The 282,516-nt window shown below is 39.6% G+C and overlaps 37 protein-coding genes across 45 annotated transcripts in view; 18 read left to right on the top strand and 19 right to left on the bottom strand.

Annotated features, from left to right (window-relative positions):
* Positions 1–14,740, bottom strand: part of LOC146610554 (uncharacterized) — a 19,005-nt gene extending 4,265 nt beyond the window's left edge. Inside the window, exons 1-12 of the mRNA XM_085345096.1 lie at positions 14,620–14,740; positions 12,260–12,343; positions 11,319–11,402; positions 10,363–10,446; positions 9,422–9,505; positions 8,465–8,548; positions 7,524–7,607; positions 4,143–4,195; positions 3,187–3,894; positions 2,241–2,840; positions 1,378–2,106; positions 1–1,160 (exon numbers count right to left, since the gene is read on the bottom strand). The exon at positions 1–1,160 is cut by the window's left edge and continues 635 nt beyond it. Of these exons, the coding sequence (XP_085201222.1) occupies positions 1–1,160; positions 1,378–2,106; positions 2,241–2,840; positions 3,187–3,894; positions 4,143–4,195; positions 7,524–7,607; positions 8,465–8,548; positions 9,422–9,505; positions 10,363–10,446; positions 11,319–11,402; positions 12,260–12,343; positions 14,620–14,657 (3,792 nt within the window). The 5' untranslated portion in view covers positions 14,658–14,740. The remainder of the gene's footprint in view (positions 1,161–1,377; positions 2,107–2,240; positions 2,841–3,186; positions 3,895–4,142; positions 4,196–7,523; positions 7,608–8,464; positions 8,549–9,421; positions 9,506–10,362; positions 10,447–11,318; positions 11,403–12,259; positions 12,344–14,619) is intronic.
* Positions 14,741–31,917: 17,177 nt separating this feature from the next.
* On the top strand, positions 31,918–38,371 carry selenok (selenoprotein K). Of its 2 annotated transcripts, XM_085345139.1 has the most exons (5): positions 31,918–31,996; positions 32,485–32,575; positions 32,960–33,034; positions 33,396–33,491; positions 37,502–38,371. In XM_085345139.1, exons 1-5 carry the CDS (start codon positions 31,978–31,980, stop codon positions 37,503–37,505), a joined length of 285 nt encoding a protein of 94 aa, XP_085201265.1. In that variant the 5' UTR covers positions 31,918–31,977; the 3' UTR covers positions 37,506–38,371. The 2 variants fall into 2 exon arrangements, with proteins under 2 accessions (XP_085201265.1, XP_085201266.1); XM_085345140.1 differs by lacking the exon at positions 37,502–38,371 and having other exon boundaries at positions 33,396–33,495.
* Positions 38,372–38,504: 133 nt separating this feature from the next.
* On the bottom strand, positions 38,505–43,080 carry actr8 (actin related protein 8). Its single transcript, XM_085344840.1, has 13 exons — positions 42,896–43,080; positions 41,671–41,841; positions 41,451–41,561; positions 41,117–41,221; positions 40,828–41,001; positions 40,514–40,607; positions 40,301–40,433; positions 39,923–40,076; positions 39,666–39,761; positions 39,452–39,592; positions 39,047–39,356; positions 38,776–38,939; positions 38,505–38,648 (listed from the first exon to the last, which is right to left on the bottom strand). Exons 1-13 carry the CDS (start codon positions 43,028–43,030, stop codon positions 38,505–38,507), a joined length of 1,932 nt encoding a protein of 643 aa, XP_085200966.1. The 5' UTR covers positions 43,031–43,080.
* A 6,232-nt stretch (positions 43,081–49,312) lies between these two features.
* Positions 49,313–54,273, bottom strand: il17rb (interleukin 17 receptor B). The gene is given in 11 exon segments (XM_085345001.1): positions 49,313–49,343; positions 49,345–49,730; positions 49,791–49,799; positions 49,931–50,196; positions 50,927–51,010; positions 51,334–51,369; positions 51,509–51,644; positions 51,767–51,873; positions 52,198–52,314; positions 54,080–54,104; positions 54,211–54,273. Coding segments are annotated over 11 exon segments (1,260 nt in total).
* Positions 54,274–54,393: 120 nt separating this feature from the next.
* chdh (choline dehydrogenase) lies at positions 54,394–64,211 on the top strand. 4 transcript variants are annotated; one of them, XM_085345021.1, is made up of 10 exons: positions 54,394–54,432; positions 55,753–56,198; positions 56,552–56,782; positions 57,714–57,880; positions 58,376–58,527; positions 58,651–58,780; positions 58,934–59,068; positions 59,670–59,812; positions 61,548–61,650; positions 61,883–64,211. In XM_085345021.1, exons 2-10 carry the CDS (start codon positions 55,762–55,764, stop codon positions 62,299–62,301), a joined length of 1,917 nt encoding a protein of 638 aa, XP_085201147.1. In that variant the 5' UTR covers positions 54,394–54,432; positions 55,753–55,761; the 3' UTR covers positions 62,302–64,211. The 4 variants fall into 4 exon arrangements, with proteins under 4 accessions (XP_085201147.1, XP_085201149.1, XP_085201146.1 ...); XM_085345023.1 differs by lacking the exon at positions 54,394–54,432 and adding an exon at positions 54,460–54,649; XM_085345020.1 differs by lacking the exon at positions 54,394–54,432 and adding an exon at positions 54,686–54,761.
* Positions 64,212–67,260: 3,049 nt separating this feature from the next.
* cacna1db (calcium channel, voltage-dependent, L type, alpha 1D subunit, b) lies at positions 67,261–153,762 on the bottom strand. Of its 3 annotated transcripts, XM_085343794.1 has the most exons (51): positions 153,729–153,762; positions 149,550–150,021; positions 148,988–149,093; positions 119,908–120,047; positions 119,120–119,262; positions 114,768–114,920; positions 113,272–113,468; positions 110,483–110,586; positions 109,960–110,129; positions 105,011–105,085; positions 103,448–103,535; positions 102,769–102,929; positions 102,466–102,691; positions 101,312–101,519; positions 100,976–101,096; positions 100,767–100,881; positions 100,594–100,654; positions 100,415–100,487; positions 99,646–99,790; positions 99,379–99,508; positions 97,574–97,633; positions 97,426–97,485; positions 95,230–95,336; positions 94,586–94,673; positions 94,334–94,441; positions 94,107–94,159; positions 93,875–94,021; positions 93,541–93,742; positions 93,242–93,400; positions 91,961–92,071; positions 90,568–90,645; positions 89,999–90,082; positions 87,975–88,016; positions 87,095–87,223; positions 86,291–86,356; positions 86,076–86,167; positions 85,828–85,987; positions 85,582–85,709; positions 85,262–85,358; positions 84,974–85,076; positions 84,172–84,273; positions 81,265–81,401; positions 80,593–80,709; positions 79,859–80,301; positions 76,401–76,427; positions 74,562–74,702; positions 74,099–74,256; positions 72,035–72,147; positions 71,788–71,922; positions 70,995–71,180; positions 67,261–67,566 (listed from the first exon to the last, which is right to left on the bottom strand). In XM_085343794.1, the coding sequence occupies exons 1-51, from the start codon at positions 153,760–153,762 to the stop codon at positions 67,261–67,263; spliced, it is 6,861 nt and encodes a 2,286-aa protein (XP_085199920.1). The 3 variants fall into 3 exon arrangements, with proteins under 3 accessions (XP_085199920.1, XP_085199921.1, XP_085199922.1); XM_085343795.1 differs by lacking the exons at positions 90,568–90,645; positions 97,426–97,485 and adding an exon at positions 103,241–103,267 and having other exon boundaries at positions 100,427–100,487; XM_085343796.1 differs by lacking the exons at positions 87,975–88,016; positions 90,568–90,645; positions 97,426–97,485 and adding an exon at positions 103,241–103,267 and having other exon boundaries at positions 100,427–100,487.
* Positions 153,763–154,533: 771 nt separating this feature from the next.
* On the top strand, positions 154,534–163,501 carry dcp1a (decapping mRNA 1A). Of its 2 annotated transcripts, none has more exons than XM_085344401.1 (9): positions 154,534–154,713; positions 155,027–155,067; positions 155,992–156,119; positions 158,388–158,454; positions 160,359–160,497; positions 160,766–160,858; positions 161,726–162,325; positions 162,412–162,633; positions 163,169–163,501. In XM_085344401.1, the coding sequence occupies exons 1-9, from the start codon at positions 154,534–154,536 to the stop codon at positions 163,247–163,249; spliced, it is 1,551 nt and encodes a 516-aa protein (XP_085200527.1). In that variant the 3' UTR covers positions 163,250–163,501. The 2 variants fall into 2 exon arrangements, with proteins under 2 accessions (XP_085200527.1, XP_085200528.1); XM_085344402.1 differs by having other exon boundaries at positions 154,568–154,713; positions 161,729–162,325.
* Positions 163,502–166,951: 3,450 nt separating this feature from the next.
* On the top strand, positions 166,952–180,482 carry LOC146610547 (transketolase-like). The gene is made up of 14 exons (XM_085343899.1): positions 166,952–167,189; positions 168,549–168,666; positions 168,919–169,032; positions 169,656–169,753; positions 173,352–173,543; positions 173,775–173,893; positions 174,984–175,180; positions 175,349–175,513; positions 176,119–176,275; positions 176,856–176,986; positions 177,097–177,180; positions 177,334–177,427; positions 177,558–177,680; positions 179,689–180,482. Exons 1-14 carry the CDS (start codon positions 167,083–167,085, stop codon positions 179,874–179,876), a joined length of 1,887 nt encoding a protein of 628 aa, XP_085200025.1. The 5' UTR covers positions 166,952–167,082; the 3' UTR covers positions 179,877–180,482.
* A 5,047-nt stretch (positions 180,483–185,529) lies between these two features.
* Positions 185,530–189,217, bottom strand: LOC146610546 (uncharacterized). Of its 2 annotated transcripts, none has more exons than XM_085345092.1 (7): positions 189,106–189,217; positions 188,641–188,741; positions 187,462–187,548; positions 187,052–187,199; positions 186,593–186,672; positions 186,407–186,500; positions 185,530–185,939 (listed from the first exon to the last, which is right to left on the bottom strand). In XM_085345092.1, the coding sequence occupies exons 1-7, from the start codon at positions 189,215–189,217 to the stop codon at positions 185,530–185,532; spliced, it is 1,032 nt and encodes a 343-aa protein (XP_085201218.1). The 2 variants fall into 2 exon arrangements, with proteins under 2 accessions (XP_085201218.1, XP_085201219.1); XM_085345093.1 differs by having other exon boundaries at positions 187,462–187,542.
* Positions 189,218–189,713: 496 nt separating this feature from the next.
* Positions 189,714–192,824, bottom strand: nsun5 (NOP2/Sun RNA methyltransferase 5). The gene is made up of 4 exons (XM_085344711.1): positions 191,651–192,824; positions 191,042–191,249; positions 190,361–190,525; positions 189,714–189,960 (listed from the first exon to the last, which is right to left on the bottom strand). The coding sequence occupies exons 1-4, from the start codon at positions 192,573–192,575 to the stop codon at positions 189,771–189,773; spliced, it is 1,488 nt and encodes a 495-aa protein (XP_085200837.1). The 5' UTR covers positions 192,576–192,824; the 3' UTR covers positions 189,714–189,770.
* A 3,442-nt stretch (positions 192,825–196,266) lies between these two features.
* LOC146610544 (uncharacterized) lies at positions 196,267–198,543 on the top strand. Its single transcript, XM_085345256.1, has one exon. It carries the CDS (start codon positions 196,267–196,269, stop codon positions 198,541–198,543), a length of 2,277 nt encoding a protein of 758 aa, XP_085201382.1.
* A 1,580-nt stretch (positions 198,544–200,123) lies between these two features.
* Positions 200,124–201,553, bottom strand: LOC146610543 (uncharacterized). Its single transcript, XM_085344914.1, has 2 exons — positions 201,357–201,553; positions 200,124–201,235 (listed from the first exon to the last, which is right to left on the bottom strand). Exons 1-2 carry the CDS (start codon positions 201,531–201,533, stop codon positions 200,642–200,644), a joined length of 771 nt encoding a protein of 256 aa, XP_085201040.1. The 5' UTR covers positions 201,534–201,553; the 3' UTR covers positions 200,124–200,641.
* A 1,326-nt stretch (positions 201,554–202,879) lies between these two features.
* LOC146610542 (uncharacterized) lies at positions 202,880–204,655 on the top strand. The gene has a single exon (XM_085345241.1). It carries the CDS (start codon positions 202,880–202,882, stop codon positions 204,653–204,655), a length of 1,776 nt encoding a protein of 591 aa, XP_085201367.1.
* Positions 204,656–206,235: 1,580 nt separating this feature from the next.
* On the bottom strand, positions 206,236–207,728 carry LOC146610541 (uncharacterized). Its single transcript, XM_085344887.1, has 2 exons — positions 207,468–207,728; positions 206,236–207,347 (listed from the first exon to the last, which is right to left on the bottom strand). Exons 1-2 carry the CDS (start codon positions 207,642–207,644, stop codon positions 206,754–206,756), a joined length of 771 nt encoding a protein of 256 aa, XP_085201013.1. The 5' UTR covers positions 207,645–207,728; the 3' UTR covers positions 206,236–206,753.
* Positions 207,729–208,990: 1,262 nt separating this feature from the next.
* On the top strand, positions 208,991–211,267 carry LOC146610540 (uncharacterized). Its single transcript, XM_085345255.1, has one exon. It carries the CDS (start codon positions 208,991–208,993, stop codon positions 211,265–211,267), a length of 2,277 nt encoding a protein of 758 aa, XP_085201381.1.
* A 1,580-nt stretch (positions 211,268–212,847) lies between these two features.
* LOC146610539 (uncharacterized) lies at positions 212,848–214,277 on the bottom strand. The gene is made up of 2 exons (XM_085344955.1): positions 214,081–214,277; positions 212,848–213,959 (listed from the first exon to the last, which is right to left on the bottom strand). The coding sequence occupies exons 1-2, from the start codon at positions 214,255–214,257 to the stop codon at positions 213,366–213,368; spliced, it is 771 nt and encodes a 256-aa protein (XP_085201081.1). The 5' UTR covers positions 214,258–214,277; the 3' UTR covers positions 212,848–213,365.
* Positions 214,278–215,605: 1,328 nt separating this feature from the next.
* On the top strand, positions 215,606–217,537 carry LOC146610538 (uncharacterized). Its single transcript, XM_085344473.1, has 2 exons — positions 215,606–215,668; positions 215,861–217,537. The coding sequence occupies exons 1-2, from the start codon at positions 215,606–215,608 to the stop codon at positions 217,535–217,537; spliced, it is 1,740 nt and encodes a 579-aa protein (XP_085200599.1).
* A 2,098-nt stretch (positions 217,538–219,635) lies between these two features.
* Positions 219,636–220,611, bottom strand: LOC146610537 (uncharacterized). The gene is made up of 3 exons (XM_085344997.1): positions 220,351–220,611; positions 219,916–220,230; positions 219,636–219,833 (listed from the first exon to the last, which is right to left on the bottom strand). Exons 1-3 carry the CDS (start codon positions 220,525–220,527, stop codon positions 219,636–219,638), a joined length of 690 nt encoding a protein of 229 aa, XP_085201123.1. The 5' UTR covers positions 220,528–220,611.
* A 1,264-nt stretch (positions 220,612–221,875) lies between these two features.
* LOC146610536 (uncharacterized) lies at positions 221,876–223,450 on the top strand. The gene has a single exon (XM_085345238.1). It carries the CDS (start codon positions 221,876–221,878, stop codon positions 223,448–223,450), a length of 1,575 nt encoding a protein of 524 aa, XP_085201364.1.
* Positions 223,451–225,548: 2,098 nt separating this feature from the next.
* On the bottom strand, positions 225,549–226,524 carry LOC146610535 (uncharacterized). Its single transcript, XM_085344996.1, has 3 exons — positions 226,264–226,524; positions 225,829–226,143; positions 225,549–225,746 (listed from the first exon to the last, which is right to left on the bottom strand). Exons 1-3 carry the CDS (start codon positions 226,438–226,440, stop codon positions 225,549–225,551), a joined length of 690 nt encoding a protein of 229 aa, XP_085201122.1. The 5' UTR covers positions 226,441–226,524.
* A 1,264-nt stretch (positions 226,525–227,788) lies between these two features.
* Positions 227,789–229,363, top strand: LOC146610534 (uncharacterized). Its single transcript, XM_085345237.1, has one exon. The coding sequence runs from the start codon at positions 227,789–227,791 to the stop codon at positions 229,361–229,363; it is 1,575 nt and encodes a 524-aa protein (XP_085201363.1).
* Positions 229,364–230,943: 1,580 nt separating this feature from the next.
* LOC146610533 (uncharacterized) lies at positions 230,944–232,436 on the bottom strand. The gene is made up of 2 exons (XM_085344883.1): positions 232,176–232,436; positions 230,944–232,055 (listed from the first exon to the last, which is right to left on the bottom strand). Exons 1-2 carry the CDS (start codon positions 232,350–232,352, stop codon positions 231,462–231,464), a joined length of 771 nt encoding a protein of 256 aa, XP_085201009.1. The 5' UTR covers positions 232,353–232,436; the 3' UTR covers positions 230,944–231,461.
* A 1,264-nt stretch (positions 232,437–233,700) lies between these two features.
* LOC146610532 (uncharacterized) lies at positions 233,701–235,275 on the top strand. Its single transcript, XM_085345235.1, has one exon. The coding sequence runs from the start codon at positions 233,701–233,703 to the stop codon at positions 235,273–235,275; it is 1,575 nt and encodes a 524-aa protein (XP_085201361.1).
* Positions 235,276–236,855: 1,580 nt separating this feature from the next.
* On the bottom strand, positions 236,856–238,348 carry LOC146610531 (uncharacterized). The gene is made up of 2 exons (XM_085344886.1): positions 238,088–238,348; positions 236,856–237,967 (listed from the first exon to the last, which is right to left on the bottom strand). Exons 1-2 carry the CDS (start codon positions 238,262–238,264, stop codon positions 237,374–237,376), a joined length of 771 nt encoding a protein of 256 aa, XP_085201012.1. The 5' UTR covers positions 238,265–238,348; the 3' UTR covers positions 236,856–237,373.
* Positions 238,349–239,612: 1,264 nt separating this feature from the next.
* Positions 239,613–241,187, top strand: LOC146610530 (uncharacterized). The gene has a single exon (XM_085345234.1). The coding sequence runs from the start codon at positions 239,613–239,615 to the stop codon at positions 241,185–241,187; it is 1,575 nt and encodes a 524-aa protein (XP_085201360.1).
* A 1,580-nt stretch (positions 241,188–242,767) lies between these two features.
* On the bottom strand, positions 242,768–244,260 carry LOC146610529 (uncharacterized). The gene is made up of 2 exons (XM_085344866.1): positions 244,000–244,260; positions 242,768–243,879 (listed from the first exon to the last, which is right to left on the bottom strand). The coding sequence occupies exons 1-2, from the start codon at positions 244,174–244,176 to the stop codon at positions 243,286–243,288; spliced, it is 771 nt and encodes a 256-aa protein (XP_085200992.1). The 5' UTR covers positions 244,177–244,260; the 3' UTR covers positions 242,768–243,285.
* A 1,262-nt stretch (positions 244,261–245,522) lies between these two features.
* Positions 245,523–247,799, top strand: LOC146610528 (uncharacterized). Its single transcript, XM_085345254.1, has one exon. The coding sequence runs from the start codon at positions 245,523–245,525 to the stop codon at positions 247,797–247,799; it is 2,277 nt and encodes a 758-aa protein (XP_085201380.1).
* A 1,570-nt stretch (positions 247,800–249,369) lies between these two features.
* LOC146610527 (uncharacterized) lies at positions 249,370–250,862 on the bottom strand. Its single transcript, XM_085344867.1, has 2 exons — positions 250,602–250,862; positions 249,370–250,481 (listed from the first exon to the last, which is right to left on the bottom strand). The coding sequence occupies exons 1-2, from the start codon at positions 250,776–250,778 to the stop codon at positions 249,888–249,890; spliced, it is 771 nt and encodes a 256-aa protein (XP_085200993.1). The 5' UTR covers positions 250,779–250,862; the 3' UTR covers positions 249,370–249,887.
* Positions 250,863–252,124: 1,262 nt separating this feature from the next.
* On the top strand, positions 252,125–254,401 carry LOC146610526 (uncharacterized). Its single transcript, XM_085345253.1, has one exon. It carries the CDS (start codon positions 252,125–252,127, stop codon positions 254,399–254,401), a length of 2,277 nt encoding a protein of 758 aa, XP_085201379.1.
* A 1,571-nt stretch (positions 254,402–255,972) lies between these two features.
* Positions 255,973–257,465, bottom strand: LOC146610525 (uncharacterized). Its single transcript, XM_085344884.1, has 2 exons — positions 257,205–257,465; positions 255,973–257,084 (listed from the first exon to the last, which is right to left on the bottom strand). The coding sequence occupies exons 1-2, from the start codon at positions 257,379–257,381 to the stop codon at positions 256,491–256,493; spliced, it is 771 nt and encodes a 256-aa protein (XP_085201010.1). The 5' UTR covers positions 257,382–257,465; the 3' UTR covers positions 255,973–256,490.
* Positions 257,466–258,729: 1,264 nt separating this feature from the next.
* On the top strand, positions 258,730–261,006 carry LOC146610524 (uncharacterized). Its single transcript, XM_085345252.1, has one exon. The coding sequence runs from the start codon at positions 258,730–258,732 to the stop codon at positions 261,004–261,006; it is 2,277 nt and encodes a 758-aa protein (XP_085201378.1).
* A 1,900-nt stretch (positions 261,007–262,906) lies between these two features.
* On the bottom strand, positions 262,907–264,079 carry LOC146610523 (uncharacterized). Its single transcript, XM_085345013.1, has 2 exons — positions 263,819–264,079; positions 262,907–263,698 (listed from the first exon to the last, which is right to left on the bottom strand). The coding sequence occupies exons 1-2, from the start codon at positions 263,993–263,995 to the stop codon at positions 263,105–263,107; spliced, it is 771 nt and encodes a 256-aa protein (XP_085201139.1). The 5' UTR covers positions 263,996–264,079; the 3' UTR covers positions 262,907–263,104.
* A 1,264-nt stretch (positions 264,080–265,343) lies between these two features.
* On the top strand, positions 265,344–267,620 carry LOC146610522 (uncharacterized). Its single transcript, XM_085344564.1, has one exon. It carries the CDS (start codon positions 265,344–265,346, stop codon positions 267,618–267,620), a length of 2,277 nt encoding a protein of 758 aa, XP_085200690.1.
* A 2,325-nt stretch (positions 267,621–269,945) lies between these two features.
* Positions 269,946–271,054, bottom strand: LOC146610521 (uncharacterized). The gene is made up of 2 exons (XM_085344969.1): positions 270,858–271,054; positions 269,946–270,737 (listed from the first exon to the last, which is right to left on the bottom strand). The coding sequence occupies exons 1-2, from the start codon at positions 271,032–271,034 to the stop codon at positions 270,144–270,146; spliced, it is 771 nt and encodes a 256-aa protein (XP_085201095.1). The 5' UTR covers positions 271,035–271,054; the 3' UTR covers positions 269,946–270,143.
* A 1,327-nt stretch (positions 271,055–272,381) lies between these two features.
* On the top strand, positions 272,382–274,658 carry LOC146610520 (uncharacterized). The gene has a single exon (XM_085345251.1). It carries the CDS (start codon positions 272,382–272,384, stop codon positions 274,656–274,658), a length of 2,277 nt encoding a protein of 758 aa, XP_085201377.1.
* Positions 274,659–276,238: 1,580 nt separating this feature from the next.
* On the bottom strand, positions 276,239–277,731 carry LOC146610519 (uncharacterized). Its single transcript, XM_085344885.1, has 2 exons — positions 277,471–277,731; positions 276,239–277,350 (listed from the first exon to the last, which is right to left on the bottom strand). Exons 1-2 carry the CDS (start codon positions 277,645–277,647, stop codon positions 276,757–276,759), a joined length of 771 nt encoding a protein of 256 aa, XP_085201011.1. The 5' UTR covers positions 277,648–277,731; the 3' UTR covers positions 276,239–276,756.
* A 1,263-nt stretch (positions 277,732–278,994) lies between these two features.
* LOC146610518 (uncharacterized) lies at positions 278,995–281,271 on the top strand. The gene has a single exon (XM_085345250.1). It carries the CDS (start codon positions 278,995–278,997, stop codon positions 281,269–281,271), a length of 2,277 nt encoding a protein of 758 aa, XP_085201376.1.
* The last annotated feature ends 1,245 nt before the right edge of the window (positions 281,272–282,516 follow it).

The following is a 282,516-nucleotide window of genomic DNA, read 5'->3' as shown; positions in this document are numbered from 1 at the left end:
TATCCCAGAAAAAACAGCAGCTTTTGTGATGTCAGTACCACACTCTGTCAGGTTTTCTTCAGTAAAGAGAAAGTTTCTTTTAACAAGCTCCTCAAAAGCTAGTTTGCCCAAAGATATAATGGTTTCCTTGTTTCTTTCATTCCAGCATTTATCTATCTCACAGCTTTCACTTGTCTTATCTTCATTATACTTTCTGTTAGCCTGTCTGCACTCAATCAAAAGAAAGTATGTGTACATGTCAGTTAGAGTCTTGGGCATTTCATCATCTTGGTTTGTGGTCACATATTCCTCCAGGACCTTTGCAGTGATCCAACAGAAAACTGGTATGTGACACATAATATAAAGGCTCCTTGATTTCTTCACATGGGTGAGGATTTTTTCAGCCAGATCCACATTAAACCTCTTCCTGAAGTACTCTTCTTTTTGCTCATCATTGAATCCTCGCACCTCTGTGACCCGGTCAACTTTATCAGCAGGAATACGGTTCGACGCTGCAGGTCGGGAGGTGATCCAGATCTGAGCTTCAGGAAGCAGATTTCCTTGGATGAGGTTGGTCAGCAGAATATTCACTGATGTTTGCTCTCTCACATTGATGCATTTATTACTTTCACTGAAGTCAAGATCAAGGCGACATTCATCAAAGCCATCCAGAACAACCAAAATTTTGTACTTGTCATAGTCGGTTATTTCTGAGTTCTTCATAGCTGGAAAGAACTGATGAATAAGATCCTCAAAACTGAGTTGTTCCTCTGTTCTCAAATTAAGCTCTCGGAAAGGAAGTGGAAACATGAAATAAATGTTTTGAACCGGGTTACCATCAGCCCAGTCCAGCATGTACTTCATTGATGCGATAGTTTTTCCTATGCCTGCCACTCCAATTGTCATCACAGTTTTAATATGTTTATTTCCTACAGATGTGAAGATCTCATTATATTTAATTGCTGTTTCTTGTTTAACTGGTTTGAACTTTGCATTTTGAACCCTTCTGGTCTCTTGCTGCTCATTGACTTCTTCACTCTGCCTCTCTATGATGTAGAGCTCTGTGTAGATCTCATTCAGGACAGCAGAGGTTTTTTGCCTGTCGATGCCCTCAGACACACGAGTAAACTGCTCCTTCAGTTGAGACTTGAGTTTGCGTTGGCTTGTAATATCAGGCTTCTCTGAAAGAAAACATTAGAAATAGAAATTACACAAGTATACACTGTATACATTTGCCTGGTTTTCAGCAATTAAAAAGTTATTTATTATATAAAAACTTACTAAATTTGTCTTTTCTGAAAGTTTTTTTTTGTATTTTGACTCTTTTTTTTGGTCTAGTATAGTAGCATAAGTACTACAAAGATGCTGAATGATATCTAATTGCAGTTGCAATCTTACCTCGTATTTCTGTCACTCTGTCAACACATTTATCAACATTCGGCCGAATAGCAGCTGAAGGTCGGGACGTTATCCACACTAGAGCTGAAGGAAGCAGGGTCCCTTTGATGAGGTTGGTCAACAGCACATCCACTGAGGCTGGCTCACTGATATCAGACAAGATGTTGTTGTTGTCAAAGTCAAGTGGAAGCTGAGATTTGTCAAGTCCATCCAAGATAATTAAAACTGGGAATTGTGAAAAATTAGTAATTACAAATTCTTTGGTTTCACTGAAGAAATGGTTAAGAAGACCCACTATGCTAAAGTTCATATCTTTAATCTGGTTAAGGTCATTGAGTGGAAATATTCCTAGTTCTTTCCCTTTTGCTTTACCAATTAAAGATTTTGCTATATCTGCAATCCTAGTGAGGAATGAAGGATTTGTATTTTTGGCCCACTCTTTTATAAATTTCTGTACATGAAACGATTTTCCGATATCAGCCTCTCCAACAGTCAGCACTGTCCTGATTTTCTTCTCATTCTTGTCTTTAAAGATGTCAGATGTTGCATCCACTTTCACCACAGTCGGGTTACTTTTCTGTTCATCAGTGCCCTCTGCAGTGCTGTCTTCTCTCACGATGTGTTCTGTGGTTTTCTGGTTAGGATGATTAGTGTCTTCATTCACCGTGTTTTCTGTACGAAGTCTTATGCACAGTTTTTTCACCAGCTTCGTCCATCGCTTTGAGGTCTCTAAATGGACAAAAAAATGTAATAATTTAAAGATAAATGTACCACGCACAACGTTAATTATTAAAAGTATTTTTAAGTCTGTTTAAATAAGGAAACCAGTGTGTTGTCTTTTAAAGCTTCATTTTGTTCAGTACCTTGACATTTTGTAACTTTTTGTATATAACAAGTAGGAATCTTATCAACTCCTGAGGGTTGAGAGATGATCCAGAGATGAGCAGAAGGAAGCAGAGTCCCTTTGATTAGGTTTGTTAGCAGCTCATCCATCGTGGCCTGTGCCTTCATGTCAGTCAGTCTCTTGTTGTTTTTAAAATCCAGAGGAAGTGTACATTTTTCCAGGCCATCAAGAATAAAAAGTAATTTAAACTTGTCATAGGAGAGATGTCCTCGTAGTTTAATATCACTGAAGTAATCATTCAGCAGTTCTTCCATACTCTGAACTTGGTCTCTTCTTTTATTCAGCTCACTGAACTGGAATGAAACTATAATGTCTATGTTTTTGTGGGTCTTCTTTTTTGCCCACTTAATCATGAACATCTTTGTTTGAAATGTTTTTCCAACACCAGCCATTCCTGTTGTTAGCACTGTTCGCACATTAAACATATCTTTGTAGTCGGGTTGCACTAGTTCTTCTTTTTCTTCCTTTTGTGCACAGAGTTCTGTGTCAATCTCTTCCTCTCTCTGTTTTTTATACTTTTTGCGAATTGCAGACTTCAGAATTTCTCCTGCATTTTTCACTGTAGATGAAAGAGAGCCAAGAATTAATATGAACAATGTAATCAGCAACTGCAACATTTCAATTAACAGCAATGATAGTAGTAATATGACTGTTATAAATAAATGCAAAGACATGTTATTCTTCTTTAGTGTGACTCCTTCACTGAGTGGGAGATTAAGTAGAAATATGCAGTTTGTACATGTTTTAATAAATTAATTAATTGGTGCAGCTATTTCTCATTTTTCTAGAAATGTATGATGATATATAAAGAAATTGGGGGCAGATCAAGACTTTTGGATATTATACTATAAAGACCCTTGGTTGCATTTAATTTTAAGGTACAGTCTCCGTAACAATAATCTTACTTCGTATCTCTGTCACCCTGTCAACACATTTCTCAACATTCAGCCGATTAGCAGCTGAAGGTCGGGACGTTATCCACACTAGAGCTGAAGGAAGCAGGTTCCCTTTGATGAGGTTGGTCAACAGCACGTCCACTGAGGCTGGTTCACTGATATCAGACAAGGTGGTGTTGTTGTCAAAGTCGAGCGGGAGCTGAAATTGGTCAAGTCCATCCAAGACGAAACAAACTGGGAAGTGTGAAAATTCAGTGATGATCAAGTCTTTGGTTTCTTTCAAGCAATGGTTGAGAAGACCCACCAAGCTAATTTTATCTTTCATCTTATTAAGTTCAGAGACTTTGAATGGAAATATTCCTAGTTCATTTTCTTTTCCTTTACCAATTAAAGATGTTTTAAGCCAAGTTAAAAGTGAAGGGTTTGTATTTTCCGCCCACTCTTTTATATATTTCTGTACATGGAAGGATTTTCCGATATCAGCCTCTCCAACAGTCAGCACAGTTCTGGGTTTCTTCCCATTCTTGTCTTTAAATATATCAGATATTGTCTTCACTTTCACCCCAGTCTGTTCATTATTCTCTGCAGTGCTGTCTTCTCTTATGATGTGTTCTGTGTTTTTCTGGTTAGGATAATTGATGTTTTCAATCAAAGTGTTTTCTCTAAGAAGACTTTTGCGCAGATGTGTCACCAGCTTTGTCCATTGCTTTGAGGTCTCTGAAAAAACAGAAAAATATAAAAAGATGTACCATGAATTGTTGTACTAATATGTACAAATATGAGTTTTGTAAATAAATACAATGACATGTCATTCTTTCTTAGTGTGATACCTTCTCAGAGGAAAGAAAATAGCAGTAGTATGTTGAATAAAGTACAAATATCCTGTGTTCTAAAATATTCTTCTGTTGACAGCGCTGACTTAAGATGGATTTCTGTGTTAATGATGTTGTAAGAGTCATCCTCACCACTGAGATCACTCTTCACAGAAGCATTGCTGTTGTCAGTTGATCTAGTTGAGCTTCAAGGCAGAGAAGACATTTCTAATTAATATTTTGTTTGTCAGCACAGCAAAATAAATAAACTGACATTTCACTTTGGCAATTTATCATATTGTCTCCATTTCCTTTTATTCTTTTACAGTTATAACAGTAGGCTCACCCATACCTTTCCCTGCTTTTACTCAGCAATTAGATTCAGAAGGTTTAATAGTATTAAACATTGTATTCCTGTTCAGCTTTATGGTAAACTTCAATGTCAAACATTTATAAATATCGAACCTTCTAGGTACCTCTGAAGCTTTTTGTAGGTTTCTGTCCAGTATCCTCTGTTCTGATTGAATTTTTAATATCACATACTACTGCATGTACTAAGAATGCATGGAGCTGACCTGAAAACAGATTTTATTAAGAAATAAAAAACTAATAATGACTGTTATTTTATGACTGTGGTGGGAAATTGGATTTTCTAAAAAATAAAATAAAATAAAATAAAACAATCCACTATTAAATCAAGCCATTAGACATATAATTATTACTGGCCATTTTTTAAAGAAGGTGTGATCCAAGAGGTACCTGTCTAAGAGGGTCTAGATACAGATCCTGCCTGTCCACTATCCTCTGTCATTCCTAACTGTGCATAATCACCTGCTAATGATCAAACCCTCATGACGATCCTTTGAATAACCTATAAAAGTATTAAAAATTACCACTAAATAACAAATATTAGAACATTACTCATCAGCTGTTGGACTTTCAACATCACACTTAAATATCTTAAATATCTAAATATTCTCTGAATTTGGTTCCCTTTGGATCCTCAAACTAACATCAAAGATTTTCAGTTAAAGGAAACCTCAAAATTAAGTAAAAAATAAGTCATTAATTAATCAAACCAAATGCCCTCTCATTATGATGAAAAAAAATATTTTATAAAAACAAGTCCTATCTAACTAATATAGAACATACATGTTTTCGTGTCACCAATGATCATTACTACCATTTAAATGAATATCAATTATATTTAGCCATCAGAATTACTGTCTGAAGGCCAAGAAAGATGCCCAATGAATTTATTTTACCAAGTGGATCATCACGACCTTGCCGTATTGGTCCATTTGATTGACGTTTGTTGTTTTTATTTTATTTTATTTTATTTTAAAATTGAGGCACAGGTGGCCAGAAGGGGACAGAGAGGGAATACCTCCCCTGCACCCTGGTGACACTCCTGCACCCCAAGGCCCTGTATGTGTGGGTGGGTGTGGTGGAGCGGGAAGAGGGAGGCAGTTGGGGATGGGGAGGGAAGGAAGGGAGGGGCAATGGGCCAGCTCCACCGCTGACCCCAGTAGGCACCCCCACTCACTGGAATCAACCAAGGCCAGGGGCAGCAGCACCGCCAAGCCCTACAGAACCTGGTGTGGCCCGTCTGACCCCACCGCAGAGTAAACTGTACCCACCCCATCATCCAATCGTCTCCCAGACTACACAATACAATATACACCCAGGTTGAGTTCATTCTCCACCTCTCCTGTCTCTCCCTCACCTGCAAAGTGAACTCCTGGAGAGCGGAGAAGTACTGCAAGGATGTAACAACCTCCCTGCCACTTGAAGAGGCCCCCAGTTTGGCCAATGCACCAGAGGCCCCCCACGCCAGGGCTGAGGCCCCGTGCACTCACCCGCCCACAACCTCGGCAGCACACCAACCAGGACCCAAGCCCCCAAGGCCCAGCCAGAGCCCCAGCACGGAGGCGAAACACCCCCAGAACCCCAAGCCCCCATGCCTGAGCTGGGCTTTGCTCAACCCAACAGGAAGTCAATGCACAGTCAATGCCGCATCCCATGTTAAAGTTCCATAATAGGAATGACTTCAGTTTCAGCTGTCTGCGTCCATAATGGAGTATAGTGAAGAATTTTCAGGTATCTGTACTTTATTTGACTAATTATTTTTCTGAAACTTTTTAGTTTTAGTCCCAACATCTTTACATAAATATTTGTTTTTATTACCAAGTTCCTTTTCAAAATAGGCTTGTTATTTTAGATTTAACACATTATTCATTTACTTAACAGTACCCCTTCACACTGATTTGAGGCTAAATGGAGGGAACAATAACACATAAAAGACAACCCTATTGCTGTATCAATCAACGCTTATTGAATACAAAGAGATGAGGTAAAAACATATATATAATTTCTACTGCTATACTCAAGGGTTAAAGTGGGCTGGTGCTGTCCAAAAAAGTGATTGCTGATGTTTATGTGGTTTTTTTTTATGCTTGCTGTAGGTATTACAGGTACTGCGACACAGTGGTTTTATATAGACTCCAATTTGTTCATGTAAATGGAGAGACTTCTTCAAACACTGAGGTTAATTATGGAGTTCCGCAGGGTTCAGTGCTAGGACCAATTCTGTTTACATTATACATGCTTCCCTTAAGTAGTATCATCAAAAGACATAGTATACAGTTTCACTGCTATGCTGATGACACCCAGCTCTATCTATTTATGAAGCCAGATAACACACACCAATTAGTTAAACTGCAGAAATGTCTTAAGACATAAAGACCTGGATGGCCGCTAACCTTCTGCTCCTTAATTCAGATAAAACTGAGGTTATTGTACTCTGCCCTGAAAATTTTAGAAATATGGTATCTAACTAGATTCTTACTCTGGATGGCATTACCTTGGCCTCCAGTAACACTGTGATGAACCTTGCAGTGAGTTTTGACCAAGATATGTCCTTCAATGCACATATTAAACAAATGTGTAGGACTGCCTTCTTCCATTTGCACAACATCTCTAAAGTTAGAAATATCCTGTCTTAGAGTGATGCTGAAAAACCAGTTCATGCATTTATTACTTCCAGGCTGGACTACATTATTATTATTATGATGTCCTTAAAAACTTCCTGAAAAGTCTTCAATTAATCGAAAATGCTGCAGCAACAGTACTGACAGGGACTAGAGAGAGCACATTTCTCCTGTATTGGCTTCCCTTCATTGGCTCCCTGTTAAATCCAGGAATCCAGAATTGAATACGAAATCCTGCTCCTTACATACAAGGCCTTGAATAATCAGGCCCCATCTTATCTTAATGACCTTGTAGTACCATATAACCCCATTAGAGCACTTGTATTGTATCTGTATTGCCCTATTCAGGTCGACTTCTTTTTTGCTGACAATGGTACATGCTTATCAGAAAGTTACAATCCAAAATATTCTAAAAATATATTGTTGACTAAGATTACTGCAGTGATGTACTTACAGTTTTTTTATCAGATTTACTAATGACAGAGGGATTTATAATAACATTTTCTTACTTGTGTAATAGAAATTTTATTCCAGAGTATCTTACCTTGGTTTATTATCACTGAAGTATGGGGGTTCCCCTTTGGACATGTCACTTCTCGTGGAAACAGGTCTTTGGTGCTCATGTGGACTTCAATAAGGATCAGAAAATGTCTTAATTAGACAAAGCTTAAAGGTGCATCTGTAACTTCTGTTTACCCATTCAAAAAGCAATTTCAATTATCAACAGAACAGGATGCCCAGCAGTAAATTTTTGATGTCAAGCAGCAGAAATATATTTAAGTGTTTTGCTGAAAAAGATACTGAACACAGCACGCTAACCAGCTGTCTCTGTCCCATCACTATTCATTTCAAGACTTGACTGATAACTGATGCAGTGTCAAGTCTACCCTCAATGTCTTCAATCTTCTCAATAACCAACATAATTGGATGTTATGACCAGGCTTCAGCATCACCTGAGGTCACTCACAGATTCTGTAAATTGTTTGTGAGGACATGGAAATGTGGCGTAACACCAAGGCTCCATATTAGGCTTTAAAGAAAGCTTTAGCAATAGCTCTGAAACCTTGTTTCATGTTCTCCACTGTCTTTTCACTGGAGAGCAAGTTGGGTAACTCCTGCTGACTACACAGAGAGTCTGCTGTGTCTGTGCTTCCACAGACACATGGTTTAGCAGCAAAGATCCACACACCGCATTTAAGGTACACATGTTTTGTGCTGATGATAACGTTATATGACTTACCAAAAATAAAAACTGTTCTAAACAACTTCATCATTTAACTGACAACCACATACTGGTGATGAAGTCTCTGCTTCAGTGCTGCATTTCAGTTATTTACGTACAAAGCTATGAATAACCAGCAATATATTGTTGACTAAGATTACTGGAATGTTGTACTTAAAGTTTTTATCAGATTTACTAATGACAGAGGGATTTGTAATGTTTCCTTACTTGTTTAATAGAAATTTAATTCCAGAGTATCTTACCTTGGTTTATTATCACTGAAGTCTGGGGGTTCCCCTTTGGACATGTCACTTCTCGTGGAAACAGGTCTTTGGTGCTCATGTGGACTTCAATAAGGATCAGAAAATGTCTTAATTAGACAAAGCTTAAAGGTGCATCTGTAACTTCTGTTTACCCATTCAAAAAGCAATTTCAATTATCAACAGAACAGGATGCCCAGCAGTAACTATTTGATGTTAAGTTTGATGTTATGACCAGGCCTCAGTTTCACCTGAGTCCAGCGATAGATTTTGTAAATTGTTTGTGAGGACATGGAAATGTGGCGTAACACCAAGGCTCCATATTAGGCTTTAAAGAAAGCTTTAACAATAGCTCTGAAGCCTTGTTTCATGTTCTCCACTGTCTTTTCACTGGAGAGCAAGTTGGGTAACTCCTGCTGACTACACAGAGAGTCTGCTGTGTCTGTGCTTCCACAGACACATGGTTTAGCAGCAAAGATCCACACACCACATTTAAGCTACACCTGCTTTGTGCTGATGATAACATTATATGACTTACCAAAAATAACTAACTGACAACCATATACTGGTGATAAAGTCTCTGCATTAATGTTGTATTTCAGGTTTTTATGTATTTACAGCAAATGCTGCAAGAACTTTGCTCTGCCAAATACTGCTCATTGTCACTTTTGCATGAGTGGAACAGATTGCACAGTTCATATTACAACTATTAATGTCACTTTAACATTGATAGTGTTAGATGTCCCATGAAGCTCGACTTCTTTTGTGCTGACAATGGTACATGCTTATCAGAAAGTTACAATCCAAAATATTCTAAAAATATGAATGAAGAGTAATATATTGTTGACTAAGATTACTGGAATGTTGTACTTAAAGTTTTTTATCAGATTTACTAATGACAGAGGGATTTATAATGTTTCCTTACTTGTTTAATAGAAATTTAATTCCAGAGTATCTTACCTTGGTTTATTATCACTGAAGTCTGGGGGTTCCCCTTTGGACATGTCACTTCTCGTGGAAACAGGTCTTTGGTGCTCATGTGGACTTCAATAAGGATCAGAAAATGTCTTAATTAGACAAAGCTTAAAGGTGCATCTGTAACTTCTGTTTACCCATTCAAAAAGCAATTTCAATTATCAACAGAACAGGATGCCCAGCAGTAAATTTTTGATGTCAAGCAGCAGAAATATATTTAAGTGTTTTGCTGAAAAAGATACTGAACACAGCACGCTAACCAGCTGTCTCTGTCCCATCACTATTCATTTCAAGACTTGACTGATAACTGATGCAGTGTCAAGTCTACCCTCAATGTCTTCAATCTTCTCAATAACCAACATAATTGGATGTTATGACCAGGCTTCAGCATCACCTGAGGTCACTCACAGATTCTGTAAATTGTTTGTGAGGACATGGAAATGTGGCGTAACACCAAGGCTCCATATTAGGCTTTAAAGAAAGCTTTAGCAATAGCTCTGAAACCTTGTTTCATGTTCTCCACTGTCTTTTCACTGGAGAGCAAGTTGGGTAACTCCTGCTGACTACACAGAGAGTCTGCTGTGTCTGTGCTTCCACAGACACATGGTTTAGCAGCAAAGATCCACACACCGCATTTAAGGTACACATGTTTTGTGCTGATGATAACATTATATGACTTACCAAAAATAAAAACTGTTCTAAACAACTTCATCATTTAACTGACAACCACATACTGGTGATGAAGTCTCTGCTTCAGTGCTGCATTTCAGTTATTTACGTACAAAGCTATGAATAACCAGCAATATATTGTTGACTAAGATTACTGGAATGTTGTACTTAAAGTTTTTATCAGATTTACTAATGACAGAGGGATTTGTAATGTTTCCTTACTTGTTTAATAGAAATTTAATTCCAGAGTATCTTACCTTGGTTTATTATCACTGAAGTCTGGGGGTTCCCCTTTGGACATGTCACTTCTCGTGGAAACAGGTCTTTGGTGCTCATGTGGACTTCAATAAGGATCAGAAAATGTCTTAATTAGACAAAGCTTAAAGGTGCATCTGTAACTTCTGTTTACCCATTCAAAAAGCAATTTCAATTATCAACAGAACAGGATGCCCAGCAGTAACTATTTGATGTTAAGTTTGATGTTATGACCAGGCCTCAGTTTCACCTGAGTCCAGCGATAGATTTTGTAAATTGTTTGTGAGGACATGGAAATGTGGCGTAACACCAAGGCTCCATATTAGGCTTTAAAGAAAGCTTTAACAATAGCTCTGAAGCCTTGTTTCATGTTCTCCACTGTCTTTTCACTGGAGAGCAAGTTGGGTAACTCCTGCTGACTACACAGAGAGTCTGCTGTGTCTGTGCTTCCACAGACACATGGTTTAGCAGCAAAGATCCACACACCACATTTAAGCTACACCTGCTTTGTGCTGATGATAACATTATATGACTTACCAAAAATAACTAACTGACAACCATATACTGGTGATAAAGTCTCTGCATTAATGTTGTATTTCAGGTTTTTATGTATTTACAGCAAATGCTGCAAGAACTTTGCTCTGCCAAATACTGCTCATTGTCACTTTTGCATGAGTGGAACAGATTGCACACTTCATATTACAACTATTAATGTCACTTTAACATTGATAGTGTTAGATGTCCCATGAAGCTCGACTTCTTTTGTGCTGACAATGGTACATGCTTATCAGAAAGTTACAATCCAAAATATTCTAAAAATATGAATGAAGAGTAATATATTGTTGACTAAGATTACTGGAATGTTGTACTTAAAGTTTTTATCAGATTTACTAATGACAGAGGGATTTATAATGTTTCCTTACTTGTTTAATAGAAATTTAATTCCAGAGTATCTTACCTTGGTTTATTATCACTGAAGTCTGGGGGTTCCCCTTTGGACATGTCACTTCTCGTGGAAACAGGTCTTTGGTGCTCATGTGGACTTCAATAAGGATCAGAAAATGTCTTAATTAGACAAAGCTTAAAGGTGCATCTGTAACTTCTGTTTACCCATTCAAAAAGCAATTTCAATTATCAACAGAACAGGATGCCCAGCAGTAAATTTTTGATGTCAAGCAGCAGAAATATATTTAAGTGTTTTGCTGAAAAAGATACTGAACACAGCACGCTAACCAGCTGTCTCTGTCCCATCACTATTCATTTCAAGACTTGACTGATAACTGATGCAGTGTCAAGTCTACCCTCAATGTCTTCAATCTTCTCAATAACCAACATAATTGGATGTTATGACCAGGCTTCAGCATCACCTGAGGTCACTCACAGATTCTGTAAATTGTTTGTGAGGACATGGAAATGTGGCGTAACACCAAGGCTCCATATTAGGCTTTAAAGAAAGCTTTAGCAATAGCTCTGAAACCTTGTTTCATGTTCTCCACTGTCTTTTCACTGGAGAGCAAGTTGGGTAACTCCTGCTGACTACACAGAGAGTCTGCTGTGTCTGTGCTTCCACAGACACATGGCTTAGCAGCAAAGATCCACACACCGCATTTAAGGTACACATGTTTTGTGCTGATGATAACATTATATGACTTACCAAAAATAAAAACTGTTCTAAACAACTTCATCATTTAACTGACAACCACATACTGGTGATGAAGTCTCTGCTTCAGTGCTGCATTTCAGTTATTTACGTACAAAGCTATGAATAACCAGCAATATATTGTTGACTAAGATTACTGGAATGTTGTACTTAAAGTTTTTATCAGATTTACTAATGACAGAGGGATTTGTAATGTTTCCTTACTTGTTTAATAGAAATTTAATTCCAGAGTATCTTACCTTGGTTTATTATCACTGAAGTCTGGGGGTTCCCCTTTGGACATGTCACTTCTCGTGGAAACAGGTCTTTGGTGCTCATGTGGACTTCAATAAGGATCAGAAAATGTCTTAATTAGACAAAGCTTAAACTGTTTACCCATTCAAAAAGCAATTTCAATTATCAACAGAACAGGATGCCCAGCAGTAAATTTTTGATGTCAAGCGGCAGAAATATATTTAAGTGTTTTGCTGAAAAAGATACTGAACACAGCACGCTAACCAGCTGTCTCTGTCCATAGCTGGACTGGCCATCGGGCATACCGGGCATTTGCCCGGTGGGCCGCTGGCGATTTTTTGTTTTTATGGGCCCATCGATTTTTTTATTTTATTTTATTTTTTGGAAGGGTGTTGGATTGGCCAATTGGTCATGATCGACTCTGGGCTGGACCAATTATAGCCGAGGAGGTCGGATGCACCCTCCCCCTTCTTTAGCAATCTTATAGACGAACTAAAGAAAATGGAGAACAAAAAAAGGAAAGGAGGTGCAGAAAAAATTAGGGCCAAAAAGAAACAAGCCCTTCAGGCAGACGCTGCCAAATGTGTAAAAATAACTGAATTGTTTGGCGGTAGCTATGGCATAGCTTCCACAGATTTAGCAACATCAGCAAGTGGTGGAGGCCAGCAGGTGGATAAGGGAAAGGGGAGGCAAGAGGAGGAGAGACCCGAGGCGGCCGCCGGTCATAGTGGCAGAGGAACTGAACTTCAGGCAAGAAGTTATGACCTGCTGTCTCTCTGTGTCAGATATAAACCAAGTTTAGTTGTAGTTTGTTTTCGTTGTGCTGACTTTTTACAGTCGCTTAGAATAACTGGTAGTGCGTACTAGCTAGCATGACGGAGTTTATATACTGCTGGGCGGGTGCTATGATGTTACTGATAGTAAACTTTATTTTATGCTTAAGGTTAGTTTCTCAAACTCCTCAAAATCTTAACAAATTGTGCCAATCCTTACATGTTGCACCAGGCTGATTTATCATCAAAAGTGGAGAAGTCTGTGACAGAGGAGACAGAAGAGCAGCAGAGAGAGATGGAGCAAGAGAGAGAAATAAAAGAGCAGGAGAGAGAGATGGAGAGATGACTTTATGTCATCCATGAGGGATGCATTTGACATATGTTTCACATATTATAGCCCAACAAGTTACTTGTAGCAATTTAAATACGAGCAATCAGTTTTTGGCAAATACCGGAAATCAGTTTTTGGCAGACAATCACTTTTTGGCACAACACCGGCTATTGCAGTTAATAATACAACAGCTTCTTGCAATTTTTTGTGTTTCTTTTTATCGCTGTGTAACTGAATTCAATTGAAAGCCTGCATGCGCTAGTACCTCTTGCCACAAGTTCCCAGAATCCTTTGCAGTTTTACCCCTGAATGACGTCACATTTTTGGTGGGCCAGTCTCTAGTCAAAATGCCCGGGCCGATTTTTTTGTCCCAGTCCAGCCCTGTCTCTGTCCCATCACTATTCATTTCAAGACCTGACTGATAACTGATGTAGTGTCAAGTCTACCCTCAATGTCTTCATTGTCCAGATACTCCTATAGCAGAAAAACAGTCAAAACTGAATGACAATCTTCTCAATAACCAACATAATTGGATGTTATGAGCAGGCCTCAGCATCACCTGAGGTCAGTTACAGATTCTGTAAATAGTGTGTGAAGAGAGGGAAATGCGGCGTAACACCAAGGCTCCATATTAGGCTTTAAGGAAAGCTTTAGCTCACTGCCAACCTTTTTAATGTGCAAATGCTATTGGGTGTAAGGAAAGAAGAGCTGAGGCAGCTCGTAGAAGAAGAAGCTGGGTCAGAGTGGTCTGTTGGCGGATATGGCAGAAAGACAACCATACATTCACATCCATAGGCATGGCCAATTCTGAATCACAATCTAACCTAACAAGCTTGCCATTGGACTGTGGAAAAAAACAGGAGTACCTAGAGAAAACCCACAAAGCCACAATAAAACATAGAAATTCAAAAGGGAAACCCAGGAAACCAGAAAGTTCAAACCAGGAACCTTCTCAGGTTTCCCTTGGACATGATCTTTGAGTCTCAAATGACACACGTTTTACAAAGCTACATAAGGATTTTAATGTTTGTTTCACAAGAAAAATCATAACTCAATTTTCAGAGCTTTACCTATGATTAGCAGATCTGTTACAATAGAGAAAAAAATTACAGCAACAGAGTGACATAAAAATACACACTGCATCAGCATCTGCACATTAGTCTTCACATTCAAGTTTATAACATCAAGTACATTAATATTTAGCAAAATATTTAATTGTTTAGTCGGCATAATAACAGTGAGATCAAAAATTGTAACTCACTTGGCAGTCGATGTGGTCATATGTTGTTCCTCAGACATGTTTGTTTAAAACACAGTTTTCTGCTTTCCGGTGGTCCTGCATTCGTTTTTATCTAATTGTGGTGCTACTTTAAATTAAATTATTTCCAAATCCATGCACATGTTTATATGAACACAAAAGCTGCCACTCTTTCAGTCACACTTGGCTTGAAAGCAGTCTTGATCCATAGTATCCCTTTGGAACAGTCTTCTTTCTAAACAAACTTCAGGCGCTGAATTAAGTCTGGTTTTAACCTGACTTAAAAAATGGTCTTATGACAAAATGAAAAACTAGAATGTCTTCAGTGCATGTGACTTAGACGAATTAAGAAACTGATCAAAGTCCATTACAACACTTCCTGGTTAATTTATAACAGAAACAACTGTAGTGACCTTGACATTCCAACTGCCACAAAATAAAGACTATTATCATTAAGATTTGTCCACAATGTCATGTTCTAAGTGAATTGAGGACGGATAACGTAAGCAGAAATATCTTAATAACATATTATCATGGAAGGATTTCCATTACATTATATTACATACAGACTCCAGTAGTGCCCAAGCCTGATTGTTCCTCAATGCCACTGACATTTGTATTTTTCATCTGTAGCTGTTGAATAGATATCAACACCAGCACTGACTCCTGTGTCCAGGTACAACCTCAGAGCCTCTAGTCTAGTACCATTCTCTTAGTCTTATATTCTTCTATTTTCTGTGCCAACTGCTATTTACATTTCAGATATAATGTTATCATTTTAAGCTCTTAGCATATTGAGCTCTTTATACTAAAAGAGTATTTTTGTCATACAATTTTCCAAGAATAAGACACAATATAATGGCACCAAAAGAAAAAAAAATCATTGTGTCTATTTAAATTTGAATATTGGGTCAGCATGCAATCCTCATAAAGACTGTGATCCACAGCGTTTTCACAAAGATAATACTCAAACTCATTACTGAATCCAGCATTGGGTTTTTTTGACACTGTGTTTTGGAATAAAAGCAAATTTGAGAAGTAACATAAAACACATACAGATTTCTGTATTAAATAAGTTGTTCTTATTATTGATTATTACTTTTGGTAATTAATTTTCTAATCCCAAATTATTACTCTTCCTTTTCCACTTAATTACCCCAAGTGCCATATTATTAGCAGCTATAATAGAAAGTGCTACCCTGATTTCTGTTTACAGCGCTGCTTTCTGTCGTGCCAAAAGGCCACTTTTGGCATGTTCTTATCAGTCCTCATGCAGCAAAGTCTTCTTAAAGGCTGGAACAGTATCTAGTTAAAGATTAAGGCATTTATAATGATAAGATATGTGTTTTGGAGATAACGCTACTAAACTATAGTGGTGCATACAGGTTAGTCAGTAAATGGATTGTGCACTTAGTGTGGTTATTCAACATCACTCATTCAAAATTAAAGATCCATATGACTCCAAAACTCATATGTGGGCATTTCTATATCTGATGGCGCTCGTATGTGAACATGTGTGTGAACACGTGTGCATGCATGTCAGGTATTTTGAAACCTTGTGTATATATATTTTAAAATAAAAGCAAAAGGTGCGGAAGGTAAACAATTAACGAGCTTCAATCTTTCAATCTCACTCTGTCATGCACTGACACTCCTACACACAATGCAAGCACATGAAATGACAGACATGACCCTACAAACCTGTCATGTGCTTAGTAAAACCTCCTGTGTATGGGGGAGGCATAGTCAGTGTGTGTGAGTCTTCTGCCTTTATTACCTTGTACACATGGTCAGCACCTGTTCACTGTTCTCCTCCATGTCTTTTCATTACCCGTGTAGCTCAATGAAAACTCATCACCCTTAAACTCTGACTCACCCATCCCCACTGTTTTGTCTGTCTTCCCATCTCTGCACATTGTTCCCTAATTTGTGCCTGTCAGCCATAAAAAAAAAAACAACTTTATTTTTTATGGAAGTGAAATACAAAGTGTTTAATGATGAAAAGTCAATGACTGCTTAAAACATTCTTATCATATAAGCATATTGTGAGAAAAACTTAATGTGGCTGAGAAGTATTAATAAATTAAATGGTGGTTTCTATTTAAGTAATAATGTTACTTCTATTGTCCATACCCACTCCACCCATGTCTGCTTCTTTCCCATGTGACTCTCATTGGTGCCATGTATAACTGGAATGCAATATAGTTAATCAGAAACAAAAATCATAAAGTTTTACACTGGACAATAATGTAGTGTAATGACAGTTGATTACACTGCAGAGCTTTCGCTGATGATTTACAGGAAGTAAGTGCCTCCATATTATAGTGTTTTAATTCTAAACCCCAGTCACCACTCGCAACACTCAGCGTGCTTCTGAAAAGCTTTTATTATTATTAACAGAGTTGAGTTTATGCTCTGATGTCTCATCTTTTGACCAGACAGTTTTCCAGCTGTCACCACATCACCCTGCTTCCCCCTGGAACACTGAAAAGGGAAAAGCGTGATTTCCCAATAGGCGAGTTCCTGCTTAGTGCCAGTGCTTCCTGGTTTTTGATTAATCTTAACACTGCTATTATTGTCACGTTTAAATCTTATTCCACCACAGCAACAGACAAATTCTGTAATTTAGATATGTCTCACCAAAGAATGTGGTGTACCATACCAGATATTCATTTTATATTAGTTTATAATCATGACATTAGTTAAAAGGGTTCACATAAATGTCTGAGAAATTTTTTTGTGGAGGTAGGCCTCCAGGGTTTGGTTGGCTAGCTTTCAGAATGGCCTTCCCACATCTGAAGTTCAAATCTATTTAAAATTTGTGGACTACACTTTAAAGTCATGTCTGTTACAGGGAAACAACCAATTTAAAAGACCTCTACCATTTCTCCCAAGAAGAGTGATCAAAAATCCAGACAAAATTATGCTTGAAGCTTAATAATGGCTACCAGAAGTATCTGGTCGAGATGCAACTTGCTAAGGAACATTTAACCAAATAATAATGGGGTTGTATGTATAGATTTGAGATTAAAGGTCTACAGGATTGGAAAAAATCCAAGATAAATTCAAACTTGTGCTCCCAATTCTTGCTTGTTAAAGTCATTAAAGATGTATTCGGTACAATCAAATGATAAAACTGATTCAGATAAAATAAATCATTAAAAGTCCCAAAGTACCATGACATTCAAGCCTATGATGAGTTCTCTCAAGCCTCTCTGCTTTCTCTCTTACCAGCCATCTCCGTCTGCTTTTTTCCACTTGTTAATAATCCCCTTCTTGTCCCTCTTTCATCACCAGCTACAAAAACGCTACATACTCATCACCTTTCTCATCCCATCTCCAGCACTGAAAGATGACCTGGCAGCTGGAGCGATAGGCAGGCTGTTCTAATCTCTTAGGTGAATATTGGACTGGTGTGTGTGTGTGTGTGTGTGTGTGTGTGTGTGTGTGTGTGTGTGTGTGTGTGTGTGTGTGTGTGTGTGTGTGTGTGTGTGTGTGTGTGTGTTTCAACCTGTTTGTTGAATGGTCACTGACAGCGAACTAAAATTAACTACACTGACTACCGTATTCTTCGGACCATAAGGTTTAAGCATTAAAACTTAGAATTAAATCAACTTTGGATTCTTATCTACTAATATTATTTTATTATTTCATTAATGTAGCAGAAGACTCAGCTTTTCACAAACATAGCTGGTAGAAAGAGCTCCTTTTTGCTTTCTTGCTTTGAATACATTTCAGTTGAGTAAAAAAGTTGAATCAGTACTTCAAATGAGGGGGGTTTTAGCACTAGTTGTATCTGTATCTGTGTGTGAACAGATTATTTTGTGATAACCTTTTGAATAATTTATTGTGTCATATTTGGCAATTTCTGCCTCCCCGATTTTCTATCAGAACTTTAAGCTTCTCCCTTTTTCTGATCATATCTGTGGAACAGCATTCCTTAATGATTGAGCCAGTGTCTCCTGACAGTTATTCTTGCAAAACGCATAGCGATTAGTGGATCACTGGACCCTGTAGTCCCATAATGTGTGATATGGAGCAGTTCTGAATGGACACTTGTGGATACTTGTCCAAGAAGTGTGTGTGTGTGTGTGCCTATAGTGCAGCGGGTGTTCCCAAGTGCCTCACAGAGATGTTGGGTGTCTAAATTTCTCCAGTGGAAGAATTTAACCTCTGAACTCCAAAGGAAAGAGCATTTCATCTACCAGTGAGAATGTAGGTTCACACTCACGACACACACAGTCACCAAAAAACACACTAATAAGCACTTATGGGAATACAATAGAGATATACTCTTAGTTCTAAGCTGCTATAATGATTCATGAGGACATGGTTTGCATCATTACCCCAAAGGCCTGATCTTTGACACTTGCAACTGCAAAACACAGCCTAGTCCTCCCTCTGAGCGATCACATCTGTACAGATGTGTGAGCACTCGCTTCTTCCTTCACCTTACTGTGTTGCATCCCCTGAACCTCCCCTCCTACTCACCTTTACTCTTTGCTTTCTCTACATTTATTCATGACATTTTCTTCCAGCCTTTGCCCCGTTGCAGAGAAAATGAAGACACAGCAAAAGTTTGGAAAAAGAATAATGAGCTGTTTGAATGTTTTTCATTTTGTTGTTGAGAACTTCACACCTAATCATTTTCATATCTTATTTCCAGCAGCTGCTGTTGTTGTTTTGTTTTTATGATGTTGTTTTTATGATGTTGTCCAGTTTGATGGATGAACTGAATATAAACATGAGGCAGGCAATAACTGTTGACATATATATCACCATATAATATATGTGGACAGACAGAACAATTATATATCCTTATATATGTATATTATGTATATGAAGTGGATGTTCAAAATTAGAATCAATCCAGGTTCAATTCACAATAACATATTTTTTCAATTTAGTATTTTTTTTTAGTATTTCCAATTTTTATCACATTATAGCACTACACTAAAATAATTAATTACTTAATTTGCTTTGCAGATTAAAGTACTTAATAGAGTTTGCCATAATAATTACAACAATGTAGTACCACTGAGGTGAAGCTCAAGAAGTTGGAGTATTTTTATCATTTTACTGATTCAATCCTCAAACTCCAATGTTATAATATTAATTCATATAAATAAATAAAATGAAGTTTAGTTAAGGTCACTTTTGCATAATCTATCTGAGCTTTCAGCTTTCAGGAGTAACTGAAAAGACACCCAAAAGTCAGCACCATTTACACTATATTAATGATGCGTCTGGGGTAGCCCTGAAATGTAAAACAAATGACGAACATTAAATGTAATTTTCTGACTCTGTATAAGCTTTGATTGACCTCTTTACTTTCAGCAGCTGACATGTTCCTGTGGTTTTCTCACCTTTTCTCTCTCATTGCCTTTCCTGTGATTGTCAGTCAGTTTCTAGCTGTCTCTCATCCTAATCTTCTCCTTATTTGTTATTAGGTAATTTGTCCAGCATTTCCTACAGGCTATCATTATCCACTCTTAGACATATACATCCCAAGCAGTGCCAATCCTTCCTGTCAATTTCCTTTCTTTTTCTTATCAGCTAAAGCCAAATACTGAGAGTAGATACACAGATCCCCAGACAAGCACCGTCTCTTATCTAATCTCCAATAACCATCAACAGCTGAAGCACATAGCTGCAGTTATTACAGAGGGCAGAAAGGGAAATGGAGGAGGATAAAGAAGGAAGAACCAAAACAAATAAAGTTGAGCCTGCTAATATTCCACCATGCTCGTCCTTTATTTTCACCCTGTTTCTAAGTTGTTGTTTTTCTTTTTTCTAACACTTCTGTCCACATAACTCCAGCAGGTCTGAAAGTCCTTCAATTAAACGTGGACAAAAGACAAATAATCTTATCTGTTCACAGTTACATTCATTCCAAAACCCAAAACTGTGCAAACTCTCACCTAGATGTGTCCCATCTAAAGGGACACGTGAGGGGGTTACAGTTTTGCCACTGACTCTTATTGAACGCTCAGATGTTTCAGATGTTGAAAGGCAATGTCATTTCTCTGTGGGAGGAAATACTGCCACCTATTTTTCTTACAAAGTAGTATTTTAAAATTATCTTTCAACTGCACTGTGTTTACCTGTTGTTGTTTTTAATTAGGTTGCGTGTAGTAACTATGTATGTTCATGACTTTTTCACATGAAAGTGTAAAATTACCAGTATAACTAAGAAATACAATAAAGACAAGAGAGAAGAACAGACAGCATGTGAACCTTGATGTATTTCATCACGTAAAGTGATGACAGTGTTGAAAGTCCTTCTTATTGTAGTAGGTCGAGCCCACGTTTGGCTCAGGGAAGGTGTGAAAAATAGCCAACCCCCCTATTTAACACTAATGGACTCAGCCATTACAGTCTTGTGAAAACAGTCTAAGTGGAGGAGCATTAGTATCAGTCTAGCTTGTGTGTATGAGAGTTTGACCTGCAACTGAGAGTCAAGATGATAAATGAGTGTTTGCGTAGCTTTCTGTATGTGTGTGTATCCACAAGACTCCACGTCTGTGCTCACAGGTTAAGTGTGTGTGTGTGTGTGTGCATATTGTGATTTAAGCTGTTACAAATAGATTCATTTGACTGCAGTGACTCTTTTTTCCATACTAATTATGCAAGTCAACAATGGCTATGCAAGCACAGCAACAGTTCCTTCACTCACTTTTAATTATACAGTAGAACATAGCTGAGAAACACTTTTCTGACTTAACTTCAAAATCCACTCAGGAAAAAACATGAGCATGAACGTTTTTGAGCCACATGCCTTAATCTGTCACACGCACAAGCATTTGAAATTACTGCAGCAGTTGCCAAACAGCAGAAGTAGAGCAATATTTAATCTAAACTTTTGACCTTTGGCCTCCATTATGGTGTTATGGCCAACCACAGAGCAACAACAAGTTGCTTGAAAGTCATGCAGCCTCCAAGATGGAATAATTTTTGTCCGTTTTTCCCAGAGAGATTCCTGGGAACTAAAGGAGGGCTTTAATGGGTCAGAAAGGTCTAAAACAATAAAGAAAAGTATAGTATATTTGTTTGTTAATGAGACGTTTGAGCAAGCAGACAGTGGTAAACACTTCATGAGAACTCATTGCTATTTGACTGTCTCTGCTGCCCTCTAGTGGTCTAGTGGAAGTGCTACAGGAAACAGGAAGCCAAGGCAACCTAGACCTTAACAGAATTTTCAAGTACAATGTAAGAACACTTGTTTTTCACTTTTGCAACTTTAAATATATGTTTCAATGAATTTAATTTAATAAGGAAAATTATCAGCATCATCAGCTAAAATTCATATAAATGTCCAACAAATCTTCAGCAATAATATAATGCTGTTATGTCACTACGGACCCAAAAAATGTTTCAAGCACTTTGTTAAATCTGTGCCACAAAGAATTAAGGCAATAAGAAGTCAAAGGGGATAACCAACCCAGTAAGCGCACCACATAACTAATGAAGTGGCCAGTGAGTGTATACTATATGTAATGACTACATTCCCTTAAAAGAATGTCAAGAAAAACATCAAGTTCATGTTTGCCGTGCTGCTTCCAGGTCCTGTAAGTTGCACCCTTCCCTACTACTGGCTCCCACTGATCCTGGTTTTCATGTCATTGGCTTAAGTCTGAGTCCTGCAGCCAATGGATGCTCTCCAAATGGCCTATATAAGCCACCTGAAGCTGCACTTCATGGCCTTAGGCCCTGTTTTGATTGTCTGGGGGGCTATGGGCTAAAGAGTGCGTGCTGTTAGTTGTAGTTTGCTTGCCTGTTTTTCTTAGGTTTCTTATATTTCCATCTAGAGGTGATGGCCAAGTGAAGCTTTGAAGCACTGAAGCTTGTTTTGAAAAAGGGTTCATTACTCAAGGCTTCTCAACACAGTCCTCTTTGGTGGCATCCGATGGTCAAAATATGAAGAGCAGCTTGGTTTGTTGGGGGGTGTAAAAAAATAATGTTATGTCAATGTGAGTAACAAATAATTCTGATGAATAAACTTCCCTTGTTTAAAAAGGTGGTCTACATTTGCATGTGATTTATTGACATTTTTTTAACGCAATAGGTTAAAAAAGACATTATATATAATAATTTACAACACAGTCATATAACATGTTGGAAGTATGTTTGTGCTGAGGACACTGTCCCCAAATGCTTATGTAATTAAACATTGGACAGGTATATTTATATATAAATAAAGATTTAACTCAATATTCACGTTACTGGGGCTCAGATCCTCCTGTGTCACAACAGCCCTTTGCATATCCCCCTTTATTAGATTTGTAGGTCTTCTTCCTCTCTGACCTTGCAGCTCCATCGTAGTGCCTACATCTAAAGTCCCTATGGTGGAGTTGAACTAAGGACTTGATTGCACCACCGTGTTCCGCACACTTCAATAACCCTTCATTAATTATTAACAGCAGATCTGAAGCAGTTGTAACATAAGATGAATTATTCAGGATTGCAAATATTATCAGTGATGTTCAGAGAACCCAGTGACAATCAATAAGGAATTGAATTGACAAATTCTTATCAATTCCCATCCCTAAACAAGAGTGAACAATTTTTAGGCTGGCTGTGCTGATGTTCTGGATCGTCTGGGTGACTGTAAATCTGTGGAAGTCTACCCATGGTTTTTCACTGTCTTTTTACTGGACAGTAAATTGGGTAACTTCTGCTGACTACACAGAGAGTCTGCTGAATCTGCGCTTCCACACACACGTGGCTTAGCAACAAAGATCCACACACCACATTTAAGCTACACCTGCTTTGTGCTGACGATAATATTATATGATTTACCAAAAATAAATACTGAATGTCATCATTTAACTGACAACCATATACTGGTGATAAATTATCTACTTCAATGCTGTATTTCAGTTACTTAGGTATTTACAGCAAACGTTGCATGAACTTTGCTATAACTTAAATACTGCTCATTGTCACTTCTGCGTTCATGGATAGATTCCACGGCACATATTACAACTATTAATGTCACATTAACATTCTCAGTGTTAGATGCCCCTATATGCAGCTAGGTTTGTTTTGTGTTGGCAACAGTATTTCATGCCTATCAAAAGAGAGATGCTTCAGCACCCCCAAAATGAATCAAAGCACCCCCAAAGATTTCTTACTCTTTTGACAATATTTGCTGTTTGTGTGACACACTACTAAAAATATAAAAAGCATACAGTACTTGGTTGAGACGTAACATTTTAACAACAAAAGTATAGATACCCCCCCTCCCATAATGGTTTGTTCCAGCTCGCCTCTCCCCTACTCCGGCCATGGTGGCTGAGACGCAGCTGAGCGGAGGTGTAAGTGCCTGGCTTAAAACAGGACATATTAGCTACATTTAACCTTTAGTTACTCTTATATATATATATATATATATATATATATATATATATATATATATATATATATATATATATATATATATATATATATATATATATATAGTGTTCATGATTCCTTCTTCTTTGAGACCCTTTCTGCTGAGGCTGCAGTGAACAGTATGGATCAACTTCAGGACCAGATGTAAGTTTTAGATCCTGTTTCAGGTCTTTGCTGAATTTTTTTTTCTGTTTCTTAAGAACATGACATTGGGAACAAATGCTGTGTTTTTGTGACTCGCTGCTAGTAACAAAGTGCTTAAAGATAATATTTAAAAATTGGTTATTTACAAATTTGGCTGTAAAAAACATAAAATATTGAAATACTTTCAAAAGCCCTCAGAACTATTGCTGTCAGCTCCCTGGAAGTGAAATTGAAAGAAATGAGGGTTGACTCAAGAGTTTTGCACAGTACAGTGTGTGGTGCAAGGGGATTATTCATTTATTTATTTATTTATTGTGAATCAAAATATCATTAATATTCGGAGAAATTATTTATGGAGCTTTTGTGTTTTATAGGATGTTGACAGAAGGACGAGCTTAGTCTGTGTTACTTCAGAAACCTTGTGATAATCTGTATAGGACCTAGTTTCATAGTTTCTGGATGTTTTTGTTGTAGTTCGGTTGGTTGGGGGGGCGGTAACTATCCATCCATCCATCCATCCATTCGCGTCCGCTTATCCTTTTCAGGGTCGCGGGGGGCGCTGGAGCCTATCCCAGCTGTCATGGGGCGAGAGGCGGGGTACACCCTGGACAGGTAGCCAGTCTGTCGCAGGGCCAACACACAGGGACAGACAACCATTCGCACTCACATTCACTCGCACATTCACACCTATGGGCAATTTGGATTAACCAATTAACCTATCCCCACTAAGTGCATGTCTTTGGACTAACTAATTTAGTAATTTTTTTTCTGTCTTTAACCAGTAGGACCATCTGTTGGGTGACTGTTACCAACAAAATTAGAAAACAAAAACCCTTTCTTACTCAGCTATTTCATGAACATGGTATGAATAAAATTCTAACGTCTGCATTGGATCTGTGAGTTTTATTGTGAAAAACCCCACCGGACGTACTTTATTCTCCTTGGCGAAACGCTACAGGAGAGTAGCAGTGGACAAAAACACAGACTTGCCGTTCAGATTTAGTTGTAAGTACAGTGCATAATAGTTAGTACAAATTCTTTTGTGTTTAAATTTTCTATAAATTGTGTTACAAAGATGAAGGTGTGCTCGGAATATGCAGTTTGTTGAGGGGAGCTATGTTGTGGTTTGCTACCTGGCTAGCAAAACTGAACGTTACAGCAAAACTGATTATCATCGGTTTGGTTGGAAAAAAGCACCAACGAGCTTCTCTAAGTGTGCTTGAACTGTTGCACGGTGACGCAAAGTGTTCCGGTGATGTTATCTGGATCCTAAAACAGTTACGTGAACGTATCAGGTGCTGTTGGCTCATCTTCAGTGGTTTTGTGATTCCTGATGCTGGACTCAGCTTCACTCAGGACGCGTTTGTTTGATCCTGTAGAGCCGCAGATACCTGAACATTACACGGAAATCGTTCACAGGAGGAAGCCAGTTTTGGTGTTCACAAACACCAAAACTGGCACATATACTGTTTTTATGTTTACTTGTTTGATAAAGCTCATTAACCATGCGAAAACTCAAGATGGTGGCCATTTTCAACATGGCTGTTAACAAAGGCATCAACAAATATTAATTTTATTTATTTATTCAGATAAAACCAATTAGCATCATATTATTGGGTCATAATAACTGATTGTTGCAGCTTTAGATGACTTTAGCATGTTGTTTTGTTATAATAATATGATGATGCATTAGTATATCTATATTAAACCTGCAAAATGATAAGCAGCTCAATATTTAAAATTAAGTGCGCTGAGTCTAAAATGTAATTGAATAGAAGTGGAAGTACTTAAAGTACAAGTATATTGAACGTGTTTGTTAGTAAAGCAATTCCAGAAGTGCACTTTTTTTGTACCACTAGTCTATCAGCTTCTCCAATAGTGTCAGTTAGATTTGAAATTTTACTTTCTGATAGTTTTTTTTTAATGTTTTGCATTCAGGCCACAGAGCATCACCAGACATCCCTCTCAGAGTATACACAGCACTTCAGTGGACAAACCAAGGAACACCGCATGGAAACAATTCAGCTTTGATGTGAATGAGTCCAAGCTACAGAGGCAGTTGCTCAGCTATTAGCTTGACGATCGTTGGGGTTGTCTGTCCAGTCTACAAGCAGTAGTCGAAACCTCTCCACCTCCAGCATGAGTGAGCTAACAGACTTTGAAAAAGGCAAAATAGTCGGCGCGCGTATTGGAGGCATGTCTGTGAGCGAAACTGCTGAGCTGTGTAACGTTTCAGCCCGAACAGTGATGAAAGTCATGAGTGCTTATAAGAATTATGGATTTGCTGCATCAGCACAGAAAAAAAAAATACGCAAGCCACAGAAAAATACAGTTGCTAATGGAAAAGCGGCCAGGGCGAAAGTGGTTTCCGAGTCTAAGGTCACAACACAAAATCCTGATGAAGACATGGACACACCTGAACCCAAGACCCAAGAAGATGAGTAACTCGGTCTGATGAGCTGTACTTTGATCCTTATGTTACATTTAGACTTTTTCTGTTTTCAGAAAGCCACAGAATGCCTTTATTTAACCAACACTTTTCCTCTCTGCTGAGAGATTATCTCTTTAAAAAAATGAATATCAATTACTTTATTTATGGTAAACTAATTTTACTGTTTAGTTTAAAGAAATTCGACATAAGAATGGCCAAAAATGATTTTAAACTTTTTACTGATGTGAACTGGCTGTGTTGTAAACTCATACTTTCTTCTTTTTTTCTTTTTGAGCAATATTGCATATTTTCAACAAATAAATCTTAAACGTGAATTTTTTTGCGTCTTTTCTGTCTGTGTTAATGACCCTATTTCATTTCTCAAATTGCACATCCTCTCTGAGAGACTGAGAGGAGGCAACAGGCAGTTAGAAAATTAGACGTCCTTCAAAGCTCTTGATTAAATACCATGGGGGAACAGTGTACATACATTTTGTTAAAGCACAACTGCTGTACTGAGATTAACTTCTGGGTCACCGGCAGGAGAGTAAATAAATAAAACTTCTTTTTCTTTTTTATTTAGACTTACTGCTTTCGCCATCTATTTAGAGAGCAAGGAGGACACTACATTTGACAGTTTGTCAGCAGCTGATTGGTCCACTAACCAGGACATCACTGCTTCAGCATTCAAACTCATGGAAGCGCCATATGACAGTGGACATTGGGGTACCTAAGTGACAGTGCTCCAACGCAGTGGCTGGGTTTCCTGCTCATCTGTCAGGTGACAGTGTCCAAAGGAGATAGTCACCACTTTAAAAGCAGTGTTCAAATCAGTATGAGTGACTTAACAGAGTTTGAAAGGTGCCAGATTGTTGCTGCACGGCTGTCGGGTGCATCTGTCACAAAAACGGCACAGCTGTTTAACGTGGCAAGGGGAACAGTGTCAAGAGTCATGACTGTGTATATCAAACATGGACGAACAGCATCAGCAAAAAAGAACAGCGGGCGCAAGTCAAAGCTCACTGAAAAGGACAGACAGACGCTTCTCCAGATAGTCGATGAACACCCCGAGTGCACCGCCTGTAAGATAACCTCAGAGCTGAATAGACACCTCTCTCACGCGGTCTCTGTAAAGACTGTACAGCGTGAGCTGCATAAAGCTGGTGTCTTTCGAGGAGCATCCAATCAGAAAGCAGAGATAGAAACTGATTCTCCAAAGTTCGATGGAAAGAACAGCGAGCCTTACAATGTGAAGCACAGACGCTATCTGAACCCCAGGGTGCTGTGCACAGATACAACACAGACGAAGCTGGACCCCAAATTTGAACTTGAAAAAGATCACTACTTTCAAAGGTTTCTTGACAGGAATAAAGAACCTGAACCTCAGACTAATTAAAATTACCTCATCTGATGGTACATTTCAACCTTTTTCATTCTTGAGTGAACTCAGCTGTCACTTATGTATTCTCTGTGCTTTACATTATGAGCCGTGAAGAGTGGCTTGCACAGAGATTTATTTTATTTATTTTACCAGGTTTGCTAATAGGATTTTCAGTTATCCAGCCATAATAACACTGTTTTAATTAAATGATAAAACAGTAAAACTAATAGATTTCTCTGAAATAAAATAACCAAGGCAAAGCTAACAGGCTACGGCATGCAAATATATTGAAAATGAAAAGTAATAGGTTCAATGATTAATATTTAAATAGAATCGCATGTGTTGAAAATTACAGTACTAAAGTAACTGCAGTGATTTAGCTTGTGCTTGTGCTTCACACGGTGACGCAACAACAGACCCGGAAGTGCAGCGCCAACCACAAACACACCTGTGACAGCGCCGCTGTTACTCTGTGGAAGAGGGTTCACGTGTCCAACCGTGAGAGGTTTGACCTGTGTTTTCATCCGTTTTCTCGGCGTCGGGGCGAATATGTTTGCAGTATTTATGTTTTTTATGCAAAGAACGTTTTGAACCTCAACATGAACGTGTGACGGTAGAAAGGTGTAAGGCTACGTTTAGCCAGGTTAGCTTTGCTTTCTTAGCTTTTCTAACTGAAGCTGTGCAATAATGACTGTTTTATTTTTAAGGTGGACAGCATTAGGCGGTTCAGTAAAACTCACTCGTTTTCCCGAAAAGAGCACATGACTGATTGAACCATTTTAGCTGTCTTGTTGCATTCGTGTCCTGACTGATTAGCTGTTAACCTGTTTCTTTTCGGGGGGTTCTGGAAGTGCTGGAGGTGAACTGGTGTAGAGAACAGTGGGTATGATTTTCAGGGGCCTGCACTACGAAGCAGAATTTCGTCTACTGCAGGTTTTCTGTACTGCCAAGGTGGTTCACTTCTCACGGAGGTACATCACCATGGTAACTGATGTTGCAGACGATGGACATTACATTAGTGATCAACAGGTATAAAGTCACCGCCCACTGACCAGTCTCTCTGAAAAAAAGCGTCACCATGGCAGATCCCCCGGGTCTCTGTGCAGCTGTAGAAAACAGCTCATCAGAGCAGACATAACTTTTCTGCAGATAGCAGGAGAGTAATGATTTGCAATGGCGTCTTTGTGTTTCCCCGATGAGCATCAGTAATAATTAAAATTCATTTAAATTTTACAATAAATTTACTTAGGTAATATATTATATACATATTAGTGTATTAAATATATTAGTGTAGTATATTATCCTAAAGTAGGGCGTCCATTTACACCCAGTACCTATAGACCTTATATCAAATTTCCATAGGCAGAATGTATGTTTGAATTGTGTTTTTATTTTTTTTTTCTTCCCTCTTCCTGTTCTCATCCCATTAAATACCACCAGGGCAGCAGCTAAAAGAATAAAAACTAAAACTTTTTTAAATGTATGTTTTGGGCTTTTAATCCTTTATCTGATTGTACAGTGGAAAGAAGACAGTAAAGCTTGGAGAAAGACACCAAGTAAATAGCCTTAGTACAAATTCACACCAAGGCCCTCTGCATTATCCATATAGCATGGATCACCTGCTCATCCAGTTGTCCTATATATAATACATACTTTACTTGACTCAGAGTCATAATACTTTTTAAGGAGCCTGAAAGTACAGAACTGTTAGTTGGTAGGGTACTGGGGGCGCTAGTTAGAATTCATCCCTATAATTTGTCCCTCCATTAGCACACTGATTGCTAATCAACACAAAGAGAAAGACAACTGTGTATTGTTATTTCATTGTGTTTGAAATTTTAACTTCTGGTATTTTCTTCTTTCATGATTTTTGCATTCAGGCCAAGGAGTAAAACCAGTCATCTCCATCTACAGTGCTGTGCAAAAGTCTTGAGCCACCTTTTGTTTCTCTATATTTTGCTTCCCAAGGAGCCAGACTTGCTTGTAATTTTTAAAGTTGTTTTGAGCATCAAATTTCCAGGCTTTCTGAAGGTCTTTTTGCAAGTTTTTCCTTTGGACGTTGGCTTCATTGGAGCATAGAAAAGACATTTAATTCAAGGAATGAAGTAGTGTTGTGTTAACCCGTGATGAAAATCATAGCAAAGAACCAGTTATAAATGGTATATTTTGACAGTTTGTTCATTTGTTCTCATTTCTTTAGTTGCATCTTTAGTTAAATCAAGAAAAAAATGCCAAAGATAACACGGTTTGACAGGCATAAAATAGTACTTTTGCACCAACAAGGTGAACCCCAAAGAACTATTAGCCGAAAACTTGGCATATCTCGACATGGTGTGCAGTGTGTCCTTAAAAAATTTCAGCAAACCGGACAAGTGGAAGACAAAAGAAGAAGTGGCCGACCTAAAAAACTATCTACAGCAGATGAACAGTATCTGAAAGTCATGTCCTTAAGAAATCGTAAAAGATCCAGCAAAGACCTGACACAGGACCTGAGAGATGCATCTGGCCCTTCAGTTGATCCAGCTACTGTTCGCCGTAGCCTCATCAGAAATGGTCTCAAATCATTCTTAAAGAAGGGAAAGGGGGAAGAAAGGCTGACGTACAATATACTCAGCACTGGAATGGATAAAAGAAGAGAAGCAGTCGACACTACCCCGTCCAGTGAGTTAACAGACTTTGAAAAGGGCCACATAGTTGGTGCACGGATTGCAGGACTGTCAGTCAGCGAAACTGCCAACTTATGTAACGTATCAAGCCAAACAGTGGAGAAAGTAATAAATGCTTATAATGAACACGGATTTACTCCATCAGCAATGAATAAAAAATATAAGCCACAGAAAAATGCTGGAGCTACTGAATCCAATGCAAGACCAGTTCCTGACTCTAAGACTGAAAAACAAAATTCTGATGAAGACGTAAACACATATGTATCCAAGATTAAAGATCATGAGTAACTTGGTCTGATGTGTTGTATTTTGAGCTTTTGGTTGCATTTGGACTGTTTCTGTGTTGATAAAGCAACAGTATGCCTTTATTTAACCGACAGTTTCCATCTGTGCTGAACTTTTTCATTTATTCACATTTTCATTTTTTTTTGAAAAGGTTCAAAACGCTTTACTTTTTATTTACTTGAGAGAGACTTCCACAGAATGCCTTCACAAACCTTCATTCTTTGTCCAAGCTGGATGTGAGCAAACATGGGTCTCTTTGCAGACTGACAAATATTCATAAAAGTAGATCAACTTGAAAATATTTAACAGTATTCCATTATAATGTTATAATATATTGCTCCTTATTTATAGACCGATGTTTGGCTGTGAATGTGTTGGCTGGTTTACACCGTGTGTGTATTATATTGTAAGGCAAAGCTTTTTTATTTTGCATGCATCATGAAGAGCTCTTATTAAAAAAGAATATGGAACAAGATCCCTAGAAAATAAAGACTTGTGCTTCTACTATCTCCTCTGAATTACTAAGTTGTTCTTTTAAAATGTTATGCTAGTGACTGGAGAATATCAATCCATCCATTTTCTTAACTGCTTATTTAGTTCAGGGTTGTGGTAGTGGAAATGTGTAATGTTTTTCACCCATTCACACACACGTTCATACAAGCAATTCATTTTTATTACTATTACTGTAATATTGAAGCTTTAGGGGAAATGCTGTACGGCCCTATTATATACAGACAACAGCAGTTACTCATGGGGCCTCCCACCTTCTAGAGAGTGAGTCGTAGATTGAGTTCCAAGAAGTAATAACTTGAGCAACGTCAGACACTCCCCTTTCTTTGTAATACATAGATATATCTATTAATCATATAAAAAATAAGTTACTATGTGGGTAGGTTTTTTTTTGACGTTGAAATGTTTTTCTATAATGAGTGTAAGGTAAGGTGGTTGTAGCTGTTGTGTGTGGTGCGCATGCGTGTCACATAACGCAGCAACAGACCCGGAAATGCGAAGCCAACCGTAAACACAGCTGTGGCAGTGCTGCTGTTACTTTCTGGAAGATGGTGTACGTGTCCAACGGTGAGTGGTTTCCCTGCTTTAACGGATTCTTTGTTTGTTTGATATTTATTAGGTGTTTTTATACATTTTAGAACATAACCACCGCATGAATGTGTGAAAAGTGTTAGGTTACATTTAGCCATGTAGGATGTTAGCTAGCCTGGTTGAATCTGCGTAGCAGAAAGAAGTGCTGAGCTGATGAACCTTAGGTGGTGTTTTAAAACTTCGTCGCCTTTCCAGAATCCGATATGTGACTGCGATTTCGTTTGGGCTTCAACTTCATAGTGGAACGAAATTTATCTTTCTTTAAAACTGTTTTGAAATGTGCTGCAACTCGTTTATGCCCTGATTAGCGGTTAGCCTTTGTGTACTGAAGGCCAGCTAAGGAGTAAATCCGGGTTAACGATTGGCTGGTGCACTCATGATTATTATACATGTATTCCCGTCTTGCAATGTGAACAGCATCACAGATCCCTGCTGTCTGACCCACCTCTGTGTTTCTCCATCAGGCCAGGTCCTGGATAGCAGGGCACAGTCTCCATGGCGCCTGTCTTTACTGGTTGATCTTTTCTGGGGAGCAGTGGAGTTTATTGGCCTCTTGTAAGTCAAATGAGAATTAAATGAAATAAATAAAACAAAATAGCCACCTTTATTTAACATAATGGATGAGTGACCTTTTGAATAATCATTAATATTCTCATTGCCTGTATTTAAGGTTCGTTAAGAGTTGTTTGATTGTATTTACTGTTGTATTTTCACATGTGTTTTTCTACCTTAAAAAGATGCTGAAAATCTCTTTCTTCCGCTAAAGATAGATGACTTACAGTTTCTCTAATACTGCTAATCTGTTGCCTGTAAAACTGATTGGAATGTGGTGTAATAAACTTACAATATAGTGAGTAAGCAAGAGGCTTTTCTTAGAGCCTCCATTATGGTTTATTCTGAATTAAGCACAAGCCCCCACTCTTTTTTTTCTTTTACCAGTTTCAAAACCATGTTTCACCCCGACATGTCAAAGAATGGAAGCTCTGTTTCATCACGCTTCACTGACGGCAGAGGGTAAGTCCCTGAAACACCATTAGTTGTGTCACACACACATACACACACTGAACACCAATTCTGCACTACCTTTATGTTAAACACTGAAAATTACGTAATCCGATGTAGGAGCAAGCTAGCTTATTAGGAATTGTGTGTCATGTGTAACAAAAAGCTAATAAGATGCATGTGATGTTATTTCTTTTTCAGTTGTATCTAAATAATTGTCATAATCCAGAGAATGACAAATGCAGTTTAACAAAGCTGTTGCTCATTTCAGCACTTGAATTAATTTATATTTAAGCTGTTTAACGCATTAACGCTGACAGCACTAATTTATACCACTTGTTCCTCACATTCTTGTCTACTGTTGGTTATACAGTCCTCCAGGTCCACCTGGTGGCAGAAGGAGGATGGGAAGAATAAACCATGGTGCAGGGCCCAGTCCTCCACCAATGGGTGGAGGAGGATGAGGAAGGTGAGAATTTTTTATTGTCTTTTTTTATTAAACAGTCCATTTTAGTATCAGCTCATATGTAAAGTGAAATTAATTTCAAAGGATGAATGACACAGAAACAAAATGTGCATGTCAGTTTGCTGTATATGTGCTTGTGTAGTCATTAGGGCTGCCACGATTAATCGACTAGTCACGATTACGTCGATGACTAATTTAATAGTTGACGTGTCATTTGACGCTTTGTAAGATCCCAAAAGACGCAGGAATAAGTAGTAGGATTTAAGAGTGTAATAACAGACTGAAACAGAAGACGGCAGCACTGCATGTACAAGGATGCCAGTTAAACCCTGAAGAAGAAGAAGCTGTGTCCCAGAATTCATAGCGCGGCCCTGCTCAGTTGTCAACAATGACGGCAGCTAGTTAGTTTTAATATTACTCTTATTATTCTTTCTGGCTCACAAAATAAACGTTTAACATATTTTCAGGCAAGAATGTAGCTGTGTAAACTTCAAATATCTGCTCAGCTTATCAAGACACATATTTTCAAAAGCGCTCCGACGTTTTCAGAGACGTCTGTTACCCACCAGCTCGATAGCTATATCAAGGCTCACTAGAGCCGGTGAGAACACTGGACTCCCGGCAAATCGTTTTCAAAACCACCGCCGTCTTTCGCTACTTAGGTTAAAGATGATATGTAAGTCACTTAGATAACTTAAAAGTGATATTGTTTGGCTTTTTTTAGTATTTTATTTATTCCCGAGTAAATCGGTTTGGCTGAGATTAAAGTTATAGTTTTTACACAACTGAATAAACGTCAAGCAGACAACTGATTATCAGAAGTGTGAGATGCTCAAGAATATACTCCGGTGTCCTGTTATATAGGGTGTGCCATTTATATGGATACACTGTAATAACATGGGAATGGTTGGTGATATTAAAGTCCTGTTTGTGGCACATTAGTATATCTGAGGGGCAAACTCCTCAAGATAGGTGGTGACCATGGTGGCCATTTAGAAGTCGGCTGGATTGTCAACCCTCTTCTCCCACTCTTCACACACTGATAGCAACACCGCAGGAGAAATGCCAGCACAGGCATCCAGTATCCGTAGTTTCAGGTGCTGCACATCTCGTATCTTCACACCATAGACAATTGCCTTCAGATGACCCCAAAGATAAAAGTCTAAGGGGGTCAGATCGGGAGACCTTGGGGGCCATTCAACTGGCCCACGACAACCAATCCACTTTCCAGGAAACTGTTCATCTAGAAATGATCGGACCTGGCACCTAGGGCTGGCCCATATCATACCGTTCACGGTAATACCAGTATAATGTTGGGCAACGATAAGAAAATGAAATATTGCGATAGAATATGGGTAAAACGCGCATGCGCAGTGCCTTTGTTTTCATATGCACATGGCGGAAAAAGCACGGCGGCGACGGAGAATGAGGAGAGTGAAAGCGGATCGTTAAATGAAACGGATGAACCAGAATTGGTTTGTAAAAATGCTGCAACTGCAGTGGTGTGGCATTGGTTTGGCTTTCGTCCGTCAGATACACAACAAAGCACTATTTTTTTGTGGTGGTGGAGGCCAATAGGTGGATGAGGGAAAGGGGAGGCAGGAGGAGCAGAGAGCCGAGGCAGCCGCCGGCCTAAGTGTCAGGTGAACTGAACTTCAGGTAAGAAGTTATGACCTGCAGTCTATCTGGGTCAGATATAAACCGAGTTTATTCTCGTTGTGCTGACTTTTTCATACTGCGTGCTAGCTGGCATGACGGAGTTTCTATACAGCTGGGTGGGTGCTATGATGTTAATGATGTGGAACTTTATTTTATTCATAAGGTTAATTATTAGGGTTGCCAACTGTCCCCTAAAAAACGAAATCGTCCCGTATTCAGAGAAAATATTACGCGTTTTGTATTGAGGTGAAAAGGAAGAGTTTGTCCTGTACTTCAGCTACAATGAAAAAGACACAAAGCTGGAGTTATTTCGTGTCTTTGCTGCACAGCTGCCTCTTCTCCTCTCATTCTCTCCCATCAATGATCAGCTGATCGGCTTTTCTCTCTTGTTTATTTATCGCCCACTTTGCGCCAGAAAGAAAAAACCAGCGGAGGTCGCGCTAAACAACAGCAGCACGTTTAAGCTTGATCAGCTGTTGTTAGAATTTATTTAATATTTCTTTCTAGTATCAGCTGATATTTGCTGGAGCCACAGCTGTAAAAGCTGCTGGTCATGATATCAGTTTGGATATGTGGTGAGAGTGAAACATGAAGATGAAACCAGGAGATGTCCTTACTGAATCATCAGAGCTGAACAGGTGATGGAGAAACAGGTTTACCTTTTAGGTGACATGAATGAGTTGAAGGGAAGTTATGAACTGTTTCTGAGAGACAAATAACACCAGGATCCTTTTTTAAGTAGCTGACAGCTGGTAACTGTGCAGCGGCGGGTCTAGCAAAGTTTTGCCAGGGGGGCAGGTAGGGCATTAACAGGGAGAGGTGGGCACAAAGAAATACTTTTCTTTCTTATTCTCATTTAAAATGTCTAGCTTTTAAAAAATAATTATTTGAATCTTATAACAAACGATTGATAGATTGATGCATATGTACCATCAAAACTGTGTCACAACAGCGTTTGTTTTCATTCAAAGGCTTTATGATTTTTCCTGTAATGGTGGGCCGGTCTCTAGTCCAAATGCCCAGGCTGATTTTTTTGTCCCAGTTCAGCCCTGTATGCAGCTCATTTGCAGTCTGGTGTTACCTACATCTTCCTATTCGGAAGGCAGAATTTCCGAGTTTCTGAGTACAATCAAAAGCACCACAACTGCAGTTTACGTGTTGGATGTAAAAAGCGCACATGACGCTGTGATGTAGGCTAGAATCATGGCGGCAGTCAACGACGGTCCAGGCGTGGGATTTCTCTTGTGGAAATATCCACATTATTTTTTCCTTTCTATTGGTAGGTGGCACAGTGCACTTGTGGCAAGTAAGCAAGCTAGAAGACTGTCAATTTTGCTGGGTATCCAGTTACGGAAGCAACACATTAACAAGAGAATTCTGAGTAAAACCAAAGTTACTTTCCCTAGTAACTAGTTACTTTGAAAGTAACAAGTAACTTGAAGTAACTGAGTTACTTTTGATAGAAGTAACTAGTAATGTAACTAAGTTACTAATTTAAAGTAACTTACCCAACACTGGTCACCACCCATCTTGAGGAGTTTGCCCCCTCACATATACTAATGTGCCACAAACAGGACTTTAATATCACCAACCATTCCCATTTTATTACAGTGTATCCATATAAATGGTCCACCCTATATTTTAGATAGCAAGGAGCAGACGGCTGAGTTTATTAAACTCCACCGAAACAATCTGCAAATGTCATTAAAATTTAATAAACTATCATCTTGACTTTATTTTTAGTTAGCACATACCTTAAACACTTCAAGCTGTAAGCTAATCATAGTTATATAAGAGCAGATGCTGCTGGTGCAATAAGCTGTACGTTTTATGTCCAATGGATGCATGATCTGATTAGTCGACTAATCGCAAAAATAATCGGTGACTAGTCGACTATCAAAATAATCGTTTGTGGCAGCCCTAGTGGTCATATTGATGGAAAGGTTTTTGTAGTTTTCTTGTGTTATATCTATTTGCATTTCTTTACTAAGGTTACATTGTACTGAGTTCTAGATAAGTGCTACTTTTGTGTAATAACTGTTAGGGTTATCATGATCTGATCACTTGATCATTAACAAAAAATACTGGGGGGTGGCCAGTGGTACTCTTCAGCCTCCTACTACATGGACCTATGGCAACACCATCACCCTACTGGAAAGTAGCCCTCAGCCTTTTATAGCTGAAGAGTAAACAATTAACTCCTTTTTTTTATGCATTTTAACATTACTCATTATTACTCATGAATGCATTTAGGTTATTACCTTGGGGGACCTAGCCTAACAAAGAAACTGATTATATATGGCCGTGATATGAAAACACTGCCTGACTGTTATATTACCTGCTCCTCTCTCTAGGTAAACGCCTACACATGCTGTGTAGGCGTGGGGCCTTGCACAGTGTCTTAGAAGCCAAGGAAAGATGATAAAGTCACAGTGCTAAGGCCCTTCCTCATCAGCTGTCACTGTCACAAGCAGTTTCTTGACGCCTTTCTGGGAATTCCTACACGTAGGGGCCAGAACGGCTGATACCACAGCTATCCACATCACTTCTTCCCTCATTTTCTGCGTCGGCTTTTCCAACTTGCAATGTCACCAGTTTCTTAGATATGGGTTATGGTTCCTGGGAGTCATCAGCTAATGTATTTTTTTGTATCCTTCTGTTGAATAAAAAAAAAAATACTGAGTGTGTCTCCTGCTATTATTGTCACATTTGGTAATGACACAGCTTGGTTCCACAAAGAGCTGGTCGGTACTAATAGCAGTATCACACCTTTGGCTCAGCACTAATTGTTAGGATATCTAAAATCAATGGATAATTTGGTAATGGCACAGGTATACATTGTCTTTTTTTTTAACTCAAATTGCAAAAGTTGATTAAGACTTGATTATATCAGTCTTGTGTGTGACTATGATATAATTCCAAAGAGTACACTTAATCACTTAATGTTTCTATTAATTCCAAATATCTTGTACCAGGTATCATGGGTTTACTGTATTTAGAATTCCAGACATTCATGAACATTCAGAGCATTGTGATACAACTGCAGTACATGACATAAAACTGTCAAACTTATTTAATACTGTTCAGAAGTAACAGAAATATCTGCATTGTCTTAAACAGCCAGGAAAAAAAAACACTGAAAAAACACTGGTGACTGTGCTAGAATTGTCAGAATTTGCTGTCACACTATGTATAGAGTTTATTTAAGGAATTAAATCTTTTTTCTGGAAAAACAGTTCTCACTCTTCCTTTATTTACTGCAGAAATGTGCTCGACAGTTTGCCAATTTCATCCTTCTGCAGTCCACTGAACAGTGGGACAGTTTGAGTCACCATTTCAAGTAAGAAGAGCCTGTTTTCACCACACAAAGGCAGCTCTTTCACGGAGCATTCGGACACCAAAGCGGTGCCATTCCCTCTGGTGGATCCACATTTCTTGCGTGGTGTCCAAACATGCCAGCACTGCTCCACCTTTCCATGAGATCAGCCGAGGATCCATGTCCTAGAGCACATACGTGTCATATAAAATACATTACAGGATCAGTCTGCAGTATAAAGTTATCTGTCTTTTGAAGACAGATGCAGGTCTGTGACCTTTTCTGAGATATACTAAGGTAATTTTGGGGTACCTTTGGACGTGTGACAACTTCCACATTGTCTACCAGCCTTCTGAAGGACGGTGGCATCTTGTTGATGATGCGGTGAAGAAGGAATTCCTGAACTCCATGAAACATGAGCCCCCCTCCCACAACCAGGATGGAGCTGTACATCTTTCGTTTGGTTTCATCTGATGCTGTAAATGAAATGAGTACAGAGGCTCAAACAGGATATTCCATGGAAGTTTTTATTCTCATCGCTAGATCTTTGAATATAAAAACAAAAATTAACTTCATCACTTACCACAGCAGTCGATGCTATGCAGGACTGCCTTATCTAATCCCAATGCTTTGCTCTCAAATTGGCTCATGATGGCCGTCTTCCTGGACAGATGGGCAGACACAGGCTCTTCCACCTCTCCTGCTCCCATCAGGGACTCTCCATGGGCAGCCCCAAGCTCTGTTTCCCCCTGCATCCCTCCTCCTCCTCCACCACTCCCACAGCTCCTGGGTAGATCTGACAGGTCCCCAGTCCCTCCCTGATTGCTCATCTCCCCTTCCAAACATCCACTTGGTCTGGAAATAGCTTTCCTGTCTGCAGCTGATTTGGAGGACTATTGGAGAAAATAATTAAGTAAAAAAATAGCTGAGAACCATTTGGTTTCATTGGTTTCAGTCTCTGAAACCTGTATGTGTGTGTGTGTTTTACCTGGTCCTGTTTGCTCTGTGTAGCAAGGAGGTAGTGTTCATCATGAGGGTCCTCTGAGTCGCCTTGGGAACGGAACTGAAGCGATGACATCTTCTGACCTACAATCCCAAACGTCGTCGGGTAAAAAAGGCCCATGGGTGCCTACAAAGAAGACAGAAAAGTAGTTCAGCACCAGTATCAAAACAGCATCGTCTTTACCTTCTGATATAATTACCTGTAGTTTCTCATCCCCAAGTCGAACCTGGTACAGAAGAGCCGGGGCCTCTGGAAAACGTGTCTGAAATTCATGATCTTGTAGCCCTGATATGTCCTGTTAAGAGAAAACAGAAAAAAGATTTTGTAGTTAATATGTACTTAAAATTGCTCCATCGATTATTTAGAAGTGAGTATGGCTAAATACTCAAAGATGCTAACAAATCATTGTAATGCACAGACACTAACACCCTCCCTCCCACCCTGACTAACACACACTTGATCTAGATGGCAGAAGGTCTCTTTCAGATGCTGCAGGAGCTGACAGTCTAGTCTGTTAGACAGTTGACAATCTCTGTAGGGAAATCCTGCCCTCTGCAGGAGCCAGAAGAAAGTGCGGGTCACATCTGAGCCACCGTATGCTAAACACAACCTGCAAAGTCCCACAAATACAAGATACCATGTAAGACATTTGCTAAATAATGCAATAAAAGCAGGAAGTGAAACTAACATGAGTTTTAAAATTAAATATTCACTGTTCTGTGTTTGTTGTCTGTGACAACCGGGTCAAATAATTAAATATATTTCATATGAAATAATGTTTAATATTAAATGTATTTCATTTAATCAAACATAAACGTGAGTTTTGAGCCCCACCTGGAGTTTCGATGTGACACTCCGTCCTCCACACAACAGATACTGGTCTTCTGGTCGCCTACATCCACGACACAAGCGCTACTCAACCCACTGCCAAAAGTAGCACACACCGACTCCTGGTGCACAATGATAGCTACACACAAAAAGACCAGGAAGTAAGTTGATGGAAACAAAGAAATTTCCACTTAGTTACGTGTGAAGATTGTGTAATACCTGAGAACCCTATATTGAGCAGCAGCATGTTCACAACCTCTTTGATGTGCAGTCTGTTGTAGATGTCAGGGACCAACAGGATACATCTGTAATACTAAAAGAAATAATGCGAAATGAGCAACTGATGATTAATGTGGATGATCATCTGTTTGAAAGTTTATGGAACACAAAGCCTGTAGAAAGCCTCTATTACAGAAGCAGCTAGCTAGCTAGACAGCTAGATAGATAGTCTTATTTTTTATACTAATATAAAGAAATGAGGGATTTATCAAGACTACTGCATCCTGCTATAGAACTGAGAAGTTTTCTCCTACCTTTAAATCTTTGAGAGGGATCTCCAGATGCTTCTGAATCACATGACTCCAAATTGTCTCGAGGTCAGCCAGGACAGCAGTCAGTGAGCCTCCAGGACCAGCATGCACATTGAGCTGACCTCTGACTACAGGCCAGTGGATGTTGTAACAGTCTGTTGGATTCACATAAAGAGCCTGTGCAATAGCAGAAATGGGGGGGTAAAAATTAATCAAGGCTTTAGGTAATGAAAATGGCTTAACAAGTCATATTTCACAGAAGTTACGAGTTTGCTCTAATACATTCACCGACCTCCTCTCCAACCAAATAAGGAGGATGGTGGGTTGTGTTTGTCCACTTCACTCTGGAGCTGCTGTCTAGCACCGCAGGACGGATCTGACAGTTATACGCTCTGGCCTAAAAACAAACATACAAAACTGAACCACTGCTATAAGAAAATACTTTTATGGATTAACATCATAATCAATTAATGAAAAGAGTTATTTTCTATATTGTATATCAGCTATTCAAACCTTACTAAGTTGCTATAGGACCTTAAGGTCTTTATTTCTTTATTGTATAAGATAGAAGAGAATCACACTGCATTGTGTTGCTTTCTTCCCTAATTTCTCTTTTATAACCATACCTGATCAGCAGACACAGGAGTCCTCCGCACTCCGTTTGACATCTTCTTGGACCATATAGCCTGATCAACCATTTTAAGGCCATTCTGCCTCTGCTCGTTGCTTTCTGGTTTCTGTTGGATATTAAGACAAAACAATAAGGATAAACACTTAAAAATGACACCATTTAATTTGACAACAGTGAAGTTGTATTATGGGTGCACCTGGTTTTGAGTCACATACATTTAGACCTTCTCTCAACAGCCATGCATCTTCATAGCAGGGCTGGCCACTTTGCTTGTGCCTGCGTGCTATTACATGTGGGACCGTCACTGGAAGGGTGTCCGTTGCTCGGCCAATACGGAGCGTCCTCGATCCAGTGTGGATGACAACTACAAAATTGCTCTGTATTTGCTGTGAAAAAGAATAGAAATTTCAAGTTTCACCCAACAAAAGAGCAACTGTGGACACCTGCGCAGCCTCTACTCTTATGGAAAGACTGGCCACTAGTTTTTGGAAACTGGTTGCATGGATCTGTTTCCATCCAAGGGCTCTGGTGAGGTCAGAGCTATGTGCAGGATAGTCTATATCATAGGTGTCAAACTCTGGCCCGCGGGCCAAATTTGGCCCACAGCCTAATTACATTTGGCCGGCGAAGCCATACCAAATTACTATTAGAGCTGGCCTACTGGTATTATACAGCTAATATATATATCGTTTAGTATTAAGCTTTGCTTGTTCCATATTCAGTTTTTCAGCTAAACTTGTTTGAGTCCATAAGAAAAGATTCATTCTTACATCTGGAGGAAGATTTTTTTTTTCCAATAAATATTAATGTTAGCCCGCGACTTTGTTCCATTTTGAATTTTGGCCCACTGTGTATTTGAGTTTGACACCCCTGGTCTATATCTTCCACACCACACTGGAGCTGTTGGCATAATGTTAGACGTGCATTAATGCCAGCACAAAAACGAAAACACTACATGCTGTATCATTAGGTTTAAGCCTTTAAAAAGAGCCCAAACCCCGTCATCCTTGCAGCTAGTCTTAACCCCAAACAAAGATACTGACTGTTAAACCTAGTTTCCACATCTACCACATCTAAGCTCCTGAAACTTTAAAGAGGGGCTTAAATCAGAAGGGTTAACACGTGTTTTCATCCGTGTTGGGAAAAACAAAAAGAGGTCAACAATTAAGAGCTAAAATATTTCAATATCAGCTTTAACTCAACAACTCTGAGCTTTAAACCTTGTTGCCACATGTAGCAGGTTATAGACCCATTTAGCAACGGTGTACTACTAAAACAGTGTACTAATACGATAGTAAACGCACCATCACAATAGTTTAGCATGTGTCAAGTGAGAACAAAATGTTCATGAAAAATACAAATGCTACATTATAGATTTCTGGCATATATACGGCTATAGTTCATGTATACAACAGCTGGGTACTTCATTTTCCGTCTCACCTCTTGAGGAGGCTCTGGTATCGCCGGAGGAGCGATGGGTCTTTTCACCCCGCGCTGCTGCTCCTTCTCTTTCTCCCTCTCTCGCTCCTTTTCTTTGTCCTTCCCGTTATCCTGCTCTTTCTCCGCCTGGGTCATGGTCTCCTTTCCACTTAATCCACTAAATACTTAGAAATGACAAAGTCACGGTCTTCTAGTCCCAGCGAGATGGTTCAAAGTTGAAGCACAAGCTAACACCGTTGCCTTCCCTCTGAATGAAAAGTTTACTTCCGTGTTTGGTCACGTGGTGCAACATTTCGATTTCTATTTGTCCAAAGATTTCTCTGCGCGTCTCCGCATTTTTGTTTGTTCGTTCGTACATTTTTAATACATTTTATTTTCGTTTTTATATTTTTTAGAAGACATAATATTCCATTGTTTGTGGTGTGAAGCGTTAATGACTGGCGATAATAGTTTTTCCGATGGTACAGGGTGTTGTTTTAGATCGTTTTACAAGACGTGGCGATTTCTTTCTTCATAAACTTTATTTAAACTTTTAGAAGAAGAAGAAACAAAAAGGAGCTATAGCTCCATCACCCTGCGCCGGTGATAGAAAAAACATTTCAACATAGCATAGCATAGCATCTTTATTTATAACGCACTATACATCCAGCAATGTTGGCCGAAGTGCTACAAATATAAAACAAAGAGAAAACAGTTTAAATTACATATCGAATATCTTAAAATTAAACATAATATAATTAATAAGAAACATATTAAGAGACATCAAGTCCTGCTGAAAGCCAAGGTAAATAGATATTTTTTAAGACGTGATTTAAAAACAGATAAGGAAGATGCCTGTCTAACATGTAAAGGCAATATCAGACATGGGATTTTTATATAATATTTTCACATGATGTGGTCAGTTTATATATATTATTTTCCTGGGTTAGTATGGAGCCTCTAGTAGTGATGTGACAGTAAACAAAACAAATCCATGTTCAGTAATTAAGGTACTTTGCATTGATTATTTTTATTTAAGAGAAATCTATTAGTTTTCCTGTTTGACCATTTGATTAAAACAGTGTTATTGAACCTGGGTAACTGAAAATCCTATTAGCAAAACTGGTTAAACAATAAATCTCTAGGCAAGCCAGATCCTGCACTTCTCTTGATGTAAAGCATAGAGTATTTAGTGCCTGAGTTCACAGAAGTTGTTACTTATCAGAAGTCACCAGAGGTTTTTTAGAGCCGATACCCCTAATCCTAAAAATGGGTAGTCAAACATAAGAGCTGGGGGCCACAAATAACATTTTCCTACTAATAAGGACCTCCCCCATCACCATCCAGACTTCAGCAAAGTAATTAAGTAATAAATAAACAATTAAAAGACAGAAAGGTTCCCGTTTTCACTGTTTACTATAGAATTTTCTTTTCACAATGAGACTAAATGTTTTGGTTTGTTTGTTGTTTTAAAGAGAATTTTCTGTGAATTCAAAAACCTTTCCTATAATTACAGGGCAGTCTGGAGAATGAGCTACCAGAAATTCTTTCCTACAGCTGCATTTCTTTATTATGTGGAAAACCTTAGATGTACTGTTCAAACTACAATTCTTTTTCTCCTAATAAGATATCTCAGGGAATAAATGTGCAGGTAGAGTCTTTTGCATTGTCAGAAAGGGGAGTTTCACTGGTCAGACCTACTGTTGGTCAAAGTGGGTTGTTTGTGGCCCACGTGGTAACATGAGTTTAACAACCCTGCTCTAGAGGGTGGGAGATACATAGTAAGATAAGTAACTGCGTCTGAGCTAAATAGCATAAGCCCTAAATAAACAGCACTTCCCTAAAAAACCTTTAATACTCCGATAATAAAATATATTTCTTCAGTACCGCGACCATGAATTGAATAAATGGTTCAGAAAATAGAATAGTCTCCAGTGACCACCATCAGCTCTGTGAAGAAGCTCAACATCTTGTGGAATATTTCAGAAGGTTAGTGGAGGATTTTATACAGACACATTAATGCAGAAGAACAAGTGTTTATTTTCTAATAATTTCCACAAGTTCCATGTTGGTTTTTGAACTCATAAAAAATGTCTTGGGATAGGAATGAAGGAATTAAATCATTACTGTGAGTATTACTATTGAACCAATCTGGACATATAAAAAAAATTGTTGAAATGTACCATTAGATGAGGTAATTCCTTTTAACTAGTATGAGGTTCAGGTTCTTTATTCCTGTCATGAAACCTTTGGGAGTAGTGATCTTTTTCACATTCAGATTTGGGGTTCAGCTTCTTCTTTATTGTACCTTGGCACAAACTTTGGGGAATCAGTTTCTAGATCTGCTTTCTGATTGGCTGCTCCTCGAAAGATACCAATATCTGTAAAGATACCTTTACAGACACTGTGTGAGAGAGGTGTCTGTTCAGCTCTGAGCTTCTCTTACAGGCAGTGTACTCGGGTCTAGAGTCTGTCTGTCCTTTCCAGTAAGCTTTGATTTGTCATAAAATTATGACCATTTGTCTAAGTTGAGTCCCCCTTGTACTGCCAAAACACACCTCACCCATTGAGGCATGGACTCCACTAGACCCCCTGAAGGTGTGCTGTGTTATCTGACACCAATGTGTTAGTAACAGATTCTTTAAGTCCTGTAAGTTGCAAGGTGAAGTCTCCATGGATTGGACTTGTTTGCAGTGCATGTCTCACAGAACCATTTTTGTGCTAGGGCATAGTATCCTGCTGAAGGAGGCCACAGCCATCACGGCATACTGGTTCCATGAAAAGGTCTAAATGGTCTGCAACAATGCTCAGGTAGGGGGTACGTGGCAAAGTAACACCAAATGGATGGCAGGACCCAAGGCTTCCCAGCAGAACATTGCTCAAAGCATCAGAGTCCCATACGCAACAAACTGCGATGCACTGTGTATTCTGACACCTTTCTATCAGAACCAGCATTACATTTTTCAGCAATCTGAACTACAGTAGCTCGTGTGTTGGATTGCACCACATGGGCCAGCCTTTGCTGCCCACATGCATCAATCAGCCTCAGTCGCCCCTGTCGATGGTTCACCACTGTTCCCTCCTTGGACCACTTTTGATAGATACTGATCACTGCAGACCGGGAACACCCCACAAGAGCTGCAGTTTTGGAGATGCTCTGACCCAGTCGTCTAGCCATCACAATTTGTCCCTTGTCAAAGTCACTCGCTTGCCCATGTTTACTGCTTCTAGGCCATAAATCAGCAGCTGACAAGACGTTAAATGTAGTGCCCTCGTTGGTCCTTAAAAGAATGGAGAAAGCCGTTAGAGAAAATGAAAGAAAAACACAGTTGCGTTTATTTACAATAAATGTATGGAGCCCACAGTACCTGAAGCATTAGTGAATAAGGAGCTGTGCAGAACGACGGACACAAAGGCATCATTCAAAATCTGTTAAATGAAGCTCATACGAGCGTACTCACAGCACTGTCTTCACTTTAATCCCCTGAAAAGTGAAAGACGTTTGCGTCCTTACTGACTATAATTACAACGGACATTGTACTTACTCTGTCACTGTAGGATGAGCTTATGTTTGTTTTACTTGCAAGCATGGAGCTAGTTCCACCCATAGATTTTCAGAATAAAGCATCACGACAATGGCTCAACAGCTGCTTAAAATAGGGGAAGGCTAAAGAATGTAAATTGGACATGACGTTATCACTGGTAAGATCAAATGTAATCAATAATTACAGGCAGCTATAAATAAATACAAAGGCATACACGAAGGAGAGAAATTAAATAGCAAACAAACTAAGAAGCTGAACATAATTAATGATAGACAGAACTCAGGAGTCCAGTAATAAATAAAAGCAAATACTGCATATATATCACGCATGGGGCGATCATTTGAAAGAAGTGAACGTGATTTATTAGAGTACAGAGATTGAGAAAGAAACTATTAGGAGATTAGACTGCAATTAAGATACCAGCAGAGCAGAGTCAGGGGAATGAAGCAGGACAAGAGTCCAGTTATTTGTACCTCACTGCTCCCTCCTGTCCTCAGTCCCCACAACACGGTTTTGATATTTCCTTGCAAAGAGTATGCATCTTTGAGATTACAAAAAACATTTGTAGATACACTTCATGATTGTGTAACACCAAGATGGAATATGTCCACCATGACAAAACAATATTTATGGTCACAACACTGGAATTTCATCATTTGTTGTCAAGAATGTAAACAAAGGTTTCAAAATTGACAAGATCAAGTTCATAGAGAGTGCCATGGATATAGGTGTGATGTTTCTGCTATAGCAGTAACTCTACAAGTATTTTATTCTAAATACAGTAATTAAAAATAAAAATTAAAAAAATCTAAATATTTTTAAAATGCAATTTAAAAAATATGTGTTAAAAGCTAATATTAGAACACAGATTTTTTTCCTACTCCTTTACAATTCTATTTCCTCACTGCATTTCCTTTCCCTTTTAGTTATTGGATTAGTTTCTCTATTAGTCTTTCCTCAGCCTGAGTCTTTTGGTCGTTTTTCTGTTGGGAAAACAGCAAAGCAAATTAACCATGTGATGCAATGTAAGGAGTCCTCTGGTCTGTTAGCGAGAGACAGGTTGGCCACCTGAATTTTTCAATCTTGCTGTTTGCACAGAATTTTGTGAAACATTTTTCAGAAGTAAATGGTAAATGGCCTGTATTTGTATAGCGCTTTTCTAGTCCCTAAGGACCCCAAAGCGCTTTACACAACCTGTCATCCACCCATTCACACACACATTCACACACTGTGTTTGTGTTTGTGCTTGCACAATTACATTCACTCTTAAATGTTCAGCACTGATGTATGATAAAATATGAAGGTATACTGCAGTGAAATGGGCCTGATCAGATGACATGTTGAAGGTAACGTGCTAGCAGCTAGAACCAGCACCCAGCCCCGTTACATTTATAAACAGTGTTAGAGTCAGGCAGGGCTCCATTAGGGATGTGAAGTCTCCTACTGTCTCTGTCAGCAGCAATACCTTGGTACTCTGTGCTTTATAAACTGTGTTCATTTGCTACTAAGGGGCACTTGGGCTAGTAGTAACAGTTAATTAATTTATTTCCAGAAAATGAAAAATGTGTCTATCATAACCCATATGGAAAAGAAATAGTAAAAACATATATGATTTACTCGTGAAAGTGGCCACTTTCATGAGTAAATCATATATAAATCATATAAGGCTTACATGATTTACTCATGAAAGTGGCCACTTTCTCATTACTTTCATATATTTTTTTAGTATCCAAAACATACAAGTTTCATTATATAATTTTTCAAGGGATCTTATATGTGTTTTCACTCTTGTATGCTTTTCATACAAGTTTCATACAAGACAGATACAAACTTTATAAGATTTATATTTATCTTTTCCATATGGGAAATGGCTATTTTAACCACCAAATGACTTGGCCTGTGCACTTATGGATGCACTTTATCTGCATAATGTTGTATATTCTGCTGTTGCTTATGTTTTTGGATGGAGGGCCAGTAGATAGACCACTGCCTAGTAAAGTACATATCTCCCACTAATGTACATATGGAGAACTGCATATCACATGGCTAGAATTTGTAGAGAGACAAAAACACACATCTGCAAACAATTTTCAGGATACCATCTATGCAATGTGCTCATAACAAAAAAAAAACCTTGTTTGACAGGGTTGAGTTTGAGCCCAGAATCCTTTTAACCGGAAGACAACAGTCCACAGCCACTCATCTGCTTTCAATTTTTATTTGAATAAAACACACTAGATTAAGGAAACATACAGCTTATCTAGCGAGCTCCAGCCTCCATGCGACCATGGATGAATGGGCAGCTTATCCAGGAGCATGCATAATGGTCCATACTAGTGCTTCTCTTTAATTGAGATACATATAAATATATACATTCCTGGACATCCAGGTTAGGATATTCTTAGGAGCTTGAAAAAAGAAGGCAAGTTGACTTCTTTGAGTTTGTGAAGACGTTTAACTTCTCATCCAAGAGGCTTAGTTAGTTCTAAAAACAAAACGTGGAGAGTCCCAGGTTTGGGTCGCCATCACTGGGGATTTAAAGGTGAAACCACTATGAGACCTTGGCCCACCCTATCATGTGACCTACTGAGGTCACCTGAGGCGAGACCAGAGTGGGGACTAAATGTGCCTGGATCTCAGGACTGCACTGTAGAAAGCCAGTGGTGCAGTGGACACAGATGGCCTACTTTACTCTTTGATAGAGAATTATCTGTTTTCTCTTTCTTTCTTTGTGCGTATTAAACATTTAGGTGCAGTTCCAAATATATGCTTTCATCATATTTACACAAACAAACACATGAAGACATTCTGCAAACAGTATCATTAGTAAAATCATCAGCACCTGTTCAGACCCATCTTGATCAAGCAGTCAAAACATTATCATGACTAATATTCAAATTGTGGTGATCACAGAATTTAATGGTGACTTCTTTGGAAATGTTAACCTGATGCCCCCTTAGTGTTTCTACACTTTCCCTCAATGTCAATGTGCTGTTCTCACTGTAGGAAACACCCCGTTTACAAATCAGACTTATTATCTTCTTGTCAATCTGCTCGCAAGTGTGAAGACCCTTGTAAAGTTTTTTCAAATCCTTCATCAGACAAAAAGTTTTGCAGACCCTCAGTTCCAGGGGCAACATACAAGAACTCTTGTCCTTCTGCTCACCCAGCTGCACCACCCAGAACTTGGACAGCTCACTGGGGTTCTTTGCGTTGCTTGCCACCATGTTAAGAATCAGAGGGTAAAGGTCATGAGCTGCAGCTGGGATGGAGGATTCTGACATGCTGGGGTCAGGAGGACAGTGGCTGGGCTTTGAAGAGAGCGAGAAATGATTTTAATACAACACAGTAGTATATTTAGACATTTAGACATACTGCACCTATAAGTTCTATCACATCCTTATTTTGTTTCTTGACTTAAAGATGCAAGAGTCCAGGTAATCGTGTGATATTGAACACATATCAATAAATATGACAATGACTAAGAATGATGATTTCATATAGACTGTACCTGTGGACTGACAATAAGGACTTGGTTTGCAGACTTAGCTTCCTCAGCCAGCCAGCGCATCGGCCCCTTCTGTGCAATCTTTTCTTGCTGCCAAATGTCAATTGCAACCTTGCAGCCGCCATGCAACTGCAGGAACTCTGCAAGTGCCACAACAGCACGCTGGAATGCTGAATTTACAGCAGGGTACACCAAAAGCACATGAGGAGGCACCACAGGAATGTTCTGGTAGTCCAGTAATTTGCCAGCTTTAACAGTCCTATTTTTATCTGGGTAATAAGAAAACAATGGAAAGGAGAGTTAGTCAGCTTCAGCACCAGCCAGCAGTGTTAAACGTTACGTTCAGTGAGAGACTGAGATTACCGAAAAGCACCACTGAACGACACAGGAAATCATTCCTGCCTGTGGCCATCTCCCTGTACAACGCATCCACTTAACACACTGTTTGCTGCTACAACTACACATGTTTCTTTTCCAACTATTTATTTATGAGTGACTTATGTATGTATGTATGTATATATATGTATATATTGTACTATTCTTAGTTAGTGTATTGTCTGTCTTGTCTTAATGTTGGTTTAAAATGGAGCACTGTAACAAAAAATAATTTCCCCCAGGGATCAATAAAGTATTCTGATTCTGATTCTGATTCTGATTATACTGTGTCTAGAAGGGGAATCCCCAGCTTTGACTACTTCTTGAATACAACTTTTAAATCTAGGATGGTGAAGCAGAGTTTCTGTGCTTTGGAAAGCATTTTAAGGTAAGATGTTTAAAGCATTTATTTCAAAGTGACTCCAAACATAGCTCAAAAGGCTTGCAGGTAAGGTCATCCTGTAGCAGGGAGCCTTTTTGCTAAATACAATTCAGCATTCAAGTAAATCACGTTGTGCACACACAAAGTAAACGTGCGTTTTGTTGAGCATATATTTTTCCTATTCATCATTAATAATTCAGGTGCATATTCCAAAAAAAAAACCCCAAAATGTTTATATTTACACATTATGCAGAATGAACTCAGGATAATGAGGATGACCACTCCTCCGGTAAAGATGATGGCAAATCTGACGATTACTCTCGGAGCTGCAAAAGCGGGCATATACAGAGGAAACACATTTATTCAGATTTTATTGATTCAGTACAGGTGCTTTAGGAAATTGTGACTCGTACCTGGAGTAGTTAGCCCAGTAGTGACCTTAACTGGAGTAAATAATTAGAAAAGATAGATTAGTCATCACATGCATTGTAAATTGGTGTAGTAAGTATTTAAAATCATACAGTGCACTTCATGCATGTGGTTTGATATATTCCCTTGCAGTACTGGGAGACTGGGATTTTCTATATGTACTTATCTTTGCAGACTCACTGAAATTATTAGCTGAACTATACTGAACAGTATTGCTCACCTGTAGTTACATAAGGAGAAGTTGGTGTAACCGTTGCTATAAAACAGAGAAAATGTTAATAGTTTTACCATTTATATCTCCTAAGTATATTGTGCCCGTCAAAAGTTTTGGCTGTAATAGGTTTTACAAAAAATTATTTTGAAAAAAAGAAAAAAGAAAAAAAAAAAACACTTACTTTTTGGTGTTTTAGGAATATAAATACATTCCGTCACATAAACTAAATTGCCATCTACCAGTGGAGGGAAAGGGAGATTTGCAACTTGTATTTCATTGTAGCCATAGGTGGGATTTACAGCATAATGAAACCATATCTAGGTTTCAGAACAAAAAGAAAAAAGGGGAAAAAACAATTAACAGCATCACAGACCTTTTTCCCTATGTAGGAAATAGGACCAAAAGATATGATCAGTACTACTAAGGTTAAGACTGATACCTTTTCTAATTGATCCAAGCTTGCACTGGCCAAAGATGGGTTGTAATTACAATGGTAGTCTTGTCTTTCAGTTCTGATGCGAGTGGCTGTCAAATATTTAGTACTAGCTGCAGAGAGAAAATAACAGACTGAAATAAATTAGTCTGCCTTTAGATATTAACCAGTGAGTGTCCATGACAAGGATCCTGACACACTAAGTACACACTGTATAAAATGCATGAAAGAAAAGGAAAAATCTTCAACATCTTTTGCTGGATATCATCTCAATGTCCTTAATGTTTCACCACCATCAGCAAATAAAACATGTGCAACAAAGACCTACTGTCTACTCTGCAGATGTATGATTGTTTAGTAAATGGCAACATTAAATCTGTCATAACATCAGCAGTCCCAAGTGCTATATAAAAAACACACAAAATGTGGTCTCCAACCATCAATGCTGATCGCCCAGCTTATGTTGAGCATGACTCTTTCGCCTACTGGCACCATCTTCAATTTCAAGCCTGCCACTAGAGATGGAACCAAGGTCTCGTGTCCTGGGGGAAAATCTGAAATGAGAAACAACAGCGGTGCTCACTGTCCCCGCAGACGGATTGTGTTTTCGGATATTTAAAGAGATGGTCAGTGTTGATTTGGCAGCTGAAATATATTTTGCAGCTTCTGTAACAGTTTTTGTTGCAAAAAAGATAAAAACAAACAGAGTATAATGAAATCTGAAGATCTCAAATAAGCATGGCTATTCCCATATTTGATAACTCACAAAATATGTAATGCATTTTTTTAATCTTAAATTCTGAAACACTTCATATGCATTTGTTATTGTGATTTTCCTTTCATGTGTCTGTCAGTGATGAATTTTTTTTTTTTTTTTAAGTGTAGAAAAGTAGTAAAAATATGACCACTAGTAGCTTTAGAGTCAATTGGAAAAAAGAAAGTTCACCCTCTTTAAATTATAACGTATTAACATATCAGCAAATATTAAAAATAATCTGCTGGCTGTTAATAGATCTTAAAATAATACAACCTCACATGAACAACACATGACATACTTATTTAACAAAAACATATCAAAAAGCAAAAGCAGTGTGTGAAAAACACCCTTACTGCTTCCAAAGGGATTAAAAGTGAAAAGCAGCAGCCAGTTTCTGCTAATCAAATCCACCCGATTTGCTAATGATCACAAAGTTTTGTGAGTTTGCTGGTCTGGGAAGTACAGGTGTGTGTTAATACAAAAGTTGCAATCTGCAATGTTCACAGAAACCGCAAACAGCCCTGGAGCTACATTTCAGATTCTACATGCCCCAACTTGCAGTTAATAAATACCCCAGCAGATTCATCAAACAGTCAAACCATGCAATACTCAGAGAAATTTGTTACAAATCTGAAGGCTAATACACCTCCAAGGAGACAAAGGACATTCTGATGACCATCAGTCTGGGATGAGATATAAGGCTGTTAACATATAATCAATCTAGAGTGAGGAATATTATTCACACGTGGAAAGACAGTTAACATCTTTTAGGAGTGGAAGTTTCATCAAGCCCCACAAACCTCAATGAAATGAAGCAATGCCTTCACAAAGAGCATAACAAAATTTCTCAACAATGATCCTCCACAGCGTGAGAGATTGATGAAGTCATAGTCTGCAGTCTACGAGTGCCAAAGTAATTAAGTCTTGAGGTGTGCTTTCACACACTCCATCTGCATCTTACCGTAGTTTTTGTTAACTAAATAATGACACTGTGTAATATCTCAAGCTACTGAACTTCTACAAGAGTACACATCCAGAATATTCTGGGTTTGCACAGCTGCCATCTGTCAAACGGTTCAGAAGAATAAAAACAAGAAGTAACAGACTCGGGAAGAGTTTATGTCCTGGAGCAGTGGCTTCCACCTCTCTACACACTTGACTGTAAACATGGCACAGAAATACTCAGATACAAACACAGTCTGGGCTGAGGGCATTTTAATTGTAAAATGATGTACAGTGCTGTTGTTTTTCGCCTCTGCTGGTGCAGCCAGGCTATTTTGTATCTTTACTTACTTATTTTTTATTAATTCTATTTATATATTGTTTTTAATCTTAAGAGACAGCCAAACCGAATTTCACTGTACTCTATATCTTGACAAAGATCTTTATATTCTACGCGTTGCTGTTCATCTGAGGGAGTATTTAACACATTTTAGAACCTGGCAAGAACCAGATTACTTTGGAACACAAAGGTGCTCATAGTCGACCTGAAATAGTTTAAACATAACATATTGGCAGATTATAGTTTCCATCTAGCGCTAATAAACATGAAATAGGCTTACCATGATATTCTTCACATTTCACCTCCTGAAAAGCAACAGCACAAATAAATGTAAGATCCCTTTGAAGTTTGAATTAAAATAAATAAATACTAAATAATAAAGGATTACTTAAAAAAATGTAGGTCACTTACAATGTTATGTGATGTCACCTGGGCGGCGACACAAAACAGAGAAAACAGCGTGACTCCCCACATAATAAAACACCAGTAAAAGTTACAGAAATAAACGATCATAAAGCCGAGTAACTGTTTAACTACCTACAGGAGCACTGTAGTGCTGACGCTCTGAATTCCGTTATTTATATATAAGCCCCGCCCACCGCGCTGACCGTTTTACTTGTTGCCTGTTGAGAGGTAGGTCTGCTGCTTCACGTCCTCTTTTCTCATTAAACTATTCCAGCACCGGATCAGGTCCAATTAAGTGTCGCATGTGTGAAGTTATACTGAGTATTTTCCGTGTCCTTGTGTGCTGTTTAAGGTCCAGACGACGACTGTGAGCTCTGACCACTCGTTAGCGGTAGACCTAAACAACCATAGAGATTATAAGCAGCCCCGCTACGACCATCGCCAGGTCTCTAAATCATTTAAATGTAACATTTCGACGCTATTTTTTTAAAAAAATGAATTATATTAAAGCAGAAATGTATCAACTAATGTAACTAGATGTATGGACTTAGATGCTGGTAAGTTAGCGGTTGCGAAACTGAGTTTTCATCTCAAAGTTTCAATCAGAATGACTTAAAAGTAGAGTTTGGACATTAGCAAAGGCGTAGAGACTGCTAGACAGCGGTTACTTTGTTAGTCAATACTTGCTGACATTTGTGACTCTTGGTTTACTGATATGACTGCCGTGACCTAGATATCACTCTCTGCCTCGGTCCGATTGGGAAAACTGCACATTGTTTTCTCGAGAAACAACACGGAACAGTCCTCAGACCACACATTCACCAGAAACACACGGTGCAATTCCAGGTCTGTTGAACTAAATTCATGTGCGCTCAGCCACAAACAACAGTTGTGCTTTTCCTGTGAACAAAATTCGTTTTTTTATGACTTTTATCAGACTGAATAACAAAGTCAGGCAGCAGAAGGCCTTACTGCTGTAGAAACACAGGACTTCTGATGTGACAGAGAATTAGAGTTTAACTTTTAACATGCTGCACTTGATGCAAGTCAAGTTAACCTATGTACTGAGTGTCTAGTTGTCCCTAGTTATTAATTTAACTGCTGTCAGTTTCACAACTATCAGTTGGGCATTTCAAAGAAAAGGAGTGGCATAAGTCATATTAGATGAATAAGTATTTAGTCTTTTCAAGGCCAATAGAGAGAGACAGATATTTTATCCTTCGGCCTTTAGTTAACTTGTGCTGTGGATGAAAGAAACATGTTACCTGCTGAATAACAGAATAGTTATTTATTTATTTTTATCTTCAGTCCCTTGTAGTGGACATCGAGTCTTCCTTGCTGACAGAATGAAGTGATGTGATGTGGACATCATGCTCATTGCTATATCACCTTACAGCCTCTCTCTTATATAGAATCACAATATTTAAGAGAGTTGTGCAGAAATGCAGACACATACTACAAATTTCATTCTTTTCATCAGAGTTTCAGTTTTAGACATTTCCAAGCTCACCCCCTTCTGATTTGTTTTCAAATATGTGTTTGAATAAGGAAAACAGGATGTTGTGTTTGACCACACGGAGCCTAACTGGAGCCCAAAGGGCTGTGACTTGGAGACAGGGAAGATTTATAAGGGACTGCAGGTGCTTCTTTACCAGTGTGCCCCAATGCCGCTTTGTCCCCAAGACCAGAAAGATGGGTCCCCCCTCTTCCCCCAGCTCATCCTTCTCCAGCCATTACAGATGCTTCACTGTCTCATCTTCTCAGTGGAGCTCTGCATCGTCACCTACAGCCGATCAGAAAAAACCATCTTACAGTTATGTCATTATTGGAGCGGGGTCCGCTGGTTGCGTCCTCGCTAACCGCCTCACAGAAGACGCCCAGGAGTCTGCGCTGCTGCTCGAGGCTGGCCCTAAGGACAGGTGGTTAGGCAGCTTGCGACTCTCATGGAAAATCCACATGCCAGCTGCCCTGATCTACAACCTCTGCGATGACAAGTACTTTGATTGATCTGTTTTGTTATTCGAGTCATTAAATGTTTTTGTTCAGATTTATAAGAACAGACATTTGCCTTACTGTATGACATTTAATATTACACGCTAAAGGGTTTCTAAATTAGCTCAGTGTGTAGCAAGCAGACCTTTGACCTTTAACCTACATCTCAGTTGTTTAAATGTGAACAATGAAATGGCATTACAATATTACATCGCTTTTACACGTGCAAAAACAGTACAGTATTGGCCTAACATTAATAGCCCAGCATTCTGATACCAGTAATAATAACATTGTATAAACTGTTATTAACTTATAATAGTCTGACTTGTTGCTATCTCATTTCATTTTTGCTCAGGTATAACTGGTTCTACCACACTTTACCTCAAGCCAACATGGACAATCGGGTAATGTACTGGCCGAGGGGCCGCGTCTGGGGAGGGTCCTCTTCACTCAATGCAATGGTGTACATCCGCGGGCACGCTGAAGATTATAACCGCTGGCAAAGAGAGGGCGCAGATGGCTGGGATTATGAGCATTGTCTGCCTTATTTTAGGAAAGCTCAGTGTCATGAGCTGGGAGAAAACAGGTAACTAATACAAATATATACTGGGCATTTTTACCACTGCTTTTCCAGTATCTTTTTATGTATGATCACAGCATTTTTCACTTGCGTGGCAGTGCTGTTTTCTCTGTCCCGCTCACCTAGGCTTTAAAATCTCAAATATGTAACAAGACAGTTTTTTCCTTGTGCATAAATGCACAGCACTGCATTGAATTCTTTTGCAGAACGCACCTACACCGAGCATCACGCATATCTAGACTGGCTGTCTCTAATTTCTAAGAATGTGAGAAACCAGGAAATACATCAGTCAAAAAAGGTCACAGCTCAAAAGCACTTTACAGTTTAAAACTATTATGTGCAAACAGAAATTTGAGGCACTGTGGGATATATTTGATACAATATAACGTGTCATTTCATAAATAGCAAACAATGAAATAAATGTCAGCGAACTCTGAATGAGATTGATGAGACTGCTTATGAGAAGAAATTCGTTGGAAACTGTTCAGTACAACCACAGTGACAAGGTGAAAACCACAGGAAATGTACCAAAAACAAACACCGGGAGACTACAAAGACTTTACCCAAGTATTTACAGGATGACTTTGTGGAGGAAGGACTTTGGCATGCTTAACTGAGAACCTTTGTTGTCTAGATCTGAATGATGACGATGGCTGTTAGAGTAAAACTGAAATGTTGAAATGACCTGTAAAGGAAGTAGTATAATCACTGTGTTTGATAATATGGTACAGAAACATAGAAGAACACTTAAATTTAAGTGTAGCAATTATGGAAAACCTTCTCAGTTATTGGATTGCATATCCAACAGTAAAGAAAAGAGAATTATTAATATTGTTTGCATGCCTACACTACATTACTTCCTATGAAAACAATTGAAACAGCTCTCTCTGTCTCTCTTTTTTTAATGTTATCTTTATGTTTTTGCTGTATATTGTAGATACCGAGGCGGCAGCGGACCTCTTCAGGTGTCCAGAGGGAAAACCAACCATCCCCTTCATAAGGCTTTTATTGAGGCGGGGCGACAGGCAGGATATCCATTCACTGATGACATGAATGGATACCAACAGGAAGGCGTGGGCTGGATGGACATGACCATTTATAAAGGTTCTAAATGCTAAATGCTACAGAATTGATAGATAATTAATAGGGTTAGTTACAGGTAAAGTGCCACAAACCTTTTCTGGTGAAATGTTTTCGAGTGGCAGAATTAGACGTCTGATCTCAGTCTGATTTAGCTCCAAAGGTTAAAATATCAATACTACAGTCTAAATGTCAGGAGAGCAAATCAATATGCTTTCAGATGTGTGGCCTTTAAAAAAGGAAGGGCTTAATTTCTTGGATGAAAAATGTGTGTTTGTCGTTGACCACAATGTGTTTTTCAACCTCTGAGCACATGTCACTGTGTGTTCATAGAACTACTTAACCAACTCTAAAAAAATCTGAAACTTAGGCCCATTAAGAAAGTATTTACTGTCGTACGTCATATGGAATAATTCCTGAGGCCGCAGAAGAGAAACCATGTTACTGGTCAAATACGTTTCAGTACTGTTTAATTCTTGATCTAATCTTTACATACTTTCACTGTCTAAATCTATCAAGGGAAGAGGTGGAGCACTGCCAGTGCTTACCTGAGACCAGCCCTGGGTCGACCCAATCTGAAGGCGGAGGTGCGATGTCTGACCACTAAAATCCTGTTTGATGGCAACCGTGCTGTGGGGGTGGAATACATTCAAAATGGACAAAAGAAAAAGGCAAGGAGGATAGATGTTAGAAGATTAACTAATGGATCATAAAATGAAATTAATTGAAACACTGAATTATGTTTTATATCCTGAATTTGGCCCTTTACAGCGATTTTTCTATTGTCTGTTCAGGTGTTTGCAGAAAAAGAAGTGATAGTCAGCGGAGGAGCCATCAATTCCCCTCAGCTTCTCATGCTATCTGGGATTGGAAATGCAGATGACTTGAAACAGCTCGGCATCCCTGTGATTCAACACTTACCAGGTGTGTTGCGTATGTGAAGAACGTCCTTGTAGCCTACTTCTAACTTACAGAACTACAAAAATTAGAAAGTTTTCCAACTGATGCTTGTGTGACTTCAGACGATCATCTCTTCGGTGCTTACTGTCAGACCACTTTGCCTTCCTCCTCTCTCAGGTGTCGGTAATAACCTGCAGGATCACTTGGAGCTGTATGTCCAGCAGCAGTGTACTCAGCCCATCACCCTGTACAAAGCCCAGAAACCTTTCCACATGGTCAAGATAGGCCTCGAGTGGCTCACCATGTTTACTGGTAACCGAGTCACCTGCACATTTATAACGGGACAATTTCCCAAATGTTTTATAGAATTAGCGAGAGTTTCTGTCCTTGCATCACTTTTAGATGAAGATGTCTCCAAACTGCCATTTCACTCATCTAAAATGCTTGTTCATCAGAAAATATAATTGAAAAGAAACCAGAGAGTTAATATAAACCCTTTAACTTTCATTCAGGTTTCAGCTATATTAATGATTATACACAATTATTGTGCAGATGTTAAATATTAAACTATTTTCACTGGGTACACAGCGTGTAAGGAATGTATCAGCCTGCAGCACTGCCTTTCTAAACTACAGCTGGCATTGACACAGTATATAGAAGAATCTCTCACAGTTTTAATAATGGTGACGCATAGGAAATGTGACATGAGGTGTTTTATTGGTGATCCTGGTAAATTACATTTACAGTCTGGTTCCTGGTTGTTGGAGAAAGTCAGCTAAGATAGTCGAAAGAACTTTCACTACCAGAAAAAAAGCTCATCAATCACATCACCCCAGTGGCATTTCTTGTAAATAGACATGCCTGTCTAATAAAGAGTACAATCATTTCACTAACCACATCAATCTCCCACAAGGTTATGGAGCAACAGCCCACATGGAAAGCGGGGGATTTATTCGTAGTCGTCCCAAAGTAGCACACCCCGACATCCAATTTCACTTTCTGCCCTCACAAGTCATTGACCACGGACGAGTCACCCCCAAAATAGAGGCTTACCAGGTGAGTAAAGCTTGTTTTTGCAAAACCGTGACTTCTTAATGCTGGTGCAGTGGGCATGCTTATGTTTTTTGAAGCCTTCTATAAACATGTGTAGAAACAAGAAGTCAAGTAAACAGCCCAAAGCATGAATTGCAGCACATAGAATATGCCCAGTCTTGCAGAGGAGTATTTACAGGCGTGCATATGTTCCATGGAAAAAAAAAAAACAGCCCCATGAGTTTTCCAGGAAATTCTATGCGGGGAACCTTTCACCCTTATTTATAGCCTCTTTTCCAGAGAAGTACACCTGAAACGAAATCACTCGCTCTTTCTTTTTCTTTGTCTTCTACTTAAACGGTGCAAAAGGCGCAGCCGTTTATTTCTTTTTACTTTAATTAATAGTGTCATACATCTGTAAATTAGAATTGGAATTTCAGCTCATCTCAGGGTTTATGAACTCAGATGTGTTAGCTAAACCTGCTCCCTAGAAAAGGCCCACATCTCAAGTTGCATCAGTTTTTTTCCTCATTTGAAAGATGACAGTGGCCTCAGTTTTTCCACATCAAAAATGAGCACTTATGATGGTGTTTTTACTAGGGATGTGCACAGCTACAAGTCTACTACTACTAGTACTAGTTACTAGTCGGTACCAGACTTAAGTTGTTCACTCTGTTCAAATTTTAATTCATGCCCAATGCCGGTAAATTATTGTGTACTAAATGTTATGTAGCCATCTGGCACGAGATGGCGCTTCGTCATTGAGAAATGCCATAAATCTGTTAATCTACGCTTCATATTTTTGTTAACACTGATGAGCTTTCTCTGAAAGATGAGTTCTGCCTTAGTGACAGGGTGAGCAGTTCAGTCAATTGAGAGTGGTTCAGAGTAGAGCCACGACTCCTCCATATCGAAAATAGATGGCCAAGGCCGTCACCTCCTGGGTAAGGTGTTCCAACCATGCATGTCCTTCCGGGAGAAGGCCCTGGTGCACTCCAGGGCATCCTGGAGATATTACGTTTATAGGCTGGCCTGGGAAAGACTTGATGTTTCCCCCGGAGGAGGAGGTGGCGAGAGGGAGGTTTGGGCTTCCCTGCTGCTGTCCCGCTCACCCGACTTCAGATAAGCAGAAGAAAATGGGCGGATGATTTATTGTTTTTATTATTTTAAATTTTTAGAACTTTTACTTTAGTAGGTGTCATGAATTTTCAAAGAGCAACGTGCCAAACTTTACAGTCACAATTTATTCATTTTCCAGATGTTAACTTGTCGTATTTTAGTTATACATAAACATCTGTTATAGTTACATGTTTTCATATCATATATAACATCGGTTTAGTTTAGGTGTTTTTCTCCTTCACTGTCTGGAGTGTAACGTGTAGTGTTGATAATGCACAATGCGAGGTGCCACACAGCTTGATTCGCTATTTAAGAATGTCATAAATGATTTAGACGCCTCTCTTATTTGTTTTTGACATTTTCCACCAAACGTTTGTCAATTTAAACTTAATATTTGAGTGTTCCTTAGTTTTAGACTAGTTGGTTAGTCTACGTTTTTTCCACAGTTATTCGAGTAAGAAATAAGGAACATCCCTAGAATTTAGTGTTTTGAGGTTTTCTCTTGGACAAAATAACTTAAAAAGCTAAAAAGCCTTTATCATGTAAAAAGCTTGGGTTTACAAACTAGGATTAATGAAATTCAGCTGTGCTGTTTTAGTTAGCTCGGTTAGCAGTGACAGTTTTACTCATGCTGTTGTAGGTTCATGTTGGACCAATGAGGAGCACCAGTACAGGCTGGCTGAAGCTGAAGAGCACCAACCCCCTGGACCACCCAATCATTCAGCCAAACTATCTCACCACAGGTCTGGATGTATTTGATATTTCCTTTAAATTTCCCCCTTAAAAAAAATCTATAAAATCTATTTTTGAACAATGACAGTATTTTGACATGTTTGTAGTTATTGTTGCAGTATTGAAGTCCCTCTGCATCAACTTTTACCTCAGCAGCTTGCAGACTTTTGAGTTACAACAAAGTTGCTCTGGCACGTTCTTATATAAGCTTTTCCTGGTTTTGATTCCCTCTCCTCCTCTCAGATATTGACGTGTGGGAGTTCAGGCAGTGTGTCAAACTCTCCAGAGAGATTTTCGCCCAGAAGGCCTTTGACCCCTTTCGTGGTCCTGAAGCCCTGCCTGGTCCTCAGGTCCAATCCGACGCAGACATTGATGCTTTTGTCCGCCAAAAGGCAGACACTGCCTACCATCCATCCTGCACATGCAAGATGGGCTCACCCTCTGACCCGATGGCGGTGGTTGACTCAAACGCACGCGTTCTGGGCCTGGAGAAGCTTCGTGTGATCGACGCCTCGATCATGCCCAGCATTGTCAGTGGAAACCTGAATGCTCCAACCATCATGATGGCAGAGAAGACTGCTGATATTATCAGAGGTCGCCCTGCACTCGTTGAATCGGGGGTTCCTGTGTACCAGCCTCCAACACTTGACACACAGAGATAAAGAGAGAGGTGTACAGCTTATCTGTGAGTTAGAAAAATCCCTCAATAGAGTCAGTTATTAGGCAAAAATAGCAGTAAATCACAAGCTGTATGTTCGATTAGGAGCTTATCAATTTAACTCTGAGCTGATATTGTGAATTATTACCATGGGAACATTCCTGGCCTAACACACATATTTAGGACCATAAACACTTCACATCTGTCTCACGCTGCCATTGGGGTGGAACAGTACAGCAAAATCACTGTGGATATGACAGGAAATGTGTCTAATATGTGGCTTCTCGCTTAGCAAACAATTTACCAGCCTGCCTCATCATGAATTTCAGTAAAAATGCTGTGAAATGTATGTCTTAAACATGAAGTAATTACCCAAGATTACAAACTAGTGTCCAGCATCACATTAAAAAATTGCAAAACAGCTTTAAAAAACTAAAGAAACTTGAATATTTCAAGGATATGAGCTTCTGATGAAAATCTGTTTCCACGGCACTGCTTTTCAGAAAACAATTGTCTTATCAGCCGTCATCTAATGTGGTTGAGAGCTGCAGTCAGCAGCTGGAGCAAACTGTAGACTGTAGAATAACTGGCCTCAGCAGCTCGCTCCTGTCTGCTCAGACCAGATCAGAGGTTGGCAGCCTTTCGCTGTGACAATCCTCTTCCTTCCTGAAAACTTGCAGGTTCAACAGATAAAATCTTTGTTTTGTTTTTTTAGTCCCCCCGCACTCATTTCACATTAACATGAAGGCAATAAAGTGATTCGCTTTCACTTTAGGTTTCCCACAATTTAGCCAGTTTTTATAGCAGTTTCTATAGCTACAGCTTTACCATCAACATCTGCAGAAAACATTTGGTTTTGTTACTCTGTTTGCGTGACAACAGAGCATTGAATAGGCAGGATGGAAGAAACCAACTTTTTTTTTTTTTTTGTACATCTAAACAGACTTGTCACTAAACAGACTTGTTTAGTGACAACTGTGGGGAAGGATCATACATTGTTTACCAAAAAGACTTAAGTGAAGTGGTAATATAAACTGGACCAAACCCTGATTCAAGCTTGGAAAAGAAATTATTATAATCAGACTTGTAGCGATTACACTACCAATGCATGCGTCTCTAGATTTAACAGACAGTTAAAGGAACAGACCTCCTAAATGCTGTCAATGCATCTGTAAAACTCACCTCAGTTGATTTGTTTGATTTATGCTATGTGCCAAATTTGCATCCTCGAGCTACATAACTCACAGCTTTTGCACCGCTGTCAGCCTGAAAGCTGTTTAGTATAAACAGTAATTAATGCAAAATGTTTTAACACTATGTTTACGCGCACTAAGAACTTTGAAACTAAAAATCTTCAGTGTCACTTTTTATAAGCAGCTTTTTTCTGATTGTGTTGTGAATTTTTTAAAACTATGTTTTTAATGTAACTGTAATATCATTGTTGCCTATGAGATCACGATTACATTTGATTTGTATTAATTCATGTATATGTTGCACATGGCTACAGTGTGTTTGAGTTTGGTCCAGTTTGAACTGACACACACCGGTGCTGAGATTTTAGACTTTGAGCGAATAATCAGTGTGTATTAGCAGCTATAATGAAAGCACTAACATAAATTATAAGTATGTCTTATTAAGCTTTGCACTATATCATAAAGAATTTATGGTTTACATTATAATGCAGTATTGTCTAACATGATGTGAATGTTTAAATCATCTGTCATTATGAAGGGAAACTTACTGTGAACACCGTCAAAGGCTTTCTGTTGTTTTTCTGTGCTGACACTAAACAAAGCCTCCTGACCTTGTTCTTGTGTCTTTATTCAGTGTTCGTTACAAAAAATCAGCAGGTTCATTGTCATTCCAGGCAAAACTTCAAGTATGCAAAAAAGGGCTTCTCTTTTTATTGGTACAAAACTTATAAGGTACTAGTACTCATGCTACAAAGTAGAGATAGAGCTATTCTTGTTTGCTTTTTTTAAATTTTCATACAACTGGATAGAAAGCAGAGATCTTCAAGTTAATCGCGTACTTTTTACAAATGCTGTACAGATTTTATACATCATTGTCACTTTATAGACATCTGTAAAGCAGTGGAACAGTACAAAAAAGTAAAGCTGCGTTGCACAACAAAGCTTTGCAGTCCTTGTCATTTTATCTCATATGATAAATCATTTGGGTAGTTGCACTAGTAATAATCTCCACGTGACTGTTGTTGTTTCAAGTTTCTCGCATGTGAGACACAGGGTAAATCTGAACTGTCTGGAGTCGTGCACTTTTGACAGATTATATTCCTAAGCAGGTGGCTTCCGGTCAAGAAGCTGTCGTAAGTGATTCAAAGCATAGCTGAATGCCTTGGGGAGTGGAGTTGGGTGGTTTTCAATAAAAAACAAAAGTCTCACATAGAAGCCAGCATGTTTACCTCAGACTTTTTATGGCTTCTTGGAAATCAGACCAGTGTTGAATCTGGTACTTCTCTTTAATCTTTGTAATGTTGGGTACAAACACTGTTTTTTACTAAAGATTTGGTGGTTCATCATTCATTACTATGGACTTTTGGACAACCAATGACGATCGCTGCCAATAAAGAAAAAAAAATCACACATAAATGTTTCCGATTACTACTTTTGTGCAAATGCAGCGTTACCAGAGTTTCCCTGACATGTTAACCAACAGGCCCGGAGAGTTACAGAGGTAATAAGATTTTTTTCAAAGTCTACATTAAAAACAATTTACTTGCAGTTAAAAAAATGCATATGTCTCATTTATCAGCTGTATTGGCCACTTAAACCTGTATGAGGCTCTTCTAGAGTGAAGAGGAAAGAGTGCATTTGCAGTCCATCTGAACGATAGTCCAGATAGCAGCTTGTATCCTGCTTATACATCTGTACATCTGTATATCTACATCATCAGAATGTCCAATAGCAAACACTGGCACCGGATTTAGACCCTTTAGTCAACTTTTAGTCACAATAGATAAATAAATAAACCTCGGTAATTTTGGTAACAAAAAACATTTGACGCATCTGAGTATGGACGAGTGTTCTCTATTCTGTCCAGACTATCTCTCCAACTCATAAATGAAATATGTAGTTGAGTGGAGAGAGTCTCTACACTCAGAGAACCAGGGTTACAATGTAACCAAGCATTCCCTTGTTTTGGTTTTATAGGAGCCCTTTGATTGTACAGAACAAATTGCCCTTACAGCAGTATTTAGAGTAAGAAAAAAAGAAAGATTGCCTATCCATCACTTGGTATGTTGTTTTTTGTTTAAATTAATCTGAAGGCTTTATAGTTGGCAGTGGGAGACAAACACCCATTAGTGGTGCAGAAACGCTTTACTACGATTTCCCCCAAGTTGTGCTCTTTGTCTTGACAAAAACAACTCCAACAGATAAAAGGCAACAGCAGTCATTTCATTACAATAGCAAATATACTGACATAGTATATTGTCAGGCAATCCAGTAAATAGTCGCCCATTATGTAGAGACCTGTATGGTCTTATTCATTCCATTGCAAAAACAACAAAGAGTTTTGCAGCAGTGGAGGAAATAAATGGTTTACTTGATGTGTCATCTGTGGCACAAAGAAACTCTGGTGGTCTTTGCTTTTATTTTTGTTTCACCTTCAAGAACTGCCAAAGATAACTTCATCCTGTCAGTGAGTAATTATTTTTAAAACATGAGTAGTCTGGGTCTCATTCACTATTGAGCCACATCACACAGAAACCTCAGAGATTACCTACTGTTGCTGATCTCAGAGTGATTCAGGGGGAATAGTGATTCATAGTAGTCCATCATTGCATATCTGAGTAAAGGGCTTAACAAAGAAAACTCAGTCTTCTAAGTTAAGGATCATCAAGGGCAGTGAGTGACACACAGCAGCGAGTGACACACAGCATCCTAATATTCCTTTATTTTTAGGGTGTGTAGCTTGATCAAACTCCTTGAATGTAGCACTGCTGTTAGTTTAAAGGGAGGACTTAAGAGAATGTGTCCGCGATTACATGAAGAAGGAGGATATGCCTGAGGACAAAGACATGTTATTTTTCTTACTGATATGTGATTTCCTTTTCAAGTCAAAAACAGAGACATAGCCAAGCTTAGCCCTGAAATCCTGAACTGTGAACCCAGAGAAGTTTAAGTGATCAAGACTACTAAGAAAAAAACTGTTTCTGTCAAGTTTTTTGTTTTAGTTTTTTTTTACTCTAAATCGAGTCACGAAGGTAATAATGTAATGCGAACAACCAGTGTTTGCTAACATGACCAATAAAAGGTTTAAAATCACACATTATTTATATACATGGATCTGGCAACGAAATACAGGGAAGCTTGGAATGACTGGACAACCATACGCTGACCTGGCGCTGGTGGGTTTTTTTTTTTTCAGACATCTAAACTGGAACGTAAGTTAGTTGAATGCTTTGGATATTTTTCTAAAATTGTTTTAACAAAATCAGCTTCTTTGGGAAAAACAAAATCATGCACTGCAATCTAAAAATGATTGAAACGGTGGAACACTTTTTGTTTTTTTGGCTCTTTATATATCGAGTAAACAGTTTAGATTTATTTTAGAACAATGCAGCTGGGCCGACCCATTATCACCTTGAACTGAAGCTGATTCCTAAAATCTGTGTTAGAAAACCTACATTTGAGTTTTTCCTGCTGTAAGAAACCAGTGTAACAATAAAGAAAAACCCAATTTAGAGGTTTGAATTCTCACTAGATGGCAGACTGGTTGGCAGACAGATTTGATTCCCTCTGGTTTGCTAAATTTTCCAGAAACCCAACCATTTCTTCATCATTTCTTAAGAGAAAACAAGGCACTTTGCTCTCTTATCCATCTGTGTTTTACACATTTTCATTATTGCATGATGCACTTGAATAGAGGTGTCCCCTCACCGTAGAGCAGTAGTAAAAATTCAATTGAAAAAATCCTAAATATATCCCAGTGTGAGCTGCTGTTATAGTGAGGTGATGCACATCATCTCATCTGTTAGGTCCTCCTCACATTTCACAGCCACATATGGTTCCTCATCGCTGTAGTCACGGATGCTGTGGTCCCTAATATTTGCACTGGCATGCGAATCCGAGCCAACGCTCTCTTTCCTCCCTGTGTTGCCATTACCCATGGTCCCATTCAGCAGGTTACTGGCGGCACTCTCCATTTCATCAATGGTCATCTCGCAGGCGTCTGCAATCTCATGTTTAGTTGCTGACACAAATTTAGGGTCCCTGGCGTATTTCCCCAAACCTTCAGAAATCAGCACCTGTGGAGAGCAGTCAGGAGATAATTAAAGCTGAAACCATGAAGTGGAAAAAGTGATCTTCAGCAAGATCAAGAACCACACATTCTGGGTCTTACAGATAGTATTCATTTAGCTGCCAATAGATGACCTCTGCAACATCCTGTTGACTTGTAAAATGAATGCTTCACTGACAGAAGCATTGCTCATCACGCTTCCCAACTTGAGTTAGCTGCCTGGACATGCAGCCATACTTGTTTTTAATAAAGGTAATTATGAAAATGTTTTTCATTTTGACATAGTGGAAAAGTTGAGGTGTACATCACAAATGAGTCAGAACAAGAAGTTCAAGAATGAAAACTTCAAGAAAGAAAACTGCTCAAAAACATTTAGGGGACACTTTGAAAACATGTCCAACCCCAATGGGGAAAACATCATGCTGCATATCTATACTGATATAGACTGTGTAATCAGTCTATATCTTGATGCAAGTGAAAATGATGTGTACTGTTTTCCTAGAATATCACTACATTTACATAAGTAGACTGTGATCTGACAGGTCAAATGTAAAATAACATAACATCACTGTAAATGTAATAAAACACAATTTACTTGTTTGTTAAATATATTTTGTTGTACATATGCATATTTAGATCGTAAAAATACATCCAGAAATGTCTCCCATCATTCCTTGGGACATGTGCTGCTGTTTAGATGTTCTTGTTTTATTGTTTATGGTTACGTTACTTTAAACTGTTATCTTGAATGTTGTGTTTACGCCGTGGTGCAGCGTCACTGACAGCTGTTGTTTTGTAGAGAGAGTGCTGTACCATGAGTGACTTCTGTTGTGCTGTTGTTGAACCTTGAGGCATATTGTAGCACCGCAAGTGTTTTAATAAGGAGCTCCCCTTACCAGCTTGGGGTTCAATAACAAGCTCAATCTCTCTCTGTGAGCTTTTTTGTTAAGATTTCTCTGCATGCCACAATGTAAAACACTGCACGGACACGCTGTGCTAATTATATATTTTGAAAAAGAAATGTGGAGGTAGGAATTGCAATTAATATAAATAACATGATGCTAAGCATCGGCCAATGAATGTGAACTAACAACAAGGTCGCGGGTATGGCTGCGACCGTAGGAAAAAACCCTAATATGAAGGTATTTTACTGTGCATTTTACAGTAATGTTCTGTTCTTCTAGAATATCATTAAAGTTACGTAAATAGACTTTGACTTCACATTTTGAATGTAAATTAACGTTAAATCACTGTAATGTAATACAACATAATTGTCATGATTATTAAATGTATCTGTCTGTACATATGCATATTTAGATTGTTAAAATACATTCACAAATGTATCATGATTTCACAAATATCTGTCCGTTATTTGAAAGATTGAACTGTTGAATTCAAATGTAATGCTATGGAAAAGTATATAACATGATCCCTATAAGCTTGTGTTACATCACATAAGTATTATTATCGTTGCTAGTTAGGCCGTTCGTGGCTCAAGAGTTGGCAGTTCGCCTTGTGATCAAAAGATTGCCGGTTCGCGCCCCGGCTCGGACACTCTCTGTCGTTGTGTCCGTGGTTAAGACTCTTCACCTACCGCCTACTAGTGATGGCCAAAGGGGCCGATGGTGCGATATGGCAGCCTCGCCTCTGTCAGTCTGTCCCAGGGCATGCAATCAATTATTACTTAAACCAACTGTTAACTGTATATTTCTGTACATTTACGTATTATGATTCATATTTCCACATTCAGTGACCTTGTTTATAGGTAATTTCATTGTTTGATCGCGTAAAAATGTTCCTAATTTAATGTCTAAAAGCACTTGGAAAAGGCAGAATCCCATGTCAAATTAGCGCAACAAACTCTATTTTCATTACTGAAAATAACCGTATTTTTATGGGACAGTTATTTTCTGTTATTTTACGGTCGTATTTTTGGCGCCCCAGCTGCCAGAATATTACCGTTTTTTTAAGATGTTTTTTTTTCCTATTTATAGATGATTTCATTGTTTAATCACATTAACATGTTCCTGATTTAATGTTTAGCGGCACTTGAAAAAGGCGAGATCCCATGTCAAATTAGCGCAACTAATTGTATTTTCATTACTGAAAATAACCGTATTTTTATGGGACAGTTATTTTCTGTTATTTCACGGTCGTATTTTGGCGCCCCAGCTGCCGGAATATTACCGTTGTTTTAGGATGTTTTTTTTAACAGTGTACTACAGAGAACAAAATTCAAAGACACCCTGAAATTCAAAGTGAAAAAATGGTCCAATGGTCCAGTTTTATTGTAGTCACTTAAAATGGTACTCAGTAGTTTGTTTGGCCCCCATCTGCTTGTATGCATGCCTGAAAACATCCTATTGAGACGTGAATGGTGTCCTTTGGAATCTCCACCCAGATCTGATCCGGACATCACTGAGCTCCTGGAGAGTCTGAGATTCACGCTACCTGAATCGGACGGACCAAAACATGATGTCCCAAGTGTTATATTTGAATTAACTCAGGCGAGTGTAGAGTGCAGGAGCTGCAAACATACTCTCACCTCATGAAGCCGGATATTGTTTTGCGCCAGGAGAAGCCCAGTACCCACTGCACCAGTGTAGGGTCTGACAGTGGGTCCAAGGATGTTACAGAACGATGTTACAGGCAGCATATTATTCTCCACGGCTTCTCCAGACCCTTTCACATCCATCACATGTGCTCAGAGTTACCTCCTCTCATCCGTGAAAAGCACACGGTGCCACTGGTGGACCTGCCAATTCTGGTATTCTATGGCAAATGCCAAGCAGTGAGCACAGGGCCCACTAGAAGACATTGTGCTTTCAGGCCACCCTCATGAAGTCTATTAATGATTGTTTGGTCAGAGACATTCAAACCAGTGGCCTGCTGAAGGTCATTTTGTAGCTAAGGCAGTACTCATCCTGTACCTCCTTGCACAAAGGAGCAGATACCCGTTCTGATGATGGGTTAAGGACCTTCTACAGCCTTATCTCCTCCACGCTGTCGAGACTGCTCGAACACACAGTAATTCTTATGGCATTGGCACGTTTCAATGTGCCACCCTGGAGGAGCTGGACTACCTTTGCAACCTCTGTAGGGTCCAGGTATCACCTCATAATAACAGTAGTGACACTGAGCCTAGCTAAAGGCAAAAGTAAAAAGATGAGGAGGGAAAAATGTCAGTGGTCTTCACCTATAAAACACCAAAGCAGCTGAAACTGATGAAAAACCCCTTATGCTATTTAACTGACCAGATCAATATCCTGTATGTTGACTTGGCTTGATGCTACACTTTGATTAAAAAGTTTTACTTTCAACTTTTTCGAGCAGTGTATAAATGAAATATCACCAGATCTCTTATCCTACTTTGTGAGGGTCTATGGATTAAAAAAATGCACGGTAACAACAACAGAGCATTTGTTATGTACTCACAGCTTCCACCAGACTGTTGGCACTGCCTCTCTTTTGCAGGCAGTGCGAGCAGCACTCTGCGGGTAAATGCAGACGTGACGGAGAATGGCTTTGGCTGGGAGGGCCATCCTGACTATCTGTGTACCATGAACTCCTCTTCACTGCTCCAGGGATGCTGGCCACACTGCCAGGACTGCGCCAATCCACCTATACACACAAACATATTCATACATATATATATATATATATATATATATATATATATATATATATATATATAGATAGATATAGATATATAGATAGATATAGATAGATAGATATATACAGGGTGGGCCATTTATATGGATACACTGTAATAACATGGGAATGGTTGGCATTTCTCCTGCGGTGTTGCTATCAGTGTGTGAAGAGTGGGAGAAGAGGGTTGCATTGACAATCCAACACAATGGACAGCACATTGAACACATTTTATAAGTGGTCAGAAACGTGTAAATAACTCATGAAAGAATAAAGTTACGCTGAAACCGAGCACAGCATTGTTTTTCTTGTGACATTACCAATAAGTTTGATGTGTCACATGGCCCTCTTCCTATTGAAAAAACAAAAGTTGTATCCAAGACTTCTAAATGGCCACCATGGTCACCACCCATCTTGAGGAGTTTGCCCCCTCACATATACTAATGTGCCACAAACAGGACTTTAATATCACCAACCATTCCCATGTTATTATGGTGTATCCATATAATGGCCCAAACAGTAGTTTGGTGGGGGTGGGGGGGTGGGGGGGTTGCCAAGAACAACTCAATAATGAGACCTGTATAAGGGGCGTGTAACTGGGCGAGAAGTCACGGCTAACTGGGGAGGCAGGAGGTGTGGCCCACGAACGCATGGACCTTGTGGGAGAAAGACGGTGAATTTTGCTTGCGTCGAGACCGGCCACCGCCATCACCTGTGAGTGATTGAGAGCCGAGATAAAAAAACAAAACGTAAAAAAACAACAGTCCTTAGAGGTGCCATTCCTTCATCATCACAATATTAATGCCCCAAAAAGGTGTAGGTACATGCTGCTGCATCAGGTGTAGTGGAAGAGCTGTGCATGATGGAGAAGGAGGAGCACCGTCTCCACTATTTCTTCTCCGAAGACACTCAAAGTTGAATGTTGGTCTGTTGGAGGCTGAGAGGACACAGAAAACAGTAGTGATTAATGCAATCATTCATCATAAATCCACAGACATTTATAGACAACTGCAATTATTGCAATGACATGTTGTTTTCTTTTATGCTTATCATCCCTGTTGGACAACATCTCCCACCCCGTGCAGCAGACTGTGACAGCACTGGGCAGCTCCTTCAGTGGGAGACTGCGGCACCCACGGTGTGGGACGGAGAGATTTCGCAGGTCTTTCCTCCCCACTGCTGTCAGACTGATCAAACACACACATCCACACATGTGCAATAACACTAAGTGCAATAATCTTTTCTGGCATTGTTGTATTTTTACTCAGTTGTATATAGCATTCGTATTCTATTTTTATCTTATTGTATATTTTATTCTATTTTATTCTACTGTATATAGTATTTTATTTTATTCTATTCTGTACAGTTGTGTACTGTATTTATTCTTATTGTATTCTAATTTTTGCTTCATAACTTGCACTGTCCACTTCCTGCTGTGACAAAACAAATTTCCCACGTGTGGGACTAATAAAGGTTATCTTATCTTATCAAACTGCTAAATGACCATTAATAGGTGCTTTCTATGCTCATCAGCGCAACAGATTCCAGTTAACTGTTCTGCTCTGCCTTCCTGACTGTGTGACGTATGAGCTGGTATTCTTATCCTAAGGAAAGAAGGCTATTTTCTAGGGTATGAAAATCTAATTAAACAAAAAAACAAACAAAAAACCTCAAGATTTGATAAACCAGTGCGCACCTGCATTGCTTTAAACAGAGCGTGAGAGCAGTGATATGCGTCAGTGCACTAGCAGAGAAGTACATCAAGTACATCTCTGGCTATCACAACGGTTATCAGCTAGCAGCTAAACAAATATTATCTGATGGAGAGTGTTTTTGTGCTTGAAGGCAGTAGTGAATATTTTTGTAGATTTTTATGCTTCTTCCCATGTGGAGTCCTTCAGTCAGTTAGCCAAGTTTATTAGTCCTTTAAAAAAAATAACACAGTTCTTATCTGTGCTAACATATAACATAAAACTGTTAACACAATAAACTTTCATAAGTTTAACACAATGTGCCACTGGAACTACAAAAAAAAAAGTGAATTATTATTAATGATTCCGTGCCAGTTCACCAATATTAGCGAGTAATATTAGCTATTTGTAAGTATATATGTTTCGGCCTATATAACAGCCGATAAGGGAACATTAAAAAAAGAAAAAATAAAGAAAAAAAACATGAAAAACATCCTTCAATCATGTTAAGAGAGTTGATGTTGCATTTTTTGTCCAACAGAGGACACATCTAGCGACACATCTGTATGGAACACAAAACACAACAACGTGCTAATCTGAGCAGAGTCGTGCAGAACATAAGTGAATAATCTACAGGGAGTTGTAAATGAAATTTATTTTTAAATAAAAATCCTTTTCTTTAATAAGGAGTGATAAGTCACCAAAAATAATAAATGTTATTCAAATCTGTTTATGTTTTTTGTGCCCTAAAGAAAATCATTTTTAGCCTCTATATATTCAAATTTTACTCACCAAATATTTTTTTTTAATCTATTTTTAAAATCCTACATCAGTCAGACTCTTATTCTGTTATCCATTAATTTACAACAGTTCTCATCAATTCATGTTATATTGGATGAGTAAAAAAAAAAGTTCTTTTCTTTCAACAACAAGGTAATTTCTCTATGAACCTAGCTAGATGACACTCTAGCCGTTTAACAATAATTTACATACAGTAGTGTACCATGCAATGACAGTACTGATTCAAAATGAATGGTACAAATGAGTAAGTTCTGCATAGTTCACAGATGTGAGATCAATTTGCCTGAATCAGCTAATAAACATCTGACTTGAGAAATTTCTTGCAAACAACAAGTAAAATGATCCTTTATTAAATTTCACAGGTGTAGTGACAAAAACAAAAAAGTATCAGTTCACCTTGAGGTGAGGGTAAAAACCATTTCCTGGGTGACGCCCTGCTGTCCTGGTAGATTGGCTGTTGATCATCGTCACAGTAACTTTCAGACTGGCAGTCACCCCTGGAAACGAGGTCAAAATCTCCCTCTGCATCATCATGGCATTCATTGTTGGACAACCTTTGACACAAAAAGATAAAGACTTTGAAAATTAACTTTATCTGTAACTATGATGTCACGGGACGCAAACAGTGGAAAGAAAGTTACACAGAAAAGTAATAGACTGGTGACATTAACCACCAGCATAAACCACAAGTGCTCAATCTAGATATAAAACAGCTGAACTCAGAGGGAAAGAAAATACTTCCGTGAAGTCATCGGTACACAGTAGTAAAACCACGGCTGCATTTACGTAGCTGGTGTGTCAATTTTATCTCACGCTTTCCTCAGATTAGATTAAACTGACTTTTCTTTTCCAGAATTACCTTTCCTTTGTGAGCATGATGTCATCTTCATGAAATTCCTCCCCACTGAAGTACTCGCCTGAGCCTCTCTCTTCATCGCTGTCCCCATTGCCCTTCTCCTCTCGACGAATGGTGGGATAAAGTGCTCCGCTGCTCTCTGACCTGGCATCCAAACAGCAAAGACACAGTAAATCATACTGATGTCGCTGGATTGGATTAACCATTATCATCTGTTTTCTTCAGATTATTGCATCCGCATTCTAAAAAAGTTGGGATGCTGTATAGAATATAGGTAAAAGCTGAATTTGGTGATTTGCAAACATAAAAACTTGACTCCTTTTTAAAATTAAATAGAACACAGAAAACACATCGAATGTGTTACAATATTTACTTTCAATTCAAAAACAAAAAGGTCATTTTGAATTTGATGACAGCACAGAAAAAGCACAGAAAAATTTGGATAGGGCTATTTTCACCACTGTGTAGCATCCCTTCCACTTTAATTAGCAGTCCACAAACATCTGAGAACTGAAAAGTCCAATTACTTGACTCTTAGGAGAAGTTTTTCTGTATCAGAAAAACAGGTGTTCTGGATGGGAGCTTATGCTGCTCTAAAACTGTAGTACCTCTCAGCAATAATAGTGCATTTGCAAGGTGCCAATTCCACAGGTGCTAATGCCACCCACAGAGCTGTAGAGCTTGAGCACTGATAACAACAAGTTGTCCACACCATCTTTAGTCCAGTGTTCAAGTTTTCCAGAAAGAATTTCACAGTTCAGTTTGTCTGACTTCCATTTTCACTGAGTTTTGGCCCAGAGATGACAGCATGTTTAGATCATGTTCATATATGGCTTCTTCTTTGTATGGTAGAGCTTTTGTTAAGTCAGATTGTTGAATGTTGTCATTATTTTTCTTAAATTTGTAAAGGCTCAGTTCAAACTATAGGATCAAGGACATTCCTTTGTCTGACCCCCTCTCGAGCCTCTCGAAGTTCTGGGAGGAGGCTGGTTCTGACCAAGCCTTTCCTCGTTAGCGAGTAAAAGACCGGTTGAAGATGTTCTGTCTTGGTTTTGTTCTTCATGAGGAATAAGTCTCTAAACTAGCGGGGCCTGTGGAAACACAGACTCTACAGCTTTAATCTGCATTTATGGATGGCACTAAAGACAATGTTGTTTTTAATGCAGTATTGGCTGAGGGCCTGAAGATTAACAGCCTGCAGTACCGATTTTTACTCTTGTTCCACTCCAGATTCTTTCAATCTTTTGATGATCTTATTTAGATGAAGATCTATTTAAAATCTTCACAAATTTGAGGAAGAATATTCTGAAATTGTTACACATCTTATGCTGCAACTGACAGTGACATATACTTACAGTTTATTTGCATATTTCCCATCTTTACCTCTGAGAAATGTTGCCTCTCTATGATCCTCTTTTTAATACCACTAACTTTTCCAGTCTTTTGTTCCCCCTGTCCTAACTTTTTTAGACGTGTTGCTGCCATCAACTTTAAAACAAGCTAATATTTTTTTACAAAATAGTCAAATGTCTAAGTTTAAACACTAGATATATTTAATATGCTCTGCTGTGAATAAAAGATTTATATATGAATTTGCAAATCATTGCAAAAATGTCAAAACTCTTTGAAAGTGGGTTTGTACAAATAGTAATAATCCTTATTGTCATAGAGTTGCTTTCCCATAGACTGCTAATTCAACCAGTCACCACATATATACTGTATAAACTGGCCCATTTATCATTTTTTGGATTAAAAGGTCAGAAGCTTTCACATGTTTTGTGACAATCGTACACAAAACCAATATGCTTTGAAGCTCTGTGAGCATTAACATCATGTACATACCTAATATAGGCCTCATAGTAGCGTGTCCTGCTCCAGGGACAGGAAGAGGAGATGGATCAGGCAGATAGAAGGGATTTGTTGGAACCGGAAACCAGGACGGGGAGGGGAGGGGGGGTTCATGCAATGACAAATGAAAAGAGGATACAAGCTGAAATGCTTAAATGGTCTTGTCGGTTTTTCGCTCCTGCTAGAAAACAAGATCTATAAATAATCCACAAATTACAGATAAGAAATGAGGTCACACGATGCCACGGTTTTTCCAAGAATGAACACCACCGAACATTCAAACTGTGGATTCCTAGGAACTGCAACAAACCCAGGTGCAATATGTCAGACCCGACAGCCTCAGCATGTTTTTTTTAAAGTTCATGACAGCACAATTAGAAGAAGACTGAAGAAAGTTGGCTTGTTTAGAAAGGCTGCCAGAGGAAACTCTTTTCTCTCTCAAAAAAAGATGGCAGCATGGTTTAGGTTTGCAAAATTTCCTCTGGAAAAATGCAAGACTTCTGCAACAATGCCCTTTGGACATGTGAGACCAAAATAGAGAAGTTTGGCTACAGTATAATGCACAAACACCTCATACCAGTACGTTAGTGGAAGGATGATGATATGTGCTTGTTCTGCAGCCACAGGACCAAGACACTTCACAGTCATTCAGTTGACCATGAACTCCTCTGTATACCAAAGTAAGTAGTAGTAGTAGTCAAATGTGAGGCCGTCTTTCTGACAGCTAATGCTTAACCCGAATTGGGACGTGCAACAGGACAACGATCCCAGGCACAGCAGGAAATCTACAGAGTTTGCAGAGCCCAGCCCTCAAGACAATTTAAATGGGACCTTTGGAAAGCGGCGCATAAATGAATACCTGCAAACGTCAATGATCTGAAATAATGTAGTAAAGAAGAGTTGGTCAAAATTCCTCCACAATGATGTGAGTGATAAAGACAAAGAAAACGACCGTTCAAGTTAGCACAGTTAAAGGTGGTTCTACAAGCCACTGAATAAAGGGGTGCACTTAGTTTTTCATAGGACTCAATGTAACCGAGAATATGTGTAGAACATGCAGATGAATGAATCTATAAAAGCGATCATTTGTTAAATACATACTGATAAAACACTACAAAACTGAGATCTTTCTAATGCAGTGAACTATAATGTAATGATATACAGTGGGGCAAAAAAGTATTTAGTCAGCCACCGATTGTGCAAGTTCCCCCACTTAAAATGATAGAATAGAATAGAATTCAACTTTATTGTCATTGCACATGCACAGGTACAGTGCAACGAAATGCAGTGATGATGACAGAGGTCAGTAATTTGCACCAGAGGTACACTTCAACTGTGAGAGACAGAATGTGAAAAAAAAATCCATGAATTCACATGGTAGGATTTGTAAAGAATTTATTCGTAAATTAGGGTGGAAAATAAGTATTTGGTCACCTCAAACAAGGAAAATCTCTGGCTCTCACAGACCTGTAACGTCTTCTGTAAGAAGCTTTTCTGTCCCCCACTCGTTACCTGTATGAATGGCACCTGTTTGAACTCATCATCTGTATAAAAGACACCTGTCCACAGCCTCAAACAGTCAGACTCCAAACTCCGCCATGGCCAAGACCAAAGAGCTTTCGAAGGACACCAGGAAAAGTATTGTAGACCTGCACCAGACTGGGAAGAGTGAATCTACAATAGGCAAGCAGCTTGGTGTGAAAAAATCAACTGTGGGAGCAATCATCAGAAAATGGAAGACATACAAGACCACTGATAATCTCCCTCGATCTGGGGCTCCACGCAAGATCTCATCCCGTGGGGTCAAAATGATCATGAGAACGGTGAGCAAAGATCCCAGAACCACACGGGGGGACCTGGTGAATGACCTGCAGAGAGCTGGGACCAAAGTAACAAAGGTCACCATCAGTAACAGACTACAACGGCAGGGAATCAAATCCTGCAGTGCCAGACGTGTTCCGCTGCTGAAGCCAGTGCATGTCCAGGCCCGTCTGAAGTTTGCCAGAGAGCACATGGATGATACAGCAGAGGATTGGGAGAATGTCATGTGGTCAGATGAAACCAAAGTAGAACTTTTTGGTATAAACTCAACTTGTCGTGTTTGGAGGAAGAAGAATACTGAGTTGCATCCCAAGAACACCATACCTACTGTGAAGCATGGGGGTGGAAACATCATGCTATGGGGCTGTTTTTCTGCCAAGGGGACAGGACGACTGATCCGTGTTAAGGACAGAATGAATGGGGCCATGTATCGTGAGATTTTGAGCCAAAACCTCCTTCCATCAGTGAGAACTTTGAAGATGAAACGAGGCTGGGTCTTCCAACATGACAATGATCCAAAACACACCGCCCGGGCAACAAAGGAGTGGCTCCGTAAGAAGCATTTGAAAGTCCTGGAGTGGCCTAGCCAGTCTCCAGACCTCAACCCCATAGAAAATCTGTGGCGGGAGTTGAAAGTCCGTGTTGCTCGGCGACAGCCCCAAAACATCACTGCTCTCGAGAAGATCTGCATGGAGGAATGGGCCAAAATACCAGCTACTGTGTGTGCAAACCTGGTAAAGACCTATAGTAAACATTTGACCTCTGTTATTGCCAACAAAGGTTATGTTACAAAGTATTGAGTTGTATTTTTGTTATTGACCAAATACTTATTTTCCACCCTGATTTACGAATAAATTCTTTACAAATCCTACCATGTGGATTCATGGATTTTTTTTTCACATTCTGTCTCTCACAGTTGAAGTGTACCTCTGGTGCAAATTACTGACCTCTGTCATCATTTTAGGTGGGGGAACTTGCACAATCGGTGGCTGACTAAATACTTTTTTGCCCCACTGTACATTATATCATACAGTGCACTGCCAGACCAAACTTCTGAAATGTCAGGGGAAAAAGTCATTAACATACTTTGTTAGTGTAAGTGTAAACAGTTGTACTGGCAGATTTATTTATTCATGTATTAAATACAAATATTTTAACCATATCGCTTTTTTACTTAGTTGTATGTATGTGCACTACAAATGGGCCTTATGCTCTATCACACATATATGCGCACACAGTGAGGCCATTGTAAGTTCATGGGAGATGTTAAATAGATAGTGAAACTCCTTCTGCTTATCAGGAATGTAAATCTTAAGGTGACAGAAAATAGGGTCATGATTCTCTCTGTAAGTGACAAGGCTTTATGGATGTGCCTGAGGGTATAGCCCTCATCCCCCATGAGATGGGCCAGCATGTAAGAGTTGTGGAAGGTCTTTGTCTGTGTGTGTATATATAAGATGTGAGGGCGGCAGAGATGATCCTTGGCTGGGATGTTTCTCTCCACATTGCAGTGTGTTTATTAAACCCACTTCAAAACGGGTGCTTTATTCTACACAAAGAAAAGGACCATGCAACAAATGTGCATAGCTACTGTGGATTTTAACACTGCACTTATGTGTCCTTCAACCAACCTTGTGGAGTGCGACTTCCAAGGCTTGCCTTGCAGTCCTTTGCTGTAAGTAGTTGTTGATGATGCGTTTCTGGTGGAGGATGGGCGACTCCGTATTAAACACTTCTGCTGCCTCGCAATGGTCATGGAGAGAAGTGAGGGCACATTGGCATTGTTGAGGTTGGCATTGGAAGGTATTGGCGACTGAACACAAGTGGAATTACAGTGAGGGTAATGAGTGGTGTGATGAAGTTGATTGCACAGGATTGGTGAAGAGTTCAGTTCTGTCTCTCCTTCTCTATCGTTACTGCTGGCTCTCCTGACGATTTGCGGGGGCTCGGTCGAGGCAGCGCTGGAGAAGGGCAGGATCTGTAGTGGCCGCTGTGTGACGGTGGTGGGGTGAGAAGAGCCTTGCTGATCCCCACCTATGTGGTTGACATGGTTCCCAAAAAGGCTGCCATTACGCTGCACGGAGACACCAGAAATGAAGACTAAATATGACTGCTTAATAAATGAAACTAAACTCAGAACATACTCTTTTCTACCAGAGAGAACCAGTGACAGTTTAACAAAATATCCATTCTCAGATTTCCTGGAAAATTCTATGCAATGAAGTGAGTGACTTATTGAGATGTGTTGGAAGCATATCAGTCACAGAGTTAAGTGGCATTAAGAACAAAAACAACAAAGGACATTCGTAGGAATCGCATTAACACACTCCTGTGCACATCAGGGGAATTTCTCTGGAAATCTTACTCTGTAGATTTCCTCCTCTTCCTCTGCATTTTCATCTACTAGTCCTTCCTCCTGGAGGTCACACGATATGGCACGACGGATTTCTGGTCCAATGTCATGCAGTGTACGCAAGCCAGCCTGCAAAAAGGACGTGTGTCAAAGCAAACCTCATTAGTATTGTTGTTAACAAACATTTCGATGTTCTCATGCATGAAAAGAAATCTTCCCGAACAAATGAACAAAACATCTGTTTAAAGATTGTCATCAATCTTTTAGAGTTTTTTCAGATTTGACTGATGTTTGCAAAAGACGGGAAGAAAGGCAAGAGCCACTGCACCCACATCATAATAGACATGCTTTCTCTTCTTTTGTTAACAGACTGTGTGCAAACAGGGTTTGGTTTTTCCAGATTTCCCACATGACTCCCCCACTCCTGATTATGATATGTTGCCAAAGGTCTCATTGGAAAGTTCCACAGAACACCTGACTCAGTGACTTGTAGTAGGTAGTGATTGTTTATTCATGTGCCCGTAATGTGATGAGCACAAAGAAAGGCTTTTATTGCAAAAATGAGTCAAAACTGACTGTTTGATAGTGCTCACCTTAATTAATTTGGATGAACTGCTCACTTAGACTCCATAAATTACTCACTGTGCACTGAATTGACTGACTGAAACGTTGCACTTTCCTCACCTGTAGAGCCAAGGTGGTATTCAGCCTCTCCCATGAGCGCCTTCCCACAAGACCTTGCTCCTTGCGCCTCTTGAACTTTCTGAAGTAGTCCTGTATCAGGAAGGTGGCATAGAACTTCCCCACTGTTACATCGTCATCTGAGTGAGCAGACACACCAAAGCCTCCCAGGTCAACACCAAAACACCTCAACACCGAAAATCAGCTCATATCCATGCACTCAAGATTCAAAATACTCAGCCAGTTACTCCTACTGCTGCTATGTCACCAGCTCAGAGAACATTTAATGTGTCCTCACAACTAAAAAAAAATCACAATCATGAAGCACCACTACTGCAACATGTTGGGAAAAGAGACAACATCTTGGAAATGAAACCAAATATTTTAGCTTTATTCCAAATGCCAAAAGAGTACTGACCGATAATCCCAAAATGCCATAAATCCTCAATGCTTAACCAGGACACTGACCTTTCTGCCTAAGAAGCTCCAAGAGGTTAACAACTGCTGCATGCATGAGCACATTTTTTGAGCACATGAAAAATATGTCTTTTCTCAGGCCTATTACTAAGTACTATCAGATTCATAGTAAACAAAGAAATAAAGATATAAACTCAGAACTGTTAATAACAGCTGAGTATCTGACTGTCTACCTCTGCAAAAGACGTTTGCTCTCAGAAAATCATGTACAGCAAGATTAATCTGATGACTGATAACATTTAAGCCTGCAGCTTGTATCTTGCTTCATTTCTAAAATGCACGAAGTTATGAAAGACTCCTGCAACATACAAAAAACCACAAATACACAAAAACCTCGCTCAAAAAAGTGAAGCACAATCTTCAAAAATGAAGTTTATATAACAGATTTCTAAAAAAAATAAAAATAAGGACGCAGACGCATGTTTATTATCAATTCAAATAAACCGAAGCATTTATGCCTGCACATATTGTACAGTGACTGCAGACTTAACTAAAATTTAAGCATCTATGATTTCAGAGACAGACAAGCAGAAGTGTTTTATGTGTTAGACCAATGATATGATCTGTAGCAAGAAGCGCATGCAAGAAAACAGCAGAGTAAAAGGTTTATAGAAGCAAGGGTAAGCTCTACAGATCTTCTATCAAGACACAAAACATAAACTTAGTTTAGCCAGAAGGGAAGCGATGACAGTGCACACTATCTGCCATGCAGGGAGGCTTATTGGGCTTGGCTCTAATTCTCTCAGATAAGTCGCTGCTGAAGCAGAACGGGGAGAGATGCTGGACAATAACAAAAAAAGCCAGCTGAATCACTGTGTGCAAGAAACAAGTGGTTTTCTCTCGGTTTGTCACCACCTCTCCATAACCCATTTTAACTGGAGGGGAACTGAGTAAACGTGACAAATGTTGTGGCCAATATTCCCTCCAGGGGTCCAAAGAGAGCGGTGACCTTTATGTGGTTATGATCCATCTTTAGGTATCAGACTCGTTTCTCTACACACACAACACAGCCAGAGTTAAGCTGCACAGGGCTCTGTTCAGAAAGGACCAAAGATATAGAGCCAAAAAAGGTATTTTAAAAATGCTCATCTGTATTTTAAAATCAGAAACTGATGATCTGAGTAAGTCTGGTCATGTCTGTGTGACAGACTGGTGACCCTGCCTCTACCTGGGATAGCTGGGATAGGCTCCAGGCTCCCCACGAGCCTGATTGGATAAGCAGAAAAGAATGACTGGATCATTCGAAATTGCTAATTTCTTGTAGTTTAGTAAATACATAGCCTCACCAATTTCATTTTCAAAAACATGTAACTCCTCGACAGGAAGGATGAAATCTTACTTAACAATTAAGTAAGATTTTTTCCCCCAGAAAAATCGCATTTGGGGATTTTTACGATTCGCGTTTTTAAGGAACTCCTTGCCTTAATTCAAGTATTAGTTTGCTGAAAACGAATGAACTGATTTTACACGTGTGAGCAACATCTCAAAACCAATAATCCCTGACTCTTTTTGTTTTTCTTAAGAACAAAAGCATCCTGGTGTAAAGGGATCATAACTATGTCCACATGTGGATTCCCTTTCTGGACAGAGCCCGATGAAGTAAGTGAGGTATCAGTAGCTTCATGCCACCAGACTAAAACAGAACTGCTCCAAAGAGCTCAGGACGGCAGAAAGAGAAGAAAGGAAGGCCAGTGACTGAAAACAAAGGAAGCTGTAGAACAGAGAGGCTTGGCGAAAAAGAAAAGAGAGCGGTTAGCGAGCTAATGCACACAAAGACATGCAGTACAAGCATAGAAAAGATGGAGCTGCTACGCTAGCACAACAATGTGAAAGCCTCTCACTTAGATTATAAAACTGACTCTCCAACAAACTGACTACTTTATGAGAAGATGCTGTTTGAGTTATCGTTAAACATATGAAACACATCATTGTGGGTAACAGTGACACTTTTCAACTGAAAGGAATAAGGTGAGTTTCTGTGAAATACATAAGCTTAACTTCACAACAAATTAAAAGTTTTGTTGTAGTAAAACAGCTGGTCTTGCAGTTTCAGAAAGGCAAAAACAGGATGATAAAGGCTTCCTGTGGGTTCTTCTTCACCTCCTGTTTTCTGTTTCATAAAGCTTATTCTTATCTGTACTTCACCTTGTCCTTTACACCTACTGATCTACATCACAAGGCGAGGAACCCGTCTTGATTCTTTTGTTGACTTTAAAATTATTTTGGCTTCAGACGTACTTAGCATGCTTAGGCTTCCACTATTATTGTTTGGAAATATAAAAAAAAGATATATATACATATAAGAATCCATCTGTAAAATTATTTTTATCATGTGAGCAAGAGAATGGAACAGACACATGAGAGAGACTGTCACTTGACGAAAGCAACGAAAGCAGTTTTGTCCCTGTGCACTTGTGTACAACGACCACTGACCGCCTGCAGGAGGCACCACTTGGTCCAGTAGCTTCATACTGGTCCTCTTCCAGATCTTCTTGATCACAGCTCTAAGCTCCTCATTGGCTTGCTCCAGGTTCCCTTTGAAAAGTGCAACCAAGGTTAAAATTAAGTAAGAGTACGAAGTCTGCTTTTCACACACAGTCACAACATACGTCAAAACATTTCTTACCATCATGAGTTGTAATTAATGATTATGCTTTACTTTGGTGCTAAGTTACCTTTTTTTAATTAAAGGGCCATGTTGGTTATGCAGTGGACTGCAGGAGGAACTACTACTTAAATATGATCTATAGCGCCCTCTTGTGTTAATTCTGGAAGGAACAACTGAGTTTGGGTGACAAAAATAAAAGTGGTTCAACTCAGAGTGACATACTTTTCAACTGCTCAGTTAAATAGTATGTTCCTGTGTGAAGCTTTAAGTGCGCACTTACTTTATTCATTAAATATTCAACTGAAATGTGTGTTTTCCTTATTTAATGCTGATTTCAATGTAAGACTTGATTCCCAGTGCATTTAAATCTGTCTCCTATTAACTTCACTGTGCTGCAATGGTTTCTCTGGGCTGTAATCTTAAGCTGCTGCACATACAACAGGTCACTGATCCCATTAGCCTCACCTCTTAGTCCTCCTACTTAAAAAGTCAAAATGTCATAACGCTTAAAAGGCAATCAACTGCATACTACACAACATGGCAGACAGCTCTAAAATGCTAAACCAATCTATAAGAAAGCAAACAATAATTCTGCAGATCCAAAAGCGGCTAAAGGTGCACACTCACCTTCAGTCTTAATCTTGAGAGCAGTGCGGACCAAAGCAAACAGGGTGGCATTAAACATTACAGTTCCATCACTGTTCAGGGGCATGTTCATTGCCACCAGACGCTGTAAAATAATCCAAAACACAGATTAACACTGAGGCGCCTAATGTTAAATTAGTAATGTGAAAACTGCAAGTTTAATGAGTGAAATGTACAAAAGCTGCAACGTATTTTAGGTGATACAGTAAAAGAGTGGCAGTGCAGTGCATTATCTTCATTGCTATTGTATGGAAAGTTGTGGAAACCCACCTTACAGGCCACTCTGTGAGGGCAAAGTTTCCCAAAGCCCAGCGGGGGTTGGATCCTCCTCAGTAGAGTAACTACATCGAGATGCTTTATCCTGCCCCTGACAGCACATTCAGATTAAACGCATCACACCAAGCAAGCAGTCTCCACTACAGCCACAGGTCCTAATAAGTATGTACACTTTAGAGAATTTACAATTATAAAAAAATCACTATCATATTTAATGGAGTCGTTTTTAACACTAGTATAGTGTACCATTTAAGAGATAAATAACAAGAGAAAATGCTTCAGACTACTCTTCACAGCTGGTTCCAAGTACTAACTTTGCTTCTGGGTCGTATTCTGACCAGATCCTTTTAAACTCGTCCAAGTGGTGCGGCCCGAGAATGGACCAATCACGGGTCAGATAGTCAAAATTATCCATGATGACAGCAACAAACAGGTTTATGATCTGAAAGAAAAAAACATGCAACATTTTTTGTAACAGAAACTGTGCACGGGACAGTGAAAACTCAGGTCTGCGTGTAAAAATTAGTCACTTTGAACACAGTCAGATGGCTGAAGCTTACCAGGAAAGCACAGAGCATGTAGAAGCTGATGAAGTAGATAATGGCAAAGCCACTGCCACAGGTCCTCTCCTCCCCAGGGTTGTAGTCTGACTCTGAATCACACAGCTTGCCTGGCATGCAGGCTAGCATGATCTCCTGCCAGGCCTCGCCTGTAGCACACCTAACAGTGAACGAGGAACAACGTCAACACAGCTGCAGCCGTACATAAAAAATAAAGATACATTTATTATGTACAAATACATACTGACCTGAACAGCATCAAGACAGCTTGGGGAAAAGTTTGAAAGTTGTTGTTGCGGTTGATTTGTGTCCCATCTACCATTGCTATTTTCCCAAACACCTAAAAAAGAGAAGAAATATCCCATTAATGCTTAGATTCTCTCAAAGAAAGACATACATATTGTGCAGGGTGTCTAACAGGTCCCACCGTTTCATGTAACGATACCATTTCCTAACAAATTACCTGCATTCCAATTACAGCGTAGATGAAGAACAGCATGGCTATCAGGAGTGCGACATAGGGAAGAGCCTGAGGGAGGAAAAAAAAGAACTTGGACGCTGTGAAATCTGCAGTTTAACTTGAGCAGTGTCAAGTCATAACTGCTTCTATTTTATGTTGGTATTCTACGCAACAAAACATGCCCCTATCAGTTTTTCGAGTGCGCCTGCTGCAAGCTCATTTCAACATACTTCTACTTCTGGTTGGTTTGGTTTTCATCACAACCCTAAGCAGTGTTAGTTATTTACTGTGGTGGAAAATATATTTCTCCGAGAATTAGCACCATACACCACAGTTTACGTTGCAAATCAAAAGACTGAGAGCACTCTGAAGGAATGTGCAGTGTTATGGTGTTTTGGTAAGACAAAGATCAAGGAATTGGACAAATAAAGAAGAAAAACATCATATACATTTAAGTCAAACATATGAACTTATTTTGGAATTTTTTACTTGATGGGACAAAAGAGATGAGTATATTTATTATATTGATAATACATTATAATAGGTTAATATATGTTTTCAGTTCAGTCTGTCTCCTTAATAAAAAATGGTTAAGTGAGTGGAACAGACTGAGAACTTTATCTCATTAGATAATACAGATACTGGTTTACCTTAGGGGAAATGATTTGTAGTTGGAAAACAAAGGTGATAAATCATAGTATATCCAAATAAATGTTGCTGCATTAACTCAGCATGTTTAAAATGGCAATAATAACATACTGTGATAATATTGTATCATGGGGTCCCTTCTCTCTGCTATAGTCTCACCTGGAAGGACTTGATGAAGGTCCACAGGAGAGTCCTGATTCCCTCACCCCTGCTCAGCAGTTTGACCAATCGCATCACCCTGAACAAGCGGAAGAAGGTGATGGAGATGCGAGCGCTGTCCTCTGTGTTCTGAAGCGGGTGAGGGCAAGAGTTATTATGGGACAAAGAAATAAAAGGAACATTTTCCATTTTCCAGCACACTAATGAAGATATGCAACACTCGTTCATTCATGCAGTCAGTCATACATGCATTCTTTATGAGAGTCATGTATGGGACATATTAGTTACCAAGCAACACCAAATAAATTTAAATGCTTGTGAAAAAGCCTCCCACTTTAGACTTTAGAAACTGTTTACAGTGACGACAATAAACAAGCATGCAGAACAACTTGTGTGTTAAACGCCATGCCATTAACAGACCTGGAGGACTTGCACATACGGGAAATTTAAATGTGCATGTAATTGTGGACAACTACAGAGAGCTTTATCTGCAAATACATAAGAGCTAAGTCAAGAGCAGTTCATTTTAAATAACCTGACTGCTAATGCTACACAGAGCTACACTAGAATGAAGGACAAAAAGGCCAGTTTTAATCCCGCGTGTCATGCCATGCACCAAGACGGGACAAAAAAATCAGCAGATTGAAAACTGGTGCCAAAATGCAACAAACCAGGTGGATTCAAAACGGGACTGTGACAGACACTGAGAGTTCAACACAAACCCTTACAAGTGATTCAATCAGTTCTGGTATTTAAAAAAGATTTTCAGCAGTAACTGAGCAAAAAGTGTAATAACAGAAAGATGCTGATGCTTTTGACTTTTTTTTTGGATGGTCACAGAAGGGTGAGGGTCTTAAATAAAAGAGGAGGGGCTTCTTACCCCTGGCTCCACTATCACCTTGACAACAGGAATGGCTGCAGACTTGAAACCAAAAGCCTAAAGTTAATCCGAGTCATACGAACCAGCACCAAACCATTCACAGGTAAGTGCTGCTGCAAACATCACATATCATCAGTGACCTGTGCTTCATTCAACATCCGAATACATTAAAAGCTCTCAGATGGAACTTTATTTAAAAAAAAAACCCCAAAACAACACAAACAACACAGCATCAAAACTTACCAACAAGAACAAGATCAGCAGTGTAAGCCTGTCGCCACATATTCTAAGCAGTAACACCATAAATAAGATTCATGGAAAAAAGAATGCAAATACCTGTTGCTCTACTAAAGAGCAAGCTTTCTGTCGCAGGATTTATTTTGTTTATTACTACCAAGTTCTATATTTCAATTACAGGAGGTGTCTTATTTTAAACAGTCATTCAAAAAAATTCAAACAGACACATCATGACATGGAAAAGGTGGCAAAGAGCGTGAAATCAGTGTTAACATGAGCCACAGAAAAGGACAAAGAGTTGCCTTGGAGTAGCAGTATAACAAATTCATTCACAGATTAAGTACGTATATAATTAAGAAACAAGATCTTAGTAGATCTAATTAGAATTTATAACTTGCTATTTTATCAATTCTTTTTTTTTTTAATGCCAATTTAATAAAAGATCCTTTTTCACTCTTTTCATTCAAACCACAGTACGCTGACACAAAAACCAATGTCTCCCTTTTTCTGGATTGACTAAATAATTATCAAATGTGTGTCACTAAATAAAGTGGTGAAACCGTTACATACTGTTCATATTTCATCCGTTTACATGACCGCACACGTGTTTCCCCACACTCACTGAACGGCAACTGAAGTGCTTTTATAATCTTATAAAAGACCCAAAGCCCTCTTTTGAGCTCTTTTAATCTCGGCTACACTCAGTTAGTTTAACCCTTGTATGGTGTTCGGGTCTGTGAGACCCGTGTTCAGTTTTTTTCAAAAGAAAAATTAAACAATTAATTATTTTTTCACGTGTAAATGTGTTGTGTCTTTCCACTCACTCCACTTGATTATAACTGATTTATTTATAACATTTTATATAAAAGAAAAACGAGAAGCACATTAATTCATAAATGTGATCTAACAAAGGTAAAGGGAAAAAATTAACCATGTTTGCTGTTCATATGTCTTGTAATTGGGATGAAGTAAACATCTGTTGAGTAATTTAACATAAAATTGTTTGATAGTGTTAATTTGGAAAGCCAAAACTCTAGCGGGTCCACCAGACCCATGAACACTGGCTGAGTAACAAAAATACGAACACCACACAAGGGTTAAGCTCAGTTAGCTCTGAGTAGATGGATTCTAATTTGTTTATTTTGTGTTTATTCTATCACATTCCAGGCGCTTATGACCTCTGCTCCTTAAGTGCGCCATATATGATCATTCCTACACTGTTTAACTATTTTAAAAGACCAGCAGGTCTCTGCAGCAACCTGGACAAATGTGGTGGGAACACAATTCTCCTGATAGGTCAGTCCCTTCCTTGAACTCTTTCATTACTGTCTCATAAAAAATACATAAAGACACAGGCTTTACAGTTTCAAGATTCCCTAAAATGCCAGTTTTCCTTAAATGATCCACACCGGTGGCTCTAAAGTTCATTTGAATAGATACAGGTCAAATTTGACCCAGAACAGCATTAGTTTGTACTGTACAACAGTATAAAGTTTTAACATATTTTCATTTTTGTTTATTTTTGGTTACTTTTGGAAAAGTCATCAGTCTTCAGATGACCTAAAAACAGATTAAATCTGACCTGAACAGTATGTAAGGGTTAAAAAGCTTGAGTCGATTACATGTTTTTTTAAAGCAGCAGCTTTTCCTGTTATGAAACTGCAAAAAATAATTCCTAATGCCTGAAAAAAAGACAGCTGCGCCCTTGATTTGTAACACTGATGCTACAGCAAGGCACTCCTGCAGCGGAAGACACAGCAAGACATGTGCGATAAATGATTACTTACATTGATCTCAGTGATGGCAATGTCAACCACGCTACCCACAACAATTAAGGCATCAAACGTGTTCCATGCATCAGCAAAATAGTTCTGCAAGCACAGGCAACAAAGACACACAGAAAAGAAGAAAGAGAGACAACAAAGCCAGGAAGAAAAGGAAGAAGTAGTATAAAAAGAAGTGTGAAAGACAGAAAGAAAAGAGCATCAAAAAGTTGTGCTTTGATATAACAGAGCAAGGCTGAAAAGGTTTTCCTGTCTGAGCTTGTGAGAGTGCCAACTTTTATTATTGCTGGCTTAAAGGAATACATGCTGTTTGTTGGCACTTATTGCCCCCGAAAGCTAACAGCAGATTTTCAGGTTATTTAGCAGATATTTGGCCTGTGGTGCTTATCAACCATTGAGCCCGACAAAGATTTAAAAGATCGTTTCAAGTGCAGACACTATTCAACACTAATTTAAGACAGGAAGGTAAGGAAGGAGAAAAGATGTGAAGGATGGAAAAAAGGAGAGTGGCAGTAGCAGTTGGAGAGCAGGAAGAGGGAATGACAGAGTTCTACATACTGACGTCTTTCTACCTGGCTGAGTATGATGTCGACTACACTGCCAATCACCACCAGAGCATCGAAGACGTTCCAGGCGTCCCCGACATAGCCCTGAATATGGCAGCATGCACAGCCAGCAGGAGGAGAGGGGGGAGGCAGGAGAGGAGGGTGATGCAGGAAAGTATAAGAGATTACAGTGAGGGGTACAGGAGGGTGACGATAAGAAATCAGTGGAAGGATGAGATTCGAGCAAAGAGCCCGTGATGGGAGGCAACAGGAACAGGAAGAAAGAGGGCTGGCTTAAAAGTGTCTTCAGGTAAAAACTCAAACACTGATCTTTTTGGGGATAAAATATAAAAAGGACATCTAGAGGAAAACTCTTTCCCTTTTGAATGCCTAAAAGGGGTAACCCTTGTATTGCTTTCCTAAACTGAGCAGTGTCTGTCATATTTGAGGCCTCCTTCCAGAACAAAATGAGTGGGGGTGCTCCAGAAGTTACTGAGGGTGATCTCTGCCTACACAGCTTGGAAAAACCTGGAACCTGATCTAATGGTCCTCAAACTGCATTTATATTAACATATAAACACTGTCATGGTCTGTGGAATGCGTGATGCTCGGGTAGCCACACCCCCGGGCTGGGCCATCACTAGCACACCTGCTCTCCATCCCGGTGATTACACGGAGATCCACTTAATCCGGCGCTGACGGATGCTCCACGCCAGTCCGTAGTCATCCCCACAGTGGTAACCAGACTTCCACGAAAAGTGTGCATTCTCTTCTGCTTGGAACTTTGTTTAACCTGCCTACTTCTGTCCAGATTTCTACTCGGCGTCTGCTACCTGCCTGTCCTCCGGCTCAACTGGATCTCGCGGCGCTCACCTGGCCCACTCGCCATTCCACGGACTTCCTGCCCCCACGGACTGCCACACTTCCCTCCCGAGCTCCCACGGTTCCGTTCTATCGTAAGCCCCTACTCTAACTCAGTCCTGATATGTTCTCCCCGCTTCCTGGCTCCCTAGTAATCATCTCCCCTTTCTATTGCAGCCCCCCGCCGTCCCGATCCCGGCTTCCTCGTGTCATTGTTTCCCCGGATTTTTAGTTTCTGTTTTGCTCTCTACTTTCCCCGGGTCGCCTTTCGTTGTTTTAATAAAGTGTCTTTTTGTTAGCTCGGAGTCTGCGCCTGGATCCTTTCGTGCCCGCGCACCACGGCGCATGACAAACATATAACATATAAATGCATATACTGGAATTTTAAAACTCATCATTAAGGGTAGAGAGGTGGTCATCTACATGTGGGAAAGAGTTAAGGTACTATTGGTCTTTGAATAGATCTGCATATAATTTGCTTAAACACTTAAGTTTTTGCATTAAGGACAATTTTTGACAGAAAATAAAATAAATCATAGAGAGGAGAGAAGAGACTTACTCTGGGCTTGAAGGCAATCAGCTTGAGGATCATCTCTACAGTGAAAACCCCAGTGAACACCATGTTCAGGATGTCCATGGCATAGTTAAATAAATGAGACTGACCATGGTGCTGAAAAGAGACATATGCACAGACTAAACACACAAATATTAAGAAACAAATACGTATTTCAGCATATGACAAAAGACTGTACATCATCATTTTAGACTCATTATGTACAGATCAGATCAGTTCAACCACTAACATTTCTAGGCACAGCAATATTTGACAAACTGATAAATTAAATATTTATTTGCTACACTATATTGCCAAAAGTATTCGCTCGTTTGCCTTCACATACATATGAACTTGAGTGATATCCCATTCTTAATCCAAACGGTTTAATATGATGTCCACCGTCCATATTCACCTACACTAGCTTCAAATCTTCTGTATTTATTTATGGCAATTTTTGAACATTCTTCCAGAAGCACATTTGTGAGGTCAGACACTGATGTTGGATGAGAAGGCCTGGCTCACAGTCGCCGCTCTAATTCATCCCAGAGGTTTTCTATCGGGTTGAGATCAGGACTCTGTGCAGGCCAGTCAAGTTCTTTTACACCAGACTTGCGCACCATGTCGTTATGGATCTTGCTTTGTGCACCAGAGTGAAGTAATGTTGGAACAACAAGGGGCCATTGCCAAACTGTACCCAGTACCCTTCAGGAGAAGGGTACTTCTCCAGATAACCGTCAAACCCAGACTTGTTCATCAGACTTGCAGATGGAGAAGTGAGATTCATCACACCAGAGTACATCTCCACTGCTCTGGTGCTTTACACCACTGCATCTGAGACTTTGCTTTGTGCTTGGTGATATTGGGCTTGGATGCAGATGCTCAGGCATGGATACCCATTCCATGAAGCTCTTTTCACACTGTTCTTGAACTAATCTGAAGGCCACATGAAGTTTGGAGGTCTGTAATGATTGATCGTATAGAATGTTGATGACCTCCACACACTATAATACCACTAACAGCTGATTCTGGAATATTTAGTAGTGAGGAAACTTCATGGCTGGACTTGCACGGTTTTTACAGATCTTCCGCAAGTGACCCATTCTTTCACAAATGTTTGTAGAAGCAGTCTGCATGCCCAGGTGTGTTTTATACACCTGTGACCATGGACGTGATTGGATGATCATTGACTTGAATGAGTGAGTCAGTACATTTGGCAACAAAGTCTATGTAGTGATTGTAAACCCAGTTCAACTTTACCTTAAAGACAGAATGAATAGTTCTTACCTGAATGGCCAGGCATAAGGTGTTGAGGATGATTAGGACAAACATGACGTACTCAAAGCCGGTGGAGTTCACCACATACCAGAACTTGTACTGGTAGGGGTTTTTGGGAATGTAGCGCCGAAGAGGGCGAGCTTTAAGAGCGTACTCGACACACTGACGCTGCCATGGTGTTGATGGTTTGTTGAGGCAAAAAGAAGCAGAGACTCATAACCAAGTAATTAATTATTAAGATATTATTTGGCTATAATGTTGCATTATTTCTTCATGCTTTTGAAATAATCATAAACAGACTTTCCTACCTGATTTTTGTCCAGCTCACAGTTCTTGTACTCCTTTTCCCCTTGCTCCTGGAACGTAACAATAACAAAACCAACAAAGATGTTCATCATGAAGAAGGCAATGATGATGATGTAGATGATGAAGAAGATGGAGATCTCGATGCGGTAGTTGTAGATAGGGCCCATGTTCTCCCTGTTGGAGTCGATGGCCTTGTACAGCAGACTGTAGGGACAAAACGGAGACAGAAAGTCAAGATAATCAGTTACTATCCAGTAGCAATACAGGATTTAGTTTGGAAGAAGCAAAATAAATATCAAACATTAAATTCCATCTTGCACATAAAACAGTACTTACGTGGGCCATCCTTCAAAGGTGGAAACGGTAAAAAGAGCCATCATGGCCATGAGGACGTTGTCAAAATTGAATTCACTGTTATACCAGATCCTCTCCTTCACCATGGGCAGCGCAGTGTCACCATTGTTGTAGAGAATATATGTACCCCTGGGATTTAAAGATAATATTAACTACATATGCTGTGTGCAGACTGAAAATGCAAGCAAAACCAGTAAGGAATCAAAGGTCTCACTTGCACTCATCTGGGCTGGACTTGGCATCATCTGTGCATCGATAAAATTTACCCTTTAAAAAAGAAAGCAGATCATGTCAGCTGCAGTGTTGTGCAAGAATCCCAAACTTTGTATAGCTTTTTATTATTTTATGGTAGAAGCATTGTTTAATTTAGTGAAGTGCAGAAGAGACGTGAGATTTTACAATCAGTGTGCGCCTGTTTCCCATTATAGCTCATTGCTGTACCTTAAAAAGTTGCACTCCGATACAAGCGAACATGAACTGCAGCAGAGTGGTGACGATCATGATGTTGCCAATGGTCCTGATGGCCACAAATACACACTGGACCACGTGCTGCAAAGCATACAGTTACAGTGCTATTAGAAATACACAGTTTGTGTCACCAACAAAAGCGTGTGTTTGCACAAACATGGGTGCAAATTCAGACAGACAACTAAACCCATGCACATAGACAGAGAGAGATATTGTCACTCTCACCTTGAGTCCCTTAGCTCTGTTGATGGCCCTGAGAGGACGAAGAACTCGCAAAACACGAAGAATTTTCACCACTGAGATGGCGGACGACCTATAGGAGACAGAAAAACAGATCAGGGAAAAAAGGGTTGTAATTTTTAATGGGTATGTCCCCACAGAGGTATTAGTATACTGAAGTTTTAGCTGCTGAGCCACTTAACTGTGACAGAGTACAGACAGGGTTTAGACAATCAAGATGTAACATGTTAATTCAGTTGTTTTTACTTATGACTTCTTCAGAATTTTCAGTTGAATTAGGCCATTACCCTAAGTAGCTACTACTGATTTAGTTTAAGTAATGTTTAGGGATTCATGAGTGCGGCTGAAACACAAAAGAGGCATGAAGTCTACTTATTCTATAAATTCACTGGTGAGTTACGCGCACTTTTCTCACATTGGATATTACACTGACTTTCTACTAGGGTGATGGCAGGATAAAGACCATTTAATGTCCATTCTGACTGAGTCACACATTTCCATTTTCACATATGGCTGTGCTGGGTAATGTCTAGAAAGGTTCAGGGAAATGTAGTACATGTGTGAAAACGGTAGTTTTTAACTTATCATCTGAACATAGTTGCTCAATTTTTGATGACAATCACACTTACTGAATGCCAAAAGACACCAGAGACACACCAACGACCAGCAGGTCTAATAGGTTAAAGTAGTTTCTACAGAACGCCCCTTTATGAAGGAATGCTCCAAATGCTGTCATCTGGACAAAGGAGAGAACCATGTTGATTAGCCATCAATCAAGGAGGAGGTTCAATCAAGGCAGCAATATGACTCAAAATGCATAATAACTGTTTGCTATAGATGATCTGTTATATTCTAACTGTTATATTCTGTTATATTCTAAGGATTAACAAAAGCACTCAAGCTTGGTAAGTTAAATTAACAGGAAAAAGTTTCAATCAATATTTAAAACATATTTGAAATGAGAAACGTCAGGGATGCATTTATGTGCAGTACCGCGTGCACACACACATTGATGGTATATACAGTACATATAGATACATTAGGTACAGACATTGCAAAATGTTAACACGACATGGGGAACATTTTAAAACTACATTCATTTCCTGTACAGATTAAGCCACAAAGTGAACCATAAACAAGGACTTTCAAGCTTAAGCTTAAATGAGATTTTCTGGTGCAGACATGCAGCAAGTAATGGGGAAAGGTTAGAGACTGATTTGTGAATGTAAAAATAATAAAACTGTTTAGGATATTTGTGGATTTCTTCAAGCTTTTTATTTGGAAGAACAGTTTTCCAAAAAATGCTTCTTATCTGTGTTCACAGTGTCCAATCAGACAGTGTGATTTTAAAGCTTGGTGTTAGTTGGAGTTCATCTACCGTTCGAAATATAGCAGACTTAACAAACATCCTACTATAATGATTGTAGTATATGAATGCACATACCCCACCTCCTCCTTAACATCTATGAACATCTATTACTATAGATGTTCATAGATGTTTAGTTATTTAAAATCTTTGTATATATCATGTTAATTTCAATCTATTATATTACATTCTCAGTACGTCCCATGTAAGTAACTCAATGGTCTGCGTATCTGTATATGTGACAGAGTTTTGTTTGAGTCACCTCTAAATACTGAATGAAGAGTTCTGAAATTAGGTCCTTAAATATCACAGACATATACCTGAACAAACAGCAATTCACTCCAGTAAAAGCGAGGACATTTTTAACGACAATCAGAATTGTGCAACCCTTACCACTCTGATTGCAGAGTGCTAATTTTGATGTAAAGCTCTATTTAAAATTGAAAATGTTTTTAGGGTGTTGCATTATGTAGATATACATATTCATTTAAAATATAAAGGAAGTACTATGGAGGCAGGAGTTTGAGGTTTAGTGATCACGGGGCAAATTTATATCCACACCTATGATGTGAATTGAAACTGAGATTATTGACCAAAAAAATCAATAATCATGTCACGTTTACATTTTCAGGTTAAACATGTACAGGTTAGCTTTAAAACTGACAGGGTTTCTATGTAGCTTGCAAAGGAGAAGAAGGAAAAGAAGAATACATAAATACATACATACACACACATATACATATATATATATATATATGTATATGTATTACTTACATGTATTACATGTATAGTTATATATATTAGTTACATGCATACATACATCATTCTGCTGTTAAGTTTTAATAATTAACCAAGTTTTTGTCATTTCACTATGTACAGTGGTATAACGAAGATATTCAGAAAAACAAAATAAAATAACATAAGGTCTGTCCCATAAGTGAGCAAAGCGAAAAGTGCTGCAGGCTTGGCAAAAACTGCCCGTTGGGTGGATTTTTGTTAGTTATTGTAATTAAACATAAAACGATATGAATTGTTTAAAACACGGGACTCTAATGTTTACTGCTTTTTTTTAATCTGCTGATGTGCTTTTAAAAACAATCCCTTTGTAAAACTATGAATAAAGTATACATTTTTGTCATCAAAGAAAAAAATGGTAAAAACATAATTTTAGGGAAAAGCCATACAAGCGGTCGTATTCTGGAGAGCCAAAGGTCCATGAACTTGTCGAGGGTTAAAAGGGGGAAGTAGGTCGTGATGGAAAAGTGACTGACAGACAAAAAAAATTTCTGACGAAAAGGCACGAGCTCCACGTTGACATGTCGGCGCTGTGAGAACAAGACAAGCAGGCGGCCATTCTGACCAGACTTTAGAGACAAAAATGACGAGAGGAAGAATGTGTGCAGCAAGCTTGGAAGTGGTGGGTTGTTGCTGAGCAAACGCAACGGTTTGAATTGTTTACCTTAATAAAGATCTCAAATGTAAACATACTAGTGAAGACATAGTCTGCATAGCCTAGGATCTGAGGAAGCAATCAGAGTGACATAAGCGCGCAGGGTTACTACAGCTCTACTCAGCACAGCACAACACAGCACGCAAAGGACATTTACCTTCAACAGGATCTCAACAGTAAAGATTGCGGTGAAAGCATAGTCAAAATAACCAAGTATCTGAAAAAGGCAATGCACAAGTTCAAGTCATTCCAAGACAACAGCACAGTGAGAGATTTATTAAATACTTTTAGCTGTAAATACTGCAAAGTTTAAACACAGATGAAACAGATACTAGTGTAGCCAAGCACTAAGTAGGTTATACTTTAACTGACCAATCACTCGTTAGTGCGTAGTCTCAAATAAATTCTTGTTTGTTAAGAAACGGTGATGTTCCTTCTCTGAAATTCTGAATGCAAACAAAGCTGGGCCATTGTCTCTTTTTAGTGTTGGAAGAAGCCATGTTGTGCCAGTGCAATCAGCACTGGTACAGAGTGAACACAAACAGACTATTTAAAACTCCTTACAGTGACATGCTGTAGCTGCAGACACAAAGGGAAGCCTGCTGAACTATCTGCTTCTAAAGTCTGCACTGAAAATGTATGTAATCACAGCTCGTGGGCAGTTTAACACGATGATACAATCATGTGGAAAATAAATTTTTGATGGGACTCCATGCAGACCTCTGAAAAACTAAGTACACACTTTCATTCAGTAACTTGTTGAACCACCTTTACTGCAATAACTTGAAGTAACTGCTTCCTGTATGACTGGATTATCAGTCTGTCACATCACCATGAGGAATAATTTTGTTCTGCTCTACATCACTACATCACTGCTCCAGTTTCTTGAGGTTTTATGCACAGCTGTCTTAAGGTCCCGGCACAACATTTAAATTAAAATGAGGCCTGGACTTTGGGTCATCACGGCACTTTGATTCGCTTCTTTTGCAGGCATTCTGTTACAGATCTGCTGCTGTGCTTGGATCGCTGTCCTGCTGCATGACCCAGTCTCGACAAAGCTTTAGCTGACATATGTCACATTTGACTCTAGAATAGAGTGTTCCAGAAATCTTGTGGTTTGTTCAGATGGAGCTTTGCAAACCAAAGCTGTGTTGCCAGGTTCTTTTCAGAAAAGTTTTCTCCTGGTAACCTTTCCAAATAAGCCGTACCTGTTCAGTCTTTTTCTAATTGTGCTGTCATGAACTTTAACATTTAACATGCTACCTGAGGCCTGTAGAGATTTTGTGTAGTTTCTCTGAGCATGCTCAGTTTGAATTTAGGGAGAATCTGCTGAAACATTCACCCCTGGCAAGACTATGGGATTGTGTTTAGACACATTTGATTGCTTCAGACCAGAAAACTTCTGCTTTTATAGAGGCGCTCACACTTGCTAATGTACAGTTAATCAAGTGCATTTGATTAGCAGCATCTTGCTGCTACTTACCCTCTTAATTCCTATGTAAGCAGTAAGGCTGTACTTAGTTTTTCAGGTAAACAAGAGTCCTCTAAAAACTTTATTTTTTACCCAACTGCATTTAATTTCAGAGCCAAAAATTCCTCAAATTTAAGACATTTTGAATTATCTTTTAAGAATATCTTATGAATTGTGTGAGAAACAGACAAGGTTAAATAACATAATAACATAATAATAAATAGCAGTAGTTGTAAAATCTGTTATTGCCAAATCAGTCATTTCATATGTCACTTGTTATTTTTTAAGGAAAATTTTAGATTTGTTAAAATATGCGTTTTACTTATAACTTTAATGATGGGTGTTTAATGCACATTTTCAACACCAGGAGATTAAAATGGAACGTAGTAAATGAAATGTGGTAATACATAATTTACAAAATTACAGCTGAACTCCGACTGTGACGTGTAAAAAAGGGAAACAGTTTCCAGACTCATTGGTTGTTTACATACGATATTGCGAGCAGAGAAGTTGCGGATGGGGTCTTCGGCAGCCAGTGAGACAGAGCTGAGCATGATGAAGACCAGGATGAGGTTGGTGAAGATCTGATGGTTGATCAGCTTATGGCAGAATACACGAAACCTACAAAAAGAGAGTAGAAAGCAGTAAAGAGAGGGACTGCTTGAACTCTTTTAGTGTCTACAAATACATCTGTCACACTGAGCAGTTAGACTGGTTAATGCTCCTATGTGTTGATATGTCTGATATACGAGGCTCACGGATTTGTGCTGCTGAAAATGAAGAAGGCGCTGCCTTCGGGGATGGGTGGAATCTTTTCTTTGATGGTGAGTTCAGAAAGTCGCTGAGGCCGAGGCCCAGACGGGACTTCTGGGAGCTCGTCATTGTCGGTACCATCATCACACACTGGAAAATATTAAAACAGTCCTTCTGATATGATCCTAGCATGAAAATCCTCAAAGCATGTCAAATTTACATGGGTGCCAAAGTTTTGTTTTAGTCAAATTTTTAAATGTTTCTTTTAATTTTTACGCATTTTGCTATTTTTTCATTGAATATACAATTTATTGCCATGCCTTATGAAGAATTTCAGTTAAAAGATCACTTAAAATTCACATACAAGATTATTTTTAACTGTAAATCCCAGCATACAGAAGATACACTTATGAACTGAAGATTCAAAATCCGGCATTCAACATGTAATATATCTACTGCACAATAATATATGTACAAAAATACAGTGTTTATTTAATTGATTTGATCAACAAATCACCCTTCCACTAACTGCTGTGTTGTGTTTGACTTCAAAGTGCTCACAGTGTCTGTGTCTATGTGTGTATGTGTGTACGATGTATGTATGTATGTATGTATGTATATATATATATATATATATATATATATATATATATATATATATATATATATATATATATATATATATATATATATGTGTGTGTGTGTGTGTGTGTGTGTGTGTGTGTGTGTGTGTGTGTGTGTGTGTATACTGTATGTGTATTGCTCAGTTAAAACAAGTCAGTTTACCTGGAGACTCACTGGAAGGATACAACTCTTTGTTTTCCTCTTGCAAGCCCTCCAGCGGCACCTTCATCATTCAGGTTTAAGAGAGATTTTAATAAAATCAGTGCTGCCATTTAACATATGCATGTCTGCAGTTTGATAATATAATGTAAATCCTGATTTTTTTTTACCTTGGTCTCGCCATCTTTGCTTTCTGCTATGTCACATCTCTTCTTATCAGCGCTTGCATCCCTGTTGGGCACAGATGAAAAGGTCTGATTTACAACGCTTTTTTTTTTTTAAGTGACTGTGACAAAAGACTTCAACACTAGACCTTCAAATATAAAATATTAAACAGCTTCACCTGGCACTATTCTTCCTCTTCTTTGCCTCTTCCTCCTCTTTCTGCGCTGTGTTGAGGCTCTCTGCATCTGCCAGGTTGTCAACGGCGATGGCCAAGAAAACATTTAGCAGGATGTCTGATCATTTGAGTTAAAGAGAAAACACTAAACACCCCGATTAAAAACAACTTTTTCACACGGATGTGTGCACACTTCGCAGGCAGTAGGATACAGTTTCCACAAATGAAGAGGATGATGAAGTAAATGCAGACGACCATTCCAGAGGAGGCAGGACCACCGTATGCCATGATGCCATCATACATTACTGTGTTCCAGTCTTCTCCTGTCAAGATCTGGTGAACACAATGTAGAGCAGAGGACGCCAAAATTATTCTGTTTGCCCAGACAATAATTTAAACTGTATTTATTGTCTCACTGCAGACACTTAGATTGGATGTTGTGATTCTTGCAAATCGCACCTCAACAAACAGACTCTTTGACAGATTAGCATTGAATTAGCTCACAGCGAGCTTTAATTTTGAATGAAACAATGAAATCAAACAGATACCTGGAAAACAGTGAGAAGGGCCTGGGGGAAGTTATCGAAAGTGCTTCTTTTAGTCACAGTTTCATCAAAGTTAAACTTTCCCCCAAAAAGCTGCATGCCAAGCAGGGAAAAGATAATGATAAAGAGGAAAAGCAGCAGCAACAGGGATGCGATGGACTTCATGGAGTTGAGGAGAGAGGCCACCAGGTTACTGAGAGATGCCCAGTGACTGAGGAAGAAACAAACAATAAGGGATTATGTCTTGTCAATACGCTCAACTTAGCCAGCTGGTATCAGACATGCTGTAGTCAGTTAATATGCTCACAGATGCCTGAATCCTTCGGTTTGTTTGAAATAAGTGTCATCAGCCTTATGTGAAAGATTTACAGCGAGATCTTTCACGTGTTCTCATGTAACAGATCACTTTTGGCAATAATCGGGGAGAAAGCACTTCCTTATTTTCTGAGCTTCATACAAGTGATACATTTTATACAAAATAAAAGGCTTTTTTTCTGTCAGTGAGAGATTAAATGTTGCTTACGTTAGTTGCACTCTAAGCTCACGTGTATAAGTCTGAAAACGGAATTTAAAAAAACTACAATGCACTCCAAATGAAAAATTATATAAAAACAAATTTTAAAACCCCATATTTGAATCAAAAGACGGGGTTTTAAACATCTTACGTCCAGAGATCACATGACTTTCTGTTGTTTTGTTTTTTTTAAGATTTAATAGTTTTGTCTTTGCTCTGTGTTAAATAGAAATCTCAGACATTCCCATTGATGGATTACTGGTCATGTCTGTAACAGGCTGTGCCAGTGGAGGTTTGCTGGTCTGATGCCTGTATTAAATAGATTATTATTCATCCATGTATCCATTCTCTTCTGCCTATATTTTTCAGGGTCGCTGGGGCGCTGGAACCTATATATGAATATATTATAATATATTTAAATGTTATGTTTTTAAATGTAATTAGGGGACATTTCATAGACCTCATGCACTTTTGAATTCTCATCTTTTGTGTGACTTTTTTAAAATTTGACTTTTATTTTATTTTTTTCTTTGACTTATGTTCAGTTCAGCACAAACCTTGTTAATAAAGGTGCTATATAAACATTAGTATTATTAATATTATTGTCATTGTCAGTAGTAGTATTAGTGCGGGAATTGCTCACCGTGTGACTTTGAAGATTCGAAGGAGGCGTACGCAGCGCAATACAGAGATACCCAAAGGAGACATGATCGCTAACTCCACCAGGATGGTCTCTACGATGCCGCCACACACCACGAAACAGTCAAAGCGGTTAAACAGGGATACAAAGTAGGCCTGCAATCCCAAGCTGTACATTTTCACCAGCATCTCCAAGGTGAACAAGGCCAGAAGAACTTTGTTGGCAACATCTGGAGAAAAAAGCGGGATAAAAACGTCTAAATGCACGTTTTAGGATAGCGTGGAACAAACAGAGCAAAGCACATACCCTGTACTTCAGTCAGCCAGTCTGGCTGGTTGTAGTGCTCAGACGAGATAGTAAGAGTGTTGAGGAACACCAAGATGATGACGAGCCAATAAAAGGTCACCGATTTCACAGCTGCGCGACACTTCCTGCGGCAGAAACGGTTCCATCGACGCCACTGACGGCTGTAGGCGATGAGTGTCACATGTTTAGGTTTTTACTTTTTGTATTGCTATTTATTGGATTATTTGATTGGTGAAATACAATAAAAGCAACTTCATTATGATTCCAAAGGGGAAAAGGTTGATTAGGAGGAAAAGAGGGTAGGTTTCAGGTGCATAAACACAATGATTACATTTAGGGGGAAAAAACCACAGATGATAACATCAGCGGTCTGAACAATTAAAACATGATGCCATAATCAACCATGCAAGATGAGACAAGTCCAGTAAATGATGAACAAAGCTACCATGCAGCACCACAACGGGGTACCAACCTGCACTTTGATTTAGTAATTTTTTGACTGGGGAGAATAAAAAGAAGCAACTTTTAATTAAATGTAACAGAATGTTCAAATGTGCACTCTGCAATCCAATCAAACGAGTTTTAATATTACTGACTGTCAATTACCAGACAGCCTAAGCTGTCAATAAAATTTTAGAGTGAAACGTGTAATGTGTTGAGTAACATATACAGCACTCACCACAGTGGACCACAGCATGGTGATTTGTCTTCCTCTCCGTTGTGATTGTCTGTGGTCACTGATTCTGTCTCACTTGTGGGTATGCTCGCTGTCATGTCGCACACACACACATACAAATACACACACGTAAAGACACGTTAATGGAAAAAGTTTATTACACAGGCTTTCTGTTATGTTATGACTGATTCTCTTATTGATATCCATGCATTTTTGATTTGGCTTGGTTCTCGAGTGATAAAATATCCTTCAAAATAAATGTGACTTATTTTAAAATCTGAACAAACAAAGCCCAAATAAACACTCTAATCAGTCGTTACAGTAAAACAATAGATTATAATCTTGAGTTCAGATTTCAGCTTGTGATTATTTAACATGGACTCCATTGATATATTTTTTTTATTAGGAAGGCCAAGCCAAACCACCAGAAATTTTTTTTTTAAATGAAACAGCAAAATCTGCAAGTGTCAGATAAAAATGCTGGAGTGACTGCCTGACAAAGTTTGACCCCTGGATGTTGGAGTTTCACAGTGTGAAACCAGCTGTAATGCTTGTGAGCACTGCAAAAAGATGAAGCTCAAGGTTTTTGCACAGATCTAGTAACAGTGAATACATGCTGCCAGTCCAGAGTCAAACTAAATTTGATAGATTATTATTTATTGGACTGGAACTGGAAATCCATTTTCCATGGTGAGGTTTGAAATACCATTGACTGCAGTGTTCAGATGAACACTGCAGTCAAATGCATCAATTATTCTTGTCCAGGTATGTCATGCGTATACACATTAGAATTCACATTTACTGTACATGCACAAAATATAGTTGCAATTGAAAACGTGACTCAATATGATGATGATGATGATGATGAAGATGCCATTATTATGATAATGATGATGAGAAAACCATGTGGCAGTCCTAGATAAAATTCTATGTTTTCCCTCAGTTATCATTAAAAAATGGTAAGTTATTGTTTATTAAGAGATTAAATTATAATTCATAATGTACACTAATGTGCTAATAATTGGTTTCTACAGTTGCGTATGATAATTATCTGTGTTGTTAGATAACGGTTATATCTTAATGGTTATTGGAAAGTTTAAACTAATGTCTATAATTCTTTGTAAATAAATCAAAGTAATAATTAGATTCTCTTATCACCTATTATAACATAAGCAATGTATTACAATAAAGTTATTTTGTAGAAAAATACACTTAAATCAGTGTTACTAATTCTTCAGTTAAATAAAAATATATAATTTTTCTCTAAACTGCTCTAAACGGGTCAAACTCCATTTTCTTTTTCCCTTCCTTTCATGTGGTGTAAAATTCAAAATCTTTAAAGCATTTTACTGGAAGTTGGACTGTCCTGTTATGCCAGTGCAGTAATAGAATAACATGTATGTGTTGAAGATGGTAAGGATCAGAAACAGACTAATAAAGGAAAGGGTGTTTAAATACGAGAGCACACACAAAGCATAAGCAAAGCACATGCAGGTGATGAACCGTCCTGGTGAAGATGTGTGGGGAAATTCAGACTTTCAGACACTCGCGCGCACACACATTTACCCTGTGTCTCTGTGGACTGAGTGAACCAGCCAAACTTTCCTTTCTTCTTCTCAGTAAGGTCAGCCAGCGTGACCCCTTGGTGTTATCAACATGCAGATCATACAGCCAGACAGCAGAGGAAGCAGTGAGTCAGTACACAGCACAACAAGAGAGAGAGGAACGTACAGCAAGAGACAGCTGCAATACAAGCTACTGGCACAGCTACCGTGTCCAGAAAAGTATACAGGACATTCTTGAATTATATTTAGTGGATTAACTACTAATAATAATACACTAACTACATTTATTTATGCATGAATTGTGTGTGTAATAATTAATTCATCATTGCTCCTTGGGCAAAAGTGACTGGCAGTAAGGAGTAAAAAGACCAAATAAGGAGGAATTCACAGTAATTTGTAGATTTGAAGACATCAGACCATTTAGAGAGACAACATGATGAACATAAAGGCATAATTATGATATATATCAGCTCATAAATTATGTACTTGTATTAGTATTAATATCAGCAAATAAATAAGACAGTCAAGGACATTCGTTTTTTAAATGTGTCATCATAAGATTGTCCATGACTATAAAGTGTCCCGCTGAGTACATGAAGCAAAAACAAATTAAACAAAGCAATAAAAATCAACTATCTGTTAGACTGCATGCTGTAACATTAGCTCTGTAAATTCTGGACAGAGTAACTATATAATACACTGTAACACTAGAAACAATCAACATTAAACACGACTTTGGAAAAGAGTAGAAGAAAGCAGAGAAGAGAACAATTGTGGGTAAAGAGAGAAAATGATGTAAAGAAACGAAGGGAAGAGAAGGGTGAAACAGGTATTAACAGCAGTCTACAGACAGTTTTTAGAAGGCGCACACACACTGCAAGGAAGTAAAGTTAGTCCGTCGTCATCTATAACATCGACAGCAGGGCTAAAAGCAAGGCAACTACTGGTGAACATAAAAACTGACAGGTACATTCGCACTGACTGCTCTGTGAATGGTTACGAGGCAGTCTAGCTATAACTCGGGTCAGATGTATTTTCATGTCAGTTACGCCCACATTTTTTCCCTGCACATCCAGATGGATTATGGTATAATTACTAATGACACAAGCTTCAGTCCCAACATTTGTTGCAAAATAACAAAAGAAAAACCCTGAATTCAACACATAATTTTAAATGGCCTTCCTACTGTCAGTTAATAGAATCACGGAGCCGCTGCGCCATCCAATTTTCATACCAGACATTAGAAATACTATGATTAAATAAACACACAAAAAAGGTAAATGTTTAAGGTAGAGCAAACAACTAAGGAAATTCATCTCTCTCTGATGGCAGGATGCTATGTCATATGTAAAAAAAAAAAAGCCCAAATTTCTCCTGTTCATCAACTTTGGACTATTAGATTATTTAATGGCTCATTCGACTTATTCCATATACAGCAAATGTCAGAAACCAGAACTAACTGTTCAAGTTGTTCATACTGGCTTCTCCACCAGTCACAGTGCCTAAATACACATGAATACAAATGTCAATCTGCAAATCAAGTTTGCCTGTTTTTTGTTTGCCTTCTTTATTAAAATCTAAGAATTACGCAGATACTCCTGCTTTTTCTGAATCTGAAAAACTTACAGCTAAATATTTTTCCAGGGCGTGCCTGTAATGAAAAATATATTTTTGTTACTACTTGTCAGTATTTTTTCTGTGTCATTGCTACTGCAACCAAGTAACATTGTCTACAAATGTAACCAAATCTAACCAGCAACGTTAAAATCTTGTTTATTACGGCAAACGTGGAGCTGAATTACATTATGGTTACAGTCCATCCACAATATGTTGCGTTAGATCACATTAGCTGAAATAGTTAAGTTTTTGGAATCCAGATAAAAGTAAAATACAGTATTTATTAGAGATGGACCGATCCGATATTACGTATCGGTATCGGTCCGATACTGACCTAAATTACTGGATCGGATATCGGAGAAAAATAAAAAATGTAATCCGATCCATTAAATATCACGAAAGCACCTCACAAAACTTGCAACACGCCGTAACTCGCCTCAGAACGTCGGAGCAGTATGCATCACGTGATAGAGCAGCTGTGGCATGCGGGACCTGTCGGTGGTCTGGATAGCATTTGGAGCTTCGCTAGCAACCCGGCATTTCATCTCCGACAAAGTTATCCCCGAGAGAAGTAAAGCAAGTGTGTAAGTCCATCTCTGAATGTTTGTAAAGCATTCCCACGTTAAGCTTAACGAGCGACTGCCTCTCGCTCTCCGGCTGCTACTTCAATCGTGAAACTGCTAATGATCAGCTGATCGGCTTTTCTGTCGCGAGTCTCTCTTGTTTGTTTTTGGTCCACTTTGCGCCAGAAAGAGCAAACCAGCGGCTGAACAACAGCAGCACGTTTAAGCTTGATAAGCTGTTGTTAGAATTTATTTAATATTACTTTCTACTCGAGGATCTTTTTCTACGTAGCTGACGGCTGGTAACTGTGCAGGGGCGGATCTAGCAAAGTTTAGCCAGGGGGGCCGATAGGGCATTAACTGGGAAAAGGGGGCACAAAGACATACTTTTCTTTCTTATTCTCATTTAAAATGTCTAGCTTTTAATAAATAATTATCTGACACCCAAAGTTTTAATTTGATGTAAAATGAATAGAAGTCAATTACTGTATATAGTGACTATTAAGTCTAATATATATACCCTAGTAAGCTATAGTACATTTTCCTTTGGGAAGGTACCATCTGTGCAGTCTGCAATTTTGTTGAAGAAAGATGTTGAATCTATTTAATATTTCTTGAAAAATAATTCATTTCTGTGCATTTTTTTTCACACTGCATCAAATTAAGGTTGATTACGTTGATTAAGCATCATGAGGTGGAGCGTGAGGGGTGGTTCCCTATTTTTTATTTATTTATTTTTGTTGTTGCTGGGAGTTGGAACCCTATTAGTTAGGTTGCTTAATATTTACGCTAAGTACTCTTTAAAATACCAGAATAGGGAGGATGGTGTAGGTCTAAGTTTATTAGATTGATCAGTATTGCTGAACTATGAAATATTTTTTTTGTATACAGGTATAACAGAATAGCTTTAGTGTAGTTGTTGTTTTAAACTTGAGTATGAACTTGCAGACTTGCAAAATGCAGCAAGATATTTTAAAAAACAGTTTTGTTGATTAAAAAACACTATATCGGATTCATATCGGTATCGGCAGATATCCAAATTTATGATATCGGTATCGGTATCGGACATAAAAAAAGTGGTATCGTGCCATCTCTAGTATTTATATGCATTTTTATTTACAACCCATATAAACATTGAAATACAGCAAAGAAAAACACACAGCTTTTGCCATGGTATTGAACGTGCAGCGCTGTGAAAATCTGAAGACACATCAAAGAAAATTCTAGAGATTTAATTTCACGACACGCATGTGTGAAAGTGTAGTGCAGCACACAAACTGCACTGCTACAGTGGTTATGATTTCATAGATAAAATCCTCCAGCATGCCAAAGATGGGTGTTTATACCACCAGTTGTATATAAATGTGAGGATTAAGTGAACGCTAATATAAGCATTACGTCCATGTAATAAGGATTCCATTACATTTGTTATGGATTAAACTAACGCTGGTGTTTACTCTGACCGGCTGGAGAGACCCATGAATGGTCAAAACTGTTATAAGTGAACGTATCTGAAAAGTAGGTGGTAATTCAGAGGCTGTGATTCACTGCTGTAGTGATTTAACACTAATTATGTGGAAGATAATATTCAGCGGTTATAAGGCACATAATATGTCTGGCTGAGATATTCGTACTGCGTACACAAAGGCAAAAATGTAGGTATTTAACTGTGTCAGAGGTGGAGGTGGATGTTAAGAAGCGTATTGTTGCAGAACACATTTCTATTTGAAAGCAAAGTTTTTTTATTCTAATTTTCTTAAAGGAATTATGAGGCTGTCATAGCTTAATCATTCTCTGCTGTGCTATGAATGACTGAGAGCAGCTGAAAACACTGATCTTCCCACATTTGTTACACTAGGCTTTCTTGTCATGATCATGTTGTAAGTCAGCCATCCCCAAAGTCAGGACTGCTGCCGCCCACTTAAGAACCAGAAAATCCCAACGGGCCCATCCATCTTAAATCTAATCAAAACACAAGAGAAAGCGATATAGTTCCTTTAAATTTGTGTTCAAAAAACATAAACAACCTTATCTAGATTGATTAATTTGTGTCAGAAAAATTTGTAATATCACAAACTAGCTATCTCCTATTACCAAATTAAATTCATTTTTTATATAAAAAAATACATATATATAAAAATTTAACTGTACAAACCTGTGAGTATTCAAACTAATCAATTTCTGTTATTACTGAGGCCTACTTGCAGTACCTTTGTGGCCCACCAGGGGCTTCAGGAGTCATTGTTGTAGGTCATACAGTATGTTTGCAGAAATGTAGGAACTCACAAAAGATTTACATTCATGTATTAGATCGCATTCGGTGCATTATCATACAATTTTTAGTGAAATCTTAGATGCTTCAAGCAATCCCTGCCTGAGCTTCCTCATTCTAATTCAGTCCTTGTGCTCCTTGTCAACACAAATAAACAGAAGCAGTCACCCCTCACTTACTGTACTAATCAAATGCCAAGTCAGAAATTATTGCAAGGAAGCAGCTGTCTCAAAACAACGTCATGTTCCCACAATGAGCCGCATTCAAGTCAAAGTAAGCAAAGGATCATGAGAACTGCCAGTTAGATGCATAACAGATTGACCGTCTCTCCTTCCTCTTGTAACAGTTTTAGTGGCAAAGAAATGTGCAGCATTATCTCAGGGCAGAAGAAGTTAAGGCTTTGTAAGTCACAGTTCTGTTTGCATTCTTTGTTTGCCTGCTGGACAAGAGTGCTGGACAAGAGTAGAGAAAAAAAAACATTAAATCCAGGTAACTCACGGTTACGCTTGCCCTCCTCATCTCCCTCCTCCTCGTTCTCAGGGTCGATGTCCTCTGCCTGGGTGATCCAGTCCAAGTAGCCCTTCAGGTCTTCTTCTAACTGCTGCTTCTCACGCAGCTTCTGGAAATCACCTCGAGCCTTGGCCTTTTCTCGCTCTTTGGAGAACTCTCTATAGAGGGGAAAGCATAATGTCAAACGTGGGTCACCGTAACACTGTACAGAATGGCAGCGCTCTGCAGTCTTAAAACTAAGGCTGCACTAAAACTGATAACTTAATAACCTCAACAAACAATTTCTTATCATTTGTTAAATGTGCAGGGTTAAACTTATTTGTGGAATTCACACGCAGCATCACATTTTTATATTATTACCAAAATGAGCAAAATACCCCATCTATGAATATGTTTTATAGATATATTACACGCATACTGTAAATTGCATGTTCCTTTCAAGTAGACTCTCAGCACCCACAACAGGGCATTTTATTAAAACAACAATTCAAAACAGAAACATGAAACATACCCACTCAGCACACCCAAAACCAGGTTAAGAACAAAGAAGGATCCAAAGATGACGAGGCTGACAAAGTAGACCCACGGCAGCTCAAAGCCCATTGCATCATTCATCTACACAGAAAGAGATAATAGGAACATTTAACTGAATTAACTCTAAATTCAGACATGGCAATGTTATTCTTACAGCTTACATAGATTAAATTATTCGAAATAAAAACTGAATTCTAATTTTAAAAAAATCATTAACTCATGGAGGTGCAAAGCCCACAGTATCCCTTGAGCAGGAAAGAGGTTTGTCACTCAACGGCAGCTAAAACTGCAGCAGGACGGGTGACCACTAGAGGGAACCACGTGAGAGACAACTGGGTCAGTTATGAATGACAGTGAGTACTTGTATTAGTGTTAGTAATGAGGCTGTGCCAAATGACCGCACTAAATCCAACGTGCCTCTTAGCTGAGCTGCTGGCAACACCAGGACCTAAAAGTTTGCCCTTTTTTCATAATCACATTTCACACAGCTCTCATCACAGTAGGCACTTTTCTTTGCTCAGTCAGTGTAAATGTTTACAGTTTACACTTCTATTTTGATAGTCATTTTCCCGTTAAAGAAAAAAATCCCACTGATGTGCCTGCCTCCAGCCGCAGAACCGCCCACCCCGAAGAAAAATTTATACTTGGCTTATATCAGTACGAAAGGCTCAAGGTCAGTTTTAATTTATACATCTGCGTATCTATCCTGCCATGATCTCTTTTTCCATCTTTTAGGTTTGCTGAATCTCCTTCCTTCCACCACTTTAACAGCAGTATTAGCATGGGATTGCCATGGTAACACATACATGCATGAAAGTGTGTGGGACAGAGAGAGAGAGTCTGAGAAGACGAACGAGAAGGAGGTGAAGAGGTTCATTATTTCATAGATGAGGGTCTCCATCAATAAAAGGGCGTGGGTGTATTGTGAGGAAAACTCATCATCAGTGCTGAGTATTTTGGCTAATTAAAAGCTGTTGGTGATTTGTGTTAATATGAAGCCGGGGGTTTCAGGTTAGCCTTTAAAAATGGGTTGCACACTCTAGCTGTGAAAACTTTTTTAGAAAATAACAACAACAACAAAAAAAATCACATAAAGCATGGATTTGCAAAACAGAGAGAAAAAAACAAAGGCTTAAATGAGTTTGCTTGGAAAAGTGTTGCTGGGGTCAAACCTGCATGAAAAATCATGGTTCTGAATGGTGTCTTACTGCTTTTGTCACATTTGTAACTAATGTTCCATTGTTAAGCAATAGCTCCATTGTCTATATAACAATAGTTTGTCATGCGAATCCCCTTTTTTTGTTAGGAGCTATAAAAAACAACTTTCCTTTTTTTAAGGAATTTAAATGACATTAACTTTGTTTAAAAAAAACCATGCATAATCCTATTACACTTATTATTACTTTAATATTATACATACAGTGCTGTGTAAATCTCCTGAGCCAGCATTTTCTTCAAACATGTGCAAACTTTGAGAAATACAGGATATAAGGCACAAATAGAGTTTGTGGAATTCTAACAAAGTTGGAAATCAGTATTTGGTATCTTTATTCTTCAACGCCGCCTGACCTCTCTTAGGCAGCTTTCTTGTAATATATTTCACTAGTGTGCAGGAATAGCTCTCCAGGCTCCTTGAAGGACATTTAGAGCTCTTTGTTGGATGTTGCCTGTCGTTTTTTTCTGTTCTCTGTCAAGATGATCCAACACTGTTTCAGTAATGTTGAGGTTTGGGCTTTGGGGATCCATGACTGATAGTGTTTTCCTATCCAGATATGCTTGTATTGAATTTGCAGTGTGTTTGGGATCACTATCATGCTAAAACAAAAAAAATCCAGTTCCAGTCGCACGCTTTCCAGATGCAATTGCATCCTGCATAAAACTCCGATGGTAGTTTTCTGTCTTGAAAATTCCATCAATTTCGACAAGATCCACAAACCATAACAGAGCCTCCACCATGTTTTACAAATGGCTGTAGACACTCTTTCCTGACCTCCTCAGTGCATATTGATGATTATTTTGCACTTCATAAGAGATGTTACTGATTTTCAGTCTTCTTGTGTAACTTGGGTTACCTCAGCCTTTTCTATAAGTTTCCCATTCTTAAGTAATGGAACAGTAGATGGATCAAGTGAAAGGCCAGATGCATCTCTCAGGTCCTGTGACAGGATTGTTTCCTGTTCTTAAGAACATGACTTTCAGATACTGTTGATCGGTTCAGTTTCACCAAGACACACCATGCCAATGTATGCCAGGTTTTCAGCTAATAGCACTTTGGGAATCATTTTGTTGTTTTCCAAATACTATGCCTGTCAAACTGTCTAATATTTGGTATTTTTGTATATTAATCTAAACAAACCATTTTTCCCAATAGGCTGCTAGTAACAAAGTCCCTAAAGATAAGATTTAAAATTGGCTCTTAGTTGTCTAAATATGTTAACACAACACTGGTTCTTCCAGGAAGCTATGTGTCTTTATTTATGTCTGAATGATTCATAGGTCAGCATTAAGTAGCTTAAAAAACACAAATAACATTCTACTGAAAATAGCCAGGTACAAAGAGTGGACTGAATAATGACTGGAAAAGCAGCCAGTATCCAAAGTCAACATCCTACACCATGAGAAATCCTGGAGAACTATTGCTCAAGACCACTTAATAAATTGCAAGAAAGTCTGGCTCCCTGGAAACAACATATAAATAAATGCAGGGTGGCTCAAGACTTTTGCACAGCACTATATTTTCAAGTAGCATTGTAAATTTGGGTTTACCCAGTAGAGAACGTCAGTCCAGCCTTCCATGGTGATGCACTGGAACACAGTGAGCATGGCAAACAAAAAGTTGTCAAAGTTGGTGATGCCATTGTTGGGGCCTTGCCAGCCCTCCCGGCAAACTGTACCATTGAGAAGGCAATGACGCCCATGCCCTGATATTGCACATGGCGCCGGCTCTTCCTCTGCGAGGGCACCTGGAGATACAAAGACAAACAGGTAAATCAACATGGAAACAACATGAAAGCGACTTTAGATCATCCAGGCAAAACTTGTTCAATTATTTGTCACATCATTTCACGTATGTTCTTTGTCCAAGTTTAAATCTCATGTTGCATCTTCATTCTTAGTGTGTTATAATCTATTTTCAAGAATGTGGAGTTTTTTTCCTCCAGCATTATTTTTAAGAGTTCCCCATCACTGTATTTTCTTTGATTCTGACATTATGATTGGATTATTACTTCATGCAAAGATAATAATAAAGTTAAGTTTAAGCTATATCCATGATAAAATAGGTATCAGGAATCCATAGAGCCATTCATGCATTCCTCTGTGTCACACTTTAAAATTTCACTGTTCAGTATTCTGACATTATTCCATCATCATAGGAGCAATGCAGAAAATTATGCTATACACTAACATTAATTACAGTTTGCCCCAGCACCCCACGCTTACAGTTCACTCACTGTAGATTAGCCCACATGTTAAACTTTCCACCTTTTTAATCAAATAACCACAGTGCTTCTACACACACAAATTCAAACATGTGGCCTCTTCCTTTTTTGGATGCATGCCCCTCTGACCTATCCAAAAACCTAAAAAAAAACACATGCTAAATGCTATTTTTCAGGGCTGGTGAACACACAGTGGCTTTGATTAAAGCGAGATTCAATCCTGCTCTGTCGCGACCTCTCGACTTTACCCTACTGTGCTTCTCCTGAAGTCACCAGGCAAACAGAACAGATGAAAGCAAGAAAGGGAGAGAAAGAAGGCGAGATTACGTGAAAGGTGTATGAGAGGGAGAGTGACACGCCACAATAACAGTTGTCGTAATGCAGCAAATCCCTGTTACTTAAGCTGCTTCAATCCCGTCAGTCAGCCATTTTAGACTATAACTGTGGTTTTATGTATGTGTCTTTGTGTACATATGTGCTAATGTCCATCAACATGTCCCTTTTTTTCTGATACACTGACATCAAAGAGTAATGGTAAAGCAAAGGTCAAGCATGTTTACATAATAGCTAGATATTAGTCATTTAATCACTGGATTTAATCCACCATCTGCTGTTCTGCCCTGTTTTCAGTGGCTTGTCACCATTCACATAGGTACATGTGTCCATTCATTTTCAGGGACAGGGATTGAATCCTGAGTCTGTTCTAAGGTGACGTGTATGCCTGTTTACATTACATTATGGAGTACAAATCCCTCTTTTAACAGGTGTCTGTAGAAAGTGAAGCAGACGTGTAGTAGCAGACAAGAAAGGAAGATACCTTACCTGTTTCTGTCATGTAACAGGTGGCATGCATTTTGCCAATAAAAAGCTCCAGGCCAATGATGGCATAGATAATAATGACAAAGAGGACCAGCAGAGCGATGTGAAGCAAGGGAACCATGGCTTTAATAATGGAATTTAAAACCACCTGTAAACCTGCAAAAATATAAAGAAGCTAAAGTCAGTCAGAAGAAGCATCAGTTTTACTCTGCGGGAATTGGGACAGATGCAAAAAGACAAAAACACAAATTATTTACCCAATCATTTAACCAAGCCATGATATGATTATCAATCATATAATGCCCATGATAACAATGATTATGCAAGAAAGCAAACAAAGGACCAAAATATTAAGGCCTAATTAGACTGTAAATAATGAATACGACTCCAACAAACACTAATGGTAACCCTTTACATGGTAAATCATGGCATTTGATGTTGAAAGGTACTGTAAAAAGTAATCAGCTGAAATCCGTACTGATACCACAACATTGCATCTAAATGAACACGAGTCTCTTCCTATTATTCACTAAATATTCTTAAAAGAATCTATCTTGGAAATATAAAATAAACAGACATAAATGTGAGAGCTGCAAATAACTTTTATTTTCATTATCAATTTGTCTTATAGTATTTTCTCAGTATTAAGGCATTTTCAATAAATAAAATACAAGAAATAATGAAAGATGAAGTTCCTAATGTGGGGTTAGTGATCGTTTTGTTTGACAAACAGTCCAAAAAAATACAAAGCCTGCAAATTTATTAAGAAGGTGGAACTGTATTTAACCATCAAGACTTTATTGGATTAATAAAAAGAGTTTACATTTATTTCTTTTTGATAACCAGCTACAGAACAAAATCTCTAAACGCTTAAAAAAAAAATCACTTTTCCAGTCAAAGTTTGTTTAGCTAGCAACTGGCACGTAGGCAACCTACTGTATGTTTTGCTATACAATACATAGGTATACAGAAACTTGCACACAAACACTGTATTCACATTAGTGCAAATGTACACATTTGTAAAAATGCACAATTTCTTACAAAAGTCTAATTATATCAGTGGATAGGAATGAAAGCTAGCAAAAGATCCTCTGCTTTACTAGCTAACGGGTTGAAACATCCCAGCTAAATCAGACTGCAAAGACAAGACAAACGTTAAACTCAGTTTCAGTATAGAACTGAAACTCAATGCATCTTCATCTGTCCCAGAGGTACTTTTTTCCTCAGACCTAGCAAATGCTACGTTGCTATGGCAACTCAAAGAATGTAGACACATTAGGGCATGTGTTGATTTAAGGTCAAATGTGTGCTGAAAACAGAAACACTGAAGGAAAAAAGTATATAATGAATGATAAAGAAACTGGGTAATATGATAGGACCTACACAAACTTCTAAGAGCTAATGTTTAACCAACCATCTTATTTTTATTTTGGTAAACTACCTTTGCACTGCTAACAGTCAAGTGTCTTTGGAGGGCAGTGGAAGGAATACAATACTCAAATAACCCAACAGCACAAACTAACAAAAACCTCACTAAATAGTTAGTGATAACAGTTCCAGAAATGACTACAGAAATGTTCCAGTAGGCCCAGCCTGGACGTCAATAAAAGGTTGGAGTGGGTATAGCAGACAGTAAAGTTAGCAAGTCAAAGCACAGGTCATGCTGCTTTACTGTTGCTAGCACCGTGATTTAATTTTAAAGTGTTTAATACAACACAGTGAATATTTCACTTAGCGAGACAGTGAGATAGTGCTTTATCAAAATTTATACACTTGCTACTTTGTAATAGTCCATCATTCTTTTACCCACATCCTACCTTGGCCACTAAAAGAAGTTTTGAGCTGTTTCATAAACAGGCGGATTATTGAGATCAATAAGCCAAATAAAGACTAAAGAATATATAATTTAAGGTCTTTTTATTTTCAGTTCAAGTCATTTTTATTTTATATAAAGCCAAATCACAACAACAGTCATCTTAATATCACCTTTATATTGTAAGATAAAAATCTTATAATAATTCAGAGAAAAGCTCAACAATCAGACGACCCCCCTATGAGCAAGCACTTGGTGACAGTGGGAAGGAAAAGCTCCCATTTAACAGGAAGAACCCTCCAACAGAACCAGTCTCAGGAAGGAGCAGCTGTTTGCTGCCATGAGGGGAGGGAGACAGGACAAAAGACACATGTATCATTTGTGTGATATTACAAAGTACTATGTAGTACCTATGGTAGGGTAACTGACTTTGTGATTGCAGCTCATCTTCATATCTTTATTTTTTTTTGCTAGTCTTGTGCTTTTCATACAGCTACTATAAGAAACCTCGTTCCTGCATGTTGTGATTCATTTTATGGCTCTTTTTTCCTTGTTAACAATACTATCAAGATTACAACATCTCAGTGCATAATCACACATTTTTGGGTAGCTTGCTTGCTTACATAAAAACTTTAACAAGCATCCAGTGAAACTCCTTAAGGATGTTTTATTTATTCCTGCATAATCCCTGCCATCCTGAATGACTAAAAACTTTTAATTCAATATCAGTTCAATTCAATTTCATTTATATAGCGCCAAATCACAACAACAGTCGCCTCAAGGCGCTTTATATCAAAAACAAGCATTTAAATATTACTGAATGAATTTTAAATAATTATCTGATAGCAGTTCTAACGGCTTGTTATTACAAATGCTGATGCGATAACGACACCAGAAACAACAGACTCGGTCAGGGTCACCATGTCCTACTTCTCAACTGCATCCTGCCCATGTTTACCTGTCACCTTTGTTTGCAGAGAAAAACATAGAGTAGTTGATATTTGGCCATGCTGACTAATAAAAGCCAGTTAATTACCTTCAAATGCATTTAAAACATATGAGAACTGCTGTTTTGCCTCAAGGACAAATGACCAGAAACACTCCAGCTGCTTGAAATACCCTTTACTTGGGTGTTTTAAGGTTGCCATAGTGACTGTCTTTGCAGAGACAATTCAGCTGAGCTGGAATAGAAATCTAATAACATAACAGAGAGAACCTGGGGACAGCAAAGAAGTGTTTTTCACACAAAACACCGGGTTGAATAAAACATAACAGGCTGAAAATATCAACACAATGTTAATGTGAAATACATGGTCCCCTAATTCAATAAGTTCCATATTGTAATAAAACACAACTTTGAAATCACTGAAAAATTGGGCTACTCATAAGACTGGATGACAAAGCTAGGTAAGCACAAAAGAAGATGTGTTAAAGGTGTCTTATAATAAGAAATAAGAAAATGTCCCTAGTGCAAACGCTAACTTATGCTAACAGCACATGAAAGGCTCTGAGGCTCTGTCAGCTGTGTACCCCACCTCTCGCCCTGTAACAGCTGGAATAGGCTCCAGCCCAACTGTGACCCTAAACTGGATAAGTGGAATAAAATGAATAGTTGGAGCAGGTGGAACCATGCTAACTCAGAACAGATCATTTTCACTAAACACACCTAATGATAATTTAGACTAATAACACGCCGTAGTCATGCATTTAGGAGAAAATAGTTCAAACAAATCTACTGTTTTTTAAATTTTTCATTGAATTTTATGCCAGTAGGAAGTTGGGACGTGGCCATGCTTGCCTCCGTATCCTATTATGTAGATTCCATTACTATAGTGCCATACTCTTCACATCCCATATGTGCACAGCGTTTTTCATCTGCATACCATACTTTGCTCCAAAACCGGTACGCATTAATGTGTGTATCACAAAAGTGTCCCGTGCACACAGATGCTGGCTTTTGAAATGTGCACCAATAACAAGCCAGATGTTTCCTTCCTTACTCAGAGTCCATGACTCATGTCAACATGTGATCTGTTGTGTCTTTAGTGTTTTAATTATGTGCAAGTGACACCAATCCAGCTTTTGAGGATACAGTATTTTATGTTTGCTGGGTACACCCATTTCTCAAGACTATGTGGGTGTGAACATCTGGTTCCAATAGCAAACACGTATCTATCTGTCCCTCACTACACCGATGAATCCTCCGCTTCTTTTTAATGTGTCTCAGAGCAATCCTTCACATGTTTTGATTTCTGTAATTTCAGCAGCTGTTTAGTCCCATTATTTTCTCCCCAAATATATTTCCATTGTGTTTTGTGAGATTTTGGGTTTTTTTCTACTTCCATTGTGTGTTTCAGTGCCATGACAGGATCACGTGCATCCAAGCATACATTATCTACACTCATCTCAACCCAGTCACTGTGAAATTAGCTGAGAACTCCTGTGTGAGTTCATAGGGCGCTTAAATAAAGAGAAGATTAATTGGTTTGGACTTAAGGGCGTAAAACATGTACATTTATTCCACATTTTTATGTTTACTCACTGGGAACTCCAGAGACAAGGCGAAGGGGTCGTAGCACGCGAAAGGCTCGGAGGGCCTTGACGTCAAACCCTCCAGGTTTGCCTCCAGACTGACCACCAGAATCTGCATCTTTGGTTATCATCTCCAGAACCACACTGAACAACCTGGAGATGAGAGAGGGGGAGAGAGAGGGAGATAAAATATAGAGAAAGTGAGGCAGAGGCATGTAAGGGAAGAAGCAGTAATGGCAATGTGATGAAAACAGAGCAGAAAAAGATAAAAGCAAAAGAGTCAGAAAGCAATGAACAAAGCCGTGAGTCCTCTTTGTTCTTGTCTCTCTGTTCAAGCACCTGCCTGTGCAAGTGTGCATGGTTTATGTGTGTGCTCTTTACATATGTCTATGGATATTTACCTTTAGTTTTTCACACCTCATCACAGTTTACATTGAAGTCCCACAGGAGCCAGGTGGTCTACTGATAAACCGTCACTCTATACAAAGCCATATATTCGTGTCTTTGTGCGTGTATGAGTGTGCACTTTGGTGCATGTGCTCAAAACATCACTATTGTAGTGATACAGGACAGAATTTAAAAGGTCATGATTCATTTTTGATTGAGAGAGCGGAAGGCCAGATGTTGGGCTAAGTTGCGCAAATGCACAAATATGTGTTATACCATCTTTTTTCAAGTACATGGAAGAGAGCGTAGAAGATGTGCGCATGATTGGTTTCTTATGTAAAAAGAATTGTGTGCGTGTGCAAATGTGTATTTGTACGTATATCCTGCATTATGTGCTACCTGTAAACTCACCCCACAATGACAATGACAAAGTCCAGCATGTTCCAGCCGTTTCTGACGTAGGAGTTTTGGTGCATCACCAGACCGTAGGCAATAATCTTCAGAAATGTCTCTATTGTGAAAATGATGAGGAAGGCATACTCTACTGTCTCCTGCATAGAGGGAACAGAAACAAGGAAGAAAACAGGTGTAAAGAGGAGAGGGGTGGAAAACAATGAAAGATGTTTATTTAAACTTTGCGACCTTGTTGGACAATGGTGTGTGCAACGACTTGCAGCCGCACCAGGTATCTGTTATCAATAAAAGGCAAACGGTCAATGACCATGTTTTCAATCCCAACCCTCCTAGCACATTCAACAAATGTAGCCTGCGTGTGCTGAGCTAGAGGACATGCTGACTAAAAAGACAAAAAAAACCCTGAAGAAGTACTTTAAAAATTAATCCTAAATCTATTCAGCCAGATGAAATCAAGATTAAAAAAGGTAATATTTCATCCATGGACATAAAGCACGTCATCAAACAGAAATCTCTCTAATAATCCGCTGATCAATTATCAGTTGAGTTACTATAATAAGCTTATAATATTGACATGAAAACACCGCTTTAAAATGCATGAATTTTCACTGATACAAACTCGGTGAACTCTGTGGTATTTATGGTGTATATCTCTTTATGAGCCAAGACAGCCTCGCCAGTTTTGTTTGTATTTATATCTATACACATGTAAGACATGTCTTCTTCTTTTTCTTCAGGCTGCCACAGGGGTCACCACTGCACATCATCTGCTTCCATTTCAGTCTAACCCTAGCATCCTCTTCTGGCACACCAATCCCCTGCATGTCCTCCTTCACTACATCCACAAATCCTTTCTGTGATCTTTCTCTTTTCCTCCTGCCTGGCAGCTCCATCTTCAACATCCTTTTTCCATTATACATGCACTCTTCCTCCCATGTCCACATGTTTGTGAGGTGTGACAATTTAAATCTAGATCTTAAGGAACCATATCATTCCTTAAAATAAAAGTTTGCTAAAGAGTCTACATATAAGGCTTGCAATAGTGCGCTGTGTTCATTCTGATGATTTATTCGTATTTTCATGATTCAGGCTTCAAGTGTGTCAATATAAAATAAAACTGAAACAGCATTTGCCGTAGTGTCACAAGTGCAGGAGCAGACATCATGATGCATTGAGAATAGACATAACACAACAAGCAGAAACAAACTTTCCAGTAGTGATGTTTTAAGTTAAATGTGGCTCAGTCCTGAAATGTTCAGGTACCCATAAGCATATCGCACAAGTGTTCTAGTTCAAGAATGGACTGTGACTCTGGTTCTGAAAGTAAAGAAAATTGTGAGTTTTTCATGAGTACATGATGTTTGCACCAAAAGAAAAAAGAAAAAAACAGAAAAGACAATCATAATATGTCTTTTGAGAGCTCAAGATTTTATACAGCAGCAGCATTGTGAAATATGATGTAACACCGGCTTTATATGGAAGGATGTGACTGTGGGTGGAAATGACCCCCTTTCATTCATTTGCATTCAGGTGAACCTCATAAACACAGCTCAGGGAGAGATGTACTGAAAGCCAACAACACAAAATCCAAATGAGGACGTCGCAAAATTAATGGCGCTGTGTGACTGACACATCATCTCGGGCAAAAGTGGTGCAGAAAAACCGAAGCGGTGACCACTAAGCAGCAGACATGCTGCCAGTGCGTATATTTTGAGGCCAAAAAACAGAAAAGATGAAAAGTCTTCAAGTCATACTGTATGTCCTGGTGCATCATCAGCATGTTTCCATGGTAACTATGTGCCCGGTAATGCAAATATGTCCCAGAATTTGGATATTTCCACATACACACACACATCTATTTATTGTGCTTACACATTATTTCACTTTCTCACCTCCACTTTCTTTTTCTCTCACACAGAAACACATTTCTCTCTCCTACGTATCTCACTCTCTCCCTTTCTCTCTCTTTCTGCCTCTCCCACACACAACTTTCTCTCTCTCTCTCGCTTTCTCTCCGCTTGTCATCCTCTCTCTGTCTCTTATTTACGAACCAAAAGGTTAGTGAGTCGGCAGGTTTTAAGGCCCATTAAGTTAAGCACTCCTGTTGTTGATTTAAAGGACGCAGACACGCAGAGCGCACTCGGACAGCGTGCGCAAAGATACGTGGTTACTGAAAGAGACTGACGACATCAGCAGCACGCACACTCAGACTTCACACCCACACAAGTGGGCAGAGAGACCTGCAATGATACACAAACTCAAACCATGCTTCTGAAAAGCAGCAAGTCAATCAGACCAACACTTTCACTGAAAAATTTTAAATGCCGCTGGCAATGGTGGCTTAAAGAATAACACTTAATCAGCAGCCACTCTAGGCTACTATAGTGTTATTTTTTTTTAGTTTTAGCTCTAAGTGCATTGACTCTTTAGATTAACTGTGATTATGCAATTTATCCATGCAGTCTACTTAAGATTACAGACGTATTTTCTTTTCAGGCAGCCACTGGAGCTCTGAGCATCACTGTGCAAACAGATGTACAGTAAGCCTACAAATAACAGGCACAAACAACAAAACATAGCAAGCTGTCGAGCGGCCACGTCACACCAGCGTCAGTGCACCCAGACATTGATTCTAAAGTCTCTGTAACAACAGCAGGAAGGATGGATGCTTCATTCTTCCAAAAGACATCCTGGATTTGATGTTTTAATGATGGTGGCGGAGACAGCTGTCTGACAAAATCTCCTACAGCTGACCCCACTGGGGGTCACAGCTGGTGAGTGCTAAAGCTATTCCATATGATGTCCATTCTTATCAAAAGCACTCACCCCTCATGTGTGATGAATGGAGGCATTGTCAACATGGAACGAGGATAACAGTGGTCACTCAGACCTGTTTACCCGCTGTCGTTCAGTGTGATCTGGAAAGTTTTAAATCTCTAGTGCAGGAAACATGTTTTTTTTCCAGTTATGAAACTTTTAAATTAAAATATATTTGTCTTTTATGACTTCAGTATTTTTTGTATTGAGTAGGCAGAATGTTTTCTTGGACACCAATGGCAAGTAATGTTAAATTTAATAAACATAACCCCGTCTCCTAATTTCAGCTGTGTTCCAACACAATGAAAAGATAAAAGACAACAGATAAGACTTGTATATGCACGGCAGTGACAACAGATGCAAAGGAATTGTCAGCATGAACTTCTAGTTGTTATGAGTGGCTGTGTGCAGACAGGAATAGGACCCAAGGTGCAGACTCCAGAGACAGTCGTGAACTCAAAACAGCTTTAATGTTAAACTCAAAATATAACATAACTGGAAAAAATAAAAATAAACTTACACCGGAGGACTGACAGAACACACAGCTAGGTAAACAGTAGATCGCGACACAGACACAAAGAAACACAGGGCTCAAATACACAGAGGGAGCAATCAGGGAATGGGTAACAGGAGGGAAACACAGCAGGGGCAAATCAGGCCTAACGAGACAAGGGGAAGCAAAACCAGACACATTAACATCAGACATGGACTTTCAAAGTAAAACAGGAAACCCATATCACCGACTGAACAAAAGACACAGACTCACATGCAGGCACTACAACAGAGGGAACAGAGACGTGGGACCAGGGCAGACACAGACACTGGCTGGACACGGGGATATAGCAACTAAGGATACACAGAGACGCGAACTAGACAAGGGGATACAGCTGACAGGGGAGACAGAGCAACTAGAGAAGACAGAGACATAAACCATAAGACAGAATTCAAAGAAACCAAAGACTGGAAATAATAAATAATAAACTCAAAAACCTTGGGTCAACGACCCAGGCATCCTAGCACTAGTGAGATTTAACTATACCTTTATAAGCAAAATTGCAATAAATAAGAAAAGAGTTGGCGAGATCACGTCATTATGCAAACTTTATTACTTTTAGGGGAATTTAGTGAGTGGAGCAACTCACAAAAATGTCAAAGACAGGCTTGTGTTTTGAGTGCCTATCTGTTCGCAGTTCAGTCTTGTGCAATATAAAACTGATATGTAAATGTTTCTGGGTCAAACCTAGAACTCATAGGGCTTTGGCAACTTTTAACAGAAAGCTGAAGGCTCAGTCAAACACGAAGACAGCCTATTCAGATGCTGTCAGATTAATGGAAAAATGGCCTGCATTTGTATAGCGCTTTTCTAGTCCCTAAGGACCCCAAAGCGCTTCACACTACATTCAGTCATTCACCCATTCACAAACACATTCACACACTGGTGATGGCAAGCTACATTGTAGCCACAGCTGCCCTGGGGCGCACTGACAGAGGCGGCACATGTCTTAAGCTTAAGTTTAAAAAACATTTTTACATCGGTTTGGCAAAGCTGTTAAATTTGCATTTTCTACTGTACCTCAAACAAATATGAGTTTGACAAATATGTATCAAAATGTTTTGATTTAGATCCAATACAGAAAAACATAAACTGAGATACGTCTACAAGGTCTGCAAACTCTTTACCAGAAATGGAAATATCCTTTATGCAAGTTTTTTTTTTTTTTTTTTTTAAATCAAAAACATGCAAATTCACTGCTTTGGTCTTTTCATACTGCAGAACTATCCAGATGCTCTGTATGAGTAACTCAGCTGCTGAGAAAATATTGGTATTTCAACAATGGCCATGTCTTTATCTGTGTCTTAATTGTTAACGGTGTTAACTGAGAGTGGTGTCTCAACAGCAGCTGGGGGGGGGGAGCCAGTTAACGTCAACAAGCCTAACAATTCAGAGCTGTTTCTCAGTGATAAGAGCCTTCAAAGCACACATGAACACACACCTGCCTACATCCAATTTAGCATTCTTGCCTTGTCCTCTTGTTGTTTACACAGGAATGATATGTTCGCTGTTCTGTTTAGTGAACAGCTGACAAATTGTGTGTGTGTGTGTGTGTGTGTGTGTGTGTGTGTGTGTGTGTGTGTGTGTGTGTGTGTGTGTGTGTGTGTGTGTGTGTGTGTGTGTGTGTGTGTTTCAGCAAACTGGATTTAGGTCGTGACTTGGGAGTAAGGCCGATAATGAAGAGTGGAGATTACCACAGGACAATGGAGACAACAAACGTAGTGCATAGGTGATCTCACAATGCAAGTTGCATACACATAAAAAACCTAATGAATACACATTTGCATGGTAGAAAGATAGAAAAAGTTGTCATGTTAAATGTTACAGCTCATGACAGTACAACTGGAAAATAGAAGCTGCATCTGAACAAACACGAGACTGTTGGAACAAGAAGATGAGCCCAAAGTGGAGATGTCCGGATGTTTGGTGAAAACCAGAAACAGCTCATACCAGCTATGTTGGTGGAGGGGTACACAGGATCTGGCTACCTTGTAGTCACTGAGTTTACCATGAACTCCTCTGTAAGTATTCTGGAGTCAAATGTGAGGCCATCTGTCCAACTGCTAAAGCTTGTTAGAGCATACAACAGGACAATGGGTCCAAGCGCAGCAGCTAATCTACAACAGAAAAGCTGAAAACACAAGACAATCAAGGTGTTGCAAAGCCTAGACCTCAAGCTGATTGTAACGCTGTGATGGGACCTTAAGAGAGCTGTGCGTAAACAATTGCCTTTAGGCCAAGCCATTATGCAGACAAGAACAGAAGCAGCAGATAGCAGTAGGACAGGTGCAGGGATGCAATGCTATTAATTAAAAGTAAACACTTCCTGCATCTGCTTCACTTTAAAAGCTTTCCAGTGAAATTACGTATTATGACGTTTATTGTGAAGCAGCTGCGGGGAGACTTCAGCACTTCATGAACATGGAGAGGCGCTTTCAATTTTGCTATTTGTCTGTTTAAATATCTCGACTGAATAACAACCTGCAAGAACTCTTCTTGTTTTTAAGCCCATAATAAGGTAAGGATTATAGGAACTATCAAAGCCTACAATGCACAGAAGTGGATTTATTAAGTGTAGTCTTTAAGCAGACTTTGGTCTCTGCCCTGTTACATACCTAGCTATAGCACACATGCTATGATGTTATATAATACATATTAAATCCCTTTTATTCTTCCCATCCCCGAGGGATTCCTGGATAGTAAGTGGAGTGTGAGAGAAGCACGTGGCGCAGACCTGAAGCTGCCTCTGCATGAGAGAACTGGAGCGGGGTTGAGTGCTGACCAGGAGAGAGAAAAAGCGAGACGGGGTCGTGTATGTGTGTGTGTGTGTGTGTGGGGGGGGGGGGGTGACACACACACATCTAAACACTGTCAACACACGTCGGTCTTTGGCCTTCTGTTCTGCTAAAAGTGAGGATCCAGAACGAATGTTGTGTTTGTTTTTGTCATGTTCTTCCTCAAAGGACGGCATCCCCGGTGTTTGTTTCCTGTGTCCGAGCTCAGTGAAAAATGCTCCTCCCGTGCTTGTAACAGGGATGCTGTCGCCATGGAAATCAGGCTTGTTGCATGTGTGGGCAGAGAATGAAACTTGGAGTGCTTAAGTGAGGGATACTCAAGACGACTGCCTCTGGTACACCCTACTGGTTTAGATGAACAGGAGATGCCCTACATTCAGTTTTCAGTCCTTCAGCTTGAAAATAATACTTTTACGCCATCAAAATACGAAAGACATTAAAGAAAATTTGAGGATAATAAAACGTATGATCCAAATAATGCACATTATGTGTTACTATTACTGTTTAATTGTTATAACGCTTTTTAATTACATATACTCGCTTCCTATTGTGTGGAGGAGCGATCAATCTGCCAGTGGAGCTGAAGACAACAGAAAAAGGACTTTTGTGTTCACTGTAAGCATTTAGGGTCAGTTTAGTAAAACAGGATGGCAGCGAGCATTAATCTCCTTGTGCAAAATGACTTTGTACACTATGGCATAAGATGCGTTTGCTTCCCGTAGAGAGCAGCACAAACTGAGGTCCATCCACTCCCAGTGAAACAGCTTAATTGATTTAAGGAGGAGCAGCGAGTCCTGTAAGCTCCAAAATCCCCTGTTTTGGGAGCTAGACAAGAAATTTTGCTTGCTTGAGCTAAAGCCAAAAGAGCTGACAGTCTGTGTGCAGCGGATGAACAAAATGTCCTAGTTGATGTTTTTGGACTTACAGAGACTCTAGACCATGTTTTCAATCAAGCACAGTTTGGGTTATGAGCACTCAGGTAGAGCTGTGCTGTTGATATGAAAAGATTTAAAAGGTTATGCTCCATGTGAGCTTAATGATTGCAATGCAGCAGCTACATTTCTTTAGTATTTTAACTGGGCTGTGCGACAGATGATTGGCAGCTCTTTTCTGCACACCAGTCCTTCACTAGACTGGACAAATGCGCAAATTGCTGCACTGCCAGTTTTAAGAGCAAACTCTGGTACATTTGTGTTTTCTTTAATAAATCTAAATTGCCACACACATAAATGAATGCCCCTGAAAACCAAATCAATCAGATGATCTAGCAATTACAAGGTGACAGTGGGAAGAAAAAAAATCCCTTGTAACAGGAAGAAACCTCACTCCAACAGGGTCAGCCTTCTGCAGTGTTCTACACTAAATTCTACCCACTTTAACGCATTTAATTACATGTAAATTTTCCATGTAATTGTGTTACAAAAGTACAGTGTCACATGTTAAATTTAATGGAATCTGGTCAAATGAATGTATTTTGCATCCATTCAGTTTATGTCAAGCAGATTTGCAAAGATATTATAGGTATTTGCAACAAACAACGTTTCTATACTTCAGCTGCATTTAACACAAAACTCTTGCTTCGAGTTTATTGAGAGTAAAAAAATATTTTTTTAACGTGTGGGGGAGGGGGAAAGAGAAGACGAAAAGGAGAGTACAGGGAGGACGGATGAAGCACAGACTATGGGAGAGAGAAGACAGATTTTTGCAGTGTGCACAAATGTGGAATAATATTTTGTATCACATGGTAGATATCTGTGGACAAGTAGTTGTTCTTATTATAGTATTTTCTACTCCACTTGGAGGACATGTGTAGGTGGTATCCTTGTTTGCACATTCAGAAAAATTGAGAGGGCACGTGGACGTCTGCCTCACATTCAGCCTCTGAAGTTAATGTGGGACAAAAGCAGGTGTTCACATACACTGAGACAGTACAACCCCCATGTTAGCATGTATGTCAACCGAACAGGACTGAAATAGTTTAAAATATAATTATAATTTTTTTACAAGAGCATATACAAAGCATCTTTGTGCAGTGCTCATCTTTAGCTAACTGCCTGGCATGTATCTGATCAGGTTAGCCCTTAAATCATATAATGAAGTGATCATTCACTATTCACTGTAAGGATACACTCATATAATAATATGGAGTCTAAAAGAGGCAGAGCGCAGCGCGTGTATTTCTGTGTTTACATTGGCCAGTGTGTGCGTACGTGATGTGAACATGTGTAACCATGATGACTCAATGTAACGCTCTGTGACTTTTCCCTCACAGAATAATTATATTAATTTGATATAATTGAGTTTCATTTTAACATGCACAGAGCACAGTTCTTCATGCAGGCGGTCAGTCTGCTCTGCATAAGCATGGCTCGTGTTTTTGCTGTTGTCTTGGGAAACTGCAACAGAAAAGTTGATGAGTATAAATGCAACGACATCACAGCGAGCCAGAGAGAAAAGAGCAGTGGACAATGAAGGGCAATGCATATGTGAGGAAAAAGGAAAATCATATATGCAGATAAAAACATTTTTTTAAAACTACTAACAGAATTGGATTAGTGTGAAATTAGTGTTTCTGTATATGATATCTTATAACTTTCACATTACCTTGTTGGATAAAATATAAGAGTTAAGCGTGAAACAGAAACCTTTAAATACACACTGGTAACTTAAAATAAGCATAACATGCTTCACACAGGTAGTGAATCAGAATGAGTTACATACAGTGCAGTTATTCCTGCATGCTTGCTGTATACGTACACTCTGTCAATAGACTGTGGTAAAATGATAAGAATCAATTATTGTGTTCTCCAATATGAGAAAGTGGGAGCAGCAGTGGTGATTTGGCTGTACTCTGCAAGTGCCACATTATGTTGTGTGAATCTTTGCAGTTATGCTAGCAAGTAATTTTTTTTGCACTCTCCCAGTACACATGACCACCTAATTCATTATTTGAAAGTGGTTTGGCAGTCTTGGTTAGGATTAGTTGTCCTGATCTCACCTACAGATCTGCAGTAGTAGTTAAAGAATATATTATGCAAACCAAAGCACTGATCAACTGTGTGTTAATGCTTGAAAATGTGTCAGTCTATCAAAAACAATAATAATAATGCAAATGCAGAGAGTAACAACGGCCAAAAACACTCTCACTAAACTGTGAAAATGAGCGTTTGATTATGTGGATTAAGGGGTTCAAATCATACTGGATCATTGTTAGTGCAGACTGTTTTCACGTTTATCTGTGCTGTTATCCTGAGGAAAGAGAAAAGCTCTCTGCCATCTTCGCTTCTCCTCCATGCTTCCCTCTTATCAGCCTTTGTGTAAGTTAAGGAGCTGCTGTGACAAGAGTCTGCTGTTGTTTAGCACACCGAAAGATAGCAGGCGAGGCAGAAATGTGTGTACCAAAACAATGCAGGACAAAAGCAGCTCCTCACTGAACGGCCTCTGTGGGCGAACACTTCCTTTCTCAAAGGAATTATGACACTGTTCTTTAGATTTAAGATTACCTATAAATAAATTTACATCGGTTTGGTGCAGTGTCATATGACGCTATTAGAAGAACCCATGGGGGGGGGGAAAAACATGCACAGATGTGTGTACTATACTGAGAAATAATCCATGACTGAATCCAGGAATGATCCCAATACTGAAACTAATTTCATTTGAATTGGAAGTGACACAATTCCAGACCCAGTTACATAAGGCTGTAAATAATCTGAGTGGACATGAGAGAAAGTGTGGAAATAAATGATTGGAGGTGACAGCAGTGGAGGTGTTAACTATAGAAAAGCTGTAAAATTGAGCAGTGACAGTCTGCAGATGGCTGCTATACTGACAAACCTACATTTCTTTTTCTGTCTGGTTCTTCACACCCTCGGTTGTTGAACACAACAGATTTGCTTTATCCTGCTGGGTGTATTCCCCCTTCTTCTAGCTCCATACATTAAGGATTTCAGTCTTCCCATCATGAGTAATGCAATACCATTGGCACCAGATACACAGAGCTACAAAGACTTCAGTGACAAAAGTGTCCAGGCGTCCCGATCTCAACATGAAAAGACTAAAGATACTAACATAAAAGCACAAACTAGCTTTTTTATGTTCTTGCTGGTTTTAAATATCATTCCGGTTAGTTTATTTGGATCATTTTTTACTGTGTTTGATTGAAATTGACAGATTAAAATGCTTTTGATTATTTTTTTCCAATGGACCGTCTTTTTATGTGCTTTTGATAACCCAATTTATGCACAGTATATATGCCTGAGTGTATGCGTGTGTGACTGTATGCTTATAATCGATCACAAACAAGGAACATCACCATGCCTGACCTGCCTAACAAATCAGCTGGGAGCATCAGAGCACACACACACAGAGAGCTGACGCAGGTTCAGTCGATGTCACTTCCCTCAGTGATGGTAATACGAGCTGTCATTAGGTTCAATGCAATGTGGCTCAGGCTGCATTGTGTATGTGGTTTGTGTGTGTTTAAACCATGGCAATTCAGCACCTAAGAGTTATTGTAGTATCCCATGATGTTCTGTGTATGAACTGCGATCCACTGCGATGATGTCACAGTGGATCACATGATTTGTCTGCTGATTGTTGTGTTTTTAAGCATGAAAAGAATCTAAATTAAATAGATCCCGATGCATGAATCGGTTCTCTATCGCCTAAAAAGGTGAAGAACCAAGCAAGACAAACACGAGATGTCACATTGGCTCCTCTTTGGACTCTAAAGCCAAAGCCTGGTCTCTGTATGTCCTTCACCTCTAAAAAAAATCATTTTCTGTTTGTCTTTCTACTTTCGCCCTGTACTGGAAAAGCCCTCTGGAACAAGAGATTTTTTTTACTGATGTCAAATTACATCAGTAGCTGATGATGTGTCATGGTAATATCTACACAGGGGAAACCAAGGAGCTGTAGCCAGTCCCATACCAATCAGTGACAACATTAAAACCAACTGCTTAATAATGTATAGCTCCCCCTCGTGCAGAAAAAAGCGGCTCTGATCCATCGAGGCATGGACTCAGCAGGCATGGGTTTAATGTTGCACTAGAATAGTGGATAGCTATGCTGAAGTCTGATATTGTCCAGAACAGCTTCAAAGACTGTGGTTCTGAGAAGCACGGTGCCTCTGCAGGGCCTCTTTGTCCTCAAAAACATTCTTTGGCAGCTACACTATCACCTCTGCTAACTAACTTTATGAGAGTGTTTATGCATGGGAATATTTTTGTGGACGTCTGTGTATGCTCTTGTGAGAGTGTAAGAGAGTGCTTTAGTGTGATTCTGTCAGCAGGCCACTGCATGGTTGTTTGTGAGGTCACGGACATGTAGGTGAATCAACCAGACAGCCAGAAGCAGGCCAATCAGCTCCTATTAGCCCGTTTCCCTTTGGTCTTAATCAGATTAATGACAGCCAGAAAGGCTCAGGATGTCCTGCTCAAAGCAATGAGCAGGACATCAACAGAAGAGCCACCGATATTCCCATCTTTTTATTCTTAGGAGAAGAGGAAAGTTTTTCACAAAGATTATATCGGGCTGTGATAGAACCTTTTATCATGTATATTTCTCTCGTTTAAAAGCATATATATTTTAAGCTTTCATGAAAATGCTGAATTAAACAAGAAAGGTAGGTAGTCACACATGCATGCACACACCACTCGTTTTAATGATTAGGTCCATCTTTTTATCTACATGTTATATTCATGAGATAAACTGAAGTGGTTGCAATATAGACCATTACATATTTTCACCTCTACTGTTTATGTGCTGCAGGTTAGAGCTGGCAAAGATTCGATTTTTACTGTAAGCTTCCTGTCTGCGGCCCTCATCCCTCACAGATCTCTCATTTACAGAAATAGAGGTCTGTCCTGTGATATCATGTCAGATGTAGATGATACAGAGAGCTCTTTAATTCTCCCTAATTATTATACTGATAAGTCGTGACTTAGAGACACTGTCTCCTTCTGAAGGCCATACTTCATGCAGTAGTATGGTGTGTTTCATTATGGGAATCTGTATCGTCAAGACTAATTTATCTCCAAATTAAGTCAAACGTTATACATTTGTCCACGACCTGTAGATGTAACTGATTATTAAAATAGATCTAGTTGTATCTGTTATATGAGTGTGCCAAAACAACTAAATAAAAGATAAACAACCAAGAAGTCATGTGAAATAAGATCAGATACTTTGCATTACTGTGTCAGAGTAGTCTGTCAAAAATCATGTCCTAGATGTGCATGTTAGAAAGTACCTCCTTTTAGTTAATGTCACTGGTTTCAGGACATCAGTCAGTCATTGCAAAGGATTGGCACCCAAGTATGTAAAATATAAATATAATAATTATGTATATAATTATGGTAACTTGCACAATTACTTTAAAGCCTGTAAAAATGATGGCACTAAACAAAAAATTGATTTAATTCCTCAAACATTATTGTAATGCTTTATTAAAATACTTTAATTCAAGCTAAAAATCTGCATTAAAATGGCAAATTCAATGTAAGGATGTAAAAAGATACATTTAGGAAAACTTTATCTCATGGACCTGACTGCATGTACCATCTTTGGACAAAGTAAAATCAATTTGGGATACACAGAAATTAAATTAAATTAAACTATTTTCAGATAAGAGATGTTCATAATCCAGATGTTGAAAGATGTTAAAAAGAGGTTAAGGTTAACAATCTTAACCTCTCCACTCTTGGCTCCTTCTGTCCTAACCTTTTTTTCCTGCTCTCATTATCACCTCCTTTTCCACCTTACACACTTCTCCCCTCTCTTGAACACTCTCCTGTCCTCCTTGTTCTCAATTTCTTATTCTTCTCTTCCTCCTCTCAGTCTGCCTCTCTCTCCTGTTGAGAGCCATCAACTCAGATACTGCACAAGTCTCCATGGCCACAGTTGTCACGGCAGCAGGCCATGTTGTATGTAAAATGCGAATGACAAACACAATGAATATAAACATCCAGTTAGTTAAAACAAACTGTAGGTAGCGCACATGCATGGAAACATGGAACACAGGGATAACACACAGAACCACACATGTATGCATTCCAACTCTTCGAGTATCTCATTATTTAACCCCCTAGGACCTGCCGTCCACATATGTGGACATCACATTTTGGGTTAGACCAAAATACTCAATGTTGCTCTACAAGGGCCTGATATCCACTTACAAGGACATTATACTGCTACTGTTCTATCGAAATTTTAAACGAATATCTTCATATGTGGCTCTTATTTTTCTTAGAAACAAAAATCTGGTAATTCTTTGTTTTTACATTCATCAGGTCCCAATCAGCCAAAATATCAAAGAGAAATTAAAAATGCATGCTGTGGAAGAGTTCGGGTCTTAGGAGGTTAAAGCCTGTTTACAGGTAGAATACTATGTTTTTAAGATCAAAAAGATAAAAAGAATAAAAACTTCTTTTTAACTTAAAAACAAAGAGGAAACTTGTGTTGTTTACTCATTATAGGCAATGTACAGACTCTCATGGCAGTGTCAAGAAGAAGTGCAGTTGACTGAATAGTAAAAGTTGCATAACAGTAACAAACACGCAGCAGGTCCACAGTGGCTCTTCATCATATGTGCAGCAAAGCATCCAGCTAAAGGAGAAAACTGGTGTATGCAAGAGATTTAAGTTCTCATTTATCCCGCCAGCTATAAACCTGCTTAGTAACAGATAATCTCCTCATCACATTTCCTGGTCATTCAATCCACTGCCACTTTCATTATTCACTCTGAACAGTTTTTGTTAGAATAATATACATTTTCATGTAAAACGCACAACACCTGCAGGACAGCAGCTTCACTGACGGAAAATGAATCACCTTTGAGCCCGAGTAGGTCAAGACAATCGCAGCTTATACAAAGGCTCATCCATATTACAGTTTGTTCTTCCTTTAACATTTGCTGCCATTAGCTTTTTGTTCACCGCTAAATAAAACACAGCACCTGGTCATTTCAAGCAGAGTTCATGCAGAATGTGGCAATACCAGAAACTCAATATAAAGAGCTTGTACTCAGAAGACTGCGATTTGGGTCAAGTCCAGCAGAACACTGTGTTGTGTCTGCTGTGCAAGGCTTAACACTGCAGTCGCTAAGTGTGCTCTGCTCCGTTGTGCCCAAGTGAGGTTTTAGAAAGCGTATGTGTGTGTTTATCCATTTATGTGTTTGTGTCCTACATTCCCTGCAGTGTCTGTGGTCCCTGGGCCTTTGGGTGCTAAGTCAGTAAAACAGGCCTCCTGACATCTGGGCGACTGTCACCCCACAGCCTAAAAACCTGTAAAGCCCCCTGGCTCCACTTGCATAACACTCAGATGTGTGTGTGTGTGTGTGTGTGTGTGTGTGTGTGTGTGTGTGTGTGTGTGTGTGTCAACATGTTCAGTACACTGTTGATAAAAACTCATAATGTGCTAAGTGTAAACATTTCAAGCATTAAGTGAGTGCCATTATATAAAAATATGGCATTCCCTGCTCCAAGCTGGTTTTACAGGAAAACATGTTGTGCAGCACATTCGCTCACTAACCTCAATGAGAGTTTATATTCTTTCGCGTTTAAACTGCATGAGCATGTTTGCTGTGGTTATAGAGAAAAGTCTATATTTAACACATGATAATGATGAAGAGGAGTGACAGCTCAGAGAAGGAAGGAAATGACTCACAATGATGGGACCACACTCTAATAAAGCTGTATGATCACGGATGTCCTGAGGCTACTTTAACAGCGACGACACACACACACACACACAAGCACACACAGCAAGAGGGACAAAGAGAAATATTTCTTTATCTATGGATATCTTTGTGAGCATGTTCACTGACTTACCCCAACCCATCAGGGGGTTGGGACGCATATCTGTAACCGGAAGGTCGCCGGTTCGATCCCCGGGCTCTCTGTCCTGGTCGTTGTGTCCTTGGGCAAGACACTTTACCCTACTGGTGTTGGCCAGAGGGGCCGATGGCGCGATATGGCAGCCTCGCTTCTGTCAGTCTGCCCCAGGGCAGCTGTGGCTACAACCGTAGCTGCCTCCACCAGTGTATGAATGTGAGAGTGAATGAATAGTGGCATTGTAAAGCGCTTTGGGTGCCTTGAAAAGCGCTATATAAATCCATGGCAGTGATTACATGTTATCCTGCTCACTGACTGACCCACGGTTGTGTAGCATTAAAGAGATTGGTGGGGGGAAAATTCTATTTCCTTATTTAGACCCAACTTAGTGAACTTGAAGTATCATAATTCAATTAAAAATTAACAACATCACCATATTTGAACATTTTGGAGACTCTAAGAAGAACAAGACTACGAACAAGACTACATTTTAAAATAGTGTTTAGTTGTTTTGTGAGTCTGTTTGTTAAAATTGATAAAATAATACTTTCAGAATTAACACACACACACACACACACACACACACACACACACACACACACATACGCACACAGAAGAACAGATGATGAACTTTGAACACATTGCAGTTCCATCATGTATCACACACACACACAAATACCAAATATGTTCACACAAGATTTGCGCATGAACTTTCTTTCCCGTTCATGGTGTGTCAACACTTTCTATCTGTATTATCTGCAAGCCCAGGATGAATGTACTCTCTCTCTCTCTCGCTCACACACACACACACACATACACACACATACACCCTGAAGCATAAAACTGCTGTTGACATTTCACAAGACACTCACACACAAGCATGGACACACTTATACGTAGTCCTGACAAATGTGCAGTGAGCAAGCTTTAACAGAGTGTAAACCAACAGGATAAATGAAGCTTTAACAACATTGACTTTGGTCTTCTCCCTTCAGCCATCGTTCCCTCACTGCAGCTGGCCCAGCTCAGTCTGATTAAAATGTTTAACTGGCATACATCAAATGCTCAAAAAGTCCCTTTCAGATCGTTATTTGAAACATAATCAAATAAGGAGATAATAAAAACACAGGATGAGGATCTCTGTCTGTCCGTCCATTCCTGCATACACAGGACATTCCTATTGTTGTGTATTTCACAGCTTTAGCCACATAAACTAAATTCGACCTCATTTTCCCGCTTTTGTCAAAAGCCAGTGTGTGCACACTGTGAACACGTTATCATCTGATCTCTGTGCAGAGATGTTCTTCCATTCTTTTCATTTTATGGGTTTATGTTGAAGAGATATGGACCTTTCAGTGGTATTAAAGAAAACAGCCTTGTGAGGCTGAAGTGAACTACAGAGACACACTGTCTCAGTGCCGAATGAATTTTTGTTCTCACTTATGCTAGCTATCCTTATTATTATCGCATTAACCATTGCCAGAAAGTTAAAAATCTGAAAAATGGATCAGCTGCGATTAGTAAAACAGCAAAATACTAACTGAGGTGTGCGGTGCTGATTCTCATATAGAAGAAGAATAGAGACCCATGTGGTTATGTGATGGGTGTGATATGTTTGTCTTCACCTTTTTCTAGAACAGTCTTCCTATCTGTAGCTATCACTGCCAATCTTTCTCTGCTCAAACACATACAAACAGCATCCATGCTTTCTGTGCCTGGCTGTTAATGAGAGGGCTTCACCTCACATACAGCACATACTCACATGGGAACACCTACATCGTTCCTTACACCCACCTACACGCATACACTATATACATGCATACACATAAAAAGGAGACACTGCACCTGCATGCAAATGGACACAAGAAAGTAGAAGAGGAGATCTGACTGTTTATGCTAGGTCTCATGTTATGCTAGTCTGATCCCAAATACTGATCCTAATGCATCTTTGTCTCCTTCCTCTTGTTTCGAATGATTGTGCTCCTCAGTAATCAATAGAAAATATGGATGAAATCAGCCTGACAGGAATAGTTTTAATAACTGTGTGATCTTAGACTCTTAATGACCACGTTTCTCTATATGTATAGAACAAAATGTATAGCAGCTCTATACGGTTGTCCCTTCTTTTTACACATGTACAGAAAAACACAGACGCTCACATGCTTGAAAGAGCAGTGCGCTGCTTTGTGTGACCCTCATTTCGCCTCTTCCCTAAACCTTTAATCCGTGCCTGAGAGAAACTTATGTAACCATTTTTAAGACTTAAGTCAGATGTGGAAAAACACATTTTTAAAAAAACCCATAAGATCGCAACAAATGCATATACACAATTGTATGCTGACTGTCCAGTTGTACATATACAAACAAACAGGGCTCCTGTACAGTATAGATGGATGCACAATAACACAATATAAGAATAGCAGGGTCAGTTTCTCAACTTCCAGGGAAAATGTTCATGTGCTGTCACAAACATACACTTTCTTTAAAATGTCACCGTTAAATTGCATTATGAAATCTTACCTTTACAGTTTAATACAGTTAGTTTCAAATTAAATATGTGATCGGCAGCCAATTAGAAGAAAGCTGGCTTGAACAGACAGTGTCCTTAAAGTGAAACGAGCTAAAACAGCATCAGTGAACTGAGGGGATGTACCACCTTCACATACGGTTAAAATGAGCATAACAAGTCCCCTTTAAACACTTTTGGAGTCTGCTGTAGATAAAAAAAAAAACCATCACAGAACATCTAAATTAACAATTTAACCTTAAACATTTAAATTCCCATAGGTTTTTTTTCACTTGCTAAATAATCAGAACTTTGTTATACAATAAAAACGTTAAATTCCTTGCTCTTACCGTTTTTCCTTAAAAGAATTAACATTTGTTGTATTCATTTGTGGTCGCGCACAAAAAACAATTTATTACTGTAAGAGAATCCTAAATTTTTAAAACAGTTTTTTTTTTTTTTTTTACAATGAGTGGATGAATGTAAATACACATAAATATGCACACACATACAGGGTAGCACAGTGGTCCAGTGGTTCATGAACTTCCCTCAACCGCAACCCTTTGTGAGTTATCGCCAGGTGCTCTGGCTTCCTCTCCAAGCATGTCTCCAAAGACAGGCTTGTTAGGTTAATTATAATGATTCTAAACAGTCTGTAGGCGTCCGTGTGAGCTTCAAAAGTTGCCTGTCTCTGCTTTAGGAATCTGATCGACTGGTGACCTACCCTGGGTGTACCTCACCTACTGTGCGATGTCAGCTGGGCTAGGCTACAAATGCACCCCCACCCCATCCCCACTTGAAAATAACCTTAGGGATGGTTTTTGTTTTTTTTTCAGGCAGGTTTTGTGAGAACAATTTTTATATTACAATCAAGATGAATGAAGTTTAGGCGAAGCATGGATTTTCCATGGTATGTGCTTTGACTTCATGTTATGACTAACAGTGAAACAACCCTCCTGCAATGTCTGCCTATGGTTTTAATCAGAAAATTATGTGGCTCATTACCATGGTTTTAATTTTAATATCCAGCATTAGCCAAAAAATTATTTACCCTTTGATCTCTGACTCATGCTGTTCATGTGAAGCAGGGGTGCTCAATCCCAGTCCTCGAGAGCTACTGTCCTGCAGCTTTTAGATGCATCCTTGTTCCGACACAGCTGAATCAAATGAATGGCTTGTTATCAGGCCTTTTCCAAACTTGATGGCATGCTGAAGAGGTAATCAAACATTTGATTCAGCTGTGTTGGAGTAGGGATGCATCTAAAAGCTGCAGGACAGTAGCTCTCGAGGACTGGGATTGAGCACCCCTGATGTGAAGGCTCACCCACATGCAGTAAAAATTGACTCCAATAATGAGGACAGACTGCACACACAGCCAATCAGGTTAAGTGGGCTGATACACTGAAAACTACTCAGAAAACACATCAGAGAAATTAACAAATGTTAAACAAATTTTTGTTTTGTTATCAAAAAATTGTCTGCTTTTTTTTTCTTCCATGATTGTTCATTATGTACAAATTGTCACATCAATATTAAATGCCTATATGTCTCCCACTGACTGCAGCACTGATAATACAATTTCTCTCTCAGTATCACGCCTGCTCTCTTCCCTTCATGCCAGGTTTACAAAGCAAGGACACGAATGGAGCTAAGCAATGAGTCATCCTCTTCCTATATAAGCAAAAATATATTATTCATTGTGATAATCTAGAACACTGGAGAAACCATTTGACCCAAAATAATGAAAGTGGACTTTATTTGAATAGAGCCTTATTTTAATAGGTATTAGAGCATAATTAAAGGTAGTAGTTTGTGCGCTTTTTTAAAACGTTTTTTTTAGCTTGTGTGCTTTACAACACACAGGTGAACCAAACCAGAAATGTCTATTCCACACTTTACTACATTAACAGGTCCTAGCCCAAGCTTCACAGCCCCAGGGGTGGAGGGTTTGGTGTAAGCTAATATATGATATCATATAATTCATTTTTTAATTATATTTAAGTGATAACATGAACTGTTCAAACACAGACACAGACTCTACACTGATCAGATTTGCTCTTCTTGATCCGACACTTTCAGATATACTTCATCTTATTTAGTCCACCATGACGATTGGATGCGATTTAATTTGATTTATATGTTGTGCCTAATGTTCCCTCTAGGCTGCGCGTGTGCGCAATTGCGCACTACTGGCACGGTCTCTGCGCAGAAAAAAGTCTGCGTTGCGCACACAAAAAAAAATTAAAGTAAATACGTTAGTCCAGCCAATGATGCGATTCACATTCGTATATGCGCAGCTAATCAACGTCGTTGACAGGCTATGACAGCGTCCTTATGTACCGACACCGGCGTTTTAACTAGCAAAGCGGCGTGGCTGATGTGGAGTGAAGCCACGTTATTGACAACTTGTACAACCATTGGAGATGTGAGCAGGACAGACGGAACAATTGACAAGTTTCCTTGTGTGTGTCACAGCAATGATGTTACAGGTGTTACAGGAGTGATACATCTCCTGTTGTCAGGCCTGCAGGTATCAGGCTGTTGTTCTCCTTTGTCTCATAGTGGACAGAAATTATTTTTGGAGTGACACAAATAATTTGTATGGCATCAGATTTGATGCAGAACAGCTGATTGTTCTGTAAATATTTTGAAATGTTTGTTTTAAAAAAAACGCCTTTGCACCATTTTTAGGTAAACAGCTGCAAAAAACTTTGTTTGCAAAACTCAGTTACTTTTTTTGAAGAAGTAACTATATAATTAATTGCCCAACATTGGTTATTATATACTGTATTTTGCACACAGAGAGTTACAGGACTCTCTCCCAGACCACAGACTCATAATACAAGTCAGAGCTTTATTTTTTTTTTTTTAAAAAAGAAAAAAAAGAAAGAAAGTTGTGTTTTCAAAATTGGAGTTCAAGTTATTTTACTTCCAATAGTGTTAACATCCTAAACGGGTCATGAACAAGATTTTCTTTAATTTTCATTGTAAGTGGGCTAAAGCAGTTAAAAGTAGTCTAACATAAATGCTGTGATTATTTTGATTATTTTAATAAAACACGTAACTTGGATGGATTCGACGTTGGCGTGATCACAGTGCACACGTCTGCTGTTGCTCACAGTGGTCCAAGGCGTCGCTCAGGGAGTTTACGTGTTCGCTCAGACACATGAAAAATTAGAGGGAACATTGGTTGTGCCCAACATAAAAGAAACTGGACTGAGTGGCTGTCGCTGTCCGATGTGCTGAATGCTTCTTTCAGTATGTAAAACATGAGTCAAAGAAGGTGGATGAAACACCCTAACAGTCAGTGGTCCTGCAGGCCAGTCCAATAGTGAATGGTATAGCCATAAATAAAAAAATTTAAAAAAAAATCAAACCATGAGCTTTGATTTAAATATCTGGCCACGGTTAATATCACAAAGCTTTAATAAAAGAGCTGGAACAGGCTGATAATGAATGTGCTGTATATGATAACTGCAGGCGTGGAACAAGAAGACAGCCTGAACTTATGTTAAGATAAAATGCAAGTTTTTGGCCAAAAGTTGCACATTAGTAGTTTAAAAAGACAAGCAGTATTTTCTGTTAACATGCGAGATGTCACCTAAGTCATGAACATTTTCTTGGGTTAAAGATCTCACAGACAGACACACTTACTCACTATTTTCATTCAGCTGATTCATATTGGATTCTTAATGAGCTCCTGAGCTGATCAGCAGTGAAGGTTTGTCAGCTAGTGGTCAAAGGGGCTGTCACATGTCTCCTGAATCACTACCCAGCTTAACAACATATGCATTCTCCACTCTGCACAGTGAGGGGAAGTGAAGAGAATAGCAGAATGCAGAAAAGGTGAGGCGTGTTAAATAAAGAAAATAATAAGAACAGACAGAGATCTGAGCATAAAACTAGGCTTCAAAGCGGAAAAGCTGAGGTAGTTAAGGAGACAGGATGACACATCTAATAAGAGATGAAGAGATGAGCAGAGAAGACTGAGAAGTCTGAGGCTAAGTGTATACCTTCATGCTCAATTTCAAGCATCCACATGTGGAGATGGCTACTGCTATCTACAGTTAGGTCCTTAACTATATAGACAATTATCCAATTTTTTTGTAATGAACATGAAGTTTCACTTCATCAGGTGTAATATTTTTTTTCATCACTTTGTTCATCTCAAGCGAGGTCAGGTTACCATGGTAACACGTATCCATCTGCCACATACTAGTGAAATTTACACAAAGGTATGTTGGGCGACAGTAGACATAGTGAGTGCATATTATGTGATTTCAGATGTGACGAGTGATGCTTAAATAGAGATCTGAAGAGCATGTCTGACACAGAAAGACATTATCTGACAGCAGAGGGGAGAGAATTTGATTCAGTCACATGACAGAGTTTGGGTTTTGTTTTGTTTTTTTCAAATTTCCTCTCTATTAGATGACCCTCCCACGTATAAGCTCCCACCCTACATCTCTCCACTCATCCAATCCTCCAATCCATCATCCATGCGTTCACCCCATCCACCTCCCCTCGCTGCAACCTCCGCTCATTTAGTGACGGATAATCCACTGGCCAGCTTAATCCCTCAACCTGCTCACACACACGCACACTTTCGCTCAGTCCCAGATACTCATCCGCAATCTCAAATATACAGACCCACAAATACACAGCAAACAGTCACATTTCTGAACCGAGCACCGATGAGATCAGCCCTAAACTTAACTGTTTCTCATATGAACGGGATGAAAATTCACCAGAGGAGCAATTTAAAATGCATTTCACATTTTTAGGAGTATTTTGTAACAGGCAAGCATGCATTGAATTAAGCTTTGAAACCTTTAAACCACTGTGATTTAAGAATATTCTATTTAAAAATATTTATATGTCAACATGTCAAAACTTTATTGGTAAAATAAGCTGTAGGTCAATGAGATAAGCATTAGCATTAACACTAGAATCTGCAACTGGATCCTAAGTGTAGATATTTACTCAAGTATACATGTTATCTTTGATGAGCATATAGACGACAATGGAGGGCCAATTTAAAAGCATTTTGCTTTTCTTTGTGGTAAATTTACCAGAGTTTTGTTTTTAACAATCTATTTCTTTTCCACTTCCCCATCCTTTGCTGTGAATGAGCTGATCAAACACCTACACAGTCTCTAAAAGTGCAAAGCACCTGCTCGAGTGTTGTCACTTATAGAGCCTCATGACATCTTTTCAGTGGTCTTTTCCGTGCATTTAGACACTATCCTTATTGACCTGTCCTTCACACTTTATGAAAACTCCTCTAACTCTGCTAAGAACATTGCGCTTGAAACAAAGTGGTTTTCGGATCATATAATTGAACAAGACCACTTTAAGATGCCAGTTTTCACATTTGCTTTCCCCATTTATAGCAGTTCTTATATAAAACTACAAAGACTTTAGGCACATGCGACCGAGCTTGAAACGAACTGCTAAAATGAACAGAAAGCTACGCACAAATATGCAGAATCTGAAGATAAGCAGCAGATTTACTGATTGACTGGGAATGTTTTTACAGGCTTTGGTTCATGACAATAATCAGCGTGTACGGAGAGGAACAGAGTGAATATATCTGGTAAAGATGCAACTTCTGAACCATAGGATATTATCTGATGAATATTTTGCTCTTTTTGTTTTTCTGTTTTATGTGTATGTACTCATAAACAGTGAGTGAATCAGTCACTGTTTCAGGGGCCCTGAGCTTAGATAGTCACTGGGAACTGTCAACACAAGCTATCAGATAACAGCTAATACGTTCCCAGACTGCTTTTGAAGTGTATTGAGGCTTTAACACCTTTGACGCCACCTCAATTAATTCTTAGCTTTTACAAATTCCAACAAAATATCTGCAAGATTGCATAGAGCCCCAAGTTAAATAAAGAATCTGCTTCATTTGTAAGTAGCGATCAGCATTCCGATGCTTAAGTTTATAAAACATGATGTATTGTATTGCTGTGCTGCGAACATCCCAGCACTCTAAGTGTAATCGACCTCAATCAGCTACAAGATCAATAAAGAAAATAATACAGTAACATATTAAAGCAGCTGTAATCCCCCGCTGAACCAAAAACAACTGCATTTTACACACAGGATTACAAAGTCAATAACGTTCAGTTCACTGCTTTGTTTCACTCTCGGTGCTTTCATTGTCCAGTTTTAAGCAACAGAAGGTGCAAAGAAAAATACAAAGTCTATCGTTTTTTTTTAACATAACAGCTTCCAGATTCTTAAATCTGCCATTTTTTAGTTATTTTCTCTGTCAAATTATGGAAAATAATGGTTTAGATGACACAACCAAGAGAATGATCATTTTGTGCCCAACTGATTTATTGCTCGGCCAGTATTAGCTAGTTGTTGATTTATTGGTATCAGCATTCTAACAATAACAATAAATTAAGGTGAAGTTTGTCAGAGGGAATTCTTTCCTTCAACTTTCCTGTTGGCAACACGTTTGGAATGCCACAAACAACCCGCTGATCCGAGCAGAGGCGAGATGAGCGCAAACGTGTATATAAATAACTACACATAACAAATGAGATGGAAATCTGTTTCTGTTTCATGAGTCTGAAAAAAAAAAAGCCAAAAAAGTTAAAATATTTTTTTCCTGATCATGTTGATGTCGGTCTTAAATATTGATCAGGCTCTAATTGTATTGATCATTTCTGAAGATCAGTAACCAATAGCCAATAAGCATCAAAACACAATGAATTGGAGGTAACCAGATAAAAATATTTTAACCACATTTTAAATTATTGCAAAACAAGAAATACATAAAAATTCCGGGTTTTTTTTTAAAGTGTTTCCTTTTAAGAGGAGAAATCGTTATGTGATGCGACTCTGAAATTCACTTTGACAGAGCACAGTTGCAAAAAGATAATACTTTTTTTTCTCTCCTCCTCACACATACTGTACATTGTGCAGTGAGGACGAGCGGAGACTTGGGCAGCGTGAATAATCCCCATCTGTTGATGGAAAATGTTACGTTTTTCTGTGTCTGTCTCTCAGTCACTCACACACAAACACATCCACGCATGCACACAATTCCCTATGATGCTAAGAAGGTCCCTTGCCAGCCTCGGAAAAAGAAATAAATAAATGTTTGGAGCACATGACAAAGTCCTCTGAGGACACTGCAGGTTAAAGTTATGAGAGAAAATGTATTCTTGCTCCTTTGGCAATAAAGTGCGGCATAAACTGCACAAACACACAAGTTAAATCAGCACGTATCTCATTTTGTCCGTTAGTTTCCTTCAGTCTTTTCTCAGCCCAGTCCTGTTTCATCTAAACATAAATGTATAAAATTCTGTGAGCCATTTACACGAGAGGTTGAACTTGAATATATTTAGACTTCCTTGAACATGTAGATGCCTGAGGTTTATCACATCAGAACAAGTCAGACAGAGTGAGAATAGCCACAGTGACAAGCCCGGTCATCTGCTGTTTCAATCAGATTCACACTGACATGAAGATTTTGGGTAAAGTTGGAGGACAGAAGGTTAAATGTCCTTCTTCAAGAGACAATTGGGGATCAATAGGAATAACGTGTGCACTTTCACAAGGGCACAAACAAGAAAGGACAAGCTTCTGATTTCTGTCACTTCATTCTGTCATTTTCATCAGTCCACTTAACTTCTAAGCTGGATGATGATTATTTTTTATATTTAAAAGCCAGAGTTTTGTAACCAGTGACTTCAGTACAAGGAGACAACAGATAAAAACCACTGATGGCAGCCTCAGAGTTGTGATTCTAGATTGACAATTTGGCAGATATCAAAACAAAATTAGTGATGCAGAGTCTAGTATTTAAGATTGTGCATGTCACTAAGACAATTCATTATGAGTTTAGTTTACATAGTTCTAGCATAAACACATTTTTAAAAATTTAATGCAGTGCATTACAATCAATAACTTTCTATAAGTTTCTATTTATTATTGTTGCAGTGAATAATTTATACATTTATAGCACTAATAATAAACACTGAGTCTTTAAAGACACAGAAACATTGCATGCAGCTTTAATGTATTTTTTAAAAGTGTTTATAAGTACTAGTCAGCAGTTAGCTGTAAGTAAGCTCATTTTACTTAAAGTTTGAAGGATACACAGTTTGAAAACCCTCCTAAAAGGTTTTCTCTATCACTGAATAATGCAGAAATATAAAAGCAGGTAGCAATGTGCAAATTGTTATTGAATACTATTATTATTATATTATCAGTTTTAATGACATGCTGTGTGTTCAGTTAGCTCTCAACAAACCAACAGATATTTATTCTACTTATAAGGGTGGGCCGGAACTTTGCAGATGCTGATGTTAAGTATGTTGTGTGTCAGTTTTGGGAGTGAAATTATGGAATCGACTTAATGATGAACTGAAGATGTGTTTCTCTTTGTCATTTTTCAGGAAGAATTTAAAAATTTGTATCATTCAAGGTTTCGGAAATTTGGTTTGATGAATAACTTTGTGTTGATTTAATTTCTTGATTTATCATTGATTTCTTTTCAAACTGTTATATAACTGATTTATCAATGCTATTTATTTTCTTGGTTAAGGATTTGATTATTCCTATGGGGTAAAGGATATGATAATTATAAGCCACAAGGCTTCAGCCTATTCCTTTTTTGATTATTGTATGATGGAGTACTTTTATGTAAAATGATAATCTGTGTTGTTGACCGAAATAAATTTCACTTCACTTCAGATGCTTTAAGAGATGCAGTGCAATACACCAGGATCCGTCCACCCTGCATTTTACCTTCACTTAAATATTTTCTGCTGAAAGCGGTCAAATATCATCATTGTTCTCTGTAACAAGAAGCCAGACTATTTATCCATTTCAAGTGTTTGCCTGCGCTAACACTATGAACACCATAACGAGAGGGTCAAGATTCACATTTCATCAGTCTGTTCTGAACAAAAAGCCATTTATTACCGAAGGCACTCTGACATGTGACGGCAGGAAAAGCACAGGTGTAAATAACAAAATGGATAAAATGCGAGTTGGATGGTTTCGTTTCAGCGCCGTGCTGTTGTTAATGCTGGCTCGCTGACACGCTCACATGAGACACAAATCCAACAGAGTCATTGTTAATGTCGTTGTTGACGGTGAAACTTTTTAGACTCATGTCTATGATGAGAATTACAATCTGCTGGACATTCAACGGTAAACCAGACAACAGTAAAACACAAACACAGTTTATTCACTTCGCATACAGTTTGTGTGAATGTACACAAAACCTACAAATCAACTCATCAGATAGATTTAATCACATGTGCAAAAAATCAATTTTCTATTTTCTCAAAAATGATCTTAATAAAAAAAACATTAAACTGGTGCTATACACGTAAAAACGATGATATTTCTAAGATCTGATCTAAAATTGTTTTCTTGCATTGTAAAGTAATAACTATTATTCTGTTTGTGCTTTGATGCTGCCAGACAACACTGTAATTATGGAGTCAACAAAACAAACTGGTTTCTATGTCAAACTCCGTCTCTGTCTTTTCACCTCAGTGCTCCTCTTGGGAGCTGCTGTGTGACACGCAGAGGGATGACCCAGTGGGTGGGTGTGTGCATGTGTGTGCAGTTCATTTATGCTTTCATAAATGCACGCACCAGTGTTTGTTTGTGTGCCAACAAAACAATGAAACCCAACACATCTATTCAAATATTGCCGGGAAAGCCCTCTGACGAAACTCGCACGTCCAGCACATCAATCTCATGCAAAAGTGTATAGCCATTGTGTGTTTTTATGTGGCCGATGACAATAGTGGAAGTGGAATCAGCTAACAGCATGATGCATGGTGTGCATTCAGCATCTGCAAACGCACACATGGCAAAGCAAAGTATAAAAAGACACGAAAAATGAAACCACAAGAGTATCACCTGTTATTGCTGTTTAGCATTAAAAAAATTGAACTCTCGAAAAATAACTAATCAAATTCATTTTTGGCACTTTGAGCACCACAAAGCAAGTGCCACTTAGTTCTGTTATATTCAAGAGGCTGCAAGCATCTCTACAGTCAACATCTCCCAAACTGAGCAGTATACACAAAACAATCTAAATAACATCAATGGCCACATACAACATATGTTTATTTGATTCTGAAGTGAACTGTACCCCTCAAATACTAGTCAAGCTGTTTTTTTAGCATGTGAGGCCCCAAATGATGTGTTCCTTTTGTTTTAAGCAGAGAAAAACAATTCATTTCAACCCAACTCAGGCAGCTCCTGCATCAGAGCTGTACAGGAGCCCGCTCTGAATGTTTGCACTGCATGTTCTCCAAATAAACTAAAAATCTACCTAAATACCTAATTTCAGACTTTTCTATGTGCATGGCTTCAATTTAAATTCAAAGCATCAATCTTCCACAATAAAGGTTATAAAAAGCTGCAAAGTGCATGTATGCCCCCTCACATTCATTATTAAAATGGCTTCACATTAGACTTTAAGTAAGACTACGAACTAGGGCTGGGCCATATCCTACTGTTCACGGTAATACCGGTATAATGTTGGGCAACGATAAGAAAATGAAATATCGCGGTAGAATATGGGTAAAACGCGCATGCGCAGTGCCTTTGTTTTCATATGCACACGGCGGAAAAAGCATGGCAGCGACGGAAAATGAGAGCGGATCGTTGAATGAAACGGATGAACCAGAATTGGTTTGTAAAAACTTCAGTGGTGTGGAACTGGTTTAGCTTTCGTCCGTCAGATATACAACAAAGCACTATTTTTGGTAGAGCATGCAAGCGGGCTGTCGTTATTACTGTGTTTTTTTGGAAAATACGGCACACTTAAAATCAATCCTTTGATTTTCCTGAAAATCGACAGTGCCCCTTATAATCCCGTGTGCTTTATGTATGAATTCTGGTTGTGTTTACTGACCTTGAAATGATTTTATGTGGTACACGTCGCTTGAAAATCTGTCAAATGTTTCAGTATGACTTTGCTAAGCTACAAGGCCGCACCGCTTGATTGATTTTCGGAGCATTACGGCTATCGTAGGCAGGAACCTCGCGGAGTGATACGTACTGTGCTTCAACATAATATTACCGTATTGTGTGTGTATAACCTCTTTTTAAGTTTTGTGGATATTATACATGGTTATGCTGAGGACATGTCGGCCAATTTCCACTGGAAATGCCTTTTGGTTAAACTGTCAGCAAGGAATTTGCATTTGCACTGTTAAATTTTTATATAACTTTAATGCACATAAAAGCTGCTTGTTTAGAAAATACATTGATGGGTTTGCTTGTTTTTTGCACTAATAAAGTTGTGGAGTTGTAAAGTATTTTGTCTAGTGTCAGTTATATCCTCGGTTATATTGTTATCACAAATTTTCAAATGTATATCGTGATAAATATTTTTGATCATATCGCCCTGCTCTACTACAAACAACAACAAAATCATCCAAATGTGTAACATGACACCTAACCAAGCCTTTGAAGTCCTGCACCGTCCCACAGTACACCCAGCTGACCACAAACAGGCATACATAAGCTGAAAGGGTTAACACACGATTACATGAATAACATCCTTGTTACTACTCACCAGTTCTTGGTTGGTAGAGTTGGAGTCGTCTCCAGGAAAGGGGATGTAGATGGCTAAGGCCACACAGTTGGCAAAAATAGACAGCAGTATAAAGATATCAAAGGGCCTGAAAGGAGGTGGTTAAGGAACACGGTAAGTAAGACCACTAAAAGTATTTTATATCGTACTAATAGATTAAGATAACTGTCATTATCCTGTTAACAGTTTTTTGATTTTTTTTTTGGGGGGGGTATATGCACATTTTTAAAAAGTTATAGAAATGTAGCTAATGATAAAATGTCCTTATTTCACCGAAACTTGCATATAACCGTTGTTTTTCTAATCCATCCCCCAACTAGCAGTTTAGCTAATGACTCGTCTCCATGGACCCTCCCTTCTAATTACAAGTTCAGAATTTGGAATCAGCATCCAATTTCAGATCATGAAACTGAGTTATTTATCTCACTGACAGATTCATTTATACTTTCATTCACTCGCTGCTCTGTGACACAATCCATCCACACAAAGACACCAAATGCACTGAGACACCCAGACGCCTGCTGGTCCCTGAGCTAAAAGATACTTCCACTCCACCAGACTGATGCAGGCTCTGCGGATCGGATTGTTGAGGGTGAGGCAGAAAAGGGCTCTGGGCGGTCTGCCGCTGGTGGATCCTCCCTGCTTTTTGCTTTTGGCATACTGCTGCCTCTTCTTCTGTGCCAGTGAGCCCACAGGAGCTGGCGTAGAAGTGGTACAAACTGGGGGACGTGAACTTATATTGGGCTTTTCAGGATCGCCCTGCGCTTGCCGGGCTGCGCTAATGGCGGCATGCCAAGCGAGGACCGGGCTGACTCCGGGTGCAGCTCCACCGGGACCCTGAATGGAGTTGTTGGGCCCGAGGAGGCCATGAGCGGAGCCGACGGGCTTGCCGGTGCTAGCTGGAGGATGAAGGGACTGTGATGGATGGAGCTGGTGCAGATGGGTGTTTCTTTCTGACCAGGGAGCTGAGGTGTCAGTTGGGGTAGTGGTCCTTCTGTTGCTGGCATACTGTGCCCCTGGAGAGAGAGAGTGGGAAACAGGGATAATATTTTGAGATTGAAGTTATAAACAAAAACACCTGAACATGTGTGTCATTGGAGGCATTGCAGAAAAGCTGCAACATTCCAAAATCCTTTCCACATTTTTACAATTTCAGGCTCATATCTGCCAGCTAGTAATAATACAGATGATATACTCACTTTGAATCCCTATGCAAAAAGTAACATATCCAAAATCTACACTAACATTCAGAGTATTCATCTATGCTCATGGAGCAAAACAAAGGCTCTAGAAAAATTGCCTAAAATGTGTTCTTAATCTACACTATTCAAATGATAAGCTTGCAGAAATATATCCTAATATTAGCTCAACGTGTTTACACTTCCATCAAGAACCAGCCACTCCAGCTCGCATGTTTTGCCACAGCCAATCATTGAACAGTTTTCGGAAGAATATTTTTTGAGGCCCTGACATTCTTGTGTAGACAAAACACAGTGGCATCTCCATCTTGTGGCTCTCCTGCCTTTGGAGGTCACGATTTCCGCAGCACCAGCAAAGACAATTGTGTTTGCTCCTTTAACATCTCACAGATGTATTTTCTTGATTGTCAAAAAGACAAGACTCCATTCTTTAAAATCTGGGTTAGAGAAATGCTTTCTATGCTGTGTTATAAAAACTGAGGTACAGTAGAGCCAACTCTCTGGAAAGATTCAGAACCACCTGGCTGCCTTTCACTGAATGGCTATCATAATGCTGCTGTTTTTGTCTTGTTAATGTACATAATAATGGCACACTCATGAACTGATGGTGAGTTAAGGAGAACGAGTCCCCCCATCCCTATTATGTATACTGTTTATGTTATTATATCAAATTGGGGTTTTTTCTGTCTTGTACCCGTAATCTTAGGGATGGATGTGGGGAACATTAAATTTTTTTAGAAAATTATAAATACAATTTGTGCCAATATGTTTCTGATATATTGGCTATTTCAGCTATTAGTCCATATATTGGCAGAGACATTTATAATGGCTGATAAATTCAAAGTATAAGAGTGAACAAGCGATGGGAAAAATACCCTTCAGCCATGTTATTAGCATGGATGTTGTATTTTTTGCCCATCAAAAAGCACTTTGCATTTTCACTGTTGGCAAAGGGATGGAAGTCTACAAAAAAGATCAGCTGGTCACATAAAGGTGTAATCCACAACCTGCTGTGACAATAAAATGAGATTACTTTTAAATAAAATTGTCATTATAGGACTCATAAATAATACCCATAGTCTTGGTCTTGGTCTTAAAAATCAGTCTTTAAAGTGCTTTTCAAACAAGGACACCACTATGCTTTCCCAATGAATGAGGAGACTGAAGATAACCGCTAGAATTTCAATTCAGCTTTTTGCAAAACTCTATTGGGAGCCTAATGGCAGTGGACATACATATATAATGTCGACAACATTATCACTACTTCACATTTAAACTTGCCTTGTACATTTACTTGCTTAATATGCAATTAACTGTCCTTTAAGAACCCATCCAGAGATAAAATGGGCAGAAAAATAAGAAGAAGAGGTGATTATGGTGATTATAATTATGGTGATGACGGGCTTGAAAGGAGCCCAGAAAAGACAGCTATAGAAAGAGAAAGCAGAACAGCCTGCATGAATGGGAGAGACAGAGAGAGTCATTAAAATCAATGCAGACCATGAGCTAAAAAGTCAGTGCCCTTGACACAGTCGCACACTGCAACTCTATAGCACAGTCACATCGGGGAGTGTTGTCAGCTATAGACTGGCCGTGTCATCCAGCAAAAACAGCTCCAACACACAACTAAGCACATAAAGAAAAAGAAAGAAAGAAAAAAGAAATGAGGAATCGATTTGTGTGGGTCATGTGCAATATGAGAGAGAGGCACAAAATCTGAGAAGAATAAAGCTTTTCTTTTAAAAGGTAATGATTAGACAAAGTTGGTTCCTTTATCAGATTTCAGGCAAGCGCCTTAATTTTATTACTTTTCATCAATATTCTGTGTTCGTCTGTGCAAAATCATAGTCACGATGACTCGGCGCTCATAGTTAAAACATGATAGTTTATGCGGGGAAGTCTATCCAAAACGTCACTTCACTTTAATTGCGCTTGATGTCAGCGCGATCGCAGGTGAGAGGTGCATTCAAAACATTTCAGCACTACCCATCCTCATACAGCGATACACCACCGCCACAGGTGCAGCAGAACAAGTGCACGCTGCTAGTTAATAATAGTCACAGCCTGTCCGACATGTAAAAGGAATTAACCCAGCGCTTCTGCTGGATGTCGCACATCTGTCACAAGATGCTGCAAAACAGCTGTTGACTGTTGCTGTGGTCGAGTTTTGCTGCTTTTGTTTGGACAGCTTCTAAACTCTAAAAGAAAAACTTAGAAGAGAAGGAATTTACTTTAAAAAAGTTCATTTAGGGTCTCGCAGCTTGTTCTGCAGAGCGAATATATTCAAAGCATCCTGTCACATGGTTTCAGAATGACTGTTATAGTCAACCATTTTTCGGAGAACTAGCCTCAACTCGCTCCCCAGTGGATCTGATTACTGGTGTTATCACAATAATGTAGCCTACAAGCGCTTACAGTGTTAATACACAATCCCTGCACTGGAATAAGTTGAGGAGGGGAAAAAACATGTCAGCAGCAGCCACGACTCAGAGCATATAATCACACGGATTAATCAGACATCCAGAGAATAAACCAAACGAGCGCTCTCGCCCCCTCTCCCTCTCTCTCTGCTGCGCTCCAACTCTCCTCCTGCGCTTCCACACGCACGTTTTAGGTTTTGTTTTTTTTACCTTCAGACTGTTCATCTGCTTCTTGCATCCTCGAATCCACATCGAAAAGATCCGTTTTAAATCCAACTCATCGTTGGAAAAACCGTCCGAAGGTGTCGAAGGCGCGAAACCTGAACAGAGCCTTTAACCTGAATCATAAAATGTTTTCCGAGCGCAGACCCTGAGAGGAGCGCCAAACATTTTCGCCACATCCGGGTGCCTGCCTGCAGATTCACGGCGTATCCGAGAGGACGCGCTGGCAGGGGTAGTCAATCCAGTGCTGTCAATTATCCTCTCTGTGGCTGGGGACGGACTGACACAAGTTGGAGCAATCGCGTGGGCTCCACTGTGCTGAAATCACGCGCGCCCACCAACTGGAAATGCACCTGTTGCTTCCTATTGGGAAACTTGCAAAGAGCGAATGAGATCATCTCAACGTAAACATTTAAATGTTTTTAACTCTAGACGCCAGATGCTGCTTTAAAAAAAACCCTCTAAAAACAAATCATCTGACTGGAGAATTAAGTCGTGCGATGACATCAGAGAGCAACGAAGACAGGGAGAAATGTATATCTATCTCACTATATTAAATTGTATGATCCTAAATTAAAAACTGCTGCAAGGCTGCAATTAAAGGTCGTTTAAAGTACAGCCGTGTACCTGCTTTAAAACTATCCACGGGTTTCAAAACCTCCGAATCTGTTTATCCTTTACGATTCGGTTAAGTGCTGTAAGAAGGTCATGAGACACGTGACTGCACAAAAGAAACCAGTCGGAACAGTGATAAATCTGCTAGAAACAAATGGTGACAACTATACTTTCCCTTAAGAGGGAAATTTCTGTATTTGAGGATGAATACCATGTCCCTATCTTATCCTATCCTATCCATATGAAGAGTTAAACGCTCGGACTTACCCCGCAGGGGTCTTGCCCTTATGATTAACGGCATTAGATCACCTGGCTCTTCTCGGGGGCCTCATTGCGCTTTTTTCTGTCCTCTCTCCGCGAAGATTCGAGAGGAAATGGGTTGTTAGAGCGGTGCTGGAAGGTTACCCGTGATTGGATTACCTGAGCCTGCGGGATAAAGTTTCACGGTGGCGCGTAATCCTCAGATTATAATCCTGCTCCACTGTTCCATAAACTGCAGGTGAGGGAGGCAGATGCAGCTCGGTCCGGACAGCAATCCTGCACAATCCCACTATGCACGCAATGGGTTTAAAGTATTATGTCCAAATAATTACAATAAGCACAAAAAGGTCACGCCAGGACACAGGGGCGTTTTAACTTTTCACTATCAGTCTGCCATTTCGAGCAAAGTTAGGATTTAACGTGACTACAGATGAGTGCGATTTCAAATAAAGAACATAAACTAAAGTAGACGTAAAGTGTCACAGAGGTTTCGAATTAAAACACACAGCCATAAATATCGTTTTTCTTTAACTGGTTTTCCTCAAATAGGTTTTACTATTTGGAAATTATATCCTATCGTAAATATCTAATCATGCCACGATTATTATAAGTTATTATTATTATTTGATCGACTTTGAAGCTCAAAAGAGTCACCAGAGTTTTTTTCCTAGAAACATTTTGTATTTAAGCACTCTCTAGCTCTAGCTAAATGCGACTGACCACAATTACAGTTCGGATTAATATGCGGAAAAAATCAGTGCCTCGGAAACTTTTTTAAAGAGCCGTGGTTTCCGGGGACAGCGGAAGTTATATGTGTCTGCTGAATTCCGTCCGTGTGGGAGCAACAATCATATCCAAAATGGAGACCGTAAATGCTGGACATATGATGAGCTTAGCTGCTCTACAGAGGCAAGATCCATACATAAACAAATTGCTCGATGTTACCGGCCAGGTGGCTCTATATAACTTCAACTCCAAGGCGAATGAGTGGGTAAGTTTGTAAGTAACGTGACTTTGCGGAAAGCCGTCAAAGCTATTTGACTTAGCATGCTAGCTGTTCTGTATAAACACAAAAATACAAAGAAATTTGATAATATTTGCGGAAGTGAACTTTATCCAGGTAATGCTTACACACGTTGTGTTTCGCCACCACTGTCATTTTGAAAAAAATTTATTTATTTATTTTTTAAATACCAATAAGCGTAATCTTTTATCCGCTAGCTATAGTTGTGCTAACAGCGTCCTTTGCTATTATTCAGCATGTTTATCGTTTCTGACTCACACCTTCACTTTTTATTTTACAGGAGAAGACTGAAATCGAGGGCACCCTGTTTGTTTATACAAGGTAAGCACGTGAGGCTTTTATAGGAATGTAACGCGTTGACCGCGAGGACTTGTTTACCTGTTCTTACGTTTCACGCGCTGTCATTTGACGTGTTCTACGCACGTGTGCAGGCCTCAGTCTTTGTAAACAAACACGAATTAGATTGCATGTGATTTTTGTCCGCTCACAGAACGAAAATCACACCCTGTTTAAACAGGAAAATAATAAGTAAAAGTTTTAGTAATTAATTCCACTTGAAGTGTAAAGACTTGTTTGATAAACAGCTTTAACGCGCATCGTTGTTTTGAGGGCTGTTCATATATTCATTTGAAAATAACGAAATGTTAGCAACCGATTTAATTGGTTATTGATTAATATGAATATTTTTCACAAAATTGAGAATTATGTAATTCTCAGAAATTCTCATTTACAATATCTGAGAATCCTCCAACCTACCTCCAAGCCTGAGGCCATAGTTCTCAGCTAGAAAAGGGTGGAGTGCTCCCTCCATGTAAGGGATTATTTGCTATTTGGATCTTGTACACAATTGAGGGGAGCGTGAAATTGACGGACTGATCGGGGCCACATCTGCAGCGATGCAGATGGTTTACAGATCAGCAGTGGTAAAGAAAGAGCAGAGTCCTAAAGGGAAACTTTCAATCTTACATCCCTACCTTCAGCCATTATCAGGAGCACTGGGTAGTGATCAAAGACAATGAGATCTGTGCCAGTTTAGGCGACCACATACCACATGGCCAGAGAGCAGCAGCCAGGGTTTGAAAAATGGGATGAAGAGGCCAAACTAATCTGAAAATCAGTGAACTTTTTTTTTCTAAATGTGTTAATTCTTTGTCATAAAAAAATCATTCATGGATGACTAAACTAATCGACACAGAGATATGTCATATCAGTGAGGTGATGTTTTATGTTTTTTGTCCCTGAAAGGTCTGCTTCCCCTCACCATGGCTTCACCATCATGAATCGACTGAGCACGGAGAACCTTGTAGAGCCAATCAATAAAGACCTGGAGTTTCAGCTACAGGATCCATTCTTGCTCTACAGAAATGGCAACTGTGAGTGTTTTGTTGTCCAGTTACACAGAAACTGCAGATGTCATGTGCAGGAGATTCATATTTCTGTGTATGCTTGGACTGAAATCAGATGTGCTGCAGTACTTCACAGCTTCTCAAAGTTTGAGGGAACAAAAAAAGACCACCATCCCAGAATATCAGCCAATGTTTCTCAGCTACATAATATTTCTCTAGTACAATGTTTCTCCCATAATATAGCGCTGTATCACAAAAGGTAGTGTCGAAGAGAAACATTTACCATAGCTTTGAAAGGCTCCGCTTTAGACAAAAAGAGATGATAATTTGGGCAAGAAAAATCACAAATTAACTGAAAAAAGTAAATATCCAAACAGTCAGTAAACTTTTAACCTTTATCTAAATGTTACCGCACTCTTAGTTTTTAATTCATGAACTTTAGAAAAAAATGAAAAATGTTGTATTCAAAGAATTTCTGCGTTTCTCTACATATAGATTTTGTGTTAAGTTTGTTTGCTGTATTGGTTTTATTTCATTTTTCCTGCTCAAAAGCAATAATGCCAGAACACATTAGTACCTTTGAAAATGCTGGACAGACACTTTCCCAGTGTTCTCTGGAACAGCTCTTCTCCCTTTTGCTTGAAGTCCTTCTTGTATCTTGGAGAATCAAGGAGGAAGACCTTGTCATTCATGGCCTCAGACTGGTCTGTCAAACCACACAGTATTCAGCTTTGTGTGGCCACAGTTTTCATTCTGTATTGGACCAACAAACAAAAAAACTTTTGGCTCTAAGGGGTGAATTAGGCTTCTATTATATAAATATTTTTATGCCTGCTGCGTTTTTTCCTGAAGGCTTATTCCAGTGAAATCGTTTAGCGTTATGAGTTCAGCAGGGAGTAGTATCAGATGAAAAGGCTGGAAATAAATCCTCAAATCCTCAGAAAGTAACTGACAGTGCTCCCACCGAGGTAATCTATCAAAAGTCTGAACAGAAGTTTCATTAAGGCAATGAACAAGGAGTTGGATTGTTTTCCCATTTGTTTGCTAATGAGAAAAAATAACATGGCCAGGCTCAGCGTCAGAGTGGACTGCTCCCCTTTAGGACTCGGCTTGCCTATCAGCCTGCCTGGTATGGAAGACATGATGTAATGTTTTTGTTGATATCCAAGTCAGAAGCTTTTCCAGGTGCTTCACAGGAGTCCGACTGCTGCTGTTTTCATTTTAATTCCTCAAAGTGTGTTAGGTTGCGGGCAGATAAAGTGGTTGAAGGTGTTCCTCAGGCTGTGAAGATGCTCGTCTGACAGCTGATGGTCACTGTAAGGCGGGTCAGAGTAAACGGTTTTTGATCATTTGTTCCACACGAAGGTTTGCACTGCCCATTTGAGCTTTTCAGTAAGATAAGTTACGGGCTGAGGAGCCTTTGTTTGTTCTCTGCCTGAAGTCTGTTTTGCTGTTTGTGATTGCTCTCTAGGTAGAGTTCAGGTTTGTGAGAGAAAGTGAGAGCAGGATGTAGATGATGCTCCTGAGACTCCTCTCTCCAATTAAAAACAATGAAGGCTGATATTGCTGAAAGATGATTGTTTGACGAGCATAGAGTCGAACACGGAGAGGATGGATTCTTCAGAGGGATGTTAATGCTGCTCCAGGTGTGTTTGAAATCTCTTCTGCAGGCTGATGCGTGCGCTCAAAGTTTCAGATGTCTGTTGCTGGGGTGTGTACTTGGACTTGTGCATACACCTGTTTACAACACTTTGTGTTCCCGTTGGTAGCAGGGGATGCTCCAGGGAGGCAAGCACTTGGGTTGCTAGGTTACCTCAGGCTTTAGAGGGAACTTGAATACACCAGTGTTTCATCACATAGACACACACAAAGCATGAGCAGCTTCATATAAAATTATTGTTTTTCATCAGAAACTGCAAATGTGCAGTTTGCTTGTTTTCCGTTTGGTGTCGGTGAATGCTGTGTTAGCTCTCCACAGATGAACTTCTCCTTTTTGTGTTTGATTGTTTTGTAACTTCACTGCTTTGGACTGTCAGATTCTCATTGATCCTAAGGTCCACTAATGTGCAGTCATGTACAGTGCTCATTTAGTGTTGTTTTCAGTGTTTTCTTGGATGGCTCAATTATGTTAAGTCACAAAGCTGACTAAATTAATAATCTTAAAAAGACTTAAAAATCATATAGTTCCTTTAGCTGTATTTATGAAGGGTCGGGTTTGTTTTAAAGAGTTTTGTATAAACTGGTGTCTGCTGTCAGTGTTATTAAATGCATTATTTGTATCTGTGTTTTTAACAGTGGGTATCTATAGTATTTGGTTCTATGACAAGAAGGATTGTCAACGCATCGCTCAGCTCATGGTCAAGTAAGTAGCCAGACATTTGATGGAGGAAGTGGATGAAATTGGGCAAGGCTTTACGTTTGTCTGTTTTTTCCACTTATCAAGTTTGATTTGTATTTCCAAATTGAATTACAATGTGTACTTTCTGGAAATATGGAGGTCTGTTATGTTCACTAAATGCAGGGTTTGAACAACTCCACATATAAGATGCCATAAAGTTGATGCAGTGTAAGGAGTTTTCAATACAGAATAATTCAAATTAAACAAAAATATAGGAGCCCCATGAAAAGCAAATCAGACCATGAACCAACCATGCAGCGGGATGTAAGATTCAGGCTCCACCTTAAAAGTAAGACTGCCATCTCCATCTTGCAAGGTAAAAGGAGCAATCACGTCACTCCCAAGTTGACTACGGTGCAGTAAAGTGAAAAAAATCGAGGAAAAACAGACTTTGTTTTGCTCGGGAGCATTGTAGAGCTTTTCATTCATCACTAGCAATATAATGTACGGCTTATTTAGCAGGTCACACATACGCAACAGTAGTATCCATCCATCCATTTTCTTCCGCTTATCCGGGGCCGGGTCGCGGGGGCAGCTGCCCAAGCAGAGAAGCCCAGACCTCCCTCTCCCCAGCCACCTCCTCCAGCTTATCTGGGGGAACACCAAGGCGTTCCCAGGCCAGCCGAGAGATATAATCTCTCCAGCGTATCCTGGGTCTGCCTCTGGGCCTCCTCCCAGTGGGACATGCCCGGAAAACCTCGCCCAGGAGGCATCCTCGACAGATGCCCGAACCACCTCAACTGGCTCCTTTCGATGTGGAGGAGCAGCGGCTCTACTCTGAGCCCCTCCCGAATGGCCGAACTTCTCACCCTATCTCTAAGGGAGAGGCCAGCCACCCTTCGGAGGAAGCCCATTTCTGCCGCTTGTATCCGCGATCTCGTTCTTTCAGTCACTCCCCACAGCTCGTGGCCATAGGTGAGGGTAGGGACGTAGATCGACCGGTAAATTGAGAGCTTCGCTTTTACACTCAGCTCCCTCTTCACCACAACAGACGGTACAGCGTCCGCATCACTGCAGCCGCTGCACCAATCCATCTGTCGATCTCCCGCTCCCTTCTCCTATCACTTGTGAACAAGACCCTGAGATACTTAAACTCCTCCACTTGGAGCAGGTTCTCGTCCCGGACCCAGAGTGGGCACTCCACCCTTTTCCGGCTGAGGACCATGGCCTCAGATTTGGAGGTGCTGATTCTCATTCCCACCGCTTCACACTCAGCTGCGAACCGTTCCAAGGCCAACAGTAGAAATGAAGTTTTAATGTTTTGCTATTGTTTACGCTTACTGCCACCATCTTGGATTGTAAAGTCAGGGTTGGTGGGGCTTTCTGATTATTCTCAGTGAGAAATCCAACTTGAGGAGGCATTCCATCTCAGAACTTAGGATTTCTGCTTTCCCATTTCAAATAAAATTCAGAATAAAAGTGGTTCTGCTGGTGAGTCCCAGCTCCCAACTCAACTAATAGATCAAAACAAAGAGCCAGGCACTTTGCTTCTTCTGATTTTCAGCCAGTCAGGCATAGGGATGAGTCGGGGTGCGAGCAGGTTAATGACAATTATCAAAATAAACCGTGATCATGGTGCAAATGAGCTGTGCAACGATTGGCCCACTTAGGAAATCTGTTGATTTGTCCCAGCATTGTGCTCTTGTGAAGCAAAGATGCAATTTGTAAGGGCCTGGATTGTCTAGTTCATATTTTGGTTTTCGTTGCATGGTTTGTATAATTTGAGTAATTTCACTTTAAAAAACAAAAACAAAGTAAGGTTGTTCAGTATATTAACTCTGACCCCAACATCATCAGTACTTAATATCTGACAAAGCAAACAACAGTTATGTGTGCAGGCAATATGTCATGCTTTAACTCTGTGCCAGGATTGTGAAACAAGAAGCAGACCATGCCCAGAAAAAGTCACCTGAGAGGGCAGAGCCGGGGAGAACCAATGGAGTCGCAGAACCCCGCAGCATCGATATCTTGGAGCTGCTCAGCAAAGCCAAGGAAGAATACCAGAGGGTGAGGTGGCAAACACGCAGTTAACGTAACATCTGACTTATGTTATCACACGAGTATGATCACCTGATGTATAACTATAGTGTTTGACAGGATTTGAGCCCTAATTTGTGGAAATTTTGACAACAAAAACAAAGTTGTGTGAATATCCATATAAGTTATTACAGTGGTAAATGACCTGGGCCTTTTTCAGGTGTGGAGTTGTCAGTTTAAGATAGAGAGAACAGTTCAATATAATCTAATGTTTTTAATGTTTGTGCAATAATTGCAGTCCCAAGGAGGTGAAACAGATGTGTCCATTGAACAGACAGCAAAAGCAGCTGCCAGCACTACAGATCCCCACATCACACCGCAGCCTGAAAAGGTACAACACACACACAAAGCAATGATTTGAGTTCCAATTTTCGTTTACCGTATCTTTAAATGTTTAAAGCTTTGTCATTCTTGTCACTCCTACACATAGAAAGTGTGGAGGAGGACAGTTAGAAGGGCATGTTTTTATCCTTGTCACTCCATACATAGTTAGCATTTGGCAGCAGAGAATGCTGCAAGGAACATTGCAAACAGACACCCAAATACGTGCCTTCAATTTATGTCACAGCCATGAGTGCTGCTTGTGTTTTCTGCAGGGTTTGCATGCGGGGCTAAGATGAACTGAACAGTTTGGGACAATCAATGTTAACTAAATGGAAAGGGAAATGGGCCATGTTGTGAATCAATCATATACCATTATTATATTTGGATATATTATAGCCTGTGTTTCCTGATACATTTCTAAGATATTTATCACAAGCAGTGGAGCTGTGTCATCTCCATGTTTACCAGGTCTAAGGACTGTAATTTTTACAGAAAAGTCTTCTTTTCATCCCATTAGCCAGTTTTTTGTTTTTGCATTAAAATCCCAATAGTTACCCAAAAAAGCCTCTGCTTACACTGTTTGCTGTTTGTAAAGCTCAATGATGACGACAGCTTAAACAGCTAAAATAGCACCAGGAGCAGCAGAGTGTAAGCTCCAGCTGATTAGCAACGCAAAAACAAAACTTGCAGCCAACTATGTTGTCAAAATATGATAATCGTATAGCTTCCAACAAACTTTCATAATCTTACTTATTAAACAACCTGAATGATTAATACATGATCAAAATAGTTTTTGATTCGTTTTGTTATTTGATTTTTTTTATTTTTATTTTTTGAGCTCCGCTGTATTTGAGGTAATTGTTTCTTTACCCAGCAGAGCTCTCACCCCGTGGTAAAGCAGATCACAGTGGAGGAGCTCTTTGGTTCGTCTCTCCCTAAGGACCCCTCTCTACCAACCATGCCCACGCAGAGCAACACTGTTTCCAGTGACCCCTCCGCTGCCTATGTCCACAAACAACCGTATCCTGCTCCACCTCCACAAAGCACTCTCCTCATTCACCAACATGCAGCCCAAGACCCTGGTTCCAACCAGAGGAATCAAGCCCCCGGTCTGCTCCCTGCTCCATATGCACTACACCCAAGTCCTGTATTCCAGCCAGTGATCCAAAGGTCAGACCCTCAGCTACACTCCTCAGTGTCCCCACTCATAGTGCCTTCAGCTGCTCCTCCTGGTACCGCAGGACCTCCAACTGCTCAAACATCCTATATGGGTCAGGACATCCTCGCCACACTCAAACCGGCAGCACCTTCTGTAAATTCAGACCACCACAAACCCATCCTCGCACCCAACTTCCTGCCAAGCACATTGGTCCCACCCCACAGCTTCCGAGAGCCTATGGGAAAACCCCTTCTCCAACACGGAAAGGACGTGGATGTTTTCTCTCAGTCTCCAAATCTGATTAAACAAATATCTGTGAGTTCAGCTATTTTTTTTTCTGGTAAATTTGAATCCAGTATTTTTGATCTTATTTCATTTTTTGCTTTTCTTTCCTCTTTCAGGCTGTCCCCATGAGTCCAAGTCTTGCTGTTCCAGGATCAGGGGTTTCTGTGCTGCTTTCCCCCAGTGCCTTCCAGCAGTCCCTCAATAAGACACCGGCAGCAACGTCAATGGTCCCTCCTGCACCCACTGAGCCCACCTCAGCCTCTGGAGGAGCTAAAGAACCTGTAGCAGCCCCCTGCAGTAAAGCACAGCTACAGGAGACTCTGATACACCTCATTAAGGTAAAGTAGAAGCGTAAAGCATATAAAAGAAACTGTCGGCACTTCATAGCATGAGAAAAGTTCAAGCTAGTACTAATTACCCCTGTATTATAACATTATGTATAACTTTAAATATCTTTTCCACACATACAATGGAACTAAAAATGGACCTTGTCTAAAATTGTTTAGTGTGTAGACAGTGGCAGATCTGAGACGCCCACAGAAGTCTTAGGTGTTCTTCCCAGAACTAAATAACCAACAATGTGCTTCCTGTGTACATAAACATGTGTGTGCCCAAAATGAATGGTCTTGTAGAATTATATTAATATGGATTATATACCGTATATAAAAAATAAATTAGCTCTTTCTTTTTTTTCTCATTTTCTCATGTGTGAAGTTGTTGTCCATGCATTCTCTCTAACAGCCAGCAGGGGGCGACCATTCTGGTTGCAGAAAGCTATATTAAACCATTGATGCTGTTTAACGGTTGCAAAATCCACATACTTAAACAGTTTCTTTTTTTCTTCTTCTTCTTCTTCCTGCCCTGATTTTCTAGAATGACCCAGACTTCCTTGGTGCCATTCATGATGCTTACCTGCAGAGCCTATCCAAGGACTTTGGCAACGTAAAACTATAGTCCTACTTCATCCATCACCACTCTTTTAGTGCTCCGACCTCATCAGGATCAATAAAGATACACACAATTAATGGAGAAGTTAAAAAAAAAAAAAAAGTGGAGCAAACAGGTTTTCAACACACTGTTCACCAAAAAACCCTTCAAAACTAGTCTGTGTGCTAAAGGTTATTACAGCATGCACCGCACCATCTAACCATCTGTTCCTGATGCTGAATACTCGTTTTGGATCTATCTTTTGTCAAAATCTATGAAAAGCAGAACTACTGTGGGAAAGACTAATGAGATAAATTTTCCCAGTTAAATCTTGATGTATGTTTTGTTTGGTTTTTTTGGGTTTTTTTGTTTGTTTTTTCCTTTTGAACTTTCTGAATGTGGTCAAACTTTATGGTTGGATAAAGTTTAGCTGTTGGTGTTTTGTTTTTGTTTTGTTTTGTTTTCTCTGGAGGACAGAACCACAGTGGAGCTTTGGGAACCTCAAACCCGCTGACCCTCAGGCAGATAGTTTTGCAGCTGTACGAATCACAGGTGCTGCTTCTCTTACTCGTCACGTGTTTGGTGTTCTCACCACGAGCACACTTATACTGCGACTACTTGTGATGAGAAAGGCCTCTGTGCTGGGGACCTGAGCTATCCTGCTATGTGGCGTTTAAGCAGAACCAATCTTTCCCCCCGTTTTGTTGGGGTTTTTTTTACGTTCTACGTTTTGAAGCTGAAGAAGATGCTGAGCAGCCATTCCAGGCGTTTTGTGTTTGGCAGGCGTTTGTTGAGGAAGTTTTAAGCTCTCGTCCAGTGAAGATGAATAACTTCTATCATTGTTTGGAGAAGAAGCACTTGCAGCCAAGAACTCAAACTAATCACCTATCCCTCTCAGCTGCTTTTATAATGTTACAGACGGTGATATGTTTATGACTCAGAAACGAGCTCCTTTGCTACCTTTGGTTTTTCCACAAGTCTCCTTACCCTTGCTTTGTCTACGTCCTTCCCCTTCTTTGTGCTGTCATCTCTCCTCCACCAGCTGATCTTGCAGTCGTGGATGTTCTCGGAGGGGAATGTGCAATAGGCGACAGTCGCAAAGCCTTTAGGGATACCAGCATTTTGGGATATCTTAGTCTGCTACTACAGAGCCTTTTGGGGTCTGCAAGTGATTTATGTTTCGAGTATTAAGAGAAAAAGGAAAAACCAAAGTAGCAAATTTCGATTTCTGTTTCTTTTCGATCCTTTTAGCAGTAAAATGCTTAAACAGGTGGAAACCAATGTGATTTTGATAGCTTCAAACAAGCTGAGTTGCTACATTTACCCAGACTAACGCTGAAAACTTTAAACTACCTCTAGGCCCATCTACCCCCCCCCCCGCCCCAAAGTATGTTTTTCCAAGCTGCAGTCAATAAGTTGAAGATGAAATAAACTCGGGTGTTTTTTGCAGTAAAAGGCTACTGCAGCACGTCCCCATAAACCCTGCAGACTGCAGTGGAAGCAGGAGTAAACGCATCCGTTTTCCTCGTGTACACCACTGAGTGGCTGCTGTTTGTGAGCAAAGAAAAAGAATAAATGTACGTCATGAAATCTGAGATCTAAAAAATATATATATCAATGAATTTTCGCACAAAAATTTCAGCATATTCAAACTATTAAAGTTGTCTATTTTATACAAAAAAGGAAGAAAAATTATGTAAATGCATGAAAATATTAGAGGGTTTTCTGACCAGTGGTACAGTGATGTTCAGTAGTTGGGCCATTAATCCAGTTACTTAAACAACCAGTATACAAAGTCATTAATATCCAAACAGTGTATTTTTTTTAATATTTGTGAGCAACAAGAAGAGCAGAGATTATTGCTTTGTATATATATTTTTTTTATTTTGCGGCATGAATTCTTGCCTCGATTGTGACATCACAGCTTGGTATTTAATATTTGAAGTTGTCTTTCTCCTGCTTGCAGTACTTTTTTGTAAGTTTATTTTGTTTTTTTGTAATTTGTAAAAGTTTAAATTTCAAATGTGAAATAACATCTGCATCCAGGGAGCAAATGGGATCGTTTGTTCATTTCATTACCATGTAAAAACTCATTTTTCATGTCAGAGATGGTTTTGCCAACACATTTTCTTTGTTTTTCTCTGCATGTGTTGGTTAAATAAAGAATAATTGAAATGTTAGAGATTGTTTTTAATCCCGGTCACATATTTAAGATTTTAAGGTTATTTTACACGTCGGTCTAATTTATCTTATTGGCCCACCATGTGGTTTTGAGAGTTTTTGCAAATAACACAAATTTTTCTAAGATTGATGTTATTGTGCGTAATTTGAATATTTTGTGATATTAAAGATTTGAAAGTAATTGTTTGCTCTTGTTTTCTGCTTGGAGGAGTCAATGTTTTGGTGAGCAGTGAGAAGCTTCAGAACTTAAAGAGGAGTGTGATTATTAGAATAGAAATTTGAGCCTCTTAACAAATTATTATTAATATTATTATGCATATTTCTAATTAAGCCCAAGTTTATAAAGACAATCATAACTAAGAGATCTGTCTTGAATGGTGCAGTCTTGTCTTTGACCACCAGATGTCACTAGTTGCTTACTTTAAACCCGCACCTACCCCACAGTAATTGTCACAGCCAACATCAAATTAGTAGTTCCGGGTTTAAATGACAAATTGAATGCTGATTTTCTTTATTATTATTATTATTATTATTAAATAAACTTACACGGCTCGCTTTTTCTCTTTTACTTACCAGATCATCTGCGGGCAACAAAAGGGAAGATTCTTCAAGAACACCAAAGAGGAAATTGGGGGGGGGAGGAAAACTGTCACACTAAATCAAACGTTGTGCAGACCTTACCTGAATGCTTGTATATCTCCTTCATTTGGAACTGGGTGGTGATCTCTTCAGTCTTCATTCTGTAAATCTTTTACACCAGAATACCCTCTCCTCTGATCATGACCCGAAAAAGCCCACTGCTCTTTCTTAAAGAGGTGTTATACGGTTCTTCAGTCTTTACACGTGGCATCAGTCACACATTACTGAAAGAGCTTCATTTTTTATTATCTTCATAGTATCACAACACGAGCCCAAATGTCAGCGCCTTAAGCTCCTGTTCAAATGTCAGCTTAGTGATGATGTTGGTCGAAGCTGTGTAAGAATGTGGACAGCAATGCTGCAGCTACAAGGAAAGTCCATTTGTATAAAATGAGAGCATTGGGGTCTATTTATAGAGCGGTGTGAACGCATTTTGCAGCCTGTATGGATGCATGAGATGAAACTCCTCAGTGCAACTTCACGATAAATAAATAAAACTTTCCCGCTGTTTAAAAAAATGACGAATACAAAAATCTGTCAGTATAAACTGATCTCGATGTGCATCACTTATTTTATATTATAATATATATTTCATATATAATGTGTTCCCACTTTTTTGCACGCATTGTTTTGGTTTGCATAGTTGCTGTCTGTACAGAGCGTGGAAATGCTGCATCTGAGCGTCCCTGATCAGAGTCTGTGTGCCGGCTTGCTGTGAGCGTTTACCCGCGCGTGTGGCCTTGGTTTTAGTCCAAAGCCTTCCTACTGTCGGTTCATGCGACAGTTTGGACTAACTGCAGGCTTCGTTTGGCCCTAGATTAGCCATATTCATAGGCTTCGCTTGCAAACACGCCCCCTCCTCCCGCCCTCTGTCTCTGTGGTTAAACAGCGTTATCTCTTTTTAACCCCTGCCATCGTCCGCTGCGCTCTCCTCGCCTTTATTCTCAGAACAGTAGACCGGGGGGAACTTTTAACTCTTTTAACTCTATTTTACCGGCTTGCGTGTGAGTGAGTGTGCTTCTCTTCGGTTCACCGGCCAGATGGAGGACTATCATAAACCGGACCAGCAGACGGTGCAGGCGCTCAGGAACATCGCCACCCGACTCCGGATCAACTCCATCAAGGCGACAACTGCAGCGGGCAGCGGGTAAGATGGTTAAACCGAGCAGGAGACGCGTGACAGCAGAAAACGTGGTTTTATGCACGTCATTTTTATCCGTTTAAATATCGATGTGTGATTTCTTTCATTTATGAGGACCTGCTTCAGGGAAGCGCATCGTAATTACAGATGAACTGGTCGCAGAACACAGTAACGTCTGTTTTAACGTGTAAAATAGTCAAACTGTGTGTTTAAAATATTGTAGATGCACCATATGAAAATCTGTCTCTGTGTGTGACGTGTCTAAACTTTTTTAAGCATTTCAGTTGTTTACCTGTGCGTATAGTTAGTTTTATACCAGAGTCTGTGCGCAATTTACGCAAAAGCAAGGGCGGTTGGGCAAGTTCATGTACATACATGCTACGAGCAATATCCTGACCGAAAATATAGTCTTAATGTATTTAATAATATGTTGTGCCCCTTCAAAATAATAAACATGTTTTATTATTTTGAAGGGGATCGAGCTTGCTGCAGGTGCACTGGTGTTCCACTCCTCTTGTCCTCCGAGATCACTTACGCAACACACACATACAACTCACGCCGGACAGTTGTTTTATGTGGCCATTGCTACGGCTCATGGGTCGATGTGTTGTGCGGCAGCAGAGAGCCGCTCAGTGCGCAAACATGCTTCTGCAGCGCCTGCGTGACCCGACGGAAACGGCAAAAGCGAATAACAACGTCCAGTGTGCACTTTCTAAGTCGCGATGACAAATATGCTGTCATGATAGAAAATACAATGACCTGGAAAATAAATCGGACTTTTCATTATTGGTGACTCTTTTTTTTTTTTTAAATTTTATCGAGAAATAAATAAATAGTTTCTTTTCTTTTGTTCTCGGTTCTTGTTGTTCTTCAATGATTTGCTTCCAACATGAAGCTCCTCTCTTTCCAGTGGAGATGCTTCCCAATCCATCCATCACTTTTGGTTCGAATTCCCTTTTTAGCTTAAAGACATCAAACACTTACAGACTTTTTTTTTTATATATATAACGTGTGCTGCACCAATCACTCACCCTTTTCCTTGTTCTTTTTTCTTTCTTTCTTTCTTTCTTTCTTTCTTTCTTTCTTTCTTTTTAATTATCTCATTACATTTTTCATTTCAGGGTATTTAAAAAAAGACTCTTTAGTGAGGTATTTTGTGCGCCCAGAGGACTGAAGGAGCAGTGTAGGAGCTATTGTATATGTGCTTACTGTTGTGTGACCTTGATGATAGTGTGGCCTTACATAATTCCCCAAATACTGATGGTCTGGCTTTAATTAACCCACTGAATGTGCACTGACGGGATGAACCGGACAGTTAAACTCAATTTCTAATGTCATTTTGCCTCTGCACCTATTTTGTTGCAGTCACCCCACATCATGCAGCAGCGTGGCCGAGATCATGTCCGTGCTTTTCTTTCATTCCATGAAATACCGACCCGAAGACCCACGTAACCCCAACAATGACCGGTTTGTCCTCTCTAAGGTAATGCGCACACATCCATAATGGTTGAAGACGTTTTCAAAAGCATCAACACACAGAGGGAGGTTGAACTGAGTCAAATAATATGCATGTGCTCTAGTGTATATATAGGATTTTTATATAGTATGTGTCTAAATAACTCACTCATATAAGGCTCTAGCATATATATTACAATGCTACAAAATTAGTGCAGTCATCTGTGTTCCCTCTGTTCAGTTATCTGATCAATGAGCTCTGAAAACTTTGCCTCCTCAGGGTCACGCAGCCCCGGTGCTGTATGCTGTGTGGGCAGAGACGGGCTACCTGAAGGAGAATGAGCTTCTCAACCTCCGCAAGGTCGACTCAATCCTGGAGGGACACCCTGTGCCGGTGAGGCAACATTGAAACCTGCAAGAAGTTTAAGGCTTTGAGAGTCACTACCATGAATCAGGAATATTTTAAAACCTTTATGCTGCCTTTCATGGTTTCCTTTCATGCTTTCTTTGGAGTTGAGAGAGAAGTATTTGTCGTGTTTTCACACTGAAGTTGATACGTTTCACACTGCACTAAACACACACGAACAGAGTGAGATATATTGAAAAGTTAAGTAAAATCTTATATATGCTATGCTTTCCGACTTTTCTGTTAAATACTGCATAGTTTATGGACAAGTGTTTGTGAATAAGAACATTACAGTATCCTTGCTGCACACGAGACGTGGACACGCTTCCACAGATAACAGCAAAGCATCTGTAGGCAGAGAAAGCGAGACAACGCTGCGCCTGTGTGACAGAGATGCTTTGTCGTCTGCTGCAAACATCAGTGACACTTTGTCCACATTAACCCAGAAATTGGCGCACTGTAACATCCAGACCATAGCTGCTGTTCCAACAGTTCCACTGCTGCTGCTTTTATGATCCATTTAGAAATGAAAAACAATCCATCTGCTGTTGCTTGCTTAGCTCGAGCTGGAGTGAGTAATGTGCATCTTTTTTATGTGTGCGTGGATGCAGAAGCAGCAGTTTGTGGATGTGGCCACGGGATCTCTTGGTCAGGGGCTGGGAGCCGCGTGTGGAATGGCTTACACTGGAAAATTCTTTGACAAGGCCAGGTAACACAAACAAAGTCACACTCACGCGTATAAACACAATCATTTTGGTGGGGGGCGTGCACATTTCTGCAGAAGTGCAGCAGCCCAGTTTGCATCTGCACACATTAAGATGGACTGTATGAAATTATGCATGACATAATGTACGCTGCAGCGAGCTGCACAGACATGTGACATTTCTGCCTGGAGCTTGGGAATAAAACGCTCTCTGACAGGCTTGGTCTGTGCTGACATTTAGGCAGTCACTTAGAGCTTATGAGAGGCGACCTTCATCCTGTTTTACCTTCACATCAGGATTAATGGGGCTGGATGAAATCAGTGGCTGTGAGCTCAGAGTTGAATGCATATAAAAAGTTTTATGTTTGTTAAAACAGTGTACTATTTTTTTTCAATTTCTTTCAACATTATTCTTCACAATTCAAATGTAGTTTCATCTCAGTGTTTTGACAGCAATGCAGCTCCTACTCAGCTGAATTTCAGCTGATTGAACTCGCTCCACGTTTGTCTCCTTTGTTCTTGCGTGGTCTGGAAAATACCCGGCCGTTTCTGTCTGACAATAGATGTTTAGAGCCGTGTAGCCTGTAGCATGCTGGATTCACGTTTTCAAAATTTGTTATGATTTTCTATTTCTTTTTTTTACGCATCCGAGCTGAAACCTGACTTTCAGGATGATATTTGGTACATTTGATTGCGAGCCGAGCAGAATGTGATTGCTTGAAAGGCAGCTTTGGGGGGGTTTTTTTTGCTGTTTTGCAGGGAGTGCTGCACTTGCACTCTGTGTTGGCTGTCCTTCATATCTCTCTCACTCTCTTTGCATTCTATGTGCACTCAATTATTTCTGCTCTAATAATCACACACGCAAAAGCACAGTTCTCCCTCATCTCCCTGCCTCACCCATTTCCCTCACCACCTCTTAAAAAAATGATGAAATCTTATATTGTGCTGCTATCTACCTGGGCTCCACTGTGCATTCAGACAATAATAATGCATGGACCATGTGTGTTTGCATGGTGCATGCAGTAACAACACACGTAACAACAACTACTGGCTGCCGGCTGCATCACTGGTTTCATAATATGATCTGAGCCCAGAACCTTTGAATAGCAACTGCATCAATGCCACTTGTGGATACTCTCACACAATAACCTGCAGGATCAAGTAAGGAAAGCATGTGTGTGAGAGGTATCACCTTGTCTAAGTCTGTTATTCACACCTACAAACACTGGATGAAGGAAGGTGTAACACACACACCTTCTAAGGGAGTCCAACTACAGGAGTAAAGGGATTACTCCTGTAGTTGGACCACTTATATTACTTGCAGACTACTGTGAACACGAGCGGATATGTGTGTCTTAGAATATGTTTCGATGATCACCACCTGGAGCTTTTATCACTGAGTTTTACATTTTTGACCCCCTGTTTGAGGACTCTCGAGGCTGTTTGTTTTGGGTCATTGTCATATTTCAGCGTTAGTTTGGAAATGCAGACTACCTCCCTGATGTTGTGTAATTCACAACAATCTATCTCGTGTTAACTGAGAAATAAACATACAGACAGTTGATTACATAATTTCAAGGAAAGATGCACTACAGAATAGTATGTGATTCGGTTATGTTCAAAGATTTTTTAACATTTCATCAAGGTTAATAAACAGCTTTTTGCTCTTTCTTTCTTTGTATTACTGTAGGGTCTTTACCTTACAATATAAAGCACCTTGAACTAATTGTTGTTGTGTTTGAATTAGAGATGGACCGATCAGATATTAAGTATCGGTATCGGTCCGATACTGTACTAAATTACTGGATCGGATATCGGAGAAAAATAAAAAATGTAATCCGATCCATTAAATATCACGAAAGCACCTCACAAAACTTGCAACACGCCGTAACTCACCTCAGAACGTTAGCACGTCGGAGCAGTATGCATCACGTGATAGAGCGGCTGTGACATGGGGACCTGTCGGTGGTCTGGATAGCATGTGGAGCTTCGCTAGCAACCCGGCATTTCATCTCCGACAAAGTTATCCCGAGAGAAGTAAAGCAAGTGTGTAAGTCCATCTCTGAATGTAAAGCATTCCTGCGTTAAGCTTAACAAGCGACTGCCTCTCCTGCTGCTACTTCAATCATGAAACTGCTTAACGATCAGCTGATCGGCTTTTCTGTCGCGAGTCCGTGTCTCTAGTTTGCTTTTGGCCCACTTTGCACCAGAAAGAGGAAACCAGCGGCTGAACAACAGCAGCACGTTTAAGCTTGATCAGCTGTTGTTAGAATTTATTTATTATAGCTGACAGCTGGTAACTGTGCAGGGGCGGATCTAGCAAAGTTTAGCCAGCGGGGCCGATAGGGCATTAACAGGGAAAAGTGGGCACAAAGACATACTTTTCTTTCTTATTCTCATTTAAAATGTCTAGCTTTTAATAAATAATTATCTTACACCCAAAGTTTTAATTTGATGTAAAATGAATAGAAGTCAATTACTGTATATAGTAACTATTAAGTCTAATATGTGTATATATATATATATATATATATATATATATATATACCCTAGTAAGCTATAGTACTTTTTCCTTTGGGAAGGTACCATCTGTGCAGTCTGCAATTTTGTTGAAGAAAGATGTTGAATCTATTTAATATTTCTTGAAAAATAATTGATTTCTGTGCATTTTTTTTTTCACACTGCATCAAATTAAGGTTAATTACGTCGATTAAGCATCATGAGGTGGAGCGTGAGGGGTGGTTCCCTATTTTTTATTTATTTATTTTTGTTGTTGCTGGGAGTTGGAACCCTATTAGTTAGGTTGCTTAATATTTATGCTAAGTACTCTTTAAAATACCAGAATAGGGAGGATGGTGTAGGTTTAAGTTTATTAGATTGATCAGTATTGCTGAACTATGAAATATTTTTTTTGTATACAGGTATAACAGAATAGCTTTAGTGTAGTTGTTGTTTTAAACGTGAGTATGAACTTATACAAAATGCAGCAAGATATTTAAAAAACAGTTTTGTTGATTAAAAAACACTATATCGGATTCATATCGGTATCGGCAGATATCCAAATTTATGATATCGGTATCGGACATAAAAAAGTGGTATCGTGCCATCTGTAGTTTGAATTTAAATTTGAATACTATCCGTTTATACGCTTTATTGGTTTTTCCGTTGTCCTTTCCCTTCAATCTAAAGTCTCTACCTCTTTTCTCTCCAGTCCCACCTCTGTGGAATTCCCCTCTTCTTCCTTTCTTTATGTGTCGTGTGGTTTTTTTGGGGTTTTTCCTCTGTGGTCGGAGTTGGAATGCGTGGTGTAATTCGCCGTGTCTCGGCCTATCTTCCAGTTTTAATGAGAACGTGTCTATTTGACTGGAAAGCTGTCAGGAGTTGTTACGCCACATAAGCAGCTACTGAGGATGATCAGAGCGTGGTGGGGATAAGGATTGGGGGAGGGATCTGTTTTTGTCTGTCTGTGTGTTTAGGTGTCATGGTCAGCTGTGACATCATGCCACCATAGGGGGGCATCAGATGATGGGAGGACGTGAAAGGACAGGAAAATGGAGCTGATATGAAAAATAACTAATTTCTCTTTCCCCGTCTCTGTTTGTAGCTATCGGGTGTTCTGCCTGTTGGGTGACGGAGAGCTGTCAGAAGGCTCGGTGTGGGAGGCCATGGCCTTCGCCTCATACTACCAGCTAGACAACTTGGTAGCCATCTTGGACATTAACCGACTGGGTCAGAGTGACCCGACTCCCCTGCAGCACCATGTGGAGAAATACCAGCGGCGCTGCGAGTCCTTTGGGTGAGCCAGGGGGGAAGTCAAAAACTATCTGAGTGGGTTATTTAGTGCTTCAGTAGCTGCTTAAGGAGTCATTCCAAGAACCGTTAAACAAACTCAGCTTCAGTCATTTATTTATAAAATAAGATGCACTTGTTCTTTAATTAATATGTAAGATTTGCTGCTCAAAATTAGTTTTTTATATTTTGACTCGAGCATAAGCACATGTAATGTTTGACTTGTCTGTTTCCCCAGCTGGCACGCCATTATAGTAGATGGCCACAGTGTGGAGGAGTTGTGTAAGGTGCTGAGTCAACCACGCCACCAGCCACTTGCCATTATCGCCAAGACCATCAAGGGCAAGGGCATCCCAGGTATAGCAACTATGCAGACAGTGGTTCAGAGTGCTCAAATATCAGTATTTTGTACTGTAATGAGCACCAGTTTCCTCTTCCTACTGAATAAATAAAGGTTGTTTAATCATTCCTTAAAGCATGCAGATAAATTGTTAAGTTTTACTGCTTAACATTTAAGATGTTTTTAAAAAGTGCTCTAAAATCCTTTTTTTTTTAAAAGACTGGGTAAAATGTGGCATCTGACTGGGAATATTAGATCTGTCTGAAGTTTTCTGAACTGCCCCAAGCACCCACTGTGAGTGCACAGAGGCCATAATCCAGGTAGCGCTTCGGTGCTTTAGCTGCTGCTGCTCCATAATCCCTCAGAATGTGTAGGATACACTCCCTACAACAGCCCATTGTACTTGTGTTGTGATAAGCTAAGTTGGAGTGTGTGCGACCGACCGCATGTGTTTGTTGGGGAGAAAGAGACGGTTGTTATAAGAGGGTCTTTGTGTACAGATGAGTGGACCAGAAATCTTCAGTGTTGTTGCAACCCTGTGGCCTCTTGGCCTTAACCCTTGACCTCTGCTACAGGCTGATGTTACCCACTGGTGTGGAACATTGTTATGAGTGTGACAGCATGTGCACCTGCATGAATGTGGAAGGCATACGCTTGCAAGACGTGAACAAATTGGTTCCGTTAAAGAAAGAAAACTGAACAATGGTCGCTTAAATAACTTGAAACTGACAAAAGTAACAATAAATAGAAATGTACTGAAAATTAACACATTTAAAAGGTCAAGGTACGTCAGTGTCAGGTAACACCGTTCTTCGCTGTCTGAGCAATGCAAAGCGATGCAATTTTTGTGAGTCTTTAAGACTTCAACAGTGTGTTTTTCCCTAAATAAATAAATTGCATTTTTATGTTGGGTTCACGCATGATTAGCCCAGTGCTGACCTATCCGGCGTGTACCCTACCTTGAGGGTCTTGTGACAAGAAGAAGAAGATGGATAGATCAAAATATTTAAATGTTAAACTTTGATTAGGTGTTTGAAAGATCACTTGCTTCTGTTGGTCAAAAGAATAGATGCTCAGCGGATACTTAGGCGCGTCTGTGTCTTTCAGCGGCTGAGGATAAAATGGGCTGGCATGGTAAACCCCTGCCCAAGGACATGGCAGAGAGCGTGATCAAGGAGCTGCAGAACCGTATCATCAGCTGCAACAAGCGCCTCTATCCTGCTCCCCCCAATGAGGACACATCCCCTGTTAGCCTCCGCAACATCCGCATGCCGAGTGCACCCAGCTACAAACCTGGAGATAAGGTAGGATCAGTGGTAGCAGACAATCCACCCTCACTTGTCTTTAAAAGTCATTTTTACCTGTTCATAACATTAGATCAAAGAAGTAAATAAAATCTTTTTTCTATTTTTTTAAATAAAAACTTGAGCCGAGCGTACTTTATTGAATCTGTTTTCTCCCCGTGTGATCAGATCGCTACAAGGAAGGCGTACGGCATAGCTCTGGCCAAGCTGGGGCGTTACAACGAGCGAGTGGTGGTTCTGGATGGAGACACCAAGAACTCCACCTTCTCTGAGCTCTTTAAAAATGAACACCCCAACCGTTACGTGGAATGCTACATTGCAGAGCAAAACATGGTGAGGATAGTTCACAGCAAGAGAGCTGGAGAAAGTTTCACAGGTGAAGCTAAAGTGTGAAGAAGTATGAGAAGGCCAGCACGTTACTAAAACAAAATAGACTTAAGATTCAAACGCTGCTGTATAGAGTGGTAAAAGACGTCCATCAGCACCTGACTGAAGCTATTACATGTACACAAAGTGTTTTGTATAAGGTTTTTCCACTTATCTTTTATTTTCCATTGAGGCACAGTTTGCTTACTAGATGTTTTTGATGTGTCGCTGTCCTTCGAGGAGCCTTAACGTCAAATGTCCAATGTTTACTGTTCCTGATCATTATCAACTATTTCTTGGATCCTTCCAGGAAACAATTTTCACCAGTTTTCTTAATGAAGAAATGCATCATCGTAATGCAACGTAATATTCAGTATACTCTGTAGCACCTTCACAAAGGTGATGACCTATGCTGCATCTATGCTAGCAGCTCTGTGAGACTCTACTTTATTCACACTAATTACAAAGTGTATTGGAAACTGTAACTATATAGTGCTCGACTTCTTTAAAGCAAAAAAACAAACAAAACATAGATATAAAATATGCTGAACTGCCTCTCATCTCTCCTGCAGGTGAGCGTGGCGATTGGTTGTGCTGTACGAGACCGTAACGTGGTGTTCGCCAGCACCTTCGCCACCTTCTTTACCCGCGCTTATGACCAGCTCCGCATGGCCGCCATCTCCGAGAGCAACATCAACCTCTGTGGCTCCCACTGCGGTGTCTCCATTGGTCAGTTACCATCTTCCCTTTTGTGTTATGTCTTCACCGTTGTGAAGAGTGCACAACGTTTGGTTTATTATCATTTCACACCCCACAGTTAATACTGAAAGGACAGATTCCACTGAGCAAACCAGTCACAGCAGCCATATTTTTCTCAAGTTTAGTTTGGGACACTTTTGATTTTGGATCGAATCTGCCCACTGAATCCTCATTGGACTTGTAGTGGTGAAAAATATGAAGTTACTGTTTTTGCATGTTGCTCCTGTTCCAGTATCGCGGCACTGGTTTGAAGCTCTCTTCCTTTTTTAATTGGTTTTGATCCCCATAAATACTAAACCTTTGCTTCCATCTTCCTCTGTGTTATTGTGTTGTTCACATTCTCTCCTGGTATCAGCACTCCTCCTGTCCTTCCTCTCTGTCTCTGCGTCATGGAGGTGATGACAGAGCAGACTGAATCTCTGTCACCTCTTCCTCCCCCTCCTCTTTCTTCTTCTCCTCCTCCTCTTCAGGTACACTGCATGTCCACCTTTGCAGACTGAATGACATTGTCTGTTTCTTGTTGCTGAGGTGTGTGTTTGTGCATATTTAGGTGAGGATGGACCCTCTCAGATGGGTCTGGAGGATCTGGCTATGTTCAGAGCCATTCCTGCAGCTACTGTCTTCTACCCAAGTGACGGTGTTTCCACTGAGAAAGCTGTGGAGCTTGCCGCCAACACAAAGGTACTCGTAATGATTTTTGATAACGGGAAAAAGAAAGAAAAATATTAAGTACTTAAGATTATGTATGTTAAAAGCAGCGATTCATTTTGATGCTTTCTGATTTGTTCTAGGGTTTGTGTTTTATCCGGACAAGCCGCCCAGAGAACAACATCATTTACAACTGCAACGAAGACTTCCATGTCGGACAGGCTAAGGTTTGTTGCTGCATTTTAATCAAAATGTTGATCTATGCTCTAAATAAAATCTGTTTATTGTTCTAATTTTGCTGATCTGTTTAGACTCTGTGCACATTTTCTTCTGGAGTAGAAACAAACAAAGACAAATGTAGAGTTTCCCTTCGCACACAGGTTGTATATAAAACCAATGATGATTATGTGACTGTGGTTGGAGCGGGAGTGACCCTCCATGAGGCTCTGGCTGCTGCTGAAATGCTGAAGAAAGGTATGAAGAAATAAGGAAAAAAAAGATAAAGCTGACCTGTGACATAAAACAGTGCAAAAACTATTTTTCTTTTTGTAATTACATTTTTAAAGACACTGTTTCATATTCAACTTCCTCTTTTGCCGTTCAGAGAGAATAAACATTCGTGTGATCGATCCATTCACCATCAAACCCCTGGACTCCAAGACCATCATCGACAACGCCAGAGCCACCAGAGGACGCATTATCACAGTGGAGGACCACTACTATGAAGGTGAGGAGTCTGCACAGCGCCCCCAAGTGAAAATGAACAAATGCTGTATATAAAAGATGGCCAGAAGCTCTGTGTTGAAAATAAAAAGCAAGCGCAATAAACCTGGTCTATTAGCCAGCAGGGGGCACCATCTCTGTCTGGGAAAACAATGCTAAGGAGTCTGCGAAGAAGAAAAATGACTGCTGCTTACTTCATTTAGGAGCACAGTAAAAGTTTTCATGATCGGTTTGTTGTCTGAACTACTGGTTCAGTGTATTTTTTAATGCAGCATGAGATTCATTTTGTTGTTTTTGGGGGGGGAGGGTTCCGTTTAAAGTCAAATAGACAATAAAGTGGGTATCATATAGGGTGTGGGCTCCTGGTGTCTGGCACGTTTCTCAGCCAGGTCTGCCTCACACTCACCTGGGGATGCTCAGGATGAGGTGTTATAGGCATGCTCTACTGAGAGGGGACACCGGGACACAGAGACATCACACCTCTTGCTCGCCTTCCCCACAGAAGAGCTGGAGGAAGAAAAGATTTGTCAGTGGAAGGTCTGGCAACACTGCCTGGGCTGCTGGCTGGCTGGTTGGATGGAAACGGCAAACATGTCAAAGCCAAGGATTAAAAAATGAATGGGTATCATCACAATGGTTACATCAATCTATTAAAGACGGTCTACAGAAATTAATTTCAAGACAACAAAATAATTTAGGGGCAGGACTCTCTCTCTGTATACTCTCTAATGGTTTCCTGACCTCACTACCGTCCTGTCAATAAAGGCTAAAAGCCAAAACTAAATACATTAAAACAAAAAAAAAACTTAATCCAAGAAGTTGTATATTTTCTTCTACACAAAATTGGAAAAAAAGAAATTTGTAAATCTAAACGAGTATCTGAATTTAAAATTAGTTTGCAAGGTGTTGCAATAAAACTTCTATATGTAGAATATTTATTATTATATCTAAAATATGCTGATTATTTTTTGACCGTTTTATATTCCTGTTTGGTCAAAGTCACATTAGTCTGGCAGCAGCAGGAGAGATTTAAGTAACAGGCATACGAGGGATTGTTATGCAGCTGCTTGCGTGTCTGCGCTGCTTGTGTATCAACTCATGAATAAAAAAGCCCTGAGCAGCTAAGGACAGACGTCTGTGTACAGACGGAGAAGCTCTTAGGTGGAGAGAGAAGAAGGGCCTGAGGAAGGGAGGAAAAAGATAGAAGTATGGGATACGGAACGTCGCAGAGAACTAAGGTGCATGTTGTAGCGGTAAAGAGAGAGGCGTACGCTAAGGAAAAGGTAAAACAGATATTTTTTAAAAATGTTTGTTGGGGGGAGGGAGGGAGGACAGAGGGTGGAAGTGGAAGAGCCTGTCAGGATTTCTTAATTTCATCTCCGGCCTTTGGGCTCTCAGTGACCTACATACAATACCAGCATGGCAACAAGCATCCAATTTTTGCTTTTTCCTTTGTCTCCTCTCAGCCACTGTGTGTGTTTCTGTGAGCCTAAATTTAGCGGTTTGTTTTTCCTTCTTTGAGAGAACTTCTGTCTGTGAAAGAGACAGCACCCATTTGATTGCACACACTTTAAAATTCAGATATATATAATAGGTTGTATGCAACTTGAAATCTTAAAGATTGTGGCCTGTCCAGGTAGACCAGAGATGTTTTAGTTCAATAAAGTGCGATGACTTTTTCCGTCAGGTACCTCTTAATGGCCAGCATAAAAAAGGAAGTAACTGCATGTATTACTTACACACCTGACTATATTCAGCCTTCAGATCGCATTCCTAAAGGGGATGAACGTGTGACAGGAGAGGAGTGAGAAAACAGAGGGAGGGTGGCGCCAGTCCTGTCAGCACACATTACATCTCTGCTGAGCGTAATCGCTCATGGAGGTGTAGATAGATTAAATATGACAGAAGGGTGAAAGACACTCGGAAAGATGCCGAGCAACTTAGAAACTTGATATTTGGACGAACTACCCGTTAATCGATAGTCTTGTCTGCTCTGTATTCTGATTCCTCAGGTGGTCTAGGTGAAGCAGTGTGTTCGGCGGTGGTGAATGAGACCGGCTTCACCGTCCACCGCCTGGCAGTCTCCCAAGTGCCCCGGAGCGGTAAGCCCCACGAGCTACTCCGAATCTTTGGCATAGACCGTGACGGCATTGCTCAAGCGGTCCGTAAGATGCTCAGCAGCTCAGCCAACGCCAAGTAGGAAGGCTGCAGGAGTGACAGCAGCGGGAACAACATGGTAACTGACTCCGTGGTTAACCGGTTACCTCCACGGAGGCACCAAACAAACAAAGTAAACCAACATGGGGGGAGGGATAGCACGACTGGCCCACTCACGCTCTCCTCCTCATAAACCAATTGGAGGCATTTGTTTAAAGCAAAACAAAAAAAAGAAGGTAACATGATTTCTCTCTGTCATCAATGTTGTCTGACACCCCCGCCCCAGAATTTTACCCTATCACTTTGTGAGTTCAGTAAACACACTTCCTACCCCTTAAACTCACCCATCCCCACACCTCCACCCTCTAGTTCCTTCCTACCTCTCAGAGAAAGTTCTGGTGCTGCTGTAGTGTCTCAGTGAAAGCAGTGAACGTGGTTTGGAGTGACGTCAAGTCTTTATCGTTTTTTCTGTGGAACCCCCTCTCAGCGATATGAGCGTCTGCACCCAGTACAACTTTGTAAAGTCCCACCCGACATGAGCAAAGCAGGGTGTGGAGAAACTCTGGTTTGGTCTGTTTTGAGCACTGACTGTTTTTAACCTGTTTTGACTTGGATAGGACTGTTTCACACCAATAAAGGGATGGTTACTTCACGGTACTTGTGTCTGAGGTCTTTCTTGAGGGTTTCGGTGATGGCACGAAGCAGGCATCACAAGCATCTTTTAAGTTTGAAGTCAAAATCCTCCTGTTTTCTTATCTGCAAGTGGCAAATTCAATCACACAGTGAAGTATTTCAAGCCAACTAGTGTGACCAATAAATGCAGAAATATCAGGTTAATAAATGGAATAGAGTCAATTATTTCAGATGGATTGATGTCGCTAAGCAGGATTTTGTGTCCATCTGTCTGAACTCTCACTGTCTGATTCAGTTTCCCAAATTGCTCTGCAATGATGCTTTGTATTAAACATAATATGAGGAAAAAAACAGGATCTCAGTATTGGTCTTACTCCTGTCCTGTCTAAATTTGTTCTTCTTTTGCTTCTCTTTCCCCTCTTCCTGTTAAAAAGGAGTTCTTCCTTCCCACTGTCACCAAGTGCCTTCTCATATGGGATCAGGAATTGCTGGGTCTTTCTGAGACTGTTGTGATTTAGTGCTTTATTAAAGTGAATTACCATCACTGTCATACTTTAATACAAGAAAACCATCATTAATTTTATTAGCAATAGCCCTGCTGTTACTGCTATGAAAATGTATTTTCTGTTTAAGTTTGTATGTGCGTTAATTTGCTGAATAGTGGTCACTGTGGCCTCAAGCAATCAAATAATTGCTTTAAACTAAATCTTTCAATTATGAAGCAGTCAAATTAAAGTGTTCTGGTGACTGGCTGTAGGATCACACAAGCACACAGCTACTGTGTATCATCTATATTTAATGTGCGTTAATAATTTAACAGCCCATTGAAAGATTTAGGCTGGCTGGCTTATATATGTACAAGATGACAGATTAAAGGAAAAATGTGGTGTTTCCCCAGAACAGCTTTGGGTTGATTCTACAAGACTACTGGAGTGATGGAGCACCAGCGTCATCTAATGTGACGTGAGGATGTGTCGCATGTTTTTATGCTTCTTAAAGCATTAGATAAGCCATTTGCCCTATGGATGAGGGTGAAGAGAGCACTCCTATCATGGGGTTGTTGATTTGTGGTGAGTTTATCCTCTAAGTGGACCTAAACTGTATTCTAATTTTTGCCTCATAACTTTTGCACTGTCCACTTCCTGCTGTGACAAAACAAATTTCCCACGTGTGGGACTAATAAAGGTTATCTTATCTTATCTTAAACCATGGCAGAAAAATGCAGCCCACAGCATAAAGGAACTATCAGAGTGCAGCTGTCAAACATTTGGGGTTTTTTTTGTTGCATGAGATATTGTTAGATGCTTATATAACATATAGAAGTACGTTTTTTATAAACTTAATTCAGATTTACCCATAACTGTAATAAAGTCATTAAACTATGAAATTTAGATTGTAAGAAAGATTAAGCATCAGCTGAGCATTAACACTGGATGACACGCAGACAACAAAGATTTAATTTAGCCTTCTTGAAAAAAAACCCATCTCAATGATGGCTGCTGCTGCTGGCAGAGCCCACGGGCACGCCACTGCAACCCCCTCTGACCTCTGCTCCATAGCTGCTGGGTGACCTCTCGTTTGGGGCTCTACTCAGCTTTTCCCAGGAGGGTGGCACGGTTCCCCCCCTTTTGGTGGTCCTCCTCGGGTCCTTGTACTCTGGGGCCTCTGGATATCTGGAGCCTGGATCTCCTCCATACCTGCTTCATACCCTGGGGGACGGGGCTATGGCTCCCCACACTCCCTAGCAGATCGTTACATGGAGAAACCTTTGGAATACAAGCATGCTGATCCACACAGGTGTGCACACGGGTGTTCACAGACGCGGACTACACCTTTCTTGGCTGCTGCCTCAAAGCACATTGTGCGCTGTCTATCTTGCATGCTGCACAATATCGTTTAATATTTAGTATCTACTGTTATCTACTGCTAGCTAGTTTATTGTCATAGTGCTTTTTTTATTATGTTGCTCTTTGTTGTTTGCTTTCTCTTCTGTTTTTTTTCCTCCATACAGGTGATCCAGGTGTTTTGTTTGTTTTTCTTTCTTTCTTCCCCCCCTTCTCACCGTCTCTTCTCCCCTCTGGTTTTCTTTCTTTCCCTCTCTTTCTTTCATTCTTTCTCCCTGTCCTATCCCCCAGTCATGTCTGTCCCGTTTGTAGCAACCGAAAATAAAATAAATACATAATTATAATAAAGGTCAATCAAATGGACCAATATGGCAAGGCCATGATGATCCACTTGGTAAAATAAATCCGCTTGGCATCTTTCTTGGCCTTACAGTTTTTACCGAATGCCTAAACACTAACTGTGAATCCTGTAGCACAATTTCTAAAACTAGTCAGACTTACAGCAAAACCACTCACTGAGTGTGCAAAACTAAAAGCACAAAAACTGCTTTGCACTCAATTTGCAATTTCGTAACACACACTTTGCAAGACTGTAGGCACAATTCACTGCACAACAATTTCCAAATTTCCAACACACTCCTAGCAAAAGTATACACATGTATGGCTATCATTAACACTAATTTGCCAACTGTCTGGCACACTTTCACATGTGAAAACTTTCTTAGATAATTCGTTCACTTTGCAATCAGCCTAAGCACTATAATACAGGTAAGCTGTGTGTGCGGAGTACAATGGAGGGAGCAGAAAGAGTGAGAAGTAGAGGAGGCCGAGGAAGAGGACGTGGAGGTGAAGAAGTAGGATGAAGAGGACGACAAGGACAAGGAGGAGCAAGAGGAAGACGAGGAGGGGGCAGAGGAAGCATGTTCACTGCAGACCACGTAACCCATATAGTCATTATGGCGATTGCAAATAATCCTATACTTGGAAATAAACACTTGTGTTTGTTTTGATGTGTTTGAATAAACACCAGTACTTGAAGTTTGGATCCCTCCATGCTTATGGATCTATGACAGAAGTATGAGCTCAAACTGACATAGCCTACCTTGTGCACAGGGAAAGCAAACGCCAGATGTGTTTTGTATTCATACCATCAGTGTGCAGTTGGCGCATTGTGTGCTTAGTAGATGATGGCTTGTGTGTACTGTTTGATACGGAAACACCATTTTTACGAAGGTGTGAAGAGTTAATCTAGCTGTGTTTGCTTTTGCAAGAGAACTACAATGTTTTGATTATTGGTTGACAGGTTTTCTTATTTGTGTGAAGAGTTTTGCAAAATTAGCCAATAGTTACAAAAAATGTGCTTAAGCAATCAGAAAAAACTGTAAGACAACAATTCTGATGGCTAAAGATCCAAACGGGACACACAAAAAAAAAAAAAATCAACATCTCAAAATCTGAACATGACCATGTCCACACTTCTTGCTTACATCATATTTAAAATGAGTTTTCAAAAGTTTTTTCTTTGAATTTTCAAAATTCAAAGTTCAAAAACACACAAAAATGTATAATATACATTCTTTCTGTATTATTCAAATAAATACTGAGTTTAAGTGATTTCCAACACACTGCCTATTTATACCAACACTTTATTGTATCCTAACCTATAGATTCAAAATTAAAATGCCTGAAGAAGACATCTGTGATCAGTGTAATATTAATCGAGTACATAAATAAGTGTTATTTTTGGATAAAGAGTTCTTGAACCCACAAACACTGAATGCAAGTTTTGCTTTGGTGTTAATAAGACAATAAGATCCTCCCCGTCCTCGTACCTGACTTCAATCCTACACTGAATTTCAGGACCTCATCACCTTTGGCCTCCCATAGCGCCGCACGACTCTGTCTGGTGTTTGAGATGGACAGAGTGTGTCACCTGGGGGTGTGTGAGGGAGCAAAGTGAAACGCACTGACAGACTGCGTGCGTGCAAGTACAGTATGTGGCTGTATGTTTACACTCTCCACACACTGTAGGTGCTGTGGCTGCACACAGGCTGGCTGTTTCTCTCTGGAACGCTGTCGTACTGTTGACCACAGGCGGTCGCCTCCTGTCACATTAGATTGCTGCTTCTTGAGCACCTTCAAAACACACATGCGAAATACATGCAAAATAAAATTCAGTCATGCAGCGCACACACAGATTATTCACAGGGATTTTACAATAATTATGCCCTAACTCTTCAAACACCACAAACACAGAATTTCATCATCCTTCATACAAAAGCAGCACACTCTGTCTTTTTTACCTTATTTTTTATTGCTTCACATTGACATTCGTGAACATGATAGACATCCGAAAGAAAAAAAGATCATTTAGTAAGAAGAGAAATGAGAAAGTCAACCGAAAAGATGAAAACATTAAATAACATTATCGCACTCCCGTATTCGTCTTCCCTGTCATTAGTCTTTCCAGGTACATGACAAAAGCATCGTTCAAAATATTTTGAAAAAAGAAAATGTGCATACACGTAAGCATAATTCCCCATACATTTCTGATGAAAATCGGGAGTTGTATGAATTTTGTTGACAAGAAATAACAGAGTTATCCATCACCTGGTTACGTCTTCCACTGCTAAATTTGCAATAAGTATTTATCTTTTATTATAAAGTCCAAATGATAGAGCTCGTTGATTAATAACATGCTTTTGTCTTAAATTCATTTAGTACAACAGTGCTCCAGGTTACCCTACATCCTTACACATCACTGAACACCACACCCTGTGAGTAAATAGAATATGTTACATACATTCATATATTTTGGTCCTATGTTCATTGCAAGATGCAACTTTAGCTTTATTTTAATTTACTAAAGCTAATGGAAAAATACATTTATTTTAAGGAGATACAAAAAGAGAAATTTCTCTGAATGTTTAAGGCTTAAGGACACACTTGACACTTGAATGTATAACTGAGTATCTCAGTGCGACTGCATTCAAGGAGAAGCTTCTTAAAACACATTATTCCAAATAAAGGGGTTCTTAGGTTGCTTTTTGGGGGGTGGAGGGTTTTAAAAGTCAAAGAAAAAATTCATTAAAAACACCAAAAAATATTGCTTTTTTTTTTTCTTTTCCATGTGCTGTGGGAGATCTTTCTATTCCCTCGTATTTCCTCCTCCTCTGCAGCGATCTGTCACATCCAGTTAGTCAGTCCCCCCCGCCCTCTTTAGTTCCTGTACTCGTCCCCACAGTCCCCGATGATCGCCATGAGGTCCCTGGAGCGTTGTGTCACTGCTTCGATGGCGGAGAGATCTTCAGCCGTCAGCTGCAGGTCAGAGCTGCAGCTTCGCAGGCTGTCACTGATGTGCTGCCCCGCCCCTGCGACGCCTAGCCGGCAACCCACAATGACTCCACCCACTGCAGGCCGGTCCAGCACGTAACGCATCGCCACGCTGGCTATTGAGGAGTTACGTCTCTTGGCTACCGTCTCCAAGGTGCCGAGGAGATCTTGGAAAAGACTCCAGCCACCCCAAGTGTTGATCATGTTCTTGTACTTGGAAAGGGAGGCGGTGTAGAGCTCCACCCTAGATATAGGCTCCACCTTTCTGAGATAGCGTTCAGAGAGCAGACCGCCAGCTGCACCAAGAAAAAATGGATGCAAGTGAAATGTAGGGGGGGCGGATGAAGAAGTTAAAAGTGTCAGGGTGGAGAGAGGGGAGAAGAGGGAGGACAGATGGGGCGGAAGGATGGAGATAAGTAAGAAACAGTAGGGAAAACATGAAGGGAGGGGAGAAGTGATGGAGGAAAAGAGGCGTACATGGAGACCATAGTGGTTAGGAGGAGGATGGGATGCAGAGGGGAGGGAAAGTTAGAAGAAAATAGAAGGTGGGAGGGGAAAAAATGAAAGCAAGGGAGAGAGAAAGAGGATGTGTCGTCATGTCATCTGACTCCATCTCAGAAACCCACCATTTTACAGTCCCACACAACAATATTAATGCACAACTCGCACGACTAGAGATGAAGTAACGTCTACTGAAGAGAGACTGAAGTCGAATATTGCTAATGTAAGATGACTGCATGCAAATAAAGGAGTTATATCTCACCGAGCGTGCCGTAAGTGAGGAGCTTAATGTTGTTGGCGACACAGAACTGCTCCATCCTGGCTGCTGGTCGCTGGTCAATCACCGAGTACTGAACCTGCACAGACGGCCACATTAAACACAAAGAGAAGAGGAAGACTATCCTAAATGTGATGGAGCAGTGTTCTCACACGTAGAGGGATGTGTTACCTGGTTGCTGGAAATGCGGATGCCTTTGCTGGTGATCTCTTCCAACCTCTGTGTGTCAAAGTTAGTGAGGGCGAGCTCACCTGAGGAAAAAATAGTCAGATTCTTAACTTGTGTGTCTGGGAACCAGCACACCTCTGGTACTGTAGTCAAGATTTAATGCAATGCAATAACAACACACATTAGTCAAGATTTGTTGTTAAGAGTCAAAACCAAATCTGTGTGTATGTGTTTTTCTATCTATATCAAAGTGCACGCTGATATTAAACCATGATTAGCCACCAAAAGAGTCTAATTCTTGTGTTTATATACATTTATGTTGTTCTCCTCAGTTTCTCCCAGAGTGCAAAGCAATTTTTTGTCATTCATTTTTGTCACTCTTAAAATCTTATGAGTTTATATTATAATTATATGTTGTCCGTTCATTTATAAATTGTGCATTTAGTAGTACAGCGCACATACGTATGACTCCTTCCTGCTGCAGGTCAGAGAGGTGACCCAGTGCCTCCAGATATCTCTTGTCCCCATAGTCCCACCAGTGAAACTGAACACAGTCCAGGGTGTCCACCTGCATTCGAGTCATGGACCGCTGCAACGCCTTCTCCACCACCTGCAAGAACAGAGAGAGTTCAGCTGATTTCTTCTCCCAGAAACATCAAAAAATGTCAAAGCTGAGTGCTGGATTTTATGGACTGATACTAGAATCAAACCTAACAGTATCTATTTCAAGCCATTCGTAGAGATAAAGACAGAAAAGAAATACTGGCGAGGTTATGATTTGATTCTTAATAAAGACATGCACTGCTCTCTAGTGGATAAAACCGGTCTCACTGTTAAAAGCACAGCAGACTGAGCATTGCTGAGTGGCTCACCTTGCGCTCCATCAGTCCAGGTCTTGGTACATATTTAGTCAAACCCTGCAGAGCTGGGCTGAGACTCCCAGAGGATTTGGACTTCAGCTAAAGATCAAACAAAGATAAAAGTTGAAAAAACACCAGTGACTGAGCGGGGTTACATTTAACAGCTAGACTGAACACACTAATTCTGAATTAAGGGTGGAAGAGTTAAATAGTATATGTGGATGGGTTTTCTTTATATGGGGTTTCCGATCATCTGCACATTATTCCAGGTGAACGGCTGACAAAGGCTGATACCATCAGACTGCCACAACACATCAGCTGATATTGCATCAACTGACCTAAGTGCACACACTGGCACTGGTGAGTGTGGGAGTGTCTTAAAGTGCACACCAAGTATCTGCACCTCTGTGAATAACCAATGCTAAAAAAATATCACCACTTTCTAATACAGGTTTATTTTATCTCTTGTCTTTAAATTCTGATGTAATTGTGTTTTCCTACAAAATACTTGGCAAGGTCCTGTCAAGATCTCCCAAGGCAAGGTCGTTATTTACTGTCAAATAAGTCATTCTCAGCATATGACAGAAAATTACACAGGTTTCTGTCTCTAAATCAGGAACCCTGCTCTACCCTTTCTGCTCTCTGTAGTTCATCTTTTCCTTGTTAATATCACACATACAAACACGCTGCGGTACATCACTCCAACTGCAACCGTGTAGACATCAGATTTTAAACATCACAGTAGTAAGAGTCCCCCATCCCTCCTCACTCAAGTTTAATTTACCTGTATTGATATCTTCCAGCACATTGAATAAAGCTGGCAAATGGTTGGCAAAACTGAGGTTTCTTCAAATTAAAATGGCTTTTTTCTTCTCATTGTTGTCAAGCGGTTGCTCATAAGGGATTGTGTAATTGCTGGGGTTTCTTTCTGATATTGTAGGGTGTTTATTATACTGTATGGTCTTCCCCTCACCCCAAAAAAGTCTGGTTCTGTCTGCAGTTTCTTCCAGTTCAAAGGGAGATTTCCTTTACACTCTCACCAAGTGGTCCCTCATACGGGGTCATTTTATTCTTGGGGTTTCTTTCTAATATTTTAGAGCCTTTACCTTACAATATAAAGTGGTTTGAAGTAACTGCTGTGGTGATTTGGCGATGTGTAAGTAATACTGAATTCAGTATATACACACTTACCTGGCTGTTAAACTGTCCAAAGATTTCCTCTGCAGGCCCGTAAATGTCTGCCATGTCGAATGTGGTGAAACCAGCATCTACATACTCCTGCATGGCCTCAACTACAGACATGAAAGGAAAGAGGAAAGCAGAGAAAAGGAGGAAAGTAGCACAGATAAGGCGATGCGTGGTGGAGCTTAGAGTAGTGTGAATCATTTCTAGTGTATCAGTCCAGCTTTAATTATCATCCTTAGTTTGCCCAGATACGTTTTAGCTATTATTGTTTATTTATCCCAGAACAATTAAAATAGACCAACAGTACAACTCTACATGAGGGCTTCATTTATTGTAGGATTATTGTATTAAACTGCACTGTAACTGTACCTAATAAATTCACTGAATGAATGAAGCATACGAAAATAAAATAAAAATCAAGACACCTAGCTATTTTTTTTAAGTTATAGCTACCCGGGGTTTACTGTTCACCTGCCCTGACTTTATCCACCGCTCCGTGCGCCCCGGACACCTGCCACATCCCGTTCAGGACCCGGCAGATCTCCAAACCTCCGGACAGTGTCACTTTGGGTAACGAGGACATTCTGCTGTCAGGGCCGAGGGAGAAGCTGCTGGAGGCGGCCTGCTGTCTTACTTTTTCCCCAGTTGTAAATAAAAGAAAGAGGAAAACTTTAATAAGTGTCCTTGCTGGGAGCGGTGTCGTGCATTAACCGGTACTAATACATTCGTGTTCAAGTGACTTACTCCGTGTACGCCAAAAGACCTGCTGGACTCAAAGCCGGCACGCAGCACTGCAGGTCACCGCTTATCGCCGTCAAATTGAAACATTTATCAGTTACAAAAGAGTTTGGTAACAGTTACAAAACACACCACTGTTTCCACCAATAGCTGACGCTGTTTTACCGGAAATAAAAATCACTCTACAGGCAGGCTGGCTGCTGATTGCTGCCCCCTGCTGGATAATTCAGGAGGGGACTAAAATACCTGAAAACATATCTCGAAAACAAGCAACACCAATAACACACAGATGAGACGCAGTAAAAATAAAAAGTATCTTTACTTTTCAGTTACATCTCAGTTAGAAATCAACAGCACTGTTCATCCAGACGAACTGTGCAGCAGTCCAATTTTAAATTTCACTCTGCAGTTTCTGCCCCCTTCTTTTTTTTCTTCCTCTTCCTCCTCTTCTTATTGTTGGGTTTGCTGCCAGTCTGTCCTCCTACAGGTGTTGGTCTGTCCTCTGTCTCTGAAGCTTCACAGTCTTCTTCTGAAGCTGCAGGTCTCTTCTCAGAGGAAGGCAGATTGCTTGGTTTCACCTCTGGGCCGCTGTGACGGAGTAAAGAGCAAGAGTCAACCTACTCATCTAAAAACACTACAGGAAACTTCCGCAGTACTACTGTTGAGAGAAACATTAAAATAATAAGTTGCATAGCCACTTTGATCAGGTAATCATGTTTTATCCCAAAACAAAGATTTGAACAGATCTAGACAGTGTTACAGAATTAAACTAAAAGAAAAAAAATTACTGACAAATTCAATGTTTTTATGAGCAGACAGGGAACAAATACAGAAAGTCAAATATAACAGACACAACTAAAAACTATTTAGCTAAACACACTGTTAGCTAACCATACAGATGTGTGCGCAGACCTGCATGGCCATAACTCAATGTAACAGCTGGTGTTAAGGTTATTTTTGTAAGTTTACATGACACTCAAGTATTCACCTTATCTGAACAGCCAGTTCCTGCTTTGTATTTCCAGGCTCGCTGTGTTTCTCCAGCAGGGCCACGAAGAAGCCGTGCGTGAGGGTTTTGGCAGTGCTGGCACGCAGACACTGTGGGAGGGGCTCCAGGCCTCGCTCAGGCCACTCAGCCAACAGAGGAACCAGTCTGGACGGGGAGACACGAAAGGATTTGAATAACACTTCTAACAACCAGTTTGGCATAAATAACATACCTCAGGGAGCAAAACCCCAACACTGAACACCTGAACGTTTGTTGCATTTTTTTAACATGATTTGAGTTAGTAAAAGCTACCTCAGCCTGCATCTCTACACTTACAAACAAAACTGTAACACCCCCCATTACATATGTATTATGGATATTTGAAATTATTTCACTGTCGCTAACTGCACTTTGTCAGTCCTCATTTAATGAAAATCTTAAATCTTGTGCCGTCAGTGTCATTGCATAGTCCTGAAAATGGTCTCACACACCTGTAATGTCCAATTTTATTGACAACACTACAATGCAGTACTGCTACTATAACATGCATGTGTGTCAAGGTGGAGAGATCACAGAAAAAAAAAAAAAAATCTCCAGGTTTCATCGTCTAGAGAGCTAAATGAGAATAGAATGCTTTAAAATGATAAATAAACAGTCTGAATGTCTTCAGACTGTTGCTACCTGAAGCCGGGGTTCTGCTGCAGACAGGCAGCTACCACTTCCTCATTCTCCTGTTTGTGGATGGAGCAGGTGGAGTAGACCAGGCGCTTCAGGCTGGGAAACCTGAGAGCGTGGTTAAGGCAGCGCAGCTGGAAGGAGGCCAAAGAGGCCAGACGAGCCTGCTCCTTCTCCTGGTCAGCAGAGGTGTTGTCCTGGAGGCACACCATACCTGAACCCCGTCACACACAGGTTACAATGCTTTTTTGGTTGTTGTTGTTTTTTTTACTATAATTAAGCTGTTTGTTTCTTTATTTGCACACTGGGACTCTGATTCTTGCTTATACTTGTGAAACGCAGCAAAGTTTTGCAGTATTTGCTTGAACTTGAGAGAGGAAGGATGGATCGGTGATGCCTAAACGGGTTTCTATTCCAGTTTCTACTCTGGACACCCACATCTGTGACTAAGGTTTGTTACATAAACAACAAATTCAATGTTTAAAAATGAAATAAATATGATACATTTTGCATTCAAAGTAAACTAAAGTGTCATAAATTGAAGATACATATGCACAGATGTTATAAAGAACCCTACTGCAGTCATACAAACACAGGGATAACTGGTCACTCTACCTGAACCACTGCAGGAGGGATCGAGCAGGATGTACTCAACATCCTTATACTGCGGGTTGTCGGGGTCCACCTTCAGGAAGTCCTGGTTGGCCAGCTGCTGACAGGTGACCCCTGCACGGAGCAGGAGCGTTGACATGGTGGCCAAGCGCTTTCCATCCAAATCAAAAGCAAACAGCCTGCCCTTGTTCTTCATGATGGCTGCCAGCTGGCTGGTTTTGTTGCCAGGTGCGGCACAGGCATCAATGATGTGGCTACCAGGTGGAGGACTAAGGAGATGAGCGGGGAGGCAGCTGGCTTTGTCCTGCAGAACTATGTGGCCTGCTTTGTACAGGAAGTGGTCATGGAAGTCAGTTTTAGGAGAGAAGACCAGCAGCTCTGGCAGGTGCAGGTCACTCAAAAAGTATCTGTCTTTCAGGGATAAGTCTTCCAGCCTGGAAGCCTTCCCCAGGTAGGAGAAGCCATCCCTCTTCAGGTAGTCCACAACATCCTCCACAGTGGTCTTCAGAGTGTTCACACGTACATATCTGGGCAACTGGTCTCCAGCGGGGTGCTTGACACTGCAAGGAAGCAGGTCTTCATTCCTGCTTACCTTCTGCTTCACCTTCATGCGAGCCAACTCCGCCTGCAGTCTGGAGCGATGCTTCATCATCATGGCCTTCCAGGATCCGCCACACTTCAGCCCCTGGCCTATCAACAGGTCGTACACGAGCACCTTAGCTAGGGGCATCTTTAGCTTGGTATGCCTGAGTAGCTTGGTGGACTCGATGATCTCCTGCAGGACGGAGGAAAACTTCTGGGTCTCACAAACCAGAGCGAACAGCTGTTTGATGTTCTTGAATTGACTGTCGTAAACCAGAGTTTTCAAAGCCCCCTGTTTACCCTCGACCTTCTCCGTGATCTCTGCTGCTTTCAGGTACAGAGCCATGGCGAAAGAGGGTTTTTTTCCCTACTGCGCTCAAACACTCCTTTTCTTTCTTTAGTTCTGAGCAGGAAACAACGAGCGAGTTTATTTGAGCTCTGTAAAAGCAGCTTCTTCTATACTTTTCCTCCGTGCACACGTGAGAGGAGGGGTCACGACACCGGAAGTACTCGTTGACGCACTGTTTTTCTTTTGACGTAAGTAGTAGTAACTGGTGCCGGATCAAAGACAGTAGAAAACGTCTCTATCGCCCTCTGGTGCCTGGCTCCAATGCAAACAAGTTGTCCTCAAATGTTCTCTCCTTGAGATGCTTTAACAGCGTGGCTTGTCATGAATCGCAAGACTTAATGTGACCAAGTGGTCGGCGGGGTTATGAACAAAATAAATTGACAACGCCACCCAGGGGAATTGCACCCCCAGGAAATATATTTAAGAAAAATAGATAAAAGGAATAAAAGAAGACCGCATAGATTCAAGGATGCACACTGAGGCAGGTTGGCTTCCAATATTAAAACAGTTTTATTTATAGAAATGAATAAAATATTATAAATAATATTTTATAAATAAAATATTAAAGGTCAAGATGTAGCATCATTATTGACAGTGTCCTACAGTAAAAATAAAACCATCGTGGAACTGGGACTTACCAGCAGCCGTGGAACCAAAAGGAAATCACACAAAAAGAATCACTGCAGACCACCCAGTGCTGTACAAAAGAAAGTGTGAAAACGACCCACCACCTGAGGTCCCAGGGCCACTGGCTCGTCCTCCTTCACTGAATTAAACACAGAAAAATATGTTAAAAGAATAAGAGGACACTGAGCGTCAGGCTCGCTACAAATCATAAAAAGACTAAAACACACTTTAATAAAAGAAATCTCACACTCACTCACTCTCTCTCACACACACACACACACACACACACACACACACACACACACACACACACACACACACACACACACAAAAGGCTTATTCCCCACGGGTCAAACTACCACTCGTGCTGGTAATAATTATTCTCAGGCGTAGGCCGGTCTGGCTCCCCACCGGCTGAGACCGGCCACCCAGGCGATTTAGAGTCCCAGCACGACACTCGGGCAGAGAATCACTTCAGCCCGATCACAGAAGCGTGGGTACGAGCAACAGTCCAGGGTAAAATAGAACACCAGGCGAACCCAAAACAAGGTAAGCCTACTTAATAAAAACAAGACAAGACAAGACAGCAGACTCCACCAAGGAGGAGTTCACAACAGCAGCTGAGAAGGCAGTTCACTCTTCCAATTTAGGTTGGGCAATTTGTCATGGAGGGGTGAGTACAGCAGTGAAACCCCCAGGACCGGAGGCACTATACTCTCATTGGTGGAGATAACACGAACACCTCTCTCCGCAATGGCAGAATTAAACAGACTGCTGCGCTGTAGCTGTCATATAATCGGCTCTTGCTGATGTGGGTGGGTTCCCAATTAACCCAATCACCTGATACAAGGAGCGAGTGCAGCGGAAAGAGAGCGAGGGTGGTAGAGCGAGCGAGAGAGAATGAGAGAAGAAAAAAACGGAAGGCGAGTAGCCCATCTGGCTACATTAAGTTGCTGCGGTAGAAAGAAGATCACGAGGTAATTTAATGACATAAATCACTGATGCAGATTTAAAACACTTTTGAACTGAAACATCGCAAACGTGGAAACTATTTTGATAATGCAGTTATATTTTTACTAAATAAGTTGACATGGATTTTATGGAGGCTGTGTGTGCTTTCCAACAGCAAATATCAATGCATGTTCTGAAGAACATATTTATTGATATGAATAGTAGCGATTGACAGGATTCAGTTCATTCTAAACATGGCATAAACAGGATAGTTGCAACTTCAATGATGTCACAGACTATAAATCTATTCTGGATTTGGGATACATGATGATGCTCTGTACTGAGTCTGCACAGTAAACTGCACAATAACCAGTTTGCTTTTTGTCTGGGGGTATGGAGTGGAGGTGTGATTTTCCACTATCTTTATTGAATAATACCACATTTTTAATGATAGTGATTTGGTCAACTGGCTCCATGTGATTAAAAGACTGTAAAAAAAATGCTGAGCATGTTGCTCTTTCTGCTAATAACTTGTTCTTTACTTTAAAAAATTTAGATCAATGTGATGCAGCCTTTTCCTCAAGATTGATAACTAAAGTGTCCCAACTTACCTGAGCCTGAACTCACAGATGGTGTGAGACCTAGTCTAAAAAGGAGAGGAGGACAATCTGGGTTTATCAAAGCACACTTCAAAAGCAAAGCAATTGTAAATTTTACAGGGGTGCACTATTGCTCATGACATGAATAACTTGCACAGCTGTGTGGGCACTATCAATGTTGAATGATATTTGCTAGTTTTCTTGTGTTCACTGGCATCCACAGTGAAGACATCGTGGACAGCGGAGAATCTCCCGGTGGTGGAGCAGACTGGGACAGAGTTCCACTGATGAAAAAGAGAGTCACGATGGATATTATAAGAATTAAATAAAAAAAGATTCAGACCAAAAGATTTGTGATCTACACAATCCAAGCTGATCAACGATAAGCTCAGTATTTTCATTTAATATATTTTTCATCTGCTTGAATGTTTCCTGCTTCACACAGTGCTCAACCTGCTAGATTTTTGTTTGTTATTCATTTATTTTAAATGTCTAATCTTATCTTTGAATCAAACATTCATACATATATACACTGTGTTCATTATAATAACATACATATATACTGTCAGACACCACTCTGACATTCCATTCATGCTCAGCTGAATATTAAAATGGACAAATATGTGTCATCTCTGCATACGCTATGATCATTATAGAATGACATGAAATATTAAAACTGAGCTTAATCTTCAACATAAGCAGTAGTCATATAAATTCATATACTCTTAAGCACAAATGGTGAAAGTTTTTCTGCAGAATAAGTAGCCTATTAGTTGTATCTGTATTGCGGTGTTCTGATAGTATGGCTTCTTATACTGAAGAAATGGATCTAAATAAATAACTAAATAAATCCTCCAGCACTCGTTATTGTCACCTATTGCTAATGTTTTGACGCTGCCAACCTCTCATACGCTGTAAGAATTTAATTCAACTGTTTATCACAGAAAAAGTGTGACTTGTAGGACACGTAACACTAGCGGGCATAATGTTAGCTTAATAGTCAGCTCAACAGCTGTTGTTAGCTCCGGACAAGTGACTACAACAGTAGCGATGAGCCCCGATGAACGGATCCGGGGGCGGATGGGCTCGTACATAAATGGATCGATCGGGGCGGGATACGGTGGGAAACGACAGATACCTTAAACTTGAAGACAGCCCAAGTAGAAGGATCGCTAAAGTCTGCTAAAAAAAAGAAATCGCAATGCAAGTTGAACAAACTTGCAAAGACACAATATCAAATTTAACCCATTCTGGTACAAAATGACATCATAATAGACTGTCCTTTGAATGTCACGACGTTCGGCGATAACGTCACTTGAACTCCTTTGAAGACAGTTCTGGGGGCGGAGTCAGAGCCTATAAATATCCCTCGAGTACATACCTTGAACCCATAGATCGCTATAGTTCTGAACTAACAGTTTCCACTTGCGAACACTGTCTCATTGAGTAGATCATTTTTCAAACACAGAATAACACGTCGTATAAACTAAACTAAATACATTCATTTCAAAATGAGCTCCCTAAGCTACTTTGATATGCAGATGCTCAGAAATGAGATAGAAAATTACAAACAAGCTGAAAAACTTCAGCTTGAGGAAATCCAAGAAAAGAATTGTAGGATTTCAAGTCTTGAGGCATCTTTGAAAGAAGAGCAGGGACTGGTTGCAAAGATGAAAGAGGAGTCCAAAGAAATGCAGGTGCTCAGAAATGAGATAGAAAAGTACAAACAAGCTGAAAAGCTTCAGTTGGAGGAAATCGATGAAAAGAATTGTAAGATTTCAAGTCTTGAGGCATCTTTGAAAGAAGAGCAGGAACTGGTTGCGAAGATGAAAGAGGAGTCCAAAGAAATGCAGGTGCTCAGATATGAGATAGAAAATTACAAACAAGCTGAAAAACTTCAGCTTGAGGAAATCGATGAAAAGAATTGTAAGATTTCAAGTCTTGAGGCATCTTTGAAAGAAGAACAGGAACTGGTTGCGAAGATGACAGAGGAATCCAAAGATGAAAAGATGGAAAAAATGGAAAATGTTTTGCTGGAAACCAAATCCCAGCTAAGGTCCGCAGAGTCACAGAATGTAGATCTCACAAACAAATATGAGGCAAAAATTCGGGCTCTTCATAAGGCAATCAAACACCTTGAAAATAAGTGTGCCACTGAAAAAACGATGCGGGACAAGAAAGAAAAGGAGGTGGAATCTCTGGTTGTCCTTAAAATCAAAAATGAGCAGGAAAAACAAGAACTCAAGATGAAGCTAAGCAAGACGACTGAGGAAAAAAATGAAACACTTAAAGAACTGCAGAAACAAAATGAGCAGCTTCAGACTGAGATTCAGAACAATGAGAAGTACATTCATCGTAATGACTTCCTTGAAAGAAGGATAGACGAGCTTCTTACACTACCTGGGGAGGTGTACTGCCGTCAACAGAAAGTTAAAAGTGTGGAAGAAGAAAAAGAGAAACTACAGGCTGAACTTAAAAAGTGTCAAAGACAAAATGAGGAGTATAAAGCGGGAAAGCGCTGGGCAATAGATGAGAAAAACCAACTGACAAAGAAAAATGATGAACTGAAAGTACGTCTTAGGGAGAAGGAATGTAACAACATAACGTTGAGGAAAGAGTTAAAAGCTAAAGTCCTGGAATCTGAAAGTCAGATAAAGGAGCTGGCAAGGCAACGTTTTACTATCGACCGTCTGGAAAACTGCCTTGAGGTTAAAACTAAGCAAATAATTATATTTAAAAATGAGACGCAGGAGTCTGGGAAGAAAATTTCATCCCAAGAAAATAACATAGCCCGTCTGAAAACTGCTCTTAGCAAAGCAGAAAACGATCTGGAACTGGAGATAAAGAGACGTGAAAATCTTAGGTCTGATAAAGTGCTCCTTTCTGAGACAAAGTTCTGCATTGAGAACGAACTCTATACAGCTAGAGACACTATAAAGACACTTCAGAATAAAATCAAAGAAAAGGCTCAAGAACTCCAAGAGACAAACGTAGACCTTGCCAATGCTAAGACCAGCTATAATGCTGTAAAGACTGAGCTGGACATTATCAAACTGCAGCAGGCAGAACAAAAGAAAGAACACGAGAAACAGCTTAGCTCTGCAAATGACAACCTCTTCACAGTGAAGTCAAAGTTGACGCAAACTGTGGAGGACAAAGAAGAGGTTGAGAAAGCTCTGACAAAGTCCAAACACACAGTATTTAAGCTTGAGCAAGTAATAGAAGAACTGGAAACTGACATTGGCATTCAACGACAAAAGAATGCAGTACAGAAAAAAGAAAATGACGATCTGCTGCAACAGCTGAAGGGACTTTATGACACGCTCGGCCACACTGTGCAAGTCGAGAAAAAAGCCTCCCCAGAGCAGCAAAGAAAGGATGGGGATGAACAAATAGCCCGGAAAAAGGTGAGATTTGACCTGAGTAATGCGGAATACTTTCCATCCAAAGGCGACAATGAGCTGAAAGAACAACAGAAAGAAATTAGAGACCTTAAGGGTAAAAAGGGTAACAAGCTTACCACATATGACAGTAAGCTAAAAGCAGTGCATGGCCTGCTACCTCCTATTTCCACTAGGGCCCGGTCTAAAACTGTAGACAACTCAAAGAAGCAGTCTGAGTCTAGGAGCTCACTCAACCTCAAGTCCACTGTTACTCCCAAGGCAGAAGAAGAAATGTTTCATCCCCATTCACCTGAACTTACTTCCCAGTCAACTCTACGTAGAGTATACAATCCTGCTACAAAAATACTCAAGCGCCGGCTTTCAGCCAAACCCAACCACATCTAAAAAATCCTCCTACCAGTTCCCTACAATCTCTGCGTTATTGTAGGGATGTTACCTTGCAATATTATATTATATAATATAATAAAGGTTTAAAATTGGCACAAATAAAATTGATGTGAACTGAATTTTTCTTTTGATGTGTACAAGTGGTTGTATTTGAGTACTTTTGATCTGCTTTTATTCACTACTACGCACACACTGGCTTCAAAAATACAAAGTGATGGCAGTCCCCATGAAAAGGGAATTTTGGCTTCATTTTTGTACAGTGGCAGGAAGTGGAGTGAGGTTATTAAAATAGGCTGTTCTCAGCTATTTTTAAAGCTACATTTTAGTTAGTTTTTAGTTAGCGAACCTTTAGTTACTGTGGCCAAATACATATTTCATTTTTTAAAGTAAACACATTCTCAGTCACTTGCAGTCAGACATTGAGCAAAAGCACATGTTCGGTAGCTAATCCTTGTATTTACCCTGACTAACAAAATATCTCTGCTGAAGTCACTGAGATGGTTTATATGAGAAACAGAAATGTTACTGGCCTGATCAGTCACTAGGCAATGTTGCCGTTACTGTACCTTTAGGAGTTACACAGTCAGAGCAACATGCTGGACTCTTCTTTAGCTCCTCTGCAGAGCCCATTATTAAATATGTGCAAACAGCAGCATGTTTCTGGCTCCCTCCACACATGGTCAAGGTCAGGTTTATTGATCGAGCACATTTCCAACAGCCCATGCTGCACAACTTGCTTTACAAACTAGAATGCAACTAAAACAAGTAAAATGCACTACAATGACGCAATAAAATATAAATGAATAATAACACTAAAATAAAATAGAATGCATTTAAATTACTTATTGGCAGCTGATTTGACGCAGTTTCAAATGAAGATGAATCAATGAGAGGATTAAAAAAAATGTTCTCACAGTTTTCTTCAGTCGCAAACTGTCTTTAATATCAGACATATTCCAATATTCCAGTTTCTAGCAGATATCTCAGTTTCTTGATAACACAGCTGATACATACTCCAATGTTTAATGCAAGCAAAAACTTTTTGAATGCTTCTCAGAGGAGATCACAGCACTCATAACACTGGTTTTAATTTTCAACACATTATCGGTCTTTACCGCAGTAAAATCAGGTAGCTGTCATTCAATGCCAACATCAGCCTACCTGACAAAGCCAAACTAAATGAAGCTTTTCCATCAACTTCCATCAGACATTATAGTTTATCCAAGCAAAATGTTTTCTTTTTAAAAATCTATGGTTTTGAGGAAAACAACAGCATCTATGAAAGTACATGAATTATTGATTAGGCTATTTGAAAATGGTGAAAGACAAGTCTGATAAAAAGCTGAAAAGATGCTGACACTGTTGTATTTCACGTTAGAATGAATGAAACAAAACTGTAATGCCTGAAAGAAATGTACAGTGGATTTCTCATTTGACTATAAAATATAAATGACTTTTGGGGTGGAGGGACTGAATAGCCAAATTCAATATAAAGATCTACTGTTCCATCACGTTTGGCAGCAAATATCTCATTTATCAGTGCATAGTGGAAATAAATAAGCATTCAACCTCTGATTTGACATTTTATTACTGTCTTAACAAAAGTTGCAGTCAGAAAACATGAAATTCTGCAAAAGAACGATACAAGCTGAACTCATTTTGGTTTGAAGTGAATCAGATGCCATTCATTCACCGACTCCATTTCTAATTTGCCATTTCCCAATCCAGTAGAGAGCTCTGACTTGAATCATGTGTGGAAGGGACAAAGTACAACTCTGAGCAGCACCGTACAGCACGCAGAGACAGTGTGCATCTCTATCGCTGCTGCAGGTATGAAGCTGTGAGGATCATTGACCAGAATGCGTCCTTTTAACAAACTGATGAAACCAGCTGTAACACAGGACTTGTTGTTTTGTTTTTTTAATGCAGACCAGCAAATGCGTTCTAGGAAGAAAGAGTCAGCTGATTCATTTGCTACAATATAAGAGGTATTAGCAGTTCACCCTCCTTCTTAGCGTATGGCACAGTTTTTAAAAGTAGAGGCAGAGTTTCTGTTTAATGCTGTGAAACCTCTGCCACACTCAGCTGTTATCCATCAGTGTTTAGCAGCCCGACTGGGCTTTTTAACAGTCTTCACTTTTACAGAGTTTTTGTATAGTAGCAGTCTCTCTGTGGTGTGAGGTGGCAAGCGGTTCCTTTTTGCTTTCACAATGCACGCAGCCATCGGACTGAAACGGTCAAAACCTCCAGATGTGGCGGGCACCGCCAGCAGCTTCTTGGCGAGGCCTTGGAGCTTCGGGAATCGAGAAGCACATTTCCAGTACTGAAGAGTAGAGTTGCTTTCCCACAGCGGTTCAGACAGGTACACGTCGAACTCTGACATCTTTAGAGTCTTTGCAGGAGGCTGAAGGAAGTTGAAGATGGACTTCCTCTTGAGGTCGTTTTCACTGATTTCAGGACAGTTGTTGTCTGAGCTGCCAGCACAAGTGTCCATCACGCCATCTGTCTGGCTTTCTTCTTTCACATCGTGCTCCAGCCCACTGCCTGTCTGATCTTTCTCTGCCTCAACAGTAGGAAATGTTGAGGCTTCCATGTTTTCTAATGTGGACTCAACAATGCTGCGAGCCTCAGATTTTGACGGAGGTGTTAGGAAATCATTCTGTTCATCCTGGTTGTCATCAGAAAACGGCTGCAAAAAAAAATGGTTGTTTTAAATGTACACACATTTTTTTCCTTTATCTACTCAACACGCATATTCAATTAAATATAAATCTACAGAAGTCCGCTATGCTTCTGGCCTAATTTGGTACCTGCAGTTTGATCCTAGGATCCAGCACAGCAGCTAGTATCATGTCCTTCTGGTGAATCACTGGCTGGAAGTGTGTGTAGAGGCCTGTGCGCAGGGCCTTGCAGAAGTGGGTGTAGTTGGTGACACAATTCTCCAAGGTTTTATCAAGTCCAATGAGGGACGGTATGATGAGAGACATAGTCACACCATTTCCTTGCAGGACCTACGATAGATAAGACACAAACATGGCATCCACAGTGAAGACATCGTGGACAGCGGAGAATCTCCCGGTGGTGGAGCAGACTGGGACAGAGTTCCACTGATGAAAAAGAGAGTCACGATGGATATTATAAGAATTAAATAAAAAAAGATTCAGACCAAAAGATTTGTGATCTACACAATCCAAGCTGATCAACGATAAGCTCAGTATTTTCATTTAATATATTTTTCATCTGCTTGAATGTTTCCTGCTTCACACAGTGCTCAACCTGCTAGATTTTTGTTTGTTATTCATTTATTTTAAATGTCTAATCTTATCTTTGAATCAAACATTCATACATATATACACTGTGTTCATTATAATAACATACATATATACTGTCAGACACCACTCTGACATTCCATTCATGCTCAGCTGAATATTAAAATGGACAAATATGTGTCATCTCTGCATACGCTATGATCATTATAGAATGACATGAAATATTAAAACTGAGCTTAATCTTCAACATAAGCAGTAGTCATATAAATTCATATACTCTTAAGCACAAATGGTGAAAGTTTTTCTGCAGAATAAGTAGCCTATTAGTTGTATCTGTATTGCGGTGTTCTGATAGTATGGCTTCTTATACTGAAGAAATGGATCTAAATAAATAACTAAATAAATCCTCCAGCACTCGTTATTGTCACCTATTGCTAATGTTTTGACGCTGCCAACCTCTCATACGCTGTAAGAATTTAATTCAACTGTTTATCACAGAAAAAGTGTGACTTGTAGGACACGTAACACTAGCGGGCATAATGTTAGCTTAATAGTCAGCTCAACAGCTGTTGTTAGCTCCGGACAAGTGACTACAACAGTAGCGATGAGCCCCGATGAACGGATCCGGGGGCGGATGGGCTCGTACATAAATGGATCGATCGGGGCGGGATACGGTGGGAAACGACAGATACCTTAAACTTGAAGACAGCCCAAGTAGAAGGATCGCTAAAGTCTGCTAAAAAAAGAAATCGCAATGCAAGTTGAACAAACTTGCAAAGACACAATATCAAATTTAACCCATTCTGGTACAAAATGACATCATAATAGACTGTCCTTTGAATGTCACGACGTTCGGCGATAACGTCACTTGAACTCCTGTGAAGACAGTTCTGGGGGCGGAGTCAGAGCCTATAAATATCCCTCGAGTACATACCTTGAACCCATAGATCGCTATAGTTCTGAACTAACAGTTTCCACTTGCGAACACTGTCTCATTGAGTAGATCATTTTTCAAACACAGAATAACACGTCGTATAAACTAAACTAAATACATTCATTTCAAAATGAGCTCCCTAAGCTACTTTGATATGCAGATGCTCAGAAATGAGATAGAAAATTACAAACAAGCTAAAAAACTTCAGCTTGAGGAAATCCAAGAAAATTACAAACAAGCTAAAAAACTTCAGCTTGAGGAAATCCAAGAAAAGAATTGTAGGATTTCAAGTCTTGAGGCATCTTTGAAAGAAGAGCAGGGACTGGTTGCAAAGATGAAAGAGGAGTCCAAAGAAATGCAGGTGCTCAGAAATGAGATAGAAAAGTACAAACAAGCTGAAAAGCTTCAGTTGGAGGAAATCGATGAAAAGAATTGTAAGATTTCAAGTCTTGAGGCATCTTTGAAAGAAGAGCAGGAACTGGTTGCGAAGATGAAAGAGGAGTCCAAAGAAATGCAGGTGCTCAGATATGAGATAGAAAATTACAAACAAGCTGAAAAACTTCAGCTTGAGGAAATCGATGAAAAGAATTGTAAGATTTCAAGTCTTGAGGCATCTTTGAAAGAAGAACAGGAACTGGTTGCGAAGATGACAGAGGAATCCAAAGATGAAAAGATGGAAAAAATGGAAAATGTTTTGCTGGAAACCAAATCCCAGCTAAGGTCCGCAGAGTCACAGAATGTAGATCTCACAAACAAATATGAGGCAAAAATTCGGGCTCTTCATAAGGCAATCAAACACCTTGAAAATAAGTGTGCCACTGAAAAAACGATGCGGGACAAGAAAGAAAAGGAGGTGGAATCTCTGGTTGTCCTTAAAATCAAACATGAGCAACTTAAAGAACTGCAGAAACAAAATGAGCAGCTTCAGACTGAGATTCAGAACAATGAGAAGTACATTCATCGTAATGACTTCCTTGAAAGAAGGATAGACGAGCTTCTTACACTACCTGGGGAGGTGTACTGCCGTCAACAGAAAGTTAAAAGTGTGGAAGAAGAAAAAGAGAAACTACAGGCTGAACTTAAAAAGTGTCAAAGACAAAATGAGGAGTATAAAGCGGGAAAGCGCTGGGCAATAGACAAGAAAAACCAACTGACAAAGAAAAATGATGAACTGAAAGTACGTCAAAGGGAGAAGGAATGTAACAACATAACGTTGAGGAAAGAGTTAAAAGCTAAAGTCCTGGAATCTGAAAGTCAGATAAAGGAGCTGGCAAGGCAACGTTTTACTATCGACCGTCTGGAAAACTGCCTTGAGGATAAAACTAAGCAAATAATTATATTTGAAAATGAGACGCAGGAACCTGGGAAGAAAATTTCATCCCAAAAAAATAACATAGCCCGTCTGAAAACTGCTCAACAGCTGAAGGGACTTTATGACACACTCGGCCACACTGTGCAAGTCGAGAAAAAAGCCTCCCCAGAGCAGCAAAGAAAGGATGGGGATGAACAAATAGCCCGGAAAAAGGTGAGATTTGACCTGAGTAATGTGGAATACTTTCCATCCAAAGGCGACAATGAGCTGAAAGAACAACAGAAAGAAATTAGAGACCTTAAGGGTAAAATGGGTAACAAGCTTACCACATATGACAGTAAGCTAAAAGCAGTGCATGGCCTGCTACCTCCTATTTCCACTAGGGCCCGGTCTAAAACTGTAGACAACTCAAAGAAGCAGTCTGAGTCTAGGAGCTCACTCAACCTCAAGTCCACTGTTACTCCCAAGGCAGAAGAAGAAATGTTTCATCCCCATTCACCTGAACTTACTTCCCAGTCAACTCTACGTAGAGTATACAATCCTGCTACAAAAATACTCAAGCGCCGGCTTTCAGCCAAACCCAACCACATCTAAAAAATCCTCCTACCAGTTCCCTACAATCTCTGCGTTATTGTAGGGATGTTACCTTGCAATATTATATTATATAATATAATAAAGGTTTAAAATTGGCACAAATAAAATTGATGTGAACTGAATTTTTCTTTTGATGTGTACAAGTGGTTGTATTTGAGTACTTTTGATCTGCTTTTATTCACTACTACGCACACACTGGCTTCAAAAATACAAAGTGATGGCAGTCCCCATGAAAAGGGAATTTTGGCTTCATTTTTGTACAGTGGCAGGAAGTGGAGTGAGGTTATTAAAATAGGCTGTTCTCAGCTATTTTTAAAGCTACATTTTAGTTAGTTTTTAGTTAGCGAACCTTTAGTTACTGTGGCCAAATACATATTTCATTTTTTAAAGTAAACACATTCTCAGTCACTTGCAGTCAGACATTGAGCAAAAGCACATGTTCGGTAGCTAATCCTTGTATTTACCCTGACTAACAAAATATCTCTGCTGAAGTCACTGAGATGGTTTATATGAGAAACAGAAATGTTACTGGCCTGATCAGTCACTAGGCAATGTTGCCGTTACTGTACCTTTAGGAGTTACACAGTCAGAGCAACATGCTGGACTCTTCTTTAGCTCCTCTGCAGAGCCCATTATTAAATATGTGCAAACAGCAGCATGTTTCTGGCTCCCTCCACACATGGTCAAGGTCAGGTTTATTGATCGAGCACATTTCCAACAGCCCATGCTGCACAACTTGCTTTACAAACTAGAATGCAACTAAAACAAGTAAAATGCACTACAATGACGCAATAAAATATAAATGAATAATAACACTAAAATAAAATAGAATGCATTTAAATTACTTATTGGCAGCTGATTTGACGCAGTTTCAAATGAAGATGAATCAATGAGAGGATTAAAAAAAATGTTCTCACAGTTTTCTTCAGTCGCAAACTGTCTTTAATATCAGACATATTCCAATATTCCAGTTTCTAGCAGATATCTCAGTTTCTTGATAACACAGCTGATACATACTCCAATGTTTAATGCAAGCAAAAACTTTTTGAATGCTTCTCAGAGGAGATCACAGCACTCATAACACTGGTTTTAATTTTCAACACATTATCGGTCTTTACCGCAGTAAAATCAGGTAGCTGTCATTCAATGCCAACATCAGCCTACCTGACAAAGCCAAACTAAATGAAGCTTTTCCATCAACTTCCATCAGACATTATAGTTTATCCAAGCAAAATGTTTTCTTTTTAAAAATCTATGGTTTTGAGGAAAACAACAGCATCTATGAAAGTACATGAATTATTGATTAGGCTATTTGAAAATGGTGAAAGACAAGTCTGATAAAAAGCTGAAAAGATGCTGACACTGTTGTATTTCACGTTAGAATGAATGAAACAAAACTGTAATGCCTGAAAGAAATGTACAGTGGATTTCTCATTTGACTATAAAATATAAATGACTTTTGGGGTGGAGGGACTGAATAGCCAAATTCAATATAAAGATCTACTGTTCCATCACGTTTGGCAGCAAATATCTCATTTATCAGTGCATAGTGGAAATAAATAAGCATTCAACCTCTGATTTGACATTTTATTACTGTCTTAACAAAAGTTGCAGTCAGAAAACATGAAATTCTGCAAAAGAACGATACAAGCTGAACTCATTTTGGTTTGAAGTGAATCAGATGCCATTCATTCACCGACTCCATTTCTAATTTGCCATTTCCCAATCCAGTAGAGAGCTCTGACTTGAATCATGTGTGGAAGGGACAAAGTACAACTCTGAGCAGCACCGTACAGCACGCAGAGACAGTGTGCATCTCTATCGCTGCTGCAGGTATGAAGCTGTGAGGATCATTGACCAGAATGCGTCCTTTTAACAAACTGATGAAACCAGCTGTAACACAGGACTTGTTGTTTTGTTTTTTTAATGCAGACCAGCAAATGCGTTCTAGGAAGAAAGAGTCAGCTGATTCATTTGCTACAATATAAGAGGTATTAGCAGTTCACCCTCCTTCTTAGCGTATGGCACAGTTTTTAAAAGTAGAGGCAGAGTTTCTGTTTAATGCTGTGAAACCTCTGCCACACTCAGCTGTTATCCATCAGTGTTTAGCAGCCCGACTGGGCTTTTTAACAGTCTTCACTTTTACAGAGTTTTTGTATAGTAGCAGTCTCTCTGTGGTGTGAGGTGGCAAGCGGTTCCTTTTTGCTTTCACAATGCACGCAGCCATCGGACTGAAACGGTCAAAACCTCCAGATGTGGCGGGCACCGCCAGCAGCTTCTTGGCGAGGCCTTGGAGCTTCGGGAATCGAGAAGCACATTTCCAGTACTGAAGAGTAGAGTTGCTTTCCCACAGCGGTTCAGACAGGTACACGTCGAACTCTGACATCTTTAGAGTCTTTGCAGGCGGCTGAAGGAAGTTGAAGATGGACTTCCTCTTGAGGTCGTTTTCACTGATTTCAGGACAGTTGTTGTCTGAGCTGCCAGCACAAGTGTCCATCACGCCATCTGTCTGGCTTTCTTCTTTCACATCGTGCTCCAGCCCACTGCCTGTCTGATCTTTCTCTGCCTCAACAGTAGGAAATGTTGAGGCTTCCATGTTTTCTAATGTGGACTCAACAATGCTGCGAGCCTCAGATTTTGACGGAGGTGTTAGGAAATCATTCTGTTCATCCTGGTTGTCATCAGAAAACGGCTGCAAAAAAAATGGTTGTTTTAAATGTACACACATTTTTTTCCTATATCTACTCAACACGCATATTCAATTAAATATAAATCTACAGAAGTCCGCTATGCTTCTGGCCTAATTTGGTACCTGCAGTTTGATCCTAGGATCCAGCACAGCAGCTAGTATCATGTCCTTCTGGTGAATCACTGGCTGGAAGTGTGTGTAGAGGCCTGTGCGCAGGGCCTTGCAGAAGTGGGTGTAGTTGGTGACACAATTCTCCAAGGTTTTATCAAGTCCAATGAGGGACGGTATGATGAGAGACATAGTCACACCATTTCCCTGCAGGACCTACGATAGATAAGACACAAACATGGCATCCACAGTGAAGACATCGTGGACAGCGGAGAATCTCCCGGTGGTGGAGCAGACTGGGACAGAGTTCCACTGATGAAAAAGAGAGTCACGATGGATATTATAAAAATTAAATAAAAAAAGATTCAGACCAAAAGATTTGTGATCTACACAATCCAAGCTGATCAACGATAAGCTCAGTATTTTCATTTAATATATTTTTCATCTGCTTGAATGTTTCCTGCTTCACACAGTGCTCAACCTGCTAGATTTTTGTTTGTTATTCATTTATTTTAAATGTCTAATCTTATCTTTGAATCAAACATTCATACATATATACACTGTGTTCATTATAATAACATACATATATACTGTCAGACACCACTCTGACATTCCATTCATGCTCAGCTGAATATTAAAATGGACAAATATGTGTCATCTCTGCATACGCTATGATCATTATAGAATGACATGAAATATTAAAACTGAGCTTAATCTTCAACATAAGCAGTAGTCATATAAATTCATATACTCTTAAGCACAAATGGTGAAAGTTTTTCTGCAGAATAAGTAGCCTATTAGTTGTATCTGTATTGCGGTGTTCTGATAGTATGGCTTCTTATACTGAAGAAATGGATCTAAATAAATAACTAAATAAATCCTCCAGCACTCGTTATTGTCACCTATTGCTAATGTTTTGACGCTGCCAACCTCTCATACGCTGTAAGAATTTAATTCAACTGTTTATCACAGAAAAAGTGTGACTTGTAGGACACGTAACACTAGCGGGCATAATGTTAGCTTAATAGTCAGCTCAACAGCTGTTGTTAGCTCCGGACAAGTGACTACAACAGTAGCGATGAGCCCCGATGAACGGATCCGGGGGCGGATGGGCTCGTACATAAATGGATCGATCGGGGCGGGATACGGTGGGAAACGACAGATACCTTAAACTTGAAGACAGCCCAAGTAGAAGGATCGCTAAAGTCTGCTAAAAAAAGAAATCGCAATGCAAGTTGAACAAACTTGCAAAGACACAATATCAAATTGAACCCATTCTAGTACAAAATGACATCATAATAGACTGTCCTTTGAATGTCACGACGTTCGGCGATAACGTCACTTGAACTCCTTTGAAGACAGTTCTGGGGGCGGAGTCAGATCCTATAAATATCCCTCGAGTACATACCTTGAACCCATAGATCGCTATAGTTCTGAACTAACAGTTTCCACTTGCGAACACTGTCTCATTGAGTAGATCATTTTTCAAACACAGAATAACACGTCGTATAAACTAAACTAAATACATTCATTTCAAAATGAGCTCCCTAAGCTACTTTGATATGCAGATGCTCAGAAATGAGATAGAAAATTACAAACAAGCTGAAAAACTTCAGCTTGAGGAAATCCAAGAAAAGAATTGTAGGATTTCAAGTCTTGAGGCATCTTTGAAAGAAGAGCAGGGACTGGTTGCAAAGATGAAAGAGGAGTCCAAAGAAATGCAGGTGCTCAGATATGAGATAGAAAATTACAAACAAGCTGAAAAGCTTCAGTTGGAGGAAATCGATGAAAAGAATTGTAAGATTTCAAGTCTTGAGGCATCTTTGAAAGAAGAGCAGGAACTGGTTGCGAAGATGAAAGAGGAGTCCAAAGAAATGCAGGTGCTCAGATATGAGATAGAAAATTACAAACAAGCTGAAAAACTTCAGCTTGAGGAAATCGATGAAAAGAATTGTAAGATTTCAAGTCTTGAGGCATCTTTGAAAGAAGAACAGGAACTGGTTGCGAAGATGACAGAGGAATCCAAAGATGAAAAGATGGAAAAAATGGAAAATGTTTTGCTGGAAACCAAATCCCAGCTAAGGTCCGCAGAGTCACAGAATGTAGATCTCACAAACAAATATGAGGCAAAAATTCGGGCTCTTCATAAGGCAATCAAACACCTTGAAAATAAGTGTGCCACTGAAAAAACGATGCGGGACAAGAAAGAAAAGGAGGTGGAATCTCTGGTTGTCCTTAAAATCAAAAATGAGCAGGAAAAACAAGAACTCAAGATGAAGCTAAGCAAGACGACTGAGGAAAAAAATGAAACACTTAAAGAACTGCAGAAACAAAATGAGCAGCTTCAGACTGAGATTCAGAACAATGAGAAGTACATTCATCGTAATGACTTCCTTGAAAGAAGGATAGACGAGCTTCTTACACTACCTGGGGAGGTGTACTGCCGTCAACAGAAAGTTAAAAGTGTGGAAGAAGAAAAAGAGAAACTACAGGCTGAACTTAAAAAGTGTCAAAGACAAAATGAGGAGTATAAAGCGGGAAAGCGCTGGGCAATAGATGAGAAAAACCAACTGACAAAGAAAAATGATGAACTGAAAGTACGTCTTAGGGAGAAGGAATGTAACAACATAACGTTGAGGAAAGAGTTAAAAGCTAAAGTCCTGGAATCTGAAAGTCAGATAAAGGAGCTGGCAAGGCAACGTTTTACTATCGACCGTCTGGAAAACTGCCTTGAGGTTAAAACTAAGCAAATAATTATATTTGAAAATGAGACGCAGGAGTCTGGGAAGAAAATTTCATCCCAAGAAAATAACATAGCCCGTCTGAAAACTGCTCTTAGCAAAGCAGAAAACAATCTGGAACTGGAGATAAAGAGACGTGAAAATCTTAGGTCTGATAAAGTGCTCCTTTCTGAGACAAAGTTCTGCATTGAGAACGAACTCTATACAGCTAGAGACACTATAAAGACACTTCAGAATAAAATCAAAGAAAAGGCTCAAGAACTCCAAGAGACAAACGTAGACCTTGCCAATGCTAAGACCAGCTATAATGCTGTAAAGACTGAGCTGGACATTATCAAACTGCAGCAGGCAGAACAAAAGAAAGAACACGAGAAACAGCTTAGCTCTGCAAATGACAACCTCTTCACAGTGAAGTCAAAGTTGACGCAAACTGTGGAGGACAAAGAAGAGGTTGAGAAAGCTCTGACAAAGTCCAAACACACAGTATTTAAGCTTGAGCAAGTAATAGAAGAACTGGAAACTGACATTGGCATTCAACGACAAAAGAATGCAGTACAGAAAAAAGAAAATGACGATCTGCTGCAACAGCTGAAGGGACTTTATGACACGCTCGGCCGCACTGTGCAAGTCGAGAAAAAAGCCTCCCCAGAGCAGCAAAGAAAGGATGGGGATGAACAAATAGCCCGGAAAAAGGTGAGATTTGACCTGAGTAATGTGGAATACTTTCCATCCAAAGGCGACAATGAGCTGAAAGAACAACAGAAAGAAATTAGAGACCTTAAGGGTAAAAAGGGTAACAAGCTTACCACATATGACAGTAAGCTAAAAGCAGTGCATGGCCTGCTACCTCCTATTTCCACTAGGGCCCGGTCTAAAACTGTAGACAACTCAAAGAAGCAGTCTGAGTCTAGGAGCTCACTCAACCTCAAGTCCACTGTTACTCCCAAGGCAGAAGAAGAAATGTTTCATCCCCATTCACCTGAACTTACTTCCCAGTCAACTCTACGTAGAGTATACAATCCTGCTACAAAAATACTCAAGCGCCGGCTTTCAGCCAAACCCAACCACATCTAAAAAATCCTCCTACCAGTTCCCTACAATCTCTGCGTTATTGTAGGGATGTTACCTTGCAATATTATATTATATAATATAATAAAGGTTTAAAATTGGCACAAATAAAATTGATGTGAACTGAATTTTTCTTTTGATGTGTACAAGTGGTTGTATTTGAGTACTTTTGATCTGCTTTTATTCACTACTACGCACACACTGGCTTCAAAAATACAAAGTGATGGCAGTCCCCATGAAAAGGGAATTTTGGCTTCATTTTTGTACAGTGGCAGGAAGTGGAGTGAGGTTATTAAAATAGGCTGTTCTCAGCTATTTTTAAAGCTACATTTTAGTTAGTTTTTAGTTAGCGAACCTTTAGTTACTGTGGCCAAATACATATTTCATTTTTTAAAGTAAACACATTCTCAGTCACTTGCAGTCAGACATTGAGCAAAAGCACATGTTCGGTAGCTAATCCTTGTATTTACCCTGACTAACAAAATATCTCTGCTGAAGTCACTGAGATGGTTTATATGAGAAACAGAAATGTTACTGGCCTGATCAGTCACTAGGCAATGTTGCCGTTACTGTACCTTTAGGAGTTACACAGTCAGAGCAACATGCTGGACTCTTCTTTAGCTCCTCTGCAGAGCCCATTATTAAATATGTGCAAACAGCAGCATGTTTCTGGCTCCCTCCACACATGGTCAAGGTCAGGTTTATTGATCGAGCACATTTCCAACAGCCCATGCTGCACAACTTGCTTTACAAACTAGAATGCAACTAAAACAAGTAAAATGCACTACAATGACGCAATAAAATATAAATGAATAATAACACTAAAATAAAATAGAATGCATTTAAATTACTTATTGGCAGCTGATTTGACGCAGTTTCAACTGAAGATGAATCAATGAGAGGATTAAAAAAAATGTTCTCACAGTTTTCTTCAGTCGCAAACTGTCTTTAATATCAGACATATTCCAATATTCCAGTTTCTAGCAGATATCTCAGTTTCTTGATAACACAGCTGATACATACTCCAATGTTTAATGCAAGCAAAAACTTTTTGAATGCTTCTCAGAGGAGATCACAGCACTCATAACACTGGTTTTAATTTTCAACACATTATCGGTCTTTACCGCAGTAAAATCAGGTAGCTGTCATTCAATGCCAACATCAGCCTACCTGACAAAGCCAAACTAAATGAAGCTTTTCCATCAACTTCCATCAGACATTATAGTTTATCCAAGCAAAATGTTTTCTTTTTAAAAATCTATGGTTTTGAGGAAAACAACAGCATCTATGAAAGTACATGAATTATTGATTAGGCTATTTGAAAATGGTGAAAGACAAGTCTGATAAAAAGCTGAAAAGATGCTGACACTGTTGTATTTCACGTTAGAATGAATGAAACAAAACTGTAATGCCTGAAAGAAATGTACAGTGGATTTCTCATTTGACTATAAAATATAAATGACTTTTGGGGTGGAGGGACTGAATAGCCAAATTCAATATAAAGATCTACTGTTCCATCACGTTTGGCAGCAAATATCTCATTTATCAGTGCATAGTGGAAATAAATAAGCATTCAACCTCTGATTTGACATTTTATTACTGTCTTAACAAAAGTTGCAGTCAGAAAACATGAAATTCTGCAAAAGAACGATACAAGCTGAACTCATTTTGGTTTGAAGTGAATCAGATGCCATTCATTCACCGACTCCATTTCTAATTTGCCATTTCCCAATCCAGTAGAGAGCTCTGACTTGAATCATGTGTGGAAGGGACAAAGTACAACTCTGAGCAGCACCGTACAGCACGCAGAGACAGTGTGCATCTCTATCGCTGCTGCAGGTATGAAGCTGTGAGGATCATTGACCAGAATGCGTCCTTTTAACAAACTGATGAAACCAGCTGTAACACAGGACTTGTTGTTTTGTTTTTTTAATGCAGACCAGCAAATGCGTTCTAGGAAGAAAGAGTCAGCTGATTCATTTGCTACAATATAAGAGGTATTAGCAGTTCACCCTCCTTCTTAGCGTATGGCACAGTTTTTAAAAGTAGAGGCAGAGTTTCTGTTTAATGCTGTGAAACCTCTGCCACACTCAGCTGTTATCCATCAGTGTTTAGCAGCCCGACTGGGCTTTTTAACAGTCTTCACTTTTACAGAGTTTTTGTATAGTAGCAGTCTCTCTGTGGTGTGAGGTGGCAAGCGGTTCCTTTTTGCTTTCACAATGCACGCAGCCATCGGACTGAAACGGTCAAAACCTCCAGATGTGGCGGGCACCGCCAGCAGCTTCTTGGCGAGGCCTTGGAGCTTCGGGAATCGAGAAGCACATTTCCAGTACTGAAGAGTAGAGTTGCTTTCCCACAGCGGTTCAGACAGGTACACGTCGAACTCTGACATCTTTAGAGTCTTTGCAGGAGGCTGAAGGAAGTTGAAGATGGACTTCCTCTTGAGGTCGTTTTCACTGATTTCAGGACAGTTGTTGTCTGAGCTGCCAGCACAAGTGTCCATCACGCCATCTGTCTGGCTTTCTTCTTTCACATCGTGCTCCAGCCCACTGCCTGTCTGATCTTTCTCTGCCTCAACAGTAGGAAATGTTGAGGCTTCCATGTTTTCTAATGTGGACTCAACAATGCTGCGAGCCTCAGATTTTGACGGAGGTGTTAGGAAATCATTCTGTTCATCCTGGTTGTCATCAGAAAACAGCTGCAAAAAAAAATGGTTGTTTTAAATGTACACACATTTTTTTCCTTTATCTACTCAACACGCATATTCAATTAAATATAAATCTACAGAAGTCCGCTATGCTTCTGGCCTAATTTGGTACCTGCAGTTTGATCCTAGGATCCAGCACAGCAGCTAGTATCATGTCCTTCTGGTGAATCACTGGCTGGAAGTGTGTGTAGAGGCCTGTGCGCAGGGCCTTGCAGAAGTGGGTGTAGTTGGTGACACAATTCTCCAAGGTTTTATCAAGTCCAATGAGGGACGGTATGATGAGAGACATAGTCACACCATTTCCTTGCAGGACCTACGATAGATAAGACACAAACATGGCATCCACAGTGAAGACATCGTGGACAGCGGAGAATCTCCCGGTGGTGGAGCAGACTGGGACAGAGTTCCACTGATGAAAAAGAGAGTCACGATGGATATTATAAGAATTAAATAAAAAAAGATTCAGACCAAAAGATTTGTGATCTACACAATCCAAGCTGATCAACGATAAGCTCAGTATTTTCATTTAATATATTTTTCATCTGCTTGAATGTTTCCTGCTTCACACAGTGCTCAACCTGCTAGATTTTTGTTTGTTATTCATTTATTTTAAATGTCTAATCTTATCTTTGAATCAAACATTCATACATATATACACTGTGTTCATTATAATAACATACATATATACTGTCAGACACCACTCTGACATTCCATTCATGCTCAGCTGAATATTAAAATGGACAAATATGTGTCATCTCTGCATACGCTATGATCATTATAGAATGACATGAAATATTAAAACTGAGCTTAATCTTCAACATAAGCAGTAGTCATATAAATTCATATACTCTTAAGCACAAATGGTGAAAGTTTTTCTGCAGAATAAGTAGCCTATTAGTTGTATCTGTATTGCGGTGTTCTGATAGTATGGCTTCTTATACTGAAGAAATGGATCTAAATAAATAACTAAATAAATCCTCCAGCACTCGTTATTGTCACCTATTGCTAATGTTTTGACGCTGCCAACCTCTCATACGCTGTAAGAATTTAATTCAACTGTTTATCACAGAAAAAGTGTGACTTGTAGGACACGTAACACTAGCGGGCATAATGTTAGCTTAATAGTCAGCTCAACAGCTGTTGTTAGCTCCGGACAAGTGACTACAACAGTAGCGATGAGCCCCGATGAACGGATCCGGGGGCGGATGGGCTCGTACATAAATGGATCGATCGGGGCGGGATACGGTGGGAAACGACAGATACCTTAAACTTGAAGACAGCCCAAGTAGAAGGATCGCTAAAGTCTGCTAAAAAAAGAAATCGCAATGCAAGTTGAACAAACTTGCAAAGACACAATATCAAATTGAACCCATTCTGGTACAAAATGACATCATAATAGACTGTCCTTTGAATGTCACGACGTTCGGCGATAACGTCACTTGAACTCCTTTGAAGACAGTTCTGGGGGCGGAGTCAGAGCCTATAAATATCCCTCGAGTACATACCTTGAACCCATAGATCGCTATAGTTCTGAACTAACAGTTTCCACTTGCGAACACTTTGTCTCATTGAGTAGATCATTTTTCAAACACAGAATAACACGTCGTATAAACTAAACTAAATACATTCATTTCAAAATGAGCTCCCTAAGCTACTTTGATATGCAGATGCTCAGAAATGAGATAGAAAATTACAAACAAGCTAAAAAACTTCAGCTTGAGGAAATCCAAGAAAATTACAAACAAGCTAAAAAACTTCAGCTTGAGGAAATCCAAGAAAAGAATTGTAGGATTTCAAGTCTTGAGGCATCTTTGAAAGAAGAGCAGGGACTGGTTGCAAAGATGAAAGAGGAGTCCAAAGAAATGCAGGTGCTCAGAAATGAGATAGAAAAGTACAAACAAGCTGAAAAGCTTCAGTTGGAGGAAATCCAAGAAAAGAATTGTAGGATTTCAAGTCTTGAGGCATCTTTGAAAGAAGAGCAGGGACTGGTTGCAAAGATGAAAGAGGAGTCCAAAGAAATGCAGGTGCTCAGAAATGAGATAGAAAAGTACAAACAAGCTGAAAAGCTTCAGTTGGAGGAAATCGATGAAAAGAATTGTAAGATTTCAAGTCTTGAGGCATCTTTGAAAGAAGAGCAGGAACTGGTTGCGAAGATGAAAGAGGAGTCCAAAGAAATGCAGGTGCTCAGATATGAGATAGAAAATTACAAACAAGCTGAAAAACTTCAGCTTGAGGAAATCGATGAAAAGAATTGTAAGATTTCAAGTCTTGAGGCATCTTTGAAAGAAGAACAGGAACTGGTTGCGAAGATGACAGAGGAATCCAAAGATGAAAAGATGGAAAAAATGGAAAATGTTTTGCTGGAAACCAAATCCCAGCTAAGGTCCGCAGAGTCACAGAATGTAGATCTCACAAACAAATATGAGGCAAAAATTCGGGCTCTTCATAAGGCAATCAAACACCTTGAAAATAAGTGTGCCACTGAAAAAACGATGCGGGACAAGAAAGAAAAGGAGGTGGAATCTCTGGTTGTCCTTAAAATCAAACATGAGCAACTTAAAGAACTGCAGAAACAAAATGAGCAGCTTCAGACTGAGATTCAGAACAATGAGAAGTACATTCATCGTAATGACTTCCTTGAAAGAAGGATAGACGAGCTTCTTACACTACCTGGGGAGGTGTACTGCCGTCAACAGAAAGTTAAAAGTGTGGAAGAAGAAAAAGAGAAACTACAGGCTGAACTTAAAAAGTGTCAAAGACAAAATGAGGAGTATAAAGCGGGAAAGCGCTGGGCAATAGATGAGAAAAACCAACTGACAAAGAAAAATGATGAACTGAAAGTACGTCAAAGGGAGAAGGAATGTAACAACATAACGTTGAGGAAAGAGTTAAAAGCTAAAGTCCTGGAATCTGAAAGTCAGATAAAGGAGCTGGCAAGGCAACGTTTTACTATCGACCGTCTGGAAAACTGCCTTGAGGATAAAACTAAGCAAATAATTATATTTGAAAATGAGACGCAGGAACCTGGGAAGAAAATTTCATCCCAAAAAAATAACATAGCCCGTCTGAAAACTGCTCAACAGCTGAAGGGACTTTATGACACACTCGGCCACACTGTGCAAGTCGAGAAAAAAGCCTCCCCAGAGCAGCAAAGAAAGGATGGGGATGAACAAATAGCCCGGAAAAAGGTGAGATTTGACCTGAGTAATGTGGAATACTTTCCATCCAAAGGCGACAATGAGCTGAAAGAACAACAGAAAGAAATTAGAGACCTTAAGGGTAAAATGGGTAACAAGCTTACCACATATGACAGTAAGCTAAAAGCAGTGCATGGCCTGCTACCTCCTATTTCCACTAGGGCCCGGTCTAAAACTGTAGACAACTCAAAGAAGCAGTCTGAGTCTAGGAGCTCACTCAACCTCAAGTCCACTGTTACTCCCAAGGCAGAAGAAGAAATGTTTCATCCCCATTCACCTGAACTTACTTCCCAGTCAACTCTACGTAGAGTATACAATCCTGCTACAAAAATACTCAAGCGCCGGCTTTCAGCCAAACCCAACCACATCTAAAAAATCCTCCTACCAGTTCCCTACAATCTCTGCGTTATTGTAGGGATGTTACCTTGCAATATTATATTATATAATATAATAAAGGTTTAAAATTGGCACAAATAAAATTGATGTGAACTGAATTTTTCTTTTGATGTGTACAAGTGGTTGTATTTGAGTACTTTTGATCTGCTTTTATTCACTACTACGCACACACTGGCTTCAAAAATACAAAGTGATGGCAGTCCCCATGAAAAGGGAATTTTGGCTTCATTTTTGTACAGTGGCAGGAAGTGGAGTGAGGTTATTAAAATAGGCTGTTCTCAGCTATTTTTAAAGCTACATTTTAGTTAGTTTTTAGTTAGCGAACCTTTAGTTACTGTGGCCAAATACATATTTCATTTTTTAAAGTAAACACATTCTCAGTCACTTGCAGTCAGACATTGAGCAAAAGCACATGTTCGGTAGCTAATCCTTGTATTTACCCTGACTAACAAAATATCTCTGCTGAAGTCACTGAGATGGTTTATATGAGAAACAGAAATGTTACTGGCCTGATCAGTCACTAGGCAATGTTGCCGTTACTGTACCTTTAGGAGTTACACAGTCAGAGCAACATGCTGGACTCTTCTTTAGCTCCTCTGCAGAGCCCATTATTAAATATGTGCAAACAGCAGCATGTTTCTGGCTCCCTCCACACATGGTCAAGGTCAGGTTTATTGATCGAGCACATTTCCAACAGCCCATGCTGCACAACTTGCTTTACAAACTAGAATGCAACTAAAACAAGTAAAATGCACTACAATGACGCAATAAAATATAAATGAATAATAACACTAAAATAAAATAGAATGCATTTAAATTACTTATTGGCAGCTGATTTGACGCAGTTTCAAATGAAGATGAATCAATGAGAGGATTAAAAAAAATGTTCTCACAGTTTTCTTCAGTCGCAAACTGTCTTTAATATCAGACATATTCCAATATTCCAGTTTCTAGCAGATATCTCAGTTTCTTGATAACACAGCTGATACATACTCCAATGTTTAATGCAAGCAAAAACTTTTTGAATGCTTCTCAGAGGAGATCACAGCACTCATAACACTGGTTTTAATTTTCAACACATTATCGGTCTTTACCGCAGTAAAATCAGGTAGCTGTCATTCAATGCCAACATCAGCCTACCTGACAAAGCCAAACTAAATGAAGCTTTTCCATCAACTTCCATCAGACATTATAGTTTATCCAAGCAAAATGTTTTCTTTTTAAAAATCTATGGTTTTGAGGAAAACAACAGCATCTATGAAAGTACATGAATTATTGATTAGGCTATTTGAAAATGGTGAAAGACAAGTCTGATAAAAAGCTGAAAAGATGCTGACACTGTTGTATTTCACGTTAGAATGAATGAAACAAAACTGTAATGCCTGAAAGAAATGTACAGTGGATTTCTCATTTGACTATAAAATATAAATGACTTTTGGGGTGGAGGGACTGAATAGCCAAATTCAATATAAAGATCTACTGTTCCATCACGTTTGGCAGCAAATATCTCATTTATCAGTGCATAGTGGAAATAAATAAGCATTCAACCTCTGATTTGACATTTTATTACTGTCTTAACAAAAGTTGCAGTCAGAAAACATGAAATTCTGCAAAAGAACGATACAAGCTGAACTCATTTTGGTTTGAAGTGAATCAGATGCCATTCATTCACCGACTCCATTTCTAATTTGCCATTTCCCAATCCAGTAGAGAGCTCTGACTTGAATCATGTGTGGAAGGGACAAAGTACAACTCTGAGCAGCACCGTACAGCACGCAGAGACAGTGTGCATCTCTATCGCTGCTGCAGGTATGAAGCTGTGAGGATCATTGACCAGAATGCGTCCTTTTAACAAACTGATGAAACCAGCTGTAACACAGGACTTGTTGTTTTGTTTTTTTAATGCAGACCAGCAAATGCGTTCTAGGAAGAAAGAGTCAGCTGATTCATTTGCTACAATATAAGAGGTATTAGCAGTTCACCCTCCTTCTTAGCGTATGGCACAGTTTTTAAAAGTAGAGGCAGAGTTTCTGTTTAATGCTGTGAAACCTCTGCCACACTCAGCTGTTATCCATCAGTGTTTAGCAGCCCGACTGGGCTTTTTAACAGTCTTCACTTTTACAGAGTTTTTGTATAGTAGCAGTCTCTCTGTGGTGTGAGGTGGCAAGCGGTTCCTTTTTGCTTTCACAATGCACGCAGCCATCGGACTGAAACGGTCAAAACCTCCAGATGTGGCGGGCACCGCCAGCAGCTTCTTGGCGAGGCCTTGGAGCTTCGGGAATCGAGAAGCACATTTCCAGTACTGAAGAGTAGAGTTGCTTTCCCACAGCGGTTCAGACAGGTACACGTCGAACTCTTGACATCTTTAGAGTCTTTGCAGGCGGCTGAAGGAAGTTGAAGATGGACTTCCTCTTGAGGTCGTTTTCACTGATTTCAGGACAGTTGTTGTCTGAGCTGCCAGCACAAGTGTCCATCACGCCATCTGTCTGGCTTTCTTCTTTCACATCGTGCTCCAGCCCACTGCCTGTCTGATCTTTCTCTGCCTCAACAGTAGGAAATGTTGAGGCTTCCATGTTTTCTAATGTGGACTCAACAATGCTGCGAGCCTCAGATTTTGACGGAGGTGTTAGGAAATCATTCTGTTCATCCTGGTTGTCATCAGAAAACGGCTGCAAAAAAAATGGTTGTTTTAAATGTACACACATTTTTTTCCTATATCTACTCAACACGCATATTCAATTAAATATAAATCTACAGAAGTCCGCTATGCTTCTGGCCTAATTTGGTACCTGCAGTTTGATCCTAGGATCCAGCACAGCAGCTAGTATCATGTCCTTCTGGTGAATCACTGGCTGGAAGTGTGTGTAGAGGCCTGTGCGCAGGGCCTTGCAGAAGTGGGTGTAGTTGGTGACACAATTCTCCAAGGTTTTATCAAGTCCAATGAGGGACGGTATGATGAGAGACATAGTCACACCATTTCCCTGCAGGACCTACGATAGATAAGACACAAACATGGCATCCACAGTGAAGACATCGTGGACAGCGGAGAATCTCCCGGTGGTGGAGCAGACTGGGACAGAGTTCCACTGATGAAAAAGAGAGTCACGATGGATATTATAAAAATTAAATAAAAAAAGATTCAGACCAAAAGATTTGTGATCTACACAATCCAAGCTGATCAACGATAAGCTCAGTATTTTCATTTAATATATTTTTCATCTGCTTGAATGTTTCCTGCTTCACACAGTGCTCAACCTGCTAGATTTTTGTTTGTTATTCATTTATTTTAAATGTCTAATCTTATCTTTGAATCAAACATTCATACATATATACACTGTGTTCATTATAATAACATACATATATACTGTCAGACACCACTCTGACATTCCATTCATGCTCAGCTGAATATTAAAATGGACAAATATGTGTCATCTCTGCATACGCTATGATCATTATAGAATGACATGAAATATTAAAACTGAGCTTAATCTTCAACATAAGCAGTAGTCATATAAATTCATATACTCTTAAGCACAAATGGTGAAAGTTTTTCTGCAGAATAAGTAGCCTATTAGTTGTATCTGTATTGCGGTGTTCTGATAGTATGGCTTCTTATACTGAAGAAATGGATCTAAATAAATAACTAAATAAATCCTCCAGCACTCGTTATTGTCACCTATTGCTAATGTTTTGACGCTGCCAACCTCTCATACGCTGTAAGAATTTAATTCAACTGTTTATCACAGAAAAAGTGTGACTTGTAGGACACGTAACACTAGCGGGCATAATGTTAGCTTAATAGTCAGCTCAACAGCTGTTGTTAGCTCCGGACAAGTGACTACAACAGTAGCGATGAGCCCCGATGAACGGATCCGGGGGCGGATGGGCTCGTACATAAATGGATCGATCGGGGCGGGATACGGTGGGAAACGACAGATACCTTAAACTTGAAGACAGCCCAAGTAGAAGGATCGCTAAAGTCTGCTAAAAAAAGAAATCGCAATGCAAGTTGAACAAACTTGCAAAGACACAATATCAAATTTAACCCATTCTAGTACAAAATGACATCATAATAGACTGTCCTTTGAATGTCACGACGTTCGGCGATAACGTCACTTGAACTCCTTTGAAGACAGTTCTGGGGGCGGAGTCAGATCCTATAAATATCCCTCGAGTACATACCTTGAACCCATAGATCGCTATAGTTCTGAACTAACAGTTTCCACTTGCGAACACTTTGTCTCATTGAGTAGATCATTTTTCAAACACAGAATAACACGTCGTATAAACTAAACTAAATACATTCATTTCAAAATGAGCTCCCTAAGCTACTTTGATATGCAGATGCTCAGAAATGAGATAGAAAATTACAAACAAGCTAAAAAACTTCAGCTTGAGGAAATCCAAGAAAATTACAAACAAGCTAAAAAACTTCAGCTTGAGGAAATCCAAGAAAAGAATTGTAGGATTTCAAGTCTTGAGGCATCTTTGAAAGAAGAGCAGGGACTGGTTGCAAAGATGAAAGAGGAGTCCAAAGAAATGCAGGTGCTCAGAAATGAGATAGAAAAGTACAAACAAGCTGAAAAGCTTCAGTTGGAGGAAATCGATGAAAAGAATTGTAAGATTTCAAGTCTTGAGGCATCTTTGAAAGAAGAGCAGGAACTGGTTGCGAAGATGACAGAGGAAACCAAATCCCAGCTAAGGTCCGCAGAGTCACAGAATGTAGATCTCACAAACAAATATGAGGCAAAAATTCGGGCTCTTCATAAGGCAATCAAACACCTTGAAAATAAGTGTGCCACTGAAAAAACGATGCGGGACAAGAAAGAAAAGGAGGTGGAATCTCTGGTTGTCCTTAAAATCAAACATGAGCAACTTAAAGAACTGCAGAAACAAAATGAGCAGCTTCAGACTGAGATTCAGAACAATGAGAAGTACATTCATCGTAATGACTTCCTTGAAAGAAGGATAGACGAGCTTCTTACACTACCTGGGGAGGTGTACTGCCGTCAACAGAAAGTTAAAAGTGTGGAAGAAGAAAAAGAGAAACTACAGGCTGAACTTAAAAAGTGTCAAAGACAAAATGAGGAGTATAAAGCGGGAAAGCGCTGGGCAATAGATGAGAAAAACCAACTGACAAAGAAAAATGATGAACTGAAAGTACGTCAAAGGGAGAAGGAATGTAACAACATAACGTTGAGGAAAGAGTTAAAAGCTAAAGTCCTGGAATCTGAAAGTCAGATAAAGGAGCTGGCAAGGCAACGTTTTACTATCGACCGTCTGGAAAACTGCCTTGAGGATAAAACTAAGCAAATAATTATATTTGAAAATGAGACGCAGGAACCTGGGAAGAAAATTTCATCCCAAAAAAATAACATAGCCCGTCTGAAAACTGCTCAACAGCTGAAGGGACTTTATGACACACTCGGCCACACTGTGCAAGTCGAGAAAAAAGCCTCCCCAGAGCAGCAAAGAAAGGATGGGGATGAACAAATAGCCCGGAAAAAGGTGAGATTTGACCTGAGTAATGTGGAATACTTTCCATCCAAAGGCGACAATGAGCTGAAAGAACAACAGAAAGAAATTAGAGACCTTAAGGGTAAAATGGGTAACAAGCTTACCACATATGACAGTAAGCTAAAAGCAGTGCATGGCCTGCTACCTCCTATTTCCACTAGGGCCCGGTCTAAAACTGTAGACAACTCAAAGAAGCAGTCTGAGTCTAGGAGCTCACTCAACCTCAAGTCCACTGTTACTCCCAAGGCAGAAGAAGAAATGTTTCATCCCCATTCACCTGAACTTACTTCCCAGTCAACTCTACGTAGAGTATACAATCCTGCTACAAAAATACTCAAGCGCCGGCTTTCAGCCAAACCCAACCACATCTAAAAAATCCTCCTACCAGTTCCCTACAATCTCTGCGTTATTGTAGGGATGTTACCTTGCAATATTATATTATATAATATAATAAAGGTTTAAAATTGGCACAAATAAAATTGATGTGAACTGAATTTTTCTTTTGATGTGTACAAGTGGTTGTATTTGAGTACTTTTGATCTGCTTTTATTCACTACTACGCACACACTGGCTTCAAAAATACAAAGTGATGGCAGTCCCCATGAAAAGGGAATTTTGGCTTCATTTTTGTACAGTGGCAGGAAGTGGAGTGAGGTTATTAAAATAGGCTGTTCTCAGCTATTTTTAAAGCTACATTTTAGTTAGTTTTTAGTTAGCGAACCTTTAGTTACTGTGGCCAAATACATATTTCATTTTTTAAAGTAAACACATTCTCAGTCACTTGCAGTCAGACATTGAGCAAAAGCACATGTTCGGTAGCTAATCCTTGTATTTACCCTGACTAACAAAATATCTCTGCTGAAGTCACTGAGATGGTTTATATGAGAAACAGAAATGTTACTGGCCTGATCAGTCACTAGGCAATGTTGCCGTTACTGTACCTTTAGGAGTTACACAGTCAGAGCAACATGCTGGACTCTTCTTTAGCTCCTCTGCAGAGCCCATTATTAAATATGTGCAAACAGCAGCATGTTTCTGGCTCCCTCCACACATGGTCAAGGTCAGGTTTATTGATCGAGCACATTTCCAACAGCCCATGCTGCACAACTTGCTTTACAAACTAGAATGCAACTAAAACAAGTAAAATGCACTACAATGACGCAATAAAATATAAATGAATAATAACACTAAAATAAAATAGAATGCATTTAAATTACTTATTGGCAGCTGATTTGACGCAGTTTCAAATGAAGATGAATCAATGAGAGGATTAAAAAAAATGTTCTCACAGTTTTCTTCAGTCGCAAACTGTCTTTAATATCAGACATATTCCAATATTCCAGTTTCTAGCAGATATCTCAGTTTCTTGATAACACAGCTGATACATACTCCAATGTTTAATGCAAGCAAAAACTTTTTGAATGCTTCTCAGAGGAGATCACAGCACTCATAACACTGGTTTTAATTTTCAACACATTATCGGTCTTTACCGCAGTAAAATCAGGTAGCTGTCATTCAATGCCAACATCAGCCTACCTGACAAAGCCAAACTAAATGAAGCTTTTCCATCAACTTCCATCAGACATTATAGTTTATCCAAGCAAAATGTTTTCTTTTTAAAAATCTATGGTTTTGAGGAAAACAACAGCATCTATGAAAGTACATGAATTATTGATTAGGCTATTTGAAAATGGTGAAAGACAAGTCTGATAAAAAGCTGAAAAGATGCTGACACTGTTGTATTTCACGTTAGAATGAATGAAACAAAACTGTAATGCCTGAAAGAAATGTACAGTGGATTTCTCATTTGACTATAAAATATAAATGACTTTTGGGGTGGAGGGACTGAATAGCCAAATTCAATATAAAGATCTACTGTTCCATCACGTTTGGCAGCAAATATCTCATTTATCAGTGCATAGTGGAAATAAATAAGCATTCAACCTCTGATTTGACATTTTATTACTGTCTTAACAAAAGTTGCAGTCAGAAAACATGAAATTCTGCAAAAGAACGATACAAGCTGAACTCATTTTGGTTTGAAGTGAATCAGATGCCATTCATTCACCGACTCCATTTCTAATTTGCCATTTCCCAATCCAGTAGAGAGCTCTGACTTGAATCATGTGTGGAAGGGACAAAGTACAACTCTGAGCAGCACCGTACAGCACGCAGAGACAGTGTGCATCTCTATCGCTGCTGCAGGTATGAAGCTGTGAGGATCATTGACCAGAATGCGTCCTTTTAACAAACTGATGAAACCAGCTGTAACACAGGACTTGTTGTTTTGTTTTTTTAATGCAGACCAGCAAATGCGTTCTAGGAAGAAAGAGTCAGCTGATTCATTTGCTACAATATAAGAGGTATTAGCAGTTCACCCTCCTTCTTAGCGTATGGCACAGTTTTTAAAAGTAGAGGCAGAGTTTCTGTTTAATGCTGTGAAACCTCTGCCACACTCAGCTGTTATCCATCAGTGTTTAGCAGCCCGACTGGGCTTTTTAACAGTCTTCACTTTTACAGAGTTTTTGTATAGTAGCAGTCTCTCTGTGGTGTGAGGTGGCAAGCGGTTCCTTTTTGCTTTCACAATGCACGCAGCCATCGGACTGAAACGGTCAAAACCTCCAGATGTGGCGGGCACCGCCAGCAGCTTCTTGGCGAGGCCTTGGAGCTTCGGGAATCGAGAAGCACATTTCCAGTACTGAAGAGTAGAGTTGCTTTCCCACAGCGGTTCAGACAGGTACACGTCGAACTCTTGACATCTTTAGAGTCTTTGCAGGCGGCTGAAGGAAGTTGAAGATGGACTTCCTCTTGAGGTCGTTTTCACTGATTTCAGGACAGTTGTTGTCTGAGCTGCCAGCACAAGTGTCCATCACGCCATCTGTCTGGCTTTCTTCTTTCACATCGTGCTCCAGCCCACTGCCTGTCTGATCTTTCTCTGCCTCAACAGTAGGAAATGTTGAGGCTTCCATGTTTTCTAATGTGGACTCAACAATGCTGCGAGCCTCAGATTTTGACGGAGGTGTTAGGAAATCATTCTGTTCATCCTGGTTGTCATCAGAAAACGGCTGCAAAAAAAATGGTTGTTTTAAATGTACACACATTTTTTTCCTATATCTACTCAACACGCATATTCAATTAAATATAAATCTACAGAAGTCCGCTATGCTTCTGGCCTAATTTGGTACCTGCAGTTTGATCCTAGGATCCAGCACAGCAGCTAGTATCATGTCCTTCTGGTGAATCACTGGCTGGAAGTGTGTGTAGAGGCCTGTGCGCAGGGCCTTGCAGAAGTGGGTGTAGTTGGTGACACAATTCTCCAAGGTTTTATCAAGTCCAATGAGGGACGGTATGATGAGAGACATAGTCACACCATTTCCCTGCAGGACCTACGATAGATAAGACACAAACATGGCATCCACAGTGAAGACATCGTGGACAGCGGAGAATCTCCCGGTGGTGGAGCAGACTGGGACAGAGTTCCACTGATGAAAAAGAGAGTCACGATGGATATTATAAAAATTAAATAAAAAAAGATTCAGACCAAAAGATTTGTGATCTACACAATCCAAGCTGATCAACGATAAGCTCAGTATTTTCATTTAATATATTTTTCATCTGCTTGAATGTTTCCTGCTTCACACAGTGCTCAACCTGCTAGATTTTTGTTTGTTATTCATTTATTTTAAATGTCTAATCTTATCTTTGAATCAAACATTCATACATATATACACTGTGTTCATTATAATAACATACATATATACTGTCAGACACCACTCTGACATTCCATTCATGCTCAGCTGAATATTAAAATGGACAAATATGTGTCATCTCTGCATACGCTATGATCATTATAGAATGACATGAAATATTAAAACTGAGCTTAATCTTCAACATAAGCAGTAGTCATATAAATTCATATACTCTTAAGCACAAATGGTGAAAGTTTTTCTGCAGAATAAGTAGCCTATTAGTTGTATCTGTATTGCGGTGTTCTGATAGTATGGCTTCTTATACTGAAGAAATGGATCTAAATAAATAACTAAATAAATCCTCCAGCACTCGTTATTGTCACCTATTGCTAATGTTTTGACGCTGCCAACCTCTCATACGCTGTAAGAATTTAATTCAACTGTTTATCACAGAAAAAGTGTGACTTGTAGGACACGTAACACTAGCGGGCATAATGTTAGCTTAATAGTCAGCTCAACAGCTGTTGTTAGCTCCGGACAAGTGACTACAACAGTAGCGATGAGCCCCGATGAACGGATCCGGGGGCGGATGGGCTCGTACATAAATGGATCGATCGGGGCGGGATACGGTGGGAAACGACAGATACCTTAAACTTGAAGACAGCCCAAGTAGAAGGATCGCTAAAGTCTGCTAAAAAAAGAAATCGCAATGCAAGTTGAACAAACTTGCAAAGACACAATATCAAATTTAACCCATTCTAGTACAAAATGACATCATAATAGACTGTCCTTTGAATGTCACGACGTTCGGCGATAACGTCACTTGAACTCCTTTGAAGACAGTTCTGGGGGCGGAGTCAGATCCTATAAATATCCCTCGAGTACATACCTTGAACCCATAGATCGCTATAGTTCTGAACTAACAGTTTCCACTTGCGAACACTTTGTCTCATTGAGTAGATCATTTTTCAAACACAGAATAACACGTCGTATAAACTAAACTAAATACATTCATTTCAAAATGAGCTCCCTAAGCTACTTTGATATGCAGATGCTCAGAAATGAGATAGAAAATTACAAACAAGCTAAAAAACTTCAGCTTGAGGAAATCCAAGAAAATTACAAACAAGCTAAAAAACTTCAGCTTGAGGAAATCCAAGAAAAGAATTGTAGGATTTCAAGTCTTGAGGCATCTTTGAAAGAAGAGCAGGGACTGGTTGCAAAGATGAAAGAGGAGTCCAAAGAAATGCAGGTGCTCAGAAATGAGATAGAAAAGTACAAACAAGCTGAAAAGCTTCAGTTGGAGGAAATCGATGAAAAGAATTGTAAGATTTCAAGTCTTGAGGCATCTTTGAAAGAAGAGCAGGAACTGGTTGCGAAGATGACAGAGGAAACCAAATCCCAGCTAAGGTCCGCAGAGTCACAGAATGTAGATCTCACAAACAAATATGAGGCAAAAATTCGGGCTCTTCATAAGGCAATCAAACACCTTGAAAATAAGTGTGCCACTGAAAAAACGATGCGGGACAAGAAAGAAAAGGAGGTGGAATCTCTGGTTGTCCTTAAAATCAAACATGAGCAACTTAAAGAACTGCAGAAACAAAATGAGCAGCTTCAGACTGAGATTCAGAACAATGAGAAGTACATTCATCGTAATGACTTCCTTGAAAGAAGGATAGACGAGCTTCTTACACTACCTGGGGAGGTGTACTGCCGTCAACAGAAAGTTAAAAGTGTGGAAGAAGAAAAAGAGAAACTACAGGCTGAACTTAAAAAGTGTCAAAGACAAAATGAGGAGTATAAAGCGGGAAAGCGCTGGGCAATAGATGAGAAAAACCAACTGACAAAGAAAAATGATGAACTGAAAGTACGTCAAAGGGAGAAGGAATGTAACAACATAACGTTGAGGAAAGAGTTAAAAGCTAAAGTCCTGGAATCTGAAAGTCAGATAAAGGAGCTGGCAAGGCAACGTTTTACTATCGACCGTCTGGAAAACTGCCTTGAGGATAAAACTAAGCAAATAATTATATTTGAAAATGAGACGCAGGAACCTGGGAAGAAAATTTCATCCCAAAAAAATAACATAGCCCGTCTGAAAACTGCTCAACAGCTGAAGGGACTTTATGACACACTCGGCCACACTGTGCAAGTCGAGAAAAAAGCCTCCCCAGAGCAGCAAAGAAAGGATGGGGATGAACAAATAGCCTGGAAAAAGGTGAGATTTGACCTGAGTAATGTGGAATACTTTCCATCCAAAGGCGACAATGAGCTGAAAGAACAACAGAAAGAAATTAGAGACCTTAAGGGTAAAATGGGTAACAAGCTTACCACATATGACAGTAAGCTAAAAGCAGTGCATGGCCTGCTACCTCCTATTTCCACTAGGGCCCGGTCTAAAACTGTAGACAACTCAAAGAAGCAGTCTGAGTCTAGGAGCTCACTCAACCTCAAGTCCACTGTTACTCCCAAGGCAGAAGAAGAAATGTTTCATCCCCATTCACCTGAACTTACTTCCCAGTCAACTCTACGTAGAGTATACAATCCTGCTACAAAAATACTCAAGCGCCGGCTTTCAGCCAAACCCAACCACATCTAAAAAATCCTCCTACCAGTTCCCTACAATCTCTGCGTTATTGTAGGGATGTTACCTTGCAATATTATATTATATAATATAATAAAGGTTTAAAATTGGCACAAATAAAATTGATGTGAACTGAATTTTTCTTTTGATGTGTACAAGTGGTTGTATTTGAGTACTTTTGATCTGCTTTTATTCACTACTACGCACACACTGGCTTCAAAAATACAAAGTGATGGCAGTCCCCATGAAAAGGGAATTTTGGCTTCATTTTTGTACAGTGGCAGGAAGTGGAGTGAGGTTATTAAAATAGGCTGTTCTCAGCTATTTTTAAAGCTACATTTTAGTTAGTTTTTAGTTAGCGAACCTTTAGTTACTGTGGCCAAATACATATTTCATTTTTTAAAGTAAACACATTCTCAGTCACTTGCAGTCAGACATTGAGCAAAAGCACATGTTCGGTAGCTAATCCTTGTATTTACCCTGACTAACAAAATATCTCTGCTGAAGTCACTGAGATGGTTTATATGAGAAACAGAAATGTTACTGGCCTGATCAGTCACTAGGCAATGTTGCCGTTACTGTACCTTTAGGAGTTACACAGTCAGAGCAACATGCTGGACTCTTCTTTAGCTCCTCTGCAGAGCCCATTATTAAATATGTGCAAACAGCAGCATGTTTCTGGCTCCCTCCACACATGGTCAAGGTCAGGTTTATTGATCGAGCACATTTCCAACAGCCCATGCTGCACAACTTGCTTTACAAACTAGAATGCAACTAAAACAAGTAAAATGCACTACAATGACGCAATAAAATATAAATGAATAATAACACTAAAATAAAATAGAATGCATTTAAATTACTTATTGGCAGCTGATTTGACGCAGTTTCAAATGAAGATGAATCAATGAGAGGATTAAAAAAAATGTTCTCACAGTTTTCTTCAGTCGCAAACTGTCTTTAATATCAGACATATTCCAATATTCCAGTTTCTAGCAGATATCTCAGTTTCTTGATAACACAGCTGATACATACTCCAATGTTTAATGCAAGCAAAAACTTTTTGAATGCTTCTCAGAGGAGATCACAGCACTCATAACACTGGTTTTAATTTTCAACACATTATCGGTCTTTACCGCAGTAAAATCAGGTAGCTGTCATTCAATGCCAACATCAGCCTACCTGACAAAGCCAAACTAAATGAAGCTTTTCCATCAACTTCCATCAGACATTATAGTTTATCCAAGCAAAATGTTTTCTTTTTAAAAATCTATGGTTTTGAGGAAAACAACAGCATCTATGAAAGTACATGAATTATTGATTAGGCTATTTGAAAATGGTGAAAGACAAGTCTGATAAAAAGCTGAAAAGATGCTGACACTGTTGTATTTCACGTTAGAATGAATGAAACAAAACTGTAATGCCTGAAAGAAATGTACAGTGGATTTCTCATTTGACTATAAAATATAAATGACTTTTGGGGTGGAGGGACTGAATAGCCAAATTCAATATAAAGATCTACTGTTCCATCACGTTTGGCAGCAAATATCTCATTTATCAGTGCATAGTGGAAATAAATAAGCATTCAACCTCTGATTTGACATTTTATTACTGTCTTAACAAAAGTTGCAGTCAGAAAACATGAAATTCTGCAAAAGAACGATACAAGCTGAACTCATTTTGGTTTGAAGTGAATCAGATGCCATTCATTCACCGACTCCATTTCTAATTTGCCATTTCCCAATCCAGTAGAGAGCTCTGACTTGAATCATGTGTGGAAGGGACAAAGTACAACTCTGAGCAGCACCGTACAGCACGCAGAGACAGTGTGCATCTCTATCGCTGCTGCAGGTATGAAGCTGTGAGGATCATTGACCAGAATGCGTCCTTTTAACAAACTGATGAAACCAGCTGTAACACAGGACTTGTTGTTTTGTTTTTTTAATGCAGACCAGCAAATGCGTTCTAGGAAGAAAGAGTCAGCTGATTCATTTGCTACAATATAAGAGGTATTAGCAGTTCACCCTCCTTCTTAGCGTATGGCACAGTTTTTAAAAGTAGAGGCAGAGTTTCTGTTTAATGCTGTGAAACCTCTGCCACACTCAGCTGTTATCCATCAGTGTTTAGCAGCCCGACTGGGCTTTTTAACAGTCTTCACTTTTACAGAGTTTTTGTATAGTAGCAGTCTCTCTGTGGTGTGAGGTGGCAAGCGGTTCCTTTTTGCTTTCACAATGCACGCAGCCATCGGACTGAAACGGTCAAAACCTCCAGATGTGGCGGGCACCGCCAGCAGCTTCTTGGCGAGGCCTTGGAGCTTCGGGAATCGAGAAGCACATTTCCAGTACTGAAGAGTAGAGTTGCTTTCCCACAGCGGTTCAGACAGGTACACGTCGAACTCTGACATCTTTAGAGTCTTTGCAGGCGGCTGAAGGAAGTTGAAGATGGACTTCCTCTTGAGGTCGTTTTCACTGATTTCAGGACAGTTGTTGTCTGAGCTGCCAGCACAAGTGTCCATCACGCCATCTGTCTGGCTTTCTTCTTTCACATCGTGCTCCAGCCCACTGCCTGTCTGATCTTTCTCTGCCTCAACAGTAGGAAATGTTGAGGCTTCCATGTTTTCTAATGTGGACTCAACAATGCTGCGAGCCTCAGATTTTGACGGAGGTGTTAGGAAATCATTCTGTTCATCCTGGTTGTCATCAGAAAACGGCTGCAAAAAAAATGGTTGTTTTAAATGTACACACATTTTTTTCCTATATCTACTCAACACGCATATTCAATTAAATATAAATCTACAGAAGTCCGCTATGCTTCTGGCCTAATTTGGTACCTGCAGTTTGATCCTAGGATCCAGCACAGCAGCTAGTATCATGTCCTTCTGGTGAATCACTGGCTGGAAGTGTGTGTAGAGGCCTGTGCGCAGGGCCTTGCAGAAGTGGGTGTAGTTGGTGACACAATTCTCCAAGGTTTTATCAAGTCCAATGAGGGACGGTATGATGAGAGACATAGTCACACCATTTCCCTGCAGGACCTACGATAGATAAGACACAAACATGGCATCCACAGTGAAGACATCGTGGACAGCGGAGAATCTCCCGGTGGTGGAGCAGACTGGGACAGAGTTCCACTGATGAAAAAGAGAGTCACGATGGATATTATAAAAATTAAATAAAAAAAGATTCAGACCAAAAGATTTGTGATCTACACAATCCAAGCTGATCAACGATAAGCTCAGTATTTTCATTTAATATATTTTTCATCTGCTTGAATGTTTCCTGCTTCACACAGTGCTCAACCTGCTAGATTTTTGTTTGTTATTCATTTATTTTAAATGTCTAATCTTATCTTTGAATCAAACATTCATACATATATACACTGTGTTCATTATAATAACATACATATATACTGTCAGACACCACTCTGACATTCCATTCATGCTCAGCTGAATATTAAAATGGACAAATATGTGTCATCTCTGCATACGCTATGATCATTATAGAATGACATGAAATATTAAAACTGAGCTTAATCTTCAACATAAGCAGTAGTCATATAAATTCATATACTCTTAAGCACAAATGGTGAAAGTTTTTCTGCAGAATAAGTAGCCTATTAGTTGTATCTGTATTGCGGTGTTCTGATAGTATGGCTTCTTATACTGAAGAAATGGATCTAAATAAATAACTAAATAAATCCTCCAGCACTCGTTATTGTCACCTATTGCTAATGTTTTGACGCTGCCAACCTCTCATACGCTGTAAGAATTTAATTCAACTGTTTATCACAGAAAAAGTGTGACTTGTAGGACACGTAACACTAGCGGGCATAATGTTAGCTTAATAGTCAGCTCAACAGCTGTTGTTAGCTCCGGACAAGTGACTACAACAGTAGCGATGAGCCCCGATGAACGGATCCGGGGGCGGATGGGCTCGTACATAAATGGATCGATCGGGGCGGGATACGGTGGGAAACGACAGATACCTTAAACTTGAAGACAGCCCAAGTAGAAGGATCGCTAAAGTCTGCTAAAAAAAGAAATCGCAATGCAAGTTGAACAAACTTGCAAAGACACAATATCAAATTTAACCCATTCTAGTACAAAATGACATCATAATAGACTGTCCTTTGAATGTCACGACGTTCGGCGATAACGTCACTTGAACTCCTTTGAAGACAGTTCTGGGGGCGGAGTCAGATCCTATAAATATCCCTCGAGTACATACCTTGAACCCATAGATCGCTATAGTTCTGAACTAACAGTTTCCACTTGCGAACACTTTGTCTCATTGAGTAGATCATTTTTCAAACACAGAATAACACGTCGTATAAACTAAACTAAATACATTCATTTCAAAATGAGCTCCCTAAGCTACTTTGATATGCAGATGCTCAGAAATGAGATAGAAAATTACAAACAAGCTAAAAAACTTCAGCTTGAGGAAATCCAAGAAAATTACAAACAAGCTAAAAAACTTCAGCTTGAGGAAATCCAAGAAAAGAATTGTAGGATTTCAAGTCTTGAGGCATCTTTGAAAGAAGAGCAGGGACTGGTTGCAAAGATGAAAGAGGAGTCCAAAGAAATGCAGGTGCTCAGAAATGAGATAGAAAAGTACAAACAAGCTGAAAAGCTTCAGTTGGAGGAAATCGATGAAAAGAATTGTAAGATTTCAAGTCTTGAGGCATCTTTGAAAGAAGAGCAGGAACTGGTTGCGAAGATGACAGAGGAAACCAAATCCCAGCTAAGGTCCGCAGAGTCACAGAATGTAGATCTCACAAACAAATATGAGGCAAAAATTCGGGCTCTTCATAAGGCAATCAAACACCTTGAAAATAAGTGTGCCACTGAAAAAACGATGCGGGACAAGAAAGAAAAGGAGGTGGAATCTCTGGTTGTCCTTAAAATCAAAAATGAGCAACTTAAAGAACTGCAGAAACAAAATGAGCAGCTTCAGACTGAGATTCAGAACAATGAGAAGTACATTCATCGTAATGACTTCCTTGAAAGAAGGATAGACGAGCTTCTTACACTACCTGGGGAGGTGTACTGCCGTCAACAGAAAGTTAAAAGTGTGGAAGAAGAGAAAGAGAAACTACAGGCTGAACTTAAAAAGTGTCAAAGACAAAATGAGGAGTATAAAGCGGGAAAGCGCTGGGCAATAGATGAGAAAAACCAACTGACAAAGAAAAATGATGAACTGAAAGTACGTCAAAGGGAGAAGGAATGTAACAACATAACGTTGAGGAAAGAGTTAAAAGCTAAAGTCCTGGAATCTGAAAGTCAGATAAAGGAGCTGGCAAGGCAACGTTTTACTATCGACCGTCTGGAAAACTGCCTTGAGGATAAAACTAAGCAAATAATTATATTTGAAAATGAGACGCAGGAACCTGGGAAGAAAATTTCATCCCAAAAAAATAACATAGCCCGTCTGAAAACTGCTCAACAGCTGAAGGGACTTTATGACACACTCGGCCACACTGTGCAAGTCGAGAAAAAAGCCTCCCCAGAGCAGCAAAGAAAGGATGGGGATGAACAAATAGCCCGGAAAAAGGTGAGATTTGACCTGAGTAATGTGGAATACTTTCCATCCAAAGGCGACAATGAGCTGAAAGAACAACAGAAAGAAATTAGAGACCTTAAGGGTAAAATGGGTAACAAGCTTACCACATATGACAGTAAGCTAAAAGCAGTGCATGGCCTGCTACCTCCTATTTCCACTAGGGCCCGGTCTAAAACTGTAGACAACTCAAAGAAGCAGTCTGAGTCTAGGAGCTCACTCAACCTCAAGTCCACTGTTACTCCCAAGGCAGAAGAAGAAATGTTTCATCCCCATTCACCTGAACTTACTTCCCAGTCAACTCTACGTAGAGTATACAATCCTGCTACAAAAATACTCAAGCGCCGGCTTTCAGCCAAACCCAACCACATCTAAAAAATCCTCCTACCAGTTCCCTACAATCTCTGCGTTATTGTAGGGATGTTACCTTGCAATATTATATTATATAATATAATAAAGGTTTAAAATTGGCACAAATAAAATTGATGTGAACTGAATTTTTCTTTTGATGTGTACAAGTGGTTGTATTTGAGTACTTTTGATCTGCTTTTATTCACTACTACGCACACACTGGCTTCAAAAATACAAAGTGATGGCAGTCCCCATGAAAAGGGAATTTTGGCTTCATTTTTGTACAGTGGCAGGAAGTGGAGTGAGGTTATTAAAATAGGCTGTTCTCAGCTATTTTTAAAGCTACATTTTAGTTAGTTTTTAGTTAGCGAACCTTTAGTTACTGTGGCCAAATACATATTTCATTTTTTAAAGTAAACACATTCTCAGTCACTTGCAGTCAGACATTGAGCAAAAGCACATGTTCGGTAGCTAATCCTTGTATTTACCCTGACTAACAAAATATCTCTGCTGAAGTCACTGAGATGGTTTATATGAGAAACAGAAATGTTACTGGCCTGATCAGTCACTAGGCAATGTTGCCGTTACTGTACCTTTAGGAGTTACACAGTCAGAGCAACATGCTGGACTCTTCTTTAGCTCCTCTGCAGAGCCCATTATTAAATATGTGCAAACAGCAGCATGTTTCTGGCTCCCTCCACACATGGTCAAGGTCAGGTTTATTGATCGAGCACATTTCCAACAGCCCATGCTGCACAACTTGCTTTACAAACTAGAATGCAACTAAAACAAGTAAAATGCACTACAATGACGCAATAAAATATAAATGAATAATAACACTAAAATAAAATAGAATGCATTTAAATTACTTATTGGCAGCTGATTTGACGCAGTTTCAAATGAAGATGAATCAATGAGAGGATTAAAAAAAATGTTCTCACAGTTTTCTTCAGTCGCAAACTGTCTTTAATATCAGACATATTCCAATATTCCAGTTTCTAGCAGATATCTCAGTTTCTTGATAACACAGCTGATACATACTCCAATGTTTAATGCAAGCAAAAACTTTTTGAATGCTTCTCAGAGGAGATCACAGCACTCATAACACTGGTTTTAATTTTCAACACATTATCGGTCTTTACCGCAGTAAAATCAGGTAGCTGTCATTCAATGCCAACATCAGCCTACCTGACAAAGCCAAACTAAATGAAGCTTTTCCATCAACTTCCATCAGACATTATAGTTTATCCAAGCAAAATGTTTTCTTTTTAAAAATCTATGGTTTTGAGGAAAACAACAGCATCTATGAAAGTACATGAATTATTGATTAGGCTATTTGAAAATGGTGAAAGACAAGTCTGATAAAAAGCTGAAAAGATGCTGACACTGTTGTATTTCACGTTAGAATGAATGAAACAAAACTGTAATGCCTGAAAGAAATGTACAGTGGATTTCTCATTTGACTATAAAATATAAATGACTTTTGGGGTGGAGGGACTGAATAGCCAAATTCAATATAAAGATCTACTGTTCCATCACGTTTGGCAGCAAATATCTCATTTATCAGTGCATAGTGGAAATAAATAAGCATTCAACCTCTGATTTGACATTTTATTACTGTCTTAACAAAAGTTGCAGTCAGAAAACATGAAATTCTGCAAAAGAACGATACAAGCTGAACTCATTTTGGTTTGAAGTGAATCAGATGCCATTCATTCACCGACTCCATTTCTAATTTGCCATTTCCCAATCCAGTAGAGAGCTCTGACTTGAATCATGTGTGGAAGGGACAAAGTACAACTCTGAGCAGCACCGTACAGCACGCAGAGACAGTGTGCATCTCTATCGCTGCTGCAGGTATGAAGCTGTGAGGATCATTGACCAGAATGCGTCCTTTTAACAAACTGATGAAACCAGCTGTAACACAGGACTTGTTGTTTTGTTTTTTTAATGCAGACCAGCAAATGCGTTCTAGGAAGAAAGAGTCAGCTGATTCATTTGCTACAATATAAGAGGTATTAGCAGTTCACCCTCCTTCTTAGCGTATGGCACAGTTTTTAAAAGTAGAGGCAGAGTTTCTGTTTAATGCTGTGAAACCTCTGCCACACTCAGCTGTTATCCATCAGTGTTTAGCAGCCCGACTGGGCTTTTTAACAGTCTTCACTTTTACAGAGTTTTTGTATAGTAGCAGTCTCTCTGTGGTGTGAGGTGGCAAGCGGTTCCTTTTTGCTTTCACAATGCACGCAGCCATCGGACTGAAACGGTCAAAACCTCCAGATGTGGCGGGCACCGCCAGCAGCTTCTTGGCGAGGCCTTGGAGCTTCGGGAATCGAGAAGCACATTTCCAGTACTGAAGAGTAGAGTTGCTTTCCCACAGCGGTTCAGACAGGTACACGTCGAACTCTGACATCTTTAGAGTCTTTGCAGGCGGCTGAAGGAAGTTGAAGATGGACTTCCTCTTGAGGTCGTTTTCACTGATTTCAGGACAGTTGTTGTCTGAGCTGCCAGCACAAGTGTCCATCACGCCATCTGTCTGGCTTTCTTCTTTCACATCGTGCTCCAGCCCACTGCCTGTCTGATCTTTCTCTGCCTCAACAGTAGGAAATGTTGAGGCTTCCATGTTTTCTAATGTGGACTCAACAATGCTGCGAGCCTCAGATTTTGACGGAGGTGTTAGGAAATCATTCTGTTCATCCTGGTTGTCATCAGAAAACGGCTGCAAAAAAAATGGTTGTTTTAAATGTACACACATTTTTTTCCTATATCTACTCAACACGCATATTCAATTAAATATAAATCTACAGAAGTCCGCTATGCTTCTGGCCTAATTTGGTACCTGCAGTTTGATCCTAGGATCCAGCACAGCAGCTAGTATCATGTCCTTCTGGTGAATCACTGGCTGGAAGTGTGTGTAGAGGCCTGTGCGCAGGGCCTTGCAGAAGTGGGTGTAGTTGGTGACACAATTCTCCAAGGTTTTATCAAGTCCAATGAGGGACGGTATGATGAGAGACATAGTCACACCATTTCCCTGCAGGACCTACGATAGATAAGACACAAACATGGCATCCACAGTGAAGACATCGTGGACAGCGGAGAATCTCCCGGTGGTGGAGCAGACTGGGACAGAGTTCCACTGATGAAAAAGAGAGTCACGATGGATATTATAAAAATTAAATAAAAAAAGATTCAGACCAAAAGATTTGTGATCTACACAATCCAAGCTGATCAACGATAAGCTCAGTATTTTCATTTAATATATTTTTCATCTGCTTGAATGTTTCCTGCTTCACACAGTGCTCAACCTGCTAGATTTTTGTTTGTTATTCATTTATTTTAAATGTCTAATCTTATCTTTGAATCAAACATTCATACATATATACACTGTGTTCATTATAATAACATACATATATACTGTCAGACACCACTCTGACATTCCATTCATGCTCAGCTGAATATTAAAATGGACAAATATGTGTCATCTCTGCATACGCTATGATCATTATAGAATGACATGAAATATTAAAACTGAGCTTAATCTTCAACATAAGCAGTAGTCATATAAATTCATATACTCTTAAGCACAAATGGTGAAAGTTTTTCTGCAGAATAAGTAGCCTATTAGTTGTATCTGTATTGCGGTGTTCTGATAGTATGGCTTCTTATACTGAAGAAATGGATCTAAATAAATAACTAAATAAATCCTCCAGCACTCGTTATTGTCACCTATTGCTAATGTTTTGACGCTGCCAACCTCTCATACGCTGTAAGAATTTAATTCAACTGTTTATCACAGAAAAAGTGTGACTTGTAGGACACGTAACACTAGCGGGCATAATGTTAGCTTAATAGTCAGCTCAACAGCTGTTGTTAGCTCCGGACAAGTGACTACAACAGTAGCGATGAGCCCCGATGAACGGATCCGGGGGCGGATGGGCTCGTACATAAATGGATCGATCGGGGCGGGATACGGTGGGAAACGACAGATACCTTAAACTTGAAGACAGCCCAAGTAGAAGGATCGCTAAAGTCTGCTAAAAAAAGAAATCGCAATGCAAGTTGAACAAACTTGCAAAGACACAATATCAAATTTAACCCATTCTAGTACAAAATGACATCATAATAGACTGTCCTTTGAATGTCACGACGTTCGGCGATAACGTCACTTGAACTCCTTTGAAGACAGTTCTGGGGGCGGAGTCAGATCCTATAAATATCCCTCGAGTACATACCTTGAACCCATAGATCGCTATAGTTCTGAACTAACAGTTTCCACTTGCGAACACTTTGTCTCATTGAGTAGATCATTTTTCAAACACAGAATAACACGTCGTATAAACTAAACTAAATACATTCATTTCAAAATGAGCTCCCTAAGCTACTTTGATATGCAGATGCTCAGAAATGAGATAGAAAATTACAAACAAGCTAAAAAACTTCAGCTTGAGGAAATCCAAGAAAATTACAAACAAGCTAAAAAACTTCAGCTTGAGGAAATCCAAGAAAAGAATTGTAGGATTTCAAGTCTTGAGGCATCTTTGAAAGAAGAGCAGGGACTGGTTGCAAAGATGAAAGAGGAGTCCAAAGAAATGCAGGTGCTCAGAAATGAGATAGAAAAGTACAAACAAGCTGAAAAGCTTCAGTTGGAGGAAATCGATGAAAAGAATTGTAAGATTTCAAGTCTTGAGGCATCTTTGAAAGAAGAGCAGGAACTGGTTGCGAAGATGACAGAGGAAACCAAATCCCAGCTAAGGTCCGCAGAGTCACAGAATGTAGATCTCACAAACAAATATGAGGCAAAAATTCGGGCTCTTCATAAGGCAATCAAACACCTTGAAAATAAGTGTGCCACTGAAAAAACGATGCGGGACAAGAAAGAAAAGGAGGTGGAATCTCTGGTTGTCCTTAAAATCAAAAATGAGCAACTTAAAGAACTGCAGAAACAAAATGAGCAGCTTCAGACTGAGATTCAGAACAATGAGAAGTACATTCATCGTAATGACTTCCTTGAAAGAAGGATAGACGAGCTTCTTACACTACCTGGGGAGGTGTACTGCCGTCAACAGAAAGTTAAAAGTGTGGAAGAAGAGAAAGAGAAACTACAGGCTGAACTTAAAAAGTGTCAAAGACAAAATGAGGAGTATAAAGCGGGAAAGCGCTGGGCAATAGATGAGAAAAACCAACTGACAAAGAAAAATGATGAACTGAAAGTACGTCAAAGGGAGAAGGAATGTAACAACATAACGTTGAGGAAAGAGTTAAAAGCTAAAGTCCTGGAATCTGAAAGTCAGATAAAGGAGCTGGCAAGGCAACGTTTTACTATCGACCGTCTGGAAAACTGCCTTGAGGATAAAACTAAGCAAATAATTATATTTGAAAATGAGACGCAGGAACCTGGGAAGAAAATTTCATCCCAAAAAAATAACATAGCCCGTCTGAAAACTGCTCAACAGCTGAAGGGACTTTATGACACACTCGGCCACACTGTGCAAGTCGAGAAAAAAGCCTCCCCAGAGCAGCAAAGAAAGGATGGGGATGAACAAATAGCCCGGAAAAAGGTGAGATTTGACCTGAGTAATGTGGAATACTTTCCATCCAAAGGCGACAATGAGCTGAAAGAACAACAGAAAGAAATTAGAGACCTTAAGGGTAAAATGGGTAACAAGCTTACCACATATGACAGTAAGCTAAAAGCAGTGCATGGCCTGCTACCTCCTATTTCCACTAGGGCCCGGTCTAAAACTGTAGACAACTCAAAGAAGCAGTCTGAGTCTAGGAGCTCACTCAACCTCAAGTCCACTGTTACTCCCAAGGCAGAAGAAGAAATGTTTCATCCCCATTCACCTGAACTTACTTCCCAGTCAACTCTACGTAGAGTATACAATCCTGCTACAAAAATACTCAAGCGCCGGCTTTCAGCCAAACCCAACCACATCTAAAAAATCCTCCTACCAGTTCCCTACAATCTCTGCGTTATTGTAGGGATGTTACCTTGCAATATTATATTATATAATATAATAAAGGTTTAAAATTGGCACAAATAAAATTGATGTGAACTGAATTTTTCTTTTGATGTGTACAAGTGGTTGTATTTGAGTACTTTTGATCTGCTTTTATTCACTACTACGCACACACTGGCTTCAAAAATACAAAGTGATGGCAGTCCCCATGAAAAGGGAATTTTGGCTTCATTTTTGTACAGTGGCAGGAAGTGGAGTGAGGTTATTAAAATAGGCTGTTCTCAGCTATTTTTAAAGCTACATTTTAGTTAGTTTTTAGTTAGCGAACCTTTAGTTACTGTGGCCAAATACATATTTCATTTTTTAAAGTAAACACATTCTCAGTCACTTGCAGTCAGACATTGAGCAAAAGCACATGTTCGGTAGCTAATCCTTGTATTTACCCTGACTAACAAAATATCTCTGCTGAAGTCACTGAGATGGTTTATATGAGAAACAGAAATGTTACTGGCCTGATCAGTCACTAGGCAATGTTGCCGTTACTGTACCTTTAGGAGTTACACAGTCAGAGCAACATGCTGGACTCTTCTTTAGCTCCTCTGCAGAGCCCATTATTAAATATGTGCAAACAGCAGCATGTTTCTGGCTCCCTCCACACATGGTCAAGGTCAGGTTTATTGATCGAGCACATTTCCAACAGCCCATGCTGCACAACTTGCTTTACAAACTAGAATGCAACTAAAACAAGTAAAATGCACTACAATGACGCAATAAAATATAAATGAATAATAACACTAAAATAAAATAGAATGCATTTAAATTACTTATTGGCAGCTGATTTGACGCAGTTTCAAATGAAGATGAATCAATGAGAGGATTAAAAAAAATGTTCTCACAGTTTTCTTCAGTCGCAAACTGTCTTTAATATCAGACATATTCCAATATTCCAGTTTCTAGCAGATATCTCAGTTTCTTGATAACACAGCTGATACATACTCCAATGTTTAATGCAAGCAAAAACTTTTTGAATGCTTCTCAGAGGAGATCACAGCACTCATAACACTGGTTTTAATTTTCAACACATTATCGGTCTTTACCGCAGTAAAATCAGGTAGCTGTCATTCAATGCCAACATCAGCCTACCTGACAAAGCCAAACTAAATGAAGCTTTTCCATCAACTTCCATCAGACATTATAGTTTATCCAAGCAAAATGTTTTCTTTTTAAAAATCTATGGTTTTGAGGAAAACAACAGCATCTATGAAAGTACATGAATTATTGATTAGGCTATTTGAAAATGGTGAAAGACAAGTCTGATAAAAAGCTGAAAAGATGCTGACACTGTTGTATTTCACGTTAGAATGAATGAAACAAAACTGTAATGCCTGAAAGAAATGTACAGTGGATTTCTCATTTGACTATAAAATATAAATGACTTTTGGGGTGGAGGGACTGAATAGCCAAATTCAATATAAAGATCTACTGTTCCATCACGTTTGGCAGCAAATATCTCATTTATCAGTGCATAGTGGAAATAAATAAGCATTCAACCTCTGATTTGACATTTTATTACTGTCTTAACAAAAGTTGCAGTCAGAAAACATGAAATTCTGCAAAAGAACGATACAAGCTGAACTCATTTTGGTTTGAAGTGAATCAGATGCCATTCATTCACCGACTCCATTTCTAATTTGCCATTTCCCAATCCAGTAGAGAGCTCTGACTTGAATCATGTGTGGAAGGGACAAAGTACAACTCTGAGCAGCACCGTACAGCACGCAGAGACAGTGTGCATCTCTATCGCTGCTGCAGGTATGAAGCTGTGAGGATCATTGACCAGAATGCGTCCTTTTAACAAACTGATGAAACCAGCTGTAACACAGGACTTGTTGTTTTGTTTTTTTAATGCAGACCAGCAAATGCGTTCTAGGAAGAAAGAGTCAGCTGATTCATTTGCTACAATATAAGAGGTATTAGCAGTTCACCCTCCTTCTTAGCGTATGGCACAGTTTTTAAAAGTAGAGGCAGAGTTTCTGTTTAATGCTGTGAAACCTCTGCCACACTCAGCTGTTATCCATCAGTGTTTAGCAGCCCGACTGGGCTTTTTAACAGTCTTCACTTTTACAGAGTTTTTGTATAGTAGCAGTCTCTCTGTGGTGTGAGGTGGCAAGCGGTTCCTTTTTGCTTTCACAATGCACGCAGCCATCGGACTGAAACGGTCAAAACCTCCAGATGTGGCGGGCACCGCCAGCAGCTTCTTGGCGAGGCCTTGGAGCTTCGGGAATCGAGAAGCACATTTCCAGTACTGAAGAGTAGAGTTGCTTTCCCACAGCGGTTCAGACAGGTACACGTCGAACTCTGACATCTTTAGAGTCTTTGCAGGCGGCTGAAGGAAGTTGAAGATGGACTTCCTCTTGAGGTCGTTTTCACTGATTTCAGGACAGTTGTTGTCTGAGCTGCCAGCACAAGTGTCCATCACGCCATCTGTCTGGCTTTCTTCTTTCACATCGTGCTCCAGCCCACTGCCTGTCTGATCTTTCTCTGCCTCAACAGTAGGAAATGTTGAGGCTTCCATGTTTTCTAATGTGGACTCAACAATGCTGCGAGCCTCAGATTTTGACGGAGGTGTTAGGAAATCATTCTGTTCATCCTGGTTGTCATCAGAAAACGGCTGCAAAAAAAATGGTTGTTTTAAATGTACACACATTTTTTTCCTATATCTACTCAACACGCATATTCAATTAAATATAAATCTACAGAAGTCCGCTATGCTTCTGGCCTAATTTGGTACCTGCAGTTTGATCCTAGGATCCAGCACAGCAGCTAGTATCATGTCCTTCTGGTGAATCACTGGCTGGAAGTGTGTGTAGAGGCCTGTGCGCAGGGCCTTGCAGAAGTGGGTGTAGTTGGTGACACAATTCTCCAAGGTTTTATCAAGTCCAATGAGGGACGGTATGATGAGAGACATAGTCACACCATTTCCCTGCAGGACCTACGATAGATAAGACACAAACATGGCATCCACAGTGAAGACATCGTGGACAGCGGAGAATCTCCCGGTGGTGGAGCAGACTGGGACAGAGTTCCACTGATGAAAAAGAGAGTCACGATGGATATTATAAGAATTAAATAAAAAAAGATTCAGACCAAAAGATTTGTGATCTACACAATCCAAGCTGATCAACGATAAGCTCAGTATTTTCATTTAATATATTTTTCATCTGCTTGAATGTTTCCTGCTTCACACAGTGCTCAACCTGCTAGATTTTTGTTTGTTATTCATTTATTTTAAATGTCTAATCTTATCTTTGAATCAAACATTCATACATATATACACTGTGTTCATTATAATAACATACATATATACTGTCAGACACCACTCTGACATTCCATTCATGCTCAGCTGAATATTAAAATGGACAAATATGTGTCATCTCTGCATACGCTATGATCATTATAGAATGACATGAAATATTAAAACTGAGCTTAATCTTCAACATAAGCAGTAGTCATATAAATTCATATACTCTTAAGCACAAATGGTGAAAGTTTTTCTGCAGAATAAGTAGCCTATTAGTTGTATCTGTATTGCGGTGTTCTGATAGTATGGCTTCTTATACTGAAGAAATGGATCTAAATAAATAACTAAATAAATCCTCCAGCACTCGTTATTGTCACCTATTGCTAATGTTTTGACGCTGCCAACCTCTCATACGCTGTAAGAATTTAATTCAACTGTTTATCACAGAAAAAGTGTGACTTGTAGGACACGTAACACTAGCGGGCATAATGTTAGCTTAATAGTCAGCTCAACAGCTGTTGTTAGCTCCGGACAAGTGACTACAACAGTAGCGATGAGCCCCGATGAACGGATCCGGGGGCGGATGGGCTCGTACATAAATGGATCGATCGGGGCGGGATACGGTGGGAAACGACAGATACCTTAAACTTGAAGACAGCCCAAGTAGAAGGATCGCTAAAGTCTGCTAAAAAAAGAAATCGCAATGCAAGTTGAACAAACTTGCAAAGACGCAATATCAAATTTAACCCATTCTAGTACAAAATGACATCATAATAGACTGTCCTTTGAATGTCACGACGTTCGGCGATAACGTCACTTGAACTCCTTTGAAGACAGTTCTGGGGGCGGAGTCAGATCCTATAAATATCCCTCGAGTACATACCTTGAACCCATAGATCGCTATAGTTCTGAACTAACAGTTTCCACTTGCGAACACTGTCTCATTGAGTAGATCATTTTTCAAACACAGAATAACACGTCGTATAAACTAAACTAAATACATTCATTTCAAAATGAGCTCCCTAAGCTACTTTGATATGCAGATGCTCAGAAATGAGATAGAAAATTACAAACAAGCTGAAAAACTTCAGCTTGAGGAAATCCAAGAAAAGAATTGTAGGATTTCAAGTCTTGAGGCATCTTTGAAAGAAGAGCAGGGACTGGTTGCAAAGATGAAAGAGGAGTCCAAAGAAATGCAGGTGCTCAGAAATGAGATAGAAAAGTACAAACAAGCTGAAAAGCTTCAGTTGGAGGAAATCGATGAAAAGAATTGTAAGATTTCAAGTCTTGAGGCATCTTTGAAAGAAGAGCAGGAACTGGTTGCGAAGATGAAAGAGGAGTCCAAAGAAATGCAGGTGCTCAGATATGAGATAGAAAATTACAAACAAGCTGAAAAACTTCAGCTTGAGGAAATCGATGAAAAGAATTGTAAGATTTCAAGTCTTGAGGCATCTTTGAAAGAAGAACAGGAACTGGTTGCGAAGATGACAGAGGAATCCAAAGATGAAAAGATGGAAAAAATGGAAAATGTTTTGCTGGAAACCAAATCCCAGCTAAGGTCCGCAGAGTCACAGAATGTAGATCTCACAAACAAATATGAGGCAAAAATTCGGGCTCTTCATAAGGCAATCAAACACCTTGAAAATAAGTGTGCCACTGAAAAAACGATGCGGGACAAGAAAGAAAAGGAGGTGGAATCTCTGGTTGTCCTTAAAATCAAAAATGAGCAGGAAAAACAAGAACTCAAGATGAAGCTAAGCAAGACGACTGAGGAAAAAAATGAAACACTTAAAGAACTGCAGAAACAAAATGAGCAGCTTCAGACTGAGATTCAGAACAATGAGAAGTACATTCATCGTAATGACTTCCTTGAAAGAAGGATAGACGAGCTTCTTACACTACCTGGGGAGGTGTACTGCCGTCAACAGAAAGTTAAAAGTGTGGAAGAAGAAAAAGAGAAACTACAGGCTGAACTTAAAAAGTGTCAAAGACAAAATGAGGAGTATAAAGCGGGAAAGCGCTGGGCAATAGATGAGAAAAACCAACTGACAAAGAAAAATGATGAACTGAAAGTACGTCTTAGGGAGAAGGAATGTAACAACATAACGTTGAGGAAAGAGTTAAAAGCTAAAGTCCTGGAATCTGAAAGTCAGATAAAGGAGCTGGCAAGGCAACGTTTTACTATCGACCGTCTGGAAAACTGCCTTGAGGTTAAAACTAAGCAAATAATTATATTTGAAAATGAGACGCAGGAGTCTGGGAAGAAAATTTCATCCCAAGAAAATAACATAGCCCGTCTGAAAACTGCTCTTAGCAAAGCAGAAAACGATCTGGAACTGGAGATAAAGAGACGTGAAAATCTTAGGTCTGATAAAGTGCTCCTTTCTGAGACAAAGTTCTGCATTGAGAACGAACTCTATACAGCTAGAGACACTATAAAGACACTTCAGAATAAAATCAAAGAAAAGGCTCAAGAACTCCAAGAGACAAACGTAGACCTTGCCAATGCTAAGACCAGCTATAATGCTGTAAAGACTGAGCTGGACATTATCAAACTGCAGCAGGCAGAACAAAAGAAAGAACACGAGAAACAGCTTAGCTCTGCAAATGACAACCTCTTCACAGTGAAGTCAAAGTTGACGCAAACTGTGGAGGACAAAGAAGAGGTTGAGAAAGCTCTGACAAAGTCCAAACACACAGTATTTAAGCTTGAGCAAGTAATAGAAGAACTGGAAACTGACATTGGCATTCAACGACAAAAGAATGCAGTACAGAAAAAAGAAAATGACGATCTGCTGCAACAGCTGAAGGGACTTTATGACACGCTCGGCCGCACTGTGCAAGTCGAGAAAAAAGCCTCCCCAGAGCAGCAAAGAAAGGATGGGGATGAACAAATAGCCCGGAAAAAGGTGAGATTTGACCTGAGTAATGTGGAATACTTTCCATCCAAAGGCGACAATGAGCTGAAAGAACAACAGAAAGAAATTAGAGACCTTAAGGGTAAAAAGGGTAACAAGCTTACCACATATGACAGTAAGCTAAAAGCAGTGCATGGCCTGCTACCTCCTATTTCCACTAGGGCCCGGTCTAAAACTGTAGACAACTCAAAGAAGCAGTCTGAGTCTAGGAGCTCACTCAACCTCAAGTCCACTGTTACTCCCAAGGCAGAAGAAGAAATGTTTCATCCCCATTCACCTGAACTTACTTCCCAGTCAACTCTACGTAGAGTATACAATCCTGCTACAAAAATACTCAAGCGCCGGCTTTCAGCCAAACCCAACCACATCTAAAAAATCCTCCTACCAGTTCCCTACAATCTCTGCGTTATTGTAGGGATGTTACCTTGCAATATTATATTATATAATATAATAAAGGTTTAAAATTGGCACAAATAAAATTGATGTGAACTGAATTTTTCTTTTGATGTGTACAAGTGGTTGTATTTGAGTACTTTTGATCTGCTTTTATTCACTACTACGCACACACTGGCTTCAAAAATACAAAGTGATGGCAGTCCCCATGAAAAGGGAATTTTGGCTTCATTTTTGTACAGTGGCAGGAAGTGGAGTGAGGTTATTAAAATAGGCTGTTCTCAGCTATTTTTAAAGCTACATTTTAGTTAGTTTTTAGTTAGCGAACCTTTAGTTACTGTGGCCAAATACATATTTCATTTTTTAAAGTAAACACATTCTCAGTCACTTGCAGTCAGACATTGAGCTAATCCTAGCTAATCCTTGTATTTACCCTGACTAACAAAATATCTCTGCTGAAGTCACTGAGATGGTTTATATGAGAAACAGAAATGTTACTGGCCTGATCAGTCACTAGGCAATGTTGCCGTTACTGTACCTTTAGGAGTTACACAGTCAGAGCAACATGCTGGACTCTTCTTTAGCTCCTCTGCAGAGCCCATTATTAAATATGTGCAAACAGCAGCATGTTTCTGGCTCCCTCCACACATGGTCAAGGTCAGGTTTATTGATCGAGCACATTTCCAACAGCCCATGCTGCACAACTTGCTTTACAAACTAGAATGCAACTAAAACAAGTAAAATGCACTACAATGACGCAATAAAATATAAATGAATAATAACACTAAAATAAAATAGAATGCATTTAAATTACTTATTGGCAGCTGATTTGACGCAGTTTCAAATGAAGATGAATCAATGAGAGGATTAAAAAAAATGTTCTCACAGTTTTCTTCAGTCGCAAACTGTCTTTAATATCAGACATATTCCAATATTCCAGTTTCTAGCAGATATCTCAGTTTCTTGATAACACAGCTGATACATACTCCAATGTTTAATGCAAGCAAAAACTTTTTGAATGCTTCTCAGAGGAGATCACAGCACTCATAACACTGGTTTTAATTTTCAACACATTATCGGTCTTTACCGCAGTAAAATCAGGTAGCTGTCATTCAATGCCAACATCAGCCTACCTGACAAAGCCAAACTAAATGAAGCTTTTCCATCAACTTCCATCAGACATTATAGTTTATCCAAGCAAAATGTTTTCTTTTTAAAAATCTATGGTTTTGAGGAAAACAACAGCATCTATGAAAGTACATGAATTATTGATTAGGCTATTTGAAAATGGTGAAAGACAAGTCTGATAAAAAGCTGAAAAGATGCTGACACTGTTGTATTTCACGTTAGAATGAATGAAACAAAACTGTAATGCCTGAAAGAAATGTACAGTGGATTTCTCATTTGACTATAAAATATAAATGACTTTTGGGGTGGAGGGACTGAATAGCCAAATTCAATATAAAGATCTACTGTTCCATCACGTTTGGCAGCAAATATCTCATTTATCAGTGCATAGTGGAAATAAATAAGCATTCAACCTCTGATTTGACATTTTATTACTGTCTTAACAAAAGTTGCAGTCAGAAAACATGAAATTCTGCAAAAGAACGATACAAGCTGAACTCATTTTGGTTTGAAGTGAATCAGATGCCATTCATTCACCGACTCCATTTCTAATTTGCCATTTCCCAATCCAGTAGAGAGCTCTGACTTGAATCATGTGTGGAAGGGACAAAGTACAACTCTGAGCAGCACCGTACAGCACGCAGAGACAGTGTGCATCTCTATCGCTGCTGCAGGTATGAAGCTGTGAGGATCATTGACCAGAATGCGTCCTTTTAACAAACTGATGAAACCAGCTGTAACACAGGACTTGTTGTTTTGTTTTTTTAATGCAGACCAGCAAATGCGTTCTAGGAAGAAAGAGTCAGCTGATTCATTTGCTACAATATAAGAGGTATTAGCAGTTCACCCTCCTTCTTAGCGTATGGCACAGTTTTTAAAAGTAGAGGCAGAGTTTCTGTTTAATGCTGTGAAACCTCTGCCACACTCAGCTGTTATCCATCAGTGTTTAGCAGCCCGACTGGGCTTTTTAACAGTCTTCACTTTTACAGAGTTTTTGTATAGTAGCAGTCTCTCTGTGGTGTGAGGTGGCAAGCGGTTCCTTTTTGCTTTCACAATGCACGCAGCCATCGGACTGAAACGGTCAAAACCTCCAGATGTGGCGGGCACCGCCAGCAGCTTCTTGGCGAGGCCTTGGAGCTTCGGGAATCGAGAAGCACATTTCCAGTACTGAAGAGTAGAGTTGCTTTCCCACAGCGGTTCAGACAGGTACACGTCGAACTCTGACATCTTTAGAGTCTTTGCAGGCGGCTGAAGGAAGTTGAAGATGGACTTCCTCTTGAGGTCGTTTTCACTGATTTCAGGACAGTTGTTGTCTGAGCTGCCAGCACAAGTGTCCATCACGCCATCTGTCTGGCTTTCTTCTTTCACATCGTGCTCCAGCCCACTGCCTGTCTGATCTTTCTCTGCCTCAACAGTAGGAAATGTTGAGGCTTCCATGTTTTCTAATGTGGACTCAACAATGCTGCGAGCCTCAGATTTTGACGGAGGTGTTAGGAAATCATTCTGTTCATCCTGGTTGTCATCAGAAAACGGCTGCAAAAAAAATGGTTGTTTTAAATGTACACACATTTTTTTCCTATATCTACTCAACACGCATATTCAATTAAATATAAATCTACAGAAGTCCGCTATGCTTCTGGCCTAATTTGGTACCTGCAGTTTGATCCTAGGATCCAGCACAGCAGCTAGTATCATGTCCTTCTGGTGAATCACTGGCTGGAAGTGTGTGTAGAGGCCTGTGCGCAGGGCCTTGCAGAAGTGGGTGTAGTTGGTGACACAATTCTCCAAGGTTTTATCAAGTCCAATGAGGGACGGTATGATGAGAGACATAGTCACACCATTTCCCTGCAGGACCTACGATAGATAAGACACAAACATGGCATCCACAGTGAAGACATCGTGGACAGCGGAGAATCTCCCGGTGGTGGAGCAGACTGGGACAGAGTTCCACTGATGAAAAAGAGAGTCACGATGGATATTATAAGAATTAAATAAAAAAAGATTCAGACCAAAAGATTTGTGATCTACACAATCCAAGCTGATCAACGATAAGCTCAGTATTTTCATTTAATATATTTTTCATCTGCTTGAATGTTTCCTGCTTCACACAGTGCTCAACCTGCTAGATTTTTGTTTGTTATTCATTTATTTTAAATGTCTAATCTTATCTTTGAATCAAACATTCATACATATATACACTGTGTTCATTATAATAACATACATATATACTGTCAGACACCACTCTGACATTCCATTCATGCTCAGCTGAATATTAAAATGGACAAATATGTGTCATCTCTGCATACGCTATGATCATTATAGAATGACATGAAATATTAAAACTGAGCTTAATCTTCAACATAAGCAGTAGTCATATAAATTCATATACTCTTAAGCACAAATGGTGAAAGTTTTTCTGCAGAATAAGTAGCCTATTAGTTGTATCTGTATTGCGGTGTTCTGATAGTATGGCTTCTTATACTGAAGAAATGGATCTAAATAAATAACTAAATAAATCCTCCAGCACTCGTTATTGTCACCTATTGCTAATGTTTTGACGCTGCCAACCTCTCATACGCTGTAAGAATTTAATTCAACTGTTTATCACAGAAAAAGTGTGACTTGTAGGACACGTAACACTAGCGGGCATAATGTTAGCTTAATAGTCAGCTCAACAGCTGTTGTTAGCTCCGGACAAGTGACTACAACAGTAGCGATGAGCCCCGATGAACGGATCCGGGGGCGGATGGGCTCGTACATAAATGGATCGATCGGGGCGGGATACGGTGGGAAACGACAGATACCTTAAACTTGAAGACAGCCCAAGTAGAAGGATCGCTAAAGTCTGCTAAAAAAAGAAATCGCAATGCAAGTTGAACAAACTTGCAAAGACGCAATATCAAATTTAACCCATTCTAGTACAAAATGACATCATAATAGACTGTCCTTTGAATGTCACGACGTTCGGCGATAACGTCACTTGAACTCCTTTGAAGACAGTTCTGGGGGCGGAGTCAGATCCTATAAATATCCCTCGAGTACATACCTTGAACCCATAGATCGCTATAGTTCTGAACTAACAGTTTCCACTTGCGAACACTGTCTCATTGAGTAGATCATTTTTCAAACACAGAATAACACGTCGTATAAACTAAACTAAATACATTCATTTCAAAATGAGCTCCCTAAGCTACTTTGATATGCAGATGCTCAGAAATGAGATAGAAAATTACAAACAAGCTGAAAAACTTCAGCTTGAGGAAATCCAAGAAAAGAATTGTAGGATTTCAAGTCTTGAGGCATCTTTGAAAGAAGAGCAGGGACTGGTTGCAAAGATGAAAGAGGAGTCCAAAGAAATGCAGGTGCTCAGAAATGAGATAGAAAAGTACAAACAAGCTGAAAAGCTTCAGTTGGAGGAAATCGATGAAAAGAATTGTAAGATTTCAAGTCTTGAGGCATCTTTGAAAGAAGAGCAGGAACTGGTTGCGAAGATGAAAGAGGAGTCCAAAGAAATGCAGGTGCTCAGATATGAGATAGAAAATTACAAACAAGCTGAAAAACTTCAGCTTGAGGAAATCGATGAAAAGAATTGTAAGATTTCAAGTCTTGAGGCATCTTTGAAAGAAGAACAGGAACTGGTTGCGAAGATGACAGAGGAATCCAAAGATGAAAAGATGGAAAAAATGGAAAATGTTTTGCTGGAAACCAAATCCCAGCTAAGGTCCGCAGAGTCACAGAATGTAGATCTCACAAACAAATATGAGGCAAAAATTCGGGCTCTTCATAAGGCAATCAAACACCTTGAAAATAAGTGTGCCACTGAAAAAACGATGCGGGACAAGAAAGAAAAGGAGGTGGAATCTCTGGTTGTCCTTAAAATCAAAAATGAGCAGGAAAAACAAGAACTCAAGATGAAGCTAAGCAAGACGACTGAGGAAAAAAATGAAACACTTAAAGAACTGCAGAAACAAAATGAGCAGCTTCAGACTGAGATTCAGAACAATGAGAAGTACATTCATCGTAATGACTTCCTTGAAAGAAGGATAGACGAGCTTCTTACACTACCTGGGGAGGTGTACTGCCGTCAACAGAAAGTTAAAAGTGTGGAAGAAGAAAAAGAGAAACTACAGGCTGAACTTAAAAAGTGTCAAAGACAAAATGAGGAGTATAAAGCGGGAAAGCGCTGGGCAATAGATGAGAAAAACCAACTGACAAAGAAAAATGATGAACTGAAAGTACGTCTTAGGGAGAAGGAATGTAACAACATAACGTTGAGGAAAGAGTTAAAAGCTAAAGTCCTGGAATCTGAAAGTCAGATAAAGGAGCTGGCAAGGCAACGTTTTACTATCGACCGTCTGGAAAACTGCCTTGAGGTTAAAACTAAGCAAATAATTATATTTGAAAATGAGACGCAGGAGTCTGGGAAGAAAATTTCATCCCAAGAAAATAACATAGCCCGTCTGAAAACTGCTCTTAGCAAAGCAGAAAACGATCTGGAACTGGAGATAAAGAGACGTGAAAATCTTAGGTCTGATAAAGTGCTCCTTTCTGAGACAAAGTTCTGCATTGAGAACGAACTCTATACAGCTAGAGACACTATAAAGACACTTCAGAATAAAATCAAAGAAAAGGCTCAAGAACTCCAAGAGACAAACGTAGACCTTGCCAATGCTAAGACCAGCTATAATGCTGTAAAGACTGAGCTGGACATTATCAAACTGCAGCAGGCAGAACAAAAGAAAGAACACGAGAAACAGCTTAGCTCTGCAAATGACAACCTCTTCACAGTGAAGTCAAAGTTGACGCAAACTGTGGAGGACAAAGAAGAGGTTGAGAAAGCTCTGACAAAGTCCAAACACACAGTATTTAAGCTTGAGCAAGTAATAGAAGAACTGGAAACTGACATTGGCATTCAACGACAAAAGAATGCAGTACAGAAAAAAGAAAATGACGATCTGCTGCAACAGCTGAAGGGACTTTATGACACGCTCGGCCGCACTGTGCAAGTCGAGAAAAAAGCCTCCCCAGAGCAGCAAAGAAAGGATGGGGATGAACAAATAGCCCGGAAAAAGGTGAGATTTGACCTGAGTAATGTGGAATACTTTCCATCCAAAGGCGACAATGAGCTGAAAGAACAACAGAAAGAAATTAGAGACCTTAAGGGTAAAAAGGGTAACAAGCTTACCACATATGACAGTAAGCTAAAAGCAGTGCATGGCCTGCTACCTCCTATTTCCACTAGGGCCCGGTCTAAAACTGTAGACAACTCAAAGAAGCAGTCTGAGTCTAGGAGCTCACTCAACCTCAAGTCCACTGTTACTCCCAAGGCAGAAGAAGAAATGTTTCATCCCCATTCACCTGAACTTACTTCCCAGTCAACTCTACGTAGAGTATACAATCCTGCTACAAAAATACTCAAGCGCCGGCTTTCAGCCAAACCCAACCACATCTAAAAAATCCTCCTACCAGTTCCCTACAATCTCTGCGTTATTGTAGGGATGTTACCTTGCAATATTATATTATATAATATAATAAAGGTTTAAAATTGGCACAAATAAAATTGATGTGAACTGAATTTTTCTTTTGATGTGTACAAGTGGTTGTATTTGAGTACTTTTGATCTGCTTTTATTCACTACTACGCACACACTGGCTTCAAAAATACAAAGTGATGGCAGTCCCCATGAAAAGGGAATTTTGGCTTCATTTTTGTACAGTGGCAGGAAGTGGAGTGAGGTTATTAAAATAGGCTGTTCTCAGCTATTTTTAAAGCTACATTTTAGTTAGTTTTTAGTTAGCGAACCTTTAGTTACTGTGGCCAAATACATATTTCATTTTTTAAAGTAAACACATTCTCAGTCACTTGCAGTCAGACATTGAGCTAATCCTAGCTAATCCTTGTATTTACCCTGACTAACAAAATATCTCTGCTGAAGTCACTGAGATGGTTTATATGAGAAACAGAAATGTTACTGGCCTGATCAGTCACTAGGCAATGTTGCCGTTACTGTACCTTTAGGAGTTACACAGTCAGAGCAACATGCTGGACTCTTCTTTAGCTCCTCTGCAGAGCCCATTATTAAATATGTGCAAACAGCAGCATGTTTCTGGCTCCCTCCACACATGGTCAAGGTCAGGTTTATTGATCGAGCACATTTCCAACAGCCCATGCTGCACAACTTGCTTTACAAACTAGAATGCAACTAAAACAAGTAAAATGCACTACAATGACGCAATAAAATATAAATGAATAATAACACTAAAATAAAATAGAATGCATTTAAATTACTTATTGGCAGCTGATTTGACGCAGTTTCAACTGAAGATGAATCAATGAGAGGATTAAAAAAAAATGTTCTCACAGTTTTCTTCAGTCGCAAACTGTCTTTAATATCAGACATATTCCAATATTCCAGTTTCTAGCAGATATCTCAGTTTCTTGATAACACAGCTGATACATACTCCAATGTTTAATGCAAGCAAAAACTTTTTGAATGCTTCTCAGAGGAGATCACAGCACTCATAACACTGGTTTTAATTTTCAACACATTATCGGTCTTTACCGCAGTAAAATCAGGTAGCTGTCATTCAATGCCAACATCAGCCTACCTGACAAAGCCAAACTAAATGAAGCTTTTCCATCAACTTCCATCAGACATTATAGTTTATCCAAGCAAAATGTTTTCTTTTTAAAAATCTATGGTTTTGAGGAAAACAACAGCATCTATGAAAGTACATGAATTATTGATTAGGCTATTTGAAAATGGTGAAAGACAAGTCTGATAAAAAGCTGAAAAGATGCTGACACTGTTGTATTTCACGTTAGAATGAATGAAACAAAACTGTAATGCCTGAAAGAAATGTACAGTGGATTTCTCATTTGACTATAAAATATAAATGACTTTTGGGGTGGAGGGACTGAATAGCCAAATTCAATATAAAGATCTACTGTTCCATCACGTTTGGCAGCAAATATCTCATTTATCAGTGCATAGTGGAAATAAATAAGCATTCAACCTCTGATTTGACATTTTATTACTGTCTTAACAAAAGTTGCAGTCAGAAAACATGAAATTCTGCAAAAGAACGATACAAGCTGAACTCATTTTGGTTTGAAGTGAATCAGATGCCATTCATTCACCGACTCCATTTCTAATTTGCCATTTCCCAATCCAGTAGAGAGCTCTGACTTGAATCATGTGTGGAAGGGACAAAGTACAACTCTGAGCAGCACCGTACAGCACGCAGAGACAGTGTGCATCTCTATCGCTGCTGCAGGTATGAAGCTGTGAGGATCATTGACCAGAATGCGTCCTTTTAACAAACTGATGAAACCAGCTGTAACACAGGACTTGTTGTTTTGTTTTTTTAATGCAGACCAGCAAATGCGTTCTAGGAAGAAAGAGTCAGCTGATTCATTTGCTACAATATAAGAGGTATTAGCAGTTCACCCTCCTTCTTAGCGTATGGCACAGTTTTTAAAAGTAGAGGCAGAGTTTCTGTTTAATGCTGTGAAACCTCTGCCACACTCAGCTGTTATCCATCAGTGTTTAGCAGCCCGACTGGGCTTTTTAACAGTCTTCACTTTTACAGAGTTTTTGTATAGTAGCAGTCTCTCTGTGGTGTGAGGTGGCAAGCGGTTCCTTTTTGCTTTCACAATGCACGCAGCCATCGGACTGAAACGGTCAAAACCTCCAGATGTGGCGGGCACCGCCAGCAGCTTCTTGGCGAGGCCTTGGAGCTTCGGGAATCGAGAAGCACATTTCCAGTACTGAAGAGTAGAGTTGCTTTCCCACAGCGGTTCAGACAGGTACACGTCGAACTCTGACATCTTTAGAGTCTTTGCAGGCGGCTGAAGGAAGTTGAAGATGGACTTCCTCTTGAGGTCGTTTTCACTGATTTCAGGACAGTTGTTGTCTGAGCTGCCAGCACAAGTGTCCATCACGCCATCTGTCTGGCTTTCTTCTTTCACATCGTGCTCCAGCCCACTGCCTGTCTGATCTTTCTCTGCCTCAACAGTAGGAAATGTTGAGGCTTCCATGTTTTCTAATGTGGACTCAACAATGCTGCGAGCCTCAGATTTTGACGGAGGTGTTAGGAAATCATTCTGTTCATCCTGGTTGTCATCAGAAAACGGCTGCAAAAAAAATGGTTGTTTTAAATGTACACACATTTTTTTCCTATATCTACTCAACACGCATATTCAATTAAATATAAATCTACAGAAGTCCGCTATGCTTCTGGCCTAATTTGGTACCTGCAGTTTGATCCTAGGATCCAGCACAGCAGCTAGTATCATGTCCTTCTGGTGAATCACTGGCTGGAAGTGTGTGTAGAGGCCTGTGCGCAGGGCCTTGCAGAAGTGGGTGTAGTTGGTGACACAATTCTCCAAGGTTTTATCAAGTCCAATGAGGGACGGTATGATGAGAGACATAGTCACACCATTTCCCTGCAGGACCTACGATAGATAAGACACAAACATGGCATCCACAGTGAAGACATCGTGGACAGCGGAGAATCTCCCGGTGGTGGAGCAGACTGGGACAGAGTTCCACTGATGAAAAAGAGAGTCACGATGGATATTATAAAAATTAAATAAAAAAAGATTCAGACCAAAAGATTTGTGATCTACACAATCCAAGCTGATCAACGATAAGCTCAGTATTTTCATTTAATATATTTTTCATCTGCTTGAATGTTTCCTGCTTCACACAGTGCTCAACCTGCTAGATTTTTGTTTGTTATTCATTTATTTTAAATGTCTAATCTTATCTTTGAATCAAACATTCATACATATATACACTGTGTTCATTATAATAACATACATATATACTGTCAGACACCACTCTGACATTCCATTCATGCTCAGCTGAATATTAAAATGGACAAATATGTGTCATCTCTGCATACGCTATGATCATTATAGAATGACATGAAATATTAAAACTGAGCTTAATCTTCAACATAAGCAGTAGTCATATAAATTCATATACTCTTAAGCACAAATGGTGAAAGTTTTTCTGCAGAATAAGTAGCCTATTAGTTGTATCTGTATTGCGGTGTTCTGATAGTATGGCTTCTTATACTGAAGAAATGGATCTAAATAAATAACTAAATAAATCCTCCAGCACTCGTTATTGTCACCTATTGCTAATGTTTTGACGCTGCCAACCTCTCATACGCTGTAAGAATTTAATTCAACTGTTTATCACAGAAAAAGTGTGACTTGTAGGACACGTAACACTAGCGGGCATAATGTTAGCTTAATAGTCAGCTCAACAGCTGTTGTTAGCTCCGGACAAGTGACTACAACAGTAGCGATGAGCCCCGATGAACGGATCCGGGGGCGGATGGGCTCGTACATAAATGGATCGATCGGGGCGGGATACGGTGGGAAACGACAGATACCTTAAACTTGAAGACAGCCCAAGTAGAAGGATCGCTAAAGTCTGCTAAAAAAAGAAATCGCAATGCAAGTTGAACAAACTTGCAAAGACACAATATCAAATTGAACCCATTCTGGTACAAAATGACATCATAATAGACTGTCCTTTGAATGTCACGACGTTCGGCGATAACGTCACTTGAACTCCTTTGAAGACAGTTCTGGGGGCGGAGTCAGAGCCTATAAATATCCCTCGAGTACATACCTTGAACCCATAGATCGCTATAGTTCTGAACTAACAGTTTCCACTTGCGAACACTTTGTCTCATTGAGTAGATCATTTTTCAAACACAGAATAACACGTCGTATAAACTAAACTAAATACATTCATTTCAAAATGAGCTCCCTAAGCTACTTTGATATGCAGATGCTCAGAAATGAGATAGAAAATTACAAACAAGCTGAAAAACTTCAGCTTGAGGAAATCCAAGAAAAGAATTGTAGGATTTCAAGTCTTGAGGCATCTTTGAAAGAAGAGCAGGGACTGGTTGCAAAGATGAAAGAGGAGTCCAAAGAAATGCAGGTGCTCAGAAATGAGATAGAAAAGTACAAACAAGCTGAAAAGCTTCAGTTGGAGGAAATCGATGAAAAGAATTGTAAGATTTCAAGTCTTGAGGCATCTTTGAAAGAAGAGCAGGAACTGGTTGCGAAGATGAAAGAGGAGTCCAAAGAAATGCAGGTGCTCAGATATGAGATAGAAAATTACAAACAAGCTGAAAAACTTCAGCTTGAGGAAATCGATGAAAAAAATTCTAAGATTTCAAGTCTTGAGGCATCTTTGAAAGAAGAACAGGAACTGGTTGCGAAGATGACAGAGGAATCCAAAGATGAAAAGATGGAAAAAATGGAAAATGTTTTGCTGGAAACCAAATCCCAGCTAAGGTCCGCAGAGTCACAGAACGTAGATCTCACAAACAAATATGAGGCAAAAATTCGGGCTCTTCATAAGGCAATCAAACACCTTGAAAATAAGTGTGCCACTGAAAAAACGATGCGGGACAAGAAAGAAAAGGAGGTGGAATCTCTGGTTGTCCTTAAAATCAAAAATGAGCAGGAAAAACAAGAACTCAAGATGAAGCTAAGCAAGACGACTGAGGAAAAAAATGAAACACTTAAAGAACTGCAGAAACAAAATGAGCAGCTTCAGACTGAGATTCAGAACAATGAGAAGTACATTCATCGTAATGACTTCCTTGAAAGAAGGATAGACGAGCTTCTTACACTACCTGGGGAGGTGTACTGCCGTCAACAGAAAGTTAAAAGTGTGGAAGAAGAAAAAGAGAAACTACAGGCTGAACTTAAAAAGTGTCAAAGACAAAATGAGGAGTATAAAGCGGGAAAGCGCTGGGCAATAGATGAGAAAAACCAACTGACAAAGAAAAATGATGAACTGAAAGTACGTCTTAGGGAGAAGGAATGTAACAACATAACGTTGAGGAAAGAGTTAAAAGCTAAAGTCCTGGAATCTGAAAGTCAGATAAAGGAGCTGGCAAGGCAACGTTTTACTATCGACCGTCTGGAAAACTGCCTTGAGGTTAAAACTAAGCAAATAATTATATTTGAAAATGAGACGCAGGAGTCTGGGAAGAAAATTTCATCCCAAGAAAATAACATAGCCCGTCTGAAAACTGCTCTTAGCAAAGCAGAAAACGATCTGGAACTGGAGATAAAGAGACGTGAAAATCTTAGGTCTGATAAAGTGCTCCTTTCTGAGACAAAGTTCTGCATTGAGAACGAACTCTATACAGCTAGAGACACTATAAAGACACTTCAGAATAAAATCAAAGAAAAGGCTCAAGAACTCCAAGAGACAAACGTAGACCTTGCCAATGCTAAGACCAGCTATAATGCTGTAAAGACTGAGCTGGACATTATCAAACTGCAGCAGGCAGAACAAAAGAAAGAACACGAGAAACAGCTTAGCTCTGCAAATGACAACCTCTTCACAGTGAAGTCAAAGTTGACGCAAACTGTGGAGGACAAAGAAGAGGTTGAGAAAGCTCTGACAAAGTCCAAACACACAGTATTTAAGCTTGAGCAAGTAATAGAAGAACTGGAAACTGACATTGGCATTCAACGACAAAAGAATGCAGTACAGAAAAAAGAAAATGACGATCTGCTGCAACAGCTGAAGGGACTTTATGACACGCTCGGCCGCACTGTGCAAGTCGAGAAAAAAGCCTCCCCAGAGCAGCAAAGAAAGGATGGGGATGAACAAATAGCCCGGAAAAAGGTGAGATTTGACCTGAGTAATGTGGAATACTTTCCATCCAAAGGCGACAATGAGCTGAAAGAACAACAGAAAGAAATTAGAGACCTTAAGGGTAAAAAGGGTAACAAGCTTACCACATATGACAGTAAGCTAAAAGCAGTGCATGGCCTGCTACCTCCTATTTCCACTAGGGCCCGGTCTAAAACTGTAGACAACTCAAAGAAGCAGTCTGAGTCTAGGAGCTCACCCAACCTCAAGTCCACTGTTACTCCCAAGGCAGAAGAAGAAATGTTTCATCCCCATTCACCTGAACTTACTTCCCAGTCAACTCTACGTAGAGTATACAATCCTGCTACAAAAATACTCAAGCGCCGGCTTTCAGCCAAACCCAACCACATCTAAAAAATCCTCCTACCAGTTCCCTACAATCTCTGCGTTATTGTAGGGATGTTACCTTGCAATATTATATTATATAATATAATAAAGGTTTAAAATTGGCACAAATAAAATTGATGTGAACTGAATTTTTCTTTTGATGTGTACAAGTGGTTGTATTTGAGTACTTTTGATCTGCTTTTATTCACTACTACGCACACACTGGCTTCAAAAATACAAAGTGATGGCAGTCCCCATGAAAAGGGAATTTTGGCTTCATTTTTGTACAGTGGCAGGAAGTGGAGTGAGGTTATTAAAATAGGCTGTTCTCAGCTATTTTTAAAGCTACATTTTAGTTAGTTTTTAGTTAGCAAACCTTTAGTTACTGTGGCCAAATACATATTTCATTTTTTAAAGTAAACACATTCTCAGTCACTCGCAGTCAGACATTGAGCAAAAGCACATGTTCGGTAGCTAATCCTTGTATTTACCCTGACTAACAAAATATCTCTGCTGAAGTCACTGAGATGGTTTATATGAGAAACAGAAATGTTACTGGCCTGATCAGTCACTAGGCAATGTTGCCGTTACTGTACCTTTAGGAGTTACACAGTCAGAGCAACATGCTGGACTCTTCTTTAGCTCCTCTGCAGAGCCCATTATTAAATATGTGCAAACAGCAGCATGTTTCTGGCTCCCTCCACACATGGTCAAGGTCAGGTTTATTGATCGAGCACATTTCCAACAGCCCATGCTGCACAACTTGCTTTACAAACTAGAATGCAACTAAAACAAGTAAAATGCACTACAATGACGCAATAAAATATAAATGAATAATAACACTAAAATAAAATAGAATGCATTTAAATTACTTATTGGCAGCTGATTTGACGCAGTTTCAAATGAAGATGAATCAATGAGAGGATTAAAAAAAATGTTCTCACAGTTTTCTTCAGTCGCAAACTGTCTTTAATATCAGACATATTCCAATATTCCAGTTTCTAGCAGATATCTCAGTTTCTTGATAACACAGCTGATACATACTCCAATGTTTAATGCAAGCAAAAACTTTTTGAATGCTTCTCAGAGGAGATCACAGCACTCATAACACTGGTTTTAATTTTCAACACATTATCGGTCTTTACCGCAGTAAAATCAGGTAGCTGTCATTCAATGCCAACATCAGCCTACCTGACAAAGCCAAACTAAATGAAGCTTTTCCATCAACTTCCATCAGACATTATAGTTTATCCAAGCAAAATGTTTTCTTTTTAAAAATCTATGGTTTTGAGGAAAACAACAGCATCTATGAAAGTACATGAATTATTGATTAGGCTATTTGAAAATGGTGAAAGACAAGTCTGATAAAAAGCTGAAAAGATGCTGACACTGTTGTATTTCACGTTAGAATGAATGAAACAAAACTGTAATGCCTGAAAGAAATGTACAGTGGATTTCTCATTTGACTATAAAATATAAATGACTTTTGGGGTGGAGGGACTGAATAGCCAAATTCAATATAAAGATCTACTGTTCCATCACGTTTGGCAGCAAATATCTCATTTATCAGTGCATAGTGGAAATAAATAAGCATTCAACCTCTGATTTGACATTTTATTACTGTCTTAACAAAAGTTGCAGTCAGAAAACATGAAATTCTGCAAAAGAACGATACAAGCTGAACTCATTTTGGTTTGAAGTGAATCAGATGCCATTCATTCACCGACTCCATTTCTAATTTGCCATTTCCCAATCCAGTAGAGAGCTCTGACTTGAATCATGTGTGGAAGGGACAAAGTACAACTCTGAGCAGCACCGTACAGCACGCAGAGACAGTGTGCATCTCTATCGCTGCTGCAGGTATGAAGCTGTGAGGATCATTGACCAGAATGTGTCCCTTTAACAAACTGATGAAACCAGCTGTAACACAGGACTTGTTGTTTTGTTTTTTTAATGCAGACCAGCAAATGCGTTCTAGGAAGAAAGAGTCAGCTGATTCATTTGCTACAATATAAGAGGTATTAGCAGTTCACCCTCCTTCTTAGCGTATGGCACAGTTTTTAAAAGTAGAGGCAGAGTTTCTGTTTAATGCTGTGAAACCTCTGCCACACTCAGCTGTTATCCATCAGTGTTTAGCAGCCCGACTGGGCTTTTTAACAGTCTTCACTTTTACAGAGTTTTTGTATAGTAGCAGTCTCTCTGTGGTGTGAGGTGGCAAGCGGTTCCTTTTTGCTTTCACAATGCACGCAGCCATCGGACTGAAACGGTCAAAACCTCCAGATGTGGCGGGCACCGCCAGCAGCTTCTTGGCGAGGCCTTGGAGCTTCGGGAATCGAGAAGCACATTTCCAGTACTGAAGAGTAGAGTTGCTTTCCCACAGCGGTTCAGACAGGTACACGTCGAACTCTGACATCTTTAGAGTCTTTGCAGGCGGCTGAAGGAAGTTGAAGATGGACTTCCTCTTGAGGTCGTTTTCACTGATTTCAGGACAGTTGTTGTCTGAGCTGCCAGCACAAGTGTCCATCACGCCATCTGTCTGGCTTTCTTCTTTCACATCGTGCTCCAGCCCACTGCCTGTCTGATCTTTCTCTGCCTCAACAGTAGGAAATGTTGAGGCTTCCATGTTTTCTAATGTGGACTCAACAATGCTGCGAGCCTCAGATTTTGACGGAGGTGTTAGGAAATCATTCTGTTCATCCTGGTTGTCATCAGAAAACGGCTGCAAAAAAAATGGTTGTTTTAAATGTACACACATTTTTTTCCTATATCTACTCATCACGCATATTCAATTAAATATAAATCTACAGAAGTCCGCTATGCTTCTGGCCTAATTTGGTACCTGCAGTTTGATCCTAGGATCCAGCACAGCAGCTAGTATCATGTCCTTCTGGTGAATCACTGGCTGGAAGTGTGTGTAGAGGCCTGTGCGCAGGGCCTTGCAGAAGTGGGTGTAGTTGGTGACACAATTCTCCAAGGTTTTATCAAGTCCAATGAGGGACGGTATGATGAGAGACATAGTCACACCATTTCCCTGCAGGACCTACGATAGATAAGACACAAACATGGCATCCACAGTGAAGACATCGTGGACAGCGGAGAATCTCCCGGTGGTGGAGCAGACTGGGACAGAGTTCCACTGATGAAAAAGAGAGTCACGATGGATATTATAAGAATTAAATAAAAAAAGATTCAGACCAAAAGATTTGTGATCTACACAATCCAAGCTGATCAACGATAAGCTCAGTATTTTCATTTAATATATTTTTCATCTGCTTGAATGTTTCCTGCTTCACACAGTGCTCAACCTGCTAGATTTTTGTTTGTTATTCATTTATTTTAAATGTCTAATCTTATCTTTGAATCAAACATTCATACATATATACACTGTGTTCATTATAATAACATACATATATACTGTCAGACACCACTCTGACATTCCATTCATGCTCAGCTGAATATTAAAATGGACAAATATGTGTCATCTCTGCATACGCTATGATCATTATAGAATGACATGAAATATTAAAACTGAGCTTAATCTTCAACATAAGCAGTAGTCATATAAATTCATATACTCTTAAGCACAAATGGTGAAAGTTTTTCTGCAGAATAAGTAGCCTATTAGTTGTATCTGTATTGCGGTGTTCTGATAGTATGGCTTCTTATACTGAAGAAATGGATCTAAATAAATAACTAAATAAATCCTCCAGCACTCGTTATTGTCACCTATTGCTAATGTTTTGACGCTGCCAACCTCTCATACGCTGTAAGAATTTAATTCAACTGTTTATCACAGAAAAAGTGTGACTTGTAGGACACGTAACACTAGCGGGCATAATGTTAGCTTAATAGTCAGCTCAACAGCTGTTGTTAGCTCCGGACAAGTGACTACAACAGTAGCGATGAGCCCCGATGAACGGATCCGGGGGCGGATGGGCTCGTACATAAATGGATCGATCGGGGCGGGATACGGTGGGAAACGACAGATACCTTAAACTTGAAGACAGCCCAAGTAGAAGGATCGCTAAAGTCTGCTAAAAAAAGAAATCGCAATGCAAGTTGAACAAACTTGCAAAGACACAATATCAAATTGAACCCATTCTGGTACAAAATGACATCATAATAGACTGTCCTTTGAATGTCACGACGTTCGGCGATAACGTCACTTGAACTCCTTTGAAGACAGTTCTGGGGGCGGAGTCAGAGCCTATAAATATCCCTCGAGTACATACCTTGAACCCATAGATCGCTATAGTTCTGAACTAACAGTTTCCACTTGCGAACACTTTGTCTCATTGAGTAGATCATTTTTCAAACACAGAATAACACGTCGTATAAACTAAACTAAATACATTCATTTCAAAATGAGCTCCCTAAGCTACTTTGATATGCAGATGCTCAGAAATGAGATAGAAAATTACAAACAAGCTGAAAAACTTCAGCTTGAGGAAATCCAAGAAAAGAATTGTAGGATTTCAAGTCTTGAGGCATCTTTGAAAGAAGAGCAGGGACTGGTTGCAAAGATGAAAGAGGAGTCCAAAGAAATGCAGGTGCTCAGAAATGAGATAGAAAAGTACAAACAAGCTGAAAAGCTTCAGTTGGAGGAAATCGATGAAAAGAATTGTAAGATTTCAAGTCTTGAGGCATCTTTGAAAGAAGAGCAGGAACTGGTTGCGAAGATGAAAGAGGAGTCCAAAGAAATGCAGGTGCTCAGATATGAGATAGAAAATTACAAACAAGCTGAAAAACTTCAGCTTGAGGAAATCGATGAAAAGAATTCTAAGATTTCAAGTCTTGAGGCATCTTTGAAAGAAGAACAGGAACTGGTTGCGAAGATGACAGAGGAATCCAAAGATGAAAAGATGGAAAAAATGGAAAATGTTTTGCTGGAAACCAAATCCCAGCTAAGGTCCGCAGAGTCACAGAATGTAGATCTCACAAACAAATATGAGGCAAAAATTCGGGCTCTTCATAAGGCAATCAAACACCTTGAAAATAAGTGTGCCACTGAAAAAACGATGCGGGACAAGAAAGAAAAGGAGGTGGAATCTCTGGTTGTCCTTAAATTAAAAAATGAGCAGGAAAAACAAGAACTCAAGATGAAGCTAAGCAAGACGACTGAGGAAAAAAATGAAACACTTAAAGAACTGCAGAAACAAAATGAGCAGCTTCAGACTGAGATTCAGAACAATGAGAAGTACATTCATCGTAATGACTTCCTTGAAAGAAGGATAGACGAGCTTCTTACACTACCTGGGGAGGTGTACTGCCGTCAACAGAAAGTTAAAAGTGTGGAAGAAGAAAAAGAGAAACTACAGGCTGAACTTAAAAAGTGTCAAAGACAAAATGAGGAGTATAAAGCGGGAAAGCGCTGGGCAATAGACGAGAAAAACCAACTGACAAAGAAAAATGATGAACTGAAAGTACGTCTTAGGGAGAAGGAATGTAACAACATAACGTTGAGGAAAGAGTTAAAAGCTAAAGTCCTGGAATCTGAAAGTCAGATAAAGGAGCTGGCAAGGCAACGTTTTACTATCGACCGTCTGGAAAACTGCCTTGAGGTTAAAACTAAGCAAATAATTATATTTAAAAATGAGACGCAGGAGTCTGGGAAGAAAATTTCATCCCAAGAAAATAACATAGCCCGTCTGAAAACTGCTCTTAGCAAAGCAGAAAACGATCTGGAACTGGAGATAAAGAGACGTGAAATTCTTAGGTCTGATAAAGTGCTCCTTTCTGAGACAAAGTTCTGCATTGAGAACGAACTCTATACAGCTAGAGACACTATAAAGACACTTCAGAATAAAATCAAAGAAAAGGCTCAAGAACTCCAAGAGACAAACGTAGACCTTGCCAATGCTAAGACCAGCTATAATGCTGTAAAGACTGAGCTGGACATTATCAAACTGCAGCAGGCAGAACAAAAGAAAGAACACGAGAAACAGCTTAGCTCTGCAAATGACAACCTCTTCACAGTGAAGTCAAAGTTGACGCAAACTGTGGAGGACAAAGAAGAGGTTGAGAAAGCTCTGACAAAGTCCAAACACACAGTATTTAAGCTTGAGCAAGTAATAGAAGAACTGGAAACTGACATTGGCATTCAACGACAAAAGAATGCAGTACAGAAAAAAGAAAATGACGATCTGCTGCAACAGCTGAAGGGACTTTATGACACGCTCGGCCGCACTGTGCAAGTCGAGAAAAAAGCCTCCCCAGAGCAGCAAAGAAAGGATGGGGATGAACAAATAGCCCGGAAAAAGGTGAGATTTGACCTGAGTAATGTGGAATACTTTCTATCCAAAGGCGACAATGAGCTGAAAGAACAACAGAAAGAAATTAGAGACCTTAAGGGTAAAAAGGGTAACAAGCTTACCACATATGACAGTAAGCTAAAAGCAGTGCATGGCCTGCTACCTCCTATTTCCACTAGGGCCCGGTCTAAAACTGTAGACAACTCAAAGAAGCAGTCTGAGTCTAGGAGCTCACTCAACCTCAAGTCCACTGTTACTCCCAAGGCAGAAGAAGAAATGTTTCATCCCCATTCACCTGAACTTACTTCCCAGTCAACTCTACGTAGAGTATACAATCCTGGTGCAAAACTACTCAAGCGCCGGCCTTCAGCCAAACCCAACCACATCTAAAAAATCCTCCTACCAGTTCTCACACTGACCCCAAAGAAATAATCAGCTTTTAAGCTGGTTAAAAAATATCTATTTCTTTGTTTCCAAAGTCAAAATAAATCACAAAGAGACAATATCAGAAAAAAATTTAATACCCGCCCATCCTGAGGGTATATTACATCCGTAACCCAGGAGAGGCTGTATTTGCTATAACATCATAAATGTAAGACAATAAGGACATCTCTGCATGTGTGAGGAAGTGACATGCATTTCATCTATGTCGCTTCATCACCCCCAACCGGTCGAGGTAGATGGCCGCCCCTCACTGAGCCTGGTTCTACTGAAGGTTTCTTCCTATTAAAAGGGAGTTTTTCCTTCCCACTGTCGCCAAGTGCTTGCTCATAGGGGATCTTCGGATTGTTGGGTTTTCTCTGCATTATTGTAGGGATGTTAACTTGCAATATTATATAATATTGCAAGTTAACATCCCTACAATCTCTGCGTTATTGTAGGGATGTTACCCTAAAGTTTTAAAATTGGCACAAATAAAATTGATGTGAACTGAATTTTTCTTTTGATGTGTACAAGTGGTTGTATTTGAGTACTTTTGATCTGCTTTTATTCACTACTACGCACACACTGGCTTCAAAAATACAAAGTGATGGCAGTCCCCATGAAAAGGGAATTTTGGCTTCATTTTTGTACAGTGGCAGGAAGTGGAGTGAGGTTATTAAAATAGGCTGTTCTCAGCTATTTTTAAAGCTACATTTTAGTTAGTTTTTAGTTAGCGAACCTTTAGTTACTGTGGCCAAATACATATTTCATTTTTTAAAGTAAACACATTCTCAGTCACTCGCAGTCAGACATTGAGCAAAAGCACATGTTCGGTAGCTAATCCTTGTATTTACCCTGACTAACAAAATATCTCTGCTGAAGTCACTGAGATGGTTTATATGAGAAACAGAAATGTTACTGGCCTGATCAGTCACTAGGCAATGTTGCCGTTACTGTACCTTTAGGAGTTACACAGTCAGAGCAACATGCTGGACTCTTCTTTAGCTCCTCTGCAGAGCCCATTATTAAATATGTGCAAACAGCAGCATGTTTCTGGCTCCCTCCACACATGGTCAAGGTCAGGTTTATTGATCGAGCACATTTCCAACAGCCCATGCTGCACAACTTGCTTTACAAACTAGAATGCAACTAAAACAAGTAAAATGCACTACAATGACGCAATAAAATATAAATGAATAATAACACTAAAATAAAATAGAATGCATTTAAATTACTTATTGGCAGCTGATTTGACGCAGTTTCAACTGAAGATGAATCAATGAGAGGATTAAAAAAAAAATGTTCTCACAGTTTTCTTCAGTCGCAAACTGTCTTTAATATCAGACATATTCCAATATTCCAGTTTCTAGCAGATATCTCAGTTTCTTGATAACACAGCTGATACATACTCCAATGTTTAATGCAAGCAAAAACTTTTTGAATGCTTCTCAGAGGAGATCACAGCACTCATAACACTGGTTTTAATTTTCAACACATTATCGGTCTTTACCGCAGTAAAATCAGGTAGCTGTCATTCAATGCCAACATCAGCCTACCTGACAAAGCCAAACTAAATGAAGCTTTTCCATCAACTTCCATCAGACATTATAGTTTATCCAAGCAAAATGTTTTCTTTTTAAAAATCTATGGTTTTGAGGAAAACAACAGCATCTATGAAAGTACATGAATTATTGATTAGGCTATTTGAAAATGGTGAAAGACAAGTCTGATAAAAAGCTGAAAAGATGCTGACACTGTTGTATTTCACGTTAGAATGAATGAAACAAAACTGTAATGCCTGAAAGAAATGTACAGTGGATTTCTCATTTGACTATAAAATATAAATGACTTTTGGGGTGGAGGGACTGAATAGCCAAATTCAATATAAAGATCTACTGTTCCATCACGTTTGGCAGCAAATATCTCATTTATCAGTGCATAGTGGAAATAAATAAGCATTCAACCTCTGATTTGACATTTTATTACTGTCTTAACAAAAGTTGCAGTCAGAAAACATGAAATTCTGCAAAAGAACGATACAAGCTGAACTCATTTTGGTTTGAAGTGAATCAGATGCCATTCATTCACCGACTCCATTTCTAATTTGCCATTTCCCAATCCAGTAGAGAGCTCTGACTTGAATCATGTGTGGAAGGGACAAAGTACAACTCTGAGCAGCACCGTACAGCACGCAGAGACAGTGTGCATCTCTATCGCTGCTGCAGGTATGAAGCTGTGAGGATCATTGACCAGAATGCGTCCCTTTAACAAACTGATGAAACCAGCTGTAACACAGGACTTGTTGTTTTGTTTTTTTAATGCAGACCAGCAAATGCGTTCTAGGAAGAAAGAGTCAGCTGATTCATTTGCTACAATATAAGAGGTATTAGCAGTTCACCCTCCTTCTTAGCGTATGGCACAGTTTTTAAAAGTAGAGGCAGAGTTTCTGTTTAATGCTGTGAAACCTCTGCCACACTCAGCTGTTATCCATCAGTGTTTAGCAGCCCGACTGGGCTTTTTAACAGTCTTCACTTTTACAGAGTTTTTGTATAGTAGCAGTCTCTCTGTGGGGTGAGGTGGCAAGCGGTTCCTTTTTGCTTTCACAATGCACGCAGCCATCGGACTGAAACGGTCAAAACCTCCAGATGTGGCGGGCACCGCCAGCAGCTTCTTGGCGAGGCCTTGGAGCTTCGGGAATCGAGAAGCACATTTCCAGTACTGAAGAGTAGAGTTGCTTTCCCACAGCGGTTCAGACAGGTACACGTCGAACTCTGACATCTTTAGAGTCTTTGCAGGCGGCTGAAGGAAGTTGAAGATGGACTTCCTCTTGAGGTCGTTTTCACTGATTTCAGGACAGTTGTTGTCTGAGCTGCCAGCACAAGTGTCCATCACGCCATCTGTCTGGCTTTCTTCTTTCACATCGTGCTCCAGCCCACTGCCTGTCTGATCTTTCTCTGCCTCAACAGTAGGAAATGTTGAGGCTTCCATGTTTTCTAATGTGGACTCAACAATGCTGCGAGCCTCAGATTTTGACGGAGGTGTTAGGAAATCATTCTGTTCATCCTGGTTGTCATCAGAAAACGGCTGCAAAAAAAATGGTTGTTTTAAATGTACACACATTTTTTTCCTATATCTACTCAACACGCATATTCAATTAAATATAAATCTACAGAAGTCCGCTATGCTTCTGGCCTAATTTGGTACCTGCAGTTTGATCCTAGGATCCAGCACAGCAGCTAGTATCATGTCCTTCTGGTGAATCACTGGCTGGAAGTGTGTGTAGAGGCCTGTGCGCAGGGCCTTGCAGAAGTGGGTGTAGTTGGTGACACAATTCTCCAAGGTTTTATCAAGTCCAATGAGGGACGGTATGATGAGAGACATAGTCACACCATTTCCCTGCAGGACCTACGATAGTTAAGACACAAACATGGCATCCACAGTGAAGACATCGTGGACAGCGGAGAATCTCCCGGTGGTGGAGCAGACTGGGACAGAGTTCCACTGATGAAAAAGAGAGTCACGATGGATATTATAAGAATTAAATAAAAAAAGATTCAGACCAAAAGATTTGTGATCTACACAATCCAAGCTGATCAACGATAAGCTCAGTATTTTCATTTAATATATTTTTCATCTGCTTGAATGTTTCCTGCTTCACACAGTGCTCAACCTGCTAGATTTTTGTTTGTTATTCATTTATTTTAAATGTCTAATCTTATCTTTGAATCAAACATTCATACATATATACACTGTGTTCATTATAATAACATACATATATACTGTCAGACACCACTCTGACATTCCATTCATGCTCAGCTGAATATTAAAATGGACAAATATGTGTCATCTCTGCATACGCTATGATCATTATAGAATGACATGAAATATTAAAACTGAGCTTAATCTTCAACATAAGCAGTAGTCATATAAATTCATATACTCTTAAGCACAAATGGTGAAAGTTTTTCTGCAGAATAAGTAGCCTATTAGTTGTATCTGTATTGCGGTGTTCTGATAGTATGGCTTCTTATACTGAAGAAATGGATCTAAATAAATAACTAAATAAATCCTCCAGCACTCGTTATTGTCACCTATTGCTAATGTTTTGACGCTGCCAACCTCTCATACGCTGTAAGAATTTAATTCAACTGTTTATCACAGAAAAAGTGTGACTTGTAGGACACGTAACACTAGCGGGCATAATGTTAGCTTAATAGTCAGCTCAACAGCTGTTGTTAGCTCCGGACAAGTGACTACAACAGTAGCGATGAGCCCCGATGAACGGATCCGGGGGCGGATGGGCTCGTACATAAATGGATCGATCGGGGCGGGATACGGTGGGAAACGACAGATACCTTAAACTTGAAGACAGCCCAAGTAGAAGGATCGCTAAAGTCTGCTAAAAAAAAGAAATCGCAATGCAAGTTGAACAAACTTGCAAAGACACAATATCAAATTGAACCCATTCTGGTACAAAATGACATCATAATAGACTGTCCTTTGAATGTCACGACGTTCGGCGATAACGTCACTTGAACTCCTTTGAAGACAGTTCTGGGGGCGGAGTCAGAGCCTATAAATATCCCTCGAGTACATACCTTGAACCCATAGATCGCTATAGTTCTGAACTAACAGTTTCCACTTGCGAACACTGTCTCATTGAGTAGATCATTTTTCAAACACAGAATAACACGTCGTATAAACTAAACTAAATACATTCATTTCAAAATGAGCTCCCTAAGCTACTTTGATATGCAGATGCTCAGAAATGAGATAGAAAATTACAAACAAGCTGAAAAACTTCAGCTTGAGGAAATCCAAGAAAAGAATTGTAGGATTTCAAGTCTTGAGGCATCTTTGAAAGAAGAGCAGGGACTGGTTGCAAAGATGAAAGAGGAGTCCAAAGAAATGCAGGTGCTCAGAAATGAGATAGAAAAGTACAAACAAGCTGAAAAGCTTCAGTTGGAGGAAATCGATGAAAAGAATTGTAAGATTTCAAGTCTTGAGGCATCTTTGAAAGAAGAGCAGGAACTGGTTGCGAAGATGAAAGAGGAGTCCAAAGAAATGCAGGTGCTCAGATATGAGATAGAAAATTACAAACAAGCTGAAAAACTTCAGCTTGAGGAAATCGATGAAAAGAATTGTAAGATTTCAAGTCTTGAGGCATCTTTGAAAGAAGAACAGGAACTGGTTGCGAAGATGACAGAGGAATCCAAAGATGAAAAGATGGAAAAAATGGAAAATGTTTTGCTGGAAACCAAATCCCAGCTAAGGTCCGCAGAGTCACAGAATGTAGATCTCACAAACAAATATGAGGCAAAAATTCGGGCTCTTCATAAGGCAATCAAACACCTTGAAAATAAGTGTGCCACTGAAAAAACGATGCGGGACAAGAAAGAAAAGGAGGTGGAATCTCTGGTTGTCCTTAAAATCAAAAATGAGCAGGAAAAACAAGAACTCAAGATGAAGCTAAGCAAGACGACTGAGGAAAAAAATGAAACACTTAAAGAACTGCAGAAACAAAATGAGCAGCTTCAGACTGAGATTCAGAACAATGAGAAGTACATTCATCGTAATGACTTCCTTGAAAGAAGGATAGACGAGCTTCTTACACTACCTGGGGAGGTGTACTGCCGTCAACAGAAAGTTAAAAGTGTGGAAGAAGAAAAAGAGAAACTACAGGCTGAACTTAAAAAGTGTCAAAGACAAAATGAGGAGTATAAAGCGGGAAAGCGCTGGGCAATAGACGAGAAAAACCAACTGACAAAGAAAAATGATGAACTGAAAGTACGTCTTAGGGAGAAGGAATGTAACAACATAACGTTGAGGAAAGAGTTAAAAGCTAAAGTCCTGGAATCTGAAAGTCAGATAAAGGAGCTGGCAAGGCAACGTTTTACTATCGACCGTCTGGAAAACTGCCTTGAGGTTAAAACTAAGCAAATAATTATATTTGAAAATGAGACGCAGGAGTCTGGGAAGAAAATTTCATCCCAAGAAAATAACATAGCCCGTCTGAAAACTGCTCTTAGCAAAGCAGAAAACGATCTGGAACTGGAGATAAAGAGACGTGAAAATCTTAGGTCTGATAAAGTGCTCCTTTCTGAGACAAAGTTCTGCATTGAGAACGAACTCTATACAGCTAGAGACACTATAAAGACACTTCAGAATAAAATCAAAGAAAAGGCTCAAGAACTCCAAGAGACAAACGTAGACCTTGCCAATGCTAAGACCAGCTATAATGCTGTAAAGACTGAGCTGGACATTATCAAACTGCAGCAGGCAGAACAAAAGAAAGAACACGAGAAACAGCTTAGCTCTGCAAATGACAACCTCTTCACAGTGAAGTCAAAGTTGACGCAAACTGTGGAGGACAAAGAAGAGGTTGAGAAAGCTCTGACAAAGTCCAAACACACAGTATTTAAGCTTGAGCAAGTAATAGAAGAACTGGAAACTGACATTGGCATTCAACGACAAAAGAATGCAGTACAGAAAAAAGAAAATGACGATCTGCTGCAACAGCTGAAGGGACTTTATGACACGCTCGGCCGCACTGTGCAAGTCGAGAAAAAAGCCTCCCCAGAGCAGCAAAGAAAGGATGGGGATGAACAAATAGCCCGGAAAAAGGTGAGATTTGACCTGAGTAATGTGGAATACTTTCCATCCAAAGGCGACAATGAGCTGAAAGAACAACAGAAAGAAATTAGAGACCTTAAGGGTAAAAAGGGTAACAAGCTTACCACATATGACAGTAAGCTAAAAGCAGTGCATGGCCTGCTACCTCCTATTTCCACTAGGGCCCGGTCTAAAACTGTAGACAACTCAAAGAAGCAGTCTGAGTCTAGGAGCTCACTCAACCGCAAGTCCACTGTTACTCCCAAGGCAGAAGAAGAAATGTTTCATCCCCATTCACCTGAACTTACTTCCCAGTCAACTCTACGTAGAGTATACAATCCTGCTACAAAAATACTCAAGCGCCGGCTTTCAGCCAAACCCAACCACATCTAAAAAATCCTCCTATCAGTTCCCTACAATCTCTGCGTTATTGTAGGGATGTTACCTTGCAATATTATATTATATAATATAATAAAGGTTTAAAATTGGCACAAATAAAATTGATGTGAACTGAATTTTTCTTTTGATGTGTACAAGTGGTTGTATTTGAGTACTTTTGATCTGCTTTTATTCACTACTACGCACACACTGGCTTCAAAAATACAAAGTGATGGCAGTCCCCATGAAAAGGGAATTTTGGCTTCATTTTTGTACAGTGGCAGGAAGTGGAGTGAGGTTATTAAAATAGGCTGTTCTCAGCTATTTTTAAAGCTACATTTTAGTTAGTTTTTAGTTAGCGAACCTTTAGTTACTGTGGCCAAATACATATTTCATTTTTTAAAGTAAACACATTCTCAGTCACTTGCAGTCAGACATTGAGCAAAAGCACATGTTCGGTAGCTAATCCTTGTATTTACCCTGACTAACAAAATATCTCTGCTGAAGTCACTGAGATGGTTTATATGAGAAACAGAAATGTTACTGGCCTGATCAGTCACTAGGCAATGTTGCCGTTACTGTACCTTTAGGAGTTACACAGTCAGAGCAACATGCTGGACTCTTCTTTAGCTCCTCTGCAGAGCCCATTATTAAATATGTGCAAACAGCAGCATGTTTCTGGCTCCCTCCACACATGGTCAAGGTCAGGTTTATTGATCGAGCACATTTCCAACAGCCCATGCTGCACAACTTGCTTTACAAACTAGAATGCAACTAAAACAAGTAAAATGCACTACAATGACGCAATAAAATATAAATGAATAATAACACTAAAATAAAATAGAATGCATTTAAATTACTTATTGGCAGCTGATTTGACGCAGTTTCAAATGAAGATGAATCAATGAGAGGATTAAAAAAAATGTTCTCACAGTTTTCTTCAGTCGCAAACTGTCTTTAATATCAGACATATTCCAATATTCCAGTTTCTAGCAGATATCTCAGTTTCTTGATAACACAGCTGATACATACTCCAATGTTTAATGCAAGCAAAAACTTTTTGAATGCTTCTCAGAGGAGATCACAGCACTCATAACACTGGTTTTAATTTTCAACACATTATCGGTCTTTACCGCAGTAAAATCAGGTAGCTGTCATTCAATGCCAACATCAGCCTACCTGACAAAGCCAAACTAAATGAAGCTTTTCCATCAACTTCCATCAGACATTATAGTTTATCCAAGCAAAATGTTTTCTTTTTAAAAATCTATGGTTTTGAGGAAAACAACAGCATCTATGAAAGTACATGAATTATTGATTAGGCTATTTGAAAATGGTGAAAGACAAGTCTGATAAAAAGCTGAAAAGATGCTGACACTGTTGTATTTCACGTTAGAATGAATGAAACAAAACTGTAATGCCTGAAAGAAATGTACAGTGGATTTCTCATTTGACTATAAAATATAAATGACTTTTGGGGTGGAGGGACTGAATAGCCAAATTCAATATAAAGATCTACTGTTCCATCACGTTTGGCAGCAAATATCTCATTTATCAGTGCATAGTGGAAATAAATAAGCATTCAACCTCTGATTTGACATTTTATTACTGTCTTAACAAAAGTTGCAGTCAGAAAACATGAAATTCTGCAAAAGAACGATACAAGCTGAACTCATTTTGGTTTGAAGTGAATCAGATGCCATTCATTCACCGACTCCATTTCTAATTTGCCATTTCCCAATCCAGTAGAGAGCTCTGACTTGAATCATGTGTGGAAGGGACAAAGTACAACTCTGAGCAGCACCGTACAGCACGCAGAGACAGTGTGCATCTCTATCGCTGCTGCAGGTATGAAGCTGTGAGGATCATTGACCAGAATGCGTCCTTTTAACAAACTGATGAAACCAGCTGTAACACAGGACTTGTTGTTTTGTTTTTTTAATGCAGACCAGCAAATGCGTTCTAGGAAGAAAGAGTCAGCTGATTCATTTGCTACAATATAAGAGGTATTAGCAGTTCACCCTCCTTCTTAGCGTATGGCACAGTTTTTAAAAGTAGAGGCAGAGTTTCTGTTTAATGCTGTGAAACCTCTGCCACACTCAGCTGTTATCCATCAGTGTTTAGCAGCCCGACTGGGCTTTTTAACAGTCTTCACTTTTACAGAGTTTTTGTATAGTAGCAGTCTCTCTGTGGTGTGAGGTGGCAAGCGGTTCCTTTTTGCTTTCACAATGCACGCAGCCATCGGACTGAAACGGTCAAAACCTCCAGATGTGGCGGGCACCGCCAGCAGCTTCTTGGCGAGGCCTTGGAGCTTCGGGAATCGAGAAGCACATTTCCAGTACTGAAGAGTAGAGTTGCTTTCCCACAGCGGTTCAGACAGGTACACGTCGAACTCTGACATCTTTAGAGTCTTTGCAGGCGGCTGAAGGAAGTTGAAGATGGACTTCCTCTTGAGGTCGTTTTCACTGATTTCAGGACAGTTGTTGTCTGAGCTGCCAGCACAAGTGTCCATCACGCCATCTGTCTGGCTTTCTTCTTTCACATCGTGCTCCAGCCCACTGCCTGTCTGATCTTTCTCTGCCTCAACAGTAGGAAATGTTGAGGCTTCCATGTTTTCTAATGTGGACTCAACAATGCTGCGAGCCTCAGATTTTGACGGAGGTGTTAGGAAATCATTCTGTTCATCCTGGTTGTCATCAGAAAACGGCTGCAAAAAAAATGGTTGTTTTAAATGTACACACATTTTTTTCCTATATCTACTCAACACGCATATTCAATTAAATATAAATCTACAGAAGTCCGCTATGCTTCTGGCCTAATTTGGTACCTGCAGTTTGATCCTAGGATCCAGCACAGCAGCTAGTATCATGTCCTTCTGGTGAATCACTGGCTGGAAGTGTGTGTAGAGGCCTGTGCGCAGGGCCTTGCAGAAGTGGGTGTAGTTGGTGACACAATTCTCCAAGGTTTTATCAAGTCCAATGAGGGACGGTATGATGAGAGACATAGTCACACCATTTCCCTGCAGGACCTACGATAGATAAGACACAAACATGGCATCCACAGTGAAGACATCGTGGACAGCGGAGAATCTCCCGGTGGTGGAGCAGACTGGGACAGAGTTCCACTGATGAAAAAGAGAGTCACGATGGATATTATAAAAATTAAATAAAAAAAGATTCAGACCAAAAGATTTGTGATCTACACAATCCAAGCTGATCAACGATAAGCTCAGTATTTTCATTTAATATATTTTTCATCTGCTTGAATGTTTCCTGCTTCACACAGTGCTCAACCTGCTAGATTTTTGTTTGTTATTCATTTATTTTAAATGTCTAATCTTATCTTTGAATCAAACATTCATACATATATACACTGTGTTCATTATAATAACATACATATATACTGTCAGACACCACTCTGACATTCCATTCATGCTCAGCTGAATATTAAAATGGACAAATATGTGTCATCTCTGCATACGCTATGATCATTATAGAATGACATGAAATATTAAAACTGAGCTTAATCTTCAACATAAGCAGTAGTCATATAAATTCATATACTCTTAAGCACAAATGGTGAAAGTTTTTCTGCAGAATAAGTAGCCTATTAGTTGTATCTGTATTGCGGTGTTCTGATAGTATGGCTTCTTATACTGAAGAAATGGATCTAAATAAATAACTAAATAAATCCTCCAGCACTCGTTATTGTCACCTATTGCTAATGTTTTGACGCTGCCAACCTCTCATACGCTGTAAGAATTTAATTCAACTGTTTATCACAGAAAAAGTGTGACTTGTAGGACACGTAACACTAGCGGGCATAATGTTAGCTTAATAGTCAGCTCAACAGCTGTTGTTAGCTCCGGACAAGTGACTACAACAGTAGCGATGAGCCCCGATGAACGGATCCGGGGGCGGATGGGCTCGTACATAAATGGATCGATCGGGGCGGGATACGGTGGGAAACGACAGATACCTTAAACTTGAAGACAGCCCAAGTAGAAGGATCGCTAAAGTCTGCTAAAAAAAAGAAATCGCAATGCAAGTTGAACAAACTTGCAAAGACACAATATCAAATTTAACCCATTCTGGTACAAAATGACATCATAATAGACTGTCCTTTGAATGTCACGACGTTCGGCGATAACGTCACTTGAACTCCTTTGAAGACAGTTCTGGGGGCGGAGTCAGAGCCTATAAATATCCCTCGAGTACATACCTTGAACCCATAGATCGCTATAGTTCTGAACTAACAGTTTCCACTTGCGAACACTGTCTCATTGAGTAGATCATTTTTCAAACACAGAATAACACGTCGTATAAACTAAACTAAATACATTCATTTCAAAATGAGCTCCCTAAGCTACTTTGATATGCAGATGCTCAGAAATGAGATAGAAAATTACAAACAAGCTGAAAAACTTCAGCTTGAGGAAATCCAAGAAAAGAATTGTAGGATTTCAAGTCTTGAGGCATCTTTGAAAGAAGAGCAGGGACTGGTTGCAAAGATGAAAGAGGAGTCCAAAGAAATGCAGGTGCTCAGAAATGAGATAGAAAAGTACAAACAAGCTGAAAAGCTTCAGTTGGAGGAAATCGATGAAAAGAATTGTAAGATTTCAAGTCTTGAGGCATCTTTGAAAGAAGAGCAGGAACTGGTTGCGAAGATGAAAGAGGAGTCCAAAGAAATGCAGGTGCTCAGATATGAGATAGAAAATTACAAACAAGCTGAAAAACTTCAGCTTGAGGAAATCGATGAAAAGAATTGTAAGATTTCAAGTCTTGAGGCATCTTTGAAAGAAGAACAGGAACTGGTTGCGAAGATGACAGAGGAATCCAAAGATGAAAAGATGGAAAAAATGGAAAATGTTTTGCTGGAAACCAAATCCCAGCTAAGGTCCGCAGAGTCACAGAATGTAGATCTCACAAACAAATATGAGGCAAAAATTCGGGCTCTTCATAAGGCAATCAAACACCTTGAAAATAAGTGTGCCACTGAAAAAACGATGCGGGACAAGAAAGAAAAGGAGGTGGAATCTCTGGTTGTCCTTAAAATCAAAAATGAGCAGGAAAAACAAGAACTCAAGATGAAGCTAAGCAAGACGACTGAGGAAAAAAATGAAACACTTAAAGAACTGCAGAAACAAAATGAGCAGCTTCAGACTGAGATTCAGAACAATGAGAAGTACATTCATCGTAATGACTTCCTTGAAAGAAGGATAGACGAGCTTCTTACACTACCTGGGGAGGTGTACTGCCGTCAACAGAAAGTTAAAAGTGTGGAAGAAGAAAAAGAGAAACTACAGGCTGAACTTAAAAAGTGTCAAAGACAAAATGAGGAGTATAAAGCGGGAAAGCGCTGGGCAATAGATGAGAAAAACCAACTGACAAAGAAAAATGATGAACTGAAAGTACGTCTTAGGGAGAAGGAATGTAACAACATAACGTTGAGGAAAGAGTTAAAAGCTAAAGTCCTGGAATCTGAAAGTCAGATAAAGGAGCTGGCAAGGCAACGTTTTACTATCGACCGTCTGGAAAACTGCCTTGAGGTTAAAACTAAGCAAATAATTATATTTAAAAATGAGACGCAGGAGTCTGGGAAGAAAATTTCATCCCAAGAAAATAACATAGCCCGTCTGAAAACTGCTCTTAGCAAAGCAGAAAACGATCTGGAACTGGAGATAAAGAGACGTGAAAATCTTAGGTCTGATAAAGTGCTCCTTTCTGAGACAAAGTTCTGCATTGAGAACGAACTCTATACAGCTAGAGACACTATAAAGACACTTCAGAATAAAATCAAAGAAAAGGCTCAAGAACTCCAAGAGACAAACGTAGACCTTGCCAATGCTAAGACCAGCTATAATGCTGTAAAGATTGAGCTGGACATTATCAAACTGCAGCAGGCAGAACAAAAGAAAGAACACGAGAAACAGCTTAGCTCTGCAAATGACAACCTCTTCACAGTGAAGTCAAAGTTGACGCAAACTGTGGAGGACAAAGAAGAGGTTGAGAAAGCTCTGACAAAGTCCAAACACACAGTATTTAAGCTTGAGCAAGTAATAGAAGAACTGGAAACTGACATTGGCATTCAACGACAAAAGAATGCAGTACAGAAAAAAGAAAATGACGATCTGCTGCAACAGCTGAAGGGACTTTATGACACGCTCGGCCGCACTGTGCAAGTCGAGAAAAAAGCCTCCCCAGAGCAGCAAAGAAAGGATGGGGATGAACAAATAGCCCGGAAAAAGGTGAGATTTGACCTGAGTAATGCGGAATACTTTCCATCCAAAGGCGACAATGAGCTGAAAGAACAACAGAAAGAAATTAGAGACCTTAAGGGTAAAAAGGGTAACAAGCTTACCACATATGACAGTAAGCTAAAAGCAGTGCATGGCCTGCTACCTCCTATTTCCACTAGGGCCCGGTCTAAAACTGTAGACAACTCAAAGAAGCAGTCTGAGTCTAGGAGCTCACTCAACCTCAAGTCCACTGTTACTCCCAAGGCAGAAGAAGAAATGTTTCATCCCCATTCACCTGAACTTACTTCCCAGTCAACTCTACGTAGAGTATACAATCCTGCTACAAAAATACTCAAGCGCCGGCTTTCAGCCAAACCCAACCACATCTAAAAAATCCTCCTACCAGTTCCCTACAATCTCTGCGTTATTGTAGGGATGTTACCTTGCAATATTATATTATATAATATAATAAAGGTTTAAAATTGGCACAAATAAAATTGATGTGAACTGAATTTTTCTTTTGATGTGTACAAGTGGTTGTATTTGAGTACTTTTGATCTGCTTTTATTCACTACTACGCACACACTGGCTTCAAAAATACAAAGTGATGGCAGTCCCCATGAAAAGGGAATTTTGGCTTCATTTTTGTACAGTGGCAGGAAGTGGAGTGAGGTTATTAAAATAGGCTGTTCTCAGCTATTTTTAAAGCTACATTTTAGTTAGTTTTTAGTTAGCGAACCTTTAGTTACTGTGGCCAAATACATATTTCATTTTTTAAAGTAAACACATTCTCAGTCACTTGCAGTCAGACATTGAGCAAAAGCACATGTTCGGTAGCTAATCCTTGTATTTACCCTGACTAACAAAATATCTCTGCTGAAGTCACTGAGATGGTTTATATGAGAAACAGAAATGTTACTGGCCTGATCAGTCACTAGGCAATGTTGCCGTTACTGTACCTTTAGGAGTTACACAGTCAGAGCAACATGCTGGACTCTTCTTTAGCTCCTCTGCAGAGCCCATTATTAAATATGTGCAAACAGCAGCATGTTTCTGGCTCCCTCCACACATGGTCAAGGTCAGGTTTATTGATCGAGCACATTTCCAACAGCCCATGCTGCACAACTTGCTTTACAAACTAGAATGCAACTAAAACAAGTAAAATGCACTACAATGACGCAATAAAATATAAATGAATAATAACACTAAAATAAAATAGAATGCATTTAAATTACTTATTGGCAGCTGATTTGACGCAGTTTCAAATGAAGATGAATCAATGAGAGGATTAAAAAAAATGTTCTCACAGTTTTCTTCAGTCGCAAACTGTCTTTAATATCAGACATATTCCAATATTCCAGTTTCTAGCAGATATCTCAGTTTCTTGATAACACAGCTGATACATACTCCAATGTTTAATGCAAGCAAAAACTTTTTGAATGCTTCTCAGAGGAGATCACAGCACTCATAACACTGGTTTTAATTTTCAACACATTATCGGTCTTTACCGCAGTAAAATCAGGTAGCTGTCATTCAATGCCAACATCAGCCTACCTGACAAAGCCAAACTAAATGAAGCTTTTCCATCAACTTCCATCAGACATTATAGTTTATCCAAGCAAAATGTTTTCTTTT

The sequence above is a fragment of the Diplotaxodon limnothrissa genome, linkage group LG20, assembly GCF_057381915.1.
Source record: "Diplotaxodon limnothrissa isolate DT_005_m linkage group LG20, D_limnothrissa_male_GT1.1, whole genome shotgun sequence".
In the NCBI taxonomy this organism is placed as follows: Eukaryota; Metazoa; Chordata; class Actinopteri; order Cichliformes; family Cichlidae; genus Diplotaxodon; species Diplotaxodon limnothrissa.
The sequence above is the reverse complement of the archived record's forward strand: the minus strand, read 5'-3'. Positions and strand labels throughout refer to the sequence as shown.

Coding starts and splice junctions, on each gene's coding strand:
- actr8 (XM_085344840.1), bottom strand. CDS start 43,030: ATGACCCAGGCGGAGAAAGAGCAGGATAACGGGAAGGACAAAGAAAAG. Junction 41,222..41,450: donor CTCCTGTGTCTGCTGATCAG/GTATGGTTATAA, acceptor GTTTGTTTTTAG/GCCAGAGCGTATAACTGTCA. Junction 40,077..40,300: donor GTGTCACATCGAAACTCCAG/GTGGGGCTCAAA, acceptor GGGACTTTGCAG/GTTGTGTTTAGCATACGGTG.
- chdh (XM_085345020.1), top strand. Junction 56,199..56,551: donor TACAACCTCTGCGATGACAA/GTACTTTGATTG, acceptor ATTTTTGCTCAG/GTATAACTGGTTCTACCACA. Junction 59,069..59,669: donor GTGGCTCACCATGTTTACTG/GTAACCGAGTCA, acceptor ATCTCCCACAAG/GTTATGGAGCAACAGCCCAC.
- cacna1db (XM_085343794.1), bottom strand. CDS start 153,762: ATGCCGTTAATCATAAGGGCAAGACCCCTGCGGG. Junction 93,401..93,540: donor GTGAGCTGGACAAAAATCAG/GTAGGAAAGTCT, acceptor ACACCATGGCAG/CGTCAGTGTGTCGAGTACGC. Junction 74,257..74,561: donor ATCATGCTCACAAAGGAAAG/GTAATTCTGGAA, acceptor TTTGTGTCAAAG/GTTGTCCAACAATGAATGCC.
- dcp1a (XM_085344401.1), top strand. CDS start 154,534: ATGTGTCTGCTGAATTCCGTCCGTGTGGGAGCAACAATCATATCCAAA. Junction 160,859..161,725: donor TCACACCGCAGCCTGAAAAG/GTACAACACACA, acceptor TTCTTTACCCAG/CAGAGCTCTCACCCCGTGGT. Junction 162,634..163,168: donor CTCTGATACACCTCATTAAG/GTAAAGTAGAAG, acceptor CTGATTTTCTAG/AATGACCCAGACTTCCTTGG.
- LOC146610547 (XM_085343899.1), top strand. CDS start 167,083: ATGGAGGACTATCATAAACCGGACCAGCAGACGGTGCAGGCGCTCAGG. Junction 168,667..168,918: donor ACCGGTTTGTCCTCTCTAAG/GTAATGCGCACA, acceptor TTGCCTCCTCAG/GGTCACGCAGCCCCGGTGCT. Junction 175,181..175,348: donor GCTACAAACCTGGAGATAAG/GTAGGATCAGTG, acceptor CCGTGTGATCAG/ATCGCTACAAGGAAGGCGTA.
- LOC146610546 (XM_085345092.1), bottom strand. CDS start 189,217: ATGTCCTCGTTACCCAAAGTGACACTGTCCGGAGGTTTGGAGATCTGC. Junction 188,742..189,105: donor GGTGGATAAAGTCAGGGCAG/GTGAACAGTAAA, acceptor TCATGTCTGTAG/TTGAGGCCATGCAGGAGTAT. Junction 187,200..187,461: donor CTGGACTGATGGAGCGCAAG/GTGAGCCACTCA, acceptor CTGTTCTTGCAG/GTGGTGGAGAAGGCGTTGCA.
- nsun5 (XM_085344711.1), bottom strand. CDS start 192,575: ATGGCTCTGTACCTGAAAGCAGCAGAGATCACGGAGAAGGTCGAGGGT. Junction 191,250..191,650: donor TCCCTCCTGCAGTGGTTCAG/GTAGAGTGACCA, acceptor GACGGGGTTCAG/GTATGGTGTGCCTCCAGGAC. Junction 190,526..191,041: donor CAGCAGAACCCCGGCTTCAG/GTAGCAACAGTC, acceptor CTCCCCGTCCAG/ACTGGTTCCTCTGTTGGCTG.
- LOC146610544 (XM_085345256.1), top strand. CDS start 196,267: ATGAGCTCCCTAAGCTACTTTGATATGCAGATGCTCAGAAATGAGATA.
- LOC146610543 (XM_085344914.1), bottom strand. CDS start 201,533: ATGTCTCTCATCATACCGTCCCTCATTGGACTTGATAAAACCTTGGAG. Junction 201,236..201,356: donor ATCCTAGGATCAAACTGCAG/GTACCAAATTAG, acceptor TTTTTTTTGCAG/CCGTTTTCTGATGACAACCA.
- LOC146610542 (XM_085345241.1), top strand. CDS start 202,880: ATGAGCTCCCTAAGCTACTTTGATATGCAGATGCTCAGAAATGAGATA.
- LOC146610541 (XM_085344887.1), bottom strand. CDS start 207,644: ATGTCTCTCATCATACCGTCCCTCATTGGACTTGATAAAACCTTGGAG. Junction 207,348..207,467: donor ATCCTAGGATCAAACTGCAG/GTACCAAATTAG, acceptor TTTTTTTTGCAG/CCGTTTTCTGATGACAACCA.
- LOC146610540 (XM_085345255.1), top strand. CDS start 208,991: ATGAGCTCCCTAAGCTACTTTGATATGCAGATGCTCAGAAATGAGATA.
- LOC146610539 (XM_085344955.1), bottom strand. CDS start 214,257: ATGTCTCTCATCATACCGTCCCTCATTGGACTTGATAAAACCTTGGAG. Junction 213,960..214,080: donor ATCCTAGGATCAAACTGCAG/GTACCAAATTAG, acceptor TTTTTTTTGCAG/CTGTTTTCTGATGACAACCA.
- LOC146610538 (XM_085344473.1), top strand. CDS start 215,606: ATGAGCTCCCTAAGCTACTTTGATATGCAGATGCTCAGAAATGAGATA. Junction 215,669..215,860: donor AGATAGAAAATTACAAACAA/GCTAAAAAACTT, acceptor GAGATAGAAAAG/TACAAACAAGCTGAAAAGCT.
- LOC146610537 (XM_085344997.1), bottom strand. CDS start 220,527: ATGTCTCTCATCATACCGTCCCTCATTGGACTTGATAAAACCTTGGAG. Junction 220,231..220,350: donor ATCCTAGGATCAAACTGCAG/GTACCAAATTAG, acceptor TTTTTTTTGCAG/CCGTTTTCTGATGACAACCA. Junction 219,834..219,915: donor AGACTCTAAAGATGTCAAGA/GTTCGACGTGTA, acceptor CGATTCCCGAAG/CTCCAAGGCCTCGCCAAGAA.
- LOC146610536 (XM_085345238.1), top strand. CDS start 221,876: ATGAGCTCCCTAAGCTACTTTGATATGCAGATGCTCAGAAATGAGATA.
- LOC146610535 (XM_085344996.1), bottom strand. CDS start 226,440: ATGTCTCTCATCATACCGTCCCTCATTGGACTTGATAAAACCTTGGAG. Junction 226,144..226,263: donor ATCCTAGGATCAAACTGCAG/GTACCAAATTAG, acceptor TTTTTTTTGCAG/CCGTTTTCTGATGACAACCA. Junction 225,747..225,828: donor AGACTCTAAAGATGTCAAGA/GTTCGACGTGTA, acceptor CGATTCCCGAAG/CTCCAAGGCCTCGCCAAGAA.
- LOC146610534 (XM_085345237.1), top strand. CDS start 227,789: ATGAGCTCCCTAAGCTACTTTGATATGCAGATGCTCAGAAATGAGATA.
- LOC146610533 (XM_085344883.1), bottom strand. CDS start 232,352: ATGTCTCTCATCATACCGTCCCTCATTGGACTTGATAAAACCTTGGAG. Junction 232,056..232,175: donor ATCCTAGGATCAAACTGCAG/GTACCAAATTAG, acceptor TTTTTTTTGCAG/CCGTTTTCTGATGACAACCA.
- LOC146610532 (XM_085345235.1), top strand. CDS start 233,701: ATGAGCTCCCTAAGCTACTTTGATATGCAGATGCTCAGAAATGAGATA.
- LOC146610531 (XM_085344886.1), bottom strand. CDS start 238,264: ATGTCTCTCATCATACCGTCCCTCATTGGACTTGATAAAACCTTGGAG. Junction 237,968..238,087: donor ATCCTAGGATCAAACTGCAG/GTACCAAATTAG, acceptor TTTTTTTTGCAG/CCGTTTTCTGATGACAACCA.
- LOC146610530 (XM_085345234.1), top strand. CDS start 239,613: ATGAGCTCCCTAAGCTACTTTGATATGCAGATGCTCAGAAATGAGATA.
- LOC146610529 (XM_085344866.1), bottom strand. CDS start 244,176: ATGTCTCTCATCATACCGTCCCTCATTGGACTTGATAAAACCTTGGAG. Junction 243,880..243,999: donor ATCCTAGGATCAAACTGCAG/GTACCAAATTAG, acceptor TTTTTTTTGCAG/CCGTTTTCTGATGACAACCA.
- LOC146610528 (XM_085345254.1), top strand. CDS start 245,523: ATGAGCTCCCTAAGCTACTTTGATATGCAGATGCTCAGAAATGAGATA.
- LOC146610527 (XM_085344867.1), bottom strand. CDS start 250,778: ATGTCTCTCATCATACCGTCCCTCATTGGACTTGATAAAACCTTGGAG. Junction 250,482..250,601: donor ATCCTAGGATCAAACTGCAG/GTACCAAATTAG, acceptor TTTTTTTTGCAG/CCGTTTTCTGATGACAACCA.
- LOC146610526 (XM_085345253.1), top strand. CDS start 252,125: ATGAGCTCCCTAAGCTACTTTGATATGCAGATGCTCAGAAATGAGATA.
- LOC146610525 (XM_085344884.1), bottom strand. CDS start 257,381: ATGTCTCTCATCATACCGTCCCTCATTGGACTTGATAAAACCTTGGAG. Junction 257,085..257,204: donor ATCCTAGGATCAAACTGCAG/GTACCAAATTAG, acceptor TTTTTTTTGCAG/CCGTTTTCTGATGACAACCA.
- LOC146610524 (XM_085345252.1), top strand. CDS start 258,730: ATGAGCTCCCTAAGCTACTTTGATATGCAGATGCTCAGAAATGAGATA.
- LOC146610523 (XM_085345013.1), bottom strand. CDS start 263,995: ATGTCTCTCATCATACCGTCCCTCATTGGACTTGATAAAACCTTGGAG. Junction 263,699..263,818: donor ATCCTAGGATCAAACTGCAG/GTACCAAATTAG, acceptor TTTTTTTTGCAG/CCGTTTTCTGATGACAACCA.
- LOC146610522 (XM_085344564.1), top strand. CDS start 265,344: ATGAGCTCCCTAAGCTACTTTGATATGCAGATGCTCAGAAATGAGATA.
- LOC146610521 (XM_085344969.1), bottom strand. CDS start 271,034: ATGTCTCTCATCATACCGTCCCTCATTGGACTTGATAAAACCTTGGAG. Junction 270,738..270,857: donor ATCCTAGGATCAAACTGCAG/GTACCAAATTAG, acceptor TTTTTTTTGCAG/CCGTTTTCTGATGACAACCA.
- LOC146610520 (XM_085345251.1), top strand. CDS start 272,382: ATGAGCTCCCTAAGCTACTTTGATATGCAGATGCTCAGAAATGAGATA.
- LOC146610519 (XM_085344885.1), bottom strand. CDS start 277,647: ATGTCTCTCATCATACCGTCCCTCATTGGACTTGATAAAACCTTGGAG. Junction 277,351..277,470: donor ATCCTAGGATCAAACTGCAG/GTACCAAATTAG, acceptor TTTTTTTTGCAG/CCGTTTTCTGATGACAACCA.
- LOC146610518 (XM_085345250.1), top strand. CDS start 278,995: ATGAGCTCCCTAAGCTACTTTGATATGCAGATGCTCAGAAATGAGATA.